Genomic DNA, 279,639 nt, shown 5'->3' on the forward strand with positions numbered 1-279,639 from the left:
CTTCACAGATACTATCAGTCGTAAAAGGATTATTAACCGTTGGATTGCAAGAAGATAGATCCTATGATTCCCAATCCCGGAGCACAAGATGCCTTTTGCATTTCAATAACAGGTTCTTCAGTTTATGCAATAACTTATCCCCATGGACCCCACCCAATACCTCTTCCAAAAACCCTAAACCCCGCCCCACTTCATTGTAACTCCTTCCTATCACCCACCTCCAAAACACCCTAGATAGGAGCCAGAGAGCCCGGAGTAGAAAGGAAAGAGGAGTGCCGGAAAGCTCCTCCCTTCATCGCTACTCGTGTTCAAGAACTTTGAACACCTGTTTATACTTTATAGTTTATTTTCGATGGCGTTATATCTTCTATACGAATCGGCATCTGGCTATGCTCTTTTTCTGGCTCATGGCATCGATGAGATCGGGCAGAACACTGAAGCTGTTCGGAGTTCAGTGCTTGATCTTAATCGATTCGGGAAGGTGGTTAAGCTTGCAGCTTTTCATCCATTTGACTCTGCCCTCGATGCTCTCAACCAGGTTAATGCTGTTTCTGAAGGTGAGAAAATTGAGCTCTCATATGTGTTTATGTGTTTTCTTCTAAATATCTAGGTTTTAAGCTTGTTAATGTCGAATGGGGTCTTTTGGTTATCTTTAGTTGTTATCTTGCACCTCGATATTTCTTATTGGTTCTGCCTTTGACAGATTTTAGGAAAAAACGTGCTTGAAGTTCAAGTACGAACTAGAACTTGTTTCTCATGTCCTTAGAATATCTTTTCGTCTTTAGGTGTTACTTGACCTCATTTGATCTTTCACATGCACGCCGAGATGCGTCTAATGAGTTACATATGATTTGAAGTTGCTGCATTTTTACTGTTAACTTTCCTGAATTTTTAGTGGCTAATGCCTAATAAATTTTGGCCGTTTTTCAGTTCAATACCTTTAATGCATTGCTTTGCCACCTTTCATTGTAGTTTTATTTTCTCTGAAACACTCTGTGAAGAGGCTGAGCTTGTGGAATAGGTTTGGTGCTTTACACTAAAACTATGAATGTTTGAATAGTTTGTGATTTGCTGGGTTTCAGGACTTATGACTGAAGAGCTGAGGAACTTCTTGTCGCTGAATCTCCCCAAAACAAAGGAAAGTAAAAAGGCTAAATTCAGTCTAGGAGTTTCGGAGCCAAAGATTGGGTCACATATTTTTGAAGAGACTAAAATTCCTTGCCAAAGCAACGAGTTTGTTCTTGAACTGTTTAGGGGTGTGCGGTTACACTTTGATAGGTTTATCAAGGACCTAAAGGTTTGATATGCAATTGGGCCTTTCCTCCTTTTATTTTGCCGTTGAAGATTTTACCCCGATTCCTAATATTATACTATCCGCTTTTCGCATTTTATAGCCTGGTGATTTGGAAAAAGCACAGCTTGGGTTGGGCCACAGTTACAGCCGAGCAAAAGTGAAGTTCAATGTCAACAGAGTTGATAATATGGTTATTCAGGCCATTTTCCTTCTCGATACCCTTGATAAAGATGTTAACTCTTTCTCCATGAGAGTCAGGTTGGTGGCTGTCCTTTAGGTTCAGGTTTTACCTTGATTGATCAGCCGTTAAAAGTTATGTTATTAGAACCGAGTGAACTTTATCCTCTTTCACCGTTAGCTTGATTAGAACGATGCCATGATATTAACTGGCTTCTAAACTCTTTAGAAACTGTTCTATGTTGGAGACTAGGAGAGGCATATTTTCACATGGATACTCATGGTTGTGTGTGGATTTGTTTCCTGCATCATTATACCATTTGTTTCTGTTGAGTTAATTTCATTTGACACTTTCCTGTAGGGAGTGGTATTCATGGCATTTCCCTGAGCTTGTTAAGATTGTCAATGACAACTATCTCTATGCCAAGGTTGCAAAATTTGTGGAGGATAAATCTCAGTTATCTGAAGACAAAATCCCAGCTTTAGCTGAGATAATAGGAGATGAAGATAAAGCCAAAGAGATTGTCGAAGCTTCCAAATCATCTATGGGTAAAACTGCTGAAAATTATTTCATATGGTAAAGTTACATCCTATATTATATTCATCCTGTTGTTATAATTGTTTGCAGGACAGGATTTATCACCAATCGACTTGATTAATGTCCAGCAATTTGCCCAGAGGGTAATGAATCTCTCTGAGTACAGAAAGAAGCTCTATGATTATCTGGTTACCAAAATGAATGACATTGCTCCTAATTTGGCTGCGCTGATCGGTGAAGTTGTTGGGGCTCGTTTGATTTCACATGCCGGTAGTCTCACAAATTTGGCCAAGTGTCCTTCTTCTACCCTTCAGATCCTTGGTGCAGAGAAAGCACTATTCAGGTAGTTAGTCTAGGACACTTGCCCCTTTAGTTCTTTCCTAAAAAGAACTTTCCCTCATTGTGAACTATTGCATTGTGTCTGTCAAATTTGGAAATAGTAAATACATTTGATGTCATTAATCCTATAATACTTGAGTAATGTGGTGGTAATTGTTGCATGTACCACTTTTGATCACCTTTCATAACGTTGTAGAATTGCTCTTCTACCTTTTTTTCATGTTGACCAAGAAACAGGCATCTGTTATTTTGACATGTCTGAAATCCTGTTGTCTGGTTACGGTAATGTATTTTTACTCCTATGCTTGTCCGGTAGTCCCCCTGGGACCTAGGGGTAATAGACTATGACATGTTTGCCCAGCTTAGAGTCAAGTTGCAGTCGTTCCAGAAAGATGATTGTGCCACTTGATAATTGGAGATCTTGGGTTGATTTTTTATTATTTTTTTTAAAGGCAGAAGGTTCTGTGATCTAGCTGGTCTAGGAAAAATTTCTGGTTGCACACTTAATTTTTTTTACATTGAAAGGTGGTGTGGAAATTCTAACCGTTGGATTTCTAAGAAATGATCTCAATTGGCCACATGTCAAATTTCAGACTCAAATCCCACCATTTCCCCGCCCATTAACAGGCATTTCCCCCCCTGTATTATCTCTTGTTAATTTTTGTTTACTAATCTCAATTTTCATCAGAATTTTGAATGCTTTGTTTTGCCGTGGCCTACTCCTTTCAGGCTGAAACTTGACAATTGACATGTGAGCAGAGAACAATTGGGGTTTATTTTTATTTGCTGACAAAATTTAAGCCCCAACTAACCTGCCATGTTTCGGATATAAGTGTGAGACCAAGAGTTTTCCTGCATCCACTGGGGCCTCGAATCACACTCCAATTTTTTTTAAATTATTCTTGAACATCTTATAATTAATTCCTTTTATTATTTATGTTTACAGGGCATTAAAAACCCGGGGAAACACTCCAAAGTATGGTCTAATTTTCCATTCATCTTTTATTGGGCGGGCGTCTACAAAAAACAAGGGCCGGATGGCTCGTTATCTTGCAAACAAGTGTTCCATTGCCTCTCGTATTGATTGTTTCTCAGGTAGTTCATCGGTGTTTGATTTGCAATTTATTCGTTCTCTGTTAAGTCACGATGATATTTTTGTTGGATACTTGGGTTAGACAATTATTTCATCTTGTAAATACAGAAACAAACTCCGCTATCTTTGGAGAGAAGTTGCGGGAGCAAGTTGAAGAAAGACTGGACTTCTACGACAAGGGAGTTGCACCTCGCAAAAATCTCGATGTTATGAAAGCAGCTATTGAAAGTACCCAAAACAAAAGCGATTTGGTCACAGATGGTAAGAGATGCTTCCCCCCCCCCCCAAATTCCCAGTTTGTGGTTGCACAAATATGAATTGGTTATACAAGTTTTTGATTTGGAAATGGTCCAAGTTCAAGTCATCCTGTTTGTGTTATGGTTATATAGAGAAGTATGAATTTATGATGTTTTTATTCACATTATCAGGAAAAAAAGAAGAGGAAAATATAGTCAACCTCCTTGGGGTCCACACCATCTAGTTGATGGCCACCATTTCATTTTTTGTGCAACTGTTGGGTGTATCGTAATATTAAAAAATGGTACTTGTAGGAGAACCCTGAATATTTTAGGACGAGAAAATTTCTAGTTACCTTGACACTTGCACAAGGGTTGGCAATTGGGCGAGTTTACTGCTACAACCCCCTCCCATCCCACCCAAAAAGTAAATAAGGAAACAACAACCACCAGGCCAGGTTTATTCCTAGGCTCGGCTGAGAACCCCCCCTTCTCAGGCCAGAATCAAAAGATAATTTGGGCCTATATATATTGATTTTGAAGTCTAGGTGGTTTTTATTTATTTTGAGGATATATGATTAATTACTTAGAATTTATATTCTGGGAGGTTTCTCATCTACTAATCCTTTACATTTTGAATTCATACCATAAGCCCTTAAATGCGTATCTTAAACTTGAAAAGGCCTCTGGAGTCCAACCCAGCTCAATGCCAGCTTTGAAATATTGGGATATGTTTCAGGGTTGAATATTTTGCTTGGGTTCATCATCGAGATGAACATGATGTTTTGTTAACTTCACCTTATGAAGTTGGTCTATGTAATGAAGCTGGTGACATGCTTTGAACTCTGGGTTTTACTACCTGTTGTGCTTTCGTCGGTTCTTTACCATCATGAACTATGCCCTTAATTCCTCTTATCTATGTGGTGCTTAGACCTTGGCTCTTTTTCTCTTTCCTTTTGCTTATCCTTGCTGACTTTGAATCTGCAGATGGTGAGATGAATATTGGGAATACAGAAGTTTCGGCAAAGAAAAGCAAGAAGAAGAAATCGAAAGGTGAGACTGCTGTGAATGGTGAGTCCATGGATGTGGAGGAGCCTAAAGCTGTTACAAATGGAGCGACTTACGAGGAGCCAGCAATGGAAAAGAAGAGGAAGGATGTCAATGGAGACCAGGATGGGCTGAAGAAGAAAAAGAAAAAGAAAAGCAAGGATGATGTAAATGGAGAGGATCTCCAATCAGCTAGTGAAGTAAAGAAGAAAAAGAAGAAGAAATCAAAGAGTGAAGATGATGATTGACCTCGTGTTTTTACCAGGTAGGGTAGAAATCTTTCGGAGGTCCCTATTTTGCATATTGTATTGGCTTATGTACCAAGCCTTTTAATTGGAATTTTGGATCAAGTAGTCTGTGAACTTGCTACCTTTTTGATTCCCTTTCTGGTTTTGAAGTTCGATAGTATATTTTCATGTTGAAATTTTATTAGTACATCAAGGTACAGTGTAGGAGGACCTATTTTTCCTACAACCACGGTGGAGGAGGAATTCCTTCATCCCTTCCATCGATCTGTTTGATTGGACGAGGGAAGGGTGTTTTTGATTATACAATAGGCCAATAGGGGTAGGAGTTTACGATGACACTTGAGTTTATTACAAGGTCAAATCACTAGTGGGTAACTGGTGATGGATTCATCTTTCTGCAAGGGTGAAGGAAAACTTTTGCCATGAATAACAAAAATTCTCGGGTTTCTTGGTTTCCCTTAGAAATGGATAAATTTGATCAAATCCCTCATTAGCACTACCTTTTTCTCCTTTAAAATAAATGGCAGTCCTTTTGGTTATTTTAAACCTTTGAGGGGCCTAAGACAAGGATGTCCTCTCAGACTTTACCTTTTCCTCCGCACTATGGAAATCCTCTCCAGTCTACTTGGTGCTGTTAGGGACACGGGAACCTTTAAAGGAATCAAAATTGCAAGAAATTCCCCTGAAATCGTACATTTTCTTTTTATTGATGACACCTTCATTTTCTATAGGAATTTTGAAGAAGATATCTTTATTATCAAGGCCACTCTTGAACTCTTCTCAGACCTGACTGGTCAGGAAATAAATTTCTCTAAAAATGAGTTTTTTTTTTAGTAAAAACACCAGTTTTGAAGAAAAAAGAACTTGCAAATTGATGGGCATGAAGGAGATGAATCCTAATTCCCTCTACTTGGGAACCAAGTTTTTCCAGCACAAAGCTAAGGTGTAGGAGTTAGAACCCCTTGTCCAACGCATCAAATCCAAATTAAGCCTTTGGAAGGCAAATTGCCTTTCTTTTGCTGGAAGGGGTGTATTAATACAATCAGTCTTGGTCTCTTTACCATCTTACCAAATGACCTGTCTCATGTTCCCACAAAAAATATGCTCTTCCCTAGACTCAATCTCTCTAAATTTCTAGAACAACAACCCACCAAATAAACACAAAACCAACCTAATTGGATGGGATAAAATATGCACTCCCAAAACTATGGGAGGACTGGGATTTCGTAAATCCCACATCCATAATAAAGCCTTCATAACTAAATTAGGTTGGAGACTAATAAATGAAAATACTTCTCTTTGGGCTAGAGTAATCAAAGCTAAATACTTCTCCAACACTTCCATTTTTAACCCAAAAGTGGCAAAGAAGAAAGGAACATGGACATGTAATGGTATTGCTTCTTTGTTATCTGACCTCAAAAAAATTGTGTGGAGAAGAATTGGGAATGGAATGACCACCAATTGTTGGTATGACCCATTGGTACCTACTATATCGGGCCACTGTATACCTCCAAATCTTCAAAACCAATCCTACTATATGGTAAGTGATCTCACCATCAACCAAAATTGGAATTATGAAACCCTCTCACGTATTCTACCCAATTGCCTGAATCATGAAATATCTAAATTGAATCTTTCTGATTCTGTGGACTGCTGGAGATGCTCTCTAACAAAAGATGGAAGCTTCTCTACCCGGATTGCTGCAAACCTTTTAAATCCACTTATTCAAACTAGGCCCCTTGTATCCAAGTGGTGACGTTTTTTCTGGAAACTAAATATCCATCTGAAATTTAAAATGTTTTTTTGGCGTGTATTGAATGCAGGTTTACCTGTCAAGGCCACTCTCTCAAAGTGGACATCGATCGAGCCTACATGTGTTTTCTGTGGTGCTCATGATGAATCCCACTGACATCTCTTTCTATCTTGTGAATGGACTAAACGTTTCTGGGCCTGCAGACCCCTCAGACTCAGAACTGAGCACCTAAGAAGCTCTAGTTTGGCACAGCTTTGTGCTACCCTCTTCCAATCCAAAACCATGGACAAACCAACAGCTATTTGATTTTTTTCAGTTTTCATTATTACTTGTTATTTCATTTGGACTGTAAGAAACAAAGTAATCCACAAGTTGGAATCAGTAGACCCTACCCCTGTACTCAAACTTGTTATCAAATGGATTAAAGATCTTAATTTAAAACCACCACTGGTGCACAACCAAATGCTTGAAAACATTGGGAATACATACAATGATCTAGATGCATCTACTAACGCTAACCATGTTATGAACTTACCCGTTTTATGTTGTGCAGGTCTTTCTGAACCAAATGTAGGCCTTATAGGATGGGCTTACTGCATTTTGCTAGATGACCGGAGTGTTTTAACATCTGCAAGGTTTACTACTTCAACCGACGAGATGAATACTGAGCTAATTGGAATCTTGCAGGGGTGGAAACACGCTGTGAATGATGGAATCCAACTAAAGAAATTTGGATCACTAACAAGAACCTTCATAACCTTTTGGTTGCCAAGCAGAATATCACCATTCCTTGGCAAATTGTTCCTAGCTTTTTTGAACTAGCTGAACAAACCTCAAACTTTATAGATGTACAGTTTAAATATGAAAATAATATATGGACTAGTAGACTGCGCTCCCTAGCTACCTTTTCTATCACCAACAGGAATGTTATCCCCCCCTTACTCTATGATGTAAATATGTTTTTCTCATTCTAATTTTAATACAAGTAGTTTTTCCATAAAAAAAAAAAAAGGAATTGAGGAAGTAGTTTTCTGAATTAGATATATTCACAAATGTTGAAACTTGAAACCAAGCGGAGCCTACACAGGGGAAGGTATGAGATATCCAGGTATCAGTTGGGCTTCCAATTTAACTTGGGACAATGAGAGCAAAGCTCCTAGACACACGATTGAGATCTGTCTTATAACGTGGAGGCCAGAGTATGGTTAGATCCTGGTAATGCTTCACTTTGGATGTTCCTCTTGGCCCTCACCATTTGCATAAATTGGGCTACAAGGTCAGTAGAACAACCATAATCTTTGAATGGGAATAGGGCACCAAGTGTTGGTCAAATGTTGAATTTCAGGTCTTAATTTGGATTGGCCACCTTGCACTACTCAAATTTCATAATATTCTTCATGGCGCAGAGTCACCCAACTGCCAATTGGCTTTTTAACCACTTGTGTCCACTTTACTTTGACTCATGGAAAGGTTAAATTGGTTTAAAATTGACACATGAGTAAGGGAGGGCCATGTGGCAAGAAATCATGCTTGGAAAAGGAACTAAGACCCCGTTTGGTGGCAAGGGAAGTGGGGAAAAGGAAATTAAGGCAAATATTTGTATTTCTTGCAAGGTTCCAAATCTAGGTGCCTAGGCCGGCTTCGATCAGCCAGGAAATCAAGATTTCTCAGGGTTTCAATTGAAACCAGGTCGAAACCTGGTATTTTCTGGGCAAAACTCAACCTATCATGTGTTGTCAAATCTTGTTGAACCTACTGAAATTGGTTGAAGCTAGATTGGTCAAAACTGGCCAACACTGGTCAAAATTGATTGAAAATTAGTATTTTTCAATCAAAACTGCTGGAAACTACTGAAAAGTGCGACTTGTACCAAGATTTGTCTTGAATTCTTGGAAAACCAAGATACCTCGATGACCGAGTTCTTGAAATGATTTTCTGTAAAATATACTTCACTTCTTTATGTGCATATTCCCTTGAAACCAAATGGAGCCAGATATATTTTTTCTTTTTGATGATAAAAAGAAATAGAAACCACGGCCTTACATGTATAAAGTCGTGACTCCAGGTGGCTACTTGATGTAATACTAGTTGAGGTGCGCCGCCACGTTGTAAGGGGCCGCGTATTTTTGATGCCACCGCTTTCGTGTCATTTGCACATCAACAAGCTTGTGTGAGTGGCCGATGGTTCTGCAAACCCTAAAACCCTAATACCTGCAATTTGTTTACGGGCTTCCATTTTTTTTCTTCTTTTGGTAAAGACGGGCTTCCACAGTTATCTGGTGAATGCCACTCTGAGTTTTGTAGTTTGCTGTCTGGCCTGCCGTCGTCGTTTTCCAGAAAAAGGAAGGAAAAAGAGGGGTTCAGGAAGGAATTCTCTTTTGAACATCAATGGCGGCTCTTCCTATTACTCAATTCGAAGATAAAATTATCGAAACCGTGGATCAAAATCCAGTAGTTGTAATAATTGGAGAAACCGGTTCAGGAAAGAGTACTCAACTATCTCAAATATTGCACAGAAAAGGATACACCACATCTGGAATTGTCGCCGTCACGCAACCACGCCGAGTTGCTGCAGTCTCAGTTGCAAGGTAGCTTCATCTCCCTCCATTGTTTTCACTATAGCAGCTCTTTTAGTTCGTCAAAGGGTATGATTACGGTTTCTAGAAAATATTTACTGGCTATTGTTCTCTCCAAGTGCATAGACACCTTCATAAATATCGAGCAAGGTAAAAGCAGAATTTGTTAGCCATGTGAGAATTATTAATTTTTAATTAATTGGTATGGAGTATTTAGCTTCAATTTCATAAAAGGTAAAATATCATTATCTTTTAACAAACAAACAAACTCAGCCTTATCCCCAACTAAATGGGGTCGGATACATGGATCCATTCCGAACAAATTAAGTAAAACAGAGATCCACACAAAGGGAAAGGAAAGTAAAAGGAATGAAGAATAAAAAATGGAGAAATGAGATAAGAAAAGTGAAAAATGAAAAATGAAAAATGAAAAATGAAAAATGAAAAATGAAAGATTAAAGTTAGAGGAAAGAGGATAGCCCATGAAATCAGGAGAATCAAAACTACATGGTGTCAACAACGTGGATCCTTGCCCTCCAATAGGCTCTATCTGAGTTCATACTTGGCACAAGACCCAAACTATGCATGTCATTCTTCACAACCTCACCTATTGTCATTTTAGGCTTGCCCCAGCTCTTTTAGCTTCTTCAATTGGAATCAGATCACTCCTCCTTATTGGGGCATCCCTAGGCCTCCGTTGCACATGGCCAAAACAGCTCAGATGACATTCTCGGAGCTTGTCGTTGATTGGGGCAACTCCCACATCAGCTCTAGTACGCTCGTTCCTCACTTTATCCTTCTTAGTTTTGCCGCGCATCCATCTTAACATCCTCATCTCTGCAACACAAAGCTTTGCTATATGGTACTTCTTAATTGCCCAATATTTCGCCCCATACAGCATAGCAGGTCGGACAACAATCCTGTAGAACTTTCCTTTAAGCTTTAGGGGGATGTGTCAATCACACCGTACTCCGGTCGCACCTCTCCATTTCATCCATCCCACTTTAATTCTTTGAGAAACATCATCATCTAGGTCACCTTCTTTGTGTATGATAGACCCCAGATATCTGAAATAGTCATTTGGCGGTCTCTCTCTCTCCTCAATTTTCACCATGTCATCATCCCGCATAGTGTGAAAGTTACACATCATATACTCTGTCTTTGATCTACTAATCTTAAATCCTCTTGTTTCCAAGGTCGATCTTTACAACTCTAACTTAGCGTTAATCCTTGCTTTTGTCTCATCCACCAAAACGGTATCATCGGCGATGAGCATACACCACGGTACCTCGTCTTGGATGTTCTTGGTTAACTCATCCATGATAAGCGCAAACAAATAAGGACTTAGGGCTGATCCTTGATGTAACCCAACCGTAATTGGGAATTCCTTGCCCTGACTTCTCACAGATCCCACACTAATCACCACACCCTCATACATATCTTTAATTACCTCTATAGAATTACTCGACACCCCTCTCTTCACTAGAACATGCTGGATTAGATCTCTAGGCACTTTGTCATAGGCTTTCTCCTGGTCAATAAAGACCATATGGAGATCTTTCTTGCTAGCTCTACATCTTTCCATGAGCCTCTTCAGTAGGTAGATAGCTTTTGTCGTGGATCTACCTGGCAAAAAACCAAATTGATTCTTCGAGATATGAGTCTCTCTTCTCAGACAGGCTTTAATAACCTTCTCCCAGAGTTTCATAGTACGACTCATTAGTTTTATGCTTCTATAGTTATTGCAGCTCTGGATATCACCCTTATTTTTTAAACTGGAACTACAATGCTTCTCCTCCAATCATCTGGCTTTTTCCTTGTGATCATAATCTTGTTAAATAACTTGGTTAGCCAATATACCCTACTAACTCCTAGGGCTTTCCACACTTCTATTGGGATTTCATCTGGGCTTGGTGTCTTGCCAGCTTTCATTTTTCTTAAGGTTTCTTTAACTTCCACCACACCAACCTTTCGTACATATCTATGGTGTGTGGTGTCTTGATGAATAATGCAATTAACCGAATCTGTCATATTCGAACTATCTCCATTTAGAAGTTCACAAATATATTCATCCCATTTCCTTACAATGTCCACATCCCATACTAATACTTTTCCATCCTCCCTTTTTATACATCTCACCTGGTCGAAATCTCTACTCTTCCTTTCTCTCAATTTAGCTATTTTATAGATAGCCTTTTCCCCTTCCTTTGTGTTTACCTTAATATAGAACTCCTCATATTTCCTCGCCCGAGCCATCCTCACTATCTTCTTAGCCTCGTTTCTGGCCTCATTATACCTCTTTTTATCTTCTGTTTTTTTAACCCGTTGCCATGTCTTAAATTTCTCTTTCTTGATGGCTGCTTGGACCTCCTAATCCCACCACCAAGCCTTCCTAGGGGCTTGATGCCTACCCTTTGCTTTCCCTAGAACTTCTTTGGCAACCCTCTTAATACAAGTCATCATTTTGTTCCACATCACGTTGGTGTTTCCCTCAAAGTCCCACTTACCTTGTTTGACCACATTTTCAGTAAATGTGCCTAGGGACTCGCCTTTTAGTCTCCATCATCTTATCTTTATAACTCATTTATTTGTATACACGTATCAGACAATCTTCATTTGAAAAAATAAAAAAAAGGTGACTGAACAAGTACATATTAATCTTACCAGAAAGATACAGAGAGGGGTAGCCAAATAATGAAAATAAATAAGGAAGAAAAAGAAAAAAAATTCAGAAAAATAAAATATGTTTCAGATTGAGGCTTTAGAAAACCACTAATGTGAATTATTGTCAAGAAAACAAACTTTCTTCAATTATTGGAAGTCTTCGCTGAAATTGTAGGACATAATAAAACTTGACATATGTTTGGAATCATCTGATCAAACTACATTTTGTGTAGGATACTTAAGGACAGCTTCTAGGTAAGTTCCATTAAATCAATAGTTCTGTAAGTTTACTTTACTGATCTTTAAACCTTGATCTTATAACTGTACTCCAGTCTGGCTTTCTCTTCTAAAACCCGTAGGTCTTACTCAAAGGGGAGGGAAAAAAGGGGGTGAAAAAAAAGAAAGAGCAAGGCATAGAGTCATTGACAATGAAGATGAGCCAGACACATCTTTGACAGCAGAAATAAGGTTTACTGCATGAATTTGTGATTAGCATGTCAAGTCTTTGGGTAATTTGGTATTTCCATCCGATTTGCTTTGGTTAACAAAGTATATTCACATTTTGCTCAGTCTGATGCAATTTGGTTTGGATTGTCCATGATGAATAGGGTAATCTGTGCAACACTATATGAAAAAAGTGGACAACAAAAGGTTCCCTTCCTGAAGCTCAGACAAAAATTATGTGCAAGGTAGTAGATATCGATTTCAAGGCTGCGTACATTATGACCCTCCCCAGTCCCCATAGTGGCGGGAGCTTTGTGCACTGGGTACGCCCTTTTGTAGTAGATATCGATTTCAAGCATCTACAATTAACAAACTATATCTGTTGAGTGCTCCTTTGTATCATTGTCAAGACAGGATTCTGATATGCTATATCTATACATTGGTCTTGTTCCAGCTAGGGGTGTCAATCGGTCGGTTTGGGCTGGTTTCGGTTCTGGTTGAGTTGGTTTTGGTGTGGGAATGGTGAATCCGAAACCAAACCTATAAGAAAAGTTCGGTTTCCGCTCGGTTTCGAGTTGGATCGGTTTGTAATCGGGGTCGGCTTTGGTTCCCAATTTGGGTTCAGTTTAACATACATATTTATACAAAACTAAGGAAAAATCTATTTTTAAATGGGTTTTGGGTTGTTATTGGTTTCTTATCGGGGTAGATCGGTTTGGTTTCGATTTCAGTCCCGGTTTTGAGCCGGTTTCGGTTTCGGTGTCGGGTTCTCCCAGTTTCCGGTGTGGTCCGGTTTCAGTGATACCCCAATCCGAAACCTGTCCAATAAGACATGAGTGCGGTTTGGTCCAAGCCATTTTGGTTTGGTTCGGGCTCAATTTTGACACCCCTACTTCCAGCTAAGATGAAGAAATAGTTGGTTTGAGTCTCGTCCAGTTGGGCCTTGTTCTTGTGAGCTGCTTTATACAGGAAAATGCCCCCCTTTATCATAGTTCGAAGTATCGTTTCGTTTTGGTGTTTCGACTAAGTTGAAACTGCTGAAACTTCGAAATTTCGCCGAAACATTGCTTTTTTTGGGTTTCGTTTTGATGCTCAAGCAAATGGCCATAGTTGGCTCCGAAACTTTAGGGGAAGTTTGTTTTAGGCTTAATAAACATAATTAAATCTTCAAATTGTAAAAAAAGCACCCAATTTGGTGTTTTGGATTTGCATCATTGGTTGACCGTAAACGCCGAACCCTTATGTGATATTGCCTATTCTACACATTGTAAAACAGGTAAATATGCAGTAATGGATGAAGTCACATAATATTGGATAACTATTTAAGAAATAGTTAAAGACTTTTAGAGAATACAAATTATAGTAAACAATACATATTACATAAACATCCAAGTACAGTTAATAATACATATGTCATAGATACCCTAGTCTTCCTAATGTAATTCTAGATGGGTAGAATACCAACTAGAACCAATAACCAGGATCTGCTAAGGATTGGAGGAATTGGCTAGGTCAAAATAAGTGAAAGTTTTAAATTAGGGTTAGGGTTAGATGGAACCTAGGGTTTGATGGTAGGGTTAGGGTAAGTTGGTGTAGGAAAGTCTTCCACTGAAGCTCCTGAGATGTTTTATTGAGGTTGAGTGTGTAAACAAGAATGAACAATGAATTAGGGTTTGGGTTTTTGGGTTTTGGGGAAGTGAAAGAAGAGATCTAGGGTTTAGAGTTAGGGTTCAGGGCAGGGGTTCAGGTCGAGTTTTCCTAAGGGTGTGAAGGTTGCTCGATCCAAGTTTGGATGGGTTCTAATGGCTGGATTGGCCTGGACAGGATTTAGGGTATGGGGAATGAAGTTTGGGTATGGGGGAATGTTAGGGTTGGGTTTGAAGGGTTTGGGGGATGGGGATATGAACTTACTTGTTAGCTTAGGGATCCTTGAACCTTGTAGCAGAAACCAGCAACTGAATTGAATCTTCAAGCTATCAGTTATGGCAGAGCTGAAGCAACTTGAATACTTGAATGCAGATCGATGGAAAGAGAGAGAGGCAGTGAAGGCTATCTCACCCTCACAGCCTATCTCAGGATAGTGACATTTGCAAAAGCAAATTTCTTATTCATTAAATTGTGGGGGTTCAATTGGAGCTCTTACATATTTATAGCCTTATGGCTGAAAAGAAAAACAAACTCTAACTAGGACTCAAAATAACTATGACTCAAAACAGATCTGGGAATACTAAATTAGACTTGTAATTAGGATTCAAACTTGCACTAGGAATCCTAATTAGAATTACAACTCAATAAAAGATTAACTAAAAAAATACCAAAACAAAAATCCTACTTCAGCCCACGATTACTGCTGGTGTAGGGAACCCCCTAAACCTACCCGATGGCTACTCCTGCTGGTGTAGGGAAGAATCCCTACACCTGCGTCTGGTTTTAGACAGCCAATTTACTTCACTTCCATGTCCTAACAGTACAATACTGTGAGTCTGTGACTGTCTACTAATATGAACTATGATGTACTGTATCAAGTACACTCATGGTCCGATGGAGCCGATGTGCATTGTCCTCCTTCTGCATGACATATGCATGCCCCGTCATAGTGTTCGAGAAGAAACGAGAGTAGTCCTTCCCAGCTGCCTTGTAAATAGTTGAATGTAGCCAATCTTCCCCAACAAACAACAATTGATCTCTTTGCGGTGATGTGGCAACCCCAGCAGTGTATTCCAGTAGTATGGACTGGTGATGTGGCAAAAAATCAAGATTCCAGCAATTTTCCCCTTCTCCAGATCGAAACCAACGAAAAAGTTGTTCTATCGAAATTTCAAAATGACTCTCGAGACATGCCTTTTTATAGAAAACTTGGTCTCATTTCGACCGGATGGTACAAACAGTACCGAAATCTTGTCAAAATGTCGGAAATTTCGGTCAAAACTGTGCAGGTCTTATATTTCGTATGTAATTTTGTTCCGAGCAGGTCAAGATCTCTGAGATTTCGCCGAGTTTTCGAACTGTGCGTTTTATTGCCCTTATTAGCATGATATGTAATTTTTTGATGTCTTGCCTGCTTTGGAATGATATATAGAAGTTGTCTGCTGCTTTCTGAATTTATTGGGTTCTCTTCAATTTTTATGCACAGGCGGGTTTCACATGAGCTTGGTGTACAGCTTGGTGAGGAAGTTGGTTATTCCATACGGTTCGAGGACAGGACTTCAGAAAGAACACATATTAAGTAATGCTTGTATATTCATATGATTTAAGATCTCTCCTTCTCTCTCTCCATAATTACTGAAACATGTGCACGCTTATATGTGTGCTTGGCTTTTGTTTTTGTCTTTTCCCAAAGCTATATATCTCTGGTAACCTTTTTTTCTTCTTCTCTAACTTTAGGGTTGTGGAATGCTCAGATACCTTACTGATGGAGTTCTTCTTCGTGAAAGCCTTTCTAACCCAGAGCTACATCAGTATTCAGTAATTATTTTGGATGAAGCCCATGAAAGGAGTCTAAACACGTAAACTTCCCTTTCTGTTTTTCTTGATCTTGGTTGTATTTTGCTTCCCCTTAATTCTATCTTCTGTAGCCTACATATTTTTGAAACTTAGATTTTTCTTTGTTTCTAAACCTTACTCCCTTTCAACAGCACAATATATGGTGATCAGATCCTTCCATAAAACAGTATCATGGAAGTGAACATAAGACTGAATTCTAACCATCTCTTTTGTGCATCAACACTAAAAATCATGTTAGATTTGTCCAGATTTTTTGCTGGTCCATGTTCATATTCAGTTTAACTCCTGCATTTTACTTTTTTATGTGAAATGAGCTTGAATTATCCATTCACAGTGACATTTTGCTGGGTTTGATGAAACGATTGGTGAAGATGCGTTCCTCTAATTTAAAGGTTCTGATTACTTCAGCAACTCTGGATGGTGAGAAGGTATCAAGATTCTTCTCCAATTGTCCAATACTTACTGTTCCTGGGAAGTTATTCCCAGTGGAAATACTGTACAGCAAAGAGCGTCCCACAAGCTATATTGAGGCATCTTTAAAAAAAGCTCTTGGTATGATTAAAATTTTGCTTCTTGTACTGCATAGCTGTTTAATGCCATAAAGTTCTTTTTATGTAAGAAAACAATGTTAGCTTTGCTCTCCCTACTGTTTGCGTAGTCTTGCTCCTGCATTGCTAAGGCATGCCAATCTTCTCCTGAACTGTGTATAAGTTTTATATGAAGTTTGATCTTTTTGTTTTTTTTTTTTTGATCTTTTGTTCTTGCAATGTTCTGAAAGAATAGAGCAGTGGATTTTGGGGATTTTCCCACACATAGCCACTGTTTTACTTGAGAAACGGTTGAAAAATCAATTACTGTGTTGGGGATACCAATCTTCCTGATGAAGTAGCTTTCTCGGGCTCCAAGCAGAATTATTCAGTAGATCCTTGCTCTATGATAATCAGTCACTAGCAAGGATCAAGGTTTCGGTTTTGAGGCCGGTTTCAATTGTCGCCGAAATTGAGATATCCTAGGTCAAAACCTGGGATTTTTCTGGACTACATTCGAAACCTAAGTTTCGAAGCCCAAAATGTTTTTTTTTTTTGGTGTTGCCTATTTTTACCATTTTACACCTAGTCCATTAATTAGTTTCACAAAAAAATCACCCAAAATGGTACTTGTGGTTTGGACCCAAGTTTGCTAGTGTACGCTGAATGCTCTTGTACACTAGCCCTATTATAAACACTAACTACATATAATTTAGCTACTGGAAATGTAAATATGCAATTTGTAAATAATAAAAGGTAAAAAAGAAAGGTGGAGAAGAGAGAAGAAGAATAATGTAGCAACAACTCTTGGGGACTCCAACCGTTAGATCTGAAACAGGGCAACAAAATGAATAAACAAAACCCCAAAATACCCCTCTCGATATTAGCGCTAGCGCTAATACCGAGACTATATGTTGTCTCTTAACACTCCCCCTCAAGCTGGAGCATAGATGTTAATCATGCCCAGCTTGTTACAAATATAATCCACTCTCGCAGTCCCAAAAAGACTTTGTAAACACATTGATGTAGATCGAAGCATGAAGAAAAGAAGAGTCAAGAATTATTGTTCACATGGTACTGTTCACGTGAACAGTGTTACAGCCCATATTGCCTTGATGTAAATCCATCTAGAAGACCCAAGTTAAAGACTAAAACACCGTTCACATGAACAGTGTCAAAGCCAAAAGTTTTCTTGTTTGGGATTGATTTTAGAAGATCTTGTGGGCCCATCAAGTGGAGGAAGATTCTATCTTAATGCTGCCATAGTTTAGTTTCTATTTTCAGTTTATATTAGTTTCTAGTTTGATTATCTTTGCATGTTTAGAAGGCTGAGTTATAAATCCTTTAGTAGTTTCTAATTTCAGATTTAGAAAGTACGCTTAGATTTTATTTAGAAGTCTCTATTTTTTTAAGTTTCTATTTCAGTCCTTTGTTTCCTTTTAGTTAGATTTAGTTTCTATTTTTGTGAAGCTTAGGCCAAGCTATAAATAGGCCCCATCAGCTGTACTTGAATTCAGACTTGATTAGTGGAACTTCTATTGCTTGCTTGCAAGTGTTTGGTCTGAGAAGACTTGTGTTCAACAGTTGAGCTAGTTGTGGGTGAGAGACTCAAGGCTGAGATAGCTACCCCCTCATATCTGTATCCCCCCTCCATCTATCTATATCCCCTTCTTCATATCCTTTTTTTTTTTTTTTAATGTTCTTTCATATGTTAACAGAAAAAAAAGCAATAAAAGTTTGAGTTATTCAATTTGTTCATCCATATTGTGTTGATCCTGGCTGCAATCGATCTCCCACTGGTTTCCTTGGTTCAAGGTTTGACTTTTGCATTACACATCTGCAAGTTGCTCCCTTGTATCCCATCGGATCAACAACCAGCAAATTGATAAAGATATCGTGAAATAACTCAGGCGGGTAAGTATGGATTCAGATCTGGCTGTGTTTTAAACCTCTCCCCTGCGGAAGCTGAATTGTGAGGAAAATCCACACGGCTTAGATCGTCTGTAGAAGGGTTGCCTAAGCCTCAAGTCTCAGACTCAATGGATAGCTAATTAGAGAATACGATAGAGTCTCTTGCAGTTCGTTTGGTTTGACAGTACCGGTGTACAGTTAAGAACAAGGTTCAATAAAGAAGAGAGGAATGATAGATAGGAAGACAGTATGAGTATGAAGGAAAGCAAAATAAAGGAAAAAAAAGGAAGGACTATACTCGAGAAGAGGGAGAGAGAATTCGAGGAAGAAAGAGGGATACATACAGCTTTGGGCAGCAACAAGGTAAACTTTTCATTCAATTCCGAAATCCAACTCAAATCGTTGGTTTACATGCCCTTATATAAATTAAAGCAACATAAATCCTAATCAACTGAAATCATAACACGACTCAACTCTATCTAATCTAAAACAGAAGACAAATTCAAATAATATTGAACTGTTACCTTCCTACGATTCTAATAACATGAATAAAATAAGAAATGGAAAAATTACAACTAATCCTTAAATAATCCCACATCTACTGCATCACACAGACACCAGATAACCGCCCCTGGATTGAACTCCAAGTCCTTCTCAGGGAATACAAATTGTTTTGGATATCCATTCAGTTGCATAGTTTTCTATAAATTTCTTTGATATACGTCCGGTTGTCACTATCATTGACACATTGTGAAATACCTTTCGTGCATGATTGAATATGCACCTCTTATGATAAACATGGATTGTTCGATGCTCCTAACCCCTCAAAGAAAGAGGGAAAAACCACCCGCTTAGGTTCGCATCTTTTGAATTTTGGTCATTCTCTCATTCATAGTTAGTGCTCTGTTGTGCTACTCCTTTGATGTCTACGGAGTTTTATTTTGGTTCCTAGACTTGTATTGGTTTTTTATGTTGTGTACTTGTTTTTACTGAACTACTTGGACCGAACAGATATACATGTCCGGGAACCAGAAGGAGATGTATTAATATTCATGACAGGACAGGTGAGGAGTTTGCTTTACGATGTGTATGATATTATCAGGTGCCTAGGGCAGCTATTTCTGAATCTTTACATGTTTCAGTCATGACAGAAGAATATTTTTTAATCGAATTTGTGAGACACCTGTTATAGGATGATATAGAGAAGTTGGTAAAAAAGTTGGAGGAGAGAGTTCAAAGCTTGGAGGAGGGTTCTTGCATGGATGCTGTGGTTCTTCCACTTCATGGTTCTTTACCACCTGAAATGCAGGCAAGTAATCTGCATTGTGTTTCTACAAGTTGCAATCAAACTCTCGTTGCTTATTAGGGAAAAAAAACCTGTTACTCCATGTTTCATTTGATTTTGTTGATGAGAATAAGTACCAGTGAAATTCATGTGGAGCCTTACTGTCCATTAGTGACATCACTTGTTCCACTATATGCATAGGGTGCAAATTATTACAGCTCTTGGATATCACTCAACCCTACCTGGAGGCTGACCCAATTGGGTCTCAGGTTGGAATGACCTGGTTTGACAGTTGGAGTAATGATACAGTTATACATTGGGTTAGTTGGGGATTATTTTGTATTTTATTTTAGAGTTAAGGATTGCTGCCAGGCTGCATGCCCCTTGTGCCAGTGCGGGGGTCCATGGGAGTGAGCGCACAGGCATCCAAGGGGAGAGGCGGGGTGGTCATTTCACTGCCCCATGTGAGAGGGTGCAGGGGGTGTTGCTGGGGCAGCGTTCTTTTTCCCTTTATTTTATTATTTAATTGATGTTGACAGAATCTTAGGAGATGGAGTTTGAGTTAGATTTTGCTTCCACTTTCAGGATATGATTAGGATTTCCTTTGTTTTAATTTATATATCAGCATGTATTCTTCATTGTTGGACAGAGTCGAATGATATATTGAATTGAGATTTAAGTTTTCCTCATTGGTGGTTGAGTTATTCGTGTGTGCTGATCATCGGAGTGGTCGACAGCAGCTTTTCCCTCTCAATTCAGGTGTAAGCCTCTTTCCCTCTTTCTCTTTTCTTCTTTCCATCGTCATTTTCTTGGAACTATGTTTCTGGCCAACATCGACTGCCCCAACAAAGTTGGATTGATCTCCTTTGATTGTCCTTCTTTCCTTCATGGATTTTGGGAGTAAGTTCTTTCCCTAGGGTTAATCCCTAGAAACTCAGACCTGAAACTTCTCCCTGTGGAATGAATCGACTTATTCTTCAATCCTGGTTCTGCAATTACTGCCTCTCCTGGTTTCAGCAGGCTTTATCTGATTTTTGGTACTTCATTTGGGGCTTTTACTGATTGGTTTTATGAGAGTCCAGTGTTAGATTATTCTTCCCAAGTATCAGCTCAAACCACGTTAGCTTGAATGAGATTTCGCATCTCCAACCAGTCTCGGTTTGGCCTGTTCTGCATCTCAGTCATGAGGTAGAAGATAACTTTAAGTTGTTATTGCCAATAAGGGTAACTACTGTTTATTTACACTATACCCTATGTTTTCAGATTTTATTTTTATGTTATCACCAGTCTAGTATTCCAATTCCAGAATATTACAAAAGGGCATACCCAGTGCATGAGGCTCTCGCCATTGCAGGGACTGGGGAGGGTCATAATGTATGCAGCTTTACCCCCACTTCGCAGAGAGGCTGTTTCCAGAATATTACATTCTCTTTAAACTTAATTCCTGATTTGTCTCTGCTCCTATTAACTTACCCGGGATTGCATCCCCTATCCTCCATCATCTCTCATGGATCTTGGAGCCCACCTCCCCTCTTCCCCTCTCTCCCTGATCTGGAATTCCCTTCCCTCCTTCCCCTATTCCCCCCCCCAGCTCATGCGGTCAAGGGTATTTGGCTACTCTCCATAAACGGCCTTTTTAGCTTTAGATCTGCCTGGAACCTAGTTAGGACCCAAGCCCCTACTGTCCTATGGCACAAGCTAGTCTAGTTCAAAGGTCACATCCCTCGCCATAGCTTCCTGGCCTGGAGAACCCTTAACCTTTTGCCTTCCTCCTTCACCAGAGAATCCCTGTCCCCCCTTCTTGTATCTTCTGTTGGAGCGGTTTCGAAGACATTGACCACCTCTTCTTTGCTTGCCTCTTTATCTCTACCATCTGGAAAAAGCCCTTTCGTTTGTCTGGCCTCGTAGCAGGAGACCCCTCCCTTTCGCTTAAGAGTGGCTTTGGCTGGTCATGACTTACCCTGACTGCTCTATCTGCGACACTATTGGCAAGCTTGTGTTTGGTGCAGCTCTTTACCACATTTGGATGGAGAAGAACCTTAGGAGATGGACCCCCAACTCTCGTTCCTTTGACTTGATTTGGAAAGCCATCTTTTTGGATGTCTCCTCTAAGCTTAGTTTTTTTTGCCTCCTAAGACTTTTTTGGATTCCCCAAGGAACAGGCATATTGTTGTATCCTGGGGTTTAGATAGTGCTCTTTTACGGCCCCATATCCCCCCTTAGTTGGGTCTGGGGTCTGTTTCTTTCCCCCCCCCTCTCTCTCCTTTGTATTTCCACCCTCTTTCCCTCTCCCCCCCCTCGGGCTTTGGTAATAGATTTTTAGTCACCAAAAAAAAAAAGTGGTCAACGGATAACATCCAGATTCCACAATGTATGCCATTATGCACTATGCAATGCTTACTTGTAGTCATTCTTATTTTTAGCAGACAACTAATTTGTGACACTTTTTTAGCAATTATGCACCAGTCATATTAAATGGGTAGTTTATGATAATATAAGTTTTGCCGATTTGAATAATTTTCCCTAAAAAATAATATTATGACTCCTTGTTTAATGGGCCCCTTGGTAAAAGATATTCTTATTTTCAAAGTTTTTAGACTTACCTTACGGAACTAACTACCCATTTAGTACTTTCAAAATTTTGAAAACTGAACCTTCTGTCATGTTTGCTTGAGCTTCATGAGAAACGACGCCCTGGGTTCAAAGCTTGTCTTCACCTTTAAATTACTAACCATGAGACTCACTTACCTATCTGACCTCCCCTAAACACCTCCTCCCACCCAAATAAAATAGAGAATTAAAACGATCTCTCCAATTCTACCCTTAGTTCTTTTCCCAGTTTCACGTACATGCTTGTTTTATTTATTTCTGCCAGAGCACATTGTTATTTCTGGGCACAACACAGATGCTAACCCACAATTGACCGTAAATTATGAGTTTTAAATTGATGGTTTCCATGTCGGAGGGTATCTGTTTTAGAGACTCCTCAAATTATTAAACATTTATCATGACACTTTATGTTTTGGTTTGGCCTTACAGGTACGAGTGTTCAATCGAGCACCTCCAAATTGTAGGCGATTTATTGTCGCCACAAATATTGCAGAAACATCCTTAACTGTTGATGGTGTTGTGTAAGTCAAAGTCTATCAAAGATGCTCAGTTGTGATGGACAACCTGTCCAATGTTTCTTAGTCTTTCTTTTTCTAATTAATTAATAAAATTACAGCAAAGGGTTATGACTTATGAGTACCTTTGGAGGGTTCAGTTTAGCAAATTAATTCTTTTAAGGCCCTCTTGGTTTTGTTGTGAAATTTTACGAGAGAATTTTACTCCATATAATTTTTTTATTATTTCTCAGTATCATCTTTTACAATTTACATCAAAATAAACAGCTGAAAATCCTATCTATTACAGGAAATTTTATATTTTGCACCTCTTTTATGTGGAAGCAAAGGGAGTGTAAAGAGAACTGAAGGGTTCCTTTGGGAGGGGAATGGTTGTTTAACCTATTGTTTTTGGCTATATGCTATGATCGCCTGCTAGTGCTGCACCTTGGGCCCACAAAACCGTACCTGCCCAAATTTCTTGGCTTGGGCTTGGAATTCCGGACCAGGCCTAGGCTGAGAAATCCCGGCCTGAGGTGGGCTAGGCTGGGTTAGGGTTGAGGCCTTGGGTTGGACCCAGCCTGGGCTAGCCCAATTTACATTTGCTTTATTTATATATTTGTATAACATCAATTCCTATACATATTCTACTTATGTGCACGGTGGTAAAGTTTGTAAATGGCAAACCCTTTGTCTAAATGTTTGAATCTTTTCATCTTTCCTTATCATATACATTTAATCACTTCTGTGATGGGCTTTTTGGGCTGACCCAGGCCGGCTCTGACTGGGCTTGGGCTGGGATATAGGTGCCCTTGGACTGAATCAGGAATTCAGGGTTTTCAAAAACCCAGCCCAGCCTACTCCAGTTGCTATGCTGCTGAATTTACTCTGCTACTAAAAAGGGCGTACCCAGTGCAGGAGGCTCCCGCAACTGCAGGGTCTGGGGAGGGTCATTATGTACGCAGCCTTACCCCTGCTTTCGCAGAGAGGCTGTTTCCCGACTCGAACCCGTGACTACTTGGTCATAATGAAGCAACCTTACCATTGCACCAAGGGCTTCCCTAATGCAAAAGTCGACCTTGAACCAGGTAAACGAGTGGGAGATCGATTGCAACCAGGATCAACACAATAGGGATGAACAAATTGAATAACTGAAACTTTTTTTTTTTCTTTTTTCTGTTTACATATGAAAGAACATAGAAAAGGATAAGAAGAAGAAGAAGAGGATATAGAGAAGATAGAAGAAGAAGGGGGTAGGGGATGACTTTCTCAGCCTGGCTCTCTCACCCACAGCTATCCCAGCTGTTGAAACAAGGATATTCTCCAATAAACGATGGCAACATGGCCTGAAAATTCTATTCTCCAAAATCTGATCTTCCGTACAATAGGGGGCCTATTAATAGCTTAGGCAAGCTTACAAAATAGAAGGTAAAAAATAGAAACTTCTTAAAATAGAAACTAACTGAAAATAGAAAGTAGGAAATAGAAACTACTAACCCTAGCAACTAGTGACAATGGCAACTTATTGAAAATAGAAACTACTAATGCTTTATATTTCAGCCTTCTAAAACAAGAGGAAGGACACTAAAATAAAAACTAAATAAATTAGAATGTCTTCTAGAAGTCTTCAAAGTTGCATTCAATCTCCACCAGCTTGTCCATATCTGCCCCAAAATCACTGTTCATGTGAACAGTTACTCGGGTACTGTTTAAGTCTTCAAAGTTGCATTTAATCTCCACCAGCTTGTCCATATCTGCCCAAATCACTGTTCACGTGAACAGCAACTCGGCTACTGTTCATGTGAACAGTACCTTTTTTTTTTAGTTTATGTCTTGGTCTCTTATCTTCTTCATGCTTCTCTCTGCCTCTCTGGGCTGGGGCTGCCTTAGGTGATGCTCCATCGAACCAACAAAAACTCACAGCTGTCGAATCCCACAACCTTGCTGGTCTGGTTTTGGGGCTTGTTCATGCGGGTACATATGGCGTTGTGATCTACGTCACTCCCTCTTGAAATTACTCTGCTACTGCACCCTCTAATGGTTTTATGTTGCCGTTCTGATTAAAAAAAAAAAAAATACTATAGGTTAGATCTTACAATTGGGGAAGAATTTCTGTCTGGGAGTGCAGCCTCCTCGCCAGCGCGGGGGCCACTGGGAGCATGCATGCAGGAACATCAACAGGGGTGGGATTTCCACCTTTCAAGGTGGGGGGGGGGGAGGCTGTCATTTCACCCCATCATATGTCTGGGCGCAGGAACCATGCTCCCGGACAGAGTCCTTTTTCCCCTTACAATTATATCCTTGATTTTGAAATCGGAGTTATTTTCTCTTATCTTTCTATGGGTTCTAGGTATATTAATGAATGCTGGGCAGATTCCTAGTCTCTAATCAGTGTATATAATCCTTATTTCATTCTTGAACTGCGATTACACTTTCTTATTATTTCTTGCCAGATGCCTGAATTCTTTCGAGAAAATAATTTTGGATCTCTTTCCAAAGTTTTTGGTTTTTCTTCAATATTATACTGTAATCCAGTGCTGTACCAGTTGTATTTGCCTGCTGATACTTAATACTGGGTCAAGAACATATTTTTTTTTGGCTGGGGTTATAACCCCACACACGTTTCCCACGCCCTTGGTTTGTGGAGAACATGGGATATCAGGCCATGATATGCTACATTTCAAATATCATTCCTTTTTCAACACTGTACAGCTTTGATTTCTCATTTCTCCCTTTCCTACCCAATGGCTTTTAATGTCTTGTCCTACCTTGCCCATATCATGATTCTCTTATCATTTTATCAATTTCTATATTATTTTCCCTTAGTTTTCCACATCCTCCTACCTACTCATCACTCATCAACCCTAAGTTATCCTGTAAGTTACATAGGTTGTTAATCTAACCTGCATAATTAAAATTATTTCTGAGCATATTGACAAGAGTGGTGCTAATTATGCTGATTTGTCAAGGGGGTAAAGAAATTCTCTATTAGAACTGCCCCATCGTATATCTATACCCTTTTTGGTTCCACTTTAATTGGATACTAACCAAGAAAAGACCGGGGGTGGGGGGAGAAGTGAAAACTCACCCTTGACATATTGCTTTAAGAACTCCTTTTCTGTTTTTTGTTTTGTTTGTTTTTAAATAGCATGCGAAACTTGAACCTCCATGTTCATGGCCTATTTTTTGGTATCATATTTATATGTCATGGTCTAAATTTTTGTATTTGTTTTGTTTTAGTTCAAGGTTACCAATTTTCTTACGTTGCTTAACTTTGTTAATATGATAGATATGTCATTGATTCTGGTTATGTGAAGCAACGGCAATATAATCCATCAAGTGGGATGTATTCTCTTGACATTGTTCAAATCAGCAGGTAAACAATTTCATCAACTTGGGCTGCTTTCAATTTGTATGAATTTTTTCCCTTTATCTCTCTCCCTTATGAAAGTCAGAACAGGTTTTGCTCTAGGAACAAGGGAAGGATTTACAGAAAAACAGACACAGTAAATATATACCAATGGACAATCCGACCCTAAACATAATGATAAAATGCACAAGTATTCCCCACCCCTATATGAAAAAATGTGCCACTGTTAGAGGGGGCTTTTCCATATGTATGCTTGTAGTTTGTTGTGGCTATTGTCTTCTCTCGTTTTTTTTTCGAGGATGAATAAAAAATTCATTACCAATGGAAGAGGGGGGGGGGGACAATACAACAAACAACTTACAAGACCCTGCCTTACAGAGGGAGGATGACAAGGGCCTGAAAAAGAGAAGGGGCAAGACCCCAAAAAACTACAAACAGACTAAATCAGAGAGACGGCACATCAAGAGGGGGCCAAAGCTAACCACAATCTAACAACAAATAAGAAAGATACCTAAATCTGGACATTTCAGACCATTCTTTTGCAATCAAACCAGAAAATGGAGCTGCAATAAATGCAGGCTTGCCCACCATATCACAACAAATGACCCGGCAGAAGACATGACCATGGATATCCATACTCTATTGATTGCCAAAAACCCTCTTTCACCGGGGCAGCAGAAGACAGCATGCTGGAGCTTGACTGTTCCTTTTCCTTTCCCTTTAGACTTTTTGAAGTTTAGGTGATCTAAGGATTGGCTGTTCTTGAAATCAACCTTCAGTTAGCTAGAAAAAGACTACCATTGTCATTCTTTGGATTTTCCATTCGTATGCTTGTACTTTGTTGTGATTTTTGTCATCTCTCGGACCGTTATTTTCCTTTCCCTTTAGAAAAGACTATTTGGAGTTTAGGTGACATTAGGATTGGCTGTTCTTCAAATCAACCTTCAATCAGCCAGAAAAAGATTATCAGTGTCATTCTTTGGCTATTCCTACCCATTACATGGAGAATTAAAGGGGTAAAACATTTTGATGGGGGCCGGTATTGATGTGGATACTATAGGTACCAATGATCTGTAAATGTAGCCTAACAAGAGGTTTATCAGTTCCAACCTGGTAGTTGATGATTCAGCGGTTAAGTTGTTTGCATCAACAATTCGAATCAAAATGCCATACTCTCAGCTCCATAAAAATCACAGATCTTTACATAAGAATATGAAAAAAAAAAAAAAAAAAAACCAAAAACAAAAACAAAAAGATAACTGGACAAAACTCTATCCTGAGAAGATGCCTAATTACAAGCTGAAGGATTAAATAACCTCAACCTGCAATGGGACCGCCATTACCACACTGGAGGTGGGCTGGAGCATTGGGATGAGTGATATTGCTGATTTCTCGCTCTCTTCCCCTCCCCCTGATTTCAGTGGATGAATTGTGGGGGTTTTGTGACCCAGAATCCTCTTAACTTTTTTTTTTTTTTTTTAATTAAGAAGGTAAGTTGATTTATATAAAGTGTTGAGTCTTGTAAATGCTTCAAGCGGTGCAATGGTTAAATTGCCTCGTAGGTCTGTTCACCTATTGATTATTATCGGACAAAAACAACTTTTAGAGCTTAATGTAGTCCTAGATAGGTAGGAGAGCTACTAGGAGCCAAACAACAAGGATCTGTTAAGCTACTGGTTCGATGGGGGCAGAATTGAGGTTGTAGGTCAATTTTAGGGTTAGGGTTAGGTTAAAGGGGGTGAGTCTTATATGCTAAAGTTAGGCAGGTGTAGGGGAGTCTTCTGAAATAGATTTTAGAAGTTTTGGATGGTTAAAAGTAGGTTATATGGATTTGGGCAGCAACTAGGTTTAGGGTTTTGAAAGGTGGAAGATGAGGGAATCTAGGGTTATGATAACAGGAAATCAGATGGTTGAATGGGCTGAATATTTAGGTCGAGTGTGGGTAGGGTGGAGGGGAATATATGCTGAAAGTTACAGCTAAATCAGATGGTTAAATCTGCAGTTATGGAGGTTTCCTAGTAGAGATAGGAGAGGGTAAAAGTGTAATTTCAGACAATCGGGTGGGTGGATGGTTCTGAAAATTGGATAACAGGAAATCAGGTGGTTGAATGGGCTAAATATTTAGGTCGAGTGTGGGTAGGGTGGAGGGGAATATATGCTGAAAGTTACAGCTAAATCAAATGGTTAAATCTGGAGTTATGGAGGTTTCCTAGTAGAGATAGGAGAGAGGGGTAAAAGTGTAATTTCAGACAATCGGGTGGGTGGATGGTTCTGAAATTTGGATCGAGTCTCTATTAGGGTTAGAGGAAGATTCGATCAAATTTTAGCAGGTTCTAATGGTTAGATTTGGCTGGGCAGAATTCTCGCAAAAATCACCTTGCATGTAACCTTCTAGAAGGGAAGGAGAATAGTTGCAGGTTTTAGGATTCTAATGGATCTATGGTTTTAATGGTGGATGAGGAAGGATTAAAGTATTGGCAATGGGGATCGATGGGGCTGGGTTTAGAGGATTAGAAGAAGAAGGGTGATGGCTAATAATATCAACTACTTACTTGGAGTTGCAGGTCTTCAATGGCAGCAGCTTGAAGACAAGTAATAGGTCCTCCCGATCTACAAGATGCAAGTAGTCAACTGGAGATCCACCAGTCCCTTTACCTTGATATGACTCACAAGGCAACACTCAATAGAGCAGAGCAGCAGCTATGGCAGCAAACAAAAGTTTTTTTTTATTAATCAAATTCATATTCAATACTTCGCCCCCTTACAACCTTATATAAAAGACTCAAAATTAGACTCCTACACTAAAAAGGAAAGGCCTAACCCAATCCTTAGCATATTAGGTAACTTAAACTGACTAGGAAATTGAAATAGACTCAAAATAGAGTCCTAATCCAGCCCAACTAAACAATTAAAAGAAAACTACTAAAATCACTTAAATTGAACCACTGATTCAAACCAGCTTTGGACCGGTTCAATTTAAAACATTAAAAACATGAAAATAAAATTAAGTATAAGACTAAAACATCTAATCCCGTATGCAATCTAATTACCCATATTTTAGGCCCATAAAAGTGGCCTATTACATAGAAAACCCATGGGATCAAAGGCTCAACATGTATATCACCCAACCCTAGACTTATTCCTAATAAAAGAAGCCCAGTTTGGTGATAAATCTGCATCAAAGCTACTGCTAAAGTATCTTGTTGCCAGCACTCCAGAAGGTTCAATTTTCTAGTCTCGCCCTTTTTTGTTATATTTATTACAAGATGTTGTTTTAGTTCTAGTTTTCTTGTTGATCCCACCTCCTTGTGATAACGTTCACTCTTCTTTCTCTTCCATCTCTTAATTCAAACATCTAAAACGAAACCTATGCTATGACTAGGTTTTCTCATTTGCCGTGATTACACTCATTGTCAATTTTTTTCCTAGAGGATGAACAGTCTATCTGGATAATATAGAAATTAAATTGCCTACAAAATCCCCTGTGACCACATGATATGTTAGCCCTTTTTTTTGTGGATTAAAAAAGATAAAGCAAATACTATATCATAAGCCACTGTTCCTGAACCATGATGACCGTAATCTCGCTGCTCAGGATATTCTAAGTTTGTCTTTTCTTGTCCTGAATCACCATAGTTCTTCACTGTATAGGCATGTATTGATTTGCTTTATTCTTTTTATGCAAGAGAGAGAATATTTAGATCTTGATCATTTTATCAATGATCCTTGTGTAACGTATGCTAAGTATTCTCATATCTGTTTCTTATATTTAGTGAATTTGGATATTGAGTTTTTTATTTTTTGTTTTTGCAATTATCCTCAGCTTGAGCAGCGACTGGACACCCTGTTGTTCAACGATGCCTCCAAATCATCTACATAAATCCATTAAGTTCCAAGTGATGTACATAACGTCGTTTACATCCTCTTAAGAAAGCTAGTGATAAAATTTAGTTTTAATTTAATTTACAGTGACCCTTGCTCATTAGAAGACCTTGTTCCTAATGTAGTGATGATTGAATCTTTAGTGGGCGAACCTTGGCGCAGCGGTTAAGTTGCACTATTGCAACCTGTTGGTTGTGAGTTCGAAACTTGGAAACAGCCTCTCCTGCGAAGCAGGAGGTAAAGCTGCGTATATTTGCCCCTCCCAGACCCTGCAGTAGCGGGAGCCTCGTGAACTGTGACGCTCTTATAGAGATTAACGACAATATTCTAAAACTATAACTTGTCAATAAATTTTTGTTTGTATAAATGCAGAGTCCAAGCAAATCAGCGTGCTGGGCGAGCTGGAAGAACCTGTCCTGGGAAGTGTTATCGGCTATACCCCTCCTTTGTTTATCTTGAAGAATTGCCAGAAGTGACAGTCCCTGAAATACAACGCTCTTCTCTTACTGGAAGTGTTCTTTACTTGAAATCGCTTGATCTCCCTGATATCGATATTCTCAAATTTGATTTTCTTGATCCACCTTCACGTAAGAATTATTTATTTATTTTTTGGGGATAGGTATTACTTATTGTTTCATTTTGTTGGATATTTTTGTGTTTTCTCAGTCTACATTTGCATCACTTGGATCCCTTGATTGAATTTTGTCATTCTTTTCCAAACCATCCTTATTTTTGTGGTGAAATCGTGACTTCTTGACAGTTCTTGTATATTTAGTGTTATGTGTGTCTTTAGTGTTATATGTGTCTCGAATTCTTGTACCTGTTTCGAATATTGACCTGTTCTGACTGATTTTAAATTTTTTTTTTTTGGATGGTGACCCGAATTGGATTTTATCCGTGGTCTGTAATTGAACCGTTTTGGAGGAGTATTTCTTTGTCTTCTTGCCTTGTTATGTATGTAAGTCAGATTTGGGGGTTTTATACTGAGGGTTTTTCTGGGTGAGAGTTCTTGTGGACCTTTGGTGTTCTTGAGAGATCTCCACTGTAATCTTCTTCCGTTACATAGTGAATCATCTTCAGCTTCGCCCGTGGACGTGTAGCACATCACATTGGTGTGTGAACCACGTTAAATCTCTGTGTCATCTTTGATCTGTTTTGTATTTGTTCGTGTTTCTTTGGTGTTTGCTTTAACATTTAGCCATAAATCCAAATTGTCTTGCTGTAGGTGAGTCATTAGAAGATGCTTTAAAGCAATTATTTCTCATTGATGCTATTGATGAAAATGGTTCAATTACAGATATCGGACGTACAATGGCTGGTATGAATTTGTTTCTCCTTCAGTTTACACATACTAGAAGATTATGTATAGTAATTGAAGAAATTTACAGTGCATCTGATGAATGGAATATTAAATCCATACTGTTCATTATTGCAGTCAGATGTATTATTGTGTTACTTTTTATGATCTTACTTGTACTTGTTAAATTTTGCGCAGAACTTCCATTGGAACCTTCACTTTCAAGAACCTTAATAGAGGCAAACAAGTTTGGATGTTTGTCCCAGGCTTTAACTGTTGCTGCAATGTTATCCATAGAGACTACATTGCTTCCTGGTCAAAGGTTTACCTTATTCCTGTATTTCATATCCTTGCTCTCAATTCTTATGTTTACACCTAATACTTGTATATTTTCTGGTAAAGCCTTGATTTGAATAGAAGAGAGGAAGGGGAAAGAGAAAATCTGAAATTATTACTTTCTAACTTCAAATATGTGCTAAAGACATTGTATAACTGAAATTTAATGTTTCTCAGTTGAATCACAAATTTTAATTGCAACTGATATGTTCCATTGTCTACATAAATATTAGTGGTGGGGAACAGAGCCTCTTTCTCTCTCTCTGAGATCTTTGGACTATAGTTCGGATTTTCAGCCATTGGACATATGCAGAAGGCATAAAGCAAATATTGTTGTTGAACTCGTATGATCCATTGTCTCCTTAAATTTAAAAACCAGAAAAGCTTTTGTGGGGCCCAAGTAGGAAGGCCTTCCTGCACCATCCTCTCATTGTGCCGCATGAAAGATGATCTGGTTATTCTGAACATTGGAAAGAGATGAGATGGAACATGTCTAGCCTCGCGTCAATTCTATAGTTAAATTCAATCAAATATTACCATGTATTGGCATGCATCCTGGTGTATGTCCATGCGTGCCTAATGGTACTCTGGCCATTATTGTGCACTCTCCCAACTCATAAATTTTTCAGAGCTCTATTTTGCCACCTGGCAAACTCTGTTTGGCTGAAATTTGATGTGAGAAGGGGACCTTGAGGTCTACCAGTCTACAAAATTTGGGCCCCATTTTAACTGCCATGTGGCAGATATTTGGGTCATTGTGCTTTATTTTCAGTTTCTTCCTGATGGATTCGCCATTCAATCTTCATTGAAGCAATGACACATTTTCTTACAACCTTCTAGTATCTGCTTTTGATTATTGATCTTTTTGTTTATCCTTTTTTCATCACGTAGTTAGTATCTATTTCAACTTCTTAATATGGGGAATGAGGTTTAGTTCATAGTTATCAAGGCGGGAAGGTGACCATGGCATTGGAGAGGGGCTTAAAGCAAGGCGGCGAGGTGTCCAAGGAGCCTGGACACCAAGGCGACGCCTTGATAACTATGGTTTAGTTTCCTGTCACCCAATGGGATCAGAAAGCAATTAAATTGACTTTGAAAATAAAAATCTATAACGTTTAACGGTACCCTACTTGCTCTATCAATAACAAATCACGGGTCTACAATATTTGCTTGTCTTTTTAGGTGAGTAAACCTGATCAAGGGTGTCTCTTTTTCTTTATCCCACAAAGGATAAAATAAAATAACAAAGGTTGGGTAATCTGGACTTTGACATGCAGCCTCAGAATTTAGCTGTTCTATCTCCAAAAAAAAAAAAAAAAAAACAAAAGAGACACCCTAAAGGTATGTCATACCTCAGGGTTTAGCTGTGGTATGTCACTGACTCATTGTCAGCCTAAAGGTATTCTAAAATTAGATTGACTTGGCCAAGTATTTGTTCCAGTATGCGGTAGATTGTAGGCCTGGTTCAATTTGTGAAGACTTGTTAGAAGTATCTGTCTCTCAGTAATGAAACTGGTGTATTTTTTGCCCTTTCCCCCACCTTTAATGATATCAATGGGGTGTACACTTTTTGGGGATATCACTAGCAGATAATAAGAAATTTATACCCTTCTGTTCTGAATATTTGGTTCTTTTATGACTTTTCTGTAGATAACTTTTTTCATATCATTTTTTTTAAAAAAAAATTGTGTGCTTCACTTGTAGTAAGAGTACTGAGAAGAAGCGGAAACATGCTCCGTCCGACTTGCCAGATGGTTCGGGCTGGGGTGACCACATTCAATTGCTCCAAATTTTTGAGAATTGGGACCTAGTGGACTATGATCCACGTTGGTGCAAAGATAATGACTTGCAGGTACCCTTCTGAATCCATTTTAAATCATGAATATAATGAATAAATTAGTAACATGGCTTACTTAATATTAATTTTTATTGTTCCTTAATGTTATCTTATTATACTCTAAGACTGAATAATTCGGAAGTTGGTTGTCTATGTAAAACTATACACCATTGGTGATCTTTTAGGCAGAATAAGGGGTTTAGCCATAAATATATGGAGTGGCCTGGGATTTTATTGCATTTCACATGCAATCCAGGCTTTACTTGCATTTCTCTCTGCACCCCACCCCCAAGGCACCTGGACAAATAAGGTATGTTTTGAAAAAGAAAATACTGAAATCCACTCAAAGTTAAGCAGCCAAGTAAATTGCCTGATTTGAAAAGTTTTATGCAAATGAAGAGAGGCCAATAAGCATGGCCTATTGTTCTGCTAAGAGGGAGGAGAAGGTGCTCTTTTAAACCTTTTAAAGACAAAGGGCAGATAAGCAGATTATTTCACATTTTGTGTGATCGTATTGCTGGAATTGGCTTAATTCTTGATACTCCTAAGGTTCTCCCCTTCCAAATGGACCTTTCCATGGTGAAAAAGAACTATCCTCCAACTGCTAACAAGTTCCAGGACTGTTAAGATGCATGACCATTAAAACAGAATACAGGATAAAAATCAGTACCATGTATGAAACTCGCAATTCAAGTAACATTATGCTTGCTGTCTTTCTGATTGTAGGTTCGAGGTATGATGTTCAGCAAAGATGTCCGGAAACAGCTATCACAAATACTGCAGAAAATAGCGAAAGGTTAGGATTCAAAATTTCCATGAGCTTAAAAATTTGCCAATAAATTATAGACAATTTACTTTCTTATTGCTAGAAAACCATTTTTTCTTGTTATCTAAGGTTTGGTTGTTTCCTATTTTATTTCAAGTGTTATCCATCAGTCAACCAATATACGTGATAGTGAACTATTATTATCCATTAGGCAACTAATATGCGTGATAGTGAACTATTATTGAGCTCCCATGGCCACTGTCTACCTAATTCTCTAACTATCAACATCATTATTTTCAACTTTAAACGACCAAAATATTTCTAGGAGGCCCCAAACTGGTTGTTTTTGGTTGTTTCATCATGAAACTAACATTGTTATGCAGTTGACTTATAGTTGCCGAAGGAATTCATCTTTCATGGATATATATGGTCATTGCCAGCTATATGATAATGCTGTTTTACTTCAGTTCTTTGTTCCTCGTTTAGGTAGATGCTCATCAAATCTTTTTTTTATTATGACAGTCAGTCGAGTATGGTCATTGCAGTAGTATTTGGACCTCCGACGAGGATGATGCAGGACTGATACAATGGCATCGATATTTGATCCAAATTATACCCCAAACACTTTAAACACTCATTAAACTTGAGCATCTACAGCAATCTATGTAATGATAAGAGATCTAAATATTAAATGACATCCAATATTACTAAACTTTGCTTTAGTGAAGATTAAGCAGTTCACTTCTTCTATATAACAGTGAACTCAATGACTCATACCAATCACTGGAAACCCTTCAAATAATCAAGTTAATCTAACTGGTCAACTCTAATGACCAGAGATAGCGGCAGATTGACTGAGAAGTTTGACCAACCAAATCAGACCCTAATTAATGAAATTCAGCTCTGATTGGTTGAACTGGAATTCTCTAGGTTTCAGACAAAGCTCTTGAGAATAGCAGTAGAGATAGTAACTGAGTAGCCAGAAACAGAGCAATTCTAAAAAACCTGAATCAAACAGAGACTAGAATAGATAGAAGAGAAAGTAACTTGGGCCCTCCAAATCCTAAACTTAAGATAACCATCCTCTTTCCCAGGAGTGAAACTGTTCACTAGAATTCCCTTCCAAAAAATCCATAAATGGTTATTAAAGTAAAGAATCATTTATACCATGTATAACATGATTTGACCTGCACCTAACCCTAATTAGGATCGAGGCATCAAGCCCACCACCTAAGAGACTGACAAGTGCCTTCTATTGAAGTGTCCAACCCAAAAGCTTAAGCTGTTGGGTGGAGAGTCCAATTGGCATATGAAATCATCCAAGGTCCCACAGTTAGTCAATGTGGGATTATTCCCAGGCTCCCAGCACTTTCACGGTTTCACCCATCACTAATTTTGTTACACAAAAATTAAACTCAACTGGTGTTGTCCTGGTTTTTGAACACCCCTCCCCCACAACAAAAAGGGAAAAAAAAACACTGATATTAGGTTCTTTGCTGTTATAGTTTAGTTATTACCGTAAACCTGATAACTCCAGCCCAGTCCCATAAACAGAACAAACCAAATCAACATAGAAAACAATCTTCTCCCAAATACCGAGGTCTGCTACCAAAATCCTACTTTATCATTTCACTATGTCCACATCTGCTGTTAATTCACAATTACTCATGTCTTTGCTTGCTACTTCAACCCAGCTATCTTCACCATCCCCATGTCCTTTTACCACCCTTAATTTACACTGCTAATTTGAGTGCACTTGCAAATAAATTAAGAAACTTAAGGCTAAATTTCCTCGCCTACCACTCCACCGTGGCAAAAAAGAAGCCCTAGATTTCAAACTCCTCTGCAGGACCGTAGGTGGACCTTGCGTAGTAGAACACCATATTTAGCACCCTTATTTCTGTATTGGACGGTGAAAATTTGTTGCATTGCATGATAACATTCAGATTCTGGACTGGATCATGCCAAAGGGAGATTCTCGTTTGAATTCTTAACAGATCCATTACTAAGGCAAACTTTTGGGTGTTTTTGAAGTGCAATGCTCCCACTGATTTGACATTGTCAACTAGAGGATATTTCAGCAAGCAGTGCAATCTCACTAGAAAATTTTGTTAAATAAAGTTCTTAAGGAATGTTAAGAGAAGCCTATGAAAAGCTGTGGCACTTGGGAAAATCCTGAAAGTCATGCAAGTTCTTCAAACTTCAACATCCATTTTGACCCTCTTTTTTTTTTTTGGGGGGGGGGGGGGGTGTAGAATATAAAAGCGTTATATATATACCCCCCCTAACATCCCCAACCCAACGTCCCAACCTATCGGCACGTTGAAGGCAGGATTCAATCCCAAGATCTGGCTACAATCAGTCAAAGCCCTTAACAGTAGTCTAGTTTGACATGCTGCAGTGGCCTAGTTCTAATTGTATACAACAATTTACTTATTAATTTAATTACATAATGTCCTTTTACTGTTCAAAATTTTGTTTGAGGAATTACTGTTGAATTTTATGACCCTTACACTTTAGACTTCAGAGATTAAAGGCATATTTACCAGCATGAATATTTGATGCTAGCTTATTTGTTAAATTATCCATGGTACTCATATGAGGGTGTCGGAACATTTCTGTCTGGTGAGATACCTACTGTGCCCCATCCTTTGCTAACAGTGCTTCAAATGGGAGTCACGTATAATAAAAATTAAATTCAGTTACATCACCAATTATCTTCATGAATCACAAGAAACTGTAAATGTTTACTAGCTTTTGGATTTCTTCTTTGCATACCATGGTCCATGCTTTGTCTTAACAATGTTATATTATTTTGTCGATGCTGTTCTGTTATATTGACACCCCTTTGTTTGTTTTCTTCTACCCTAAAGACAGTTTGCTTTTGAATATTAGGGCAACTGGATGTACAAGCGAATCAAAGATGGAAAGAAAACCAACAGGATTACAAGAGTTTGAGAAGGGCTCTGTGCATAGGTTATGCAAACCAGCTTGCTGAGCGGATGATTCGTCACAACGGCTATAAAACTCTAGGTTACAAATCACAACTTGTTCAGGTACAAAATGAATTATTGAAATATGAAGTTCCAAAAAACCAACCATGACTTTGATTTTGAATGGAAATAGCACATCCTGGTACAAAATGATTTGTCACAATGGCTATAAAACTCTAGGTTACAAATCACAACTTGGTCAGGTACAAAATGAATTATTGAAATATGAAGTTCCAAAAACCAACCAGGACTTCAACTTTGAATGGAAATAGCACATCCTGGTTGTCTGATGGAGTGATGACATCATAAGTTCATTTTTTTAATCAATAAAGTGGTCCAACTCATCCTGTTTTAAGTTTTAACTCCCTGAGTCAGACAATTTTAGTTTTAACCCAAAGCTGACCCAAGTAATCCTGTTTTGACAGGGTTTATAGTAGGTCAGCTTCCCAAGCTGATGAAATCAACCAAGGATGACTAGGGTCCAACTGGTCAGTTACCTAGAGCTTGTCCTGGTTTAGAAACTATGCCAATTATGTAATTATGTTAACCACAGATTATTAAAGTGTCGTGGAAGTATAATTTTTTTTTTTGACTTGGAGTCACTTAGACCTACAGGACAATATAGCACAATCCATTATATGATGTTTGTGCATGCCAAAAAAGGAACCTATTGGGTGAGTTGAGGTCCTGCTGCTATGGCTTGTTTTTGGTGGTTGATGAGGAGGTTGGATGAGGTTCTCGCACGAGAACCATTTGCATACGCCGTAAGATGCACAGATGGAATTCACTCACTCTCTTGGATTCCATCTGTACGCCTAGGGGCGTACGAGAATGGTTCTTGTACGAGAACCTGATCTGTACTCGTTGATGAGGATCATTTCTTTGGCTGTGCCTTTTCTGTCTACTTGCCTTACATCCTCAAGTATGAAATTTATTTTATTTAAATAGAAAAGAAAAGAAAGAGATGCTGCAAATCAAAATTTTCCAACGACTCATAGCTGAAACCCTCATTGCCCTTGGGATTCGAATACACATGTATACATGCATTTTGGGTTTTCTTTTTTTTATTTTTATCCCCCCCTCCCCCCTATTTTTTGGGGCAATTTTCTAGATCTACAAGATAAGAAAAAGAATTACAAAACAAGTAGGTTTAAAGACAAAGTAACTGTAAAACAAAATCTAACCTACTTGTTTTGTAATTAATTTTCTTGTCTCGTAGATCTAGGCAATTTTCCCCTTTTTTTGTGGAGGTGGGGGAGTAGGAAAACAGATGACTTGGGCACCCACACCCAATGAGGGAAAGGACAGAACAAAGCATCTGCCACCACAGCAATGGGTGCCCTCAACCATGGGTTTGTGCATTTAATCTGTTGAAACAATCATGGGTGCAATCAACCATGATGGTGTCTGACGATATACTTGTTTATATTCCAGGTGCACCCATCTTCAGTGCTCAGATCCGATGAAGATGGAATGCTACCCAACTATGTTGTGTACCATGAGCTTATTTCTACCTCTCGCCCATTCATGCGCAATGTCTGTGTTGTGGAGATGTCATGGGTCATGCCCATTTTAAAGAAGCTTGAGAAACTGGATATCATAAAGCTCAGGTGATTTAATTATCCTTAAATTATTTGGCATTTTGAATGTGAAATCGAGAATTAACCCTTGCTCAACTGTGTATTCAATGTCATCTGGTGTTGAACCTTTTTTGTTTTCATGAATCAGTGGTGGATCCAAATCTTCCAACGAGGGAACTAATGGAGAAGAACTCTTGGACTCGCAGAAAAAGGATGGTGATGCTGTTAAGGTTCCTGATGATTCTGATAGTAGAATACAGGCAGCTAGGGATCGTTTTCTTGCTCGTAAAGGAAAGAAATAGAGTGAGTTGTCCTCTGGTGTTATTTTGGTAACATGGTTCGCCATTTGACTAGGTCATTCTTTGCGCCGTGGCTGGAATTTCATCCACTTTATCTGATGAAAACTGGGAGGAGCAATGTGGATCCATGGAACTTGTGACAGACTGGATATGTTGACCAAAATGTAAAATTAATCAACTTCATTGATTGCAAACTTTGTCTTCTCATTATTTTGTACTAACAGAAATTTGCTTTTCAAACAATTAGCTCTAAGGAAACTGTGATTCTAATTAGCAGTGTTTGTAAATGAAAAATAGATATTTCAGCTCCTGATTGTCTTTCAATTCAAAACTCAACACCCATTGCATTGATCAGATTTCAGTAGGGGAAGGGTATCTATTATCTAAAGTGCAAATTGACAAATTTCCAAAATTGCCACTGAATTCCACATTTTGAAGTTTTTTTTTTTGTAATTTTTTAAAAAGAATTGTAACTTAACAAAATTCAGTCAATGATGATTTGTATGGCTATGCCATGTACATCCTTGTTTGGCATGTACCGCTGCTTCATGGTGATGGTAATTGCTAAATGTCATTGACAATGATGATTTTGTATGCCATGTACACTTTGATTTGTGACTAATTGGTACTGCTTCGTTCAGGTTTTTTTTCTCTTTAAGCTTAATTAGAATGTTGTTTGACGAATGGTCACAGTCACATCACAAAAGTGTTCACCTATGAACTACACTAACCTCCAAATGGGCATCAATCTAATTCAACAAATGGAATTTTACATGTAACCAAACTAGACCTTTCCTAGCCAATAATTAGAATTTCCTAGTTGGATTGGTGGCCCAACTAGGATTTTTTTGCACCTCACCTTTTTTTTTTTGTTGGGGTCTCTTTGATGTCTTTTGTTTCTACGAAGAAAATGAACATTTTCCAAATGTTTGTTTTAATTTAAAATGCCAAAAAAACTGAAAAAATATAAGAAATTCATGTAAATTATCTTTGCATGAAATTTTTTACGAAGGTTCCGGTTGGTTGCAAGGGGAATTAAAGGGAAGGGAAGGAAAAATTTTCAAACCTAAAAATGAAACTTTTGTAATCATTACCCTATGTGATTGTATGAACTACTTAAAATTCTTACCATATCTAGTAAAGATACATTTTACATTTTAAACCAAAGGGAAATGGATGCAAAGTAAAGTGAAATTTAATAATCAAATATGGAATGATTTGGAGTTAGATATATTGAAACATGGTGTCACATGGGGTAATGATTAAAAAAATTCATTTTTAAAGTATGAAAATTTCACTCCCCTTCCCTTTAATTCCCATTGGAACCAAACGGAGGGAAAGAAACAAATAGGGCCATGAAAATATGAAATTGACTGGGTGAATTACCTACCTGTGAGTGAGCTGGTAAGGCAATCATTTTCCTTGGATTATTATTAGGTCCAAACAGCAGATCGTCAAAGAAATTTCCATGTGTTCTCCATAAAATATATATTACATACTCTCTTATACCAATCATTTTCACCCATTTATTCCAAATTAAGTATTAATTATTTATTCCCTTATTGATACCAAAATCATTCTATGTATTCTTTCATTTATGGCTTAATCAAAAAACCTTACTAATTTTCACCATTTTTCTTCTTATTCAAGATTAAGTACCTAATAAATCATATAATCATTTTTTTGGTAATAAATTATTACCATTAGATACTCCTTCAGAGGAAACGTGTACCATGGTTGGATGGAGTTATAATAATTAATTGATACTATAATTGCTCCCTACATAGTCCATTTAGGGAAGCTTTCCAATCTGAATCGAGTCTATATTCAATCTAATGTGGACTAGCCCAAGGACATGCCTGTTAGAAACTTGTGTCTCATCCTCAAAAGCTAGTCATTAAGGAGAGGGGACCTAAGTACCTATTAACTCACCCACATCCCCATTTATATCCGATGCGGGACTATATTTCTGCTTTATGTATGGATATCCCAACAATCTCCCCTTCCACGCAGAAGACAAACGTGGAGCTTGAGATCTCGATCTCACCTCCCACACGAGAGCTGGCGTGAAGCCTGAGATCAAACTTGAGAATCATCGGCCAAATAAAAATTTTCATGCCTTGGTTTTGATACCAGTTGTTAAGAACTTTGGTTTTATCCTCAAAAGTTAGCCATTAAGAAGATGGTGCCCAAGTACCTATTAACCCACCCACATCTCCATTCATATTCGATGTGGGACTATATTTCTACCTTATATGTGGATATCCCAACAATGCTTTGGAAGGAAACTTGTCTCATGAACATCTACTACATTTGGAGGATCCAAGGCCCATTATACATATTTAAGTTGATCATGTAGCAAAATAAAGATTTGAAGATCGATCAAAAGGTTTAATCTACTAATAAAATAGATAGATTAAAAACCAGAGTAAAGCTTCTTTGTTTTTTTTTTCTTTTTTTAGGCCATGGGAAAAAAATTTGCATGATGTTGGGGTGCTTATTCCATCATATGTTCTCTCACATAATAAATTGTTTAGCTCACGCTGATATCTTCTCTCTTGTCCTGGTTTATATGGACCCTATGTGGATGATACCATTTCCTACATTGCTATTAGTATGATATGCAACTTTCTCCCCACTAACATCGTGGGGAACCCTCTCTCTTAGGCCAACTACTACAACTACAACTCAGCCTTATCCCAACTAAATGGGATCAACTACATGGATCCTAGTGAAGACAAGATAAATAGATAAAAGAATTTAAAAAAAAAAAAACCGTAACACCACCACAACAACAACAATAAATCAAACTTAAACAAGCTAACTGGGTCGGCTGCATGGATCCTTTCCCTCCCCCTATTTGATGTCATACTTGAAACAATACCTAACTATGCATGTCTATCTTCACCACTTCTCCTAAGGTCATTTTAGGTTTGCCCCTAGCTCTTTTAGAACTTTCAATCATTATCAGGTCACTCCTCTAAATAGGAGCATCAGAATGCCTCCGTTGAACATGGCCATGCCACCTCAGACAACTTTCTTGTAGTTTATCTTAAATCGGTGCTACTCCCAAACTCGCTCTAATATTACCATTCTTTATTTTATCCTTCATGGTTTTACCACTCATCCATCTCAACATCATCATCTCCGCTATACTTAGCTTATCTATATGACAATTCTTAATAGTCCAACACTTTGCGCCATACATCATAGCCAGTCATATGATTGTCCCGTAAAATTTTTCTTTAAGCTTTAGGCCATATACAAAAAATGTATCTTAGTCAATCCTGTTGAGCCCATGTTAAGTTAGGGGCTCAGGATCGTTATCCTTTGCTGTCCGCTGCCCGAACAGCCCCTGTTGTCCCCTCACATGATGGTGAAATGACGACTTAACCTCTTTGTCGGAACACACAACCCGAGGGAGGTTAGATCGTCATTTCGCGCCCCATGTGAGGGGACATCACTGTGCTGTTCGGGCAGCGGACAGCAAAGGATAAAAATTCTAAGGGTGTCAATTGGGACGGTTCTCGGTATTTGGGACGGGATGGTACCGGTACAGGTACCAAAAGTGCCAATCCCAGTACCGGCCCATTTAGTTAACGGGACCAAACCTAGATCCCAGTCCCGATTACTAGTGGGACGGGACGGTACCGGTTCTTAAACGCTTCTAGACACGGTAGAAAAAGGGAAAAGAAGTTTAAATGTTTCTAACAAGGCGGGTTTATTAATGTTGTGGAATTTTTTCATTATCATGAAATCTAAGTTGTCTACTGCTTTTTATAAAGCAACTTAAATTATGAAATCATAGTTCATACCAAAAAAATTTTATGAAATCATAGTTTTACTTCTTCAAACTCCCTAAGATCACATGTAATAAGCTTCTCGTTTTTTTCAATCTAGAGAAGTCCTACAAAAGGGAAGAATCTCATTGTGTTTCCTCTTTGATTTTCTCAAACAAAACTCTATTTATCATACATGTCACATGGTAGTATGGTACAAAGTACCAAGTGCAAAAAGGAAGAACCTAGTAGATGTAGTTGGTCGAGGGATGAGGGAGGAGGGAGGAGGGAGTAGCACTGTAGCAGGTTCTGTGAGGAGAGACTTCAAGTTACGGTTGTTAACCTGTTGTTCCTCTTCGTATTCAAAAGGCAATTAGTGAAACCCTAATGAGTCGTAATTCTTATACCCTTTTTAAAAAAAAAATGATATTATATACTCTTTCTTTTTAAACGGTACTAGTAGTGTCGGTACCATCCGGTACCTAATTGGTATTTCGGTACTGGTACCGTTGGAAATCCCATCCCAGAACCATCCCGTCCCATTTATCATTCGGTACCAAAATCGGATATCAATACCGTCCCATTAGTAGTCTGGTACCGGGTTTTAACGAGGCGGTATTGGGACGGTTCCCGGTTCCAGTCCCAAATTGACACTCTTAAAAAATTCTAGGGGCTCATGGAGAGTCTTCTGGAAAGGGATAGTAATGTTATGGGAAAAGTATATGTGAGAGGGTAGGAGTTTCAAGGCATTAATTAATGGGTGGGAATTTATGATTTTTTCAACTCTTTGTGAGAGACCCTCTCACATACAGCGTATGAAAACTTTCCCCTAATGTCATTATGGATAAAGCAAGAGAATGAAATGGTAATTGGAGGGAGGGAGGGAGGGAGGCGGTGTGGAGAGGGGAGGATAGTTGAGAATTGAGAACTAGTAAAACAAAAGAAAGGTATGCTTTAAATTCAAGCATCAGAAAACCCGTCGTATCTGTTCTCTCTCTCTCTCTCAGCTGTGAGGCGTGAGCTCTCTCGCAGCGCTTCTATAACCTCTCTTAACACTTCTGGGTTTTATATCACTTTACTTATTAGTAATTGGGAAGAGTAGGGACTAGGGAGTTTGGGGGGTAGAAGAAAAGCAAGCATTGTAGAGGAACCAGAAGAAAAAAGAAAAATGGCGGGCTCAGCAGCGAACTTGGAGGATATCCATTCTGTAGATCTAATGACGGAACTTCTTCGCCGCATGAAATGCTCTACTAAACCCGACAAACGCCTCATACTTGTTGGTAAAAATTCTTAATTTTTTTTTCTTTTCTTTTTTGTTTCATTGCGTTCTGCCTTGTTTATTCTGCAATACATCAAATTATATTGAAATTGGTGGAGGTTTTATTGTAGAAAGTTGTTTGTTTGATGTGTGTTTCTTATTCTAGATGTTGTATTATATTATTGGTGGTCTTAAATCTGATGTGTTTTTTTTTTCTCCCTTTTCTCTCTGGTTTTCTGGGCGTTGTTGCAATTGAATCTAGTTTTGGATGGTAGCCGGATGTGCTTGCTCGTGATCTTCCTCTTTTTCCTTCTGTGCTGTTGTTCCTTCTTGTTGTTTGTTTGTGCAAGTCGTGACATTTGATTGACTGAGGATCAGAAAATACTGATTTTTGTAAAATTGTGTCAGTTTGGACGTATTGATTTACCTTTGGCGGTTCGATGTGTATTATCTTATTACTCTTTTTCTGCAATGAAAAAAATCAAACTTGCTTTTGGCCTTACCTAAAGCCCTTAGATATTGGTGTTTAGAAAGAAATTCCTCTAGACGTTAGAGCAAGAGAGGCAACAGGGAGTATGGCCTCTGCAAATTTAGGGGTAGAACAACTGATTATGCCTCCTAAAAGTAATTGTGCCTATTATGTGCGTATCTAGTGTATGGGCGCTAGATTGGGCCACCCTAGTATGGGATAGATTAAAGGGCTTGATTTAATGTGTTCCATCAGCTCTGGAGCTTTTGGCGTATCAATCAAGTACCTAACATTTGGTATTAGAGCCACGCACCAAGTCACGGGTTCGAGTCACGGAATGGGCTACCTAAGAGAGGGCTATCTAGAGTAGAATGAAAGCTGTCAAGAAAGTGCTATCTTCTGCCTGGCAAAAACCTTGCGGCAGAGTGGAGCCCCTTGGAAAGGGCTACCTACCACAAGAGTATGGTGGTTTGTTATGTGCCTAATGGGGTCGATCTAGTGTGTGGGCGCTAGATTGGACTAGCCTAGTATGTGATAGGTTAAAATGCTAGATTTAACGCGTTTCATCAACTCCGGAGCTTTTAGCGTATCGGTCAAGTACCTAACAGTGCCTACCACATCCTCTCCCCCCCCCCCCAAAAAAAAAAAAAAAAAAAAAGAAAAGAAAAAGGGGGGGGGGGGAACCTACTTTATTGTATTAATGAACATTTAGATTGAATGGCCTATCTTGACTAAACTCCGTTCCAGGCAATGAAGAAATTGGTCTGCCATGGAAAACTTTTCCAAGCAGCTGTCATCGCAAGTTGCTTTATTGTTGTGGCACTATTTTTTTCTTCTTCAAGCAATTACCAATTACCACTAAGTTGTGCTGGTATCCATGCTGCTATTTGAAGAAAGGTCTCATATTCAGGACATGGGGTTCTTTTCTTTTAGATCCCTACACTAACCGATCTTAGTTTTTCATCCTTCCTCGCGGACTGGAAGCCTTTGTCAAGGCCCCTATAGGAATGATTTAACAAATGCTATGGACATGTATATATTCTATATTCATTTTATTGGTTACTAGAAATGCCTTGAGAGTTTGAAAGAACTTGAAAAAATATCACATGGACCATATGGTTAACGATCATTGGATCTGCAAATTCTGGTGAAGAATTTACAGAACCATTAATTTGTGGGTCTACAGGGCTCTGATCTGGTAGAATTTTAGCTAGACCTTTTTATCATGGCAAAGGCCAGATAAGCTTGGGCCTAAGTTACACCACACTCATCCAAGCCTGCATGGAAAACGTTTTCTATTTTATGATTTCTTCTGTTGACTCAATCTTCCTTTATAGGGATGAGTGGGAAGCAAGTTAAGCAAAAAATGATTGATAGGTTAGATTTTTAGCAGGGATCCCCATGAGGATGGTTTCTCTTGCATTGTGACAAATTGGTATTGGGATTAAGTTTATCATGTGAGAGAGGTTGACATGACAACCGCATAATGCCTCTGCGCTACCAAGCTATCACATTGAAGACTCGCATGCCACCTAGATCTCTTTGCTAGGTGAGAATCCTAGTCAATCTGTCCTCCGAAAAGCATGTCTATTTGCAAGGCAATGACGTAATGTGGATTGTTATTTAATATAACTATAACTTATCTTTTAGCTATTTGACAACTTTTTTTTTGGTGAGCTATTTGACTACTATCAATCCGCTAACCAGTCAACCATTGCTTTCTCCACAATGCATGTGTTTAGTAATCATTTTACACTGTATCTACAATTTAATAATGAATTGATGATTGCATGAGTGTAGTTGCATGCATACGATTCATCCAATTTACAAAAAATGGGGCGAAGTCTCCTAGCTAGGCCTGTTCTTTATCAATGAAGTTTAAATTGATGGTGAACAAGGGTACGACCCTTACTGCCTTAACCCTCAGGAAAAAAATTGATGCCTGGTTCTGGGATATGAATCAGTGAGACCATGAGTTTGAGCACTATTTTTGAATGTCCCAACTATGTTTTGCTTGTGTGCTCGAATGGTCTCCAACTCACACCTATATATTGACGGCAGCTCAGAAACAGCCATAGTGCATTGGGCACAAACTGATTTATAGTGTACTTAGGTTTGGTTTAGATATTTATTATCATGTTAGTGCCCTCCTCCTTTAAGTGTTCATTTTCCTTTGGAATTTATTTTCTCCCAGCTTTTAGTTATCCGTGAGTTATCATTTTGTCATTTAGATAAATGTTATATTTTTTGCTTGGTTCCTTCCAATTTGTAAAAATTATACAAATTAGATTAGATGACTTGCAGGTCCACCTGGATCTGGAAAAGGCACTCAGTCTCCAATCATTAAAGAGGAATACTGTTTGTGCCATTTGGCCACTGGTGATATGCTGAGAGCTGCTGTTGCTGCTAAAACTCCCCTTGGAATTAAGGCTAAAGAAGCTATGGATAAGGTAAAATACCTTTATTCCTTTAAGGATGTCTGACAAGTTTCCTCTTATGCATTATCTTCTCTGAGGATGTATTAGGATTAGATTGATTAATGGGTTCTTCCATGGTTGGATCTGTCAATGCTTCTCAGGGACAACTTGTTTCTGATGACCTGGTTGTTGGGATCATTGATGAAGCAATGAAGAAGCCGTCGTGTCAGAAAGGTTTCATTCTTGATGGGTTCCCGAGGACAGTGGTACAAGCTGAAAAGGTGCATGTTAAATCATTTATATAGTTTTGTCATCTTAATTTTCTATTTATGGACTTCTATTCATTCTCCTTTTGCTTCGATGCAGCTTGATGAGATGCTTAAAAAGCAAGGAACCAAAATTGATAAGGTACTCAACTTTGCCATCAATGATTCGCTGTTGGAAGAGAGAATCACTGGTCGATGGGTTCATCCTTCAAGTGGTCGGACCTACCACACGAAATATGAACCCCCAAGAGTTCCTGGTGTTGATGATGTAAGATCATTGAAATGCCATTTGTTTCTCTTCATTTTTTTTTTTTTTGGGTTCTTTATGTGGCTTCTTTTTCGTTTAGGGTTTAGTAATATACATAGGAAATGTGATAGAAGATGGGAATTAGGTCTATCTATCCAAGTTCAGAGTGGAGAAGCCTTCAATAATACCCCTTCCACCAAACAATGAATGACCGTACTTGATACTTCTATTACCACTTTAAACAAGAAAAAACAAAGGGTCTACTTAGTGTAGTGACTAGTGAGGAATACTATAGCTCTTAATGCACCTGTGGGAGTGCCATCACATGGATTCAGAAGTGGACATTGGAGTAGTATGACTAGGAGGTGAAAAACTTTGCCAGGTTGGGATGGGCAATTGGTGATCTTTGAATCATGTAGAGCCGAACTTCCAGCACATAAGTTTGGCCTGAATCCCTTTTCTCCATTAGACTGCAACTCTCACTTTTCTCTACCTAAAATCCAGGAAAAAAATAATTGAGACGGTTACTTTTGATTCCATAATTGCCAACGGTGCAATTTATATTCATGTTTGATAAAATGGGATGTATATCAGAGCATACTAGATATTGTCAAGCTAAATGATATTTGGATGGAGATTTGGGGCATCTATGTAATCATTTAGGATTTTGGATGTCATTTGGATAATAAGATGGCATTTAACAGTTCTTTGGTTGCTAAAGCAATGATAATGTCCCAAATATCCATAGAAATCAAATTTGAAATGCTAAAAATTATGTTTGAGAAATAAGAAAGCACCTGGCTTTTGCTGCTTACAACTTGTGGTTCTCAGGCAAGGGATATTCGTGCCCCTTTTCTTTTTCATGGGTCTCTTTGGTTGCTAGAGCAATGATAATGTCCCAAATATCCATAGAAATCAAATTTGAAGTGCTAAAAATATGTTTGCAAAATAAGAAAGCACCTGGCTTTTCCTGCTTACAACTTGTGGTTCTCAGGCAAGGGATATTCTTGCCCTTTTTCTTTTTCATGGGTCAGAGTCAGAGAGAGAGAGAGAGAGAGGATGGATGCTTTTTTTTTTTTTTCATTTAAATGGTTTTAGTGTTTGGAGAACAAAAATAAATTGTACCAAAGTTGTAAGAGAGAGCCCACCAAACAGGGTGATGGGTTCTTAAATATTTTCAAACAATAAAGGGAGATAGTATCTTCCGCGTACACATATTTGGGAAGTATAACTGATTTTTCTGGTAACCTTTCATTGTTTAAATTGTTAGAAGTGCTTTAAACCTGTTGATGTTTAATTGCTTTGGTTTTGAAATCTTCTTGTGGGTGGACCTTGCAGAAAGTGGTTTTTGGATTTTATGTATATGTATCTTTCTTTTTTATTTATTTTGGAAGCATGAGTTCATTGGATTTAGTTAGTTAAATGAAGGTAAGGAGACCTCAAGAAGAATGATGTTCTTAGCATAGCAAGTGAATCAAAACAGCTTGTTTGCATTTCAAATATTATCACAAGTAGATTTGCATGTCTCAAGGGAGTTGGAGCTTTTTAGCATTTTACTTGATCTCTTGACCTTTTTTCTATGCAAAGCCTTCATTACAATACAGTTGGTTGTGTTGATTGACAAAGATATATGGTTCATCTCTTACTTTCTTGAAGGTCACTGGAGAGCCTTTGATTCAACGAAAAGATGATACTGCAGAAGTTCTCAAATCAAGGCTGGAGGCATTCCACAGGCAAACTGAACCGGTATGCTTCCTCTTTTTAGCTTCTTTTTTGTTCACTCTCAGAAGGTTTTTTTTTGGGGGGGCGGGTATACTTTTTTGAGCGTGATTCCCCCCCCCCCCCCCACCCTAAAAAAAACAAAACTCTGAAGTTTTTCTATAATGCGTTTGACCTGCCATAATTTATACAGCACAACATGCAGCTTTTCTAATGTAGTCCTAGCTAAAAGTACTTCCACTAGGAAACAGGGTAATGGGGTCACACACAAAGGCTGGCCGATTGGGTTAAGGTTTAGTAATTTAGGGCAAAACTAGGGTTAGGATTGGATATTGGGAAAGGGGTTTATAGGGTATTAATGGGCAGGTCTAGGGGGTTATTTTGGTATAAAGAAGTTAGAGTTTGGATGAGTTACGAAATTCTGCAATTTAGGGCAGAATTGGATTTAGGTTTTGATGGACAGATTGGGCTGAGGCTGGACAGATTTTAGAGTGAGGCTAGGGTTATGGGAATAGATTAGGGTTAAGTGGAGGATTAAGAAGAGTAATGAAATTGCTGAATTATAAAACTACTTACTTGAATTAACACTGATCTCCAATAGTAGCAGATTGAAGAAAAGCTAAGACAGGACCTCCCGATCTACAAGATGCAAGGAGTCACTGGGGATTCCAGTCCTTCAACCTTGACATTACTCACAAGGGGGGTCTTGATATGACACACAAGACAGTCTCTGAAGAAAGAAGCAGCAGCAGCAAAGACAGCAACAAAACAATATTTTTAATTAATCAAATTCGTATTCAATGCTGGCCTCCCTTACAAATTTATATAGAAGACTCGAAAATAGACTTAGACACTAAAAATGAATGGCCTAACCCTATCTCTAACCTATTAGGTAACTTAAACTGACTAGGAAACTAGAATACTAAAGGAAATAGACTCAAAACATGACTGGACTTATAGAATCCTAATCCAGCCCAACTTACATCATATGACCACTTAAGTTGTCACATGACCACTTAATCAAGTCACATGATCACTTAAATTGAACCAATTGGATGCAACCAATTTGAACCAGTTCAATTAAAAAACATAAAAATAAACTAAGTATTGGGCTAATCCCGTATGCAACCTATATATACCCCTAGTTTATGCTCATTAAAGTGGCCTAATACATAGAAAATTTTTGGGAACAAAGGCCCAACATGTAAATAACCCAGCCCTAGGCCTAGAAATAGGCCAATTCCTATGATGAACCTGCATCATTTCTTTTGCCTCCTGGATGAGAAAGATAGTTGGTGTTGGAGGTGAAGTGTAGGTATTTGGTGCTAATCCCAACTTAACAAGCTGTGCATACTGCATAGGCTGATAAAATTTGAGCTCCTTAGGCTTGTGCTTTGGCCTTTAGGCAAATGATGTGCTGGTAAATGAAAATCACCTTGACCAGATCTACTGAATAAATCACGCATGTTATTGCCTAAAAAATAACCTTAGGCTTATGCTTATCCTTTTAAACCCTTGTTGTCCTTGGGGTTGGCGTTGCTTGTCATGTCTTTTGGGTTTAAAAGGAAATGGTATTTATTACATCGCCCATGGACTAGACACCCAATCAAACATGGCTGAAAAAGTTATCTAAGATATTTATATAGATACAAGGGGTGGGTTAGTGTAATTACTGAAATATCCCTAAATACTTTTCCGCTCATGGAAGTGAGGTTGAATCACCTTGGAGGTGGGGGGGGGGTTGCTATTGATTTCCATAGGCTCTGTTTGTTTCGGAGTAAATTTTACTCGAAAATTTTCACTTCAAAAAATTTGACTTTTTAAAATTTACATGTATAAAAGTTTTCCAATGCTTGGTTTTTTTATGGAAACAAACATTGGACAACTTTTCAACATGTAAAATTTTACCTGGAAAATTTTACGCCGAAACAAACAGAGCCTAGGAAACTATGCCATCTCTTCGTAGTTGGTAATATCATTGGGATATGCAATATGGACTTGAACCAGTCTTCACCTACTAAAAACTAATCACCGACCTGATGAAACTGAACATGTTGATCGATCAACACCCAATTTATAAATCATTTATGACTCTCTCTCAATACCTGTTATTGGATTAGTTCAGAAATACATTACAGATGATTGCATTGTCTGAATGGGGATCAATTAGTATGAGATCTTCTCCCCATCCCATACCCCCTCCCCCCCCCCAAAAAAAAAAATTTAATAAAATGAATAAAATAGTAGAAGTGAAGAGACCAAACTCTTTGTTGGTTATTTGATTTGAAATTTAATCATTTAAACTCTTCCATTGTACATTTTGCTGTTTTTTTTTTCCCAAGTATTCTGAGCATGCTTGAATTGCAGGTAATTGATTATTATGTGAAGAAGGGTATCGTTGCCCTCATCCCTGCGGAGAAACCCCCAAAAGAGGTCACTACTGAGGTTCAGAAGGTGCTTTCTTCATAGGAGTGAAGTTCTTTCTTTTAATTTAAGCACACTTTTTTAGCAACACTGGGTTAGCCCCCATTTGTAATCACACTGTCGGAATTTCTAATTTATCTTTGCTTTCATATCTTTTTCTTCTTAAACTGAAGTGAGTCTGCAATTCCCGGAGGTGCAACCTGAACTTATTTATGAATTAAAATTTTTTTAGATTTGTAGCAGAATTGGGAAGAACAGTTTTTTTGATCTCTGGCTTCCTGGTTGTTTTATGGGTATAAGTTTTTCCAGTAAGCTTTGCTTGGTTGCTGTAACTTGTGAGGTTGGAAGCCTAATTTGTATTCTGAGCTTGACTTTATTTCTTGCATCCAACTTAGTTGATCCAAGTGATAGGGATTCGCAAGTAGGGGTTTGATAATTTTGGAGGGTGAAGTTCTGATGGATTGAGATCTAGAATTCTGGAGCTTCAATTCCAGAATTGAGGGATATGTTTTCTCTCAATGTTTAGTCCTTTTTCAATTAAAGAAAGGGTGAGGGATCGTTGGTAAGACCATGATGATTGGCTAGCTTTTTAGAGCCTTTTGGACCCTGAGGGCACGAGTTTGAGGGTAGGTTCAGACATTCGTAAATAGGGAGAGTAATGATAGGAAGCTCCATCTTCCTTGCTCGATGAAAACCAATTGTAGAAGCATGAACTGGATCAAAGACTGATTGATCTCTTTCAATTTAGCCGCTAGTTAGATTTAAAATTGGGTCCACAAATTCTCTTTTTGTAATGTATGAATTTTGAAATCTCAGACGGTTTTGATAACACAACATTCATTAACTTTGAGAACCATTGGAGCAGGAAAGAATGGTCACAAGGTAATGGGAAATCCATTGTCAATTACAGAGCTGATGACCAGTTATTTCGAATGGATCAGTGGAATCGGCCTGCCAGTATACTGTTTCCAGCTGATCCATAATGAGACAGTTGCCAATTCTAGGGTTTTCTTAACCGATTCAACCCTATTCTAGCCTATCTGGAAAAGAATCGGTTTCAACTGCTTCCAATCTCCTGAACCCTGTGTACTATATGCAGAAAGTATTGGAGGCTACCTTGATCGTTCTCTTTCTTGCTTTTATCCCTTTGTTTTTCACTTAGTCCTGTTCATTGTCACCTATGTCTTGAACCCCTCGTGACGCCATTATTCTACCCAAAGTCTGAGTAGCCAAAGTCCATTTTTCAGTCGTTATTTTGCTCGAAGTCCAAGTAGCCAAAGTTCACTTTACAATTGTTACTCTGTCTGAAGTTTGAGTAGGAAAAACCCGTTCACAGTCATTATTCTGCCCGAAGTCTAGGTAGCCCAAACTCATCTTACATAGTCGTTACTTTATCCGACAAAAAAGAGACAAGCCATTTGTCCGTCTCCACCTGAGCCGGGAGATATTCAATACTTTGCATTTGTATTGGTAACGCTTTTTCCTGCTCTTTTGTCTTGTTGGGTTTAATTTCAAGTATATATTTTCCTTTGGTCTTTCATTTTTAGCACGATGTAGACCATTAAAACAACTTGTTTTAGTGTAAATAGTAATTTTTATTTTTTTTTTAACTTATAGAAATAGAATGTTTAATTTCTTTTTATATATTGGATGCATGATGATCAATTATAAGTGAGCATTGCATGTTGGTATAGGACATGTAGTTATAGGAGAATGCTTGAATTCAAACATCTAGCAGAAAGACTGGTTTAACCAGGCGAGATGGGGTTGCTAATACATTCCCACTCTCGTAACTTGACCACTTACCCAGACTCTCTGATCATACCATATGGAATCATGTGTAGCACCCGCCATTGGGTCCTAGGCCCGAATTCTAGGTGGTGATTCTATTCATTTTAATATATATATGCCATGATCCCAAACCCCCCGTTTCCAAGGGACCCTAAAAGCTTCGGACCCACCCACAAGGCGGACATCAAACCCCGCTCCGGAGGTCACGGTACCCATATTAACCTCATGTATTGTCATAAATGTTTTTAATACTTATTCCCCTTTAAACAGAGACAGAAGAGAGTTTCTCACGACCCTTAGAGTGCAATTTCACACCAATAGGCATTGTCGAAAATCGGTTCGTATACAAGAGGCATTCAATATGGAGAGAGAGCTTGGGATCCATGATGTGGAATGTGAGAGGGTATAGCATGGAATTTGCACACTAGCATCATAGGGATCCTTTTAGGTAGGGGCATAGTTTGTAATCTCTGATCGGATCGAACAGTATCGGCCGAATCGAATCGGTATCGACCGTGACCGATCTTATCTAGGTATTGTGAATCACTATTTGGATCCAATACACGCATGACTCAAAACTCCTTTTTTTTCCTTCGTTCTTTGAGCCTTTAAATCACGATTCACATATTTGGTAGCCTAAAATCCGGGAGAAAAAAGGGGGATCTTACCGTTTTGACTGTGGAATTGATTAAGGGAATATTTTATTCCATTTAAACATTTATCTTCTTAAGGTTGTTAGGGTTTTAAAACCTAGATTTTCCAATTTTTCTTCTTCCTAAGCTTTTCACGCTGTAATTTTGATTATTGGGATTCTTAAATCTGCGTGATAAAAGGAAGAGATCTTATCATGTTTTTCACTAGGAATTAAACATGGAGATTTCTTAGCTAATGGCGATAGTGGATGAGGTTGAGGAGGCGGACAAGGTAAGCTTAACATAAAAATAGGGATTAGATAAGCTCAAATTAGGGATTAGACGTGATTACCATTTTTTTTTATTTTCATAATATTTTAATATTTTTCTGACCGATATTGGTTGATTCTAGGACCTTTCCAAGAAAATCGAGTTTTTTGCAAAAATTTGAACGATTCAGACCGATCCCGGGATTAAGAAACTTGGTAGGGGTGTCAATTTGGCCCAGCGGACCCGAGCTCGCCCTAACCCACCTTGAGTCCGAACAGGGGCTCGGCTCGATTTTTCAGCTTGTGGGGTAAGATTGGGTTTAAGTTGTTCCTAGCCCTGGCAAGGCCGGATTGAGCTTGGGTTGAGGCCTCGGACTGAGCCCGACTCTGTATTAATGACAATATATATATATCCCTTTGAAATGACTCCCTTACCCCTCGAAGGGAAGAAAATCGAGTTTTTTGCAAAAATTTGAACGATTCAGACCGATTTTGACCGATCCGGATCGGTATCGGCCTTGACCGATCCCGGGATTAAGAAACTTGGTAGGGGTGTCAATTTGGCCCGGCAAACCCAAGCTCGCCCTAACCCGCCTTGAGTCCGAACAAGGCCTCGGCTTTATTTTTTAGCTTGTGGGGTAGGATTGGGTTTAAGTTTTTCCTAGCCCTGGCAAGGCCGGATTGAGCTTGGGTTGAGGCCTCGGACTGAGCCCGACTCTGTATTAATTACAATATATATATATATCCCTTTGAAATGTCTCCCTTACCCCTCGAAGGGAAGAAGAGAGAGATAGACACATAGGGTGCTAGCCTAGCTAGCCTTTTCCTATATATATAGAGAGAAAAGGGGTTCTGCGCATCGGAGGGAACGAGGCATCTTCCTTTTCCTTACTCCGATTTATCGAGACGAAGGGAGATTTTTCTTTAAAGGGGTCGCAACCACCTTCTCCTTGTTTTCTTTTCTCTCACTTGCAATCCATATCTTGAACCCTAGCCATCGACCTCCTCTCCTTCTTCGTTTTGGGAGGGTTTTGGCTTCTTCGATTTTTAGGGGTTCTGGTGGTTTCTGTGTTTTTGGTTTTTTAGGGGGGGGGGGGGGGAGAAGAAATCCTAAGGCGACAGTGGGAAGAACGCCTAGTGATCCCTTTTTTCTTCTTCACTTCGAGCCCAGGTAAAATCTAAATGGTGGTTGAACCCTAGCCATCGTCTTGCTCCATTTTCTCTCCATCTCTACTCATTGAACTTTAGTTCATCTGTAGATAAAAAAGGGTGTACCCAGTGCACGAGGCTCCCGCCACTGCGGGGTCTGGGGAGGGTCATAATGTACGCAGCCTTACCTTTGTTCATTTGTAGATCTCTGGTAGATACCGATTATTAGAGTTAATACTAAGGATCAATAACGAGATCTAGATCGCCTCCGGATCTCTATACCCACCGTGCTCCAAGATTTATGGTTCTTGATTTTGGCAGAGATTCATTGCAAAGTGCCTCTGATATTCCCAAATCCATGAATACTGAAGGATTTTGATCGTGTGAAAGGAATTTGATTTTGCTTGGAAACCTCTAGATTTGAGCATATCAAGATTTTTTCCCCATCCCCAGGTACGTATGTTCTTCAAATCTTCATTTAGTTAAATAAATTCTCATATCTATTTTCCATTTTAATTCTGAAATAGTTGAATGTTTTTAAGTCTTTGTTTCCATTTTTGTTTGGCTGCATTTGTATCTATTCCTTGTGAACACTTGATTTGCATACGCATTGGTATGATGGATCTCTGTAATGATTTGACATGCTCCAATTTGAGGGGTTCTGATGGATTGAGAGGCTTTGTAACTACGACATGCAGTTAAGGTCCAATTCAGGGTCCATTAGGGCTGAGTTGGGCTAGGGTAAGGTAAACCCTAGCAGGGTTGGGCCTAGGTCAAAGGTTTGTTAGGCGTTGGTAGAGTCGGGCTGGGCTTCGGTCGACTTTAAGACCCCTGGGGTTGGCCTGGGGTTTTAACATCCCCGCTCCAGCCCGACCCATTGACACCCCTACTTTTAGGCAAATAATGATCTCGCACTATCTTGCACACATGTATATAAATACCTAAGAAAGATATACATAAATACTTAAGAGAGAGATTTCAAAAGAACAAAAAACAGCTTCAGAGAATGGGGGATTTCAACCAATAAAGATTGGGAAAGGTAGTGTAAAAGTTGTACAAATTATAGTATGGGAAAATGATCCCCACGTTGACGTTAATACGTGCCCTCTCACTCTCTCTCTCTCTCTCTCTCCTCCCTGACATGCGGCTCCCTATATACAAACTATGCGGCGCCCTCCCCAATGCTCCCATTAACTTGGCGTGGAAGATTTCATCTCACACTGATAGTGTTTTTTTTTTTTTTTTTTTTTTTTTTTCTTATGAAACATTGATAGTGTGTTGATCCCTTGGTTTGTAGTATAGTATTTTTCTATCAAAAAATTTGCCAAGCTACCAAAGTGCAATTTCCCTCTCAAATTAGCTTTTTTATTATTATTATTTTTCTTACCTACTATGATTATATGGTGTGGGTATGCAAATTCCTTCCCACACCGGCAGCGTGGAAAACCTTCTAGTAAAAAAAAAATGAGGGAATTAGTTTCTGTTCGGGTGTAGCCTACGCCAACACTCCCATGTGTCTATAGGGAGGAAAGAGATAGACTCATGGGAGTGCTGGCATAGGCACACTCCCGGACAGAAAACTTTCTCCCAAAATTTAATAAATATTTTTTCCTGCAGGCTTTAACCGTTTAAAATTTAAAAAAAAAAATGACCCTCAAAGTGGCCAACTTGGGAAAGAATTTCCAGAGAGGCCCATTAATGACTATAAAGAGAAGTGATTTTGTTGGAGCCTAAATTATTCAATAGATATACTCAATAGAGGAGAAAGATTTGTTACATCATTGGTGAAGGAAAACCATTCCCATCTATGGTTATTATTACTCCACTTCTTACTATAGGAAGTCGATAATACCCCCACAGTTCTCTGAAGCTCATCTCACGAGGCAATGACACCAACGGTAAAAAAATTCCTCCTTTGCCATGGGTGAAGGAAAATTGCCTCCATCGATAGATGGTATTAAGCTTACTTTCATCCAACTGCTAACATCCACTTGGGGATTAGCTCTTGAAATCCAGAGTCCAAATCTTAAAAAATCCGAAACTTTAAATTTGGAAGAGAAATTACCTTTCCACTTGGCACACTCCAACAAAATCTGTTCGGTACTTTCCCAATAACGCCTCATTCTATTATTCAATGGATATACTCAATAGTGGAGAAAGATTTGTTACATCATTGGTGAAGGAAAACCACACCCATCTATGGTTATTATTACTCCACTTTTTATTGTAGGAAGTCGATAATACCCCCACTGTTCTCTTAGGCTCATCTCACAAAGCAATGACACCAACAGTAAACAAATTAAATTGCCTCCTATCATTAGATGGTATTAAGCTTACTTTCATCCACCAGCTAAAATCCACTTGGGGGTTCTTACCAAACTGCTAGCTCTAGAAATCTAGTCAAAATCTTAAAAAATCCAAAACATTAAATTTGGAAGAGAAGTTACCAACTTGGCATACTCCAACAAAATCTGTTCTGTACTTTCCTAGTAACGCCTCATTTTTTTTTTTGATAGACTAGTAACGCCTCATTCTATTGTTCAGTAGATATACTCAATAGAGGAGAAAGATTTGTTACATCGTTGATGAAGGAAAACCACACCCATCTATGATTATTATTACTCCATTTCTTACTGTAGGAAGTCGATAATACCCCCACTGTTCTCTTAGGCACATCTCACAAAGCAATGACACCAACAGTAAAAAAATTCCTCATTCGCCATAGGTGAAGGAAAATTGCCTCCTATCGTTAGATGGTATTAAGCTTACTTTCATCCAACAGCTAAAATCCACTTGGGGATTCTTACCAAACTGCCAGCTCTAGAAATCCAGTCAATATCTTAAAAAATCCAAAACATTGGAAGAGAAGTTACCATTTACTGTTTCCACTTGGCACACTACAACAAAATCTGTTCTGGACTTTCCCAGTAACACCTCATTTTTTTTTGATAAACCAGTAACGCCTCATTCTATTGTTCAATAGACATACTCAATAGAAGAGAAAGATTTGTTACATCGTTGATGAAGGAAAACCACACCCATCTATGGTTATTATTACTCCACTTCCTACTGTAAGAAGTCGATAATACCCCTACTGTTCTCTTAGGCCCATCTCACATAGCAATGACATCAACAGTAGAAAATTCCTCTTTCGCCATAGAAAGTTGCCTCCTATCATTAGATGGTATTAAGCTTATTTTCATCCAACAGCTAAAATCCACTTGGAGATTCTTACCAAACTGCCAGCTCTAGAAATCCAGTTAAAATCTTAAAAAATCCAAAACATTAAATTTGGAAGAGAAGTTGCCGTTTACTGTTTCCACTTGGCACAGTCCAACAAAATCTGTTCTGTACTTTCCCAGTAACGCCTCATTCTCAGTCTTATCCTTCAGTTCTTTTTCAAAGTACCAAAAATATCCCGTTTCACACGACTGTGAGAGGGGTATTATTGTCATTTGCTGTGTCCTAAACGGGGCTTTCGTGGAATTAATTAAGAAATTTGTAACTTTGGTTCCTTCTGTTGAGCAAGAGTGGGTCTCTTTCACTGTTTCACATTCATGGCGACTCTTTCTTCTTCTTCGTCTTCAGAACTCCCTTGTACTTCAAACAATTGTTTCTCTCTTTCCTCAAAAACCCCGAAAGGTTCAAAACTTCCTTTGGAGCTTGAAACAGTTGCAGAAGCAGAAGAGACTCTGCTTTCAACCGTTGGAGCCAAAACAAAGACAGCGAAAATAGGGAGTGGAAAGGGAGAAATGAACTACTCAAAAACTCTGTTCTGCAGTAAGGGACTTTTAAGACCCATCTGGGTTGCTGCTTATTGTGACAAAAGGCTCAAGAAAGACCAAGTTTCTCTCACCGACATCTCTTCTTCTGTTGGTACTGTCTTCATTTCCCTTTTCTCTCAAGCTTACTTCTCCCACCTCCCCAATTATGTGTTTCTTCTTCGTGGGTACTGTTCTGAGAGACAATAAGGCGTTCATAATCATTTCTAAATGTTCATGCGTTGATGGAAGGCATTACTCATGTTTGGCTGTCGCCAAGGGAGATCATTTATCTAGTTGCTGAATTAACTGAACCCTTTTGGGATTTTACTACTAATTTGTTGTAATGGTTTTGTTTTTCTGCTTCGCTTTGAACTACTTTCACAATGTGAGTTCTACTTCTTTGGAGTTCTATGCTTTCTCTCGTCTTGTGTCCTGGTCTGAGCTTTCTGTGTGTCTTAATGCTTATTTTCCTGTGTGTTAAGTTTCTTCTAACGGTGCTCTATTTGTACGGATGTGGCTATGTGAGACTGAAAAATGTGTTCTTCTCGGTAATCATTCATAGTTAGTTCAATCAATCAGGTATCTTGAGCATGAGAAAAGGAGGTACTCCGATCAGGTTTTATATAAATTGGCTCAATTAGCTACAATTGTACTCCCTCCCTCCCTCCCCCCCCCCCTCCTCCTCCTCCTCTTTTCTTTTCCTGTCGTTGAAATCTTAATGTTTTAGCTCCTCTTGCTTTCCTTATGCCGCTCTGAAGTTTTATTTGCTACATCGTTTTTGTTTCCTCTTCCATAATTTTTCTCCATTTCCAATTAATTTAGAATCTTTTGCGGTTTCAACTCAAGTCATGGTTTTAGCTTATTCTAATAGCTGCCATCATAACAAAAATTTTAGAGGTATGCAACCACTATAATCTACTCTGGATGGGAAGGTGACCGGCCCTGCTCAGCAGGACTGATCTTTAATACCCCCCCCCCCCCCAAAAAAAAAAAAACAAATAAATAAATAAATAAAAGAGGAAAAAGAAATGGCATTTGGTGTTGGTCCCCTCAGGAGTTTTGGAAAGAGCAGCTGTTCTTCCCTCATAGTGTGCAGTGATGCAGTAGCATGTGCCTATTAAGTTGAAAAGTTTGTAGTTCCTTCAATGTAATGTATCCTGTGTTCCTTCTGAGCTCTAAATGCCACGAATTCTCAGTAACATTGCTACTGTTTTGGCCGATAGTGGTACGTTTGAACACATCTTGAAAACAAAAAGGGTCTGCTTAGGCAGTTGGATGCCCATTAAAGGAAAGGCCTAAAACATATGAGCTATTACACTTGTGGTTGGTTTCTATATTTACTCCTACAACCTTGTGTGCTTTGGTTGGTTTTGATCATCACCACTCATCAATTACCATTTCCCCTTTTCTGCTTTTGTCATCTTATGCAGATGAGATCATGCTACAAACAGTAACAGTCACATACAGAGTACTTGGTTATCTTCTCCTTGGTGTTGTGAGGATATACTCTAAGAAAGTTGACCATCTTTACCATGACTGTGATGAGATTTTGGTCAGAATAAACAATTATTCTGTCACCAGAAGAACAAATCTGCAAATCGAAGCCACGTCTGCACCACATTTCTCTATCAGTTTGCCAGAGAGGTTCGAACTTGATAGTTTTGATATTGAGGCCCCAGAAGCTGTAAGCAGGTAAGATGTTGAACATCCTCAAGACATGCTTAAGTTTCTCATTTTCTTCTTTAAGAATTACAACCACCCTTCTCTGTTTTTCTGACTTCTCAGGCGCAACATCAGACCAAGTGAAGAGATCACACTTCAAGGTACCAGATTTTTTGGCTCTTTTCAAATGTTTTATTACTTCTCCGTTGTTCTAATTTTGGGTAATTGATCTTTTCATAAAACAAAAGCATTCGAGGATGAAGCAAGACAGCATTGTTCTCTAAACAAGGTAAACAACATTACTATATTTTGTCTAAAAGAATTTTATAGCTATCATTTCTTTTAAGTTTTATGTACCTTGTTCTGTGTGGTTTCTGTGGCTTATCTATGAATAGATCCATCATGCAAGATATGTGGACCTCCTCTTGATGGTTGATCCCTCCAAAATCTTACCTCAGACGGAAGATATCTTGGTTGATTTTACCTGAGTGGATGGTTTAAGATATGCATTTGGTGTATATTTCAAATACAAACAAATGCCGATCTCTTGAGTGATCTATGTTGATGCTTGAGTAGGATTTAGGCCACATGCTGCTTTGCTCTTTTAGTGTAATTCATTAACAAATATAGCCATATCTAGGATTTTAATTAGTTTTGTTGTCAAACTCATTGTCCTCAAGGATCAAAGTGTTTGAGTTGACATCCCAAAAACACCTGTTATTCAATATTGTATGTAACAGATGATGCAATCTAACTTTTCTTTGACTAAATTAATGGCAAATAAGATACTACAGAGGAAAATATAGGGAAAAAAAAAAAAGATAAGCTGGCTTGATTTATGCACAAATTACTAGGGGAAGTCCGATTTCAGTGATACAGTAATATAAGAGCTGTCTTGTATCATGTGTATCAGTGATCTTTACTCATCTTGTGTAAAGGACTTCATTTAGTTAGAAACCTTATTTATATTCTTAACTTGTACACTTCTGCAGAATCACAGCATTGAACCTTCTTTTCAGCTCGGCATCTACCATTCTGCATATGCAACATTTGATGAGTATGTATCAGATTCCTCTTTCTTTTGAGCCTTTCCCAATCACAAAAATAAGGGAATCCTTATTGCTTGATCAACATCTCTTGGCGGTGTTGTTGCAGTGTTCCTTATCCTCCCATATTGGATCTTGATATGGTGGTCAGCCAATGCCAGAATCAAAGCAGTTTAGAAGCAAGCACACAGATGGTTCGATGCAGTCAATTACTTAAAGAAAAATGTCCAGACCTAAATATGTTAGCAACAGAGGTTCCCCTGGACATGGATCCACAATTTGATAAGGTGGATTATCAAGCAGAGAAAAATTTCCCGGATATACCACCTTTGGATGTCGAGGAACATCATATCAACAATGAGGACCAACCAGTTGCTAATAGTCCTGTTGAAACTTCACAAAAATCTGATTTTCCATACCCTGACATGTTTGATGGATCTGAGGAACCTCTGGACCTGGATCCACAATTCGATGAAGTGGTTAATCAAGTGAAGAGGATAAAGTTCCTGGAAATACCACCGTTGGAAATAGAACATGTTTCTACTGAAGACCATCAAATTGTTATTGTACCTGATGGAACTCAACATGAGCTTAAATTTCCATGTGCTTCAGGTTAGTATGATTGTTAGTATATGGAAAGATGTACAAGTACTTCGTATTGAATGGCCTTATGGTTTTTTGAAGAACTAATCTGAGTTTCCATACCCTGACATGTTTGATGGATCTGAACAAGTACTTCGTTAGTATGATTGTTAGTTGGGATAAGGCTGAGTTGTTGTTGTTGTTATTGTTATTGTAATTTGAACAAGTTTCAACAAATCCAAAAGGAAAATTTGTTGGAATTAGTATGCTTTTCGACCAAAAATGTTTGTGTGCAAATAAGTCATTCCTATGATTCTCGATAGAAAGAAATCACAAAAGTTATGTTGTTGCCACTTTGAAATAATTAAGGATCGCCGAAGTAAGGTCTAAACCTAATGATTCAAAGCAACTATAAACGATCCATGAACAAGGAAATACCATTTTCAATGGTCTCAACAATTGGATCAAAATGCGGAATCAAAATAGATTTGAAATAAGACACAGAAAGGGGTTTAGAGATGGCTCAATAAATGTAATACCTAAGGATTTTACTTTCAGCTTGTTCTAACATGGGTATAAGGGTAGATTTGTCCTAGGGGCAATACTGTACTTGTACTTATTCTATTCTAGCGTGTATAAAGCCTAGGCCTCTGTCAATTGACAAGCCATCATTTCCCAAATCACAACATGGTATCAGAGCAGGGAGGTCAAATGTTCGACTCCTGGGAAGTGCATCGGAAGAGTTTTCCCGACATTTCTTCTCCATCGGTGCCGCGTGAGCTCCACGTGCAAGGGGCATGGGATCTTGGCCTGCACATGCGGGGGAGTGTTGATGTATACAGTGATGCTACTCTTCCCTAACAGTTCGAGCTTTTAGGTGAAACGCTAGCGAACATGGTATAAAGGTAGATTTGTCCTAGGTGCAGTACAGTACTTGTACCTGTTCTATTCTATTGTAAATAAAGCCTAGGCCTCTATCAATTGACAAGCCATCATTCTCCAAATCACCACACAGCTCTTTGAGAATTATCCATGAATCTTATGGAGTTGTTGGCAAAAGCAATCCCTGTCCTCTAAAATCCCATTTTTCTATTGCTTCTAGATATACTATATCCTAGCAATCAAAATATATCTCCATAGGAAACTTGAAGAAGCAGTCACTGCTCCAAAGAAGATTGAGGATATATAGAGGATAAACCATAAATAAAACAAAAAATCTGAGGAAATGTCATTGCCAGCAGATTATCCCTTTTAAATGCATTACTTTATGGGGAACAAGGCACCAAAGTTTCTTCCCTATAACATGTCACAAGTATTCACTGTCATATAGGCTGGATTCCCCACCAAGAACCTTAAATTTTGGTGCAGCCAAACAGTACCAATTTCATTTTATAGGGGAATGAGTTTGGCTAGCTGATTTAGGTCTTCCCAGTTGACACACACAATTGGTAAGGACTAGTTTCCAGTCGTATGCTTCTAGAATTTTTTTTTGTTTTAAGATTTATCTATAAGCAAGTTGATCCCTTATGAACATAGCTACTTTTAATGCAGGATCTGCTACACCTGCTCAGAAGGAGCAAGTTCGGATATCAAGGAAGAGAAAACATATCTGTGATGATGTTATAGTGTTGCCTGGCAAGTGAGTGATGGCTACTTAACTTCTACCTTTCTTTTGTTAGAAGTGATTACCGAGAAGTTTTTTTTGAAAAGAGTTATCTATATATTTTATTATTATTATTGTTATTATTTTTAAATGGTGGGCCTTAGTGAAATGGTAAAGTTGGTCCATTGCGACCTAGTGGTCACAGGTTCGAATTGGGGAAGCAGCTTCTCTGAGAAGCGGGGGTAAGGCTGCGTACATATTTGCCCTTCCCCAGATCCCGCAGCGGGGGAGCCTCGTGCATTGGGTGTCCCTTTTAGTCACCGATAGATTTTTTCATTAAAATGTGGATTGGACATTATAGGTAGGCTTTTAGACAGGAATTGCATTACCTTGGGAGTGAGCAACCCAGCTCACCCAATCAAATTAAATGGCAGAATAACGGTATCCAGGTGTATTTAAGTAAAACTATTAAAATGTGGATTTGACATGATAGGTAGGCTTTTAGACAGAGATTGCATTATCTTGGGGGTAAGCAAGCCAGCTCACCCAATCAAATTAAATGGCAGAATAAAGGTATCCAGTTGTATTTATGTAAAACTATTAATTTTCCAGGAATGATTGTAATTACTTAAATACCCTTGGATACCTTTTCCTGTTCATTGAATTGGCTGGGTAAAACACCCACAGGCAAGGTTATTAAACTCGGAATTGGGATCCAGATTGGGTCCAGCCGATTCTGATTCTGATTTAGCCGGAATCGACCATAATCGATTGGCAATTGGCTAGAACCCCAGAAACCCAGCATCGATCTGCTGAATTCAGGATCGGGCTCAGCTGATTCCGATTCTGATTCTTGCAGGTGACACAATGATTATCTGAGGTCTTTCCCTAGGGTTTTCACAGAATTGGAATGTCCGACTGATAAAATAGTGATTTGAGTTACAATTAATCACCTAAGAGTGAAGAACAAATTGACTTGCCTGGTTTAGTAATGTATCTTTGACCACAGGAAATTAAGGCAGAGCATATGTGACTCCAGTGGTTTAGTGACTAAAGGGAGGAAAGTTTTCCATACTGGTTTTGATGTCTGGAGAGCCAACATAAAATCCAGGATTCTGCAGGATTTCAGGGAGCCTCTGCTTGTTGGTAAGTTGGCCTAATATTTCCTCTTGATTTATGTATCTAGTTTATACTTACTATGCATTTACTCATCAGGTGTTTCATCGGAGCTCAAAAATCTCTTTTATGAAAGGAATGCTAACATTGATGGACCAGCTGAAGTTGCAGTAAGCCCCAGTCTTTCAACAGAGTTAGCATTTGAAACAGCCCGTAACTCTTCAGAACAAAGAGCCATCTTTCAGGAAAATGCTGACACTAACAGACCAGCTGAAGTTGCAGTGAGCCCCAGTCTTTCATCAGAGTTAGCATTTGAAACAGCCTGTATATCTTCAGAACAAAGAGCCATCTTTCAGGAAAATTCTGATGACGAGTCAACACCAGGGAGTCCTGTTGAGGTTCCCAATACCCCCATGACTCAAGGTGCAAGTGTAGAAAAAGAGCTCTCTCCAATTGTGACGGAAGATCTACTGCTTGATCTAATAAATGAGGTAAAATTATCAGTTAATTGAGATTGGATATTGATCTTTCTGTTGGCTTGGCTTAAGTATGCATTAGAGCGGACATATTCTCTACCCGCCAAATCAGGTCTGCATCCTCAGCATGCAACAGATTTGCCAGCGGATGTGCTGTGTCCATATTTTTCAAGATTTCCCACTCTTGCCGACTGTCAGCTAAAACATTAAAACAGGACATTTATAACTTGGATTATGTTTTGTTTATTATTTTTTAACTTTCAACGGTACTGGCCATTTATCTACAACATCATTACCTTATGTTGCTATCTCTTATTTCAGGAAAACTCTGGTGACGAGTCAACACCTGTGAGTCCTGTTGAGGTTCCCAATACCCCCATGACTCAAGTTGCAAGTGTAGAAAAAGAGCTCTCTCCAATTGTGATGGATGATCTAATGTTTGATCAAATAAATGAGGTAAAATTACCGGTTAATTGAGAACAGGTATTGATCTCTGTTGGCTTGGCTTAAGTATGCATGAGACCGGACATATTCTCTACCCACCAAATCAGGTCTGCGTCCCCAGCATGCAACAGATTTGCCACCGGATGTGCTGTGTCCATATTTTTCAAGATTTCCCACTCTTGCCGACTGTCAGCTAAAACATTAAAACAGGACATTTATAACTTGGATTATGTTTTGTTTATTATTTTTTAACTTTCAATGGCACTGACCATTTATCTACTACATCAGTACCTTATGTTGCTATCTCTTATTTCAGGAAAACTCTAGTGACCAGTCAACACCAGTGAGTCCTGTTGAGGTTCCCAATACCCCCATGACTCAAGTTGCAAGTGTAGAAAAAGAGCTCTCTCCAATTGTCACAGAGGATCTAATGCTTGATCAAATGAATGAGGTAAAATTACCGGTTAATTGAGAGTGGATATTGATCTTTCAGTTGGCTTGGCTTAAGTATGCATGAGACCAGACATATTCTCTACCCACCAAATCAGCTCTGCATCCCCAGCATGCAACAGATTTGCCAGTGGATATGCTGTGTCCATATTTTTCAAGATTTCCCACTCCTGCCGACTGTCAGCTAAAACATTAAAACAGAATATTTATAAATTGGATTATGATTTGTTTATTATTTTTTAACTTTCAACTGCACTGACCATTTATCTACAACATCAGTACTTTATGTTGCTATCTCTTATTTCAGGAAAATTCTGATGCCGAGTCAACACCAGCGAGTCCTGTTGAGGTTCCCAATACCCCCATGACTCAAGTTGCAAGTGTAGAAAAAGAGCTCTCTCCAATTGTGACGGAGGATCTAATGCTTGATCAAATAAATGAGGTAAAATTACTGGTTAATTGAGAGCGGATATTGATCTTTCTGTTGGCTTGGCTTAAGTATGCATGAGACCAGACATATTCTCTACCCACCAAACCAGGTCTGCATCCTAGCATGCAACAGATTTGCCAGCGGATGTGCTGTGTCCATCTTTTTCAAGATTTCCCACTCCTGCTGACTGTCAGTTAAAACATTAAAACAGGACATTTATAACTTGGATTGTGTCTTGTTTATTATTTTTTTATTTTCAATGGCACTGACCATTTATCTACAACATCAGTACCTTATGTTGCTATCTCTTATTTCCTTGCAGGATGTCAGCCCTCATGAAGAAAATAACCAGGACAAGGGTGAGGATACATCCATATACTCTTAGTTGCACAATTTTTGGTTTTGAGATAATATTGCTGAGGGAAAAAGAACACTGCTTGGTCGCATGGCCACTGCACCAGAGGCTGGACCAATGGCAGCGCACACATGGCCATCGACCAGCAGGGGCGGGATGGTCTTTTCATGCGCCCATGTGAGAGTGCGTAGATTTGGTGCGACCAAGCAGCATTCTTTCTCCCTATTGCTGATTTTCACTTCATGAAGTATTCTCATTGGCTTGTCTTAAAATGCAGATGGATGGACAGTGAGGACCAGGTAGGATGGATGGAGCTTCTTCTATACATTCATTTGTGTTAGTGGTTTCAGGTCATTCTTGTAGGAGACTGTTGCAACCTATGAACTTCTTGTGTGCAGGGCAGCGGCAAGTTATCTGCAGAAAAGCTTCTTAAATCAAAAGGAGCAGAAAGATAAAGAAAGTCTGAGTTTGGGTGGTGTTTTGGAAGGAGAAACAAGAAAACGAAGTGCTAGATTATTCTATGAGATACTGGTAAGACAAATCTCTTGCAATCTAGTTAAGCCTGATACATATGCAGAAGAAATGAGTTCGTTGTTAAAGTGTTGTTGAACTTCTTTTAGTTATGGTTGAAGAAATTTATGCATTTAACATCTCACAATCAATGTGATAATAATGGTTTCAAAAATCAAAATGGAATGGCTGAATCTCCATATTTGAATTGGAAATAATGGAGCCCAATTCCAATTTCCGCCAATTCTTTACAAGGAGTACTGAATTGGTCAAAAATGGAAGAAAATCTCATTTTTTGGCAATTGTCTTCTTCCTTTGGTAATTGAAAACATAGACAAATAAGGAAAATTGTTGTTTTGGCCAAATTTATAAGTTTCTTGAACCAAAAACTCCCAAAAAAAAAAAAAGAATAAAGAAATTTGTACTTCTAAGTTCTATCTGATCCCATTTTTCTCCGATGTGGCCAAGTCTGTCTGATTTCGAGTGGGATCAGAAGTGATAATGCCAATCCCACTGCTGAAAATTTGAGCTTAAATCTTGGTGATTATATGTCAAATATTAATTTATTGAAAATTTTAATTGCAGGTATTGAAGACTAAAGGTATTGTGGATGTGATACAAGAAAATCCATATGATGATATTCTTGTGCAGAAAACCCCTCAAATGGAAAGAATATGATTTAGCAGACCAAGCATTAGACATGAGAAATGTACAGTCAATTCTTGTGTTGGGCGATTTTGGTGCCCAGATACTGCATTTCTTATTTATATCAGAAGTAGGATATATATACCTCATTGAAGCTGGGTTGATTGGGAAGAGGCATAGATCGCAGTTCGTGTACATTGATGTATCATGTCATATTTTTTGTCATGTACATTCTTTTATGGGGAAGGGTTCTCTGAACATGAGGCGTATTCATTCTTTATAGGTGTGTAAATGTGTAGATGTTTCCTACGCCTCATGTTCAGATAGACTTTTCCCTTCTTTTATAGTCATCTTTAATTCTGTTTCTTCCTTGGGTTATTCTCATGTACATTCAAGGTCATCTTTCTCATTTTTCTTTTTTCTTAATCTTTTTGTCCCAAAGGATGAGAAACAAGGAAGTCGTCGGCTTCATCTGAAACTAAATTTATTTCTTCTTAATAAATTGGTTTTTATTTGTTTATTTATGGACCTCAAAGAATTTTTACAGTGTTTGCATGTTTACTAGTTTGTTATAATAAAGCAGAAAGTTAGTGTCTATTGCTTTATAAAAGCTCCATTTGGTTGCAAGAGCAGTGAAGGTAAATATTTGCATCTCCTATGAAATATATTTCACTCTTTCAAGGAAATATTTTGTATTTTCCTAGTAATGAAACACAAAATGATTTTTGTTGTAAAATGTATCACTTTTAGGGAAAATATTTGCATTTTCCTTGCAACTAAACGGGGCCAAAACTGGATTGTTTACAATGAGGAAATGCTTGATACTAGTCTGTAACTTTGGCCACTTTTTAGGCACTTCTGAGATTTATTTTGGGCTGATATTTGATTTGTGAGATGAGTGGATCATTTTCAATATTTAAGTTCATGTGGTAAGTTATGATGCATTGGTTATGAAATACTGTAAAATTTTTTACAATGCTGCTTGTCATGTTAGTGGAAACTGTTGGTGTGGGAATTCTTCCCATTCTATCTATTGGCATAGATTTTGAATTTCATCAAAGCCACTTTAAATCAAGACCTGGGCGTGGGCAAAATGTATTTTATTTTCTAAGAATTTCTTTATCATTGATGATGTGATCCTATGATTGGGTCGTTGAATTTATGTATTGGAAATTTTGAAATAACTACTAAGTGGTAGTGAGAACAGGCTTTCTGTGAACTAGGGATAAGGTTGTGTACATTATGAACTTCCCCAGACCTCAAAGTAGCAAGAGCCTTGTACACTCAGTATGCCATTTTTTTTATCGCGCATGGTAGGGCAGCTACAAGTTTTCCACCTACATTGCAATAGGCGTTTTGGTTTTGGTTTTGGTACTAATTCTGTTTCAATTATACTTGGTAAAATTCAGGATTAATCATCATTTGAAACCTAATAGCATTTATCCAAAATAAAATGTTCTCATACAAAACCACCAGGTTCAAATAAGCAGAAGTGGCAATGTGATTGGCCTCCATTGGCCTGAACCCTAGAAATCCAATGCAAAGCAGCAAATTCATTCTGATCCGATTAGACAGGAATGGGGATTAGATTCCAATTCCTCAAATCATTAAAGCCACACAAGCAATGAAGCCAGGAAAAAAGAGTGATAAAGAATAAAACACAACGAAATCTTAGACCTGACACCTTAAACCAATAATCATTTTCTTAAACCATGACACCTTAGAGACAGACTTTACCGATAAAAAAAAGACACCTTAGAGACTTGAAATATTAATTTGCACCATTAACGTTGTAACCCTAACTATGAAATCTTATAACGGGAAGTTGAAATAAATCTTAATGTGAACAAGGTATCAAAACCTTAAATGCAAAGCCATTTAACCCAGACTGAACCAGCATTGACCAAAGATAAGCTTAACAATCCTCTTTTGCGGTTCAGTTTTTTCCCTCATTTTTCTAGTGAAGAATGAAGACCGCTAAAAAGGAATATTATTACCTCCAATTCGCTGCCCGCTTCAATTTCCTACAATTCCTCACATAGGAGTGAAAATGACCACCCTACCCCACCTTGGGCAGTGTGTTCAGGCAGGGGGTAGGATGATCATTTCTGCTCCTATGTGAGGAATTGGAGTGAATTGAAGGGGATAATGATTCGCTAAAAAAGGGGTGAAGAGTGAAAACAGGAACTATGGCCTTTTTAGATTCAATATCTGGTGGGTCCCAGTTTTGAAAATTAAGGCTGTGCTTGATATGCATACCAAACACAATATAAGATTTAATCCTACCTTAGAATGATCACCGCAGATATGATGTTCCCCATTGGTGGAGAGAGAGAGCTGAAGGATCGGTAGAAAGTTGTAGCAACAGACTAAGATCAGACGTCAAAATCTAAGGAGAGATTGAAGAGAGGGATTAGGGAAAGAGCTTTCATGGCCGCCTGTCAATACTCTCAAAGACTCCAATTTAGCCGTGCAGAAAACCTGAGTCTTCATTCATGGGAGTTATCGGAAGAGTTAAGTCCTAGTAGGAGTAATTGTAATCCTAGGTAACTAGTACTGATTTGTAATTGTAATCTTTAAATAGTAAAGTATGAGAAATGAAGGAGACTTTTAGAATCCTAAATTATCGCTTGGAATTATCCAGAGAAGAGGTCGGCTACTGATTAGTAATTGTAATCTTTAAATAGCAATAGTACTAGGAATGAAGGAGACTTTTGGAATCCAATCCAAAATTATCTCTTGCAATTATCCAAAGAAAAAGTTGGCTACCTCCTAATCCACCAGACGTTCGGCTTCGGCTGTAAAGCAAAACCTTCTGTATTCTCTCTCATATTTCTTCTCTTTTCCCCTGTTTTCTCTCCACCCATACGGGAGTACGTAACAAAACCCCTTTAGTGCCAACCTCCAACCCATTCACCAAATGCATGTTGACTGCAAGACCGTTTAGGTAGCTTTCTTCAGTCTCTTCTATACTTAATAGTTAACAGAACCTCGACCAACTCAATATGTAAACCAGCCAAAACCATAGAAATTTTGAACCTTGACTTAACACTGGGGAAAAATTAAAACACATCACCTTTGGTGGAGGTTAAGAAGGGTAACATATCAAACAACATCAATTATCGCATCACTACAATTCATGGGCATTCAGTGATTCTCCCTAATATCATAATCAAGCCTTGCCAGATCCACAGCCTACACCACAAGTAACTGATTACCATTGGTGGTTTCTTCAATGGGCTTCCATCATAATACACTTGAGAGTAGTTTCATAATTATTCCAAACTCATTTATATGAATGGAAATCAATACCTCAAATACTATCACCTTCTTGATTATCCTTACAACTGATTAGAGCATCATACCCAAACAGGTGATGTTTTCAGATTAACTGTACTAGAGCAACCAAAGGTAGGGTAGAGATCTCAGGGTTCAACGTCCACGCAAACTTTAGCATCAAGCTGAGAGAACTCCTGAAAATAAGCCTTAAAATGTTCATAAGAATACCTCACATCATCAATGGCACACATTTCTCTTATGCTATGCATTGATAATTGTGGGGCCCCAACATCAACTGTGCGGATTCCCATACCGCTTGCCAATATGGGACCAATGGTTGAACCACAAGGCATGTCATTCCGGACCACAAAATCCTGCCAAAACCGAACAAGAACTTTTCAGAGAATGAAATGCTACGATGTCCAACTTAGAGGGGAAACTTGAGTAAAATGGGACACTACTAATAATTGCTAAGTCAAGAAATTTGCATCAGGAAACAGTTCACTGATTAGTCTAACAGGTGGAATATAACTTTCAAATGACTGATTTAGAGAGAGAGAGAGAGAGAGATAATCTTTCAAATCAGCCATGCAAATTAATATGTTTTCAACATCACTTCTAACAACCATACTATCTTAATACCTAGTAATCATATTTTATAGATAACAAAGAGAACCTGAGCAAGAGATGATGCTAACTTACAAGGTACGAGGACAGAGGATGCTAAAGAAAAAAAGGGGAACTTTTTAGACATTTATGGGCAGCCCAATGAGAGATCACTCAAATTGATGGGCATGTACATTCATTAATAGAAATAGCAAGACGGTTGCATAATCCTACTCTGACCCTATCCTATCTCTGACAAACCCAAATCAGCCCCAACCTGTCATGGATTCACAAAATTAACGCCATAGCTGCTTAATATGCAAGACACAGAATCCTGACTCGTGTTGTTGCAGGGCCTTCCACAGAAAATAAGTTTAAGGTTAAGCACTATAAATAAATTTCAAGTGAAAATATTACTTCCTTTAGCAATTATAGTTTAAATCTCAAAAAAGAAATAATATTTCTAGATAAGTGCAAATGAGTTTATGTAATTAGAATTTATAATTTTTTGTTTTTATCATTTTAACGAATATATAAATGAATATTTATAACAACTCATCAAATAGGAGTTGTAAAAAGCCGATTCCAACCTGATCAGCCATGATTATGATAAATGAATCAGCATCAACTTCATACCTATCAATAGCCCATACCACACTTACGCCTGCTAAGGTGGGTCTGGGTTGGTAACACAATCAACCTGCCCTACTGCCATCCATAGTGATTATGTTGGGATATATGGGAGAGAGCTTCATTATTGTTAGTTCTCAACAGTAAACACCATACCTGAGACTCTCTGTGGTTTCCAACACCATACTTGACTCTCTCCCATGCATAAACAGAAAGATAAAATTGCATACTTCTTTCTTCTTTTATGTCAAACCATTGATGTGAATCCAGAACCACATGTAGTTATTAAAGTGACTTTCCTTTTCATCTGAGGTTTCATTCACTTGAAAATACAGAATAAGGGGACTCACTTGAATAGGAAGCTCATGCCTCTCTGCAATTTCTCGGAATATAAAGGAAGTGACAGCATTGGTTGCATAACGCTGATTGGCATTGTGTTTAATGACAAGCCCTCCATGCAATTTTGGTTGATGATTTTCTTCATGTTTGTGCTACAAAGGGAGGTTATAACACCAAAATAATAAACAAAATTTAGTATAAGAATTAGCAATTCAGGATAAACAGAAATAACATACCATATAATTAGGGTGTAGGGCATGTGCCATGTCAGCAGAAACAAGGAAACTCCGCTGTATTGCTTTCTCAAGAAGCTGAAAAGCATTCAGTGCAAAAAAATTCCGATCAGCACAAAAATGAGCCTCTTATTCACTCAAATCTCCAAAAAGAGGGACCAAAAAAAAAAATTAATAAGCCAAAGCTCAAAAGAAGGAATTTCACGGGAAAAATAATTAGAACCCCCATTCCCATGTTTATTTTAAGCCCTCCTATTCCTAGCATGTGACACATGTGCCAGCCCTTCTCTCTGAGTGAAGTTTGCACCTAGGACAATAAAATAACCAACGCAGTGCAGTTCCAACTGGCCTTATGATGTCGATCGATCAGATCTGATGGGTCTGATCGGCCTACAGAAAATGGGCCCACTAATGGAATAAAAAAGTTCCTGATCTTACGGCTAAATATGGGCCATATCTGATCTTTGATCTAACAGTCAGATTTTGATCTAATGGTAGATATGGACAGATGGGAGGGTGGACCTCGGCACAATGGTAAGGTTGCTCCATTGCGACCTAGTGGTCGTGGATTCGAGTAAGGAAACAGCCTCTCCGCAAAGCGAGGGTAAGGCTGCATACATTATGACCCTCCCCAGACCCCGCAGTGGCTAGAGCCTCATACACTGGGGTAGATATGGACAGATCTGAATCTAGACTAACGGTTAAGAATTTAAGCAATAATTTTCAGAACAAGAAATCAGAAATAGAAATAGAAATAAAATAAATTGATGGTCCCAAGTTGACACTGAGAGGGAGGAGCGAATCAGTGTCTTCAAGAATTTTCAAACCCTTAGACCGTTTGCATAGCTTGGCATGAAGACGATAAAGCAACCTGTAGCGATGATTGGCTAGCGCTGACGAATTTTACCAATCACATAGAATTCGTATGCACACCCACCTTGCTACCACAATGTGGCTAGGCCTATCAGGTAATGCACACCTACTCTACAGAACACATGCTCCATTATCCAAAATAAAGTGAAAACCACAGAGACAGTTTTACGTGGTTCGGCAATGTGCCTATATCCACAGAGCAATGTCCTAATAGGGCTTCATATTTTGCTTGATACACTTCACGATTTTGATTGCTACAACGACCAAGAAGCCTCTACCCCTATTACACACCTTTGCTCCAACAAAGATATTTAGGACCACAACCCTAACTCTATCAGGCCCCAACCTAATAGCCCTTACAATGATAATGAAAGATTTAATATCGAATCCCAACCCTTACATGCAAGACTGTATGTCTATTCAACAATAAGCTAAACCTAGAATCATTAAAAAAAAAAAAAAAAATAGGGATTTGTTCAACAAAATAGCTCAACCTGAGTAATTCCAATAAGAACTGCAGATGATGTTCTCCCCTTCAATCTCACCTTTTAGCATATATAGACAGTGAAGATCTCCTTTTCTTGAACTTCTCAGAGACCTATTGGCATGAATGGATTGAAGTCTTGACTTGAAATGACCTCTTCTTCTACTTTCTCCTCTTTTCTCCTTGAGGCTATTCTCTCCTTATGTTTTTCTCTCTTTTTGCACTTGAAAGAGTTAGGGACTAAAGCCCTAATTGCACATAGAATAGGCAAACAAAAGACCTAATACAGTGCATGGTCCAACCACTCGGTTCAGACCGGTAGTCTCTGCCTTGTTGCCAAAACTCTAATATCTCTCTCTACTGGAGTCCGATTGACACGCGACTTGTTAGAAAGAAAACTCAAATTACAACATTTTTCATGTTTAGACCTTCCTCTGATTCTGCTTTAGAGTACACAACAATCCTCAAAAACATCACCCATGCTGAAATAGAGTACTGTTCACTCTTCTCCAGGAATAACCTTCTATTGCTTTGCACACTGATGGGAAATTTTCCATATCTCACCCTCCTGATATCGGATTGATCTGATTCCAAATCTGTTGGAAAGAGGACTCAACTATCTATATTTTTTATATTTTGAGAAATGGGATTCTGGGCACCATGCGCAACAACTGCGTTCGAGATCATAGCTTTTCCTCGTCTGAACTCGGCTTGACCCAATTCTTAAGGCATTGCGAAGCTGACTTATAGTGCTAGAATTTTTCAGTTTTGAGCTTCAACTGATTCTCCATCAAAGGTAACTCAAACTCCCATGAACTACTGCTCACTGCAAAAATCACAATCCAGCCCATCTGCAGACTCCCAACAAAACACACTGCACTTCACCTTGTCTCCACGCCAAGCTCTTCAGCACCACCAAACCCGCATCATCACTATGTGTTGGCTCCACTACGACCAAGAAGGTTGCCAACAATGGCAACTCACCAAACGACACCAAACCGTCTACCACTAGGTCTGAATGCCTTCTGACTCCACATGCCCAACATAAATAAATATTTAAAATCATTGGGGTGAAATTGAGTGGAGAAAGAGTGGTCGATGGGTGGACTGAAAGTAGGGAAAGAATAAAACCTTTCCTAAAAATAGGATCTAAACTTTAAACCAGAAGAGAGAGAAGAAAAGGCTATCCGTCTAACAGTTTAAAGAGAGGAATAGAAGAAAAAGGAGGAGCTTAGCTGTAATCTGAAAATTTCAGATAAGCATAATAGACATTAATTTAAAGAAGATAAGAAAACTAAAATAATTTATAGAAGGAAAGAGTCAACAAGATAGAGTTTGCAATGACAAACATAGGAGGAAAAGAAGGGCGAAAGAGTAACAGCCATAGGAATGGGGACAGAAGATACTGAGAGGGAGGGAGAAAAGAAAAGGGAGGAGTGGAGTGGAGTGATTTCCCTCATACCAAATTGAGAGGAGGGAGAGAATATGACCATATAAGACAATTACCAAATAAATAAAACCAATCCATTCACCATAATAGATGGGGGTGGTTAAAATGCTTATTTATAGAAAACAGAATAACAAATCTCCAAATATCTAAACTTTCGTAACAAAGACTCTTGGACAGAGAAGGAATCTAGAATTATATATTTCCTAAACTAACTCATAGACTAACAACTAGTCTCCTAACCAACTAATGACACCAACATGGGACCCACCAAAATATAATATTAATTTCGTGTACCCCTTAATACCCCCACTTTTGGGCTTTATATTTCAGTCCCTTACAATAATAAAACCCCAAAACTAAGGCCCAACCCAAACCAAAACTAAAAACTAACCCATATTTGAATAGGCCCGCATTATTCCCTCCTAGTTAAAAAAAGCTCATCCTCGAGTCTTGTAGTGTCGTAGCACCACCATCACTCGATTGGCATCTTGATAGGATGGCAATCCTATGGTTCGCACAATAGCAACATTCGGCTTCATGACATATTCAGACCCAAAATTTGTAGAGCAAGAATGAATCAACAGTATCGATCCATTCGAATTGTGTTTCTCAATTGGAATCCGTTCTTGGGGCTCCATAACTTCGAACTGACCATCGATCAATTCCTCAGCTTCATTCTCAGTCATGGCCGCCTTCTTGAAGATCGTCCGCTTCCAGTGATTCTCCAAGCAATTCAAATATAGCTTCAGTCTTATTATTGAGTTCTTTATTGACTTCTCTATAATACTCTCTACAACAACAACTCAGTCTTATCCCAACTAAATGTGATCGGCTACATGGATCCTTTCCCTCCAATCAACTCTATTCGAGGTAATTCTAGATACAAGGCCTAAGCTATGCATGTCTTTCCTCACCACTTCTCCCAAAGTCATTTTAGGTCTGCCCCTAGCTCTTTCTGCAAATCACTCTTCTGTACTGAAGCATCTAAAGGCGTCTGTTGAACATGGCCATGCCACCTCAAACGACTTTCTCATAGCTTGTCATGTATCGGAGCTACTCCCAAATCAGCTCTAGTTAGATCATTCCTTACTTTATCCATCCTAGTTTTGCCACCCATCCATCTCAACATTCTCATTTCAGCTATACTAAGTTTATATATATGATGCTTTTTAACTACCCAACATTCCACACCATACATAATCGTCAGTCATATTTCCTTCTTGATGGATTTAATCCTATCACCAAATCTTTTAACATCCACCACATCATTCTTTTAATCTTTATCCACTACTATGCCCAGTCCACTTCTATTACTTTTATCCCCCGCATACCAAAATTTAAAGTCATCCAACTCCTTAGCCTTTTTACCCTTCCATCTAGTCTCTTGAATACAAGCTATGTTAATCCTTCTTCTCCTTATAACATCTACCAATTCTAGACTCTTACTTGTTAAAGATCCTAAATTCCAAGATGCTAATCTAATCCTATGCTTTTGGACTAGCTTTTTTACCTGCACTGGTCCATGCTTCCACGGTGCGAGAACCCTTGCCTACTTGTCACCGCATCTGGGTGCCGACACGGTGCGTCTCTTATAGGGACACCCTAGCTAACCCTTGCTCACTATTCACTACACCCAGGTCAAAGTGTAGTGCGTCGCTTTCTTGGGACCAGCAACAAAACACTGTCAGAATTCTCTATAATACTCCCTAAATTCTGTAGAAGGATCCTAATGTAAGACCAGATAACAAATAATCGTAACCCCAAATATCACCCACAATAAAGTCGCAACCAACAGCTAAACAGGGCTGCTGTAGGTTATAGTCAACCGGAAAATTGCAATCTTAGAATTAATGGATGGGCCTAACCTTGTAACCAAAGAGAGGTCCAATAGGAAGGAAGAATCTCTGAAAGTTATAGACCAAACTAATGGTCGGATGTGGAGATGTCAATAGGTCACCAAATTAGAAAACTATAACATGAAAATAGAAACTTCGTGTGTATAGATCCAAGCAGCCAGAAAAAGAGGACTAAATTAGGATCGAAGGTAGTTCTTATGGTGTAAGGATAACCCTCCAATTCTGGGATGATTCCAATCAGCAGTTGCAGTGTTATGCCTCCTTCAAGTTGCAGCAGCAGTAACCATCAGAACAGACCAGCCGATACACAGATCAAGGAGCTTCAGTAACTTGCTGTTCTGAAGTCAAACCTGATTCAGACTCAGGTCGAGAGGGCCTTCTTGTTGGATGATGTGATCCCCAGAATTGCAGCAGCAGGAATTTAGAAACTAACCCAGCCGCAAGGTTTGATTGGTGCCACAGATCAGTAACCAAACTCCAGTAGATGTGCAGCTATTGGTGGACTCCAGAAAAGACTAATAGCATCAGTAATGAGGCTCGGTTACTTAGTTCCAGTTGAAGGAAACAAAATAGAAAGTAAGGAGGAGACGGGAGATTGAGTAGAAGAATGGGGGTTGGGGATAGATGGTCATCTCAGCCTCGGCAGCTCACCCTTCTCAGCCTCTCTCTCAAGATAATGCATTGCAAAACTGCAACATAACTTCATTTACTAAATCGTGGGGAGGCCTCTAAGGGCCATTACAAATATATAAGCTCAAGGACTGAGCCCAAAATAGAAACAATGAAAATATGAAGTCACTAAAAGAGTTGAGATTTGAGTAACAAGTAATTAGACTTTGCTAAGTAATCAAAAGAAAAACAGCTAAAATGGAAAGTCTAACTTAGCTTAGACTAATAAAAATAGAAGCTTCTAAATAAAAGCTAAGCCTACTTTCCAAATCTGAAATTAAAAACTAAGCAAAAAACAGAATGTATATGATATGCTGGATTATTTCTTTTCGACGCAATCGGGTCTTAGGCCCCACAGGAGCTTCTAGAGGCATTCCCACACAAGGCAGTATGGCAGTGACACTGTTCACATGAACAGTAAATTTTTACTGAATTCTATTTCGGTCCCTCTCTTCTTCATGCTTCGATCTACATCAGATCCCTTATGTCTTCCATACTCTCTCGGATTGTATAAATATCATCTTTCATCAAAAGGGGTAAATTGTAGATATATTGATCAACCTAGGGGTGAAACAGAGCCGGGTTGGGTTGGTTTTTTTAAAACCCCAACCCAACCCTGAGACCTCTTAGCTTAGCCCAAGCCCAACCCGACCCTGAGGTCGGGGTCAGATATCTTAGCCCAGCACGGCCCTAATTGACCATGATTAGACCGGGCTGGGCACATAGTTGTCAAGGCGCTACCTAAGCATCTAGGCGGATATCTATTTATTAAAAATGTAAATGTTTTTTATATTTGTTATTTCATTTACTTAAGATATTATTCATAAATAAGCAAATACCCCCTATTTGAATCCAATAAAAATAGTTTTAAAAAAAATAAAAAATTCCAAAAGGATAAAAAGTCAACCCCCCCCCCCCCCAGTTGAAGAATAAAAACTGGATTTTTAGCGGTAGGTGAGATTTTCAACTTTCTAATGCTGGAGTTTTTCTCAAATCTAAAAATTCCATAAATCTTAATATGGTAAAACATTGCTAAAAACCAAAAGTGCGGTAAAACATTCATTTGTTTTGATATCTAAAAAAATATTTTCATTCAGAGCGATTTTGGCAGCATTCGAGCACACCAAATAAGGTTTGACCAAAACATAACTTCTTCAATATAAATCAGATTTAAGCAATCTTGGATTTGTTGCAAAGCTAGTTTTGTGCTCCACCTAATACAGAAAGTCTCATGTAAAAATAAAATCATTCGATCAGCCAAACTTCTTAGAGAACAAGAATTTCTAAAACGACAGCAGTTTAATTACTTATTGATAATCATATTTTCTAAGAGCAGTATAGTATAAACCAAATGTGAGACTAGGTATACCTGGACAATAACCAATTCCAAGTATAGTATAAACCAAAAGTATGTTTTGATTGTTTCAAACTTCCATTAGCTTGCTTCTTTAGTTCTGTTGATTTTTTATAACTTGATGTGGCTTAATTTTTATTTTTGATGACTTAATGTTGATTTTTGATGACTTGATGTGGCTTAATGTTGATTTTTTATTACTTGATGTGGCTTAGTGTCGATTATTGATGATATAAGGTACATATTGTAACATACTAAATAATGTTAGAAAAGAAGGGAAATAAAAATAACACTTGGGAGCCGTAGTCGCCTAAGCACTTAGGCACCCCTCCACCACCTTGACAACTATGGCTGGGCAAGGTTGGCCATGATTTTTGCCAAAGACAGGCTGACCCTGATTCACCCTGGTTGGCCTTGTTCTTTTACCATTTGTGTTCTTATATGCACTATAAAAAAAAGAGACATCATCAACATCAATCATTGTTAAAAATAATCCTAAAGGCATAAAGCCTTAAACGTAATATGTAATAATTAATATATAGTTATATAAAATCAGGGTCGGGCTGGGCCGGGCCGGGCTTAGCCAGAGGCTTCAGCCCCAAACTGCCCTGCAGGCTGAAAAGCCCAGGCCAGGCCCTATCCGGGATCAGGTTCACAGGGCCAAACTTGCACCCCTAGATCAACCTCCATGATTACGAGCTTCAGTTTTGGCTCTGATACCAAACTAATGAGATCGATCAGATCTGTGAATCTGATTGGCCTACAGGTAATGGGCCCACTAATGGAATGAAAGAGATCCTGATCTGACAGATATGGACCATATCTGATATCAGATCTAACTGTCAGATATTGATCTAATGGCTAATATGGCCAGATCTGAATCTAGATCTAATGGTTTAGAATTTAAGCAATAATTTTCAGATTTCTCTCCCCAACTACAAGTTTAAAGTTCGCATTCTTTGGTGTCTGGCAATTACTCTTTTTAATCATAGACCGAAGTCCCATATGGGGTCATAGCTTGGTGCGATGGTAAAAGCTTCAGCTGCCAGTGTGGAGATGCGGTTTCAAGTCTGACAGCAGCCACTTGATGCAAAAAAATGCCAAAGGATAAGACAAACCCCAAACCTCCCCTCCTGACCTTGCAAAAGTGAGACTTGCACCAGGTTATGGCCCTCAATTAGTAGCTTCACATATATTACATAGTTAATATTGGGTTTCACCTAGTAGGTTGTTTTATTCTATATATCCTGTAAAAAGGTTATGCTAGCATGACCCATCAAAGGAAGAAATTTTAATTCCTGCAGTGACAAACTGATGCAGGACATTTTGGGCTGCTCCTACTAGCCCTAGCCCACGCCCAATTAGATACTCCAAGGGATACCATCTCAGGCCCAAGCCCAAGATCTACCAGCCCTGCATTTAGTTTATTTATGTTTTATCTTTTATTTTTAGAGTTATTTAGTTATTAGAGGACAGTTATTGCTGTAGCAGTAGTTGTTAGGGAGTTATTTTCTGCAAATTTTTTTGATTTTGAGTTTTTAAAAGACTGTATTTTGAGAAGGAATGTGGAACAGAATTGAAAAACTAAAGAATGAATTGAATTTCTGGCTGTGTGCGTGTGCACCCTCCTTCCCCCCCCCCCCTCTCTCCTTCTTCTTCTCTTTTCTCCCTTCAACTCTGATCCCCCCTCTTCTTCTTCTTCTTCTTCTACTGCATCTTCTTCTCACGATTTCTTCTCTTTTCCCCCTGCAATTCTGATTTCCTTCCTGGATTCTCTTTCTTCCTTACCCCTTCTCCCATCATTTGGTATCAGAGCCAAGCCCAATTAAATACTAGCCCTACTAGCCCTAGCCCAGGCCCAATTAAATACTCCAAGTGTTACCATCTCAGGCCCAAGCCCAAGCCCTACCAGCCCTGCATTTAGTTTATTTATCTTCTATTTTTAGAGTTATTTGGCAGTTATTTCTGTAGAAGGAGTCATTATGGGGCAGTTATTGCTGTAGAAGTAGTTGTTAGGGAGCTATTTTCTTCATTTTTTTTATTTTGAGTTCTTAAAAGACTGTATTTTGAGAAGGAATGCTGAACAGAATGGAACAATGAAAAAATGAATTGAGTTTCTGGCTCTGTGTGTGTGCACCCTCCTTCCCCCCCCCCCCCCTCCGTCTTCCTCTCTTTTTTCCCTCCAACTCTGATCCCCCCCCTCTTCTTCTTCTTCTTCTACTGCTTCTTCTTCTCACGGTTTCTTCTCTTTTCCCCCTGCAATTCTGATTTCCTTCCTGGATTCTCTTTCTTCCTTACCCCTTCCCCCATTACAAACAATGGGCATTGCAGAAAAGAAACAGGGACTATGACAACTTTACAGTTTATTTAAGGTTTTAGTCTAGTCCCTGTTTTGGGCAACCTGATAAAGCAGGTTATACAGTTTTGGAGAGATGTTTCCAGAAACATTTCATGCAAAGGCTAAAGAGTACCACCACTGATCCAACAATGACCTCAAGGTCCAGTACAGCTGTCAAACAAAAGCGAATCCACACTGGGCCCAAGACACGAGCACCTGCTAAGGTAATAAAGTTGGACCCCGCACAGAAATAAGAGAGTGCATGATGCATGCAACTCTCCATTATTCAACCTCCACCACATAAGTGCAAGACTGGGCACCGAAAATAATTCTAATTAACCACCCCATAGCAATCTTTAACGCCTGCCTTCTAATGAAAGCCTGAAAATTTCAGGGATTTTTACCATGTATTTTATCTTTCTTTTTATTACCTATCAAAAGAACTACGGAACCCATCCACACCATCTGCCACTCATCATGCTAGAGCATCAGAGTGATTAAAGGTGAGTTACAGAAAGAAGAAATTTTCTGTAGCACTGAAAGCATATAACCTGCTAAAGAAAGAAAATATTGTAGCAGCAACTGCACATGGTAGGCTTTCTTATACACAGTATTAGTTAATAGGTGACATAAACTGTGAAACAAATTTGGCTCTTCAAGATATTATTAGAAGAGAATATTGGTTTACAAAAAAGTGAATATAATTAAGAGGGCCTGTTGTATTCCAAAAGTTAGAACCCGGAATGGACAAAAGACTAGTGTCTACCTTGGCTTCCGATGAGCCAAAAGTATTTGTTATTCTTGTCAGAGCATCCAACATGGCTGGAGATCTAGCTCCCTGTGCTGAAGAAGACCCCACTTCCTCGTGATCGAACAACGCTACCATTCTTACACCAGTCTCATCCTCAAGATAACTTTCAGTAAGTGTCGCATCAATCAGTGCCTAAAAATCCATAAACTAATAAATGAGAATGAGCTCCCCACACTGACAAAAGAGAAGAAAAGAAACAATCTTTTCCCTTAACACACACATCTATAAACAGTGTCACAATAGAGCAAACATTTCAGCATCTACCAGTTGGTATTCTATCAAAATATCTAGGGTGAATCAATGATTGAGATATGCTTTTGAATTGTAAACACTTTACAAGTTTATTAGAATACCATATACCATGTCCAGTTAATCAGTCAAAAGTTGAAATAATCTACATTTCATCAGATGTATAACTCAAAATTAGCATCATCGAATTCATCAGAACTTCCTTTTCATTACACTTGTTCCTTTTTCATAAAAGGCCTACTGTACTATAAATGGCCCACCTCAGAAACAGGCTCAAGAAACTACACCAACTAAGATTTTGAAATTGGACAGATTGAGGGAAAGGAAATTTCCCTAATTTCTGAACAATCAGCAGCCCACACCCCCTAGTAGGTAATACATTTTGTTGCAAAAAGAAACACGGTAAGAAACAGTCAGGCCTCCAAAGGAATCCCACAGATCTGGAGGAAGTCCAACCCAAACAAATTTAATCTGAGCCAGTGTAGAAAGTTGCTTGCATTTCTTATTCATGGTATTCATCTCTCTCAAGATTCAGGCGAATCTTGAGTGACTAAGATCAGCTTCCCAGATTCTTTTGATGATGCAGAGGATCATAGGGATAACTATGCAGGGCCTATGACATGCAAGTAGACATATTAATCTGGAATGACTCCATCAAGATATGAGCAAGGTTCAAAGACTTGACGGTATATATTGGTTTTGAACAGGGCCGAAATGAAACCACGCGCAAATCAGAAAGAATACATGATGTCGACTGAAATTTCGATTGAAATGCATTAATGACCGAAAAGTTTCGGTCGTTCCGGCGAAACATTACAAAAGAGGTATATATAATACCATAGTTTGCACATTTCGATCGAAATTCAATCGAACTTTTGATCGAGAAATCCATTTCAACTTTGGGTTTGGGGAACTCCTAGAATTCCGGAATTCTGGGCAAGTTGCTCAATCTTCGGTTGTATCAAGGCATTGTGGAGTAGTACAATGCATCTACATCAATCATTTGCTGGATTTGAATTAAGAATTGTGCAAGATTCGAATTTGAAGATAAATCCGTTTTTCTTAAAATTAAATTTGCAAAAAAAATAGGGTCAATATATATAGGTTGGCCTTCAATTTTTTTATATGTTAGACACCATTGGCCGATCTACAACTTCACGAAGTCAAAATGTATTTTCTGTCTCTTATTTTTTGAATTTAAAAATATGTTAAAAAATCCAGTGCAAAGGAGTGACTTGATTCAGATTGACGGAACAAAAAGAGCCAGGGGCAGGCCAAAAATTATCATAGGTGAAGTGGTGAGGAAAGACATGCTTAGCCTAGGCCTTGTTGCATGTATGACTTCGAATAGAGTTGTTTGGAGAGCGAGGATCCATGTGGCCAACCCCATTTAGTTGGTATAAGTCTATGTTGTTATTCTTAAAAAATCCAAAAAATTAAAAAAAAAAATATTCTGATTTGGTTTTAAAAATTTGTCAAACTGTCATTCCTTAATTTTTTTTGTTAATTAGGTAATCAATATTTTAAAAAATTCCTGTCGTTTTAGAAGTCTTAATTGATGTAGAAACGTTAATAATGTGTGCACAATGGTTGATCAGGGGGAGAAACCGACATAGAGGCATGACACATACCCATTGGTAACAACAAAACAAAGTCATAATGTAATTATTATGGGAAGAAGATCATGGGAGGTGGGGCCACAAGATTGAAGTGGCATCTGGATGGTGGTTACAGGGATGTGGCAAAATGCCCTAGGGTCCTTGGAGAGGTGCAGAAGACCATGGCTGCCTTCTTGAAGGGAGGAATACAGAGGGGATGCATACGATAGTGATAGATATGTCTATTGATGTGGAGACAGAAGCAGAGAGACAAATACGATGTGCTAGGGTAGCAAGCCAAGTTACACATTTGCAGGACCAGGATAGAGCCAGAGAGTTCAGGGAGGAGCTGGTTCCTCTAGACCAGTTTCACCATAGGCTGGTGGTAGTGGTTTCACATAGGTAGAGATGAGGGGAGAAGAAGAAGGGGAACAAGCAAAAGCAGAGAGAAATTAACTACCAGAGTCCACTGAATGTGAGAGAAGCTGCAATAGATGAGGATGTCATCATTGACATCCTTGACTAGGATCCTGCCATCTTTAGGACACAAGATTCCAAACAGAGGAAGATTAAACACACGTGGTCTGACTGAAAGGGCAAAGTGGGTGATGCTGTGTCCAAGTTGCTCTTCTATCATATTTCAATTGCTTTTATTGAGTGTTGTGTTTTCTCGTACTAAATTATGTGCAGAATAGGTTATGTAAGAGATAGGAGGCAGTAAACTAAAACGTATACTAGCAACCTACGGTCCAAAGCCAAACTACCATTTTTGTATGCTTTTTTTCTCAAACAGTTTAAAAATGTGAAATCATGCTTAAATAAGCTTGCCCTGAAGTTTCAGTGCAAGATTCAATTGTTTAACCACTGAAATGGGCATTTCGGGTTTTTTGCCGAAATGTGCTACACTACAATCAAAATCTTGGTATTTCAAGAAAAATTTTGGTTTCGACCATGGTTTCGAATTTTCGAACCATGGATACGAGATACTGGCAGAACATACTATTTAATGCTGTAACATTTAACATAGGTTGAATAGTTTTCAATGCCCTAACAACTGCAGGTATATTGACAACAATAATATATGAGACTAATAAGAAGATGACTTTGAAACGCACTAGAGCTTGATTAAGGTAGAGGCATCGGAAATTATAAGGTTAGCTTGATGTATAATACAGATATATTGACTCTGCTCTCTCTCCATTTTTGTGATAAGTAGCTGGAATACTGACCTTTAAAGAGCAAAATGACATACAAAGGTTGTCAAGCCTTCCTGAAAATATGAATTCTTTCATAGCACCAGCTATGGTGCTTGGTTGAGTATCACATAATTGTAACTCAAAATCACATATTTCATCTGGTTCACATCCAGCCTGAGCAGCAAGCAGCTGAAAAAAAAAGAGACAAAATAATAATAAGAGGAGAAGGTATCATCAAAATAGTATACTAAATTCAGATTTAAATACCCAGAAGCCCAAAATAACGCCATGACATGGTTTGTCCACATTCTCTCTCTTTCCCCATTTACCTAATTATCGAAATTCTGGAAACTAAAACCATTCCTGGAAAAGAAAAGAGTAATGCAAGCAAAATTTTATCAACCTCTAATAGAAGTGAATGATGCTTCATGTTATCACTGTTCCTCTTCTCATTACAGTTTTTTATGCCACCTTGAACTCCATCTTCAACTGAACCATTCTCAGCCACCACCTTATTGAGTTCAGACTGCAAATAAACATCAACAATTTAGGGCGAGAGAAGTAACAAATGGCGCACCAACTGCATGCATACTTCCCAGAACACGTACCAAATCATAAATAACCAACCCAATTAAATGTTGACAATTTAAAGAGGGAGTCCATGGTCTGCGGCTACAAGACCAACACATAGATATGGCACTCCAACAAATTGACAAAGCAACCTAGGAAATAGGAATTCATAGAAAGATTTTCAAGGAAGGATAAGGCTTAAGAGCATGGTCAACTAATTTAATGGAATGAATAAGTGTCATCACATGGATAGGAAGTGGGGGTCAGTTTGGTAAGTAGTTATTGACACTTTGACCCAATGTATCTGATTACAAATAAGGCCGTGGTCAGTTTGGTAAGTAGTGGTGTAGGGACATCCCTAGTTGAATGCTTGGACCCAATGTAACCGATTACAAATAAGACTGTGGTCTCAAAGATATGGTTAAGACCCCTTAAATGAAGGTAGTAAGGAGTTGAAACAAGGTGATAAAGAATGGAGTTAAATATGGTCTCAAAGCTATGGTCAAGACCCCTTAAATCAAGGTAATAAGGAGTTGAAACAAGGTGATAAAGAATGGAGTTAAATGTGGCACCATCTCAAGCTTTAGAGAGCAAAGGAATACATGGAACTAAACAATGAGACTATGAGAGATTGGGGAAAGAAACATGTAAGGGTGACATGAGTATTAGGACCATTTGTTCTTGTTCAAGCTGATATTTGGAAGAATCAATTTTTTAGATGGGGCCCATCTGGCAGTGGGTTCCAATCCAAATATCATGATGGTATGATACATGTTGCAACTTATTAGGGGCCCTAGACCATTGAAATATTCTTTTAGCCCCATATCGAAGATATTGCCATTTCAAAATCAAAAGCACCTTATTAATTGTTATTAAACCTCTTCAATCTCTAGTTGATCTCTAAGCTGCGAACATAACTACAGATGACTCTAGGAATGACTTTTTTTAATAGAACACCCTCAAAAGTTACCTTGTTAAAAAAAATTTTGCTCATAAAAACTGTACAGATACTAAAATATATCCTCAAAACATCTTGTGAACCAGGCACAAGGCGATAATCACAAAATCTCAAATAGACAACTCCAAACAGCAATTAATGTCCAAAGTTTAAAATCACCTTAATTGATGTCGCCAATACTGGAATGAGATGACTGTGTGTGTTCACTTTAAATCCGTCGTCATTAACACCTCTGTTCAATGACGAGGAAACAAAAACACCCATCAGTAGCAATCATACAGAAGAGGGCATAGAAAGGTATAGAAACAAAAAGGACGTTGTAAACTTGATGCAGTTCAAAAAAACAAGAAGGCCGGCAGCAAACCAGGACATCAAATTGGACCAAGAATATACTAATAGTTGTAATTTTGAGCGCCTTATATGGGCCATGGGGTTAATCTATTTGTGTTTACCATTATATTGGGACAATTATATGAGCCAAAATATTAGAGATTTAAGTCTTATACGGGATTAAGTAGTTAATTTCTATTTTGTTGAAGTTCAAGAATGGTTTCTATTTTTTGAATAAGACTTAAGTTGTAAAGGATTCTCCCTACCATACGTAGGGGTTTCTTATTTTGCTTATTTCCATGAAATTATAAATAAAGAGTAGGGGATCATACCCACTATGAACGATTTGAGAAATAATTTAGCCTTGAGCTTGTGAGTTCTATGAGAGACAGAGCATGATCTTGTGGGATGCGGTATGGTATCCTTGGTGAGATGTCAAGGTTGGAGTTGGTGGGATTCCTTCTCCAAGGTTAGGTGAGATGCCTAACATATCCTTCTTTCTTCTTCTCCTTGTTCCATTAAAGTTTCAGATCATTGCTCTCCTTGGTGTCCTACGGTAGCAATGTAATTGTTCTAGTTTCTAGTTTTGTTACTTTCTATTTTCTACACCCTCGTCTTACTTTGTTTCCTTAGTCACTAATTTCATTCCCCAACTTTCTATTTAGGTTTCACTTGCTATTTCTCACACTAGTTGCTGTTTTTCTGTAGTTACTAAATCTGAGTTTCTATGATCAGCAACTTACTATTTTGGCAAACCTATGATTTCTTCAAATCTGGTTCCTACTTGCTATTTCCCAGTAGTTACTAAATCTGGACTGTACTTTCTAATTCTGTCCTCCTTCGTTACTAAATCTATTCTATGTTTCTATTTTGGAGACGCTATTTTTGTGACTACCCCATATCCTCCAATTTAACCGTTAATTTTGGCAACTTGCTATTTTATTCGTTTCTAAATCAAATGTGCTATTTGTGAAGTTGCTAAATTTTGGTTTTAATTTTGAGTCCTTAATCCCTACTGATGCAGAATTATCACCAAACTGGACTTCTTTTATTAGGAATAAGTCTAGGGTTGGGATATATATATGTTGGGCCTTTGATCCTAAGGGATTTCTATGTAATATGCCACTTTAATGGGCCTGGAATAGGGGTATATAGGTTGCATACGGGATTAACCCAATACTTAGTCTTATTTTTTTGTTTTTAATTAAACCGGTTCAAAATTGGTTGCATCCAATTGGTTCAATTTAAGTGATTTTATTAGTTTTTCTTTTAGTTGTTTAGTTGGGCTGGATTAGGACTCTATTTTGAGTCTATTTCAGTTTCCTAGTCAGTTTAAGTTACCTAGTAGGTTAAGGATAGGATTAGGCCTTTCCTTTTTAGTGTAGGAGTCTAATTTTGAGTCTTTTATATAAGGTTGTAAAGGGGCCAAGTATATATACGAATTTGATTAATAAAAATTAGCTTTATGCTTGCTGCCATTGCTACTGCTCTTTTATGAGTGAATATCCTTGTGGATCTCAAGGTGGATAGGGTGGGTGGACTCCTGCGACTCCTTGCATTGTGAAGATCGGGAGGTTTCTTCAAGTTATCAAGCTGCTGCCATTGTCTCTGCAATCCAGTAAGTTTGAATCTGCAATTTGATTTCAAACCTTCTTCTTCTAATCTGTCCAACCATTCCCCCTTCATTAGACCTAATCCACGCACCCCTCCATCCATCAAACCCTAACCTCCACTAAACCTGCAACTCCTACCTTAACTAGGACTCCTTCATAACTTCAAATCTGTCCATCAGTTTCAAACCAAACTTCCAGCATACATCCCCAATACTTCTCCCTATACTCGATCCAAAACCCAGTTCATAACTCCCACTCTATCCCCTCCATTCTTTCACTCCATTAAAACCCAAAACCTGCAACACAATTCTATCCACAATTGCAGAATTTTAAAACCTTCCCAAATCCTATTATTTATATGCCATAAAAGCACCCTAGACCTGCACATTAAAACCCCATTGCCATTGTCCAACCCTAACCCTAGTTTTGACCTAAATTAGTAAACCCTAACCCCATCGACCAGCCCTTGTGTGTGACCCCATTACCCTGGCTCCTAGTGGGAGTACTCCTACCTAGGACTACATTACCTACGGTCTGGACTTCATGAGGTTTTCTAACCCTAATCTTAGGTGATTAGAAAAAACCCATTAAAACCCCGTGATCAAATAATACAATTTATTTAAAAGCAGGTTTGAGGGGAGGAAAGAAAGAGGAGATATTGATGACTATGCTATCATACCCACTCACACAGAAAACAGAATCTTCAATGTGACCAAATATACAACCAAATGGAGAAATCATATTTTATCATACCCACTCACACAGAAAACAGAATCTTCAATGTGACCAAATATACAATCAAATGGAGAAATCATATTTTCAGACCTGTCCAAGTGGATTGCCAACGTAGGAATCCTCATTATAGGCTCCTTCATTCTTACAAGTTGATGCAGAAAAGACGCAGAATCACCCTTTCCTTTCCTTATCATCAGCCTGCCTGCAACAGTTAAATCGCGATCAAACCATGTATACCACAACCCACCTCCGTATGTCTGGACACCGACCTCCAAATATCCTCCTTTAGCTACCTGAGATAATTTCACCAAGATTTGCATGACTATGCATTTAAGATTGTCTCGATGATACAATTGAGTAAGTTCCTTCACTTGTTGAACTCCCAATGTGAATTTAGTCTGAGAGAGACGGAAAAGAAGGGAAATCACCTTTGAAACGGGCTTGAGTTTCAGACATGGACTGTCGGTGTGTGCCCCAACAATATGAAATCCGTTTCCAGCAACATATCTAGCAAAAAATTCCACAATTTCAGTGACATTGATCAAAAACGAAGCCAATGTACAATAAATGATTGACAGAATGAATCCCATCGTTACTTTTTCCCGATCGCAAAAGCAACAATGGTGGAGTAATTCCTCGTGAAGAAGTATTTCTTCCCGACTTGTAGCTTCCAATCCTCTCTCTCTAAGACCTGCTCGAATCCTGCGTTCTTCAATCGCTTCTTCGCCTCGTCTGTGACAAACGCATACGTTTACAAATCTATGAATAAATCCAGTCGAAGTAAAACGAAATCTTGGAATTCCGTTCACAGAATGTACTTTACTAGTAATAAAAATGCCTAGCACTGAGATTTTAAAGGGAGATAGAACGAGCCAGAGAGAGAAAGAGATGCGTTTGAGAAGTGTTACCAACTGCATGGAAGGCCGTGGGAGAAGCGTTAAGAAAGTCGATAAGTTCAGAAACAACAGAGCTTGCTTCGTGTTGTTCTCCTCCCGCCATTGATATTCTTCTTCGACCTGCCTTCACTGAGCCCAAGCTGTTACTGTGAAGCAAGAATCATGCACAACTCCCAACACAGACGGTGAACCCCTTATTATCGTCTCGTCTTATTTGTGTTCGCGCGTCCTCTGCAGAAAATGTAACAACCGCGAAAGGGACGGCCCGCCGGGGCCTGACTCAGGTACAAACCCATGATTTAAAAACCAGGTTTTGGTATCCGGATTGGTCCAAGCCAATTTCGACCCATGATAGATGAACCTCATATTTTGGAATGGGATTGGCCGATAAATAGGCCGGGATCAACCTCAGCCAATTCTGATCCGGTCTCAATTTTTAAAACCCTATACAGTGGTGTGACTGGATACATCAATCGGTTCGTCGATTATTAGTTATCACTACAAGGGAGTTTGGCTAATAAAGATGGATTGTAACTTTCCATGGTCTAACTATTTTCTATAAAAAATTTCTCATAAATTGAAGGACTCCACCGATAAATGGTTGCATTAAGCAAGGGAGCTTCGAATGGACTAAAACTGATGCTCCCAGGTTTATGCAATGAATTCCACCAGTTGATTGGATATTTAATTATTATTGGTATATCGATTGATCTAGTACGGATTGAAATAGGAGAGTTGGTTCGACAAGAAGCCTCCTCATTCCATCCAATGCCTTCCAACCTGCGACAGTATACAATGACAACTTGTAAACACTTTCACAATTGTCTGGTGAACATTCAATGGCATATTGTTTCGAGTTTAAAATTTTTTTTTTGTAAATATAATATATGTCGTAGAATAATGGGACAAGACAATTTTGAGATCAGGTTTTAAAGATGGGCAGTTTAAAAACTTTTTTTGTAAATATAATGTATGTTGTAGAATAATGGGACAAGACAATTTTGAGAGCAGGTTTTAAAGACGGGCACACCTAGCTGGAATCTATATAACATACATCTAGTTCTGCCCCATGGTGGATAGATAGATCTCAAGATCTCGTGTTTACATGGCTAGTCAAATGTTAGGTTGAGTCCAAATGGAAATTGGCCATTTGGGAAAACAAAACATTGAAAAATCCAGGGCTTCAAAGAGGATGTACAAACTATCAACTATCAAGGTTGCATTAACATAAATAAGTGTTTAATAATCGAATTTGAGTTGTGGTTTATCCAAGTATTTTTCTTAAGAAGTTTATTTTCTCGTGATATATATATGAAAACAAAGTACTATAATTTACAAAATTGATTTAAAGAAAATGGATTACAAAATTAAACCCGGTCGTACATAGGGGTGTCAGAGTCATTTAGTATGGGTTCATTTTCTTCGTATATTGATTTGGTCCAATATCAAATGATAAGAGTTCCACTTTAGAAACCTAATCCAAAAATTGGTAACTATCAATTTATTTAGTTTCGGTCCATTATTTGTTTAGTCTCAATTTTTTTTTTCATACATTTAAAAAAAAATGAAAATTCTATGGTTATTTTTAAGGGTGTAAGTTTGACCCTGATGACCCGAGCTCGCCTTGAGCCCAAACATGGCCTAAGCTGTGATACCCTGGCCTTGAGGGGGGGTTAGGGCTTGGAATTTATGGCCCTAAGTTAGGGTGGGGCAGGGAAGGGCCAGGGTTGAGGCATCGAACCGACCGGCCTTGCTTAGCCCAACACTGTCTTCTTCTTCTCCCAAGCTTGGCCCAACCCTCACATCTCCCCTCCCCCTCCCCATGGTCAAGGCCAATCAAGGACAATTTGGCCCAATCCTAAGGGCGGGTCAAGGTTGGATTTTTCTGGCCCTAAGTCAGTGTTAGGTCGGGCTTGGGCCCAGCTAAGGGGACTCAGGGTTGGGTTGGGGTTTTAAAAAACCCAGCACAACCTGAGCATGTTGAAGCCCTAGTTATTTTGTTTGTTTTTTTTAGGGTTTTCTCCTCTTTCGGTAAAAGCGATCAGTTCACCCGGTACAACCAGCTTAGATTGTTTAATTATGAACCAAAATCAATAGCGATCCAATTCAATTTCAGTTCGATCAAGTCAGTGCTGGTCGATTATACCGGTCCGACCGTAGTCGTATAGGTTGCTCGAGCCGAGCCGCACAGAGTCGAGTCGGATAAAGGTAAGGAAACAAACAAAAAAGAAAAACAAATTTTTTTTTTTTTGGGGAAAACATATATAGCAAATCCTTTTTCAGTTTTTCCTGCCATTGGGAAACTGGAAAGAGGCCCTTCATCAGTCCTCGCTGTTCGAGAGAGAGGGATTCTGGGTTGAGATTTTAGAGTCGAGAGAGAACACCCCAGCAGGTCGAACTCAATTCAGTCTCGCATGGAATCCATAGAACCTCTGATCGCTCATGTTCAAGGGCTTTCGAGTAGTGTCGATGATATCTGTCATCTTCACAACCTCCTAAAACAGGCCGAGGAATCTCTCCAATCTCAGGCGCCTCGATTAGCCCTTGTTCTGGAGCAGCTTGACCCTTCCAAGCATTCTCTCGGCTATCTCTACATCTTGTAAGCTCCTCTCTGTGTGTTTGTTCTGATATCTTTTACTTTCTCCCTTCCCCGGGGGTTTAATGTGTTCTGTTAGATTATCACGATGTTCGTGTTTCATGGTATTGGCCGAAATCGATTCTAACACATTGACTGTGTAACCAATACAAACTGGATTTTGAATGTGATAAAGTGTCTGGACGAAACCGAACGCAATTTCACTTTACTTGTTTGCTTTAATGTGCTATACTTCATGCGTTTTCTAGAGATAGGTTCGCTATGATTCTTATTTTGTAATTTTCTACCTATTTTGCGGATTTGTGTTTTAGGGTTGTCTGAAATTTACGGCATGGTATTAGGGTTTGGTACTTGAATAGTATTACGTTGGTTCATGTGTATCATGGCATAGGGTTTTAGGAAGGTAAGCGGAATCATGTGTAGAGGAAGTAAAGGAAAAGTTATGAAGAGCTATCGATTCACAAGACATTGTGTTACTTTTTAATATATTTGTTGTGCTTAGTTTCTTGATTGAGCTGACCTCCTCTACTTTTGTTCGTAGGGAGGCATATACTTCTGCTCCTATCCAAAAAGAGCAAGCTAGTGAGCTTGTTGTTTACATTGCTAACTTCATCAATACTTGTTTGTCAGACCAGATACAGTTGGCACCTGATAAGTGTAAGTAACCTTATGGTTGAGGGAAGTTTATTCATTAAAAACTGACTACCTTACTTCCTTAACTGATCTTGGCTCTGCTTTATTGTCTCTTAAGTTACATGTGTGTGCAAGAGGTTCAAAGACCAAGTTTTGCAGCTTGAAGCACCAGTTCGGGGTGTAGGTCCTTTGCGGGCGGCTGTTAGAAAGCTTCAGACTTCTTCTGAACATTTAACTGCTTTGCATCCAGATTTTCTTCAACTTTGCTTACTGGCGAAGTGCTACAAAACTGGTATCTGTGTTTTGGAAGAGGATATTTTTGAGGTGGATCAGCCTAGGGATTTCTTTCTTTACTGCTATTACGGGTAAGTTACCTGGCTTAGACTTTAACATTCTAGACGAGTAGACTCTTCTTTCATAAGAAGCTAATTTTCGCTTCATGAGGATATTATCAATCCTTAGTTTTACTAGTTCCCTCTCTAGCTCTTATGTGAGCAGTTCCAGTTTCATTTCTTACCCATTTATGTTGTTGAGCATACTGTGTATCTAAGTTTTGGTTTAGTGTTGGTGTGTTGAACCCTGTAATTGACGAATGATGTTTACATTATTAATAGGGGGATGATATGCATAGGACAGAAGCTTTTCCGTAAAGCTATGGAGCTTTTACACAATGTATGTAGAAGACCTACTGCTCAATTGCTTATCGTTTGATGATTCTGTAATGACAATGGCCTTTAACTTATTTTACCTACCTAAATGTGTATTCAAATACAGGTTGTTACTGCACCTATGTCAAGTACAAATGCTATAGCTGTTGAAGCATACAAAAAGTACATCTTGGTTTCCCTCATCCATAATGGGCAGGTTGGCTTGATTCTTCTTTCATTCTTTTACTTCTGTGAATTGGAATTGAGTCATTGTACGGATTTTGAAGAAATTGGTGCAGTTCTGTCAATTAGTTTGACCTGCAAATTTTCAGACCTTGAAAATTTGCTTTAACTAGATAATAGTGCTTTAGGTTTGACGAGTGATGAAGGTTTGAAAAGAATTAAGAAATGGGAAAATACTGGTTTAAATTTATACAGATATACTTTCGGGAGGAGTTGTGGATCTGCATTCATTGTCAGATGCTCGTTTCTTTTTTAGTTTTATTTTTTATTTCTGCTTTATTGAAAGCATCTTTATATTTATTGACAACTTATTAAATTTATCTAAGAGGTAAGTGATCTTAGAGGAATTCTAGAGTGACTTTGAGCCCGCTTGATAACCTTACGAGAAACAGTTTCTAGTGTTTTTCCGTTCTGAGAAACGGAAAAACACCTAAAAAAAAATTGGAAGACTTTTGACAGAACACCTAAAAAAAAATTGGTGTTTTTGGAAACATAAATCAAAATGTATGCTCCCTGGAAGACTTTTGACAGAACATGTTGGACATGTTCTGTCGTTTCTTGGTTGAAAATTGGAAAAGTGTGCCCGATAAAAACTCCTATATTCGTTCACTATGCTCTTTTGTAAAATTGGAAAAGTGTGCCAAACATATCCTTTTGTTATTTAAAAAAAAAAAAAAAAAAAAAAAAGGTTTTGCTTGTTTCCAAGAACAGGTTTACCAAGCAGGTCAAAAACGGTTTCTCAGCATAGAAAATGAAAAAACTGTTTTGCTGTTTCTCAGCACATAACCAGAACAGAAACACCCGTAAGGTTATCAAGTGGGCACTTTGTTTATTCTACCGGTATTATTATTTTGCTTGGTCATTGTTACAACTTGCAAGTCTTAGCATTGACAATTCTTGATTTAGCAAAAGCAATTGATCTCTCTATATTTTTTGACAACTTATTAAATTCATCTAAGAGGTAAGTGATCTTATAGGAATTCTAGAGTGACTTTGTTTATTCTACTGGTATTATTATTTTGCTTGGTCATTGTTACAACTTACAAGTGCTTAGCATTGACAATTCTTGATTTAGCAAAAGCATTTGATTGTTTGGGATTATATCTATTTTCACTATCTTTGATCGAAGGATCCCCTTTATTGAGCTATATTACTTTCTGTGACAGTTTTCTACTGGTTTTCCCAAGTACACATCTTCAGTGGCTCAAAGGAGTATGAAGAACTTCTCTCAGGTAGTTATCTAACCGCTATTGCTTTTGGTTTCATTTTATTTTACATCTTTGGTGTCTTGTTTAGAATTCATCATCTTTTTGGGTAAATTACAGGTCACCCCTTGGTTTTCAATCAAAACTCAGATCACCCCCGGGTTTTTGAAAAAACTCAAATTACCCCCTCTACAGTAACGGTGTTAGTCTGCTGTTAGTTATTGGTGTGAAAGGACTATTTTACCCTTGTACTAAAACATTAGAAATTAGTTTACAATACTACCCTTCCTTCATCTTCAACCTAAAATACCCCACCCCTTTCCTGCAACTCCGCTGGCAGCATCGCCACCGTTGCCGCCGTGAAACAACTTTTCCGAGTTCCTCTCAGATCTACCTTTGCTGCTTTAGATCGAGAGACGGGACTCGAGAGAGAGAAAGAGAGAGATGCGAAATTGCAGAAGACCAAGCAAGGAGGGAGTCATAGAACTGGGGTATTAAATTACAAACTTGTAAACAAGAATGTGAAAACCCATTTAGGGTTTTAACAACCACCACCGTGGTCTCTTGCAGCGACCAAACCAGATCTTGGAAAGTTTGTTAGGTGGAGAAGCCACTAGAAGAGCAAGCGTTTTCTAATGGCTTTGGTTTCCATAGTTGTCACGGCGTCACGGCGATCCAAGTCGGTGGAAGGGTGTCACGTCGATATATCGACATGTCGCCCGCCATGGCAACGCCATGGCGAGCATGTCGACCATGTTTAATTTTTTATTTTCTCTATTTTTAATGTCATTGAGTATGCCATAATATATGTCCTATAACATAAAAAATCAACATGAAAGTGTACTACACTACTACTAATATACTATGCCACTATGGTTTAATTCATGAAAGTGTAACTAATATCCATTAGTGTATATGAAAGTATGAAAAATTGAAAATATAGATAACCTATCAAATAATTGAAAGCAATAGTAAAAATTAAATGATAGGCTAACCTGTTTACTGAAGCTTGATAGCAATAGTCTTTCTTCAGTGTGTGTGATTTGGAGCAAAGCAACCTGAACAAAGTAATAGGTATATATTAATATATATGAATTTGATGAAAGAGGAGAGGAAATTATGTATTTAAAAGCCAAAAAATAATTTAAGATAGATAACTGAATATAGTAATCAAAGATCAAATTATTAAAGTCAAGTAATCAACCAAATATAGATAACTTTAAGTCCTTAACTAATCTTCAAAGATCAAAGTTTAAAGTTCAAACTTCAAAGTTTAAACAATCCATAATCATAATATCCAAAAGGACCAAAACTAATTAATTATCATATTCATCTAAAAGATCTGCATTTGGCAGATTTTCTTGTCGTGGCTCTTCGACACCAACATAGTCATCTACGACATTCTCGTCGTCATTCACATCATCTTCCTCTTCTTCCTCATCTTCATCTAGCTCAGAGTCATCCTGAACATCAGCCATCCTTGAGCTACCTCTCCCTCTAGCATGTCCACGGCGTGAATATGTCACATCGGCTCTAGAGGTTGATGCTTGAGTTCTCCTTGGTTGGATGGGGGCTTCAATCGATGCCCCCATTGCTATACCAACATCATCCCACGTGAGATCATCATTGGGATGGACTAAATCTTCCTCTGACTGGGTAACCATCCACCACTCACTAGACCAATCCAGCTCATCAAGAATTAGTGGATCATATGTTTTGTTTTTGCCTTCCAGCTCACGTCTCTGTTGAAACCTTTCATGGAGGCGGCTATTGTATTGAACATAGACTAGATCATTCAAACGAGAATGTTCCAGTCTATTCCTCTTTTTGGTATGAATCTGAATTCATAAACAAGAGAGAACAAAAAAGTCATTTTTCAATAAAAAGACATAACAAAAGTGAAAAAAAAAAAGTCTAAAAAATAAATTAAAAGTAAATGTAATCATGTAAGTTAATACTTAATACTTACAAACTCAAATGTGCTCAGGTTGCGCTCGCACTAGAAGAAGAGCAACAAAGGCCTAGTATGCGTCGTCGTGCAAGCTTTGAAAGCGCAAAAGCACGACCTCCATTTGTACTCCACCAAGTAACTATAAAAATATAATAAAAAAACTGAATTAATAGTAATACATCATAGACATAGTAGCATACAACGTAGGTACAAACTAAAAATACTAAGTCACTTACTAGGATTTATGGTTGTCCGTTGTCTAATCGCCATATCCTTCCCGAAACAACCCTTTGAATATCTATAATCATCAATTTGCAAAGTTATCTTGTCTTGTATAGCAGGGTCAACTACCAATCTGGTCATGACATCAACCAATGAGATGTGTAGATTGGCAATCGATTCGCCATTTTCATTTTCCTTGAACATGAAAAATTTTCCGGGATTAAGAAATAGTGCGGCTCCATACAATGGACGCTCCATCCGACACTCCCAACGCCGTCAATGATACTTATAATTTTCTTCCACAGCCGTTCTTTATGTGCTAAATGTTCACGTATTTTCTTTTTTGCCTCTTCCATAGCAACATAAACTTCAGGCATTGCAGGCCTCTCATCACCATCAACAATCCTCAAAACAACAATAAGTGGCTTCGATGCTCTAATAAAATCCTCCACAGTGTTCCAAAATGGTACAGCGAACACCGTTTCTTCCACTTTCTTTCCAGCCTCTGTCTTTGACAAATTAGAACCCTTCCACTCATCAGAAATAAACAAATGCTTCAATGCATCCTTATGCCTAACTAAGCTCTGACATGTCAAACAAGCAGTTGTAAATCTAGTAGCTGCAGCTCTCACAAGATCTTTTTGTCCAGTTCTTTTCCTCATTGCATCAAGAAGACGTGTGTGCCTGTAGATGAAGGTGGTTATTTTTTTTGCCTTACCTATCACATTCTTAAAGTCTTTCAGACCACCTATATCCTCCAACATCAGGTCTAAACAATGGGCTGCACAAGGAGTCCAGTATAGCTTTCTTCTCTTTTCCATAAGCATTTTACCAGCCAACTTATAGTTTGAAGCATTGTCAGTCACAACTTGAATGACATAATCCTCACCAATCTCATCAATTTTGCTATCAAGCAATTCAAATAGCATTTGTGCACTTTGAACCATACCGGATGCATCAACAGATCCCATGAAATAAGTCCCCTCCGGGACGATTAACGAAAAAATTAATTAAGTGCCTTCCCCGTTTATCCGTCCATCCATCGGACATAAGAGTGCACCCATATCGCTTCCAATACTCCTCATATTTTTTCTTCATCTCTGCAGTTTCATTCATAGCATTTCTTAACAATGGCACTCTCACTTGATGATATGAAGGTGAAATATATCGAGAACCATATTGTGCAATAGACTCGCACATCACCTCAAAGGTCCTTGCCTTAATAGCATTGAATGGGATACCTTCGATACAACCACTTAGCAATGTGATAATCAACTCTAGCTTTTTGTTCGGTGTCCTAAAACGGTTCTCTATAGTAGTCCGAGTAGAACTACTATTATGCCTCTCATTGACTACTTGCTCAGGAGTCCGTCTAACATGAGCATCCATGGGACCCCTTACTTGAGGCTGAGTAACCTTTCTTTTCTTAGCAATTGTCCCAGAGCTAGGAGCCACCCTAGCAGCTGTAGGAGTCTGGGATTGTCCTTCTAGTGTATCTTCTGATTGTATTTGCCCTCCAACTTCTACAGCATTATCATCACCATCATCATCATCCAATATTTCTGTAATTTGTTTCTTCTTTTTTTTATTTAGAGCTTCCCTCATCACTTGAGAAATAGAATCATTCGTCTTGGCACACTTAATAACGTCTCCATATCCACCCACCAAATGTTGCTTCAATCTTTTAATTCCACAACTCATTTCTTTGCCACAAAGGGTGCATTTAACAACATTCTTGTTTGTTAGATCTGGCCAATACCCATACTTCCACCCAGGGTCATTTGATTTGGCCTTTCTTCTTTGGGTCTTTGCTTGGATCATATCCTGGAGTAGCTCCAGATTCTTACAATATTTTCACCCCCACTACTAATTGGTGTAGAACCATCCATTAGTTGAGTGAAAGACACTAGTAGACTACAAAGGTAACAAAACAAAAAAAAAAAAACAATTAAACTGATTTTTAGCATATTAACATTAAGCTGAACTAGGATGGAATACAGTCAAAACACAAAATCCAAGTACTGGTTTTTAGCAGATTAACATTAATGGATGGAGGGAAAAAAAAACTGAAATTATGGAGTTGAATATGTGCTTCTTGCTGTTGTGTGTGTGACACTTGTGAGTCTGTGGATCGAGACCGTGAGTGAAATCGGTGAATAGTGATGGACTACGGTGTAATAACTATTAAATCCCTCCCCCTTGTCTCTCGACTCTCTCCTGTCTCTGTGTGTGTAAGTGTAACTGTGTATGTGTGGGCCTGTGTGCAAGGTAAGAAGAAGAAAAAATAAAAAACAAACACCTTCTCTGTGGATGTGCAACCCGCAATGCAAGGCAAGAAAAAGGAAAAAAACAAAAAACAGAGATAGTTGGCTGTAATAAATCCCTCCCCCTTCTGTCTCTCAACTCTCTCCCTGTCTCTGTGTGTGACACTTGTGTGTATGTGTGCACTGTTGCAGGCAAGAAGAAGAAAAAAATGCAAGGCAAGAAGCTCCAAGGTCTCATGTCGTAAGCAAAGCTAGTTGCAAGGCAAGAAGAAGAAAAAGAAAAGAAAAAAACCGAGAGGACTATGGTTACAACAAATCGGAATAAATCCCTCCCCCTCTCTCTCGACTATGTCCCTGTCTCTCGTGAATCTCGTGATGTACAAGCAAAGAAGAAAAAGAAAAAGAAAAAAACCGAGAAGGCTATGGTTACAAGACCGATGAAATGAATCCCTCCCCCTCTGTCTCTCGACTATGTCCCTGTCTCGTGATGTACAAGCAAAGAAGAAAAAGAAAAAAGAAGATAAAAACCGAGAGGAGTCGAGGACTACTAATCGAAATAAATCCCCGTCTCTCGACTCTCTCCCCGTCATTTGTGTGTGTAAATGTGGGTGTGCAAGGCAAGAGAAAAATAAAAATAAAAACGATACTACGTGTAGTAGTGATCGGAGGCGGGAGGAGAAGAATCGAAGAAGAAGAGGTTTGCTCGGGAGGAGGAAGCAAGGCAAGAGAAAAATTACAAAAAAACGATACTACCGGTGTAATCACTACCTGGAGGTGAGGAGAAGAATCAAGAAGAAGAAGTTAAGAAGAAGAAGACAGGTCTCGGCGTCGCCTGGGAGGAGGAAGAAGATCCAAATTAAAAAAATTAAAAATTTACTTACTTGGAGAGTTGGAGTCCTGGAGATTGCCGGAGAACTGGAGAAGTTCGAACTTCGAACTTGTTCAAGGCTGCCGAGACTCGAGAGTTGCAGGAAGCGAGGAAGTTATCGTTGCCGCTTCACGAGTCACGATCCCTCTCGTCTCGATTTTCCTTTTGCGATTTCTAATTTTCTATTTCCCCCATTAGGGTATAACCGTATAAGACTATAAGAGTATAAGTTATTATGTTTATTTAAGTTTTATGATAATGTGTATTGTAGGTGTAACTTGAAAAAGTTACACCTCCAATACACATTAACGAAAAAGCATCTAAGTTATTAAATCGTTTTAAAAAAAAAAAAATATATATATATATATAAACCTGACTTTTATACATTAAATGTTCAAATATCGGTCGACATACCCATATATCGTGGTATGGCGTCCATGGCGACGCCATGGAAGCCATATCGCTCGATATTTATACATATACCATGGCGGATCTCGATATGCCCTTTCCCCCAGCGCCAGGACGCCATGACAACTATGTTTTCGTCGGACGAAGATCAAGCGGCAGGAACTTCTTCTTCTAACCACTTAGATCTTGGAAAATTTGTTAGGTGCACGACCAGTGACCTTCACGACTCGGAGCAGAGCAAGTTCTGTTTTCAAATCTGCTCGCTGCAACTCCAGGGAGCAGCATCGGCACACGATAAAAATCCTTAAAAAATGGTTTTTAGTAAAAACTCAGACCATGAATTTAGTAAAAACGCAATCCATTCTAGGGAAAGACTGAATCGTGAGAGGATGAAGAGATATGAAAAACAAGGCGGTCAATGAAGACACAGAGTGAGGCGAAACGATTTACCTTTCGGAAGGGTTTTGTATCAACTATAAACTGGCATCTTCGCACAGAAAGAAAGGTGTAAAGCAACTATTTCACTGGTAGTGCGTGTAAAATTATAAGTGCATCTCTTTCACGCCTGATATTTATTTACCTTGAGTACCAAATTTTGTTTCTTGATTTCTAAGGACTTCAATTATTATTTTGACAAGTCCAATTATTTCAATTGTGCTGCGCATACAGCTTTCTTTTCAAATGTAGGCCGGCCAAATGCAAGAGATCTTGAATTCTAAGAAACAAGGTGGAGCTAAAGACTTTGTGACTGCCATTGATTGGTACACCAGGGTGAGTTCTTCACTCAGGAATCTCTTGTGTTTTGCTGGAAATAAATAGGCATAAACTTAGAAGGAGATATCAGAAGCAAGCTTAAAGGTGCATTCCTCTGATATTGGGGAGTCAGAAGGCATCTTCTCCTCTAATTGCTCGCTGCAACTCCAGGGAGCGGCATCGGCACACGATAAAAACCCTTTAAAAATGATCATTTGGGCCATTTGGTAGGGTAGGGAATCACCATTTTAGAAAGGGGGTTTTAGAACGATATTTTTTTTAAGTGCTCCATTTAGGGTTTCGAACGATAGAAGGCAAGAGTGAGAGAGGGGGAGTGATGCAGATTCATCATCAAATAGGGCTTGTTTCATTGGGAATAAGTGTAGGGTTAGGGTATATATATGTTGGGCCTTTGTTCCCAAGGGTTTTCTATGTATTAGGCCACTTTAGTGGGCCTGAAATAGGGGTATATAGGTTGCATACGGGATTAGCCCAATATTTAGTTTTTATTTTGTGTTTTTAATTGAACCGGTTTAAATTGGTTGCATCCAATTGGTTCAATTGGTCTAATTTAAGTGAAGTGATCCTATTGGCTAAGAGGTTCTTATATCCTATTGGCTACTAGGGAATCTTCTTTATTTTAAGTAGTTTAAGTTGTTTTAAGTCATTAGAACTCTATTTTGAGTCTATTTGAGTTTCCTAGTCAGTTTAAGTTGCCTAATAGGTTAGGGATAAGGTTAGGCCATTCCTTTTTAGTGTCTAAGTCTATTTTTGAGTCTTCTATATAAGTTTGTAAGGGAGGCCAGCATTGGGGACGAATTTGATTAATAAAAATTAGCTTTATGCTTGCTGCCTTTGTTGCTGCCTTTGGTCCATCGTGAGTGTGCCTTGTGAGTAATATCAAGGTTGCCTTGTGAGTAATATCAAGGTTGAAGGGATTGGTGGATCTCCAATCGACTCCTTGCATCGTGAAGATCGGGAGGGCTGCTACTTATCTCCTTGCATTGTGAAGATCGGGAGACCCCATTGTTCCTCTTCAAAGTTGTTGCCATTGAAGACCTGTAACAAGTAAGAAATTCTGCAACTATTCTTCTTCCTTCTAGAAGGTCACATACAAGGTGATTTTCGTGAGAATTCTGCCCAGCCAAATCTAACCATTAGAATCTGCTAAAAATTTGATCAAGTCTTTCTCAAATCCTAAGAGAGACTCGATTCAAATTTCAGCACCATCCACCCAGCCGATTGTCTGAAATTACAGTTTTACCCCTCTCTCCTACTTCTACTAGGAAACCTCCATAACTCCAAATCTGTCCATCAGTTTCAAACCAAACTTTCAGCATACATCCCTTACATCATTGTTGACACTCGATCCAAGTTTCAGCCCCAAACTCCCACTTTATCCCCTCCATTCCTTCTCTCCATTAAAACCCAAAACCTGCAACACAATTCTGTCCAGAACTGCAGAATTTTAAAACCTTCCCAAATCCTATTATTTTTATACCATATTGACCCCCTAGACCTGCCCATTAATACCCTATAAACCCCTTTCCCAATATCCAACCCTAACCCTAGGAATTGACCTAAATCCTAGTGCTGTCCATTCGAACCAGCAGCCCCTTTTTGTATTTGATCCTGTTGTTTGGCTCCTAGTAGGTCTCCTACCTATCTAGGACTACATTAGGGAGTAGCAGGGGAGAGCTGCAGCCATGGCGAGGATTAAGGTCCGCAGTCTGTTTGGTCGAAGCCTTTCTTTAGAGAGAAGGTGTGAGGAAGAGGATGAATTTGGGGTTTTTAGTTACAAGGGTAAAATCATAAATCAACACTGGTCAAGGGTAGTTTAGGGATTTAAATTTATTTAATTGGGTGACATCATCACTTAACAGCATAAAACTAACGTCAGGGACTAATTTGGCATTTTGGGGTCTAAATCAGGGGGTGATTTGAGTTTTTTCAAAAACCAAGGGGTGATCTGAGTTTTGATTGAAAACCAGGGGGTGATCTATAATTTACCCTATCTTTTTTTACATGATGTGATGCAGATTCATCACCGAAATGGGCTTATTTATTTAGAAATAAGTCTAGGGTTGAGATATATTGATGTAGCCTAGGTGGAATAAGTCTCACTTAGGACCAGGTTGTGTAATAGGGTTGGCTGAATGGGCAGATTAGGTTGGTTAGGGCAAAATTAGGGTTAGGAATTGGAGTTTGAGTTTGGGTGTTATTGGGTAATGGTATGCAGGTTTTTAGAAGTCTATAGGTATAGGTTCTAATTGGGTTTGAATAGAAAATAAGATTTCAGAATTACTAGGACTAGGGTTTTGGGTTTTGGGAATGAAGGGAATGAAGGGATCTAGGGTTTCTAGGGGGAAACAGGTTAAGGGGTTCTGGCCGAGTGTCACAGAGGTAGGGAAAAGGGTTCGGTTGAAGTTTGGGATGATTTGGTTGGCTGGTTAGGGCTGGGCAGAGTTTAGGAGTTTTAGGGTTTAAGGGAGAACTAGGGTTTTGCAGGAAAATAGTTGCAGGTTAGGGTTCAGCAAAGGAAAATAGTAAATCAGATGTCACTTACTGGTTGCAGGCCTGAGATTGCAGAAACAGCAGCAGCTTGATGATTCGAAGAGACCTCCTGACCTTCACAGTGCAAGGAGTCCACAAAGATGTAAGCTCGCAGAAGGAGCAGAGGCAGCAGCTCGAAGCAGCAATTCCAGATCTGAAAACAGAGAATTTTTTGATGTTGAAAGTTGTGGGGGAGCCTCCCACGAAATATCTATTTATAATAAAAGGGGGGGGGCCAAAAGGCCTTACAAATAATCAATCTAAAAGCAAATCCTAGTCAGATTAGGAGTGGGAATTGAATCACAAAACATAAAACATAATAGACTTATACTCTAAATAGGAGTATAAGCTTAACAAATAAAATAAATAACACCTATCCCTCTAAAATCGTGGAGGGAGAACTTAAGAAAATAAATATAAAAAGACTGTTTTAACCCTAATAAGAACTAAAAGTATAAAGGCTCCAACGCAAATCAAAGGCTGCTCTTCTTCTTCTTGCGTGAACTTGGATCTGCATCAGCTCTCCCTGGCTTAGAAACATTCATCTCCGATGAATGGGTGAATGCCATGTAGCGATCATATAACTCTGGATCGAGCCTCTTGAAATCATCAGCATGTATCCAAGTGCTGTCCTGGCGTGGGCGACCTTTCCACTTGACAAGGAAAGAGTAATAACCGGCGCCTTGACGAGTCATCTTGTGCATATCATCCAGAACTTCTTCAATCACATCTTCCGGAGGTGGCTTCAGTTGGGGCAGCCTCAACATGTGCTCTGAATCGCCATCATCGGAATGATGCCCCGTGTACAAATATAGATCAGCCACGTTGAAAACATTGCTGATGCCCATATCATCAGGCAACTCTAGAACATAAGCATTAGGTCCAATACGTTTCAGCATCTTGTATGGACCCATCTTCTTTGGATGGAGCTTACTGTTGACACCCGGTTGGTGTCTCTCTGGATTCACCCGTACCATGACCATGTCTCCTGGCTTGAACTCAACGAACCGGCGATGCTTGTCGGCAGTGGACTTGTAGTGATCATAACTGAGTGCAATTTTGCGGCGAACATCTGCATGCACTTCGGTGATATGGCGAATGAATTCATCGGCTTCAACACTTACTCGAGCTTGAGGGGGTAAGGGAATGAGATCAATCGGGCGGCGGGGTTGTATCCCAAGGAGAATCTCGAAAGGAGTACGACCGGTGGTCCTGTTCACGGAGCTGTTGTATGCAAACTCAGCAATGGCAAGGATAGAGGGCCACGTCTTCTCATAATCTCAGACCAAACACCGCAGCAAATTACCAAGGCTTCTGTTGACTACCTTTGCCTGTCCGTCAGTCTGGGGATGGAATGCAGTAGAGAACAAAAGCTTGGTGTTTGTCTTCAGCCATAAAGTCTTCCAGAAATAACTCATAAACTTCACATCACGATCGGATACGATGGTACTGGGTAACCCATGAATGCGAACAATCTCCTTGAAGAATAGCTTGGCAATGCGGGAAGCATCAAGGGTTCTTCGACAAGGAATGAAGTGAGCCATCTTGGTGAATCTGTCAACCACCACCATGCTGGAGTCAAATCTCTCTTTAGTAGGGGGAAGGCCAAGTACGAAATCCATACTGAGATCGACCCATGGCTGGTGAGGGATCGGCAATGGCGAATAGAGGCATGTGTTTTGTTTGGTACCTTTAGCTAGCTGGCAAACTCGGCACTGCTTGATTACATGCTCTACATCCTTGGCCAAGTGAGGCCAATAGTACCGATTAGTCACCTGTAAGATGGTTTTATCTTTCTCGAAGTGTCCTCCTAGACCTCCTCCATGTAACTCCCTGATAATGTGGTGTCGTAAGGACGAATCGGGAATGCACAACCGGGTTCCTAAGAACAAGTAACCATCATGTAATGAGTACTTAGGGTGCTGTACACCCTGCTTCAAATCAACATATAGGATTTGAAAGTCCTTGTCATTAGCATACTTGTCTCTGATCTGCTCGATGCTAAGTGCATGGGCTGAGAAGGTGTTCAAGGTCAGGACTTTTCTACTCAGTGCATCAGCCACTGTATTTTCCTTTCCTGACTTGTATTTTAGGGCAAAGTTGAAATCCTGTAAATATGCAACCCATTTAGCATGCCTGGTGCTAATTGACTTTTGTGAGTGGAGGTGCTTGAGTGCCTCATGATCAGTGTACAGAACGAACTCTTTGCCAATAAGGTAGTGTCTCCAATGCCGCAAGACCTGAACAACAGCATAAAGCTCTATATCATAAGTAGAGTATCGAGTCTTGGCATCATTGAGTTTCTCACTGCAGAATGCAATAGGATGCCCATTCTGCATAAGAACTCCGCCTAAACCAACATGGGAAGCATCTGTAGCAACTTTGAAAATATGGTCAAAGTTGGGCAGGCGTAGTACTGGAGCTTCAGTCATCTTCTTCTTGATCAGCTGGAAGGCTTTGTGAGCAGCTGCTGTCCATTTGAATTGACCCTTGTTCTGCTTGGTGCATTCGGTTATAGGTGCCATGATGGCACTGAAATTGCGAATGAATCGCCTGTAAAAGGAAGCCAAACCATGGAAACTCCGTGCTTCGGTGAATGTCGTTGGAATAGGCTACTCAACAATGCTTCAAACCTTTTTCAGATCAGCTTCAACACCCTTGGATGAGATTATAAAGCCAAGGAAAACAACCTTGGGCAGCATGAAGGAACATTTCTTTAAATTGATAAACAACTTCTCTTGCCGAAGTACTCTGAGAACTTGTTTCAGGTGGTCTATGTGCTCATCTGGGTCTTTACTGTACACCAAAATATCATCAAAATAAACAAGAAGAAATTTACCGATGAAGGGACGAAGTACCTGGGTCATGACTCTCATGAAGGTGCTAGGTGCATTCGTCAGGCCAAAGGGCATGACCTTCCACTCGAATAATCCATCTTTGGTCTTGAAGGCTGTCTTCCATTCGTCTCCAGGCCGTATGCGAATCTGATGGTATCCACTGCGAAGGTCAATCTTGGAGAAGATCTTAGAACCGGACAGCATGTCTAGCATGTCATCAAGCCTAGGAATTGGGAACCTATACTTGATGGTGATCTTGTTGATAGCTCGGCTGTCCACACACATGCGCCACGAACCATCCTTCTTCGGTGTCAACAAGGCTGAAACAGCACAAGGGCTTATGCTTTCTTCAATAAACCCCTTCTTGAGAAGCTCTCCAACCTGTTTATTAAGCTCTTCATGCTCAGAGGGACTCATCCTGTAGGCGGGCAGGTTTGGTAACATAGCACCAGGTACCAAATCGATGGCATGTTGAATGTCTCTGAGTGGTGGCCAATCGTTGGGCAGTTCTTCTGGTACTACATCTGAAAAATCCTGCAATAATTCCTTGATGGGTTGTGTAAACTTCTGTTCGGATGGGGCAACAACCTCTTGAGTCACCAAGGCAAGAACCAGACCTGTATCATGGCTGGTTTGTTCAAATTCCCTTTGCGGAACAGCTAGCAATTTATTTTCAGCTTCTGTCCCCTTTTGATTAGTGCGCATGACACGACATTTCCTTACTTCTGCAGGCAAATTAAGTGGTTTCCACTTGATCTCTTCTCCTTTATGTTGAAACACACAGATGTTTTTTCTTCCTAGGAGAGCAACATCATTGTCATACAACCATGGTCTTCCTAGTAGAACATCAGTCATTCTCATCGGAATGATATCACACCAAATCTCCTCTGAATATTTTCGGGCTTGTAAGGGAACATAGCATCTCTTGTTCACATCAAGCTTATTCCCATTCAATAAGGAGACTTTGTATGGCATCGGATGCGTTTCAAATTTCAGGTTTGCCTTCTTCACAAGGTCTTCAGACACAACATTAAACCAGCTACCACTGTCAACAATTATCTGGGTAGTGCGTTCACCTGCTCGCAAGCGAGTATAGAAGATGCAACTACGTTGCCAATCTTCCCCTTTAGATTCAGCACTCAATATACATGCTACTACGTGTACACCTCGGGTATCTTCAAGTTCATCACCCAAGTCGTCAAAATAAGCAGCCCCATCATCATTATCATCAGGGGGTAATGCATAAATACCCTGTTCATCAAATTCATCAGGGTTTTCTTCCTCCTTTTCAGTTACATGAATCGGTCTCTGTCTTTGTGGGCAATCCTTAGCATAATGTCCCTTTTCATTGCAACGATAACAAGTATTTGACTCACTAGTGGTCATTGGGGCTTTGCCCTTGTCCACACGTGAAGAGCTGCCAGTGTAGGGGGCTGTCCGTGTAGAACCAGCAGTGGGGTTATTACCTCTATTGTAACCATTAGTTGGTTTGGGTGCTGGAAAAGATTTTCTGGTGTCGACAACAGTGGAGCCAAACCTTCTAGTGGTGTTCAATAGATCTTCAGCCTTCAATGCCTTCTCAAAGCAGTCCTTGATGTCCAGAACATCCACAACGCCAATAGCTCTAATGATATCAGACCTCAATCCCAACCGAAATCGAGATAACATCTGAGTAGCACTTTCTATGGTGTCAGTACGAGATGAGAGAGAATCGAACTTTTGCATGTATTCAGATACAGTCATGTTCCCTTGACGAAGGGAGTTGAGTTGATCTTGCATCTGAGCTGTATAGTGTCTTGGTAAGTACTTCTCTTTCAGATCATTCTTCATATCCTCCCAGTTGGTAGGTGCTTTACCTTCACGTTCCATGTCCCTCTCTGTCTTACGCCACCATTCTCGAGCAGAGCCAATTAATTTAGTACGTGTCAGTCTCATCTTTCGGTCTTCAGGCAAGTCATACCAGTCAAAATAGTCATCTAGGGCAGCAAGCCAGTCATAGAATTTCTGTGGATCACCATGCCCATCATACTCTTTCGGTTCGAGCTTGACCTTCTGTGTATCAAATCTCCTGTTATGGGCTTCATCTCCAGTGAAGTAGGATCTCAAGTATTCCTCAAAGTTAGGTCTTCGAGGTGCTTTAGTAGTTCTGTCCCTGTCTTCTGTAGTCATCTCTGTCATACCTACATCGATCTCTGTAATCTCTGTCATGTCTAGAATGGTCTCTGTGGTCCCTGTGACGTCTGGGATGACCTCTATGATATTTATCCCTTCCCAGAGTTCCATGTACTTCAGAATGAACTTGGAATCTGTCTTCCTCTACATATAGTGGGTTGCTTACAAGAGGCACAACTTGCCTTTGTTCTATTGTTGTCATTCGATCACCAAGAGCTTGCTGGTCTGTGGAAATATTCTGCAACATAGTCATGATTGCACCAAGGGAATCGGGTGGGGGTGGTTGTGTGGGGTCCACAGCAGGGTTGCCATGTCCTTCCATGGCTTTGATACCAATTTGATGTAGCCTAGGTGGAATAAGTCTCACTTAGGACCAGGTTGTGTAATAGGGTTGGCCGAATGGGCAGATTAGGTTGATTAGGGCAAAATTAGGGTTAAGAATTGGAGTTTGAGTTAGGGTTTTATTGGGTAATGGTATGCAGGTTTTTAGAAGTCTATTGGTATAGGTTCTAATTGGGTTTGAATAGAAAATAAGATTTCAGAATTACTAGGGTTAGGGTTTTGGGAATGAAGGGAATGAAGGGAATGAAGGGATCTAGGGTTTCTAGGGGGAAACAGGTTAAGGGGTTCTGGCCGAGTGTCACAGAGGTAGGGAAAAGGGTTCGGTTGAAGTTTGGGATGATTTGGTTGGCTGGTTAGGGCTGGGCAGAGTTTAGGAGTTTTAGGGTTTAAGGGAGAACTAGGGTTTTGCAGGAAAATAGTTGCAGGTTAGGGTTCAGCAAAGGAAAATAGTAAATCAGATGTCACTTACTGGTTGCAGGCCTGAGATTGCAGAAACAGCAGCAGCTTGATGATTCGAAGAGACCTCTTGACCTTCACAGTGCAAGGAGTCGCAGGTTTCCCCACCCTTCACCACCTTGAGTCCACAAGGATGTAAGCTCGCAGAAGGAGCAGAGGCAGCAGCTCGAAGCAGCAATTCCAGATCAGAAAACAGAGAATTTTTTGATGTTGAAAGTTGTGGGGGAGCCTCCCACGAAATATCTATTTATAATAAAAGGGGGGGCCAAAAGGCCTTACAAATAATCAATCTAAAAGCAAATCCTAGTCAGATTAGGAGTGGGAATTCCTAATCTGAATCCTAATCACAAGACATAAAACATAATAGACTTATACTCTAAATAGGAGTATAAGCTTAACAAATAAAATAAATAACACCTATCCCTCTAAAATCGTGGAGGGAGAACTTAAGAAAATAAATATAAAAGACTGTTTTAACCCTAATAAGAAGAACTAAAAGTATAAAGGCTCCAATGCAAATCAAAGGCTGCTCTTCTTCTTCCTGCGTAAACTTGGATCTACATCATATATATATGTTGGGCCTTTGATCCTAAGGATTTTGTATGTAATAGGCCACTTTAATGAGCCGAAATTAGGGGTATATAGGTAGCATACAGGATTAGTCCAATACTTAGTTTATTTTTATGTTTTTTAATTGAACTGGTTCATATTGGTTGCATCCAATTGGTTCAATTTAAGTGATCATGTGACTTGGTTTCATGTGATGTAAGTTGGGCTGGATTAGGACTTTATAAGTTCAGCCATGTTTTGAGTCTATTTCTTTTAGTATTTTAGTTTCCTAGTCAGTTTAAGTTACCTAATAGGTTAAGGATTGGGTTAGGCCTTTCCTTTTTAGAGTAGAAGTCTAGTTTTGAGTCTTTTATATAAGGTTGTAAGGGGGCAAGGCCTTGAATACGAATTTTGATTAATAAAAACTTAGCTTTATGGTTGCTGCCTTTGTTGTTGCTGTTGCTCCTTGTGAGTGTGCATCCTTGTGGATCTCAAGGTGGAAAGGGATCAGTGGACTCCGGTTGACTCCCTACGCCGTAACGGCTGGGAGGATCTCTCACTGAAGGTGGTTCCATCCTTCTTTGTTCAAGCTACTGCCGGTGGATTCCTGCTGTAAGTTTGAATTTTTAAATTCTGTTTTCATTCCTTTTCCTTCCCCCCAATCAATCCCCTTTTATTTTTGCTTGAATTCCATTAAACTCTAGAACTTGCTGCTCAGCCATATTGGTCCATCAAAACCCTAATCCCCTTATCCTCATTAATTTCCCCAAAACCCATAGTCGATCCTGACTTACTGCCCAATTTTACAGAATTTTCAAAACACTTAAAAACTCTATAATACCTACATTATTAGAGTAAAAAAACCTGCCTAGCCATACCCCCCCTAAGCCCCCCTCCATTATCCTAACCTAAGCCCTAAATTTGACCTAAAACTACAATTCTGTCCTATTGAAACTGCAGAACCAGCAGCCCCATAGTTCCTTGTTATTGGTCCCGGTTTAATTGGCTTCTAGTAGGGCTTTACCCTATCTAGAACTACATTATTTGGTATTAGAGCCATGGATCAGCATGGTAATCAAGTAGTAAATCCATCAGCAGATCCTATGTCTGCCATGTTGGAATTGTTCCAGAAATTTGCTGCTGAACAAAGGGCTGCAAATGAAGCCATCTTGGACAGGTTGCAACGATTGGGAGAACAAAGAGTCACCCCTGCTAGAGATCACAGGGATAGATTCAAATGTTAAGAATACATATTGTCATTGCCAAAGGAAGTTGAAAATAAATCTGAAGTGACAGTGAATTGTGATGAAAAGAAAGAGACCACTCCTATAGCTTCAACGATGGAAAATCAACATGTAGAAGATCCTACTGAAGTGGTCTATGTCGAAGAAACCAATGTAGATAAGGCTGATATAGTAGAAGATGAAGAGGTGGAACTGGTGTCTAAGAAGGTTATTAATACTAAAGACACTATGGATAGGGCATTCACGGGTGATTCAGAGATCGAACACATAGAGTTTGTTATGCCACCATGGTTCTTTAAAGAGAAAGCTCTACGCCTTGAAGACTTCATCCCTAATGTTCCTGCATCGCCAGAATTTTGTTCGGGAATGGTTCAAGCTGCTACTCATATGTTGTTTCCCACTCATCACTGCAAGATTCGAGGACGAATTTTTTCAAGTTGGGGAGGGTTGATGCAGATTCATCACCGAAATGGGCTTATTTCTTTAGAAATAAGTCTAGGGTTGGGATATATATATGTTGGGCCTTTGATCCCAAGGGTTTTCTATGTAATAGGCCACTTTAATGAGCCTAAACTAGGGGTATATAGGTTGCATACGGGATTAGCCCAATACTTAGTTTATTTTTATTTTTTTAATTGAACCGGTTCATATTGGTTGCATCCAATTGGTTCAATTTAAGTGATCATGTGACTTGGTTAAGTGATCATGTGATGTAAGTTGGGTTGGATTAGGACTCTATAAGTTCAGCCATGTTTTGAGTCTATTTCTTTTAGTATTTTAGTTTCCTAGTCAGTTTAAGTTACCTAATAGGTTAAGGATTGGGTTAGGCCTTTCCTTTGTAGAGTAGAAGTCTATTTTTGAGTCTTTTATATAAGGTTGCAAGGGGGCAAAGCCTTGAATACGAATTTTGATTAATAAAAACTCAGCTTTATGGTTGCTGCCTTTGTTGCTGTTGTTGCTCCTTGTGAGCGTGCATCCTTGTGGATCTCAAGGTGGAAAGGGATCGGTGGACTCCGGTTGACTCCTTACGCCGTGATGGCTGGGAGGATCTCTCACTGAAGGTGGTTCCATCCTTCTTTGTTCAAGTTGCTGCCGGTGGATTCCTGTTGTAAGTTTGAATTTTTAAATTCTGTTTTCATTCCTTTTCCTTCCCCCCAATCGATCCCCTTTTATTTTTGCTTGAATTCCATTAAACCCTAATTCCATTAAACTCTAGATCTTGCTGCTCAGCCAGATTTGTCCATCAAAACTCTAATCCCCTCATCCTTCATTAATTTCCCCAAAACCCATAGGCGATCCTGACTTACTGCCCAATTTTACAGAATTTTCAAAACACTTAAAACTCTATAATACCTACATTATTAGAGTAAAAAAACCTGCCTAGCCATACCCCCCCTAAGCCCCCCTTCCATTATCCTAACCTAAGCCCTAAATTTGACCTAAAACTGCAATTCTGTCCTACTGAAACTGCAGAACCAGCAGCCCCTTAGTTCCTTGTTATTGGTCCCGGTTTAATTGGCTTCTAGTAGGGTTTTACCCTATCTAGAACTACATTATGATGTCGTCAAAGATGATATTTTGTTATAATAAAAAGGAAGACAACTTTTGCAGTTCTTTGTTCCAGTTTTGGGTGTTTCACATTATTTTAATATTGTTTTATCTTGAATGGATGGGTGCACCACTCCCTTGAATGTTCCTTGGTCTAAATATTCTGTCCTCATTGTGGTAAAGAAAAGCTATACTTAAGGATATTTTTTCTTTTTATTAGGCTTGTTGGTTCCTCGAGGCCAAACTGCTAAGAGTTACACTAGATTATGTGGAGATGATTGGGCATCATGATAATTGCATGTTTTAATTACCGTGACTAAGTGGAATTCAAAATCTTACACAGCCTTGGGTGCTGGCCACTTTCTCTTTTTCTTAGGCTTGTCGGGTCCTCGAGGCCAAACTGGTAGGTATTACACTAGATTATGTGGAGATGGTTGGGCATCAAGACAAATTGCATTTTTAATTACCGTAAATGGAATTCAAAATCTTATGTAGCAAGGGAATTAGCCATCACAGTTGGATTCTAATCTGCCAACTAAATTTTAACCTTCTCTTAAATTATTTTTTACCTGCATGAATGGACAGTTTATTCAACTATGATAATCAAAGAGAGCCTGATTTAAGTTTTTTTTTTTATATGGGACAGCCATTGCAATATCACAATCTTGGTTGGATACTTGACTCAGGATTGGGATTTTACTACCATAATTATCTTGTTATTAATTATATAATTTCTGTAGTTGAAAAGAGAGAAGAAAATGGACATTTAGACCAAACTAAGATGGTTGATGTATAATAACCCAAAGGAAGGATTCTGAAGGCTAAAAGGAATTCAATGTCAGGGTTTGAGAATATATGAAGTAAATATTTGAAATAGGGTTTCTATTTATGAAATTGTGAAAATTGATATGATTTGAAAACAGGGAAAATTCAGTGTTTGATGGATCTGAAAGAAATGAGGATTTATGGTTGAAGGAGAGGCTAGAAAGAGAATTTTTATGATGAATATTAGAAAAATGGAATTTGATGGTTGGAGAAAGAGGCTTAATTATGGTTACCTTTTTCTGTCACTATAGGTGTATTGTCTCATTTCTAGTCTTAATTATTGTGGACTGGTTTTATAATAACTAGAAAACTTGAAGTCTAAGTTAAGAGTCAGTTAGCAGTCCTGTATACACAAGAGGACACGTATTGGGTTGACCCCATCAAATCAATTACTTGTTAGCCATTACTCTCCTAAATCATGTCTAGGTTGCAAGATCTTTTGTTAATTAGGTAGGAGCCTCTTCAATACCGAAATTTAAAATTAAAAAGAATGACAACATTTTGACTCCCTGAGAACAAGGTCTGAATAAAAATGACAGGAATAATACCTTTCCTCAATTCAGACTATTAAAATAAAACAAAGACTATTCATTTAAAAGACAGAAACTTTTGGCAACTGAAAATTGGTAAATAATCAAAGCTATGAGTATTAAACTAGCCCAAACTAATATTAAAATTGACTAGACTTAATCCATTATCAAGCAAAAAATTTAAATGGTAAGATTTTCAAAACACCCCTACAATGTTCTCATATAGGGTCTTTGGAGGAGAAATAAGACTTCAGTCAAATAACCTAATCTAGGAGAAGCTTCCCCCCCCCCCCCCAACCCAGCTTGTTTTAGCATGATTATTAGTGGGTCCACTTAATTATTGTACAGCGCATTTACTAGTCTTGCTTCCCTTTCATTGTGCCTTGGCAATCTCTAAAATCTCTTCTGTGTAAGAATTCTCAGAATTTTGACAAAGTACCAAATTCTTGTAGCCACCCCAAGTAGTTGGGATTAGATTGAGTTGATTAGAGTTTGATGGAATGTGGAATAGATGGAGGATTTTGGACTGAGTCATTGGAAATAAAAATCTAGGAAAGAGAATAATTGGTTGAAGTGCCCTTTTTTGTCCCTGTAAAAGTTGTATGTATGTTTGTGTTTCGGGGGCGCATATGCCTCTATGCTTTTATGGTGTGTCCATATTTGTTAAAATAAGCTATGTTATTCTTTTTTGCAGTCTTACGTTGATTTGGCAAATAGTTATAACACTGGGAAGATTGCAGAATTAGAAAGCTGTGCTGAGACAAACCGGGAGAAGTTTGAATTGGTGAGCTCTCTACAAACTTCCGTTTTGTTCTTCATTTGCATGCCTTTGACATGGAACATTGAGATCCATCATGAGGTGTACAGCCAGAGGTTTGGCCTTGTCTCGTCTGCCTGAAGCCTTGAATTTTGTTTCAGGACAACAATCTTGGATTAGTAAAACAAGTTGTATCTTCTCTATACAAGCGAAACATCCAAAGATTGACACAGACATACTTGACTCTTTCACTCCAAGATATTGCCAATACGGTGCAACTGAGGACTCCTAAGGAAGCAGAGATGCATGTGCTTCAAATGGTACCCTCTAGCTTTGTCTCAGTTATAAGTACTATCCAATGCGTAGTAGCTGTTTTTTATTCTGAACTACTATCTAATATTTGTTTTGTCCCCCCCCTTCCCCCTCTTTCTAAAGATTCAAGATGGTGAGATATTTGCTACAATTAATCAGAAGGACGGAATGGTCAGCTTTCATGAGGATCCTGAGCAGTACAAGACGTGTGAGATGATTGAGCATATTGACTCATCAATTCAAAGGTATGCTGGTTGTGAAATTTTTATTTTTCAAAAGGCATGCTATTCTAAAATTTAAGTAAGTTAATATTCTAAACTCATAGATCATTTCATATGAATAAGCGATAATAGGTTTTCATTGGAAAGAATGAGGTGGGGACCAGAGCCGCCCCAGCCCAGCCCAAACAACAGACCCATCATTTGATATATTCAACCAAGAGTTCCTTTTTTTTTTAATCTAGACCAGATGAATAATCAGGAAAGCATGTATAGAAAAGCTGAAGTGTGATTAAAAAAATCATTTTATGCAACTTTGTTCCCAGGATGATGGCACTGTCGAAGAAACTGAATGCTGTGGATGAAGTTATCTCGTGTGACCCAGTTTATTTGGCAAAGGTGTGTTTCTTGGTTAATTTGCTTCTTCTATTTTTGTTGGGTTAAGGTTTTTTACATAATCATTAATTTGTTGATCAAACAATGTTCTGGTATCAGGCTGGGAGGGAGCGGCCCAGATTTGATATTGATGACTTTGATACCGTACCCCAGAAATTCAACATGTGAAACATTCAGGCCTAAGTCGTATATATTTGTCAGAATACTCAAGTTGCTGATTAGTGCATATTGAAGAAAAAGATGCTATGCGACATTGCTAATGTCGATGGCAATGCAGGTCCTGGTCTCGATCTTGCCAAGTCATAATTGGTTCTTTTAGGTGTATAATGTTTAAATAGCAGTAGGGGCTGTCATTTCTTGTTATATGAATTTCATTTTCTTTTCAATCTTTTCGGATGTAATGTGGTGGGGGAGAGGATAGAGGTCGGTCTTCATTGTTAAAGCCCTGATTCTGCCGACGAGTTTGTGGTTTTTGCATTAATATTTTAGCTATCTTACCTCACATTACTTGAGAGTACATAACAGAACTCATTGACTCTACCCCCAAGCGGGATACCATCAATCATGTGCATTGCTGGAGTGTCAAGTACATGTAGGTTCTTCCCCCACTTTTTAGTATTCCATTTTCAAAATTTGCAATTTTTTCTAGGTGGCAATTGCAACTTTGATACGATGATCTATGTCTCATCTTTTGAATTCTTAGTTGTAGAATGTTGTTCAAGGGCTCAAAAACCTTATTACTGTGAGAGAAACCTGCTTCCAATTTTAAAAACATGGTCATCCAACTAATATAGTCGTGTATCCGCTGCTTGTTGTATCCAAAGAGAATTGGAACATTGTAATGTTGGTTGGAATGCGATTGTGTGAGCACACCAAAGTCCCTGCTCCAATGGTAGTAAAGGAATTTTTTTTTAAATAAATAAATAGAACAATGGTAGTATAGGTTTTTCTAACAAAAAGCAACATGTGAGATTTAACCATGCTCAATCAAGAAAAGCACTAAAACAGAAATGCCATTGTGGACAATATTTGGCATCTCCAAATTGTTTTGGGTCTTGTATTTTTTAGTTTATCCCAAGTGCTAGTAATGTTATTGTTGATGCTTTTACTATAAGGGTTGTGTCCTTAGTGAGTAGGAAAGTTTGGCCGTTATCGATCTTTGCTTATTTGATTCTTATGTTCAAGATGGTAGGAGTAATAATGATCCTAGATGGGTGAGTGTTTCCTTAACCACGAGTGAAAAGAAAACTTTCTCCTAACTAATTAAGGGGTATCGATTGGATTCATCGACGGGAGGGGGGGGGTAAGAGGAGAGCTTGTGTCAGGAGAAGAGAAAAAGAGAGTTAGTGCTTATGTAGTCTACGCCACTAGCTTGATTATGTTTTTAAGACACCAATCAATGAACTTGAATCCTAACAGTCATGAATTTGTACTTTGCCATTCTTTTTTAGGCCAAATGTTCTGTGTGTTGGAGGCGTAGGGTGTGCCTAGACACATGAGGTGGGTGAAATTACCATCCTACCCCCTGTATGGCAGGAATATCTGGCCCATGTGTCTGGGCACAGGTTGCGCAGCGACACAGAGAACAACAACCCTTCTTTTTATTAGAACATTTGATGTTCATTCAATATATACTAATATAAGTGAGGCTTCAAGCAGGCATAGTAAAATGGTTTCATACATAGGAGAGTATAAAGATCATTTCATACAAGAGAGATAGAAAGAGGGTCCCTTCTGTACTACGGTTTCTCTCGCTTGTTGCCCAACCCCAAACGAGAGCAACAGGATTGTCCTCTTCATGGGCAGCAGGTAAGCCCCTTCCCTCGAGTGCCCTCCTCTATTTCTTCTCTAACCTGATGCCGTAATCGCCCTCTGTGATGCCCTAATCGCAGAAATGAAGTCCTGTTGTTTCATTGTCGAACTTGGTTTTGGTTCCATGAATGAATTTTGTTGTTGTTTCCGTGGCTTTCGAATCTTTCTCATGTTTCATGTCTTTTTTGGAATTAAACCAACTTCAAGGAGTTCAGTTAAGGATATCTCTGTGGTGTGGGTGGAAAAAAAGGCTGTCGATAGGGTAGGAGTTTTCTTCTTGCAGGACAAGTTCTATAATCTTCTGCTTCCTTTAGATTCCTTGATTGATCTTAGAGTTCCCTACTGAAGGTGTTCTGGTCCCATGACAGCTGAGGAAGAAAACAAAATAAAGACTAGGATTCGTTTGAAGATTATTCCAGTACTACAAAAATTGGAGTCACCTTGTTCTGGTCGTACATTTCCACCACTCCCAAAAATTTCAAGTTCACATAACATTGAACTTCATGAATCGGCAAACTTCCAGTGTTTAATCAAAAGAAATTGAATGCAATCACCTTTCCTTAGAATAAGGTACTCAATTCCCTCACAAAATAGTGCTCCAAAGTTCTTCGGTATCTGTCATAGAGGTGAGTTTCAAGCATCATGAACACAATTTTTGGTGAAAAGGAAAACTGCATTTTGGATGATTTGAATTTATAAAATGTCCAGTGGGAATTCTAAAGCTTGCAATTTGATTGTCTTAGTTCCTAATGAATTACCTTTTTTACCAATGAAAACAAAAGGTAAAAATGTTGATCGGTTCAAGATTCAAAGAAAGGAGCTTTTCATTTGTTCAGATCATTTAGAAATGGGGTAATTCCCTGTTGGGAATAATCTAAAATTGGTTACTTCTGGGACATTGGATGTTTCATATACCCTTGGGCCATCTCCACCTAATAGCTTTAGTTTTTGGGCTGCCCCCGAATTCGTAGGCTATTCCACTTCTTAAACATGATATCAACGCATCCCTTTGTCCTTCCTAAGTTATCTATCCATGTGTATGCCAAGGTCATATTCCGGCTACATGTGAGGGGGAGTGTTGGCAATATTCTCGAGTTGGTTAAGGTCTGACATTGGATTTCTTCATATACCCTTGGGTCATCTCCACCTAACAGCTTTAGTTTTTGTGTTGAACACTTGAACTCCCAAGTTCATGAGCTATCACACTTCTTAAACCTTCGTCTGTTCATCTATTCTACCTTCTAAAAGTGATTCTTTGGCTTTTGCTATAGCAGGTTTTGAAACCCATAGAAAGCTGGATGTACTTCCTGCCATTTTAAAGCTACTTTGGAAAGCAATAAAAAAAGAAACAGCATTAATATCGTTGGAGCAGCAAGCGTGAAATCAAACACACCCTTCTTTTGTGATTCAGTTCTTAAACCCAAAACGCGGAGAAGAAAGTAAGAGCTCTAATGGATCCGATGCAGAGTACTTATGTAAAGCTCCTCGCCTTTGATTTCTTGTCCCTCTCTGTAAAGTCTTCCTTATCATCGTCTTCTTCAGATCCTATTTGTTTCTACCGAAAGGGCAGGCCAGTCTCGAGAACTGAAACATTAGGAGTGGTGGTGAGCCGAGAGCTAAAGGGCAAGTTTTTGAAATTTCTCATTGATGATGGCACTGGTTGTGTCCCATGCATCCTTTGGCTTAACCATCATGATTCTCCTTACTTCTCTAGGCACAACCCTTCAGATGTTCAAATCCTGGCTAAGATGGCTGCCCAACATGCATCAGATGCCCAATTGGGTGTCCTTGCTAGAGTGCGTGGACGAATCACTGCTTATAGAGGAAATTTGCAGATTACAGTCTCTGATGTTCTCATTGAAAGGGATCCTAATGCTGAGATCCTACATTGGTTGGATTGCATTAAATTGGCTTCTAAGTGCTATGATGTTCGCCCACACCAAATTTGCTAGAACACCAACAATGAATGCGGTAATAGCTGAAGTTTTCTGCTTCTCACTTGTTTTTTTTTTGGGTGATTATCTTGCTGTGAATTGTATAATATGGTGAGAGGCTAGTTATCTCTATATTTGTGGGTCTGTCTCAGCTGTAGCTTATTGTTGCTGTGTTCTATGGAATTTAATTCTTTCCCTCTTAACAAACTTTCCCTTACTAAAAAAAAAAAAAAAGACAAATTTTTTTGTTTCTTTTTCTTTGTATGTAGGTCAGGTTTTCAGCTCTTAGATCATGTTAGAAATGTGTCGTGCTTGTACACTCTAGTCTCTACCTTGTCTAAATAATTCACAAATAATTCAGCAAAAAAGTTGACTGAGTTTGAATCAGTTTGGAAAAATTAGAAAAATTTGCAAATTTTTGAGAGTCCACGAATTATTCTGAAACGAGTATTTCGTCCAAAAATTTAGTTGTTGAGAATATGTGTGAAATCTTTTACAGGATTTCAATAAAAAGTTTTAAAAAGCGATCAAGAATTCAGAATCTTTTCAATGTTAAATTTTTTGAAAGATAAATGATAATTCCTGAATTAATTCAAATCCAACTTTTTGCCATAGTTATCTTTTTGACCTGTTTTAAAATTGACAAAACAATTTTCTCCTTCTAAATTTTTCACTTATTCAAATTTGTCAACTGTGAGGCTCTGTTGTATACACCTTAATACCTTATTATATCCTTTACTCCTAGGGATAAGGTTTTCTGGATTGGCCACCTATATTTCTTTGTTCGGTGAACTCTATGATTTCAGTAAGGTGGAGGCTTAATATGGCTGACCTGGTCTTTTTTTCCCCCCTTTACTGATAGGTGCTGACGATTACATTGCCGATCCTTTGGGTTTGTTGGGCATAGATTCCATTGGGCAGGAGTCCAATAAGTTATGGATGAACAAAGACAGATGTTGGCTCTAGTTTAGATCCTAAGGTTACATGACCTAGTTCCTACTTTTGATTTTCAATCTACTAACAACCCTTTATGCAATACGTTGGTATGAACATTATTTGTGTATCAATCCTTATGGTTGCATGGCCTATGTGGTTTGCTTACAAACGATTAGTTTAAATTGAACCAAATTCTTCATTGTTAAATTATCAGTTGGACATTCATAATGTATTCAAGTGAAGACCAATATACCAAGAGGAGAGAAACAGTTAAAAAAAAACACAACTCCTTATGGGCTCATCTAATCCTTATTGGTGGGAGGGGGACTAAGAGAGGATAGAAGCTAAAATATGATCACAATTTCATCTAATCCTTGTATTATCTTGTCAATTGTCTTTCCAGCACTTCTTACCATTGGGCCTCTCTTATAAATGAAGAAAGAGGAAGAGTGGTTAAACTGTGAATTATTAATTTATTCTTGCGGAACCAGACAGTGGTTTTATCTGAGCTACTTAGGTACTAAACAGTGAGGACAGAGGGAAAATGGGACTGGTTATGGATTAGAATCTAGCATCAATGGTTGAGTTAATGGAGACAGGAACCAGTTCATGTCCAGCAACTGTGCGACTTGTAGATAGGTAAGGAATAGATCTGTTCTTTTATTGAGGCAGTTGAGGGTGAGGGATTAGAGATTAAGAGGATTAAGGAGAGAAACATGGTCAGCCGCATATGTCTTCTCTAGTTTTGGTTAGGCTGTTGACTAGAGGACTTACATGACAAGTCATGGAAGCACAAAGACCAAATGTACTGTATAATCACTCTCTTAGAAAGCAATAACCAAATCAACTTCTCTCTTACAATTTGTATTGCAACCAGGTTGATCTGCACACAACAAATGGAAAAAATTAAGGTTATTTCTGAGCCACAGGGGTTTACTTGTGAATCCATTTGAAGATTTTTTTGATAAGCAAGCATGGATCTGATCCAACTATCTGATTAAGCAGGCAAGACGACTTTGAGGCCTCATCAGTTTCTGTCTAATGTTAACTGTTGCAGTTGTCACAATTGCTGCCCATGTGCTCATTGATGATGCTGGATACTCTATTTCTTTCACAATGTAGGATTCAAGATTGATTTCAGCCACATCAGTCAGTTCTTTCTTTTTTCTTGAAGATGCTTCTTTTCCATTACTATACAGCTCATTTGGCTGATCGTGCCATTGCGTGGATCTTAGAATATGAGGAACATTTGGGCTTATCATCTTAATTTGCTTGTGAAATGTTATGAATACACACATCATGCCTGTGAACAAAGATTATGACTGCATAGTTACCCGACTGATTGGATATTGAAGATGGCCCAGTTCATGATTGTTGCCATGATATACTGGGCAGAGTTTTGAAGAAAGCTGACACAATACAGACACTTTCCACATAAACCTGAATCTCCAAGGGGCTTACTTGCATATCCTCCATACAGATGCTGCTTCAGCTTTCAGTCAAATTGATGCTTGGTGGTGCCATTCTATGGGCAATGTCTCCTGGTATGTGGGATTAGTATTTTGAATTGACTCCTATACTGTTTCACTATGGCTATCAAGTCATGACCAGTCTGTTTGGAGGTTTCAGACTTATATGTGAGCAGGCATAAGACTTATGATACACTGCATTATTTCAGTGTATAACATGCTTTCTGGATGCTCTGCAAATTATTTGCATCAAGTCATGGTAAACTTGTAAACAATATAAGGTTTGCAATGGTTTTAGACTTTATGTAGATTAGGTTTTAAAGGTCTGTAGATGAATGAGATTATAGATAAATTGAGAGAAATTCAAGTTAATATTTACAAAGTTGGTCATTGTTTAGTTGTCCAAATGGTGCAGACGCTGAGATGAGTCAAAGATGGAGCCATAGATGGATAGAAGTTCTAGATTAGATTCTTGGAGTCAAGGATGTGTAGAAAAGTTGCAAGTTCAAACTGTAAAGTCACCTGGCTTCTTTACCCTGTTCATTGTAAATTATTGGCTTAGCAACACATACTGTTTGGTTTGGTTTGTGTGACATTGAAGGCTGGGAGAGGGTTCCCCACGATGCCTGTGTAAGGAGGAATGTGAAGGCACTCCAATGGCAATGCAGAGAATGATATCATTCATATAGCCCCACATGGTTAGAGTAAGAGAGAAAATAATAAAAATCCCATACTTAAATGGAAATAGTTAAGGACGTCACTTTACAATTGGAACTGAAAGTCAAAACCAAAACCGACTGTTTAAAATTGAATCGAATTGAAACGAAAAAAATTCAGTTTGGTTCTGGTTTTGAAAAGTGAATTTCGTTCGATTCGTTTTGGTTTTGGGTTAAAATTGAAAACGTCTGTACTAACCAAAGTGAAGGATCCAACTTAAACTTTACAATCATGTGTCTTTGTTGAGTAGTGTGAAATTATCTACTATGGGTTTTTTTGGTTAAGTTGTACAAAAAAGGTTGGAAGATGCTTAGATTTGACATTATGAGACTTTATCTTCATGGGATTGTAATTTCCTTTTTCCAATTATATTAGTTTTAGTAGGTTACTGAACTTAAACTGAATTACCAAGACCATATTTAAACTGAATAAAAGCGAATCAAATCGGTTTTTAAGGTTATAAAATTATTCGATTTCTGTTTGATTTTAGTTTATATATACATCATGGATTGAATTGAATCCCAACCGATTGACACCCTTAGAAATAGTACCTCGACAACGTGAAGTATTATTTGGAAGGAATTAATGCTGAGATAGGAGGCATGTGACCCCATGATTGGAATCTTTTGTCATTATTACACTCTCCCACTGCCACTCCCACTCCCAATCCATACCCTTGACTATGAAGTAGAAATTTCCCGGGCAAAATTCATAAACACCCCCTATAACTATTTGAAATGACAAGTACATCCTAAATTTTGTCAAAATGGCAATCTTCCCCCTGACGTTAAGCAAGGTTACCCCCAAAAATTAAAATGTCAATTTTACCCTCTTAATAATTTAAATAAAAATTACTAAGATTCCATCATCTTCTCAAATCGAACTTCCTCATCACCACTACTGTCTCTCCGACCGTCACTGATGTCACCCAGAAGCCCATAAACAGGAAAGTACTACACGGTGAGCAGTAGCACCGCCGGTGACGCTCTCTGCGATCGGAGAGAATAAATTTCGGTCATAAAAAACTGTCATTTCATTTCTTCTCCTCTTCTCAACCGCCATAGCAAATCAACGAGCTTGCGCACATCGTTCTGAAACTCAGATTTAGAAAATTTCAATAGCAGGATTAACAATAGCCGATCTCACAGCCAACCTCAAAGTTTATCTCCATCAAATACGTCAAATAGGAACACCATCAACTAAAAAGTTTGCAATTTTGATCCGTCTTTCAGTCTCCATAAAAATGAAAACCAGATTTGAAAGGACCATTGTAGACTCTATTAGGACTTGTAGAGGACAAGAAGCTAAAAACACTAATGAAATGAAAAAGAACAAAGTGATCATCTGAAACAGACTACTAATGGCACATCTTCATTACTTTTCTCTTTAATTTTTATATATACAGAGAGAAATAAGTTTAGATTTACAGGGAAAAAATAAACTTATAGGAGCAATTGTGGTTAATTTGCGAGAGACAGAGAAGAAGAAAAAGGGAGCACCGGTGGCAGAGATCAACTTGAGGTATTTGAATCAATATTCAAGAACTTCAATCACCGACCGCCATTGAAATCATCTGGAAACAAACTGACCGGAGCCGAAGAAGAAGGGGACTAGGCCGTTAGGGTTCCAACTTCCAACCACAGTGCTCTTTGGTTTCGCATTTTGAAGGGCAAGGGCTAGGTGAAGAGTTTCAGTTGCCGGCCGCCACTAATATCATCAGTGAATGCATTTAACCAAACATGTATACAGACAATGTTCTCATTCTCAGTTAAGAATGTACTCGGCAAAAACGATGGAGAAAATCTGTTTTGTAATTGGGATATTGAGGATTTAACCTTAAGGGTATAATAGGAAGTTCATCCTATGGTAAGGGTAATTTCGCCATTATAAAAGAGTTAACAGCCACTTAACTGCACAGACCTAACGGAGTGGACTAAGTTGAAATAAAAATATAAAATAAGAGTAGTCTTTGCCATTTTGACAAAATTTAGAGTGTACTTGTCATTTTGAATAGTTATAGGGGGTGTCCATGAAATTTGCCCAAATTTCCCCCTTATACGATTAGACTGTACCAATAGCCATGGTGAAGGAATTCCTCTATCAGGTGGCAAAAAGAAAACTCGGTCCTTTTTAAAAAAAATAAAATAAAATCCTAAAAAGGGTGTTGGGTCACTTGGTTTCTGTTTGATAACACTTCTAATTTTTTATCCCGTTGATTTCTACTTTGTGGGAACAAAAAGGGGTGGAATTCTGTTCTGATTTCATGTTCCCCGAAATAGTAAGGGTGTAATTGGTCACTTTGGACCAGTTTTGTTTCGGTCTCTTCAGTTTTCAGTGTAGAGAGACTATAACCAATCTAATATGGGTGCTCCAAGTTCGATTTCTTGTATCAATTTGTTATCAGTTTTGGTTTGGTTTACCGTATAAATATATACATAAGTATAGGATGTAAATGAATAGTCAAAATTTGTTTTTGTATCCGTGTCGATACCCGTTTAGCACTGTCCGAATCCGTCTGAAAGTTAAACAGATGCGAATACGGATAGACAATAGCTATCCGAAAAGCTATATTTACAGGTAAACGGATAAAATATCCGATCTATATCCATGTTCGTATCCATTTAGCACTATCCGAATCCGTCCGAAAGCTAATCGCATGCGGATGCGAATACAACACTATTCGAGCCGAATCTAATCCGTTTACATCCCTACATAAGTATAAAAAAAATTATTATTATTTTTTAATGAATTTCAAGCTGGTATCAGATTCTTATCGGGTTATATCAATTTAGGTTCAATTTCAGTGTGGTCTAGTTTGGATTCGGTGTCATAAAACCCCACTCAAAACCGATCTAATAGGCTACATTTCGGTTTTGATTTAGAATGATTTCGGTCAGTTTGATCCGGTTTTATTGGTTCGGGCTAGGTTTGACACCAATACCAAATTCCCTCCAAAATCAGGATTGACGCTGACCAAAAAAAGATTTAAAAATGAAAAGGATTGTTCTGGAACAACCCAAGTTCAAGTTGGAACTTGGAACACATCCATTCGAAATTCACAGTGATCCCCAATTACGATTTCCCAACTCGCAGAGGCACTGCTGGTATGCCCGCTTCTCTCTCTCTCTCTCTCTCTCTCTCTCTCTCTCTCTCTTCCTTTTGTCCTCTCCTATCTCTCCCATTGCCTTCTCACTGATATCCATTTTGCAGAGCGAATAATCGTCGGTCGGTTGCGGACGTCGCCTGGTATTTCGATTTACCAGAGGTAAGTCGTTCTCATCTCCTCTTTCTCTCCCTCTTGCAGTCACCAATCGGTGTATGTTCGGGGTTTTTTCCATTTGAATTCCTACAGATATGTGATTTAGGGTTTTCTCATCTCTAAATTGCTGATACATATGCATGCGGTTAGGGTTTATCACTATCCAAATCTATTATGTGGGGTTATGTTGTAGGATTTGAGCAAAATGCTCTTCCATCATCGAAAGAACATCTCAGAATCTGAACTAAACCCTTATTGTAACTTTGCGTTCACTCTTCGTTGTTGTATTTGTTACTATTATACTCTTGCAGTTCTTGGTTATTGTAGATATGGCGCTCAGGGTTTTATTCTGGTTCATTTATTTGGTTATTGAAGTTCTACTTTAATTGGGAGGAACTCGCCTTGTTTCTCATTCTGGGTCTTATGGTGTTTTTGCTTTCCACAATCTAGTGATTGCGTTCTCGGATGTTTTGATTGCTACTGGTTGATTTAGCAATATTTAGTAAGGAAAAAGTTCTAGTGATTACCAATGATTATGGAGGAGCCATATAACTAAGGATTGTCAGTAGTGAATCGTTTATAGAATTGGATTCAAAGATCATATAAAAGGTTTTCCTGGCTCTGGTTGTGAGGAAATCCTAATTTTTTTTCCTTAAATTTTCTGTGAAGAGGGGTTCAAAATTGAAGCCAATAAGAAAGTCGTTGGACTCTCCCAGTCTTTTGTGCCATCCACTGTTTTTGCAAGATGTTCTATTGAGTCTGTGTTTGAACTGTGAGAGGTTTATGAAAGTTTTGTGCCAGAGTGGGTTTACTCTGGAAAAAACCCTATTCCATTGTACATTCTGCTTATTTATCCAACAAGGTCTGCATTCATCTTTCCTTGGTGGAAGCCATCACATTATTTAACTGTATCACTTGGAAAATTGAAGATGGAGGTTGGGGGCATATCTAACTTATTGTAGGAAGTCTTCTTTTTTTTTTTTTTTGTTTTTTTAACTGAAGTAAAAAAGTGCAGTAATTCATAGTTTCCTGCATACGTTTTCCCTTTTATGTTCAAGAATAGAACTGATATCTTAAAGCCTTAACTGATTTTTTTTCAACTGAAGTAAAAAAGTGCAGTAATTTATGATTTTCCTGCATACTTTTACCCTTTTATGTTCAAGAGTAGAACTGATATCTTAAACCCTTAACTGAATTTGGTTGGACTGGCTGGGTGGTTGAGCTAGGTTCACTGATGATTCTAGATGCTGATCCCCCTCCCCCCCCCCCCCTTTAATAATGACATTTCTGAGCATTCATTTTAAACTTGTGGTCATTGTGCTGAATTATCTACTATTGGTTGGTTTGGCAACATATTTCGTTCTTTGATACATAGTTGGGTCATGGATCAGCTGTCTTGAACCTCATTCCCGGGTGGACACTTCTGGACCCTATATTAGTTGTCGTTGGAAAAGTGGTGCTAAAAGAAGATGAGCTATTAGAGACTTTAGAAATAGGTGTGATGCAGCAGCACAAAGGAAGAGGAGAAATAGCTATCCATTCCTGGTCTTAGTTGGGCCAGTTAGACAGTTTCTGTCTTACTACTTTGATTTGTTAAAGTCTGCCCTAGAGTCATTAGGAATATTATTTCAGTTTTCTTTTCTGTTTATGTGAGTTAATTAGAAGTCCTTGTTGTATGAGTTCCTATTAGTCGTGGCATCAGGTTTTATTTTTAGTTTTCCTTGTTGGTATTTGATTGCCAAGTTGTAATAGTAGTGACGGTCTAGTAGCAGTTGATGCATGTAAGGCTACAAGCCACCACACATATCATGAGCAATAGATTTCAGGTTTTCTGCTACTTGCTTCTGTGGATTCAAAACTGTCGACTTGGGTGAATTCTCATGGGATTTTGGTGGATTCCAAGCCCACAGCAGGTGGACTCCTGCACCTCCCCTCTGCTCTGTTATCCTTCATAGTATTCCTTCTGATTTTTTTTTTTTCAGTTTACAGGTCAGTTTCCCATCCTTTTTAGAACCTGGTGGTAGTCTGTTTTTCTGACAACTTTCAGCAAGCTTAAATTGAACATAATTTAGTATTTTTCTGTTTTGCTTCAAATTTTGTATGATTGCATTCCCTCTTGGTTCCTGTTCTTAGTTTTTAATTATTTCAATCATATCTTTAGATTTGAACCTGCTCTGTTTCTTTGTTTTTCTCATAACCAGTACGGTAGCATCATTTAGATGAGCTAGCTTTTCTATGATACTTGGAGATCTGATTGACCTGATCAAAAAGGTCTTTCGACCAGAATTTCAAATCTGACAGAGAAGTGTTGGTCAAGTCCTCAGTTTTCTACCATACCAAGTATAACATCTTGATCTAGGACATTATATATATATAATTTCATTAGAACTCCGGTTATATGCTTAGCATGAACAAGAACTCCATGTGGGTATGGTTAATGCAGTACCTTGATTTGGAGTTCAGCATAATCACCGAATCAGTACTCTGGCCATGAATTAGAGATATAGAAATGTCAAGAGTTGGGAAATAATACAGCGTAAATAAATGGGCACGCATGCGTTGCTTCATTTGTCCCCCAGCCCAATTTTCTTCAATACCAGAACTTCCTTCTGCTCTCAATGGGCTGAATAGGACATGATTTAGTTGCATTGCTATTGGGTATGATTAGTCAACGAAGCTGATATGGGCATTTCTTGGTTGTCTTACATTTGAATTTGATGGGTTTCATACTGGCAATGGAAATCAATGACAAGTCTGTTAATATCTATTACAAGGAGTATGATGGGGAGAACCCTGAGTCTGTTAAGAACATCCTTATGATACCCACAATTTCTGATGTTAGTACTGTAGAGGAATGGAGATGTGTGGCTGAAGGCATTGTACTATGATATGGCAAGGTTAATTGGCAGACTATTATTGTTGACTGGCCTGGTCTAGGTTACTCTGATAGGCTGAAGTTAGAATGCAATGCTGATGTCAGTTGATGATAACTTCTTAGGGCCCCCAAGTTAGTTTGTTATTTATAGATTGCTCATCGTTTATTTGTTTTCTACTTGTTGCTTTCAATTTAAATGAGAATTTAAGAATAGTACTCGTAAATAAATCCAAAAAGAAGCATGTGAGAGTGAGAGACTACCAACCTGACGGATGACATCTGACTTAAATGAAATTCTAAGCTGAATAATGAAGCATTACAAGCAACATGGAGGAATAGGGACTGTTGGGAAAATATATACTCATCCTCAATAGAAACCATTAAAAGAGGTTGCAGTCTAGCAGTAAATGAAATGAGAGGCCATCTTGCTAAGAGAGGTTATGTACCAGATTAGAATCATATCTTGAACACTAAGACTTAAGAAGGATCTGCTTATGTGGTATCAGTGTTTTTTTTTTTTTTTGGGGTTGTAACTTTGGTCGTTGATTTGGGTTTCTGTTTGTTGTATTCAGGAGGTCTTGAATTTAGGAATCCGATTCTGAAATTTCACTTGCATTGGTTAAGGATTGAGCTTGCTAGATCAATATAAAGTCGCTGGGTTTTATGATTCTGAGATTTATAAATAACATCTGACTTTTGATTTCTTGTGTATTACGTGTCTATTAGAGTGTAGAAACAATGGCTACAACTTCAAACAAAGACTGTGAGTCTGCAACATGGAGAAAAGATGAAGTAGATGCTTTTGTAAAATGCATGGTTGAGGAGGTGAAGAAAGGGAACAAGACCACCAGTACTTTCAACAAGGTAGGGTGGAACAACATTAAAACTCAGCTTGAGGCTAAATTAGGGCGTACATTTGTAATGTTACAGCTCCGAAATAAAATGAACAAACTCAGAAGGGATTATAGGAGTTTCAAAAAACTGTTGGAAACATCAGGCTTTGGCTGGAATTTGGTGACGAGAACTTGCACTGTAGAGGATGATGGTATCTGGGAAAAGCACATTAAGGTAAATTCTTCACTATTTAGGATAATGTTGTCTTGTGATTTCTAGTAGAATCTTTGAAAAATGGAAAACACTATCATCTGATATCACTGCATTAAAATTGTTCTCAGGAAAACCCAAGCTGGTCAAGATTTAAGAGAATTGGATTACCCCAGTGGCCAGAGTTGCAGATGATATATGGTGATTCTTATTCAAGTGCAATTGAAGGAGTTGGAAATGCTCAGGATCACAACTTGGATGAGGAGGATGAATTTGTTATGGGTATGGGTGAATCTGATGGAGATGGGGATGCCCTTTCAGTTACCCACCAGCTTGACAAGACCCCAAATGCCATAAGGAAGAGGAGTATGACTACAGATCTCGCAGACGCCGACAAGACCCCAAATGCGATAAGGAAGAGGAGTATGACTACAGATCTCGCAGAGGCCATAATGAACATGTGTGATGTATCTCGAGCCAAAATGCAGAGGTACACCTCATCCGCATCTCCATCTCTCCGTTCTGGGAGTACGGATTACAGCTTGAGAGAGTGTATTAAAGTGTTGGAAGCTATGCCAGAGATCGGGAAGGAACTATATATGAAAGCAGTAAGGAAGATGATGGATAGCCAACCATGGAGAGAGGCTTTCATTTGTTTACCAATGGAAAAGAAAATGTGGCTTTTGGAGTAACTGGAGTGATATTTTGTTTTTCTTTTGAGTGTAGTGGATGGTTTCATTTTAGTGTTTCTGAAAGATGTTTAAGTACTTGTGTTGAATTACTTATTGGTAACTTGGATGTTAGTTCTATGATGTTTATCTGTATTTTTCTTTTCCAGTATTATTTAGGAGAATGGTTGGTAGATAGTTTTTTGTAATAAATTTTAGGGGAAAAAGTTTGGTGAAATGCCAACTCAAAAGTGAAATTGCACACCCCTCACATATCACCCTTCATGTGAAGGGATGATATGTCATAAATGTTTTAGAATGTCCCATATTGGCCCGAAACTGCACTCGGGGCAGTGTAGGGAACCCTCTCCCAAATTTTAGTTACTATTGTGTATGGAGTCTCAACTAAAAGATTTCAACTCTATGGTGAAACCATCAGTCATTTTTTCAAGATAGTGTTGCAAACATTGTTAAAACTGGAGAAGGAAAATATCTGACTAACATCATTTGACACATGCCTGGAAGAGATGAGGACAAGCCCAATGCACTAGCCATTCTTTAACGTAATCTCAGTAATTTTGATATGGGGAAAGGTTTTCTGAGCCATTGGTATAGGATACAGTGGCATTTTTGTGTCTATCTCTTCACATGAAATGACCTTGTTGCCCTCTATTGTACGATATTATTTTGTTGTACCTCATTTGTGAGTTTTTTTATGCTGCTTGCTCAAACAACCCTTTCTCTTTTTGATATACACTTTCTATTTGTCTTCTATGTTCACTTTGTGCGTCCTTCTAGATGTCATTATGCCTAATGAAGTATAATGCTTCACTATTTGCCATTTGGTAGTACATGGGTTTGTCCATGTTATAAAGGGCCCACATACATCTCAATGGCAAAATTTTAGTCCAAAGTAAACAAGGTAAGTTGCTCAAACTCTGATTTAAAGTTTTATTAAAATTATCAAAATACCATCAAATGGAGATAAATTTAAAATACAAAATGACATCTCTTATAATTTTAGCTACTTCCTCTACTCATTTTAAGTTGAAATTGTACAGTGAGATGCTTGCCTGATCCTCTATCACATGGACTAACTTATGTACTATCATGTGGCAAAGTTATATCAATAGGCATAGTAACAAGGAAGAAAACCCTTACTTTTATTATTGAACGTAGTTTAACAAAAGTGTATTAAAATTGTACATATTAGGATTGTATTGGTGCCGTTGATGGTACCCACATTACTGCTCACGTATCCAAAGAAAAGCAAATTTCTTATAGAGGTAGGAAGGGCACAACCACTCAGAATATGAAATGTGCATGTTCTTTCAATATGAACATTTATATATATATATATATGAATGGGATGAAAGTGTAAACAACTGTCATTTATTTACCAATGCATTATAAAATGAGAGTTTGAGATTTCCTCATCCCTCAGGTATATCATTTCAAAGTTTAATATTTTACATTGAATCAAATTAATTTTCTTAATTATATATTCTCTAATTATTTTTTTGTCATATATATGATAGAGTCTGGATACCCAACTGTTAGAGGATTATTTAACACATTTTAGATGAGAGATATCACTTGCAAGATTATAGAGAGAGATGACAGCCTAGAATCCCAAAAGAATTGTTCAATCATAGATATTCCTTGCTGTTGAATGTGATTAGGCATTTGGGATGTTGAACAGTCTATGCCTCTTTCCCCCCTCAAATTTTAGGTTTACATTGTGCTTGATTGCACAACTTCATTCGAGATGAGCAAGAAGCAAAATGAGAATCTGCCAGACTAGGAGCATGTGACGCTTCACCAGACGATGAACCTGAGGAGACTAGTGCTTCTGTGAGTGGTGGTGATATATCTCTAGAAAGTAGCAATCAGCATGATGGGGCAAGGGAGAGTTATGCATATTCTTAGGAAATGTAGCAAATCAGTTTGCTAGATGACAAGGCATGTCAGAGATATGATGTATCTGAGACAAATCTTTTTTTATTTTTTTATTTTTTTAAAGGATTTATGTAATGTATATTGGGCTAAAATACATTACATAAATCCTTCAAAAAAAATTCTCCAAAATACACTACATAAAACCTATGGAAACTTTTAGTAATTTTGAATGTAAGTGAGAAGTTGATAAATATTTTCATAAATAAAACCAGAATGTTTAATGATAGTTTGGTAAATATTGGGAATGTGTAAAATTGGAGAATGGTATTTAAATTTGTATAATGATTTTCATAATTATTTGGTATTTTGGTATAGAAACAGAAATGATTTTGTCCTGTGAATACCAGACGCTGATTTGATATTTTTCTGTCGATTGATTGGTGGCTTGCCAATTGGAGAGAATGCCCTTAGGAGGTCAAGGGATCGACTCTCTTGGGTTTGCATATTTGTGCCAGAAAAATCAATTCCACCTGGAATCAGCAAGATAGTTATCAAACGGGACCTCGGTCTCATCCCAAGGTGAGTCTTAAAATCATTAAATCAAAGATTCAAGGTTATGCCTATGCCATAGATTCAAGAATCAGGATCAGATAGACTGATTCAGGTCGGAGTTGGCCTGGTCCAATCCCAATTTCGGCCAATCTGGAGCAGCCGATCCACATCCCAAAACTAGGGTTAGGCAGAAACTGGCCGATTCCAGCTGATCTAGATTGGAATCAGCTGGAACCGATCTGGACCTGATTCTGAGTTTTAAATCCTTGGCGGCTTGGCCTGTGCCCACAAATATTCAAAATAGAACCAGACCGAAGATTTTTGCCTCTCCTAGTGGAGAATAGAAAACTTATATTCGTATTTAAACTTAAAACAATTCTAAGTTCCCTACAAAACACTTAACCTTCACTAGATGGTAGACTTACACACCAGAATGTAATCCTCATCAAATTCCAAACAGGGCGAGGAGAAACAACACGACCTAGTGAAGAGCCGAATCAGAGTAGCTGTTTTTTTATATTGCTAGACCCAACCAAGGCTTGCTGTTTCAGGTTGGTAGCCAGCTAAGCAAAGAGCCAAAGCCAAACGGTTTATAAACCTCTTGTATGTTGCAAGGCGAAACAGGATTTCTATAGCGACCCCATTTAGCCGTGACAAGGCTTGTTGAATTGAATAGTGAGAACAACATAAACAATATAGAGACTCGACAAATTTCTCAATTAAAAGCAAAGTACCAAACTGTTACATGATGTACAATAGAACCAAAAAGAAGTATAAGTAAAACTTAGGGGGTGGGGGAAGAGGAAGGACACCCAAAAAACAGTACAAAGGATACAAAAAAAAAGTAAACGGAGAAATGAAATGCAACTCCATGATCACACATTCCGTCCCTATTGCACTACTTCCAAACGAAAAAGAGAATCAGCTTACAAGAGTAGAAAGCCAAACCTGAAGAACTGTGAGTACAATCAGTGAACTTTTGTCACTCTCTCTTTGCAAAGCATATGCCATTCCTGCAGAACTGCTGCCTGAAGTGCACGATGCTCAGCTTCCTCAGCCGTCAACTTCGATAGGGTTGAAGGCCCTTTCTGTTTACCATCTTCTTCACCATTTTCTTTCTTTTCCTTACTCTTGTTCTGTATCTCATCAGTTTCCTCCTCTTCCTCCTCTTCCTCCTCTTCTTCTTCATCAGGTTTTGAATGTTTTGGTGGTGGTTGAGCAGCCTTGAGCAACGCTATCCGTTCCATTGAGATCCTCAGCCTCTCAACTGCAGCCAATTTGACTTCATCTTCCGGCATGTATTCCACACCCCCATCTGTAATGTCATCTAACCACCCCTGTATATCGGATCCAATCTCCTTTATGATTGATGCATCGGAGCCTCGGACCACAAATTTGCACATCATTGTTGTTGTCTCGTCTCCCAGATCCACATTTCTGCTCACCTCACTAGCACCAAATATCATCATACCCAAGAAGCCACCAAACCAAGTCTTGGCAGCAAAACATAACTGTTCCAAAATAATAAGTAGCCAATTAACAAGATAGGTATCGACAATTCAAGAGAAAGGTCCAAATGGACCAAATGTAGAGTAGAAATCAAATCTTTGTAGGCTGAGGGAAAAAAAAATAAAAACTTCCTGCCTCACAAGGGGTGTAGAAGAATCTCAAGAACAAATTCCCCATGGAGAATAGACCTAAAGAAAATGTCACTAAACACTGGAGGTATGGACTGACAAAAGAATGATTTTGAAACCATTTCACATAAATTAGCATCAGAAAGGGAAAATATCCAAAGATATTCGAACTCCAGGCATCATGAAAGAATGGTTGAACTTACTTGAAACCCAGCCACTGTTCGGAGTACATGTGAGCAAACTCTATGGAAAGGCTTAGAGGAAAGGGATTTTAGTCCACTAAGAAAAGGAGAAGCGCCATATTGCTGTGCAGCGGTAGCCCTGAAACCACTTCCTTCATACGTATATGCACCAGAGTACTCAAGTATAGCCGGTAAACTAGGCCATAAGCGGAAATATTCAACAGGTGAGATTTTGTGTGGCAAAAGGAGATCAGTTAGTGGAATCACATACGGCTGACACCTCAAGACTACAGGATCTCCAAGTTCTGGTTTTAAACTCCTCTTCTGCCTCATGATTTGTGTGTCTTCTTCAGCATAATCTCCGTCACCATACTCTCCTGCAGCACTTCCATAGAAAGGGTAGTGCAAAACTTGAACCCAAAGGGCACATCTCTCAAAGTGGGAAACTCCCCCAGTCACACTGCAAAGCACTGGATCCTAGAAACAAGAACATCAAGTAAATGGACCATAAAACCTCATCATGAAAGTAGAAGAAAGAAAACTAAGTTACGGGAAGAAACAGGGAAAGAAAGTGCGGGTACACGTGCTAAGGAATAGGGTAACCTCCTGCCTATTAAAGATACCTTATATATTTAGGAAGAACTATCTGAAGAACTAATTTTGCCAAGTGTGATCATATAGACTAATCAACAGCTTTTATTAAAATGCAAGATTTTGAAGATCATAAGCAGGGAGATGATTTAAGCTAAGAAATATCCGTCAAAAGAAGACCATCTTCTCTGTACAAAGTAAAGTGAAACTTATCACATATTTTTTATGAGAGCATCCCAGTGCATCCTTTCCACTGCAGGGCCTGGGAGGGGCAAATGTACACAGCCTTATCACATATTTTTTATAATAAGTATAAAAAGCATTGGTTAAAGAAATCAAAAGTCTCAACCAAGAGCGGTATAGCAAGGGCTCCATCGAATGGGACAGCATGATTCCGCTTTTAACTTTCGAGGATAATCCTTGCTACTCCATTGCACCTCATATCTCTGGAGCAGGTCTTTCTAAACTACGACCCTCTATCTCCACCTCAATTGTTCAATCTTTGCTCATTCACAGAAGCCAGCATGGGTGGCCACAAGGTGCACAAGGTACAAAAAGGAGGGGTTTAAAAAGAGAAAGGCAAAGATACTATAAAGCCCCTTGGCTCCCACTAGCTCATAAGGCAATAACCGTGCCCACTTTCTCATTTGTTTCTCCACAACAACTCCTTGATCTATGATCTAAAACAAATTTAAACAAACAAACAAACAACGGGAGTACCACCTCCACTCTCTCATTCCCATTTTTAGCAAATTTCTACATCTACAGCCCTGAGTCTATTTATAGTAAACTAATAGAGGCTAATGAACTAGTCAAAGTAGACAAAATAAACCATTTTAAAGTCCTAAATCTATCTCCTCTTTCTAAGACTATTCTTTCACTATTTTATTTCAAAATCTCAACCAACGTGATTGGTCAGTCAAATTAAGCTTTCATTATATCAGAATTTTCCTCTTCTGTCTTTAAAAATTTTGGAATTTTTTATACAAAGGGAAAATTTTAGAGCAGACACAAATAAGGTAGATAACTGGCAGCCTCGACTAGTTAATGTCATCAATCAAGTTGACTTTAATTTCAAATAGTTCATACTGTTCTCTCATTTCTACTTTCTTCCCTTCTCCCTTTTTTAATCTTATACACTAATGGGATTAAATTTTGTATAAAAAATAACAGTTTTCATTATTCAGTGATCCTTGATAAATTACGAAATCTTTGTCCATGCATATATCATTGTGTATCTAAAAACTTTTAGCTTTATTATGGAATTGTTTTTCATGATGGCAATCTTGATAAGCTGAGTAGGATGGGTGGCTTGAATGAGCCTCTTGATGGGCTACAGGCCAACCTCAGTGATATGGCTCAGCATGTATTTTGATTAAATCCCTTCTTTTTCTATTGTCCAAAAGTTGACTTCTTAGAGTCAAAAATCCCCTCCACCCCCAAAAAAAGTCCGTCATTTGGTGAAGTTAGAGTGTATACAAAAACTTTTGAAATCAATAGGGCAGACAACATCTAAACCCCCCTTCAGAGCTGAAGAAAATCATGGTCTCACCAGTGTAATTCAAAGCATATTCTTGGTTTTTCATGGGGAGAGCAGGACTTATACTATTGAAGGAATAAACATCTTCTTGGTTTTCATGCGGAGAGCAAGACTTACAATATTGAAGGAATAAAGAGTAAGAAGGTCTAGGTACTGAAAGTATAAAGATAAATACTGCAATAAATTTCCTAATATAAATGATAGGGTAACTTTAAAGATTTCCATAAGGAGAAACAGAAAAGGGCACAAAGAATTATAATTTAACGAGTATTCAATGTGAGATACTGAAATAGAACCTGAGAAACAAGATTACGCAACTGCCGCACCGCTTGAGGAGATCCATTCATAAAATATAGTGCACCAGATAGCCCGACTCGTATATCAACTCTATTAAGTTCCAGCTCGGTCAAATTTAAAACCTGCAACATGTTCACTGGTCAGAATAGTTGTAGTTTATCCCACTTAACCGAGAGCACTTGTTTACACAAGGATAACCAGACCACAACATGAACCAACTTCAATGGAAGATTTAACACAACCATGCTACAACTGAATATTTCAATCTAGAAACCATACTCCACTGGAGGGCAGAAAAGTCATATCATAAGCAATAATAATATCATCAGCTATGATGTATTGAGCAACAATGTCCATCCTTAATACGCGAGAGTCAAAAAGGCATAAGAAAAATGCAGACGATTGAAAATTGGCTCTCATTTTATAAGGTTCAGGTCATAATTTTTGGAACACAAAAAAGGCTGTTAGCTGAAATGACGAGTGCATGTGTCAACATGGTGCATAAGAGAGTGTGTGTTTGTGTGTCTCTCCCAGACAGCAAAGGGTGAGGGACAGGGTGCCTCAACCTGTACCTTCTTTTAGTGTCAAACAAATCCAAGACAATACATAACTATGATCACATTGAGTTACTTACCTTTCCTCAGATGATTCTGTGGAATGAAACTTATTCCCATATTCTCCCACCCTATCTAGTTTATTCATCTTGACTGATTCATCCATTATTCAATACTTTCACTAATTATCTTATAAATTAAAATTAAAGATAAGACCCAGGATAAATTTTATTTGAACAATTCTCCTGTGCCTAAGCAAAAGAAGCTAGACTGTTTCTCCAGACCAAATGTAGGCAGAAGGCTAAACGTTAAAATATGAGCTGGACACGAGCTCCTTTTTCAGATTTTTTTATCATGATTTCAGCTCCTATACGAGCTTCATAAACACTTGGCATTTTACACAGAACAAATCTGATTGACACTTTTTACACAGAACAGCAATAGAAAGTACGAATGTGAAATAAATTCCCGATATTTAGTATATCCGACAGTATAATATTCTCATTTCTGTGTTTTATAATGTCTGATGATAAGATCCTAAAGTCATAGCTCAAAGGATTCATGAAAGAATCCAGATTTCAATTCAGTTAAAAAGAGACCTAACCTTTAGATGCAGGGTGATCCTTCCATCGGTTGAATCAGTCAAATGATACGCTTCAACGTAGCAAGGATCACTGCTTCCTGTCAATGTATATACACTTGGAGGTACCTTGATGGAAGTAGAGTCAACACCTTTTGTTAGAAGAAGAGTTAATTCACTAGGATCAGGTCTCCAAAGCTCTTGGATGGCCTTGTGGACCAGTCCTTCCAACTTTCTGTCTTGAGCTGCAGATGCTTCATAAAACTGAACAGTAAGTTTGTGGTGGCTAAAGGGGTAATCTCCTCTACTTTCACTAACTCCAGCCCACCTGAAAATGGCACATGATTATGTAAAAGTGATGCATGAAAAGAGATACCAAGCCTCCAAAACAGTTGAGCTTTAAAACACAAGCTAATAATACCAAGGACTTCAAATCTTTGGCAAGCAATAAAATTATCACTAACAAGACTTTAAATAAAAATTAAAAACATTACAACTAATTCAATAAACAAATCATTTCCAAGAGAGACTCAATGAGAAACTCTCATGTTCAATTCCCAAAATGAACACTACAACTACCCAGTTTCAAACTTACAGAATTTAAGTTCCGAGAGTCTCAAAAAAAGAGTCAATGTTTTCAGCTCTAAAGCTGATGATAATAATGTGGTTCAGGTTCTTTTACCAGCCTGCTCTTATACAAGGACGATATTGGATGCATTCTGTAAATAAGCTTCATGTGTGATTTGTTATATATGTTGAAAAGGAAAAGAATGAATATGATAAGACACATCAGGATCATCCTAATATATTTACGTATAGAACTTGATGTTTCAATTCCATTAGTTAAAACCTTATGTCATGTGCACATGTCCTAGTGGTCATACTGTTTATGGCATTCAGTATAATAGGTCCTCCATCCTTGCAGCCCATTCAAAATTGAAATGGAGCACAAACGTAAGGAAAAGTTCCACTGACAAAAAGACAAAAAAGGGGGGTCAAGTTCCCTATTGACCCGCTTGGGCACCACCATTTTCTAGGCTACAAAAAAAATGCTGGGAGGCGAAAGACACCCACAGGATTTATATTTATTTATTATTTGAGATATTCAAAATACCTCTATTTGTCATCATAATGGGTAAGGGCTGTTAAATGTAACAGAGATGATGACCTTTCATCAACAGAACCAACTTTCCATGCAGCAGAATGGATGGGCCCATGTGAAAGAGGGCCTCACACTCATCTCACTGATCAAGTTTCAACTCAAACCAAGCGGTATGTGTGCCTTAAAAGTGAGTTCGAAGTGAACAAAAATTACAAAAAAATGCCACCAGGTTTCATTACTAGTGAAATGGCATGCTTGTAATTTAATGAAACCTTAAACTCATCTTTAAGCACTTACAATTTTTATTTATTTATTTTTTTTTTTGGGGGGGGGGGGGGGGACTGAAATTAGACCTTGCGTTGAACGTCAGGTCCTGCAGTTTGTTTGAGTTGATCAATAGGCTATTGTCTCACCTTTCCCTAGACCTCGTCTCTGTCATCTAGCTCTGGGACATTGGAAAAACTAGCCTGCATTTTTTATCCCAAGTTCATAGGATTCTGATGTGATTTGGGAGTTATAGGCAAAATATTGGTGGGGAACAGTCTAATATTCTATAAGTAGGTTCATCTACATTACCTTTTGAGTCATAGTTGGAGATGAAAGCCATACTACATAAAGGCCTCTTTTAATTGGCTACCTCACAAGTTAATGGGGCCTTTTTCTTTTGCTGTTGCTTATGTGTGAGACACTCACACACACAATCACAATCGCAAACCCACACCAACAGAGCAACCAAAGTACCAACCCCCCCCCCCCCCCCCAACCCCAACCACAACCACCAAAAAAAAGGGAAAGCCCAAAAACAGCAAAGAAACAAGCCAAAACACAAATATGGCGACTAAAGGCCACAACCCCATCACAGAGTAACTAAACCCCTGAACACTGAACCAGAAGATCCCCTTACACACACACAAATAAGACGCAAGACAAGGCCAAAAGAGCAGCCCGCAGCCCCCCTTACGGAGGGGAGCGGGAGAATTAAAGTTTATCCTCACATTGGAAGAAAATCTTCTTTTTAGTCACCATAATTTCTCGCCCTAATTTCATCCAAAAACCTTTGAATAAACCATAAGCACCCAACTTTAACCTTTAAACCAATATTCAGTGAAAATCATAACCAACTGCCAACAATCTGATATTGGAGCAAATTGTTCCTGCATGCTGAATTGATCTCTAGTATTTTTCTCTTTTTCCTCCCTTTTCTTTTTAAACAACTAAAACTAAAGGTTTTCTAATCTGACAACCAGTAGAAGAGAAGGAAACGACCAGAAAATTTATGGAAAATAAGAACTTTATTGCTGAAACCAAGAAGTGAGAGTTGCAGGTAGCAAAACTCAAAGTTCTTCGATTGGAGTTGAAGCAACTGTTAGAGTGTATATGTATATCGGTTGGAGGTCTATGGGTGTCCATAGACCTCTATACCGTGGGGCGTGGGGTGGTATTTTCTTAGCAATGATTGTTAGTTAGACTTTCCTATTGTAATTAGATGTAGTTTCCTTGTGTGATTAGGATCAGCTAGGATTAGCTAAGTTAGAGTTTGATTTTCTTTATTATTATAATCTGGTAATATGTATAATAAGTGGTTGTTGGTGGTAGACCATTCTGATCTATCGCACAACCTTCTTCCCTTTCTCGGTCTATCATCTTCTTCTTTCTCTTTGTTTTCTGGCTGGTTAGGTTCTGATCTCATTACAGTAACAAACTATGCGAGTCCACGACATATTTTTCTCTCCCTTTTTTTTTTCCTTTTCTTTTTAAGCAACTAAAACTAAAGGTTTTCTATTTTGACAACCAGTAGACGAGAAGGAAACAACCAGAAAGCTTCTGGAAGAACTTCATTGCTGAAACCAAGAAGTGAGAGTTGCAGGTGGCAAAACTTAAAGTTCTTTGACGAGTTGGCAGCAGACTCTTCAATATGAATTGAATAGCTTGAAAACTGACTTGGATGGGTAGGGAGGACAAAAAGGGCACTGACCAGGTTAATTTGGAGTGGCAGATATAAACTTGGAGAAAGTTCTTAATGCAGGAGCATTCTAAGAAGCCAAAATGAATGGACAGGATATGTTCCACTAAGCATAGGTCCGAATGCATGCTCTTAATATTCTTCCTAATCTTCCGTTCTTATAGTGCTTCTCCCTTTCAATTCTCTCTTAAATGCTCCTTTTCTAATTTGTTGTTTCTTCTTCTACTTTTCAATCTCTTATGTTTTCGTTTCTTGCTTTTACTTTCCTGCTATTAATCTGATCTAAAACTCAAGTTATCTTTGTTTTCTAATCAAATTTTGTTCACAAATCATTCTAGATCAGATCCATCAATTCCTAATATTTTATCTAAGTTCCTGTCATCCTTTGCTTTTGACTTCCATATTTTGCTTCTCTATTCAGAAATCAGACTATGTCCAGAAGGCACAGCTGGTCTAAAATAGACTGACTCAAAGGTCTAAGAACTTTGTCCTAACAGAACCACAAGGTTCTTTAGGTCCCATGGTCCACTTGAGCAGGGACTTCAGCCCCATTGATTACTTATTTTTTCTTGAGATATAAGTTCTCCATTAAACCCTACATCTGGTTTCTGTATTTTTTCCAGAATCCCTTGTTAGTTTCTGCTACCTATTTCTTTCAATTAATCAGTGCCTAGTTTCCATTACTGGAACCCATTACCTCCAGGCTATTTTGGGTGGTCCCTGCCTGCATCAGATCTGCAACCCAATGGCTAATGGCTCTTTCTGTAAGTTTTTATTCTATCCTTGGCTTCTAGATAATTTATGGGATACATTTTCTACTTCAAAATTCAGTAATTAGCAAAAATCCCTGGGAAGCTTTATTTAGTAGAGTTGCTTCTATGGAAACTAAGCAGTAGTGGGAGCCTTGTGCACTGGTTTGCTCTTTTCTTCTATGGAAACTAAGCTTAAATCCTTGAGGACTACTGTTCATCTTGGGTTCAAGACTTCAAGTTCAACCAAAATCTACTTAATTGACTGAATAACTTGATGAAGCAGTTAGAGTTTTAACTAGTAGCTTTTTGACGAGTGAGGATGCCTCCAAAAGTACAATGATAGGAAGAACAAGTAAGCTCCTTTTGCCAGTTCAGTCAGTCCCTTATCTGTAGGTCATTTGATGTGATGAAGTTGTTCCCAAATAAAAGCATGAACTTGTTTCCGAAAGCAGGAGCAAACATACAAGGTTGGACAATACAAAATAATTTATAGTTCACTACATCCAATAGCTCAATTCATTCTTCATCAATAGTGTGCCCCAGATGAAGCCATAATTTGATCAACCAGACCATCCAATTATGATGCTATTACACTACTAGCAGACATGGATTTGTTTGACATGACCATCAAAATAGGTGAACAGCAAAATCAAGCTTCAGAAAGTGGCACCCTTTTGACTGTGATAACAGAAGAATACATTGCATGTTATCATGCAAGTGTTAAACAGTTTAATCACATAATGAGCCAATAGTTTTAAACTACAGAAAACACAGTATATTTGAAATTGTGCTCCTCAATGTATTAAATATGTCAGCACAACAGACAGCCTCCACTGACACAGTTCTCCTAACAAGACTTAAAGAGAATATGCAGAGAATGACTAGGCAGAAGTTTTGTTTGTTTCTCCCATCAAAATAAGTAAATGGAATATGTAAATAAAGTCTGCACAAAATGCATACCTGCTTTCAGGATGACTTGTGGCATATTTAATTCTCTGCAATAGAAGACGGCACTGATGCTTGTTTACTGAATCAGCAAGGCCATTATTTTTGAAATCCTCTAGGTCTTTAGTCAAAAGCTGCCCTGCCCTAGGATGACGTGACCCCAAACGTTGAGCACATAAAAGAACTGCCTGCACATCCTGAAGCCTATTTGATGTAGTTGCAGATGAATCTACACTGAACAAGACTTTGTGGATATTTGCAACAATAATGTTCAATGGATCATCAGGGTCATCAGCTAGGAGTGGATCCAGACCTTCCAGATCAATGTGCTCTGCAACAGCCCAAATAAGCCGGGCACATATCCTAGGTGTGTTCATCTGACAAGGGAGCAAAGACATATAAGGAAAATAATGAAAGATACAATAATCATTATAATTCCAATGACTTGACAAAGAGATAAATTGGCAATAAAATCAAATAAGAATAACATAGGAAAGCAAAACACCTTAAAACAAGAAAGATTCACAAAATTAAATGGAAATGCTATCTCCGAACCCCTCCAAAGAGAAGGTCAGCATGGTCCCCAAATTTTCCTAGATGGAAAATGCCCCCAACTCACAAACGAAGGAGCCCTTATTATTTATGTGTTCAAATCTGTAAAGGGGCATTTTCAGTCATTTTACTCATATTTCTTTCATTCATCTCTTGATCAGTCAAGACATCTGTTGATAAGAAGAACGAATAAGGACTCGATCAGCCAAATTTCCCTTGGATAGCTGTTTCGACAATGAAATGATAGATTTAACCTTTCAAATCCAAACTCAAGGTACTCTTAACATTCTGTCTTTTAATCCCTTAAGATCAGTTATTCCACAAGTTGAGGACACAACTGGAGAAATGCTTTTGGGCTAATGGTGCTCAAGACTCACATCTCTCCAAGTTCAGGAGGATTTTAGATAAGTGAAACAACAGAGTATTGTAGGGATTTTGGCAGACCAGACTAGTTTGAAGCGTTTTTGGATCGTTTTAACAGTTTAAATTTTTTAATGGACCCTTCCTTTTTTGAGAATCTTCCATTTCACCTAACCAATGCGTTCAGATCCATGCATTCATTGCAAGTTTAAGGGATATCCATGTGTTCATTGCAAGTTTAGATCCTTTTGTCTCATAATGATAAATAGAGAAGAGAGCAATGAAAAAGGATATGAACTTACATGATTGGGATGAAGGCTTGAAAGCCTTTAAAAGGCAAGCTGTGCATAAGTGAAAAGATGAAGTGGTGAAAATTGCATACACAATCCTAATTCAACTAATTACAAAGTTAATAAGAGGAGTACTTTAGGTCCTAAATATGGGGATCATTCTATCCTGCCCCTTAATATAGAGGCCAGAAAATCCCAAAAGATTAGATTTCAGTAGATGAGAAAAAATATATTAATTGTTGTTAGATAAAAATTTCTTCCTTAGCCTATCAAAAAGTATATAATTATTGTTTTAAAAAAATTCCCCCAGTAGAGGGATCTATTTACCGAACTAAAGCATTAGTAAGGTAAATAAGGCGTAAAGCTTCTCAAGCAATGCAGTCAAGAATCAACGAGGTGAAAAAGTAGAACAATCACCACACTTAAGGGGGAAGCAGAATAATTGAACCTTAAAAAAGTGACCAATGAAAACAATCCAATTCATAGGAAGACGTACCAGAAAACAATTAAAAGTACACTTCTCATCATTATCAAACAACATAATTTTAGGAAACAGATGAGAGCTTATGGATGAAATATCAGGAAGAGAATGTAAAAGTAACAGCAGCCCCCCCCCCCCCCAAAAAAAAAAAAAAAGAAGAGAGAATTTTCTGGGTTGTATATCCTTCATGATGTAAACAAACTAGGTTTGCATATTATTGTTATAGCAGGACTCAAAGTCTTTCTATGATGTATTCCTACTCTTTGTTTTTCCCCTCCCGTCACTCTGTTTCTTTTCCCCTCTAAAGGCCCTGGTTTCAGTTTCTCACTTTGATGTACAGTCACATCATAAGTAACAACTCAAATATAACTGCATCCTTAATTAAGTCACCAGTGGACCTTCAAAACCAAGTTTTCATGCTACTCGAAACAGAGATTTGTCTTCATCAACAAAAGCTATACAAATGGATACATATGCTACAGATGCAACAGGATCTGTGATACCTGGAACAGTGGAACCTTCATTTTACCGAAACTACTCATGTAGGAAACAATATCCATAACCAAGGATCGAGGTCTCGGTTTTGGACCTGGTTTCGGTCAGGCCAAAATCGAGATGTGCCAGATCTTGTTTCGAGGTTTCGACACTGGGTTTCAACCCTGGGCTTCCCTGGGTTTTGTTTCGGCAAGGCCCAAAACAGAGAAAACTTGCAGATTTCAGTCAGTTTCGACCAAGATTTAGTTCCATGTCCATAACCCATCTATTCTGGATTTGTTTTGATGGTACATGCCCATTACTTATGCATGCACACAGTACAAAGCAAGGAAATCTATTACACATGATGCTGCTCTTTTAACCTTGAACAACATAGATTTTTAGGAAATTGTGACATTTCGAATTCCTTGATATCATGTTGCAAGTTCAGAATTGCACATTAGTTGCTAAATTTCAGTTTTCTATACAAATGATAAATGCATCTAGATCTGCCTTGGTACAATGGCAAGGTTGCTCCATTGCGAGCTATTGGTTGCGGGTTCGAGTCGGGAAATAGCCTCTCTGCGAACATTATGACCCTCCCCAGACCCTGCAGTGGCAGGAGACTCGTGCACTGGGTAGGCCCTTTTTAGTTATGAATTACATGCCCATACACTAATATGTAGGAGGCATGTCCATCTGAGTCAAATTCCATACCCCATGGTTTCACAGCTAGACGGATCAGACTCCAAGACATATGCCTCTACTTTACAGTTTACACCCACACCCGAGCTCCGAGGCATACAACTTAAGCAGTTTTCAGTTGGCCAGACTTTGGGCAAAACAGAATGTTTAAGCGGAAAATCTGAAAAGATCCACAAGAAAACTTCATATATGAGTGTCCCAGTGCACGAGGCTCCCACTACTGCAGGGTCTGGATGGGGCAAGTGTACGCAGCCTTACCCCCTGCTTCGCAGGAGAGGTTGTTTCCAAGTTTTGAACCCGCAACCAACAAGTTGCAATAGCGCAACTTAACCGTTGCACCAAGGCTCGTCCACTACCCAGAAGAACACTTCAATTTCCTGCTGTTCGTTTGCTCAGAAAAAAGGATTTCTGACAGTTCAATTGATCATGAGATTTCTCCATTTCTTCCAAAAAAAAAAAAAACCCTGCCCTGAGAGTCCCTGCAATGCAACAGCAATGGCTCATGGAAGGAGCTCCATAATCCCTCTTTCTTCCTTCCCACCCCTCCTACTGCTGTCTCTCAACAGTGGCAATTTGCTTAAATTCCCGGTTTCATATGAATCTGTCTCTCTCCCTCTCTATATCTCAACAAAAGTAAAAGCCACATAACAGCAAGCACGGATATTAACCAGCATCAACTCCAGACTGGAGGCAGCACTTACAAGCATGGCTAAATTGATTCTTTGTCTTTGATGTTTCACAAGCCAACTACCATCCCCCATCTGAGAAAGCTACTGGAAGAAGCAACAGCAGAAGTGCTCAGAGGTGGATGATCTCAGTTGGGATGCAGCCATCCAACTTGCGAGGAGCTTCACATTGACATAGGTGACAGAGAAGATCTCAACTCTCTGGCAATGATCTGTTCTTGGGGGATCTTTTCAACATAATAATGACCTTTCTTTTGTATTTTCAGGGGGTTTAAGGAAAAAACGAAAAGAGGGAAATTTAATCTTTCAGAAAATTTAGAATGTTGTTTTTCTTCCGATTAAACACACATAATGAAATGTCAATTTTTCCTTTTCTTCCTTTGTCTTCTTTTCATTTCATATCCCCACTCTTTTCTTTTCTAGAAATTTTTGATCAACTGAACACTGCCTTAGAGAAGTCGTTCATCTGTTTCTTAGTAATTTCCTACTCTTCATTTAAAAATTATCCACTAGAAGAACGGTAAGAATGCAAAATTGTCCTTTGAACAAGTTTACAAAGAAAAATGACAAGGCCAATACACTTAACATATCTTGTATGGGAGTTACATAAGTGATGGAAGTGTAGTGAAATCATTAATTTAGCCTAATTTCATTTCCAACTTAAAATACCACAATGTAAGCATCAGACACTGTATTTACAAATTGGACTCAATGAAAACCAAAACAAACTTTTGAAAAATGTCCACAATTATTAACAAAGAAGGCAATTTTCATGTATTTAATACCTCAAGATAGAGAGAGAGAGAGAGAGAGAGAGAGACCAAGGGAAGAGCTTACAAACCTCATGCAGATCTTTAACCAGTTCACGTTGCAAATTTTGTAATCTTGTCTCGTTGAGAATCTGATCCTGAGAAGCCCCGTCTTTAACCCTTTTAACACCTCCTCTGGTATCATAGATATGGCATAATCTAACAAGTAACTTCAAATAACAGTCTATGGCATAACTCCGCCCCTCACAGTCCCATTTAACGCAAGGTCTACAAACTTCCACTACCTCCAGAGCTGGCTCCGTCCAGTTTAATGCACCATAACCAGTACCATAAGCCAAAGCTCCAATGACTCTGCTCTCAGTACCTGAATTCTTTTGCTCAGGCAATGGAAGAGACAACTGAAAACAACTTTCTACTAGCGAAGCAACTAGCTCCTCTCGAAATAAGCTTTTACTAGTGACACTGTTAAGGTCATCTTTTATCCTCACTTCCTCAAAAAGTGAAGCAATATCAGTACCAGCGAGGGGTTTCTGTCCTCTTCTGACACTTTCCTTTGCAAAGAGATCAACACAAAGAGCTGTACGACATATACATGCTAGAGCGTGCATACGATCTGATTCTGCCCTTAAGTTTCTGACCATAAGAAGCAACCTCTTGAACAACGAAATCTGCAAGCATAAAAAGTGTGATATCTGGTCATACTCATATCTCAAGCATCAACTGTAAGCAGTAACCATAACAAGCATTAACCACTTGTTTAGTACTTCAGATTGAAAGCTTTGACGTCCAGAAGATAGATTGTGGTCTACACATCAAGCAGTGCTCATGAAACCTTGCAGAAAGTGTTTTCGGTGTTTATTTTCTTCTCTTTTCTCTTGGCAGACGAGACTAAGAAAAATTGAACAGAGCATAAAGTGACAACTTTCAAAAGAAGTTTTAAGAAAATAAGCAGTTCCACTACAAAACTGAGCCAACAAAAGATATAGGAGTACAAGTTCTTATTAATATAGATTATAGAGCTTCACATTTCAGAAGTACAGATATAAATAGGGGATTAAATGGCTTAAAACCATATCATAACAGACCATAAATTCGATGAACGTAGCCTTCTCTTCAAGGATGATGGCATATGGAGCCGACAATTGCCTTTCAACCACCCTCTTTCTTTCATTAGCACAACCTCCAAAAATGTTTCAAAACAATAGGGATTAACCACTCTTGAACTAAGCCAATAAAAATCTAAAGAGTGATATAAAATGGGTGATGCTTTGGTATTCACCCCCATGGAGTAGTGAAACTAAACTTCAACAGATCTTCCCTGAGCAATTTGGGACCATCAGGTTGGGTTAACTGTTCTGGGAGCTTATTCCAGCACTATTAAATATGGAAATTCTATATAAGGACAGAGCTACTTTCTCTTCTGAGTGGATTGGACTATGCATCAATAGAAGGTTTTGATAATATAATGGTTACAGGTACTTGGCAACTACTGTATCATGGGAGAATTCTGAAACAGGAAGCCCTTGGATTTTCTCTCATGTTCTTAGGCACATAAATTTTCTTGCTTCACAATCGTACTGCTCCTTTAGATGGAAGCCAAGAACAGTTAGTGGCATGAGTGCATGGCAGATTTTTTGGCTAGACAAGGGTCTACCAGGTCAAGATGGATTCCAGGATCTGTTGAATTGTTTAATTGTTGTCACACATTGCTGTGGGGGGGGGGGGTGATGTAGCCTAGGTGAAATAAATCTCACTTAGGACCAGGTTCTGTTTTAGGGTTGGCCAAATGGGCAGTTTAGGGTAACTAGGGCAAAATTAGGGTTAGGAATGGGAGATTGAGTTAGGGTTTTATTGGGTAATGGTCTGCAGAATTTTAGGAGTCTATTAGAATAGGTTTTAATGAGGTTTGAATAAGAAATAGAAATTCAGAAATATTAGGGTTACGGTTTTGGGTTTTCAGATTTAGGATCTAAGCTGAAACTAGGGTTTAGGAGCAGATTTAGGGGCTGGGCTTTAGGTCGAGTTTTCCTAGCAGGGAGGGGGTGGTTCGGCTGGACTTTGGTGGGGTTTTGATGGCTGGTTAGGTCTAGGCAGATCTTAGGGTTTCTGGGTTTTTATGTTGAGGGAGGGATTTAGGGTTTGTAGTGGATAGGTGAGGCTGCAACTGAGATCGAGTGGGAGGGTTACTGTGATGGACCTGTGGTTAGGTTTTGAGTGTAATCTGATGAGGGAATAGGGCTGTGATGAATGTAGATGAAGCTAGGGTTTGGGGAAGTCGATTAGGTTAGATGGAAGTAAGAAGAAGAGATGATAAAGTTGCAGGAACTTGTAACTCTTACTGGAATTGCAGAATTTCAGCAGCAGCAACCTTGAAGAACTTGAAGGAAGAAGAAGACGAACCTCCCGATCTGCAAGATGCAAGGAGTCGCCGGATTACTCCAGCCCTAGCCCTTGATATTACTCTAAGGGGTCTTGATATGACACAAAAGACAGGGAAGCAGCAGCAGTCATGGCGGCAGCAGCAGTCATGGCGGCAGCAGCAAGAAGAAACAAAATTTCAAACATAATAGGTGGGGGAGCCTCCCACGATTCTACTATTTATAATAATAAAGGGGGGCCTAAAGGCCTTACAAATAATCAATCTAAAGCAATCCTAATCAGATTAGGAGTTGGGATTCCTAATCTGAATCCTAATTATAAAACATAGAATAGACTTATACTCTAAATAGGAGTATAAGTGTAAACAACTAAAACAAATAAAATAAAATACTAATCCCTCTAAAATCGTGGAGGGGAACTAAGAAGATAAACCATGAAAAAGACTGTTTTAACCCTAGGCTAAAAGAACAAACAAATAAAAAGGCTCCAACGAAAAATCAAAGAACAGCCAAATTAATCATGGTTTCAAGCCGCATCAACTCTCCCCGACTTAGAAACATTCATCTCCGATGAATGGGTGAAATCCATGCAACGCCCGGCAACTTGGGGTGGAGCTTGTTGACTTCATGAATGGGAGTCCACGTACCATGCTTGTGTGAAGAAACTCGTCCACGAACCTTGTGATGAGGAGGAGGAAGTAACAAGTGGGCAGCAGCTTCAACACTTCCCTGGCAGAATTCTGTTGAAGTTATAACAGTGGGAATATGGTCTTCAAGTCGTGGGGCCTTCTCTTCGAAGAACCAAGGGGGCATCACAAAATCAATGTGTTCAACCTCCAAAGGGTCTTCAATATTTATAACCTTCTCATTCAGCCCCACCTCTTCAAGAACAGCAACTTGCTTGATACTGTCTCCCTGTGAAATGTTCCCAATTACCTTGTCACAATCAACCACATCATCCATGAGAACTGGAGCAATTGAATGGACACCTTGAGCACCACCATCTAGATCTTCAAGGTGACGGTCTAAGTCTTCATCACTATCAGGGGGTAGTGCATATATGCCATGCTCATCGTGCTCTTCAGAGGTTTCCTCTACCTTGGCAGCCACATTAACAGGTCTATGCTTTTGTGGGCAATCTTTGGCATAGTGCCCAAGTTCATTGCAATGGAAACACTTGTGGGGTTCATTGCTGTCCATGGGAGCTTTACCTTTATAATCAGCACGTGGAGGACGGGAAGAACTACCAGCGGAGTAGCCTGATCGAGTAGGACCAGCAGTAGAATTTCCAGTTCGATTGTGACTAGTGGTAGTAGACTTGAATGCTGAAAAAGTTTTGACAGTACCCTCAGTGGAAGAATCAAATCCTCTATTCCCAACCAATAATTCTTCAGCCTTCAATGCCTTCTCAAAACAATCCTTGACGTCCAGAACATCCACAACGCCAATAGCCCTGAGGATGTCAGATCTCAATCCCAACCGGAATCGGGACAACATCTGAGTAGCACTTTCTATTGTGTCAGTGCGAGATGAGAGAGAGTCAAACTTTTGCATGTACTCGGATACAGTCATGTTCCCTTGACGAAGGGAGTTGAATTGATCTTGCATCCGAGCGTGTAGTGTCTTGGTAAGTACTTCTCTTTCAAATCATACTTCATATCCTCCCAGTTGGTAGGTGCTTTACCTTCACGTTCCATGTCCTGCTCTCGCCTTGCGCCACCATTCTCGGCGAGAACCAATTAGTTTAATGCGTGCGTCTCATCTTTCGGTCTTCGGCAAATCATACCATCAAAGTAGTCATCTAGGGCAGCAAGCCGCCATAGAATTTTTGTGGATCACCATGCCCATAATACTCTTTCAATTCTAGCTTGACCTTCTGTGTATCGAACCGCCGGTTAGTAGCTTCATCTCCAGTGAAGTAGGACCTCAAATATTCCTCAAAGTTAGGTCTTCGAGGTGCTTCAGTAGTTCTGTCCCTGTCTTCTTTGTAGTCATCTCTGTGGTCCCTGTGACGTCTGGGATGACTTCTATGATATTCATCCCTTCCCAGAGTTCCATGTACTTCAGAATGAACTTGGAATCTGTCTTCCTCTACATATAGAGGGTTGCTTACAAGAGGCACAGCTTGCCTTTGTTCTATTGTTGTCATTCGATCACCAAGAACTTGCTGGTCTGTTGAGATCTTCTGCAGCATAGCCATGATTGCAGCAAGGGAATCAGGTTGGGGTGGTCGTGTGGGATCCATAGCAGGGCTGCCATGTTCAGCCATGGCTTTGATACCAATTTGATGTAGCCTAGGTGAAATAATTCTCACTTAGGACCAGGTTCTGTTTTAGGGTTGGCCAAATGGGCAGTTTAGGGTAACTAGGGCAAAATTAGGGTTAGGAATGGGAGATTGAGTTAGGGTTTTATTGGGTAATGGTCTGCAGAATTTTAGGACTCTATTAGAATAGGTTTTAATGAGGTTTGAATAAGAAATAGAAATTCAGAAATATTAGGGTTACGGTTTTGGGTTTTCAGATTTAGGATCTAAGCTGAAACTAGGGTTTAGGAGCAGATTTAGGGGCTGGGCTTTAGGTCGAGTTTTCCTAGCAGGGAGGGGGTGGTTCGGCTGGACTTTGGTGGGGTTTTGATGGCTGGTTAGGTCTAGGCAGATCTTAGGGTTTCTGGGTTTTTATGTTGAGGGAGGGATTTAGGGTTTGTAGTGGATAGGTGAGGCTGCAACTGAGATCGAGTGGGAGGGTTACTGTGATGGACCTGTGGTTAGGTTTTGAGTGTAATCTGATGAGGGAATAGGGCTGTGATGAATGTAGATGAAGCTAGGGTTTGGGGAAGTCGATTAGGTTAGATGGAAGTAAGAAGAAGAGATGATAAAGTTGCAGGAACTTGTAACTCTTACTGGAATTGCAGAATTTCAGCAGCAGCAACCTTGAAGAACTTGAAGGAAGAAGAAGACGAACCTCCCGATCTGCAAGATGCAAGGAGTCGCCGGATTACTCCAGCCCTAGCCCTTGATATTACTCACAAGGGGTCTTGATATGACACAAAGACAGGAAGCAGATCATGGCGGCAGTCAGGCGCAGAAGAAGAAGAAACAAAATTTCAAACATAATAGGTGGGGGAGCCTCCCACGATTCTACTATTTATAATAATAAAGGGGGGCCTAAAGGCCTTACAAATAATCAATCTAAAGCAATCCTAATCAGATTAGGAGTTGGGATTCCTAATCTGAATCCTAATTATAAAACATAGAATAGACTTATACTCTAAATAGGAGTATAAGTGTAAACAACTAAAACAAATAAAATAAAATACTAATCCCTCTAAAATCGTGGAGGGGAACTAAGAAGATAAACCATGAAAAAGACTGTTTTAACCCTAGGCTAAAAGAACAAACAAATAAAAAGGCTCCAACGAAAAATCAAAGAACAGCCAAATTAATCATGGTTTCGGCTTCTGCATCAGGGGGTTTCCCCTTCCCTCCCACCCCCCACCCCCACCCCCTCTCAAAAAAAAAGGCAGCCTGATCAAAAAGCCCATAAAGGCACAAGCGCAACTCAAAAATCAAGCACCACAGTTTCATTAATGCGAAGAAACTAGACCCCAATCACAGTTTATCTTGGGCAGTTATCAGCTAGAGACCAGGCCATTATGGCGGCAATCTTAAATCCATTATACAGATAAGCTGATCAATAACAAAATACTACAATATCACTTCCATATGGAGGTATTACCATGGTTCAGGAAGGAAAATGACCGAACAGAGATGGGAAGGACAGAATATTAAACACAACTCAAATTAATTAATGATAGGTGTGAGATAACTAAGAATCCATGGCCAGCACAACAACAGGATGATGTTTCCCTCAAGGTACTCAATTGCTGAAATTTCTAAGATGAATAAATGAATCCAGCAGAAGGGAACCAAGAACAACCAAAAGGGATAATGAAGACTGGAATTTGTTCAAAAGGCAATATTTATTTGTGTTTATGCAAATAAAATTAATAGACCAAGCCTTTTCTTTTCTTCTTTTTTTTTTTTTTGGTAGGGGGGGGGGGGGTAGGTCACCAGCAAGAATAAGTTTTGAGTCTGTGTGTAACTGTGTGGATTAGGTTGGACACTAGGACGATACATCAGTTTCTTTCATGAATTGGCAATGATTATTTTTCAGCGTAGAAGTTCCAAGTTGCAGTGCATACAACAGAACTGACTTGCAGATAATAATTGAATGTCCTTATAGTTTCAGCCAGGGGCAAACAACAAACAATTAAACAAAGTGATCAGATGGGACAGGTGCCCGTGTAAATTTCTCTCCTTTCGGGAATGAACCAGATAAAAATAAACAGTGCATAGAGAGAGAAAAGGGATTAGAACCTGCATGTGGAGATCCAAGAGATGTAGATTTGTAACAACAGCTCTGACTATGCTTTCTCTAGCAGAAGAGAACTCCTGTCTATCCCAAAGAGTGAGGATTGCAATGATCGATTGAGAAGCCCATTCAGGCTTACCTCCAGGGACATCAGCTAGATACAGCATATTAATCCCCACCTCAAATATTAAAGCAGGGTCCAAAGATGATAAAAACGGCACCAAATGCGTAACCACATCCGAAACACCTACAAGCTTCTCTGCGTTACCCAAATTCATCATGTCTGTATTACTACTACTGTTCCCAGACGACTTAGAGAGCTGCCGAATGACCTCAACTGAACCGGAAGCCACGGCCTTCACTGCATAAACAAGTGGAAATACAGTAACCCTGAAACTCTCAATCGGTAAAATCAAGGACCTTGCCATCAAGGCATTCCTGCTCTTCCAAACGAAATCAATCATCCAAGAAACCCAATTGGACCGAATAGCAAGCGAATTCTCGCTATCAATGAGTTTATCCCCAGCCAACCGGCTGATCCTCTTGGAATTGAACTCCTGAAACAGCCTTCCGACTGACTCAAATGCAATTTTCGAAACTGCATCAGATCGATCAAGCATATTTTGGCCAATCCTCGTCCACCAATTTGAGACCCTATCAAGCAAATTTACATTGTTCTCGCACAGAGTAACGAGATCATCCCGCGCTAGAATGCATCCAAGCGTTTCAGTGATTGAATGCCGAAGATTATCACTATGAGAATCAAAGCAATTGGAAATTTCCTTATTGCAATCGACGATGAGCTTGCCGAGACGATATGAAGGTATAGCAGCAAGGATAGAGACAGCCGCAGCAGTGACATCGGGGTCTGGGAAGTCGAGATCGGTGCGGACACCAGTGCAAACAATCTCCCATAGATCCGCAGTGAGTCGAGTCGAACGGATGAGATCAAAAGCGAGCTTCTTACAGACGGCGGAAGCCGGAGATGCAACTATCTCTTCACAGGCTGATTTTGCAATGACGGAAATGTCTCTGCCGGCGGCCGACTGCTGAAGAGCTTGCAGAAGAGCACCGGACTGGCGAATAGCATCATTGGAGCGCAGATCAGCCTGGATCTGAGCAAATAGAATGTCCATTTACGGAATATCTAGGACTAGAGTTGTACTTTTTTTCCGCGCAGAGAGGTGCTAAGGTGGTTGCAGATACCTGGTGTCCCCAATTCAGAAAGAACCACAGGTTTTCAGTTCCAGTGGTAGTGTTGGGTGTGTTCACCGGCGTTGGGTGAGGGTAACAATAAGCAGTTAAGGATCGACGCCATTGTTCACGTTACGAGGTTTGAGGTTTCTCTCTCTCTCTGTGGAGTGGTCTGTGACGGAGAGAGACCGCGATACCGAGAGAACCAGGCTTTCCTCCTGAGTTGAGCCTTAAGATTTTATTGGAACGTGGGTGTGCTGTCCGGGTTAAAGACCCGAGTCCAGCAATCTAGATTCTTGGGCAGAGGGGTCCGGGAATACCGTGAAGGCCAAAACTATAATTTCGTTCACTCACCTTAGCCAACCTTCGTCTTCCGGGTCGGTCACCAACCCAACTGCAACATTGCCGATGAACCAGATACAGCAGGCGACTTCTTGCTCCTTTCCCTGAAGGAATCGTAGGCTCGTAGCCCTTGTGTTAGCACAGGGGCCAATGGAAGAGTGCATGGAAGCATAAATAGGAGAGAGATTTCTACCTTTCATGAGGGTGCGGGTGGTCATTTTGTAGCCCCTTGTGTATGGGCATAGGGACCATGCGGCTTTTTTATGGTTTTTTTTTTAGGTAAAATACACATACTCCTTTATAATGCACCTAATATTCCTCGTACCCCCTAAACAATTCAATATTCCACGTACTATCCCTGTTTTACACCCCAAATGTCAGATATGTTCAATCTGTTAAATACCACTGTTAGATGCCAAAATTTTGACCATTTTACCTTTTGCTCTATTTTCTTAAATCTAAAAAAACTTAATTATCCTCACTTATTTGTTGCTCTAAACTAATTGAAAATGACCGTTTTACCTTTTGTTTTATTTTTATAAATAAAAAATCTAATTACCCTCATTTATGTATTACCCTAATTTAATTTGAAAAAACTATTTTACCCCTAAATATTTATTCCTACAAACCCCAAAATGCCGTCATCTTCCCCAAATCATCATCTTCTTTTACATACCCACCACCATCATCATACACCGTCTTCATCCTCGTCCTAATTTTCCCTAATTTTTATTTGTACGAAATTAAATTTTTGGAAATGGAAATGCATGAAATAGGCGGGAAGTGAGAACAGGGGCTTCGCGAGCAGGACTCCACACCTGAGAGTGAGAGATAGATGAAGAGAGAGCGAGAGAAAGGGAGAGAGATGAGAGGGGGCAGACGAAGGCGGAAAGATTCCATACCTGAGCGACCCTCTGTCGACCCTCGACAGTTCACAGCCACCACCAATCACCGCGATGGCAGACACTTTGACGCAAGCTTCTGCAGCAGCCACCCTTCCTTCTCCTCATCCGGCATCGGCCGCGCCACCTCCTCCATTCCCGTCAACGATCGCTCGTCCCAATCCAACGCCATCCGTACCATCAACACTTATCTTTCCTCCCACTCCTTCCCCTTCTCCCTCCGCCCCCCGCTCCCCTCCGTCAAAGATATTACCGAGACCCTCCGTTTCCTCTGCCACCGTCTCGATTGGCCCGATCTTAACAAACCCGAAGAAGACCTCCCTCTCCTACTAAAACACCTAAATTGCCCTATCAAACTCAACAAATCCGCCCTCAAAGCCCCCGGTACCCCTCATACTGGGCCCTCCCTCCTCGCCGTCATCCACTGGCTTGTCCAGATCGCTCTCTACAGCGATCATGTCTCCTCTTCAGACTCCAACACTAGCAATTTTCTCGGTGACAACAAGCTCCTTCTCTATGCGCTCGACAGCTACTCGCTCTATATCCGTGGTGAAGACGATGCCGTCGATGACCTGGACCACGAATTCACTGAGAAGATGGAGCAGGAGAAGAATGCCGCTGCCGAGAAGGTTAGGTTAATGGAGGGAGAGGTCGTGAATCTCACGGCCGAGATTGAAGCACTGAGGACGGCGCCGTCCGCGAGTGTAGAGCGAGAGAAAGATAAGTCACTGTTGGAGAAGGATGTTCAGAAATTTCATACTATTATTGAGGAGATCTCGAACGGGATTTTACTGGTGGAGACGGCTTTGAAGGAGAAGGAGAAAGAGTTGGAGACAGGTTAAGGAGAATCAGAGGATTTGTGAGGAGAATGAGGAGTTGAAGACGAGTATTGATCTGCAGACTGTGAATGCTAGGGATGTGGAGAGGATGAAAAGGGAGTTACAGGCTGTGGAGAGGGATATTGCGGAGGCAGAGGCTTAAGGAATGTGTGGGAAGAGAAGTCGTGGGATCTTGAGAATGCAACCAGGCTCTTAGGAGGTGAAGTTTTCCCCTTCGTTTTGATTTCTTGCATACCATTTTGGTTTGTTTGTGCGGTTTATTTGTTTTACACCGTCCTCATCCTCAGAAAGAGGCGGGAAGATGATGGTGACGGTGGGTGGTGGTGGTGGTGGTGGGTATGTAAAAGAAGATGATGATTTGGGGAAGATGAGGGCATTTTAAGGTTTTTAGGAACAAATATTTATGGGTAAAATTGTCTTTTCAAATTAGATTAGGATAATACATAAATGAGGGCAATTAGGTCTTTTCATTTATAAAAATAAAACAAAGGGTAAAATGGTCATTTTCAATTAGTTTAGGGCAACAAATAAATTAGGATAATTTAGTCTTTTCAGATTTAAGAAAATGGAGCAAAGGATAAAATGGTCAAAATTTTGGCATCTAACGGTGATATTTAACGGATTGGACCTATCTGGCATTTGGGGTGTAAAGCAGGGGTGATATGTGGAATATTGAAGGGTGGCACGTAGAATATTGAACCGCTTAGAGGGGTACGAGGAATATTGAATGCATTTTAGGGGGTACGTGTACTTTACCCTTTTTTTTTCCTCAAAATTTGTCCATCTCTACATGGTTAGTGTCACTCAAAGCGATGCACAAGACTGATTTTGAAAGTTTGCTATAGTTGGAAATTTTGATTTTTGAGGGATTGTGTGTGTAAGTTGTTAGCAAATAGCAACATTTTGGGGATGAGCTTCTAGCTTAGTGATAGGCGGCTAGATAGTTGGGTCTAACGTGAGTCCAGAGAAGGTCGAGAGTTTGAGGAAAATTATCACCTTCAGTTTGCTGACCGGCCCAGTTCCCCAGTTCCTCTAATAGGGGGATGGTGGACCCCACCCGGGCAGGGTGTTTGGGCATGGGTAGAGAGATCATTTCAGCCCCCCTTTGTTAGAGGAACTGGGGAACTGGGCCGGTCAGCAAACTGGAGGTGATAAAGATCCAGAGTTTGACCTCATATCCCCCACGCTTCTTAAAATAGTAGTTGTAGCAATACAGTAATAGAATTGCAACAGGTTCAGTTGAGTTGGGCATTTTAAAACCTCAGCCCAACCTTGGATCCCTTACTCTAAGTCAGGGCCTGAAACCCTCAACCCAATCCCAATCTTGCCAGGCTCAATCAAGCCAAAGCCTGCCTGATTGGTCTTGATTTAGTCGGGTTAGGCTGAGTCAAGTTGACCCTAATTGACACCAACCCTGTTTTGCCATTCAAGGCCAGGCTGATCCTGATTGGCCCTTACCCTAACACTTTCAAGAATTATTATAATTCATAGTTAGAATTATCTCTCAAGTCAATTCACCCAACTATTAAAAAAAAAAAAAAATACATAAATCCATTTGCCTAATTTAAAAATACTCAACTCATACGTTTTTTATTTTTGGTAAGAAACTAAGAATACTCAACACATATTTAAGCAATTGATTATTCATAAATCTATTTGCCTCATGCCATTTTGGGTCGGGCTTAGATCGAGGGGTCAACCCTGGCTTAGCCCGACCTTAGCCTCGGGTTTGAAAAATCCAACCTTAGTCCACCCTCAAGGTTGAAATATCTAAGCCTATATCTGTTCGGACTCTAGGAAGGCCAGGGTAGGTCCGAGCTCATAGGGCCAAACTTGAACCCCCAATAGTAGATTAGTAATAAGTGTGGCCCAATAGATCCCCTTGTGGGTCCTTGTCTGCCACAAAAAAGTAAATGATCCAACCCAAGAAGAAAAATTGTTGGCAACATTTACCTTGTCATTTAATTGCAATGTGATCCAAATGGGTGAATTATGTGATAGAGGGCTCATACATATTTTAATAATTTAAAAATAAGATAGCTATTCAGATTATAGTTAAAAAATAAAATTAATGTTTTGTTAGATTAGAAAAAAGAACTATGTTTGGGAACATTGGCCACTAGAGATCATGCGATCAAGTAGAGATCTCTTGTCCAAAAAAAAATATATAGAAGAAGAAGAAAGTATCCTTGCCACTGATGGGCATTCGTAATTGCACAATTCTTGAAACTGATTAGTAACCCCTCTCTCTTCTTCCTTTTCAAATTCCCACATTTTTAGTGAGAGTTTAATGTTGCCATACTCAAATCCAATCAAAGTGAACTATTGTACAGGAACAGTTGGAAAATAATTCCTTGTAATAATAGTAATAATATTATGAAATTTGAAACCAATCTTGAAAATATTCTAGTTTGTGTTTAATCCTTACCTTCGGACATGTGGTTGGTATTTTATTTATTTTCTTGGTATTCTCTTGAGGTGTAGAAACCATCTGAGACAAAATTGGATTCCATCCTTTTTGGCATTTTTTTTTGGGGAAAACTTTTTGCGATTCTTTACTTAAAAACTTTTCTCTTGAGCTTTGATAGGAGGAGATTTTTTTGGATTTGGATAGTGAAATTTTATTACTCTCATGCAGTTTCAATTTGGTGTCTACATTTCTAGGGGTTTAGTTGTTGAAAAGTTTTATCATAGAAGCTTTTACTAGCTGATCATTTAAAACTTACTAGCACAGAAATTAGAAGTGGAAATCCTTATTTTTATTTATAGTGAATTTTTATTATCTTGAGCACTGTTTCTTTTCTTCCTATTTCATGACTGCCCTCAATTGATAAGTCTGTGTTGTGGTTCTTGGCTGTTTTAGTGAATGATATTTTTTGTAATGGGAAGCAGCTCTCGGTCCAGTGTTCCCTGTGTCTATCTCTCTCTTCCCCAAAATAAGGGATAGAAGTGTCTTTTCACAAAGAAGAGAGAGATGAAACACAAAGGAGTAGTCTAGTCAGGGGTGCAAGTTTGGTCTTGATGGCCTGAGCCCATCCTGAGTCCGAACAGGGCAAGGTTGGGAATTTCTAGCCCTGAGTCAGTGCCGACCAGATCAGGGTTGAGGCCTTGGGCTTAGTCTGATTGGCCCAACCCAACTCTGTTGCAGCCCTAGGCAAAACCCATGCAAATATGCAAAAGTGCTATCACCCCGTTTCGTTCGAGTAGATATGTTAAATTTTCAACTCAAACCGGTTGGATCAGTCCAGCCAAACTGAACTTTTATCAAGAAGGCTTCGGTTAGGATTTTATCAAACCAAGAATCGAAAAAATTGGACCAAACTTGATACGACGTAAAAAATAAAAACCAGATTTCCCCTCCATAATATGAATATACATACTGAAATTGAACCAGACCGAAGCCGATATAAACATGATAAAAACTCAAATAATCGAAACCATATCAGACCAAGACCGAATCTCCCCGATACCCTTTAGTTTGACCCAATCCACCCCAAAACTGGTTCAACCGTTCAACCCAACAAACCAATCAATTGACACCGTCCGAATCTCGTGAACATCACAAATTGACAACCCAATCCCCTATTTTACGGTGTTGCCGACGCCAAAGGATTCGTGTAGCAGAGCAATCTGAATTGGTCTTTTAATTAAAGATTCTGTCTGTGAGGTTGGCAAAACTGAAAACGGCACGGCACTGGCAATCTGGCAGTGACTTTTTGGTAGATTTTCACTTAACATATTGAAAGCAATTCATCTCTGACATTTTCTGTTCAAGGTTTTGTATACGAATTATCGTCTCTGTCAAACATTCAAAATTTTTTAAATTTATTATAGTGATAATGACAAAAAATCGGTTCGAAGACTCTGAACCGCGCATTATTCACACCCGAATTCCAAAACCAGCAAGAAATGGAGAAACTTATAATTACCTTATTAGTAAATTTACTATATAAGTTGTACTCTAGATATCTTCTATCTTGGTTGGAAGTTTACCGAATAAGTGATGAAGGAAACAGGTTGCAATCTTTCAATCGATCCAATGAGTGGATTCTGTTCTCAGACTAAGATCTACTATAGTCTCAGACCTCCGGTGCCACTTCCGCCGGAGACCCAACCCCTCTCCGCCGCTGCCTACGCCTTATCTCTTCTTAGCAACACCAACTTATCGCCGGAAAACACCACCGTACTCATCGATTCCGCCACAGGCCACCGCCTCTCCCATTCCCAATTCATCCACCGAGTCAAAGCCCTTTCCGTCAATCTGCAAACTAAAATCGGACTCTCCAGAGGTGACACCGCCTTCATTCTATCTCCAACGTCCATTCAAATCACAATCCTCTACTTCTCTCTCCTCTCCCTCGGGGTTGTCATCTCTCCCGCCAACCCAGCCAGCACAAAATCCGAGATTTCACACCAAATTGAGATAAGCAAACCAGTGATTGCCTTCGCCACGTCCGCCACCGCCGTGAAGCTCCCTTCTTTCCGCCATGGCACGGTTCTATTGGACTCGCCTGATTTCCAATCCATGATGACGACGACATCGGGTGCGGAATCGGATCTGGTCGAGGTGAATCAGTTAGACCCGGCAGCGATTATGTACTCGTCCGGCACGACAGGACGAGTCAAGGGTGTAGTGTTGACTCACCGGAACCTTATTGCGTTGATCGCCGGGTACTATGCCTCGAGACCGGAGCAGGTTGAGGAGAATCCACCACCGGCGGTGTTACTGATTACGTTACCATTGTTCCATATATTCGGTCTGTTTATGTGTATGAGGGCGGTGGCTTTGGCGGAGACGATGGTGCTGATGGAGAGGTTCGATTTCGAAGGGATGCTGAAAACGATAGAGGCGTATAAGGTGGGTTACATGCCAGTGTCGCCGCCGCTTGTGGTGGCGATGGCAAAGTCGGAATTGGTGGATAAGTATGATCTCAGCTCACTACAGGGGGTGGGGAGCGGAGGAGCGCCGCTTGGGAAGGAGGTAACCGAAAGGTTCGCGTCTCGGTTTCCCAACGTGCAAATAGGACAGGTAATATCATCAATTCATCATGTGGTGATTCACCCTTAAAATGGAATCTTGACTATTGGTTTTATTTCTTAGAAAAAAATTCACCTACAGGAAGATGGAATTTCCATCTTTTCCCTCTCTGCTGGTGAAGGAAAACTAAGTCCTTTACTCTTTTTAATATCTTGAAAGTGTCCTTTGCCAAGATAGTGTCCTTTTCTATTACTGAAAAAAGAAAGTATCCTTTGCTTTTTGACCATCATTTTTTGTTTTTAGCAGTAGTAGGATGAGAGTTTCATCCTCCCACCTGTGTAAAATTTCTCTTGTTTGGTCTGTGTGGATTTTTTCTTCTAATCCTTCAATCACCATATTTCTATTTAAAAAAAGGGAGAATGTTCTCCCTACATTTGTTGCGCCCAGGCACATGGGGGTGGATACAATGACCACCCTGCCCCTAAGTGGCAAGCCCATGTGTCTCAATGCAGCCTGCACTGCGGCACAGAGAACATCACCCCTTAACAAAAAAAGAAAAATCTTTCTTGAATTACAACATTTTTTTTTTTTTTGCTAAATGAATAACATATAAGTTGGTGGAAGGTGCCTATCAAATACAGTTTGTACGGTCCTTTGATTATAGTGAGGTCTTGAGATTGAATCCTCATTTCACCACGAGTGGGGTTCGGTAGGTGTTAACGAATAGGAAAGAATCACTTCACCATAGTGTTGTTATAAGCTCTCATTCCTTATTATATACGTCGAAAACATTTATTCATAGTTTTATCAGTCAAGATCAATCGCGGTGGTGTGGGGATTCCTCTTAAATAATTACATATAATTTACATAGAGCCTTCTTGTCTTTCTCAATAACTAGAAGGTATAAATTATTAGAAAATTTCTCTGCCCTGTTAAAAGAATTTTTATTTCTGTCATTTTCAATAAAATACTAAAGTTGTGTGCGTTGGGTGTGTGAATGCGGTGTGTGTTGTGTATATCCACCATTCCGTGGTCCTAAAAGTCGTTAACATTTTGGGTACTGGCATGTAGTTTGTGTGTTTAATAATATAAAAAAAATAATAAAATACTAAGACACTATATAAACACTAAGAGCATGGACAATATTTAACATTTTATTGAGATACAATTCAATGGATTCAAAACAACTTATGTTGAATCTTTCTTTCTTTCTTCACTGTTTATGACTTAGAAATGAAAATGACATTCAAAGTTTGTCTCATAAAAAACAAATTTCAACTTTCTTTGATGTTCTTAGGGTTATGGGTTGACCGAATCAACAGGGGGAGCAGCAAGGATGGTAGGGCCTGAAGAGGGAAAGAGATATGGCTCTGTTGGCCGACTGGGTGAGAATCTGGAAGCCAAGATAGTTGATCCTGTAACTGGTGAGCCCTTGCCTCCTGGCCAACAGGGAGAGCTTTGGTTACGAGGACCAATCATCATGAGAGGTGATGTGTAGTTTCTTACCTAACTACCTTTACTTAATTCACTAAGAATCTAAGGCAACGTTTGGTATGTATTCTTGGAATACATTCTAAGTCGATTTCACATTCTCGGATGATCAAAATAGTTGTTTTTATAGTCTAAGAATGCAAAATTGATCTAGAATGCATACCAGACACAGCCTAAATAAATTGCACTCTCAATAAAAAAAATTGACAGAGTCATGACTTAAAAAGACCGGAATCGATAAGCTGACAGATATCTGAGCTTATCAGATATCTGATCCGATATCGTGCACTAAAACCGTAGTTTCAACAATTTTAAAAACATTACCCTCCTCTTGTTTGAGGAATTGTCTAACAGAGATAGAATGCTTGTATTAATGCAGGTTATGCAGGAGATGACAAGGCAACTGCTTCAACCTTGGACCCAGAGGGTTGGTTAAAAACTGGCGATCTTTGTTATTTTGACTCAGATGGCTTCCTTTTCATTGTTGATAGGTTGAAGGAATTGATAAAATACAAAGCATACCAGGTAGTTTAAATTGATGAATGTTGAGAAGCATGTGTTGTAGGCATTGCTTTCTAGCCTTAAGGTTAGTCATCTCTTATTCAATCTATAAAATGTTGCAGGTTCCACCAGCTGAGTTAGAGCATTTGCTTCAATCCCATCCAGAAATTGCTGATGCTGCTGTGATTCCGTATGTATTTGATAATGTTACCTTTGATCAATTTTTTGATGCCATTCACTTCTTTTTATTTTTATTTTTAATTTTAGATAATTCACATAGCGATCCTAATAGGATAATATCAATGTTTTAAGAATCAAGATCAGAACAATTGGCTCGGTGATGCAATGAATGCGCTCCATTACCAGGAATGGAAGGGGAGTTTAATCCTGTTAAGAAAACAACGTCCAAAATGACAATTTGTAGAAGAAAGTGCAAAGGGCAAGAAAAGACACACGCACACACACACACACGCATAAGACAAGATTTACGTGGTTCATCCCCAAGTAGGAAGGCTACGTCCACGGTCGAGCGCTAGAATGATTTCACTACTTCTCTGAAGAAAAAAAATACAAACCCTCAATCTCTTTCACATTTCTCAAAGAGATAACAACACTTTATAAGAAAGCCCTTACCCCAAAAAAGTACAAAACTGCCTCTAGAAACCTAAGAGACCCACCTGGTCTGGTTCAGACCTAAACTAAACATATGTCGAAATACATATCAAAACGAAGATCTTGACAAGCTCTATAGGACTCAGCGCCCATGGCATTGATGTATGCATTTTTTGGCCATTCTGGCATGTTTCGAAGGCAAAACGACCCGTCAAATAATCACTACAACACTTTCTGGGCTGAGATCAGGTTTCACCAATAACAATCTCCCATATCGGTCAGATAGTATGCCGGTAGGTTGGCTTATGACCTTGGAAGGGCTTCTCCACCCTGAAGCTCAGGCTTTTGGGTTGGATGCCATTTCTCGGAAAGATCCCCATTGAATCAGTAATCCCTAACATCGATTCAACACGATGATCCCATCCGATTTTTAAAACCTTGATCTAGAAGCTATTTTGCTATTGTTATTTTTATCATCTTTTCCACTTATTTGTGTTTGTGATACATATTAAAAGGTACCCAGACGAAGATGGAGGCCAAATCCCTATGGCATTTATAGTGAGGAAACCTGGGAGTAATCTTACTGAAGCCCAAGTAATGGATTTTATAGCTAAACAGGTATGAATATCACTTCTCACAACCAAAAGAACAATTTATTCTCAATATCCTGTAATTTGCTTAAGTAATGGATTTTATTTTTTTTCTTTAGGTGGCACCTTACAAGAAGATACGCCGAGTTGCTTTCATTAACTCAATTCCAAAAAATCCTTCTGGAAAGATCTTGAGAAGGGAGCTTGTCAGTCGTTCTCTTTCTGGTCCTTCAGCTAAATTATGATCATTCTTGCAGTTCAAAACCCTATTGAATTCCTCATCGTCTCTCCATGGACAACTCCCTCACTATTGTTTGAATACCAATATGGCTTCCAAGCATTCTTTGTGTTTTATGTGTCTTGGCATGTACAGTTCATGTATCTTGTGCCAGAAAGAGTTAACATTTGGATCTCTTGAAGCTTTTATTGGTGCTCCTCTGTGTAATGATTTTGATTTGTTAAAAGGGTTTTATAGAATGATAGAATAACAAAGTGATATTACTTAAGCTATGGCATTTCAAAGATTAGACCTTTATCCAAAAATTTTAATTTGTTTATTTGATTTCTGGAGAGGTTTCTCTGCACCCATAAGGAGTAAAGGACAGTTCACACACCATCCTAGGGTTCACAAACCTGTATGTTCCAAAATATCCTCTTGATACCCTTTCCCGCCCCGCAGTGAATGGGATCTCATTGAAACTCGATCCTAAAATAAAACAATGAAAATATGAGAGAGAAATTTAATCTTTCACCAATGGCCACGAAGTAGTGATGCTTCATGAACAATCTTGTATACGTGAATGAGTTGTGGCACCTAAGAATGTAGACGCCCCTACACTTGCCCAAAGAAGTCATAAGGAGAGAGATAAGAAAGCATAGTGAGTCTTTAATTTATTTCAAGGAACTATATCCTTGTAATTCTCATTATACAATATGAGAAAAAAATTCACATGCTACTAAGGTACAATTTTCCTCTCATAGTTTTCTCTCTCTCGTTTGAGTAATTGGGTGAAGAGATGTACGGTCATCATTCTCCTCCCCCCTATTGCTCAAAGTCTGCCTCTGTCCCTAACGTCACATTCAACTGTCAGCAGACAGTAAATTTCTTCACCACTGATGAGACACTAAATTCAATCCTTTCCATTATGGACTGAGTTTTCTTTCACCTGCGATGAAGAGAGAATCTCTTAATCCATAGGATTTGATCTTCTAACTAGACTAAGCAAAGGTACTTTGGACCTTCGACAATAGGGAATAGGAGCTAATGATGATATTCACTATTTCAAGAATCCAATCAGGGTCAAATCACCATGGTTGAAGAGATTCTATATTCACCCTAGGTGAAGGAAAACGTTTGCCTTGCATTATTGGTTAGAACTGGATCACTATTAAATTCTTCTCATTAGTTATCCTCTGTCATTTGAGCATTGAGCCCTAACCTTTCATTGTTAATAACTTGGTAATAATTGAAATGGAATTAGATAGCACAACGCCAACTTAAAAATGAAATTGCACATTCCCTCACCCCTCACATATTATTGTTCATGTGAGTGGATGATATGTCATAAATGCCCCTACCCTCTATTGTCAAATTCCAAAGGGAGTTCCCTCATTTGCCCGAAACTGCACTCGGGCAGTATAGAGAACCCTCCCCCTAATTGGAAAGTTTCCCTTTTGAATTTTGCTTTGAGTATACTCTACCATTCTCCATCCAACATGATCTAGCCTATGGTGAATTTCTTCTATGTTAATGGTTTATTGGTTTCTCACATCTCAACATTCATCCTTTAAAGTTTCAATGATAAATTGATTGTAGACTTCAAAATTCCTCTTCATACAACCAAACTAATTGGCCATTGATTTATGTTTTCTATCATTTATTTTTCTTCCTACCCTTCATCTGTTAGACCTTAATTTTCTTAAAACAGAATGTACATGAACCTTGACTGTTGCAGAAACAAAACAAATGATCATAGCTTAGAAACAGTGGCTGACAATGCAAGCTTTATCAAATCCTTCCTCAATGTCTTACCCGCAGCATTCTTGGGTATGGACTCAATGAAGGACACTCTTCTTACTTTCTTATATGGTGCAACCTACAACCAATAACAAGGAAAATTGGTTACTTTCATGTTAGCATTTAAGTATGTTACCAGAAAATGCAGAAAGAAAAAGCCATTTACAGATGATTTGGTTATAGAGAAGGAATAAATACCTGTTTGGCAATGAACTCCATGACTAGTACTTCATCAATGGTGCTTTGGGGTCGTCTCACCACAAAGGCCATGGGCACTTGACCTGCTTCTTCATCAGGGTACCTGCCGTATTTTTTATTTTTTAATCTCAGTAAATTCTTTTAGAAAGCACAAATCATGCTTAAATATTATGACAACGGGTTCTTTGCACTACCCGCTTAGTCAGGAGATCCTACACTGGCCATTGTCATTGTGCCACAAGGACAAATGATGTGGCTATTCCGACCATATATGGTATAAAAAAGGTTATGGTTTGAATTAGTCACATGTCAAATTTAATCCATCCCCGTGTATGTCTATGCAGACCTATTGGTACTCTAGCCGCTAGTGTGCACTCTATTTTAGTCCTGATTTTTAGAAGTTTAATCTTGCCATTTGGCAAATTCCGTTTGGGTTGAAATTTAATATGTGAGCAGGGTACACTGGGATCCACTTATCGACAAAATATGGGCCCTCAACTGAGCTGCCACATGGCAGATATTTGAAAACCACTTCCTAGGTGGTCTGGTTGGCAGATATCTTTGGATGGTGGTATACCCAATAAAAGTAACAGCTAAAATATTGTCAAATTTTTATAAGTAAATGTTCTCTTCTCTCCTCTTCCTTCATCGTCTCTACATTATTGAAGATGTAAAACACCAAAAACTCAAAGATATAAGGGGCTGAGATTTATTTGAAACTTTCTTCTCCAGAAAATCACTATTTAAATTTACCTAATTAGATAAAACTTACGGAATTACAGCAGCATCAATAATGTCTGGGTGGGATTGAAGCAGGTTCTCCAATTCTGCAGGGGCAACCTGTAGAAAGTAAACCATGAGTATGAAGACATGTCTTTTCCTTTTTCAATGTATTAGGTAGACTGCAAATTTAGGTCATAGTATTTGACACAGTAGGAAACTAGGGGTTAGATCTCGTTCTAATGCCGGCAAACCTTAAATCCACAAGTACAGAGAAAAAAAAACAGAAAGTTCTTCTATTCAGGATAAAAACTGATTACAAATGAAAATTTGAAACCCTTATATAGAGAGGTTTGCTTACCGAAAAAGAAAACAAAATTCAAAATTCAAAATTTCGGTAGACAATTTAGAAAAATAGAAGTGAGACATTTCTTATGAGTTAAAACACATTTGAATTAAGTTTTGATCAACAATAGAACAAGATCCTTATGCCTATGTACTTACAATCCAATGGACTAAATTTCCAATGAGTGTAGATTGTTTTTTAAACAGTACTTAAGTAATTAGTAAACAAAAGTTTGGTTTTGTGATTACCTGATAACCCTTGTATTTGATTAATTCCTTCAAACGATCTACAACAAATACGAAACCATTGTTGTCAATATAACAAATATCTCCTGATCTCAACCATCCTTCTGGATCCAAAGTTGCAGCAGTTGCCTCATCATTGTCAATGTAACCTACACTACAATTAAGCACAAAAAGCCTAATTAAATTCAGGCAAAAAAATAGTAAGTGTTGTATTATGTTGTAACCACAGTTCTAAGAATCCGATTCCAGTCGAATAGGATCGGAATCAGCTTGATTCAATTCTTGATTCTCACCTATTATAGCTTCAAAGAAATCAAAATTTACAAAAATTACCTTTCATTACAGTTGGCCCTCTAATCCAAAGCTCCCCTGGCTTGCAAGGAGGCATCACATTGCCAGTGTCAGGATCAACTATCTTTGCTTCGCAATTTGAAGCCAATCGTCCTGACGACCCAAACGGACCTTTTTCACCTGGACCTGCTGATCGGAATATTCCGCCTGTAGTTTCCGTTAACCCATACGCCTTCATTTAAACATTTCACAAGCGGTTTCTTTCATTAGTTTCGTTATTAGCATCACAGAATGTAACCAACCCAGTCAGTGATGAACTAACTACTTATATCCGTAAGGGCATGTTTGGATGGCGGGAGGGTTGGGGAAATTAACTACCATATAAAAATATCTGACCAAAATCAGAAATTTCAAATGATGGCCTATTTGGATTCTGATGGAGACTTAAGATTTGCTACCCACACGGGGACGAGTGGGGACAGATCTGAACCCTCCATGGGGCATGGGTCCCACACCCGGGTCTTGAGATAACGATATTTTTGTGTGATAAAATTTCTCTCCTATAGAGAAGGTCGGATCCGGCTTCTTTCTAGCGCAGCACCAGAGGTTACCACATGGATGAGTTCCCATTTGGACGGTGCAAATTGAGCTGGAAATCCGGATTTCTTTTTTTGGTAACAAGAAATCCGGATTTCAAAATTAAGAATTCCTCTTGTCCATCGCATGTACATCACGCTCAGGATTTCTAGCTCGATCCCCGCCATCCAAATGGGAACTTGTCCACGTGGCGAGCTCTAGTGCCTCGCCACAAGATTTGTAGCGCAACCCTCGCTATAGAGGAGCCCAATTTGAAAAGCTTTACTTAATCACTCTCCCGATTTTCTTTAAGGTGTCAATTTAGTATCGGCACCTAAATTATCTTGGAATTGATCCGTTAAAACCTGGAATCGATACATTACATTATTAAATAGGACGATTCTAGGAGTTGATTATGAAATTAATTATTAAATGGGACGTGACGAATCTGAGACTGGGTTTCCAACAGTTTCAAAACCTAAAGACCGATAAGGAACCAGAACTGAAACCATGAAACCCATTTAAAATGTATATTTAATCGAAGGGAAAAAACTGGGCATGCTAGCAGTATATTGTAAACTAGCATCCTATGTGTCTATATATCTCTTCCTCCATGTAAGGAAATCATTTCAAAGGGAACCACTAGGATACCCATCCCTCTCCCTTAAGAGGGTTAATACTTAATAGTTATAACTTATATATGTCGAAATTATCAAGTTAAAAATAAAGATTGATGTTTGATTATTTATATGTTTATAAATATAAATATATATAATATAATATTTAATTATTTATTTACTCGAGAAATTATTTATACATTTAAAATTTTTGAACTTAACTGAGTGTTTGAGTGCTCATAACCGTTAAGAAATCAAAACTAAAGTAGTCCTGCGTTGGATCTTTGTTTTGAAATCATTTAATAAAGGGAAAATTGGACAGTTTTGGGATTAACCCCTCGGAACGGGAACCGATTAAGAACGATTTGGAGTGAAATCCTTATTTTTTTTTCACCCCATCCTCTTCCAAGTTGATCATAGGTACAGGTATTGGTCTCGGCCCGATAATGATATCATATGAATCTATCTGGTATCAAATGTAAAATAAAAAAGGATTCATGTTCTCTGTCACAGCGTAGACTGTGCGCCCAGACACATGGGTCTACCACTCAGGAGGATAGGGTGGTTATTGTGGTGTTTTCTATGCCTTCTCATAGGGCACCGTGAGATAATGCTTTTACCCCTAGGTAAATATCTAGGCCTGCTCACCCATTGGAGAGCATTGGACACACCACCAAATAGAACTATTTTTCCCAAAAAAAAATCATTTTTTTGATCGATACAACAGATTCATATGGGTATCGGATCCCGATCCCCTTAACAATCGGATATAAAAACAAACAAACTCCCTCTTTCCCCATACTAACCTGCGCTATGAAGACACCAGGGAATCGTTCCCTAAACCTCTGGGCAACCTCCTCGGCAAGTGGAGCTCCGCTACACATGACGGCTTCAAGAGAGCTCATATCACAGCCCTTCGTCACAACGTTGTCTCTAACCATAGCAACCAGTACGGGTGGTGCCACCGCCATATGCGTGACCTTAAACTGCTCAACCGCGCTCCTCATCTTCCCTAAATCGAACTTGCTCATCACCACCACTGTCTCTCCGACCGCCACCGATTTCAAACAGTACAGAAGCCCATAAACATGAAAGTACGGCACGGTGAGCAGTAGCACCGCCGGCGACGCTCGCGGCGGCCGGAGATAGTAAATTCCGGCCACCATTGATATCCAATTACGGTGAGTCAATAGTACGGCCTTGACAGCCCCTGTCGTTCCGGACGAGAAGAGATTGGCCGAAGGATCGGACTGAGTCAAATCAACTCGCTGGAATCGAGACCTAGCCTCCGCCGCCGGCCCCGTCATCAGCATTGAGTCGAACTCGGGCGAGTCCAAGAGAATCATTTTGTGGCGGAGGGAGGGAAGCTTGTGAGCGGTTGCAGAGGTGGCGAAGGCGACGACTGGTTTGCAGAGCTGGATTTGGCGCGAAACCTCAGATTTAGTACTGATTGGATTGGCGGGAGCGATGATTACCCCGAGGGAAAAGAGGGAAAAGTAGAGGATTGGAACCTCAAGACATGGAGGAGAAAGTATGAAGGCAGTGTCGCCTCTACAGAGTCCGATTTGGATTTGAAGGGAGGCGGCAAGGGTTTCGAACTGGTGTATGAATTCGGAGTAGGAGAGGCGGCGGCCGGTATCGGAGTCAATCAATGCGGTGGTTTCCGGCGAGGATGAGTTGCGGAAGAGAGAGATGGCATAATCGGCGACAGAGAGAGGCAATGTTACAAGCGGAAGTGGAACGGTTGGTCTGATGCTGTGGAAGATCTTCGTCTCTGAACAGAAACCGCTCTTTGGATTGATCGAAGGAGTGGAGTTTCGTCCGGCCATGAGATGATGATGAGAACAGAGATTAATAATTTAGTATTTGGAAATTAGGGATTCCAGAGAGAGAGAGAGAGAGAGAGAGATGGGTTTATGGGTTTGGCCGTGAAAGTAGTGAGTTTCTGTTCCATTTGGTCTGAGTGGGACAAGGGAGTAGTGACTCTCAAATTTAAATCTCAAATCCTGTCAACCTCAGCCAAACATGATCCATGGCCAAAGAAGAAGAACAGAAGTGACTGGAGAAGGCCTGCAACGTAACGTTTGTCTCGTGAACATTTTTTTGTTTTAGTAGGATTTAAAGGCACTACTAACCTAGCCTAACCTAACGGGACTGTTTTGTTTTTTCCTTTTGAAGATAACCAGAGTATGTGCGTCAGATTAGAATCTAAATAATTAAAAACGCAGCTTCTCAAATCAAATCTCAATGTTCCTTGTCAACCTCATTGTCAACCTCATCCATGAATGATCCATGGCTGCTGAAGAAAAACAGAAAGGCTATGAAAAAAACGTCATGAATGACGTGACGTTTATCTCATTAACCTATTTTGTGGAGAGGAAATCACTGTGTTATGTTTCAACCAATCAGAATTGGCCGCATGGTAAAAAAAAAATTTTAAAACCCTATAAGGTTTGGGAACTCTAACATGATGTAGTGAACCTGTGCAGAGACATATATTGAATTTCTAATAACTCATGTTGTAGATGGAGTAGGGATTGAGCTCCTCATTGGTGTGTAGATCGAGGTCTTCCCAGCCGCACGATGTGCGTTAGAGGAAAAATTATTTTCTTCAATTCTCTATAATTCGGTAGTGCGCCAGTGTTAGTTTGGATGTCTAATACATGGCAGCTCGGACATCCAACGGTCTTAGTTCATTGACTATATTGAGCTCTGATCATTGGAGGTCCGAACTGCCACGTATCAGACATCCACACTAGCACTACTGTACTACCAAGCTATAGAGAATTAGAAAGAATAATAATCCACGTTGGAGAGGAGCTGGATCCTCAAACGAGTCCACAGTGATTTTAGTACTTCGAAAATGATACAAGATTTAGGGGGAGCATAATCCAAAAATTCACTTAAAAAGAAGAAGAGCCAAAATCTTATTAACACACATCAAGTCATCAAGGCAATCCATGTGGGATTCAAGAGTATAAAAAAAATTGTCATTAATGGAAGAAAAAGACAAAAATATAAAGCTCCAGCCATGGTGGAGCAAGCTGAGGTGGAGAAGTGAGCCTCGCTCGTGAGACATGGCACAATGCGGGATTGTGACTTGTGAGTATCCTTTTTGTCTCATATCCTTTTTTTTTTATAATGTGTCCCATGTCCTTTTTTTGTATTTTTTGGTAAAGAAATTTCCAGAAATTTGCCCAACACCACTTCATACCTAAAGTAATGGTTTTCCATTTTACCAAAAAACAAAAAAACAAAATAAAAGGTTTTTCCATCACATCACTTCTTTCTATATAGAAATTGAGCCATTACGTGGAGTTAATTTTTTCATAATTCATTAAAAAAAAAAAAGGAAAATTTCAGGACACCCCCTATAAATGAATCATATATCACGGACACCTCAATTATGTACATAAATGTATGATAACCCAAGCCTAAATCTTACTGAAACCAAAACTAATTTGATAACGCACTGATAAGAAAAATCAATGAAAAATTGAAATTGAAATCAAAACCAATTGTTTTTAGTAAATTATTTTTTAATTCACTTATTTTAAAAAAAAAAAAGCATATCCGATGCACAAGACTCCCACCACTACAAGGTCTGAGGAGGATCATAATTTACACATAGAGGCATACCCAGTGCACCAAGACCGCCATCCATAACCGATTGAAACCGAAATTTATCTAAACCGACCAATTGACACCCCCTATCTAAAGTGAAGGAACCATGAGGGAATTGACACCCCTATCTCCACCTAGCATAAAATCCAATGATGAGACCTTAAAATTAAATGAGAGGAGACTGATTAGAACTGAAGTGACCGATGAATCATTATCGTCTATGGTTCCCTGATCGGTGCGGTTCCACAGTGCCTCTCACAAGAGGGGGATGGGACTCACCCGGGACACCTGACCAAACACTCTGCCCAGATGAGGTCCACCCACTTCTTGTAAGAGGCACCAGGGAACCGCACCATTGAGGGAACCATATATGATAAAAATTCCGTGAGCGATAGACAAGCTATTTAGGTGGTTCAAATAAATGGGCAGGGCCCAGGAACTGGAAGCAGCACCACAACATGATCAGAGTCCCAATTGTCATGTAGATATTCGAAACCCTCCTTAATATTATCATCTTCCAGGATCCAATTTCTTTCCCATCGCCTCTTTTTATTGTCGATTTGGGTTTTCTCTCAAGTGAGCGAATCCGTCTTTTATCTATTTTTTTCTTCCGATCGTCTGTTTGCCTTCTCTTTATCTCTGGTTTCGACTGCTAATCGTGTCGTGGGAGGAAAGCTGAGAGGAAAAGAAAAATTTATTGGATCATGCATCTTGATGATATATCTTCGATTATCAATTCCACCGACTGGGTTTCGCTGTCTTCATTTGCTTTCTTTTTACTAATTTCGGTCGATTCGAATCAAGATTTCCCACTTATTATACCGTTGATGTCTTTCTTTTGTTCTTGTTTTCAGATTAGATGCTCTGTTTTGGTTTTCTAGGGTTTGAAGTCTTGTTCTTGTTGGTTCTTGTAAGGTTTCTTGCTGGTAATCTAGGGTTTTAATTTTTCTACCAAAAAAAATAAAATCTAGGGTTTTAATTTTAGACTATGTTTGGATGCCAAGAAATTCAACGATATGATTGCTACACTTTCTGCAGTTTTCCTCTCACATGTATTAATTTTTATTTAATTTTTTAAAATTATGGATCCCATATAAATAATATTTTTTACAAAACAACGTACTATTGGTGTAGTATGGAGATTCCTCCTCAAACTGTCTATGTGGGAAACCCTCTCCCCGAACAACGAAATAGCTTGCATGAAAAAAATGGTAACTTAAAATGTATAAATTTAAGTGAAATTATTTACAATTAGACTCAGATTAGTCCATTAGCCAAAGGATATTCCATCATCTGTCAATTGTGGATGTTAATTAAGGAAATTGTTGCAAGTACGTAGCATTCTTGAAAGTATCTTAAAGGGCTGATGGGAAACGATGAATGAAGCAATCCTTTTAAGCCACAGTGAAGAAGTTAAATGCTTTTGGAGGGTTTCGATTATCTCGTGACAACTGGGTTCTTCATAGTGATCTGAAACACATCAAATCTTCTTTTGAATAACCATGTTGAGTTGAAAGATATGTTATTTTGGGTTGTCCATTGAAGCCGTATATACTCATTTGGTGATATTACTCTATGTTACAGGTGAGCTCCAAACCTTTGTTTTTTTTTTTTTTTTTTTTTTTTTTATTGGCCCCACACTGGTGTAGGTAGGCGTTTCATGACCAGACAGCGATCTCTTGTCTTTTTTTATTTGAAAAAAAAAAATGTAACCTCTACATCCACAAGATGAGGCAAAATGACCACTAGATATTGCTATCTGAGTATGTAATGCATGCACTAACACGGTGGTACAGAGCACACATAAGGGGGATCAGTTAAAATGATATTTTTGAATTCATTGAGGGTTGAACGGTAAAAACAAACAGTCCTGTATCTGACACAGGAACCATGCGGCCTATTAACATTCTTTTTCCCATAATTTTATTAATGGTTGTTGTGGTTCTTGGTTGGATACATGGCATAGTCATTTCTATATAACCTTTCAGGTTTCATGAGAATGTACAAGTGAGCTGGATCGGCTTCAGTGAGAATCGGCCGATCCAATATAATTCTTAAAACCCTGGAATCCTGGATACATCCAATCCGTATTGCCGTACGAGACAAATACAGGTACTGCTACTGTCCTTTGAGGGTTAAACTGTTAAAGGTTGGTCTACCCTTAAAAGCAACTCGTTGGATTTTATTCCCAAACACATGACACGTGTTCAATTACGTAACCGAGCAGAAGCCACATCCTCCTTCTATCAGGTAGGGCCCTTTGCTGACTAAGCAGTTTTCAATGGAAAAAATATTTCTATGACTGCCAGGAGGATGAAATTATTGTCCCTTTTTACAAGGAAACGATGACGCATGTGGCTTTGCAAGTTTCTAGACAAAAAGTTCTCGACCCAGACCGAGAAAGAATTTTGCAAGGTTGTCAGCTTTGCGTGTCATCATCGCCTTTGCCTTTGCAGTACCTTCGATGCAGATTTGCAGACATAGTAAGATTTCGGACTGTGGAAATGCACTCCAGGTGAGGCAACTCTACTTCTACAATTCTACAAACGATTGATAGGCGCAGTTCTCTCTCTCTCTGGTTTGTACTTTGGGAGCCTATGGACTCAGTTGCAGAGTAGTAGACATCCACCTTCCATTTTGTTGTACAGTAACACCCTTTTTATTTAATGGCGGAACCTCCTTGTTTAGAAACATCAGAGCCCTCCACCCAAACCCCTCTCCTTGATGTAGAGGCATCCCAGGAACCAGAAGAAGAAGAAGAAAGGGATACCCATCTTGATCAAACCCTCCAACGGTTAGAAACTTTCCTCTGTTTCTTCGGTTTCCACCAGTCCTCTGTACTGGGTTTTCTTCTGTCTTGGTTTACTTTCCTTCTTCTGGGTGTTTCACTCCCTGTACTGATACTCGAGCTCTCCGACTGTTCCGGCTGCGAGAATTATCAGATCTTCAATTTCGAGCTCGATGCCATCGTTGCTCAGTCTTGTCTTGCCGCAGTTTCTCTGGCCTGTGCTTCTCACAACCTCCGTAAGTATGGCATTCGGGAATTCCTCTTTGTTGACCGTTATCACGGCCATATGCTCCGATTTCGCAAGGATTACATTGACAAGATCGAGGTGAGCAATTACCCTACACTCCTCCCCCGTCCTTTTTGAATGGCCTTAGTGGGAACTTCCAAATTTCTCTGTTTTGCGGAAATTTAATCGAGTAGAGATGAAAATTTTGAGATAACCAGAACCTATCTGAAATTCCATCCACAAAGTTTGAAGTATATGCATCGTCTCCCCCTCAGAATATCTCTTTCAATATCTGATTGCTCAGTGATTCTCTCCCATATGTTTTCATCCCTCTAATGTCAATCAAATACAAACATACATTATTTCTATATTGCTTTAAATTGTTCACTTAGTTTATGGGATTTTCCTCTGTTTGTGGTAATTTCATCTTGTCAAAGGAACAAATTGGGAACAACTGAAACAGTCCTGGAAATATTTATAAAAAAGGCCTATGTTTGAAATCAAATCTTGATTTAGGATAAGGATCCATCTATGAATCTTTGTCTAGGAATGAAATAAGGATTAGGTGGATTCTAGTTCCTGTGAGGCTTGAAGGATTTGCATGTTGCCCCTCACAGAATGTCCTTTCCTAATTGGTTATTGCTCTGTAGTTCAGTTTCATTTGTTCTTCATTCTACAGTATCAATCCAAGTCAATGGATTGTAGTTACTTGGTATATATATTTTTGTGCTACACTTGATAGTTGACTAACCCATCAATGTGTTTTCATTTTCATGCCCATATAACTTATACTAAGAAAAGTTTGATACTGAAATTTTATTTGCTAGGGTTTCTTCCGGTTGCTTGTTTTATGGATATTGCCGTGCTTCATTCTGAAGACTGTACGTGAAGTCATCCGCACCACATATGTACATCATGCCTCCTGGTGGCGAACTACTGCTATTTTGTTAGCTTTGATTCTCTCATGGATTTATTTGACTACAATATCTTTTTCTGCCTGTGTTTTGTTCAATTTGGTGTGCAATCTGCAAGTCATCCACTTTGATGATTATGCAAAGCTTCTGGAAAGGGATTCCAATGTTTCACTATTTATCAAGGAGCACATTCGACTAAGATTTTATCTCTCTAAAATAAGTCATAGGTTCCGGATTTATCTTCTTCTGGTATTCTTGGTTGTGACGGCAAGTCAGTTTGTATTCCTCTTCCAGACCACAGGATATAAAGGAACCAATACTTTCATCAATGGTGGTGATCTTGTGGTAAGTCCAACAATACTGGTTTCTATCTTTGATGGTCCTGGTGAACTGTGAAGTTCTATTGGCAATGATCTGTGGTCATTATCTTATTGGCTGTAAATATGATTAGTAATTCAGTCCATATGAGGGATGCAGATGGAGTCTTTCATGGATTTGATGATAAAAATTTCCTTCTCTATACAGAAAAGAATGTGTGGAAATGACATTATTCTGCAGTATTTATATTTTCTACTATTATTTCTATTGCTTATTTACCCATGTTCTCAAACAGAAATATTTGGAGGAATATTAGATATAGTTCTCAGTCATCCAATTCTTTAGTTTTTGGTGTTGGAGATCTAGAGTAGCAGTTAGTGTGGGCCTGCTCCTTCATGTATCTATGTACATGAATATTTGTTCATTAAGTGATGCAGCTAACATCTCCTTTATCTCTGAATACTGCTGTAGTTTCAGCATCCCTTTCTTTGCCTTACTGTATGCAGGTCTCATCAATTGTTCAGGTTGTTGGCATATATTTCTGCTTGCATGGAGCGGCAAAGATTTCCCACAGAGCTCAAGGCATCGCATCAGTTGCATGTCGGTGGCATGCTTTAATATCCTGTTGTTCTACTGATGCTCCTCAATTGATAGTCTCAAATGGTGCGGGAAACTTGGTGGCTTGGAATCCAGTGGGTTCATTGCCTTTCAATTTCTCGGAAAGTGATTTAGAGTCCCTGGATTCTGTTGAATTTACCATAAATACCCAATTCGCATCCTACATGTCCACATACCATAAAAGACAAGCTTTTGGTAGGTTGAACTCAAATTTTCCTCTTGTTGTAATCTGTTTTTCATATATACATATTTCTTTTTGGCTGATAATGAATAGAAATGTTCAACCTAAAGTATGTTGTAACTCTATCTCCAGTTAACTGCAAACCTTTTCTTTTACTTGACCCCCCTCCCCACCCTCTTCTAATTTTCTGGATTGAAACATTTGCTGTTAAAAATTCAAACTGCTTGATAATCATAAGTTTTGATTGTTAGGACTTCTAACCACAGAAATATCATTTTCTGATGATTAACGGAACTGTCTGAAAATAAAGGCCTTAACTGAAAGGCACTTATACTTGCAGAGGCAAAGCACAACATACTGTTTTTTCGTCACTTTAATGTTGTGGAAGAGTAATTGGCATGTTCAATTCAATTCTTACCAACTCTTAAGTAGGCTATCATTTCTTGTAATAACTTTAGGTTTGGTAGAAACCTCTTGTTTTAGATAATAGCATTAATTTCATTGCATGTTTAATTGAATATATTTAATTTTTTGTTTATATATCCTCAGATATTCATAGCAGCACAGAAGCACAGGAGTGGCTAATTGGAAGAAATTTCATGTCATTGTGACCGTCAAATAATCTTTCTTTTAACCATGCATTTGTCATGCAAATAGGCCATCTGTGTGGTGATTATTTTTCGTGCATAATCTGTCTTATCAACTTCAAAGCCTTTTCATGGGGACACATATACTAGCTCTTTCTTGCTGGTTGAACTGTGTGTAACTAATTTGTTTGTGTATTCACATGCTTTGCCATCAACACTCCACTGGCATAAACTGCGGTCCACTTACAATTCAACATATATTATAAGATATTTATTAATTCTTTTAATCTCTCAGGTTGGAAAAATCAAGATCATCTTCACTTAAGCAATGCCTTTGGTAGGCTATTTCTACGCTCCATTTTTATTGTGTTTCTCTGAGTATTTGCCTCTCTTTCACAAATTACTCCAATACAGCAGATTCTCAGGTTCTGATCTCATCATCTTAACATGGACTGCATCGAAGTAACATCTTTTGGATCCATGTTAAGCTTCCATTGCCACTTTAGTGATCATCCATCCACATTATTTGCACATTTTAACCTAATCATGATTGCCATCCCCATCTTGTTCCCGCGTTGTATTCAATTATTGTTGGTCGTCTCGCCTCACAATTTCTAATCCATAGCACATAGTGAATTTTTCCCATCTCTTACATTAGTTGAAAGTTTACTTGCTCTGGTTCAGGCACTTACTAGTATTTTAGTTATACTGGAGTTATGCTCCTTGGACTTGTAATATTTATAGAAAATGGCTATATCTTTGGCTTATAAAATGGAGTCTTTCTGATTATTGGATCCACCAATTTGAACTGTCACTCAACCTTGGTAGACAAAAAGCTTTTAAAGATTTAAACCATTAAAGAAACAGAATTTGTGTCTTAGGAATATAGGTTGTTTGGCTGAGATTTAGGGAAAAGATTGCTTCATTTCTGTGATTCACCTTAGATATTGCACAATGTTAGACAAAAGAATGAAGGAATTTCTTCTAGAAGATTGGTTATGAGTTAATCACCCAGCAGCACTTGTTCTGTGTTCTATTTTTTTATGAAAATTGTTGTGTGTTCTATATGAAATAGTACTTTTCCCTTTCAAATAAAGCTGATATCTCCTTTTTCTCACTTCATCTGTGTCATGTTTAATTAATTGATATACTTGGAAATGCAGTAATGTATTTGCAGTCCAATCCTGGTGGCGTCACCATCTTTGGGTGGACGGTGGATCGGACGCTGATCACCACAATTTTCTTTATTGAACTATCACTGGTTCTTTTTGTACTTGGAAAGACCATGGTTTTGTAAGAGATGAACAGACATTAAACCGGCGAAGATGATCTTATTATGATATATTCAACACACATGGATGCCATTCTCAGGGTTCAAATTCCTTCGGCATTTTAGTTCAACTAGTGCCTCTGCCCACCCTCTGGACGCTCTTGTTCCCTATTTTACACTGTTGCTTCTTCTTCTTGTTGTATAGGCCTATATGTTACGTAAAATTACAGAAACGAAACAAAATGAGAAGTAAAGAAGAATTCCAGTGTATACATTTTCTTCCTTAGTAAGAAGATTCTGGTGGATATATAAATAGATGTTAAAAGGGAATTTGTCTCGAGAGAATCTGGTTCTGGAGAGGTGGACTGGGTGTTCTGTTTCAAATGTGAGGATTGGACCGAATTAGTTTGACAGCTTCACCTGGATGTTTTGATTTTCTCACACTCATCCCTGGCTAAGGGTGTCAAGAATTTGGAAAGGTTTCGGTTTGGTGACAGAAAGGAGATATGTATCGTACCGAGAACTTGAATGTATTTTTAATACCAATACCGTATTCGCTTGATACAGTTTTGGTTTGGTCTCAAATACGGTTCCTTATTAAATACAGATACGACTCCTTAATACTGTTTCTTAGTAGGCCCTATTTTAGTTTTTTAATCCAATTCCATTTCCATTATGAAAAGGAGAATTGAGTAGAATTCTAAACAAAATGGTGGACCTTCTCATAAGCCCATTACTGAAGTCTGGGTGCAGCCCACAAGGTTACAAAAGCTGCCAGAGGATTGGACTTAGAATCTTAGATCAGTCAAAATATTAATAATAAGGTAACTTATATGTCACCCCCTGGTTTTCAAACGAAACTCAGATCACTCCTTGATTTTTTTTTAAATTCAAATCACCCCCTCTACAGTAACGGTGTTAGCCTGTTGTTAGTTATTGGTGTGAACGGATTATGTTACCCTTGTACTAAAACATTAGAATTAATTACAATACTACCCTTCCTTCATCTTCAACATTGGTCAAGGGTAGTTTAGAGATTTAAATTTATTTAACTGGCTGCCATCATCACTTAATAGCATAAAACTAATGGTAGGGACTAATTTGTCATATTGGGGTCTAAATCAAGGGGTGATTTGAGTTTTTTCAAAAACCAGGGGGTGATCTGAGTTTCATTTGAAAACCAGGGGGTGACATGAAAATCTCTAAAATATTGGGCAATAAACCCAAAAAATGAAAGTATTGGATTGGCCAATCCAACCGAGTTGACCGATTCAGGAAAACCTTGCCAGATCGGTTTTGATCAATAACGGTCAATCTGATCCGAGATTACAAACCATGCTTGGGAGCAAAAACCTACTCTATTAGCCAAGCACCAACTAATTGAACAAGTGGTTGTCTTCGGGGATCCGGCTCCTCTCCAGGGAGCCCAGCCCCCAGGGAGTGTCCGGGAGCATCCAAGGGTTGTGCTATGCTGCACATATCCCGATGGCAGATTGGACGTGTGCTGGGATATGTGAGGTATAGCCCAATGGCTGAATGTCCCTTTGGGCACTCCCTAGGCGTTGGGCTCCCCGGAGAGGAGCTCAATCCAGTCTGCGGGGTATTTTTGGTAAACACAAGTAGAATGAAGGATATGGTAAAGCGAGAGCTAATTAGGGTTAGGGTTAGGATTGACACGGCATAGCCTGTGACTAGTATAAAGCAAAGCCTAAAGGGAGAGGAAAGCTTGCTCCTATTTTTGGGTAAGGTATAGGAGAGAGCCTGTTCGATGACGAGAAAGAGGGAAGGGAACATGTTCTTACTACAGATCAGATCAGATCCTTATGAAGGTTTGTGCATGGCGGTTTAGATTAGGATGACAGATTTGAGTTCTTTAGATACTATCCCGTGTTTGTTTTCTTCCGCGCTCTCAACTCCGTGTCTGCGAGAGGGAGAGGGAGAGGGAGAGGGAGGCCAATGATGATGATATCTGAAACATTGCCTACATTGGTTGATGGATGGATTCTTCTGTCCGTGATGAGAATAGTCATCTGAGGCCCTATTCTCTGTTTTCTTTTTTTCTTTTTTCCTCGTTAATTTCCATTTTCAAGTCTTTTCTATTTTTCACCTCATTTATTTTCGGTTTTCCTCGCTCGAACTGTTGTATAACTCTGTGACTGAACAAAAAAACGAGTGTTTTATGAATGCCGCCATCTCTCTTGCGATGATTTCTATTTCTCAAATTATTTAGTTTGATTTTTGCATCTTATTTTATTAAAAATTTGAAATCTTTAAGGAGCAGTGTACGCTACCCTTCTTCTCTTGATGGTTTCACCGTAACCATCACCGCAACTCTACGACCTGCAACCATCACCTTCTCCCAAAGGAATTTAGAAAATCTAATTTCAGAAAAAGAAATCACCCCCTGAAATTGAAATATAAATCATACCAAATCAGGCCTAAAATGATTTCTCATTCATGAAATATTTCAGATTCGATGTAACCAAAACAATTTCAATTTTTTGGCAAAAAATTTATATAATTTTGTTCATTATTTTATGAAATCAATCCTAAATCGAAATAATAATGTCTCAAATTTCAGAGTTTAATTTAATAATAAAAAAAAAGGAAAAGAATGGTGCCTGATAGCATTAACTCCTGCTCAGACATTGGAGCATGCCTAATTACCATCCAACCCCATGTGAAATAAAAAATCTAATCTCTAGTGATGCCCCTCTTTGCATGAGTTCTCATTGACCCTTGCATTGGTGGAAGGTCATGCGAAATTGTTATCGGATATGCTATGGTTCTGGACCAATACTCAGTTTGAATCAAATGGATTTACCTATTTTTTGAAAAAAAATGGATTTTTTTACCATTTTATCCTTGGTTCGCACTAATCCATTGATATGGGATCGACCAAGAGTTGAAACCATCACCAGTAGATACCAATACAGATTGGCTAATTTGAACGATCCAACACCGATTAGTTGAACCGTGATTCCATCCTGTGGTGGCAATGGAATGGTCCTCTACTTTCTATGAATTTTTATTTTCTAAAGTGTGTTGCATTGCCTAGTGTACCTTTAAATTGCATTGTACGTTTCCCTTCTTCATCTACCTTTCAAGTCTTGATTTATCCTCTCCAAACTTTATGACCTTCAATTGTGTGTTCATTTTTATACCCCGTAATCTCTTAACAACCTGAGTTTGAGATCGGAAGCAAGGTTTTAAAACTCGGAATTAGGAACAGAATTGGTCATATCATATCCGAATTGGCCTAAATCGGTTCAGGAATCAGAAATTTAAGCTATTTTATAGTGAAAATTGAATCGGTTTAGGAATCTTGAGTCAACCCATGAATTGGTCCAATTCAAGATGGTTTGAGAAGAAAATAACTAAGAATCGACAAATCCGATTCAGAAAGCAACGATTAGAAACGGTGAAGATCGGGATCAGTGTCAGCTAATTTCAATCCGAATCAAATTCCTGATTCTTAAAACTCAGATCGGAAGCCAACTGAGATCTGTTTGACATTATCAATGGTCTACTGTCACTCTTAGATTATTTGCAGGTGCATAAGTGATCCACTTAGTAAGTATAGACTAAAACGGACACTAACCATCACCACCACCACCACCACCACCACCATGAACCAGGACCCTCTGCAGTACCAGCGGGGTGTCGGTGCACATCCGACGGCACAACATAGGCCAGGTGGCACACATGGCACACATGACCTCTGCTGTGCCGTCGGATATGCACCGTGGTCCCGCCGGTATTGCAGAAGATTTTAATACCACCACCACCCATCTTTTTTTATAAAAACGAGGTGTAGTCTCTAACTTCGAAACAAAAACACTTCTTGCTCAATATTATCAAATGCCGTACAAATACTCCCTAAGAACCGGGGGGCCATACTTATGAGGCTTCCTATGGAAACTTATAGTAAATATGGTAATCATATTCTTCACATCGAACCTCTTTTTCTTTCTTAAAAACAAAGATTTTGTTGCAAAATATTATTAAATTAATTAACCATTTATGGAATGTTTTTACTATTAATTACATAAACATGTTACCTAAAAGTTAAAAAAGGAAAAAGGGCACGCCGTGCCCAACTTGTCTCTCTTTCTCCTCCTTGAAAGGACACCCCTGCTCCTCTTATATGATGCCCCAACCCATGCCTCCATTGGTGCTCCCCGTTAGCATGCAGTATGCGAGCAACATGCTTATCTCTCTTTTTTCTTTACAAAAAATATATATTTTTATGGGGAAAAGGTTTGTGGGGGAACGAGACACTTGCGTCTAAACACAAGAGAGGGCAAAATGATCGCCCCTATTTGATATGTCATAAAAACTATCAGTCAATGAGAGGCTGACATGTATATCAGGGACGAGGTGAGGTCATGTAGAACGAGCACGATCTGTCCCTACCCAGGAGAACGAGATTGAATACATACGTGCGACCTCAAAGATTGTAGGCACGGAGTTGGACACGATCAAGTAGCGAGGAGTCGTCAGATCAAGCCGTCCTAAAAGTATGACCAAATCGGGACCATGACCACCCTACGCAGAGCGAGGACGACCCGTATATCACACTTCACGGAGAAAGAGCACAATTGCCAGACATGCCCTGATGGCCCGAGTTTATCTCTCATACGCCGCTTAATAAGGCGTGAGGGGATACAAGGATTAACCTTATCCCTAGAATCACTCTTAAATTATCTCACTCCATGCCCCGGACTCTCCTTTCCAAATAGGACACTACTCTACCCTCGAGGCTTCGCTCATCACCTATAAATATTTGGGTAAATTCCTTCCATGATCATCTGAATGCTAGTATTATCATTTGTTGCTAAGAGTACTGACTTAGGCATCGGAGTGGCTAAACTGGCTCAGCCAAGCCTCCCTGGCTAATCTCCTACTTGCAGGAACAGTTTGCTCTAGCACCAGTTCTTGACGCAACACTATTAATGCTTCCGGGTGTACTCCCATTCTCCCATTGATCACGTAAGCACGCAGGCCACACTCCCACTGTCTCACACATAAATATGGATCTGGAGATGTGGACCGGTGGTTTAAGGGATCGGTATCGAATACTGTATTGATCTCGGTTGATACCGATCTGGATCATCCCAAATCAAATGATTCAGCCGATCTAATACCTATTACTAAACCCATGGACTGGGCTACTGTGTCAAATATTAAGATTGGAACCCGAATGAGTTTGACAGATTTACCTGGATGTTGTTGATGTTCTTATATCTTTCTATTCTATTCCCCGGTGATGCTGTTGGGACTACTTGTGAGGTGTCGATACAGCCGTTTCAAAAATCGGGGTCGGATCCTGATTTTGGCCGATCCGGTTCTTCCTATCCATATATGAAAAAAACTAGGGTTAGGGTACTAAAGCACCGATTCTAGGGCCAATCTAGGATGCCAGGACCGATCCAGATCCAGATTTTGTGTTTTGAAACCCTTTTGAATGCTGAATAGTACTGCACTGATCAAGGTAATTTCTGTGGACTAATATAGAATGAAGAATAAGGGAAAGGGAGGGCTAATTGGAGCTACAGTGAGGGTTGTGGGGCAAGTAGATTGGTGGACTCTCTTTGCTTTCTGGTTTTCTTTACTTTTTTTTAAAGAAATTGATTCTTTTTATGATCCTTGCTTAGGAAGGGATCGAAGGGCTAATTGAAGCTAGAATGAGGGTTGTGGGGGCATGTAGTTAGGTGGACTCTCTTTGCTTTGTGGTTTTCTTTATCTCTTTAAAGAAATTGATTGACGCTTTTTGTGATCCGTACGTTGGAAGGGATCAAAGGGCTAATTGGAGCTGAAGTGAGGGTTGCGGGGCGTGTAGCTAGGTGGACTCTCTTTGCTTTGTGTTTTTTCTTTACCTCTTTAAAGAAATTGATTCTTTTTATGATCCTTACTTTGGAAGGGATCGAAGGGCTAATTGGAGCTAAAGTGAGGGTTGTGGGGCATGTAGCTAGACAGATTCTCTTTGCTTCGTGATTTTCTTTATCTTTATAAAGAAATCTGATTCTTTTTGTAATCCTTGCTTAGGAAGGGATTATGAATAGAATCTTCGAAAGTGGATTATAATGATGTTAGAATTTGTAGAATTAGGGTTGAGACAAGAAGCACAACATGACCAAACTAGTATAAAACAAAGCCTTGAGGAGAGCCCCATTCAAGGGAACATGTACCTGTAACTGATCAGATCCTAAAGAAGATTTGTGCATGGTGATGTTTAGAATTAGGATGAGGGATTTGGGCTTGGTAGTTACTACGTTGTGGTTGTTCTCTTTCGCGTCTCAACCCTATGAGAAAGAGAGAGAGAGAGAGAGAGGCCAATGATGATGAGATCACATTGTTTGATGGATGGATTCTATCCGTGATGAGAATAATCATCTGAGGTCTATTCTCTGTTTTTCTTTTTCTTGTCAATTTCCATTTGAATTGTGAATTCTTCTCTCCCCTCCCCTCCACTCCCCTTCCCTTTCTTTTGATAACTAAAGAAAAATTAAGGCTCCCCTTTCTTTGGCTTTAAGAGCATTCTTTCACATTCTCAAATGATAAAAGCAATTATTTTTATCACCCCAAAAATGTGAAATCGATTCAGAATGCATATCAAATGCTGCCTAAGATAGTAAGATTCAAGAACACGTTTTTTTTTTTTTTAAAGTACACATCGTATTACTCCTCTCATCTTTGTCTTTTGGCATCTTGTAGTCATTGTAAAATTCCTCAGATCTTTGCATTTTGTGTGTTTCAAGCAAAACCTTGATTTATCAAATCCTCAAGCAATGTAGCATTGAGAACTAAGATTGAAGCCCATCCTGCTATTCTTGTCTTTCGAAATCAGTGACAGTGACATGTATCGAAGATATAACTATCGATACCAAATCAATACCTAAAACCATGTCCATAATATTTTTTTCCCTGTTTTCCATCGAGCCAACCAAACATTTGCATTATTCATGGGAATGGAGGAATATACTTTCTCTCTCATTTCCCATTCCTACCACTAACATGTGAGATCCGCTTGTCATGTTTTTCCATTCCATACTCTCTTATAACAAATGGGGCCTAAAAATTCTTATTTCTTTAAGTAATGGGTAAAATAAAATTTTTAAAATTGATTTACTATTATATTATTAACAAAAATTGTCATTGTCTTGCAGAATTTCAAGTATTCATGTGAAACGACAAAATTACATTTAAAAACAAATTAAGATTAAAAATTATTTGACACCTTAAGACATGTCAACTTTTTAAAGTTGTTGTAGCAAATAAAATTACATCTCAATAATTGAGACTCTGATTTGAAATATCAATGGTCATCGTTTTGCCCATCAAAAGATACCATCTCGACCCTTACACCAAAATTACCCCTAAAGTTGTTTTTCCTCTTCTTCACAAGACAAACGAACCAACTTTCCATCAAATAATTTTTCAAACATACTAAAGTTGTGTTAGGTCAATAATGCATACAAGAAATCATATTAGACACAATCTTAATTTCAAAAAAAAAATATCATTATACGGTTTCGACCACTTTCAAAGTATACATGTATTATTCATTCTCTTGAACCACAATTTAGAGTTGAGATCGCAGGGGGTGAGGTGCTGGAACCAATAATGTTGAGGTTTAGAAAACAAATGATAGATATACGTTAAAATAAATAGTGGATCCAGATGGCTCCGTTTGGTTGCAAGGGGAATTAAAGGAAAGGGAAGTGAAATTTTCATACTTAAAAAAAAGAACTTTTTTAATCACTACCCCATGTGACACCATGTGACAATATATCTAACTCCAAATCATTCCATATTTGGTTATTAAATTTCACTTTACTTTGCATCCATTTCCTTTTGATTTAAAATGTAAAATAAATATTACATGTATCTTTACTAGATATGCTAAAAAATTTAAGTAATTTATACAATCACATGGTGTAATGATTACAAAAGTTTTTTTTTTAAGTTTGAAAATTTTCCCTTTCCTTTCCTTTAATTCCCCTTGCAACCAAATGGAACCGATGTTCAAGATCATGGGTGGAAAATAAGCTGTGTTTGATATGGTTTTTGACCTAGACGTATTCCAAGAATGCATATCAAAAACAACCTAAGGAAGCACCCTCAAGCAACACAACTAAACTTGGGCCAAAAAAAAATAATCCTCCACGAGCAGGTTCAACTATGGTTTTACGAATAAGTATTGGATCGACTGTATCAGCTATGACCGATATCGATATCTAACTGATACAATACAAATGACATAAAAAAAAAATACTATTTGGGTCTGGAATTGACAAACCGATACCGTGAACTAAATCCATGGTTCAAACTCACCATTTGTTTCATTTATCTTATGCCAATAACTGGATCGAGCTAAAAATTCTTGGTCGATCCATCTATGAAAACATTTTAAGATTTCTTGTGGTTAGTCCATGCATGAAAACCTCCTAGATGAAGCATCTTCTAATCCTCATAGAATGAACATCTAGCAAATCTACTGAATAAAAAGAACATTAGCTTCAGAAAAACAAAGAACTAGAAGCAAAAGTTGGAAGTAAGCCATTCTATCATACTACGGTGGTTGGTATCCCAGATAACTGTTGTACCTGAAACGGGAGGTAGAATGGATGAACCTCTTAGAAACTGAATTAGCTCTTGATCTCAGATTCAACTTGGGCATTTGGAAGGCCAAATGAGTAAGCTTGGGACAAGTCACTTCGAATCAGGGATTGAGATATCGATATCGGGAACGGTATTGGTTCAAATTGGTCAGTTTTACCCCTAGCTCCCATTAAAAATTGTGTTCTTTCACAATTTTACCCTTGATTTGATTCCAATTTCCGTTCCAATATCGATCAGGATCGAGATCTGCCTCGGCCAAAACCAATCCGTTAGCGAAACCTCATTCCATGCTCCGAATTGCAATGGCTTCTCCTTGGATTGCGGATTGAAGATTATAAGGTTTTACCAACAACTACCTAGTTCAGTTGGTGAGCAGTGGTGCGCTTCATGCCCATGCTCACTAGGAGGTCTCGAGTTCGAGTCTCCTGGCTGATACCTTACCCCCTCCCCAGGTTACTCCCCCCAACCCCTGCTATAGATAAATATATATATATATAAAAGCTCCTAAACCCAAAAAAATAGATTCCAAGGTTTAAAAGTGGGTCGACTTTGGAGATCTATATGATTGCTTAATATGTTTCCAATTCTTCCACAAGACTGTCATCTTGGTAAAGAAGCATCAAAGTTAATTTTGGTCACTCCTGGGGGGCAGGAGAATGAGAAAACCAATTAAATTTGGACTGGTGGTGGAGTGATTGCTGGTTGCGGACGCTGAAGCTTTTAAGTGGCCTACTGTAATTCATTGAAAACATGGTTCTCCTTGTGGAATGGTTGGAAGAGTCGATCGATATCTACATACATAGTATATTGAAATTAGACTAACTCATTCTAATTAGGTCCCAAAAAGAAAGGTAAAAATAAAATCCTCTATCCATCATGCCGGGCAGATGAGTTAGAAAGTCTTACTGCTAGTACTAGATGAGGGTGTCCTAAATGCGATCCGACTCTTCTACTTCCGCCTGCCCAGTACTGCCATGCACCCAACAGACACAGCAAGGCGATCTACAGACCGCCTTACCCCTACCGGAGCGCCTTGCCTGAGTGGGGGTAAGAGTCTTTACTGCTTTGCTGTGTGTAGCAAGAGAGTCTTTATCGCTTTGCTATGTGTAGGGCACACGGCAGTACCAGGTAGCTGGAAGTAGAGGAGTCGGATCCGTCCTAAATGTGCCACCTATAGAATTTGGAGGCCTGTGTCCCATAAAACTTCTATAAATATGGTAATGATATTCTTCAAATGAAATCTTTATTTTTCATGTTTAAAAAACAAAAACGAAAAATAATAAATTTGAGTGCAAAATATAATAAAATTACATAAATATATGAAATATTTTTTGACTTAATTACATAAGCATGTTCGGTAATAATTACAAAAGTTTCCATTTAAATTTGGATTTGATTTCACCATATTGTACCATTTAAATAGCTCAGTTCCGACTGCAGATTTCATTTCATCATTTCTTTTGATAACAGTCACCTAATAGTGTAACAACAAACCTAGTCAAAAAACAAAATTCAAATTTTAGAGCATATCAGGTTAACTGCAGAAAAATATTACCTTTAGTTAAATTGGTTGGAAACAAGTTTGGCTTTTGCAGCACTTCGGAACTTCCTGCAGATCATGAAACAGCACATTGGCATTTTGATCCTTTTATTAAAGTAGTCAATCATAATTCAGCAATGAGGTTTAAGGAACAAATACGTACCGTCTCACATCGACTCTTAATCAATACAATGCGTTGAGGTGTATCACAATCACCATTCCCACATATTTTTGCAGAACAATGATAATTTGCAACACTGAGTTGAAGTACTTTAAAGCTTGTCCTACTTCCCCATAAAGGCATGAACAACGTTTTTCCCTCAACCCCAAAGTGGCAAATCAGAAGGAAGTGAAAAAAGAAACCATTTCAAACAAGTAAAGATCTTGTCTTCTTCGAATTCCAACTTCCACCCAGGCAAACCCATGACAAAATAGAACCAATTCTTGGCATAGGTTGTCATACTTTTTCATCTCATAAATATTAGAGAGATACTAATCTATCCATTTCATGTCACAACATATCAATTACAAAAACATTGGGTCCTTTCGAAAGTGCCACATATAGGAACATAGATTAAGAAAACAAATGGTTGGCACAGCTTTAACAGACAAACATACATACACTCAAATATTATTAACAATATAGTTTGAGAGAACAGGGTAAAGACACAGGGAACATAAGAGAAGAAAAACCCTCTGGAGAAAAAAAAATATGAAAGGTGTGAAACACACTCGCACGCATACACAGGGAAGGAGGCAGGAGGAAGGAGGTAATCTGTGTATTTGTATGAACCCCAAAAATCCAGAAAGTGAACTTACGCATAATCAAATAATGTACATGTTCTAAATGAATTATTTTCTTTGGACAAAGTTGTCACAACAATCAAAAATAATGTACTACATGTCTGTCAATAAAGTTTTTTTGCCTACCTAACATCAAATAGTTTATGCCAAACATTACAAGTTGTAGGCAAGGTCGGACAAACTACATTTTAGGCATGCTCGATTTTTTTCTTGACAAAATAGTAACTAATTTTATCAATTTATGAGCCAAAACTGTAAAGAAGCCTGCTTGTGCAACATATATATGGATATGTATGAAAAAAGAACATCCGATGGAGTCTTCTCCAACTCGCTCTCAATGTGAATTCTCTTAAATAGAACGAAGATCTCCAAATGCATCGTAGACAACCCATTACAATCTATCAAACCAATAGCCTGTTTACTATGAGGGGGGATCTTAACAGTTCAACTAAGCAGTTTTCGTTGCCTTTATTCCACCCCCCTTCCTTTTGAAATCCAGTCTTTCGTTGATCCACTTTCTCAACATGAGTCAATTCACCATAATAAACTGAAATTAGAAAGGGGTTTGACAGCTTTCCACCCCCTCTGTCTTTCCTTCACAGGGCCAGACCTTTATTGATTTAGATTTTCTCTTATGAAGTTGAGATTTACGAGCAAGAGACACAGAGTTTCAGAGGAACACTTCCTTTCTACCTAAATGAACGGTATCTACCAAGTCTCAAAGATACACTCCATGAAATTGAGCTGAGTGGCACAGCCTCATCTGCTCAGAGAAGTTAGCACACCAGGACTCAAAGGCACATTTCATTATGCCTAAACAACCACAATATTTTTTAACATCTAATGTAGCCTTCAAGTCCAGCATCCTCTCCCCCCTCTACTCTCCCTCATAACTTAACACCCGCAACCCACCCACCTACTCTCCCAACAAAACTTGGGGGAGAACAACTCAACTTTCCTCCATTGCTCTTTCCAAATAGTTCAAAAATTATTTAGAGTAGGATCATTAATTGTTATCTATTAGTCACTATTAATTATAACAGTTCCTCCTGTAGGAAGAAACTCACACATGACAAGCATTTAATGGCAAGTCAAGCATGTCCAGAGGCTTCATTTAAGTTTCATTTATGCTAATTGCCAGCATGATTTTACGGTTTGTTATTTTTTTGTTTTTTAAAATTTGAGCTCATCATATTACCAATAATACAAAATAGTAACAATTTGGTGGTATCAATAAATTGTTCCAATAAGAGATCCAACCCCCCCCCTCCAAAACATACATTTTATGAGATCACTTCCTACAGAAGAAGGAATCAACATTTGTCTACGTCCTATGACTTATTTAAAACAATAGATAACGTGATACTGCAACTGAATACACGCTTCTTTTCCAGGAAAATAGCTATAAATTTCACATCTCCGCTATGTTAGCAGAATAAAACAAGTCTAGAGAGAGGCTGCTTTGTGCCAAGACTGAAGGGCAACATTCCATAACACCACAAAAACAGGGCTTGCACAAGGCTCCGGCTCTAGCAGTTTGTCTCTCTCTTATCCAAATAACAATATATTCTATCCAGGTGTAACATAACACCTAATTTTCAATAATTTATATGAAATGATAAAATAAACTGATTCCAATTTAACTAAGTTGGAGGCACTGTGAAGCGACACATATACAAGCACTTTGAATTTCATTTCTCAATAATCTGAATATAAAGTTACTAATAACATAAGTTAAAAAATAAAACTCACACCTCTTTAATAACAAGAACCAATTGGATGAGTAAATATAGCAAATTGTCAATAACATTTTAACAGTGGTCACTGGATACCAAAAACAAAACCAAGGCTGGCAATAGTACCTCTACTGGCCCATCTGAAGAAATCAAATTCTGGAGCACCAAAACACAACTGAAGTTATTACATTTCTTGAAAGATGGATACCATCCTCAACCTGCTTGCTCTGATACTGCAGTAACATTTACAGACAACTGTCATGAAAGTACTGGAGCACCAAAATCTTGAACTTGTTCACATCACAAAGGCAAAACAAATGACAATGGGTACAAAAATATAGTTCCCAAGCATTTTATCAAGAACCATTTCTCCAAGCTCTAAAACCCAATCTAATTGAAAAACTGGTGCAAGGAAGCACACAAAAGTCAAGATAATGATAGTCAGGTGCCAATCCTAGACAAACACCAACAGCATGAATGGACAAGAAGAATGCTAACAAAATAAATGACCCTTTCCTGATGCAGAAGGTAGGCAGTAGTTGAATACTGACCATAATAAGAACACTTCTTTTTTCCAAAATGTTACTGGTGTTCATTCAAGAGCTTCAAAGAGTAGATCACTATATGTATATTGTTCAGATTAGTAACCATCAAAAGCTTCATACTATTCTGAGGAAGCCACAATTTAAGCTTCCGATATATAAAAAACTTAATACTTCAATAAGCAAGTTATTTCTTTGTGACATGGAATTAAAGAGTCTCGCATATGTTCTTTTTCATATGCAAGTGTTAAAATTTAACAATGAGAAAAAACATTAATATAATTCAATGACATAGAACAATTGTTCCTCCCACCCTCAACCACCACCCCCCCCCCCCCAAATAAAATAAAAACTCAGAAAAAGACTAATTGACCAATCTTTACAGCTGCTTTGAAATAAACTCACTACCGAAATGCTATTCCTAAATGGCCAGTAAAATAAAATCAGCAACAGAAATTGCATTAGTTTTCCCCTGGTTACTGAATGTAAATTATAACACTCCCACTTAGTCTACAACCACTTCAAAACCATACAAATGATTATGAAATTTGCATTTGTCAAAGAATCTATGTGGAAAGCAAAACCCTTATCTTTGCTTACACATTCCACAAATGACAAATCAGCAAATTACCTTTGAAGTGGAATTTTCCCATCAGTTTCTTCTGTGCTATGAAAAGCAAAGAATGCTCCGTCCGCTTCACACCAATTGTCTCTTGCACACACAATTTGATGATTAAAAGAAACAGAACCGACAGTAGGCCATATAAATCCATTCTAATATGGCATTTAGAGCCAAATTTTATGTGCTTTCTTTACAATGTGTCAATTGAAAAGATGTTACATACACAAGTTCCAAATTTAACCAGAATAGAAAGGCATTATGCCACACCTTGCAAGCAAGCAGGAAAAATGAAGGATGCACTTTTTTTTATGACCACCAACGCTCGAATTGACAGAAAACATCCTGCACCACAATTTGGTTGGGGGGAGACGAAAAAAATAATATTTTCCCCAACCAATTCATCTGGGGCCTGCTAAATAACAGCATCAGTGATCGTCTCATGGAGAAGTTTTGCGACTTCACATTCAGTGCACATTTCTCACCTAAACCACATCCATCAGAGGAGAACCCTGCAAAAACTTAAAGATTGCAGAATGCAACTGTAAAAAGCCCTCCCTCTTAGCCAAACAAACCTCCAGTTCCTAAAACCCCTTGCTGCAATTCCTTTCTCCGTTGCTGCTCCAATGGATCTGGGCTTTTCATAATTCTTCTTAGACGCCTGAAAATCAAATCAATAGAGTTCAAATGAAAAAAGAACCTTAGAAGGGAAAAACCTTTTCCATATTGGTTACACTTCATAACTATCAGATTAAAATACCTGTCTTTAGCATGTTGAGCAGGAAATGTTGGCATAAAATCTTTGGATTTGGGAAGAGGAACCTCATAGAACCACTCATGGTTAAGAGCAGCTTCTGCCGTTATCCGCTGCATAAAACATGGGCTAGGCCATATGAGATCCCCCACCAGAGCTACTAAAATGTGATAACCACCCCACCCTAGTTATCAAGGTGACTGGGCGATCCAAGACGTTGGGGTCGTTTAGGCAACAAGGTGCCCACCTAGGCGCCTTAGACATGCATTAATGACTATATGTAATATAACAATGATAATTTTATATAATTATATTTATATGCAAAATTTAAGAAAGCCATATCAATGCAATATGATATAACTACGCTAGAAATGGCCTAATATGAGAAAACCAACATATAATAAGCATAGTTATCAAGGCAGCAAGGCGACCAAGGCATTGGAGAGGGTCCAAAATCAAGGCAACACAAACAAGGCGGACCAAAGCAGACCAAGGCACCCATGGCGACCAAGGAGCCTGGACGCCTTGATAACTATGATAATAAACAAAGCATAGAATATAATACAAGCATATCATCAAAAAAAACAAAGCAATAAACATAAATCAACGTACACTCATGAAGTGTCAACAGGGCATGTTGTCGCCTTGGAGCCAAGAAAGAGCCTGGATGCCTGGCGGCACCTTGACAACTATGCACCCCACCCCAGATTTATTATAAAAAAAAAAAAAGACAATCACATACAATCATAACAAATTACCTTTTCCGGGTCATAAGTTAGAAGTTGGTTCAACAGGTTAAAACCAGCATCAGATAGAATTGGAGAACCAGTGAAACATGTGGCTGGAAATTTCGTACGAAGCATATTCCTGAAAGAAACACATCAATGATCACTAAAAACAAAAAAATTACATACTCTGCAACTGAAAACTGCCACCTAGGCAAGCCAGAAAGCCTCAATAGAGTCACCCAAAGCAGGAAGCCTGGGAAAAGAGTGGCAAAAAATGAGAAAACTGGATATCATAGTCAACTATAATACGCAAAGGCATACAGAAATATTCACTTACTGGTGCTTAACAAAGTTGACCTTGACCCCAGGCAATTTAGAAAACCCTGGCCAAATTGTCTCATTTGGCGTCCCAAGTGTCTTGAAAATCTGCAATCAAGGTAAGCCATATAAAATGATTAGCCATACATCTCATGGAGTAAAGTGGTGAAGGGGAGGGTAACAGCATTCACCTTGTTGATCTGGTCAACCTCCGTTTTCCCGGGGAATAACGGTTCTTTAGCTAAAAGTTCAGCCATTATACAACCCAACGACCACATGTCAATAGCAGTAGAATATTGTTTAGCTCCTAATAAAAGTTCAGGTGCCCTGCAGAAGGGAAGGAAAAAAGAAGATATAAATAACTAATTAACCTATAATTTAAAAGGTGAATGGGAATTAGCACCAGGGTCCACGAAGAACTAACTGAGATATTACCTAATATAGACTTATTCATTCTCATGAAAGTAATAAAGAAATGAATAAGCCATGTATCCAACCAAGGAGCACAACAACCATTAATAAAAGGGAAATTTACACGTACCTCCCCTGAGGTAAGGCCTAATTACAGATTCACCAGTGAGTTTTGGATATTTACGCATAACACCCCTGCTTTCCAAAATAATTAATAAGTAAACCTACTCTGTTAGTTTTTTCCGTTAGTTGCGAACAGTAAGAGTGTTTTAGACATTTTATGACTAATATACCCTTGATAGGGTAGAATGACATTAAATTCATTATCTTCTTCATCGAACCTCTTTCTTCCATTACTTGGTCTGTGGAGCAAGAACATCCCCGCCGACGAAGAGCTTTCCAGTGAGCACCTCTCTCTGTATTCATTCTGTGTGTAAAGACCCAACATCTGAAGATGGAAAAAAAAAGCTGAATTTGACCACGAGGCAGAAATTCAATAATGGGCAGCGGTAGAACCAGATTAGTTCTGCTTTTGAATAATTGAACCTCAACCAAATGGGCTCAGATTGACTTGAAATTTCTGAGGAAGGTAGCTAAAACCATGGCCTGTTGATTCCAACCGAAGAGCATCCAAAACAGAGACCCAAAACATGAATGAGCGTGTCTGCAACTCAGGTCCTGGAGTAACAAGAGGGACAACCCTTAGTTTTGATTTGGTTCTCACGATTGGAGAGAGAGATTGGGGGCCAATGGTTCTTGGGTTTAGTCATCCTTAAGTTGAGTTCCAAACCCTTAGTGGGACTAGGACCCATAAAGAGCATGCAATTTCTTCTATACTTCAAGTGTGTGTTCATAACCAGACAGAAAAGAGAGTACGGACAAAAGAGGGATCAGTGATGACTAGTGTGTGGGAGAACTCTAATTTTGTTTTTTCATTGACTTGAAGTTGAATTGCAGAGGTCAAAAGAATATATGGAGTCAGGAACTCTCTAATTCAAACACATGCACTACTGAAAATAGATTTTTTTTTTTTTTTAAATAAGAACATCCTATACTCAGTAAGGATCAGGTGTGAACACTGAGAGATTGCTTGGAATTGTTGGAATGATGAAAGGTAATGGAGCACTAATCACTGATGTCGTTAGAAGATAGATCAAATAGGGATTCTTTTTAATTTTTCTTATTTTATTCATGTTATTAGAATTGTAGGAATGTAAGAATCCAATTTTATTTTGTCTTCTGTTTTGGATTAGATAAAGTTAGAGTCTAGTTATGATTTCAGTTCCACAATAGGATTAGGAATTTTATTCTATAAAAGGGCATGTAACCCAACGACTTGGAATAGATTTGAATTTGGAAAATTGAATGAAGTTTGTTTAACGCTGCTGCCAATAGCTGTGGTGCGCAGATTTGTTCTTCCTCCCCAGATCTCCTCTCTCATCTCACCTTTGTTGATTTCTTCTTCTCCCACAATCTGCCCAAACCATTAAGTTTCCTAAAGTTTTCCCTGTTGTACCCTGTTTTCCAGCGCTACCTGCAACTAATCGAATCTGAATTGATTCCAACCATCCTCTAACTATTCTAGCTGAAATCAAGAGCGAAGGTCCTACACACTAGGGCGACTTACCGACCTGAATTTCTGACTGAAATTGATGTAAATAAGTCACTTAGAGGGCTTATTTTATTGAAAATAAGCTTTGGGTTGGGTTATGTAGGTGTTCGGCTTTTGATCCCATGGGTATATTTTGTAATTAATTTAATAGACCTAAAATATGGGTAGAAAATCGGAAAACGGGATTTACTTCCTTAGTTTAGTCAGACTCCTATTTTGAGTTTGTTTTCTTTATTATTTCACTTTCTTAATCAATTTAGGTTACCTTATTAGTTAATGATAGGGTTAGGCCTTTCCTTTTTAGTGTCTAAGTCTATTTTTGAGTCTTCTATATAAGTTTGCAAGGGAGGCCCAGCATTGGACACGAATTTGACTAATGAAATACTGGCTTTAGCCTTTGTTGAAAATCCTGAGATAGGTTGGGTGAGATGCCCAGGGTGAGCTGAGATAGCCATCCCCTTCCCCAACCCCCCTCCATCGATCTCCAATCAAGCTCCATTAAAGTTTCAATTCTGCCATAGCCGATCTCTTGAAGAAACACATGCAGTTGCTGGGATTTCTCTGCAAGGTTCAAGATATTTTCAAACAACAAGTCTAAAATTGAAATTCTGCAATTATTCTTCTTCCATTCTAGAAGGTCACATATTTTCGCGAGGATTCTGCCCAGCCAAATCTAACCGTTAGAACCTGCTGAAATTTTGATCGAATCTTCCTCAAACCCTAAGAGAGACTCGATCCACATTTCATTACCATCCACCCAGCCGATTGTCTGAAATTACCCTTTTACCCCTCAATTCTATTTCTACTAGGAATCCTCAATAACTTCAGATTTAATCATCTGATTTAACTATAACTTTCAGCATCTCTTCTCTCCCATATAATCCACACTCTCCTAACTTGACCCTAACGTCAAACCCTAGGTCCCATCAAACCCTAATTATAATTTCACAATTTCTCATATTTTAACCTATAGCCAATTTCCCTAATCCCTAGCAGATCCTGGTTATTGGTTCTAGTTGGTCTCCTACCAATCTAGAATTACATTAGAAAAACAAAGGGAGCTGGGAGATCGAAATCAGAATCGGCTGTTGGTTTCACTAGTCCGCCTGAATTAGTTACAGAACAAGAAAGAATGCCATTTGGTGTTTTTTTCTTGGGCTGTGTTGTTTGCAGTCAAGAGGGATATGTGTTACGATCCTTTGCCGAAAATTTCAAGTTGATCAAACTCCATATGAGAGAGTTCTCCTTCCCACAAGATAATCACCTCCGCTGAAATCTCCCAAAACTTCAATCGTGAGTCTGTTTTAAGCCCTATTTTATTTTATTTCCTTTAATACCCATGCCCTTATTCCTTATTCTATTTATCCTTTATTTTGCTTTGTTTCAAGTCTGACCCTTCACAATATTTAAATTCCTCCTTTATCCTTTCACTCTTGCCTACCCAAATACACTGTTAAGTTTCTGCCTATTTACAATTCTGCCACTGCTCTTATAAAGCTTCAAACTATTTACTATTTTGCCACTTGTGCTTGAATTTGAGTGTTTCTTTGTATGGGTGGGCCCACAAGCGATCCAATAAAGGTTAACCTGACCCGGATGGCATCAATCACAGGCATTATATATTCACTGTCTGGGTTTTCTGTTTTTCCTGCGTCTCTGCTCAAAGATTTCATTTGGGTTCTCACTGCTTCTCTGTTTCATTATTTCCTTTCCTTCCTTTTAGCTTCTCCGGCTTTTAAGTCCAAAAAACAGAGCTCTGTAGCATTGTAACTGCCACGTGTTCTTCAGATTCCAGTTTCAGCCGTTTGGGTAAGAACATATCTCAAGTTTCAGGTGTCCAAAAACTCGGATCAATTTCTGCAGGGAAAGAGGGCATGCGTAAATATCCGTACCGGAGATGGTAAGGATATAAATAATGGAAGAAAGAGGGCATTTGAGCAGGAAGGGCTTCTTTGATGTAGGACAAAACATGAAGAAAAAGAGGCCAAAACTCTGTTCGCGTGAACAGTGTCACAGCCCCTTATTTTGCCTTGGTGAGAATATTATTAGAAGATTCTGTGGGGGCCCAAGGTCAGATTGCATGGTGCTTTATGCCGGGGGATTTAGAAGTTTAGTTTAGTTTCTGATTTCAGATTTAGAAAGTAGGCTTAAGTTTCTATTTTTAATTAGACTTGGTCTCTATTTTATAGTTTCTATTTTGAACCTTGCAACTTAGGGTTTCTATTTTAGTTTCATTACCTGTAACCCCCGTCTCAGCCTTCTAAGGGACTTTCTAATTTTTAGTTTCTATTTTGGAGCTCAATCTTTGAACCTTTATATATTGTAACCTGCCCATTGAGGCACCCCACGAGTTTTAGTAGATGAATGAAATTACTTTTGACCACAAATTCTCCTTGTCGAGTTGAATGACAATGAAGGGTTGAAGGAGCCTAACTGAGAGAGCCTTATCCACCTATACCCTCCTATCTTCTCTTCTCCTATTTTCCATCTCTGCCTTCTTATTGCCTCCCTTAACCCCCAATCGGGTTTTCGCCTGCTGCTGCCTCCTATTGACTGCAACGAAGTGCTGATACAACAACCTGTGAAGATCTAGAAGACATCCATACCAACTCCTAAGGCTGCTGTTGCTATACTCAATTAATAGAAGACTGCTGCTGTTCCTGCGATTCAGTCTTGCTGCTGCAACTTGTGAATATCATAACTCAGCAACCACTGATCAAAATTGGCTGAGTTTTGGAGGGCTGATCCCTGTCAAGGAGACCTAAACTCGATCCCAACCTGAGGCCCTACTGCTGGTTTGGTCTATAGTACTTACCTTCTAATTTGGTAACCAATCTCTATCTCTGTATCTGGCCATTAGAATCATCACCAACTTGGAGGCTTAATCCATCCTACCAAGGCCTACACTTGACCTGAATTTCAGCTTCATCACTTGGCTGAATATCGAGATTCTGTCCACTTTCTAATTCCGATTGTTACTATTTTGGTTTTGTAGGTTATTTGGGACTAGTATTCTAGTATTACATTACATTATTCTCCTTAACGGAGATGTGAGAGACGGTGCGGCCATGGATGGTTCTCAGCCGTTAGGGTTCTTCAATAGTAGAAATAAGGGAAATAATGGAAAAAGAAGTTTATTTTAGCAAAAAGGGCAATTTGATCAATATATGATATATTCTAACGCTTTTAATCCCATGTTAACAGAGTGGGTTTACTTATTAATTAATTTAGAAAGCAGGGGAGGTATGAGTAAATATCCAAAACTCACGGGTGGATCTCTAATTAGGTCTTACCTCAGAGGAGGTTGTGTAAATTTCCCTTAATAAAATTATTTATTAAGCTTCATGATGAAAAAAACACTGCAAAAACAAAATATTGGCAAAAATATTAGAAATCATGAGTTACCAGATTGCCTTTCCAATATTAACCCTCAAATCTGGGAACAACTGAGATGAGGAATGCATGAAAAAATATTTGGAAGTTGCAACATAGACTCTACCATGTTGGTAGATCTCTGGCAAGCACTCCTTCCAGACTGAAACAAAGTCAGGGGCATAGATGGTAGACTTATTGACCACCACAGTGAATAGAAAAAACTGCATCAAATGCCACTGAGCAAGAAAGCATGGTATGAAAGCACAAACACAAAAAGTACCAAGCTCGATGAAGAGAAATGAAGACAAAAAATTAATATTCCTGTTTTTGACCAAGCTGGCTGCAGCACCAGGAAAAGACAAAATGACAAACAAACACATAAATTCACAAGGAGGCTCTAAATAGCCTGCAACTCTTGGCATGTAAAAATACGGAATAAGTATAAGAATGTAGAGGAAGGGACAAACTCGCCAATACTAATGTAAATCCAAGCAGACCACTACAACAAAATAAATAACCAAAAAAATTAAATAAACATGGTATGCAAAAAAAGTTTGGAGCTCACCTGTACCATAGAGTAACCACCAAATGAGTGTACGGCTTCAATGGGCTCCCATATTGACGAGCCAACCCAAAATCACAGATCTTCAACTCACCCCGATTATTCAAAAGAAGATTTGATGTCTTCAGATCCCTATGAAGAACCCAGTTATCATGGAGATATTTTACACCCTCCAACAGCTGCAGCATCAAGCATTTAACTTCACTCTGGCTAAAAGGCTGCTTCATAGTTTCCATAAGAACTTTGAGATCGTTATCCATGTATTCCATGACCATAAAAATACTATCCAAGTTGCTCCCTATAACAACTTCCTTAACATCTACGATTGATGGATTATGGAATGACAAAAGAATGTTTATTTCCCTCAAAGAGGTCAATGGGAAACCTTCTCTTTCTTTCTCCATCTTCACTTTCTTCAATGCTACAATTTCCCCCGTCTTCTTATTCTTGGCTCTATATACAACGCCATAAGTACCTTCATCTATCTTGTTGAGCCTCTCAAATTCATCAACACTTCTACACCCCTGAAGCATATTTACGTTTCTCTGATGTGGAATTGGAGGCTCTGGGATTTTGCAGGAGTCATCCTCCCTTCCAGAATCTGCTTCCGATTGATAATCACTGACATTTTTGCAATCATTTTCCTCGTCAATGTCCACATAATCATTATTATCCACCTCATTTTCTCCATGTTCATCTGCAGAGGAAACATGATGTCCTTCATCATTAGAGGCAGATGATTTAGCACGAGCTCCCTCAGAACCTTCTCTAGTGAGTTCTCCAAGCTCAGGACTTGATATCTTTGGAATTAACCTGGTGGAGAATGTCTGAGATGCAGGCATCCTTTTCCTCCTCTTAGGCATGTCTTTGTCATCAGATATTTCACCTTCATCTGCAGGAGAATTGGCTTCATCTGCCCATCGGGATGATGAAATCTTCCGTGTTGGAACAAAGTCTTCCTCTTCCAGCTGCCCCAGCTCTCTATCATTGGTCCAATGCTGCTCATGTGGTGACCAAGATAATCCTGCTGATGATGATTCAGATGCAGCAGACCGCACTGATCCAGGCACTACTGAAGGTTTGATGGGTGAAGGCCGTGAGTTTTGCACGTGGTTATCGTTGATGGATGAAATCTGCACAGCCCCATCAGGAACAATAATTGGCAACTGGCGGGAGGATTTATGCTGCAGTGGAGAAAGCCTACTCGCTCGAACAACTATATCTTTAGAAGAATTGCTCAACTCCTTCTCTACTCTGTCCCACACAATTGGGGAGAACTTTCTCCTCTTACTTGAAGGAGACCTACCACCATTTTCATGTACCAAAACCTCTACACCCTTAACCAGAGATTCATTTGCAATAGCACCATCAGATCCACTCCCACTTGATAACTCACCGGGTTCACGGCCTACCATTCTAACAGGAAAACCACCTCGCTGACGACCACTACTACTACTGCTCCTTGTGTAGCTAGTACTTGACAAATGGTAACCACCATTTACAACTTCTCTCTCTTTGATATCCTTCTGTCGAATTCTGGCATCTCGCTCCTTTGCTTTATAAAAATCTTTCCTCCTGGACACCTCGAGATCGGACTCACGGTGTCTGAATTCGTTGTCCCCGTAGCCACCATTTTTTCCTGCGGCCATATTCTAAGGCTCTATTTCGTCTTTCGTCCCTCAAATCAATATAATGGGGAAAACGTATTCCAAACGAAAATAATAATAATAATAATAACAAAAGACACAGAGATCAAATCGACTTCAATCTCATCCCACAGAAATAAAGTTAAACCCCTGGATAATCAGAAAGAAAACCCTAACAAGAAACCTATAAAGTGCCAGTTCCACCCGAGCATGGAATTGTTTCTTGGAAAACCTAGGTTCGGAAATATCAACTCCAAACCCTAGAAAACGAAGAACACGAAGGATATCAACAGAGTATAATCAGTCGGAAATCTAAACTAGGCGAATAAAGAAAGAGATCGAGCGAGCGAGTGAACACTTATCAGTCGAATTGATAAAAATCGAAGATATTAACAAGATCAATAATTCAATATATCTTCTCAGAGATAAGGGAAGGCTTACCGACGATCGAAAGAAAAAAAGAAAAGAAGAGAAGAAACGGAGGAGCCACTCCCTTGAGGAAAATCCAAATAATCGTCACTAAAGAACCGACCAAAGCAAGGAAACTGCTGAGGGTTTCAAATATCAAAAGTACAGCACGAGAGTAAACCCGGATGATCGTCGTCACTAAAGAGGGAGGCGGCCAAGGAAACTGCTAGGGGAGGCTTACCACATTTACGCTCGGAATGAAATGGCACCATTCGAGATGATAATATAATGGAGGGTCTCAACTCTCAAATATCCAAACTCCAAAGTAATAAGTATTAAGTATTAGAGAGAAAGAAAATTCAAAATTTACCCAATACTAGTATCGGTACTGGTATGGTTCAAAGTAGGGCTGCAACAGGGTCGGGTTGGGCTGGGTTTTTTAAAATCCTAGCCCAACCCTGAATCCCCTTAGCTTGGCCCAGACCAGCCCTAACCCTGACTCAAGATCTAAAAACCCTAACGGCCAAGCACAGCCCAAGCCCGCCCTGATTGATCTTGATTGGGTCGGGCCGGTGGGCTGGCCCTGAGTGGGTGTAAGTTAGAAATTCTTTCTGCAGCTCTGAGAATCCTCTTACCTTTAAATTAAACGTTTTGTCCTCTTCATTTTTCTATCTTTTCTTTGCCTTTAATTGATTGATCTCACTTCTTCGCCAATCTTTCAGAAGTTGGAGAGAGAGCAGCAGCAGCAGCAACAGCAACCACATAGCAATAACCATGGATTCTTATGACAGTGGATTTTTCTTTCCCTCTTCTTCCTATGCTCTTCACAGTAAAGTGGTTATTCTAATTTTATCCATGAAAATCTATCTTGCTTTTTATTTTGAATTTGGAGATGCTAAGTGGAGGTTTTTCAGATTTGTATTTAACTTGAAAGTCGAAAGATTTTGAGACAGGTCTTATTAGAGAAACTGGAGATGCTAGGTGGAGGGTTTTCAGATTTGTATTCAACTTGAAAGTTGGAAGGATGAAAAAAAAATGGCAAACAAGGGATGCTGTTGGGACATCTGGGATTTCTTCATTAAGATCGAGAGTTTTCTGGTTAGAGTGTTTTGGAGAGAGGTGAAAATTGTAGGCCTTAACCTTGGGGTATGAATAAGTCAGTGAGGTATTTGGGTTCAGATTAATGGTGAGGACAAGAGTTTAGGAAACAGGAACAAAAGAAAAAGAAAAAAATGTGAATCAGTTTTTTAAGAACTTAGAGAAGATAGAGAATCCAAAATGAGGTTTTGATCAAGCTCTTATACCAGATTAAACATTAAATATTTATAAGGATAAATACATCTTTGCAAGAGTAACTAACAGTTGCAGATTTGATTTTATTTAAAATGAAGATATTGAACTTGGATGCAACAGGTTTTACATGCACTCCATTATTCCCCTTGTTTTCCATTTATAGATGTAGCACACTAGCACCTATGTCATGTTTGTGGAAATGCATTAGAGTGAGATTTTCTTTCCATCCTATATCAAGAACTTTATTATGGTTAGAACTCTGAAGTTATGAAATCCTACAGAGTGTATAATTGATAATGTGACCAAAACTTTGATTTGATTAAACTGTAAAATTTGGGTTTGGGGTGGGGGGAGGGGGGGAAGGGGGAATTAGGGTCAAAATTAGGGCCAAAATCAGGGTCGGGTTGACCCGAGGCCTCAACTCGGACACGACCCGACCCTGATTCAGGGCCAGGCATTTCTAGCCCTAATCGGCCCTCAGGGCCAGAAATCTTTAGCCCAGGCCCTGTTCGAGCTCAGGGCAGGCCAGGGCGGGTTCAGGCCAACATGGCCAAACTTGCACCCCTAGTTCAGAGTAACAACTCTGCCTTATCCCAAATAGATGGGATCAGCTACATGGATCCTTGCCCTCGATCCAATCAGCTTTATTCGAAATCATACTTGATACAAAGCCTAAGCTATGTTGTCTTTCCTCACCACTTCTTCTAAAGTTATTTTAGATCTAAGCTACACCTAGCTATTTTAGTACTTTCAATCTGAATCAAAACACTCTTCTATCCTAGAGCATCCAAAGGCCTTCGTTGAACATGGTCATGGCACCTCAAAATTTATCTATATGATGCTTCTTAATAGGCCAACTCTCTTCACCATACATCATAGTTAACTTTATTATTGTCCTATAAAATTTAACTTTAAGTTTTAAAGGGAATACGCCGATCACACAATACTCTGGACGCACCTCTCCATTTCATCTATCATATTTTAATCTTTGTGAAACATCATTATCTATATCACTTTCTTTATTTATGATTAAATAAAAAAGATATTTAAAATAATCACTTTGTGAAATCTCCTTTTCATCAATTTTCACCACCTCAAACTTGACATTAATCCTTGTTTTTGTCTCATTCACCAAAATAATATCATTAGCAAAAAACAAACGCCAAGGGACCCATCTTGAATGTCTCTCGTTAAATCATCTATGATAACACAAACAAATTAGAGACTATTTATATTTACTTCCCCTAGCGAAGACAACAAGATTATGAGCTGAGTGATTAATTATTTTCTACATTCTTTTATGAAGAGAAAATAACAACACACTTCAAAATGGGGGTATCCACAAAACTAGAGATTTGAACGATTAGCAATCCACAAAGTTCTAGGCTCCACCATGCATCAAAACCTTCAAGTCAACCAAAAAGAAGAAAAATAAATAAATAAATAAAATATCTCATCATAAATACATCATCTTTCATTTTCTTAACAAATTTTATGTATTCTACATATTTGTCAAACAAACAACTTATCCAGCCTTTGGTGTGAGATCGTGATTGAGGATCCGGTTGGGAAATGGATATTTCTTCTCTTGATCCGGTTTTCCGATTTGATCTTGTTATAGATGTTTGAGAGGCTGGATATATATGACCTGTATCACAGACCATTACAACAAAATAAATAACAAAAAAGAAAAAGAAAAATAGTGAGCGTACGGGCCAATATGGGAACCCATTGACCGCTGCAGCATCTTCAAGCATTTATTAACTTCTTCACTTTCTGGCTAAAAGGCTGATTCATAGTTTCCATTGGCAGTTTAAGATCATTGTCCATGTATTCCATGACCATAAAAATACTATCTTATAATTAAGTTGGTATCTATCTATAACAACTTCCTTAACATCTACAAAATAGGGTCATTCACATGAATTCTATTGTATCAAGAAAACTAGATCTTTACAATCAGTCCAGATATCGATTTAATGATTAGTAATCATCTATGTTCTAGACTCCATCATGTATGAAACATTCAAGTCAACCAAAAAGAATGAAAATAAATGAAATATCTCAGACAGACATTAGAACATTTCCTCCATTCATCAAAATCATAACCTAAGTTCTTGATTAGAATAGTTATTAATGCTCGTGTGAATCATCACATTACACAATATTATATTATTTTCATAAATACATCGTTCTTCATTTTCTTAACAAATTTTATACACTCTACATATCAACCAAATAATCTGTATCTAAATTCTCACAAATTTACCTAAAAAAGATTAGAGATAGACTTTTCACCATGGTGACCAAACATGATTAAGATTAATGTAGATGTTTTATAAGGAATAATTAATCTAGAATTTATATGTTAAAGAATACATGGACAACGATCTCAAATGGGCCAATGGAAACAATGAATCAACCTTGTATCCAGATCTCCGGTAACCACCATGTTTTCCGGCCAAAACCCTAACAAGAAGAAACCTGTAAAGTGCCCGAGCGAAGAATTCTTTATCGGAAAACCTAGGTTCGGAAATTAAGATCTGACTTCTAACCCAGAAAAGAAAAGAAAACCCTAACAAGAAACCTAAATAATTTTGTATTTTAATGGTCATGGAGTCTGAAAGTGAAAGTTATATGAAGAAATAACCGACAATCGATCTCTGATTGTGTTGCTTCGCTGGAAAACACTATCCTGCCTATAAAATTCCACACAAAGCGCGAACAGTTTCCTTAAATTTTGTATTTTGGAGGAGGAGACAGTTTTCACTCACGGCTGCATGTGAGGGCTTTGGAGTTTCGAAGCTTCCTTCTATAATCTGGGAGTGTTTTCGTGGTCTTCCACTAGTGTACTCCAACACTACATGCGCAGGCATAAGATAGCCCATCAGGCTAGTAGCCAGCCCTGCATAGGCCCAACTTTCGGGCCAGGTTTGAGGCCCATTACTAGTATTTCTACCTAACATTGCGTGGGAGATCTTTGTTAATTTTTTATTTAGTATTTAATTTTCTTTGGATTCCCTTTGTATTAGTATTAGTTACTACTTTGTAGTTGTTTCTATGTTGAGCTGTGTCTAAAATCTCGATCACATATTGTGTTTAGTTTCTAATCTTAATTAATTATTATTTTGGAAAGGAACGAAATCAGGCATCACACTATTCGGAAATGGCAGTACTGTTCGAAGTCCTTTTAAACTTACACAGGACCATAGCCCGGTTATGCATTGTTTATATTATCCGATTATAACCAAGCCTGACCGAGCCTGTTCATGCCTGACCCGATTATATAAACGGACAGTCATGGTGCACGCTTTAAGCACCTTGAGGCCCGAATAGGCCCGAACGAGCCCGACCGGTCGACACCCCTAATAAAGAATACAAGACTTCTTTGAGTATCAATGTCGACCAACTGTAGGAGAGTGCAGGACAATTAGAGTAGATGGCTTTTATAACATTGTTTTTTGTAGAGGACCACTGGGTTTAGTTGTGCCAACAAGTCACTCTCCTTAAGGTTATAGAGGCTTCTTATTGGTGCAACCGGGTTACTTGCCAATCAACCTCCAAGATGCAACAACCCCAACTATGAGACCAACTAGTAGTGTTACACTCACTAACTGGGCCACCCAAGGACTCCAAAGGTTGTGCTCAACACTCAACAAAACGGAAAGAAAAGGAAGGAAGAAGCTCCAAAATGAATTTGAAGAATGAATGAAATAGCTGCCAACCCATACTCTATTTATGGAGATAATGTGCCCCCTTCAAGACGATTGTATGAAAGGGTGTGACAAATGGAATGCGTGGCCACAACTTTATCTCCTTTGGAGATTCCGAATCCAAGATTGTAGGCCTCTCCTAGGGTATATCCAAAAGAAAAGACACATAAATATAAGTCACTAAGACCCAGGCCCATGTATACTCACCCAACCCAGGGCAGCCCAGTGTGGGAAGAACACCCGGCCCAATCTGTATATAAGAGAGGAGAGATACATCTCTTCAAAGAACCCTACTTTTATATTCTAATAGATAAAGTTTACCAAAATAAAATAAAATATTCTAATAGATATATATAAGCAAGTCGTCACCCTCTTTCATGAGCAATGTGGGACTGAAAAGTTGTTCCAACCTTTTGTTTTCTTAAATACAACAATTAGTAACATGTCAAATTTGAGCCTCAAATCCAAACATTTCCCCTTCCATATAATAGCATGCCCTCCCATGTACATCCTTGTGCCTCTCAAATTCTCATCAACTCTCATTGTATGAGGGAGTTTTTAATGGTTTCCTCTAATGTGGTATGTGGACAACTCTAATAAGACTAAAACTTGACATGTGAATAAGGCACCATGGGTTGTTCTTGGCCATAAAATTTTAGCCCGTTTGAATTGCCACAGGTGTCGAAGAAACGATACATGATTACAAAAATAAAATGTCACCAATAAGGTGATAACCAGTTAAACCCTTACAAATTTCTCCATGATCAAGTTTTGCATTTTGCACAACATATGTTTTAGGATAAAGTTTCCCTCCACCTATAGAGGACGGTTCACCCACCATCCTAGGGTTCACAAAACCCTCTTAAGATTTTTTATGTTCCAAAATACCCTCCCGATACCCATTCCTGCCCTCTCCTACCCCTCAATGAATGGAATCCCATTCACCTGGATGGAGGGAATGAAACTCAATCCCATGTTTTATAATAGCAATGATGGATAGGTAGAGGAGGGATGTAGCTGATTGTGTAATAGATAAGGCCAAGAAGCTCTGCGAGGACCTTGTAGTTGGATAATTGGATTGGCCATATGAACCCCACAAATGGCAGAAACAGCCACCCACCAAGAGATTCCTCTCTAAGGAGGGGTGTTAGCCTAGAGAACCTATTGCCTTCTATATGTCATAAAGTTTGTAACACTTCTTGGGAGTAGTAACACCCTCACTTAGACCGGTCTGTCATGCCTTTAATAGCTCCCATTTAGTCCGGTTGAGGCCAAACTTTAGGCTTTGGTGGGTATTATGTCATTATCATTACCTAAGTATAGTTAAATTCTAGTCCAATCTTGAATAAAAAAAAAAAATTTCTAGTCCAATCTAACATCTCCAACTATTGTTATAAAATTTGGAGAGGTGAGGTTCAACAAGAACTGTCAAAAAAGTCAGATGGGGAATTTATCTAATGGTCAGATTACCAAGTCAGCAGTCCATATGGTGGAGGCCGGAAGGTCTGATGGAAACCTTTTCCTTAATATAAAGCTCAAGTTTTTGTATGATTAGGTAAGTCCAAATCAGCTTCTTTAGGTGGAGCGTAAGGCTGTGTTTGGTATGCATTTTAGGTTGGTTTTGCATTCTTAAGTGATAAAAGTAGTTGTTTATATTGTTTGTGAATGTGAAATCGATCAAGAATGCATACCAAACATAGCCTTAATGTAACAATTCTTCATGTATAATTTCGGACTACATGTGTTCTTTTTCTTTCACATGAAGCCTTTACATATGGGGAGCTGATGTGGACTCGGCTCCAAAGGACTTATTTAAAACCTCAAAATTAAAAATAAAGCACACTAATAAATTGGTCTAATTAAATTTGTTAGAGGTCCCATTTGCCAACATGCAAGGGTCCATTTTGAACTTTTTATGAGGTTTTGAAAATGAGACAATGTAAGCACTAAGCAATAAAGATAATTTCCTTTTCAAGATAGAAGGAAGTTGTCTGAATTCTGCAAGTATCTTGGACAAAGGTCCCTGGTGATCTATAATATCTTTTTGGGAAAAAGAACATTGCTTGGTTACGTGGCTCTTGCGCCTAGACACAGGAGCACGTGAAATTACCACGCAATCCTTCTTAAAATAAAAAATCTCATCTGTGTTGATACTCTTGCGCACGCTCTCATTGGCCCCCCACACTGATGTAAGGGCTACACGACCAAACAACGATCTCTTGCCCTATCTTTTTTTTTTTAATTAATTTTCTTTTTTAATTGGTTATTTTTATGGGAGAAGAGCGATGAAATTGTTTCGTACATAGGGGCAGAGAAGTCATTTCATGCGAGGATGAGAGAGGGTGCTACTATACTCTATGCGGTTAGCTAAGAGAACTGTTTCCCTTTTTTTTTTTATATGGAAAAAATCTCTTTGATCAAGCAGCATAGCCTACACCAAGTCACATGCTTTTTTAAGAGAAAAAAGAAGTTTGTCAGGCTACGTAACACCTATTCCCAAACATAGGAAAGGCAAAATGACCCCCTAAAATGAAAAATACCACCCTTGTTGGACACCGTTGGTACAGGGGTAATATAGCCTGGCAACGATCACCATTCCTTTTTTTATCAATTCTTTTGCAGAGAGAGTAAAGTGAATAGAAAAGGTTTTGTGAGAATGGGTAGCTACCTCGCTTGCTCAGAGAACCCTCTGCCTTTTCATATATATGTCATTTCCTTTCGCTCATTCAATAGGTTCAGTGAGTATCATCAACTTCACTGAGTTCAACAGCCAAATGGGTTAATAATAGCTCCCATTCATTAGATTTCAAAGCAGACCACTACAACAAAAATGAAATAAACATTTAAGCCATTTTTAGTAGAATTAAAAATAAAATAATCGGGCATTGGATGGGCTTGGGTGGTTCAGATGGATAATGAAGTGGGCCCTGACATATTTAGGTGAGTTGGGGTTAACTAGTTCCGGACTACATGCCCGAGCCCAGATGTTGAGCTTCCCGTTGGACGGCATGTTCTAACTAATTAGTTCATAAATTCGTATCATGTGGTGTTTGTGATGGAACAGATTATACTCATAATTCGAATGACAATCATACAACACAACCTCATGTAAACCTTGATGGAACAATACCTTTTTGGTGAAAACACAAGGAATTCATATATTGCCTTCTGAATTTACTCTCTTTTATGTGTTGTTCCAATAGAATTATACCATAATATGGATTTCAGATCATCATATGTTAATAGAATTGGTAGGTCAAGCAACAAAAGAAAGTGAGATATTGGAGTATACTAATCAAATTGTATTATTTCATATATTAGCTTCTTGATTTACTCTCTTTATATCTTAATACGGCCAATGGAGACAATGAAGCAACATTTTAGTCAGATCTTTCTTTCTTCCTGCGAAACCTCAAGATCATCAGATTCCCCGTCTCTGATCGAATTTGTTGTTGTCCCGGTACCGGTAGCCACCATGTTTTCCGGCAATCATATGCTCTAAATTAAGCTATTTATTTCGTATCTCAAATCAATATACGAGATCAAACCCTGGCAATAGTATGTAACAGGAGATCGATACAAAGATCAAACCCTAACAAGAAGAAACCTATATGTATAGATCGAGTGTAATTGTTTCTTGGAAAACCTAGCTAGGTTCAGAAAGATCGATTTGGACTCCAAACCTAGAAAACCCTCAAAAGGAGAAGAAACCTAGATAGATAATTTAGTATTTTTAATGATCTGAAAGGTGAAAATCATATGAAGAAATAACCGACGGTTCGAAAGAAGAAAAAGATTTAACATTCCTTAGAGCATTATGGCGGCAGGAAAACATGGTGGCCTACATACAGGTGGTCTATTGCTATATATTGAGGTGCTTGCTTTCATGTCACAGGGTTCCACGTATAGGTTTTTCAGGTGTCTCGTATCGTATCATAGGTCTGTCAGTCCGGGTTTGGACTTTAGATATGTTTTACGGTTCCATGTTTTACTCGCTCAGTTGGTTGGCTATCTATTCATAATCGGATTAAATGGTAATTAGTCCATAAACGGTTTATAATTGGCTATAAGCGATTAGTTATCTGTCATTTTCACAAAATTCGATCAATCTAGGTTGGGCGACCGTTGGGCCACTACCTTGCACTGATACTTTTAGTAATCGGTCGGACTGCTGCGAGCTTCAATCGGTCGGTTTAGATCGAGGACTTAGTACATGTCAATTTTTGACACCCTTAACTATCAAATCCAATATTGATACTGGTACAGATCGACATTATCAAGCCATATTGGAATTAGGTCTGATTCCAAATCAAACAGTCACTTTTTTTTTTTTTTAAATCCCACTTCTAGATCATTATTGGCCCAATACTGATACTGTTATGACGAGATCTGGTCAAGCTCTTCTAGTGCCAAACTGTTCTGCATAGAAGAACAGATTTGGCTGAGGAGTGTCGGTCTAAACTGGCAGAGTTAGCTCCAATGCCTAAGTTAGACCTCACACAAAAGTTAATCTCAAAGTAGAGAAAAATATGAATGAATTACCCCATTTACCTATGCAATGCCTGGCAATTTTTAGGGTTGAGTTCGTAAATCGTCATAGGCATTTAGTTGGTGCTAGACCATTGCTCTGGCCACCAATTTGCATAAGTGGCGCTCTTCTAGCGTGGACATCTGTCACAGGGAATCATGTCTAAGGCATGACCTCAAGTCACGCAGGATGCATGTTATGGGTGAGTGATTCTGACCCCTTGCTTGCTTGTCAATCTGGAAACATGTTATGGTCGACTCAGCGATAGTGTTGCTGATATGAGTATAAGTATCGGCTATCATAATCTTCTTACCTTAGGTGCTTATTTCCGATCCGTGCCTTACTAATTAGCTCGCCTAAGCCTTCACAAATTTTGAAGGTGACACGTGGCCGAATATGATTAGTCGTGCCAAATTGGGTTTATCAGATACAAAGATTTAATTTCATGCTACTACGTGTACCTCGAAAACCTTAATATGGCAGTTTCTATAAAGATGTAAAATATTTAGGGGAAAAGGTTCTCTGCTTAGAAGCAAGGTCCCTACGCCTGCACAGGGGTCAATCACAGCGTGCACGCGAGCATTAATAGGGGTGAGATTTTTGCATTTTATGAGGGACGTAGTAGTCATTTTGCCTTGGGCTGAGTTTGAGCGTGGAAGCCACGCTGTTGGGCAATGATCTTTTCCAAACATTTAAATTATAAAAAGGAAAAAAGTTCTCTGAACTGGGAGGAGATTATACAATAGCATCTCTCTTTCTCTCTCATGTAATGACCTCTCTATCCTCCTATAGAAAACCATTGTGTCTAAACCATATGGATCAACCCACCATATGGTCAGACTTGGATTAATATTAATCCGACTTCGTCCAATAGATTCATGTTGGCATACTTGGCCCAACGGAAATGTGTATTATTTATAATTCAAGTTGTGACAAATCTAGATCATATTTTGAAATTGATCTTTTTTTTTTTTTTTTTTTTAATTGAACTTATTCATATGTTCCTCCATATATAAACATCCAAGCCAACCAACCAAAAAAAAAAGACCATGTATTTGCAAACCCAAATCAGCTTCCCTAGGTGGAATGTAAGTATATATAACGATTCTTCTACATATTTTCTTTTTCATCCATAAATATCTCTTTAAACACACTTAATGGAAGTATAAAAGGGTCTTTATGGAAATAAAGGGATACATGTCTATCATGAAACCGTACATGGAACTAATCTGGATTCGGCTCCAAAGGACTTATTTAAAACCTCAAAATTAAAAACTAAACACACTGATAAATTGGACTAATTAAATTTGTTAGAGGTCCCTTTGCCAACATAAAAGGGCCCATTTTGAACTTCTTATGAGGTTTTGAAAATGGGACAATGCAAGCACTAAGCAACAAAGACCATTTCCTCTTCAAGATCGAAAGAAGCAATTGGAATTCTTCAAGTATCTTGGACAAAAGTTTCTAGTGATCTATAATATCATTTTGGGAAAAAGAACGTTCCTTGGTCATGTGGCTCTTGCGCCTAGACATAAGAGTACACAAAATTAACACGCAATCCTTCTTGAAATAAAAAATCTCATGTGTCAATAGTTCAATACTCTTGCGCACACTCTCATTGGCCCCTGCGCTGATGTAGGGGTTACACGACTAAACAATGATCTCTTACCCTATCTTGTTTTTTTAATTATGTTTCTTTTTTTAATTGGTTATTTTTATGGGAGAAAAATGATGAAATGGTTTCGTACTTAGGGGGTAGAGAAGTCATTTCATGCAAGGATGAAAGAGGGTGCTACTATACCGTATGCGGTTAGGTAAGAGAACTATTTCCCTTTTTTTATAGGGCGAATTGCCAAGATCTACTAAATAATAAAAAGATTTACAAAATTGGTATGTATTAATTATGTTTTACATTCACAAGTTATTAAGTTAAAAAGATTTACCAAAACCCAATGTGAGTAAAATAAGCTAAATAAACAACCAAAAATACCCCCAACATCCTTCTCTCTCTCTCTCTTCTTCTCCGGGAACGAACATTACCCCAACTCCTCCCTCCTAACTCCCCACTCCCCTGTAACCCCACCCCCAACGCTTCGCTGCAGACCCACTTTTTTGAAATGTACAGTCCCTTCGCTCACCTCTCGTAAACCCCTTTGAAGCCAAGACCATCCAAAAACTAGTAAGCATGAGACCTCAAATCTAGCAAATCCATTCCATCCATTCTAGCAAAGACTTTTTCGAGAAACTCTGTCGCTTTAACCTTGTCAATGAATGAAAAATCACGAAGAAGAGAAACAATCTTGACCAACAATACCTTTGACCAGTTTGATTGGAGAATGCATTTGGCTTAAATTAATAGCCACTATTTTTACGAACTATAGAATCCTATAAAATAGGAAGGTGTAAATCTATACTTGACGATAACATCTATCACAAATAGAAATGCAATTGCCTAGAAAAGTGAGTGGGTTGAAACTGAATAATAGCTTATGAGTTTAATCTTTTCTTTACCACAACGATTTGATCTGTCGTTAAAAATAAGAAACAAAATCCGCCCCTTTGTTTTGTTGTTTAGTTTCCATATGAATTTCCAGTACTTCACAGAACTTCATTACCAGTAACAAAAGATTAAAACAAACCAATTGAAAAAAAAATCAGAAATAAAGAGAAAAATTCTTGGGTGGGAAACAAGCAGCAACAATCTAAAGAAGAGAGAGAAACAAGCCCCATGGTGGGACGGGCTTGTAGGGGAGGGAGGGGGTAGTGAGGAGAGAGCGGGAGAAAGAGGGAGGGGGTGGTGTAGGGCGGGTTTGCAAGGAGAAGGGTGGGGTGGGATTGCAGAGGAAGGGGGAGATCAAGGGAGTGGTTGTAGGAGAGAGTGGTTGGTTCCATTAGAGAAGAAGAAGGAGAGAGAAGGACGTTGGGGCATTTTGGGTCGCATGGGGAATTGATAAATCTTTTTAAATTGAGTAACTTAGGAATGCAAAATACAATTTGGGGAAAAGAACTCTGTTCGGGGGTGGCCTACGCCAACACTCCCTTTAATTTATCTCTTTTCTCTCCATATGAAAAGACACCTGTACCCCCTTGTTTTGAGGAGGAGAGAGACAGATACATGGGAGTGCTGGCATAGGCCACACTCCCAGACAGAAAACTACTTTTGATATAATTTATAACTATCGATTTCGTAAATTTTTTTTTTAATCTAGTAGAACTAGGAAATTGCCCCTTTTTTATATGGGAAAAGTCTCTCTCGTCAAGCAGCATATTCTACACCAAGTCAAATGTTTTTTTACAAGAAAAAAAGAAGTCTGTCACGCTGCATAGTGCCTATGCCCAGACATTGGAAGGGCAAAATGACCCCCTAAAGTGAAAATTACCACCCTTGTTGGACACCGCTGGTACAGGGGCAACATAGCCTAGCAACGATCACCCCTCCTTGTTTTATTTATTCTTTTTGAGTAGAGAGTAAAATGAATAGAAAAGGTTTGGTGAGAATGGGTAGCTACCCCGCTTGCTCAGTCTGCCCTTTCATATATATGCCATCTCCTTTTGCTTATTTCCTGTTTTTGACCAAGCTCGCTGCAGCACCAGGAAAAAACAAAAAAGCATAAACAAAAACATATACTCATAAGGAGGCTCTATATAGCCTGCAACTCTTAGCCTTCAAAAATACGGAAGAAGTATAAGAATATAGGGGAAGGGACAAAACTCGTCAATACTAATATAAATCAAAACAGATTGTTGATGCCGGGATCTGCCTTCCTTTGGTTTGGTTTGATCCAGCGTAGTCCTGCACAATAATAGAATCAAAAGATAGGGAGAGTTGGAGATTTCTTCGATGTCTAAGTTAGATCTTGGAGTAAAGCAGTAATTAATGGGACCAGAGATGGGGGCTTTGGTTTTAGAGTCTCTCCAATGGTTAAAATCGATGATGACCTAGTTTCTAGAGTCCTGTCATTGTTTGTTTTGTTTACTGTTATATATCTCCGACCGTATTCCCTAAAATGTTCTTCTACGCTCTGTTTCTGGAATGCTCTCTACTCTTTAGGGTTAAGTAGTACTCTTCAAGATAGGCTGGTGATTCGATCAGGGATCATTAACCAGATTGTCAGCATTTGTTAGTGGTTATGACATTGATAATCCACTTGTAAAGTTTACTTGTGTATGCCTTTGGTGTGAGATCGTGATATAGGAACTAGTAGGGCCATGGATATTTCTTCTCTTGATCCGGTTTTCTGATTTGGTCTTGTTATAGATGTCTGACTGGCATGGGAGGCTGGATATGACCTATATCACAGACCATTACAATAAAATAAATAACAAAAAAAAAAAAAAAAAAGTTTGAAACTCACCTGTAGCATAGATTAACGACCAAATGAGTGTACGGCTTCAATGGGCTCCCATATTGACGAGCCAATATGGTAACCCATTGACCGCTGTAGCATCTTCAAGCATTTATTAATTTCTTCACTTTCTGGCTAAAAGGCTGATTCATAGTTTCCATTGGCAGTTTAAGATCATTGTCCATGTATTCCATGACCATAAAAATACTATCTTATAAGTTGCTACCTACCTATAACAACTTCCTTAATATTTTACGAAATGGGGTCATTTACATGAATCCTATTGTATCAAAAAAATTAGATCTTCACAATCAGTCCAGATGTCAATTTAAATGATTAACAATCTCCAATGTTCCAGGCTCCGTCATGTGTCAAACATTCAAGTCAACCAAAAAGAATGAAATATCTCAGACATTAGAACATTTCCTCCATTCATCAAAATCTTAACCTAAGTTCTTGATTAAAATAGTTATTAATGCTCATGTGAATCACCACATTACACAATATTATATTATTTTCATAAATACATCGTCCTTCATTTTCTTAACAAATTTTATACACTCTACATATCAACCAAATAATCTGTATCTAAATTCTCACAAATTTACCGAAAAAAGATTAGACAGACTTTTCACCATGGTGACCAAACATGATTAAGATTAATGTAGATGTTTTAAAAGGAATAATTAATCTAGAATTTATATGTTAAAGAATACATGGACAACGATCTCAAATGGGCCAATGGAGACAATGAATCAACCTTGTAGCCAGATCTCCCGTAACCACCATGTTTTCCGGCCAAAACCCTAACAAGAAGAAACCTGTAAAGTGCCAGAGCGAGGAATTCTTTATCGGAAAACCTAGGTTCGGAAATTAAGATCCGAATCCAAACCCAGAAAAGAAAAGAAAAGAAAACCCTAATAAGAAACCTAAATAATTTTGTATTTTAATAGTCATGGAGTCTGAAAGTGAAAGTTATATGAAGAGATAACCAACGATCGAAAGAGAAAAAGAGGGAACAGGCAGCGGCGCCGCTCCCTTGAGGAAAACCTTATAAAATCGCTCTAAAGAGGTAGTGGACTACAAGTATATTGAGGTGCTTTCATGAGGTAGTTCAGTCAGGGTTTGGACATGTTTGTCGGACTAAAAAGATTTGAACAAACTTTTCCTTCAAGGTGAAGGCGGTTCACTGATTCAGTCTATAAAAAGGGTTTAGAGAAACTGTACGTTTCCTTCACGGGAAGGTTGAGTAATCCATCTTAAAGTTCACAAAACCCTATATAAGTCTCTATTATGAATCCCAAAATATCCTCGTTCTCTCTCTGTCTCCCCCGTAAATTATAAGTATTAATAATCCCCAACTTTGACTTCAACTGGGTTTTATCTGATTGATCTTCCTTATTAAAATGCCCCAATATTTGTTTCGTCCCTACTCTCTGATTGTGTTGCTTCGCTGGAAAACAATGTCCTGCCTATAAAATTCCACACAAAGCGCGAACAGTTTCCTTAAATTTTGTATTTTGGAGAGACAGTTTTCATACACGGCTGCATGTGAGAGCATAGGAGACTCGAGGCTTTAACTAGGGGTGAAAGGTTTATGATTTTTCTAACTCTATATGTAAGGGCAAACGACAGTGCATATTTGCATGGCCATTTATGAAATCTTTGGCCTTTGGGGAACAAATGAAACTATGAAATTTGAATTTTTATTCACCCTTGAAAAAAAGTGGAATTTTTTTATTCAATATTTTATTTTGATGAAAATCTTATCATCATCACCTATGGTGACCAAGGTTTAAAATCTCATTTTGTTTCGGTGTTTCATTTTGATCGAAATTTCTTCAAAATATGGTATTTCTTCTGCTTGGCCATTTGTGGGTGTAAAATGCCAAAATGATTGAGATTTCCAAAAAAATTTAACCTAGATGATCAAAATTTCTGAAAATTTTGAAATATTGTATTTTTTCAATTCGATGTTGCATTTTGTTACCACTCGATCAAAATACTCGAAATATTTGAAATTTCAACCAAAACAAACAAGATTTCAAACTATAATGGCGACAAATGCATGGTAACCATGGTTTTCATCTCTGCCACATGGAAGAGTGACGTGGCAGTCCAACATTGTTAGATGTCTGAGAAATGGTCATGATTATTGTAGTAAAATAAAACCCCATGATAAAGAATAGGGGTGTCAATTCCAGGCTCGGACTAGTAGAACCAACCGAGCCTGCCTCAGCCCATTTACTAAATGTGCGGTCCAGATGTGGTGTCCTAGCCCGGTGGGTGCCCGACTGAACTGACCGATTCAAGGCCCGACTTAGCCCGACCAGTTACAGCCTGATCGAACCTGACCCTTTAAGAGTTTCTTTCGCTTTATGTTCAAGATTTCTAGGCGCTTTGTGTTCAATAGTTTCTTTCAATGACACATTTAGGAACAAAAGATAGATTCCAGAGCTAGAGCTATTCTTCTTGAAAATCTGGCAATTCTTAGCATTCCCCTTCACCCCAAGACCAACATCGTTGATGAAAGCAAGTCTTGAAGACCATTTATGAAAGTACAGTGGTCCCCAACTGGATGCTGCTCCGATGGCCCAACAAGGGGGAACCTAGGACCTGTCGGGGCAGGAGGAAGATTGAGAAATCGCACAGGGGCTTTCCTTAGGGTTAGGAGATTTCAGTTAGCTCTTGGTCGTAACACAAGTTAGATAGGTTATTCCCGATCTTGCAACTGCTACCGTGTCAAACCATGCTAACGTAGCAAGAAAAGCCTTACCCAAGGTGATCGTAGATCACAAACACGCAACGGTGCCTTGTGGAAGAGAAGGCATTTCAATGAAATAAGCACAAGTATAGTAGTGATGCTTCAAGGACATATAAAAACTTGGTGTTCTATCTTGAAGCCCGTGAATCTATGGAACCTGCAACTTTAAAAAACAAAAAATAAATAAATAAATCAAATTTGGAGCAAGACTTGGCACAGGCCCACGCACCAAGCTATCCGCATGTGAACACAAGCAGCTGGCTAGGTGCAAGAGCCCGCACCAGGCTGGCTGCCCCCGCAAGCAGGCAGTTGGCCAGGCCTTGGCAGCCCACACCAAGCTAGGCACCTGATAAACCATAAATACTCGGACCAAACCTGACTTGCCATGTCGCATGGCATGAAGGAGGGGTAGCTCAGACCCGGCTACATCAAGACCCTTCTGATGGACCTAAGAGGAAGAGACCCAGTAGGTCACGCAAGGACCAAGGTCACCACCCAGATTTACATCATCCTACCGGCAAAGGAACCTTATCCCTAAGGAGATGAACCACGCCTATGCACGACCCTCAAGGATCTTATCCAATATGCGAGGGAAGCACATGTCCATCCGCTAGGAAACACCTTCCCTACCCGGACTCTACCTCAAAAGAGGAGGTGATCTATTACGTGATGGACTCTACTACCAAGGAGACTATCACCAACTACCTAGACTCTCCACTGCCATACACAGCTATAAATACCCAGGTATTCTACCCCATTAACCCATCTTGAATTCTAGTTATTCATCTGTTGCTCAGAGAGATCTAACTTAGACATCGGAGAGTCCTAGGCTGGGACCACACCGGTTCTCCCTTGTCCTTGACGTCTTTTTGTAGGTTGCGGCACCCGAAGGACCACCCGACGATATCTTGACACAACACCACCCATGCATGCAGGCAGCCAACTAGGCGTAGGCCACCCTTCTCCAGACAATAGGTCCTTGGTGACCTGTACAAACTGAAAAAAAATATCATTAACAAAGTTTAGAACCCTGGTATGAAGAGAAGATAAGGAGTTCAGTTCCTCTACACGTACGTGTGAGAGGTAACCATCTGTCCCATTTTTACCATTTACAAGGGGAGGAGGGGTATTAATGGAAACAAAAGGGACAAGTGGTTACCTCTTGTCCACCAAAATGAGTTACGGGTCAAAGTAGAGTGAGATTACCGAAAGAGAGAAAGAGAGAAAGAGAGATGGGATCTCTAGGGTTTTGGGGAATTTTAGAAATAAATGAAACAGAAAAATATTAAATCAAAAGACAAAAAATATTTTAAAAGAGAAAATGAGGGTGCTTTGGAGAGTGCAGGTTTTGCAGGTCATGGGTAAAGCTTTCATCACCCGCTATTTGAAGTAAGGAAGAAGAAGAAGATGAGTAGTTGAAATAAGGGTAAAAAGGTAATGTCACATGCACCAAGTGGTATTTTAGGGATTAAAAGTGTTATTCCTTACACACGTCACAATTTAACGAATGGAAACTAACAGCCTGGGTATTTTTGTAATTGATTACCACCAGTAGGGGAGAGGGTGTCATTGTTGAGTACACATGGAGAAATTTGTAATTAAGACAAATATAGGATAGGAGATGTAATTACATAGAAATATGTCTTACAATTATAGATTTTTTTTTATAGGACATATAAAAACTTGGTGCATTTTCGTGGCGTCTTCTACTAGTACTCCAACACTACATGCGCAGGCATAAGACAGCCCATCAGGCTAGCAGCCAGCCCTACATAGGCCCAACTTTTGAGGCCAGGTTTGAGGCCCATTACTAGTATTTCTACCTAACATTGCGTGGGAGATCTTTGTTAATTTTTTATTTAGTTTTTAATTTGCTTGGATTCCCTTTGTATTAGTATGAGTTACTCCTTTATAGTTGTTTCTATTTTGAACTGTGTCTAAAATCTAGATTACATATTATGTTTAGTTTCTAATCTTAATTGATTATTATTTTGGAAAGGAACGAAATCAGGCGTCACACTATTCGGAAATGGCAGCACTGTTTGAAGCGTGTTTAAACTTAAACAGGCGCATAGCCTGGTTATGCATTGTTTATATTACCCGATTAAAGCCAAGCCCGACTGAGCCCGTTCAGACCCGACCCAATTATATAAACGGACGGTCATGGTGCAGGCTTTAAGCACCGTGAGGCCCAGCTAAGTCCGACCGAGCCCAATTGGTTGACACCCCTAACAAAGAATATAAGACTTCTTTGAGTTGCAATGTCGACCAACTGTAGGAGAGTGCACGACAATTAGAGTAGACAGTTTTTATAACATTGTTTTTGTAGAGGAACATCGGGTTTAGTTGTGCCAACAAGTCACTCTCCTTAAGGTTATAGAGGTCTCTTATTGGTGCAACAGGATTACTAGCCAATCAACCTCCAAGATGCAACAACCCCAACTATGAGACCAACTAGTAGTGTTACACTCACTAACTAGGCCACCCAAGGACTCCAAAGGTTTTTGGAGTTGTGCTCAACACTCAACAAATCCAAAGGTTGTGCTCAACACTCAACAAATCGGAAAGAAAAGGAAGAAGCTTGAAAATGAATTTGAAGAATGAATGAAATAGCTGCCAACCCATACTCTATTTATTGAGATAATGTGCCCCTTTGAAGACGACTGCATGAAAGGGTGTGACAAATGGAACAACTTTATCTCCTTTGGAGATTCCGAATCCAAGATTGTAGGCCTCTCCTAGGGTATATCCAAAAGAAAAGACACATAAAATTATACGTTACTAGATCCAGCCCCATGTATACCCAAACGACCCAACCCAGCCAGTGTGAGAAGAACACCCGGCCCAATCCGGATATAAGAGATGAAAGATACATCTCTTCAAGGAACCCTACTTTTATATTCTGATGGATAATAAGCAAGTCGTCACCCTCTTTCATAAGCAATGTGGGACTAAAAAGTTGTTCCAACTTTTTGTTTTTTTTAAATACAACCCCGGGGTTATGGGTTCAAGCTTGGAGGCCGGCAATAAACAAGAAAGAGGGTAAATTTTAAAACTCATTTTGAAACTTTAAGACAATATAAATACAACAATTAGTAACATGTCAAATTTCAGCCTCAAATCAAAGCATTTCCCCTTCCATCTAATAGCATGCCCTCCCATGTACATCCTTGTACCTCTCATATTCTCATGAACTCTCATTGTAAGTTTTTAATGGTTTCCTCTAATGTGGTATGTGAACAACTCTGACAGGACTAAAACTTGACATGTGAATAAGGCACCATGGATTGTTTTTGTCCATAAAATTTCAGCCCGTCTGAATTGCCACAGGTGTCAAGGAAACGATACATGATTATAAAAATAAAATGTCAACAATAAGGTGATAACAACTTAAACCCTTACAAATTTCTCCATCATCAAGTTTTGCATTTTGTACAGCATTTGTTTTAGGATAAAGTTTCCCTCCACCCATAGAGGATGATTCACGCACCATCCTAGGGTTCACAAACCCCTCCTAAGATTTTGTATATTTCAAAATATCCTCTTGATACCCTCTCGGCCTCTCCTATTCCCCGATAAATAGGATCCCATTCACCGTAGGTGGAGGGAAACTCAATACTATGTTTTATAGTTGCAATGATGGATAGGTAGAGAAGGGATGTAGCTGATTGTGTAATAGATAAGGCCAAGAAGCTCTGAGAGGACCTTGTAGTTGGATAATTGGATTGGCCATGTGAACCCTACAAATGGCAGAAACAGCCGCCCACCAAGAGATTCCTCTCTAAGGAGGGGTGTTAGCCTAGAGAACCTATTGCCTTCTATATGTCATAAAGTTTGTAAGACTTATTGGGAGTTAGGTTTCAGGACACCCTCACTTGGACCGATCTGTCATGCCTTTGATAGGCTCCCATTTTGTCCAGTTGAGGCCAAACTTGAGGCCTTGGTGGGTATTATGTCAATATCATTACCTAAAGTATAGTTAAATTCTAGGCCAATCTAACATCTCCAAGTATTGTTATAAAATTTGGAGAGGTGAGGTTCAACAAGAACTGTCAAAAAAGTCAGAAGGGAAAGTGCATACATAGTGGGTCATAACTTGGCATATCCAAGGCATCCTCAATTTTATCTAATGGTCAGATTACCAAGTCAGCAGTCCATATGATGGTGGAGGCAGGAGGGTGTGATGGAAACCTTTTCCTTAATATAAAGCTCAAGTTTTTGTATGATTAGGCAAGCCCAAATCAACTTCCCTAGGTGGAGTGTATGTATAACGATTCTTTCATGTATAATTTCGAGACTACATGTGTTCTTTTTCTTCCATGAGTATCTCTCTAAACACACTTAATGGCAGTAAAGAAGTGTATTTATAGAAGCAAAGTGACAGGTCATCATAGAACCGTACATGAAGCCTTTACATATGGGGAGCTAATCTGGACTCCACTCCAGGGACTAATTTTAAACCTCAAAATTAAAAACTAAGCACACTAATAAATTGAACTAATTAAATTTGTTGAGGTCCCCTTTGCCAACATGCAAGGGCCCATTTTGAACTTTTATGAGGTTTTGAAAATGGGACAATGTAATCACTTAGCAACAAAGATAATTTCCTTCTCAAGATAGAAGGAAGCTGTCCGAATTTTGCAAGTATCTTGAGGCCCCTGGTGATCTATAATATCTTTTTGGCAAAAAGAACGTTGCTTGATCACGTGGCTCTTGTGGCGAAATTACTACGCAACCTCTCCTGAAAATCTCATATGTGTTGATTGCAACCCCCCCCCCCCCCGTGTTGATGTAGGTGCTACATGACCAAACAATGATCTCTTGCCCTATTTTTTTTTTAATTATTTTTCATTTTTACTTGGTTATTTTTATGGGATAGGAGCGATGAAATGGTTTCATACATAGGGGGCAAAGTAGCCATTTCATGCGAGGCTGAGAGAGGAAGCTACTATACTGTATGTGGTTAGCTAAGAGAACTATTTCCCAAGCTGTGTGGCACCTACGCCCAGACATAGGAAGGGCAAAATGACCCCTAAAATCAAAAATCCCACCCTATTAAACACCACTGGTGCAAGGGCAACACAGCCTAGCAACGACCCCTCCCCTCCTTTTTTAATTAATTCTTTTGAGAGAGTAAAATGAGTAGAAAAGGTTTTGTGAGGATGGGTAGCTACCCCGCTTGCTCAGAGAAGTGGCAGAGAACCCTTTGCCTTTTCATATGTATACCATTTCCTTTCGCTCATTTAATAGGTTCAGTGACTATCAACTTCACTGAGTTCAACAACCAAATAGTTAATAGTAGGGTTGCAACAGAGTTGGGCTGGGTTGGGTCGTGCCTTTTAAAACCCCAGCCCGACCTTGAATCCCCTTAGTTGGGCCCAGGCTCGACCCAGCCTTGATTCTGGTCCAGAAAAATCTAACCATGAACCGCCCTCAGGGTCTGGCTGGGCTAACCTTGATTGGCCCTGACCATTGGGGGGGTGGGGGGAAGGGAGATGCATGAGCTGGCCACGCTGGGAAGAAGAAGAATAAGAAAAAGAAATAAGAAAGAAGAGGAAGACGAAGAACAAAAAACGAAAAAGGGAAGAAAGAACATGAAAAAGAAGAAGGAGACGGGCTGGGGTGGGCCGGGCTCAAACCGAAGCCTCAACCTTGACCCAGTCAGGGTTGGAAATTCTCAACCCTGACCCACCATCAGGGCCAAGGTATCTCAACCCAGGCCCCGTTCAGGCTCACGGTGGGCAGGGCCAAACTTGCACCCCTAGTTAATAGGGTATAATCTCTATTTGCTTCGCTACCATTCCTCTTGAAATAAGAATTCAAGTACAAGAAAATAAAAGAAGATTATAATAAGACAAAAAACATGATGACACAATCATTGATTTATGTGTCTATCTCTCTCTCTCTCCTCAAAATCGAAATTTTTTTAATTTTTTTTCCTTTTCTTGGCTTCCAAACATAGCCTAAGAGCAAGTACTGTTGTTGATCCCTAATCATATCTATATCTCCTTTCTGACTTATTCGTAGTTACATGTCATGCACGAGCAAATGAACAAGGCTATCAGTTCAATACAACCATGAAATTTCAACCAACATGGAGTTTCTTAGGCTCCAATTTTTTATGTTTGATGATAGGTGTTTTGCGTTTACCAAAAAAAAATGATAGGTGTTATGCCACACTTAGATAGCAACAACCAATTTTTTGCTAAAATAAAATATTAAAAAACCAGGTCTACAATCATCAGAACAAGCAAGCAGGAGCCCCTATATGAGTAAGCTGATCTACGACCACCGTTGTTCGTAGACCCTTAAGAGTTTTGGTTTGATTACTAAGCTTCCATGTCAACGATCTTATTCTAGTAATTTCATAGAATGTAATACAGTCTATGACCAAGAATGTCAACCACACCCCCCCCCCCCCTCAAAAAAAAAAGAGTTCTAATGTTCAACTAACTTCATGATTTTGCATTAATAATGAAATGCACTTAGCATGCCTAGATCAACTTCTAGAATGGCAATATTTTACATTAAACCAACAGAATCCTAAACCCTAAATATCTAAGTTTCTAGGTCTAGAACACATTCTGAAGCTAGAAAATAGAGAAGAATCGGGCTTCAGAATGCATTCTACACCCATAATCTGTTCCGAGAATGATTACCAAACACAGCCTAAAGTTCATCCCAAAATCTTTATTTCAATGCAAGTTACAGCCAGATTAATCAAAGGGGGTTTATGCTTGATCTTCTTCTTATTAATTTTCGGAAGGCAACATGGCCCAGAAAAGTGTTCCTCCATAGTGAAACAATCCACATTAGATCGAAAGTGCAGCAGAACAGAATGAAGTACTACAACAAGAATTACTAACTAATTGAAACTATCATAACACTATCTGTATGTTCTTACCAGCAGAGCAAAGGCAGCTTGAAGGAGTAGGAAGAGGGTAAATGGCCAGTCCTCCTTATGTAGTCTGCCTTCTCAGAAGTCCTTACAGCTTGCTCATTCAGTTTAGCCTCGGCATTTTCACGCTTTTCTTCAGCTATTCGACGTGTTGCCACAAGCTTGATTCCCAACTTCTCTTCTGCTCGAGATTTCAACCTTTCAGCTTTCACCTGATTGTATCAATGATTAGGCTTTCGAATGATAAGTGGGATAAATTACAGTATTTCCATACAAGATGTGTCTGATGCATAAACAGCTTTCACATGTACATATGGTTTGGAATGCAGGAATTTTCAGGAAAAAAGGTATTCTACTAGCAGACCTGATTGCATGAATTTCTACTGCGTAAGTAATATTGTAAGATGAGATTTTAGAATAGTTAGATGAGTAAAGTACCTCCATCCTCCTCATTTTCATTTCTGCTTTCCGCTTCTCATGGTTTTCCCAAGCCTGTATCTTCACCTCTTCACGCTTATATCTGAAAATACAAAATCTATACATATTAGAGAGAATTTTACTTTTGGGTTTGGTGGTAATGGTCAATTGGCAGGTCAGTTGGAGATGATGGGATTTCATCCAAGTCTTATCTATTTGATTGGAAACTTCAAACAACATCTCAGAGCACCAGATTTCAGTCAATTAAAGAATTCTCCCCCAAATAACCCTTCATACTGTGTTAAAGCTTACTTACTCTAGAATAGTTACTAATGGGAACATCTACTGTAAAGACCCCAGACTTCAAAAGACATGCCTGCAGGTTGAAGAAGATGAATATTTAATGAACCATAGGCAAGAGTACAGTAAATCACCTTGCCATGTATTTTGTTTGTTCAGCTTCATCCCAAGCCATGGCCTGGTTCTGTAAAAGATTGGGCTTCCTTGCTTGCTCATTGTTCTTGTGTTCATATATCTTGCGAGCATTGGATTCTTCTTCCTCTGGGTTACACCATCTGGTCACAACCCCTCCCCTGCCAAAAGCCACATCTTCATTTCTGCTCTTCAATGATGTGAGACATGCTTGGTAGCTCTCAGGGGCCTGCGCATAGCACCTTCCTGGGGTGGATGATCTAGAAGAGATGGGGCTCCTAGCCGCAGGTGTTGTGGCTCTAAGAGGTGTAGCTGTCCTTGAAGGGTCTTGACTTGCAATGGGGGTCATCTCTGTCCCCATATCCCGTACACAAACAGACCTAAAGGCCGATGACAAGTCTTCAGAAGGCATGTTAATTCGCCAAAATGACTCGTTACAGTCTACCTTCTTTGTCTCTCCTTCATCTTGAACAGAACTTGTAGGACATAGGCTTCCATCTTCAACCCCTTCGTCTATGCCACAAGATGATTCCTTCTCCATTTGCGGAGCAGGGCCTATTAATCTCCGGTCATCTACATTTGAGTTTCGAGGTTTGGTCTTGAAACGGTTTCGATCTCCTCTCCTTGACAATTCAACAAGCCACTTCTGTGCATCATCCCATTTTGATGGAATCGATTTCACCAATGCCATCCGATGATGAGAACCCTGAATGGTATCATTTCCTTTGTGAAACTCAAAATTAATAGCTGTGCTGCTTGAAATCTCCTGTGTTCGTCTATAATTACAACAACCCTTATCCTCAGCAAACCTCATTCTTTTTCCTGCCTTCTGATAAACCCAGGAAACTCGTAACAGTAAAATCCGTTCACCCACTAAATTTGTAATAAAATGTGTACAAGTACAGTATAGATTGAAGCTAACTGGAACAGATTTGCATCACAGATCTCATGTTTAGAAATCTATAACTTACTAACCACCTTGGATCTCCAACAGCCTACTTAGCAGAAGAAAGAGAACAACTCGAAAACTCAAAAGCTCTCGGCACTTCAGACGTCAAAGGGGTTCTTCCGTGTACAGGACAAATGGGCAAGAAAATTGTTACTACAGAAACCCCAAAAAGAGTACATTAAACCCAGATAAGATTTAGTCGAGGAACTCCAATACTGAATGAAGGATTGGCCCCGAGGGTGGGATGCTCGACGTCACCACTGGATAGTGAAAACCGTGGATGTTTGAGACCGCAACAAAGCTGAATCTGAGATCAAGATCCATTGAACCCAGAATCTCAATTAAATAACAATAGGGAGAGTCGCAAAAGAGTGAAAGACGGTAAAACAATTAAATCTTACTTGGGAAATGTGGATTTGCCAGCTATATATGGGGAAGAGGGGTGTGTTTGGCAATTTGCACCAACCCCAACCCCGAATTTTTATCCGCTGCTGTGCGCATCGTGCGGTGCAGCAGCGGCCATATGTGTACAGTGGCCCACTGTACACAGCAGCGCTGTAGTTACAACAACGGATAAAGGTCCCCCCCAACCCTCCCAACCTTGGTGTTGAGGGCTGATGTCTTATGTTCTATATTTTGGGTTGTGGACTGCTCCACCCAAGTGAATTGTTGTGGACAAAGCTCAACTTGAATTCCAATCCTCCAGAGTTTTTAGGCTAACACATACGATACCATGAAATCAAAGTGAGCTATTGATTGGGATCAGGATCGTCTCCAGGGAGCAGGGAATTGCCAGGGCACTGCCAGCCGTTGGGCAGTGTTGCACACATCCTTAGGCATGCGCCGAGATGTGTGCGGCACAGCTCAGCTGTTGGATGCCCCCTGGCAGCACACTGGGCGCACGCCTCCCTGGTGACGAGCTCAACTCTATCGATTGTCCTTGGTCTCACCTCTCCAAAATCGTGCATTGATGGAATCGAGTAGAGAACATATAGACTTAGGAATACGGAAACAGAACATTAATGAGGTTGGCATGGAGCCAATAATAGATTTGAGTATTGTTGATCTTCCTGCCTAGGTGAGTAAAGAAGATTTCCAAGAAGCTAACTTGTTTTGTGTTTAATGCATAGTTGGAAGGAAAGATTTCCTGGAAGATCTAGTTATGAAGAGAGACGTTCCTAAGTGAAAAGAGGAAGAAGACATTTCCTTCATGGATTCGGGTTCTTTGTAGCGCGACACAGTGTGTAGTGCATCTGATAGCCCTGTGTGTTGGGGCACGCAACCCAACACACTACCTATGTGTTGGGTTGCATGCTCTAGCACATAGGGCCATCAGATGGTGCACTACACACTGTGTCGCGCTACAAAGGAGCCCAACGCTTTTCTTCATACCCAAAAGTCCAGAACCCAACAAACTGGGTGGCAGACCCTGTTGTAGGTGCTTCTATTGAAAAAGAGCTCATTTTTACTAATGTTTATACACAACTTACTAGAATCCTCAAAAAGATGGATAATTATCTGAATGGTGTTGACATCTTCAAGAGTACCTCGACAACATAGGAAGATGACATTTGCAAAAAGAAAATGTGAGATTCTATGGGCTAATCGAGCTATTTTGACACCTTCTAAAAAGGATTTATGTCTCTGAAAATAGCTAATAGTTGAGAAAGCTCTTCAACAACAACAACAACAATAAACTCAATTTTATCCCAATTTAATGGGGTCGGCTAGATGGATCCAAACGGAATAAAGTTATTAAAAAAAAATGAAAGATAGTAAGAAGAAGTACACACAACCCAACACGTCAAGAGAAACTCAGTTAAATGGGGTTTGCAACATGAATCCTTGCTCTCCAATTGGTTCTGTCCAAGGTCATGCTTGGTACAAAACCTAAGTCATTCATGTTCTTCCTCACGACTTCCCCTATGGTCATTTTAGGTCTGCCCCTAGCTATTTTAGCTCCTTCAATCGGAATCATATCACTTTTTTTTACTGGGCCATCCCTAGGTCTCCGTTGCATATGGTCATACCATTTCAAACAACTCTCACAGAGCTTGTCATTGTTGTGCACTTGTGCATCAGGATCATATATTGAAGACTTTGATTCGAATCAGCTGATTCCAATTGCATGAACCATGGATCCAATGCTTTGCTTGTTTCCATTTATTTGAAACATTGATATTATCATGAGGACAGTTGCTAGCGCAGCTGGGTCAAGATTAGTGCAGTAGAGTTAGCCTCCATGAGATTTTGAGTTCTAGATCTCATGTTCCTCGTCTACTTTAAGTTTCCTCACCCACATTTAAATAAAAAAAATAAAAACCTGGTACCAATGTACGATCATTAGATGCGTGCCAGAGATGATCACAAAATACCCCAAAAGGACTTTTATTTGGTTAGTAGATATTGACATATGATATTAATTTATTTATTTTTGGTAAAAGACATAAGATATTAATCAACTGCATTATAATACCCCTCCCCAAATGCATGGTTTAGAGTTTTGACAATATTATTTTTAATTAGAAAAAAAGGCTCGAAAATGCCTTAGCTTGGTAATAGCATATATTGTGCCATGTCAAAGAATGATACTGCAAGGTGATTAGATATTTCAAAAATTGGAATCAGATCGATTGAATTAGCCGATTTGGATTGGAAATTGAATTTGATTAAATCTGGTCAATTTCGATCATTTTAAATCCAACTCGGCAATGATCGATTCGATCTCGGATTCCAATTTACCTAACCTTGGATTTGGGCACTACAAACCAGACCATTGTACAAAACTTAAAAATTATCACAACCATTTATACATGGATATTAAAATTTGTAATCTTTTATTAGGAGAATGTTCTCTGTGCCGTAGTCTGTGCCCAGACACATGGGCAGCCTGTGTAGGGGGGCAGGGTGATCATTGCGCCCACCCCCATGTGCTTGGGCACAGGCTGCACTGCGGCATAGAGAACAACATCCCTATTTTATTTCATAGGTTCAAAAGTCTGAATGTATGGTGGTAAGTTACTTTGTAAAATTCGTAAAGAGTTTTCATTTCATAGTGCTAGCATTCCTAAGATAATAGTATTTATACCATGAGGAAGGGTTTGCTGGCCAGTCACGTGGTTCTTACATCAATGTTGGGCTAATGAGGGGGCAAATGCGAGCATCCAATAGGAGAGGCGGGGCGATCATTTCACCCCTTTGTGTGTAGGTATAGGGGAATACGACCGGGCAACATTCTTTTCCCCTTATACTATTTAAATTTAAAAATCCTTAAATAGTTGAATGGAAGTCTGAAGCACAACTAAAATAAAAAATAATTAAAAAAAACAAGTAAATTAAATTATTAATATTCAATTCCATATAACACATTGTTTTCTATCAATTTGCCCCCATTGGTACCTGTAAGGGTCTCTTAAAAGGATACCCTATTAATTACTAGTAAAAATACAATCAAAATTTATCAATTTTTTATTATTATTTATTTTTATCATTTGGCAGAATCACAGCATGATGAAGGAATGTCAAAAAACAAAACCGAACCAGATCAAACATGATCGAACAAATTCAAATCAAACCAAATCAATTCCTTACTGGGTCGGCTTTCTTGGGGTATTATGTAACCGATTGAAAATCGGACCGGAAAAAGTTACAAAAACCATTAAAACCCAAAAGCTAGAAAAAAATTGCTTTCCGTAGATAAAACCTTGTAAAAGAAAAGCGAAAAGAAGCTTAAGGTTCTGAGTTCGACTCCACCACCCCCTTGGGGTTACCCGTTTGAAAGAAAACTCCCTGATGAACATGGAGGCCCCAATATCTTCTGATAAATGTGTATTGCGGGGTCGTGCACGAGCCCTAGGAAAATTAGTCGACCAAAGGCTGGACACCTTCAGTTCCCCCTCCCTGCCCCTCAAAAAAAAAAAAAGACAAATAAATCAAAACCAAATCGGATCAAAACGGAATCATTCGTTATCGAACCGGATTTGGTTTGTAAGCATGGAATATTGGACGCCAGCTATTGATAAATTTTAGGCCCATTTAAACTGCCAAACGGCAGTTATAAAAGAGCATGCTGACCTGTTACTGGTTCGGGCGTTGGCGCGTGGCTAATGCACCTCGTTTCCTTTTTTTTAGTTTTTAAACTTGAGACCGTTGGATGTAATGGAAACTTTTAGGTCAACCATCTCTCTCTTACGTGGCGACAAAAGGGCTCTCTTCGCCTGCAGAGCGAAGACTCGAACCCTAGAATCCCAACTTTCAAGCTCAAGTGCTCAACTGAGAACATAGAAATAAATGTGCCTTCGGAGGCTTGGAATGACAGAACTGCCCATTGTTCTCTCTTCTCTTACTGTCGTCTCTCTTGCGTGAGTCGTATCGTCTCGTCTCGGCTGGGAGACCTTATTCTTCAATACTTTTTCTTCTCTTTGAGGAATCCAAATTCCAAATACTGTCGCGGTGTTGCTGGTGGTTTTTCGTGCGTCAATCCCCGGCAGGTAATGGAATTTAATCCCTTCTTCAGATCTCTGTGCTCTCTGTTTATTCTCATCGGATCATAGCCGCTGACTCTCGCTGTTTTTCTGAAGAAATCGGCCTGAAAAACGATTCAAATGGCTGCGGGGAGAGCGATTCATCAGTTGTTGAAGAGGAAACTTCAGACCCAATATACTGTAATCTCTCTCTTTCTCTCTCTATCTCTCTCTATCATTTCTGTTCTTTCTGGGTGATTATTTACCTTTATGTCGCTCTTCTATTGAGGGTTTCGGGAAATATATAAATAATCGAATGATATACGTCTTTCAAATATTAGAGATTCCATTTGGTGTTTGGACTGATCGATGGTTTTCCTTTGCCTGTAATCTAAAGAGTCACGATTTGTGAATGCTGCTTGAGCTATAGAGAATCATGTTCCTTCATTTTTTTTCCTTTTTGTTCAGCTACGGTTTTTTGTCAAAATCTTTTTTATTTTTAATAATTTTCAGTCTCTAGACTCTAGACTGCTGTAAAGTGCGTCCAGTTCTATCTTTGATCGATCACTGGAAGAATTAAGTTTCCGAAGAAATTCTTCAATGGGTAATTGTTTTCTGGTCTAAATTCTTCTGGGCTTTTGAGATAGTGCCAAGTATAGGAACTATTGATATTCTTGAAAGTTAATTTCTTTTAAGATGTTCGTTAATTCAAAATGTTGACAGAATGATCACCTTTCTAGTTTCTAAACCCATGATGCTTGTTGAATTTTACAGTCAATTCATTGTATTTCAAACCTTTAAAAAGTTATTAGTGTATTATTCCATGGTTTCTCACTTGTTGTGTTGCCCCTATAAGAAACCTATTAAGCATGGGTAGTAAGCTTGTGGATTGGGTGTTGCATCTGTTGATGTCTTCTTGGGTTTCCATAATGACTGGTTTGATTTTCTCTTCACTGTATTTATGTCTTGATATTGCCTGGCAAATTAAGTTCTGGTTTCATTATTACTCTAAAGAGGGATGATAGAGTCAATGAGGCAGTGCAGCAGACTCTGCAATTACTATTGGTTTGGAGTGTATATTTGTTTATCATCATTACCACAATGACAATAATAATAGCGAGATCATTACTGTTAATGCTATTAATCTTTTGTCTAGTTGCTTCCAAAGATTATATTAAAAAGAGTATATATAGACAAAACAAGCAAGCAGCTTTCTACCCTATACGAGCTGCACCTTGTACTCGTCAATTAGGGAGACAACGACCAAAAATAGGCTGCCACTCCTCACTGCATACTTAATACCTTTATCTTTGAATTTTTGTAGTTGATGCCCCAAAAAAGAAGCAATTTTTTTCCTCAATACACCACCCTATATGCAAGTTCCATAAAGGGCCCATTTGGTAGGCAGACAAGGGTGAGGTGGGAAAGTTTGGGAGGTGGACTCCTCATGTTGGAGGGGTGAATGGCATGATTAATAAAGTGAGGAAAATGTAACTTTCCACCCTATTGTTTGTTTGGTTGACTTGGGAAAATTGAATTTTACCATCAACAATTATCTTCTGTCTTCCTTTTTCTTTCCCATAACATTAGAGGGGCCCACCCTCTGATTTGGAAGATGTAGGCCTTCTTCTCCTTCCTCCTATCTACTTCCTCTTCTCTTTGCTCTCTACTTTCTGTTGAACTCCATGTTCCATTGAACCTCTGGCAATGGGTGATTTTGACAATGAGGACAAGGAGTCTAGGACCTTACTTTTTCTTGATTTTCATAAATATAAGGGAGAGAGAACGCTACCTGGGTGCATGTGGTGCGCTGCCCCTGCGCCCAGACACAGGGGCGTGCTAAATGACCACCATACCCCTGGTAAATTTGCCTTTCCATGGGGGGGTCATTTTTCGTGCACCCATGTCTGGGTGCAGGGGCAGCATACCACACACGCCCAGGTAGCATTCTCTTTCCCTAAATATATTTAGCAAATTCTTTCCATCCTAAATCAAAATAGGAATACAAGACTTTGCCGTTAGATAATTTATAGTATATATTAGAAAATGACAAGTAATGACTTAGACCAGTCTTGCTGCCTATTCTGTTTAGCAGCTGTAGACCTGTTATTTGCTAACGTAACCTTCGGTGGAAGGCTCCCCTACACCATATAACCTTAACCATACCATCAAACCCTAAACCTCACTAAACCTTAGCCCTAAATTTGACATTTCCCTTTAGTTAACCCTAACTGAGTCACCCTTTGAAGAACAAATTCTGGTTTTGGCTTCTAGGTTGATTATTTTCAATCTTGGACTACATTAATCATAATACCTATTGTGATCTTAACCCTTTTGCATACCAAGTACCCCCTCTAATAATCTGGTTATTAACCAGATTTCCACCCCACTTTTGGAACTTCAATTATTTACGGTTTTGCCCCTAATGTTCTTAATGTGAGTTTTCTATTACTTGGGTGGGCCTATAAGTCCAACATTAGGATTTCGACCCGGGATCACATCATTTATGGAATGGAAAATATCTTAATGTGAGTTTTCTATTACTTGGGACCTTAGGATTTTGACCCGGGATCACATCATTTATGGAATGGAAAATATATACCAGGTAGACTATCATGGTTCCAAATTGTGATATAACGGAAGATGTATCCAGACACTGAGTCTTCTGCCAATCTTCACCAGTTCTGATCCAAGTATAAAAAATTCAGAAATTCTAGTCACCAAAATATCTTGTATACATGATCCACCCAGAAATTGTATCAGCTGTTATTAAGAATATAAGAGAATATGGCGTATGCCTTTTTTTTTTTTTAAAGGAAATTTGGAATGAGGTTGAAAAGAGTTCCTTCAGAGGTCAATTAGTACACTGTACTTGCTTTCAAAAGCAAATAAAACCTTTTTGCCAACATCTAATTTTATATTGCAAAAGAAATTTATCTTGTGACCCATAATTTCATTTTATTATTTGTACTATTGTTACTGTTATCGATTATTATTCTTCTTGTTTATTCAAATCCCCCTACAAGCGATTCAGATCTTACTGTAGGTGGACATGGTCTACAAATGGTCTATTATCTTTTGGCTTTGATTGGAGGTTTTAATTAGTATGATATTAACATAGACAGGACTGTATTTGTTACTGTCAGGAACATTGATTCCAAACCCATGTGTGACAGTTTATGTATAGTTCATGCTCTATGTCCCGTATCTCCAAAAAATGTTCTCCAAACTATACAGGATGGATATACAAACTTAGATGCTAGGAGTTGTAACATTGCCCTTATCACATGCAAATAGTGCTAATATGTCGCTATAATTTGTTTCATGCACTGTGAGATCCCCTAGACCATTTTTTTGTCTAGATGTCAGGAAAATAAATGGGACAGGTGAGGGTGAAAAGAGAAAAAGGTTGAAAATAATAGGGAAAAAACTATGAACAGAAGTCTTGTATTTGTCTGGCATGAATTTTAGTGTACACATGTCCTATGCATCAAAACTACAGTATGTTCAACAGAGGCCTTTGGATGCTCCAGCACGGAGGAGTGATTTGATTCAGATTGAAGGAACTAAAAGAGCCAGGAGCAGACCTAAAGTGACCTTAAGAGAAGTGGTGAGGAAAGACATGCATAGCTTAGGCCTTGTATCAAGTATGACCTTGAATAGAGCTGATTGGAGGGCAAGGATCCATGTGGTTGACCCCATTTAGTTGGGACAAGGCTGAGTTGTTGTTGTTGTAGTATCTGTAGTACATTTACTCATTTAGTTCAATACCTGTAATGATGTTGAAAGTTTGTTTAATATTATATATCTTAAACAGATTCTGTTTTCCCCCTGATATTTTTGGGTTTTAAAATACAAACGATATCCAGTAGTGGATAGAATTGCTAACTGCATTCCTGCGAACTTTACAATGTGGTAAAGCTTCTATTTTTGTAGTTTTAACATTGAAATTCATTTTTTTTTCTTTTTCCCCAGCAAAGAGAACATTTTAGATTTTAGTGCAGTTGGAACCTTTGCATACTGTTGGTCAAAGTAGGAGTACAACCCTTTTGGAAGACACTTACCCTCTAATAAACCAACGTTATCCAAAACTTTGAACACATGGACTGCAAAACAGCTTTTGAAAATGATTGAGCTCCAAGTAACAGCATTGTAGTTGGCTGATAGGGTAATGATACAAGAAAAAGATCAAAAGAAATTTTCTACATTGGATAGTTGAGCACTTGAGCTTGCTTAGGTGGAAATGACACCTAATATGCAATGGAAAAATGACTAATATGTGTTGCAAGGATATGTTTGTTCACATGAGAAAAAGGCTGTCCATGTCAAACATGAGAGCTGTTTAGGTGGACAGGACATTAATGCAGTAATTTTGGTACCTTTGCCGTCCTTTTGAAGAAAAAAGAGGAATAAGTTCCCATACTCCTATGTCGTTGTAACTAATAGATGTTCTTTTTACTCTCATTTGTGTGTGTGTTTTAACACGGGCACGGGAATTGCTTATGCCCTGCCTGAAGTGCAAGAAATTTGTGCTTCAATTGAAGTTTGTGTGTTTTAACACCTCAAGAACTGAAGCATGGACTTGACAAGTTTATATGCCTGTTATACTCCTCATATCGTCATTAGAGGTTTTTTTTGTAATGCTTTTTATGTTGAAGTTCATATTGGGGTGTACATTCCAAACCTTTCAGTTTATTTTGGGCTTATTGTCAGAAAATGGGTGCTACATATGTTTTCATTTTCATTTGGCGGTTGCTTAAACATTTCCATGAGTATACCAAAGTTCAATTAGTTTTCACTCTTCTTCCACCCCCTATTTTTTCTGTCTTGTCCTATAGGTCTCATCTTTCTTGGGGGCTTTGTTAAGCATAGTAGTGCCTTATGCATACATTCCCATGATAGGACTTCCTTCTCCATCCTGATATAACCCTTTGATCTATCAAAAGGAAGAACAGAAGAAGAGGGGGGGGGATTGGGCTTTGGCTTAAACTTTGCTTGACGCATGCATTGAAGTTTGAATCTGTCAGCTCCTTATTTGCTGCAGTTTCCAACCTTTTTCACGTTCTCTTATTTTGAGAAATGCTCTTCCTGATTATTAAGAGAAGGGAAGAAGGAAACGGAGAGTAGGACATGATAAGATCTTGTAGTTGTGGAGCTTTCTTTAATTTAGCCTTTCTAGGTTAGTTACTATTTTCTTTGGCCTTTAATTTAATGAATTTCTTGCTATGTTTAGAGTACCGGTTGTTTGGCTGAGCTTGTATGCCATTCTTTATGTACTTTAACCAACCCGAAGTATAAGAACTACGTTGAATTATAGGCAATCTATCTTAGGGATCAAAGTCCAACGGGGAAAAGGTACAGAAGACAGCATTGTGGTTAATTGTTGGCCATTTCACTTATCAGTTTCAAGGGAAATAAAAATCTAATGGTGCTGACCTCCACCGCCGCCCCCCCCCCCCCCAAACCTCCTCCACCTCCCCGGCTCCCCCCCCTCCAAAACCTTTTAAGTGACCTGACTGGTTTTGTATTCAAACATTTCCTGAGTTTGGTTAAGTTTCGACTCAAGGATTAAGGGATTTGAATCTCAATCGGGTTGGGATGAGTCCCGGCCAATCTTGATCCAATCTGTGATGGATCGACGAGTTCACAATTTATGTACTAGGATCAGTCCTAGCCTTTCATTGAAACCTTGTTCTAATCGGTTATCAGGTTTTTGTTTGACATTATATCTGACACAATCCTCCAGAAATTCTATCTTCGATCAACTTTTCACTGTTATTTGCTAATAGTATCTGCTCTCTAATTTGCAGGCCCCTCCGGCATTGTCATCGCTTATATCAAAGCAGGATCAAGATGGATCTGGATCCGCTGGCATGAAGTCGCTTAGAGTGTTTGCACTCCTTGGAGCAGGTGTTTCTGGGCTATTGAGTTTTGCAGCAGTAGCATCTGCTGATGAGGCAGAGCATGGGTTAGAGGCTCCAAATTACCCCTGGCCTCATGAAGGAATTCTCAGTTCATACGACCATGCATCGTGAGTGGATGATTCTTCTCTCTCTCGTGTAAAACAATTTAAGCAAAACAGTGGCTTCTTACTTGTTTTTGTTACCCGTTGTGGCTGCTATGCTGAGATCATTGAGCATAGAAGATACTGCAATAATTTTGGTTTGTGTTGTTTGTTGTAGTATTGCGGTTTATTAAACCTATATTTGGAATCTCAAGGTTCTTTGAATGCAGTATGACACTTTGAGCACTTATTTCATGTGAGCAGGATCCGTCGTGGTCACCAGGTGTACCAACAAGTTTGTGCATCTTGCCATTCGGTGTCTTTACTTTCATTCCGTGATCTTGTGGGAGTGGCATATACAGAAGAAGAAACCAAAGATATGGCTGCCGAGATTGAGGTGGTCGATGGGCCTAATGATGAAGGTGAAATGTTCACTCGCCCTGGTAAGACGAGTGATCGTTTCCCTCAGCCATATCCAAATGAACAAGCAGCAAGGTTTGCTAATGGAGGGGCATATCCCCCAGATTTGAGTCTTATCACCAAGGTAACCCCAACGTTCTGAATTTCAATTTCTTCCTTTAATAACTGGTGAACGCAGCAGTATTCAACGTTTGTCCTTTCAGGCTCGCCACAATGGTCAGAACTATGTATTTTCCCTCCTAACTGGCTACCGTGATCCTCCTGCTGGTGTTTCGGTAATTCTCTGCTTCCATGATCATGTAGATTAATTAAAATATGCTACATATGCTTGAAGTAATGCAACCTGAAACTTCCTTGTTCTACAATTTCCATATTTCTCCTGCCTAATTTTTCTTGTATGTTTCTATTGGCAACCTGAGTGTGTTGGGGGGAAGAGGGGGAGGGGGAGGGGGGGAAGGGTTGAGTTGATGGTGGACAATCAAGGTGATGATTAGAGTCTGATGGACATTTATGTCGAGACTTGGGCTGCTAGATTGATGAACAGGTTACGAAAATCAGATCTTAATGGCTGGTGGTTGGATATAGGGATGTAGACGTGCAGGCCATTGATTGAAGGTATTAATGGTGTTTTATGAGATTTAGGGTGTGCTATGGCTGGCAGTAGGATTATCAATGGGGATGAGGGGAAATTTTGGGAAATGAAATAAAAATAAGGAAACAGAATTGATTAATAAGAAAAGGGTATGGGAGATATATATCCCTACCAGGATGACTTGAAAAGTCGGGTTCCTTCCCCCCACCTTCTTTTTGTGTGTGTATTTTTCTCCTCTTATTTTTTTATTTTTTTATTTTTTTATTTTTTGGGTCTGTGGTTCTCTTCCACTTTGAATCCCTTATTTATCTATTTAACAATGTCTTGTTTTTAATTGGAATTTTAGATTCGAGAAGGGCTACACTATAATCCGTACTTTCCTGGAGGGGCAATAGCTATGCCCAAAATGTTGATTGATGGAGCTGTCGACTATGAGGATGGTACCCCTGCAACAGAGTCTCAGGTAATTGTTGAAGTTTAACAATGCAATTTTTTTGTGCTAGTTAAGAATACACATAGGTTGCTTTCAAAGATCTGGATGCTCAGATTCTTTCTACAATGTTGGTGCAGATGGGGAAAGATGTTGTGACATTCTTGTCCTGGGCAGCAGAACCAGAAATGGAAGAGAGGAAACTGGTAAATGGGTGGATTCAGTTTTTCATCCAGTGGCATCTCAATTTAAAATAGTGATTGCTCACTTGCTAGCTTTCAAATGCAGATGGGATTCAAATGGATGTTTCTGCTGTCACTTGCACTTCTCCAGGCTGGTTATTACCGTCGCTTGAAGTGGTCTGTTTTGAAGTCTCGCAAGTTGGTCCTTGATGTTGTTAACTGATCTCACTTCGAGTTTTGTCAGTGGACTTGAATTGGCAATAATTGGTGTAGATCTAGTTTTGCTGTATTGATAGCAAGATGGCCTAGGCTGCAGTGGTGTATGGAGATCTGAGCTGCCATGCTGACTATTCTTTTGAGGGAGGAATAAGCTCTGCTTTCTATACATCACTATCACAATTTTTTTTTCATTTTTTTGCCAAGAATTTGTGAATTTTTTTTCAGGTTCATATTCCGATACTTCAAGGCGGTTGGAATGCTGTTCTTGTTGCTCTTTCATTTTAGAGATATTATGAGATTGAAAGATCAAAGCATCATCTGTAAGTTTAGTCTTTCATAAGGAATTGGAAGAGGTTGATGTGTATGAGTGTGCTGTACTCTTACCTTGTAGAGTTATGTTCCTTGCTCCCTAGTGTCAATGCACTGGGTTTCGGATGCCGGCTAGGTGCCCTGTTCAGACTTCATTCTTGCAGGGTGATTAAATAAAGGGCTAATCTGTTTGTAACCAGGGTGGTTACAACTGATTGTTGTAACCAATTTTCTTTTTCTTTTTCCCCCTTGATTATATTTCTCTATTTAAGTATTTGCTTTTTGTAGTTTCTACTTTCAATATCCCTATCCCCCTCCCCCGCCCTCCACTGCCCGGAGGCCCCTATGCATCTTGCTCCCTGTCCCCGCTCGTCACCTGCAACTCCCCCATTCCCAACCCCCTGCCTCCACCATGGTGTCTTGTCATTGGAGTCTCTATTGCTGACTCCCTCTCTGTTGCTGCCAGATTCTAAATCTCAGCTGTGATCTGTTTACTCAATGGTTGGTCTATGTGAATATTCATAGGTAGGAAAGCATGCATAGTTCTACAACCCTTTCAGTAGAAAGAAGATCCCTGCACCAAGATTAAAAGGGCAAGGAGCAAAGCTTCATGTAGAAATTCTCCAGCCAGAGTTTTCAGCAGCTTTATGAGAGTCAATCATAGTCACCAAAACTCAGACACCCCTCCGCATATCAAACTGATATGAACCCAATTTCACATGAACCATCCCCAAATTCTTTCCCTGAAAAGTTTGCTCTAAAAAAATTAAGTACAATTCCATGGCAATTTTCTGGTGTAAACCTATTTTTCAGAATTGTTAGGACAGACATTTTTGTTGATCAAGCAGGTCCTATAAGTTTGTTATACAGCGGGGTGCCCAGCCTCTCCCTTTTCCCCTAAATTAATTATCGATGTGTAGTTATAAATTCTTTTATAATTTCTTTGTGCGGAGCACGAAGTCATTAGCTAATATTACAACTACTAGTCTACTCTCTCTTTTTTTCGGTAAACAACTACTAGTCTCTCTACACCCCCCCCCCCCCTAAAAAAAAAAAATCTAACTACTAGTCTACCCCTAAATGTTCAAATTGATCAATCAATTGACTATAGTTGACCATTGCAGCCCATGGTTTGAGGTATTGGTATTGTACAGTTTTGTTAGTTGCCGATTGTGATACTGGGTCGATAACGTATCAATGACACAGTACAAATAAGGGGTAAAACAGTCAAAAACCTTTTTTTTTAAAAAGAGAAATCAGGGGCAAATGTGTCAGATACGATTGATCTATGTTGATACCGTATCAATATCATATTGGTTTTGCAGGTGACCGATACCCGATCTGCTACGGTGCACTGAAACCATGTTGCCATCCGGGAGCTGGGAACGATCCACTGCAACGAGCCAAACAAGCCGGTGATATCACCAAAAGCAGTTGAGGACCCTTGGCCTTAGCTTCAATTCTCTGATTTTTTGAAACTATCATCTATAATAAAAGATGTATCTTTCTGTTTTTTTTTTTTTTTTTTTTTTGAGAGATGTTATTTTTGTGTATCTCAAGGGACTGGCTTGAGTGGCTTCCCATGCCCTGGAAGAACACACTGGTTCATAAATTCTCTTTCTTTTTTTCATAAAAAAAAAAGGAGTTAGGACCTGGCCAGGTTTCAAATCACAGATCCAGACTCAAATCTTGATGTTATTGTTTCCCTTTCGGTATTGGAAGAACAATCATGTAATACTTTGTATTACAGGGAAGCCAAAATATGGAACTGTGCGTTTGGGAGGGCAGAAACTATGGCAGTGATAGAGAGAAGAAGCATTAGGGCCATGGTTCTGATTGGGCTCCCGGACATCTTCCAAATGGATTAGACTCTATATGAGCTAAAGGACCTTTCCATTGGGTTGAACTGTGATAGATGAGACTACTTCAGCTATGTCAAGACTTTCCAGGCTTACTCATTGGCTTTTCGCTGACTGGGTTCAGGCTGGCATGAGCCAACACTTCTGAAAAGTGAGAAGCTACTCCGACCTCATCGTCTTCATCCATGTCAACACTCGTAGGCATGGCATGCATGCCATGGGTGGCATGTTATGTTCCTCTTCTTGGTCAAGTCTCAATTCTCAAAGTTCAAGATATATGCATGTATCATGAATGTCAATATCATTAAATAATATGACCAAATAAGCTGCAAATCTCAGCATCACATAGCTTCATTATCTATTTTTCACAGGCAGCTAAAATTCCAATCAAAGATGGTCCAAAGGTAAATGAAGCCACACTAGATATGGAGAGGAAGGACGAGCTGCAAGGTGTGGGCAGGTCATGAAGGGACTCGGGCAGCTCACCCTACTCTTCTAATCTCAGCAATAATGGAAGTATTCCAGCAAATACACAGGTAGCAATCATAACCAGATCCAGATTATAAAGAGGGAGGATGGAGAGAACCTCATTGAAGACAACCTCTTACAGACGCCTCAAGGCATTGTTACAATGGAAGGCCTACATTTAAACACTGAAGTTGGAATCCAGTACCTTGCCCCGTGGCTCAATGGAACTGGGTCCGTGCCTCTGTAAATCTCATGAACCTTGAATACAAGGGCCATACACCCAGATGAATACGAAGTTCACCGTTGGACTCATTCATGCAAAATAAATTGCAATGCTAGTGCAAATTTATTCTAATGATTTTTCAGTCTAAGAGTGAAAATTCTGACTTGCAAATTAAACTGTGGTTAAACATCATTAATATAACGAGTCTATGGTTTGAACTGAGCTTTGAGCAGACAACCTGTTCTACACTTGCAGAACAGAAAATAACAAATACTTTTCAATTTTCAATCACTGTTACAATCAATAAAGATCATTTTGAACATACTGTAATCCAAATGGAAAGAAGAGAGCAATGCAGAAGGAAGCAAGTGTAGTCAAGACAGAATTACAAAAAATATGGGCTTCGTATTCAGATGCAAGTCACCAGTTCAGGCAAGTAGCTTTTGTGTCATTCAGTGCCAATACGTAATCAGTGTTCAAAGGTCAACTGTATGGCATATACATAGCATCAAACTTGAGAAAAGACTTTCTTGATCAAATAGGCAATGGAGGCTGTGAGAATTCCTAGCAATCCACCAGCAATAACCTGTGACAAAATGTGACAGTTCAAAGCAGAAAATTTTTAGGCTCTTTTATCCCTGTATAGTAATCATGAACTATGCTTCTTTTCATGAGCAGAGATTTTTTTTTTTTTGGGGGGGGGGGGGTGGTGGGGGTGGGGAGGGTTTGCATTTCCAAAAGTTCCATGACAATTCTTTTATGGTAAAAATTTCATGGCAAAGTGCAACTGAACAGTGAAGCTGATTTTGTTATTTATATTTCAGCAACATATTTATGCATAACTTTTTGTTCCATTCAGTAAAAAGTTTCCACCGATCAAATGAGTTTAACCATCGTTAATATAATAAATTCAAGATTTTGAAGGCTGTTAGTTCCATCAGACAAATGCAGTGCATGGTCATGGTGGGATAAGAAACAATGTGGGCAAGGACACCATGCACATGACAATACAAGGGCTCTTTTATCATATGGAGGTCTAAATTTGCCATGTCACCGTCTACAAGGAAAAAGCCCCTTACTGCATTCTTTCAAGCTCACAACAATAAACACTATCAGTGTATGATGCAGGAGTAATTTTAAATGAAGTCATTTAAGGCATTCACCCTACCTGAGTAGGAGTGTGACCAAGAAGTTCACGCAATGGTCTGGTGTCAGAGAGCGGATGCTCTGCTGGAAGCTCATATACGATTTGATTCAACACCTGAAGAACACCAGTTTGAATAATTCAACCAAAATATAAGATAATCCGGGTTTACTACGCTAATACATTGCATGTCACCTGAAAAATACTATGGCATGTCCAGTTCCAAAAAATGAATTATCATAACAAAAAGATCATACCTCAGCCTGACGTCCAGCTTGTAATCTAACACCAAAAGCATCATACATCACCTGCAACACAATGCCTTGTAAGAGAAACCTCCAAGATAGAATAAGGCATGAAAAACTTGATCCAAGATCTGAGGGAATCAAAATTCAGACATGATTCAACATCTAATAGTCTTGAAAATTGGAGGAGTTTCATTTGCAAATTATCACAAACCAATCCAATGCATCAGCACTATCAGTAATGGGTTAGGTTTCAATCAAGTACTTAAATCTACTCTCAGTGCTCTATCAGGACCAAGCAGCCTCAATTTGAAATTTTACTCAATAAGACAGAAACCACAATTCTCAGGGTTAGGGTGGATTTAACCTGACTATTGATGGTTCCATAACTATTAGATTTGTGGTCAAGCTAGCCAAACCTCTCGGCGGATCTATCTTTGGCCTCTCCATAGGATCCAAGAGGTAACTGAAAAGAAACCTATAATCCATTTCTGGAGAAATTGAGAGGATATTGGAATGAAATGTCAAAACCCTCACTTAGGAAGGCATGTCAATTAATCAAAACTATGCTCTTCAATATTCCTATGCATTAAATTTTATCACATATTCCCATATGGTGGACACTATTCTATAATAACAGACCTTCACTAAGAAGTCTTGGAGCTCCAGATGGATCAAAAAGGATTGGGAAAATATGTTCTTAATTAGTATATGAGTGGCTAGATGGAGTGTGTAGAAATTATTTGAACTTGCATAATGCAGAACCCAGAACATTGAGCCACCAGTGGTGTGGCATACTGTTGAAATATCAACTAGATTGTTTCTTAAAGTAGGACTAGATAAAAATGATAGGCTTCAAATAAACTTGTTGGACGAACCAGTGTATGAGATCTTGACAAGATTTAGAGAATCTTGATTTTTTTTTTTTTAATTAATAGAAACTCTGAATATTCACAAATGTCAAATACAAACTGTTTGAGAGATTTTTTACCCCCATAAATCTCAAAGGAAAATTGATATCTCAAGATTTTGATTCAATTTTGACCAGGATTAAGATTCATGCCAAAACAAAAAGATCTAACGTTTCAGTTTGTTGTGAAAAAACTATGAATTATGGAATTGTTAAGAATTATGAATCCTTAAAGGAGAAACGCTCAAACAGATGCCAAACGGGCTAAATACCAATAAGCAAGTTATGATCATGAACCATTGATGATCTCATCAGCATTAAGTTTTTCAAATGCACAACTACCCAACAAGTAACAAAAAGGAAATCGAAGATCGTCTGTCGATTGCATAAACAACAAAAACAAGGTGCAAGAAGATGATGGGGTACTGGGTACAAAGTTCTTAAATTTAGTGACAAGGTAAATACATATTTTCAACCAAAGAATACTAAGAAAATTAATTCATAATTCAGAAGAACATTCATGAAGCATACATAAATTGAATGAATCATTGCTATCACAAAGGTATGGACATCATATGGAGTAAATAATACATAGTTTCTAGAGTTCAAAACTTCACAACATATTAGACCAAGGGATCATAGACAATATGCATACATTTTTAATTTTTTTAGGTTCTGCTCCTTATAATGAAATTTTTCTATAAGAAACTAACAATAGTAAAGAGTTAGAGATCATACAATAAAAGCTAAGATCATTGCAGTAGCAAACAGTGATCCTCCAAAGCCATCATTGAATCCAATAGCTGTAGCAAGAGCAGTAACTGTGGCAGAATGAGATGACGGCATTCCACCAGAGCTAATGAGTTGCTTAGCATCCCATCGTCTTTCCTTGTACCTGCAAATCTATGAAATTGTAACTCTCAGGAGAATTTTTTTATTCGTCACAAAAATATATTGATCTGAGAAGGCTTAGGAGACCTAGTTAGATTATTGCACTAATGCAATAGGAATACAACACATATCACATCATATACAAATATATATATAATTATATACCTTCAAATTACCACACCAGCTTCTAAGAATAACAAAGTAGAAAGTGATAGGCAAATTGGACAAGGAGCAGAAAGCTCAATGTGTCCACATTCTGAGCATTGATCTAATTCAAAACAACAGATTTGGTGTACAAATGTTATATTCTTTTCATTCTGTCGAAAACATTGAATGACCAGAGCATTACAAAGTGATGGAGACATATTTGAGGACTTGGAATAAAGGACTTCCACGGTTCCACCTTTACACACCACTGGTGAAATTGAAGCGGCGATTAGTAGAGGAAAACAACATTAGTCAAACAGAGACGAAAACACAAACTCATCTAACAGGGTAATAGAAACAGTAACATATCCGAATTCTCTCATGTCTTCGCAAACGATTAAGCGTTAAAATAAACTGAAAGGAAAAAAGAAATTTGTTATGCACATAGAGAGGGAGAGAGAGAGAGAGAGGAGTGTACCAGGTGGTCAATAATTTGCCGGATTGAGCGAGAGCGAAAGCGATCAGAGCAGAAATGAGAGGAAAGTTATCAAAGATGGATGAGGAAGAAGAAGACGACGAAGATGCAAGGATAGACCTCTGGATCAAGGACCCTGACAAATCCGCTGCGTCACCCATCCTTGTTATTCTTCCTCCTCCTGTCAAGCTCTCACTGTTTATATATATATATATATAGGCAATCAACAATTCAGCTCGAATGAGCGATCTTCCCGTCCCTATCGACGAAATCCAATCTCTTTCATGATTTCGATCGCTTAATTCCAGTTCTTCTGTTCTCGTTGGTGGGTGAATCAATCACTCACTCTCTCTCTCTCTCTCTCTTTCCCTCTTCTTCTTTCTGTACAAGTCGAGGCAAAAGATCGAAAGAGGGAGAGAGAGAGGAACGAAGAAAAGGCAGTAGCTGAGAGGTAGCTGAGAGAGAGAGAGAGAAGACTATTTCTCAAAACAAATCTACGAAGTTTTCGGAGATTGCTTTGGTGTACGCGCACAGGGGAGCTTCTAGGGATTAGCGGATTCTCTTTTGTTGGGTTCACTTCACGTTCGTTGAACTAACGTTCTCTCTCTCTCCTTTACGGTTGGGGAATGGCGACTCGGAACGTTGAACGCTTAAAAATCCGAATATGCTGTGAATTTATTTATTTTTTGGTAAGGAAATATGCTGTGATTTTGGCTTTTTGGTATTACGGTGTTAGAATATGTTTCATCATTTGCTCAAATCTCATCAGGAATTTTTTTGGATTAAGAGCTAGTATAATAGGGGAGGAGGGGGAGGGGGATTAGGGGATGGGGATAGGCCCCAAGGTGGTTTGGACTCATGACCTCTTATTTGAGGAGTTGGTCTTTTACCAACTGGGGGTGATTCTCATCAGAAATTTATGTCGTCACGGTTGTGAAAATTGAAATGGGTTGAATCGAATCATAATTGATCAGAATTGATCTCAAAAATCTTAGAATCGACCCTTCATACCTGAAAACCTAATGATCTAATGAGAAAACACCCTAAAATAAGCTAGATTGGAACGTTTAGAGTTCAGATTAGTCATGGTCCATTCTGATCCGAATAAATCGATTCGACCAATTCGATTCCAAATTTTGAAAAAAATGAATCTTGTGCTCCCCCTCCCTCTCCCTCTCACATAATGTTTTTATTAATAATTAATTATTGGGAAAAGGAATCTACATTGTATGTATTGGCATCTCCCATAGGTCCACAACAGGAATACCTCACGATTCATATACAGAAAACTCACATGGTTAAAGAAGAGAAAGAAAGAGAATTAAAATATATATATATATATATATACATCAACAAAAAGAGAATTTAAGACGATCGATTTCAATAAAAAAAAAACTACTTTTTGACCGTATCAAGCTTTTTTTTTTATAAAGGCACTGTATTATGGAATTAGTTCATAGTATTGGTGTCAATATCAATCGCCATTGATACTGATCAGTATGTATTAGGCCAATTTCAATACAAAAAAAAAAACTTTTTGATCGTATCAACTGATATGTAACATTACCATATGGGTATCGATCATATTGAGATTAATACATATCGACTGATACAATACCGATGCTTAAATTCCTTGTATGTATCATTTTTCCCGTATTTGTAATATCTATTGGTTATTGGTGCTCTTCATAGTCCAACAAATTCACACCCTATGAATCTTAAATTCATGAAAAGCAAATGAGAATTCTTTCTTATCAGCCTCAACTCTCAAGCCTCAATTGTTTTTTTTTTTTTTTTTTGTCTTTCTTTTCACTGGCCTTTTTCTTCTCAATTGGGACTAAAAATTGATTATTTTTATCAGTTACACCATTCCCACATGAGTACGGTACCTCCACCAGTGCACGTCTCTTCTTCAATTTCTTTTATTTTTTTTTTTGGGGGGATGATAACGTCTCTTCTTCAAGTTGATTTTTTATCCCTTCCAAGCAAAAGTTTTTCTAGATTGGCTGGCTCCATTAGACAAGTTTTTTAAACAGGCCACCTATTCCTGATATGTGAAGGAATGACGTGGCAGTTTCAATCCAGTAGACCTCATGTATGCCCATGCTTCTTAATACTTGTCAACAACCATCCATGATTTTCTATGCAACTTAATTTTTCAATACTTAATTATCATTTAGCCAACTTCAACTGGGATGAAACCGCAGTATCAAAAATCGGATCGGCCATGCCCTATCCCAATTCTGGCAAATCTGATATGGCCATTTCATGCCAAAAAAAAACCCTAAAATCGCTGAGTTTTCAGATATGAAGGCTGATTCTAGGGCTCTTGGGACCAATTCTGGCTGATTCCGATCCAATTTGATACCAGTTTCCTTGTGACCAGAGGACCCTAGGATCCACCTATCCATAAAATTACAACAATGTGTGACTTGTCACATGGTAGAATACTGACTTACCAAAGCAAGGTTCACTGTCTGTAGGGGGCATGATTCTGATTGTGCTTGGCATAACACAAGTAGATTGCGTCATTCCCACACCTTGAAAACCTGCAAAACCCATGGCTTCACTTTGCTTTTCCTGCAAAATTAAAAGCTAGAGTCTTCTTAGAAAATTCATCATAGACCATGGTCCATGCAAAAATACATTAGAAACATAAAACCTCAAGCTTTGTCATGAAATCTGTCATTGACATCAATCCTGGATGAAGTGATCTTGCCAACCACAAGACAGGATAGTTGTAGTGGCTTACTTAATTGTCCATGCTAAACATGCGTGTTCTTGTGGAACCAGAATTATCTTTTCTGGAGCTTGCATCTTTTAATTCCACATAGGTATTAATGAAACCATCAATCATCTGAAGGAATGAAACACTTTATTGGAAAGCATTGATTTACATGGCTAACTGCTGGCTCATCACAATTAATCTTTAAAAAGGAACATGTTTAATATTACAACAATAATCTTATAGTGGACTATAAATGTTTCTATAAGGAATGGCAAATCATGTAATTCCAGTTATGATACTTCCTTTCCAGCAGATTTCATGAGTTCTGTCATTGCCGCTTGCATTATAACCGGGAAGTCTGTCTGTGAATACCTTCCCCTGTAAACCAGAAGAAACATAATTAGCTTCGGAGAATACCTATCAATATACCTGTTAGGCCAAACCAATGCTTTATAGGCAGATGGGGTAATATTTCCATCTTAAAACAAAGACCTAAACTGACATGTTCCAGTATCTGCCTGCATGATTTTTGACTTCTAGATTCGTGGACAGTGAAAGGAAAGAAAACTGGTGATTCTGTTAAGAAGCTCATTGGTTTTTTTCCACCTCCATACAGCTTCAAATAATTAACTGACCCTACTTTTGATAAACAGATTGGTTCACACTAGGCATTTGAATGAAACTAAGTTTAGTTCGAAGATACCAGAAATGAGTCTTGGACCAAATTGTAGAAGGGTAAGCTGGGCTTCCAATGCCATGCATTATCCTTGCAACTGCTCTTGGGGTGAACTTAACATGTGAATTGTTCTGCAAAAACACCTGTTTCACAGAAAGCCCGCAAATAAAATCTCATTTAATTCCTCAAACAATGCACAGGCTCAAAATTTAAAGCTAGACATTTAAAAACTCACCTTTATATCTGCCTGCAAAAATGGGCTGCAAATGCCAATGAAAGTCATATCAGTACAAAAGGAAGATGGCAATCATATGATTCAGAAATACAGGTAGCACATGTATGGTGTCACCACAAGATCTCCTAGCCCCAAATAAAACCAACAAACTCTGACTTTTTTCATTAAACAAAGAATCCCTCCGTTGGCGGTTTTCCACCCTTCTTTGGCACTGAGATCATTGCCCTGATCAAATTCGGATTGGTTTTGGAACTGCCAAACCCAAGTCTGATCCTAAAGTCAAACTGAATGTGAATCTGATAGGATTTCTGTAAAGTAAGTAGGGTCCTTTTGGAATAGATTTTGGGGGGTGGTTCGATCAGGGAATGCCTGACCCAGGTTTCAAGCAAATTGCAGTTTATGACAGAACCTAGAAACAACTTGGCAAGTTGAGTTCTAGGTTTTCTCCTTCTCCAAGCCCACCTATCCCTAGTATTCAGTTTAATTTTGCATCCTCAGAGTTCAGAAAGCCTCCTCTCTCTTCCATTTACTTTCTTTAAAAAGGAACATTAAAGATGTATTTCCAACCTGCTATGGTCCATCTTAGTTGGCAATTCACAAGAAGGGGTGTTCTCATCTCTGGTGAAATAATCCAAAATTTTCTTCTGAAAGCATCGAGTATGCTGGCTACCAGAGCAACCATCTATTTTTGTACATGCTTTTGCAGCAAAAGTTGCAGCATTAAACATTGTATCTAATTTCCGCACCTGTTTCAGAAGCAGACAGCAAATAATTTGTAAATCCACTAAGCTGATAAAGTTCCAAAAAGAGGGGGGGGGGGGGGAAGTTAAGATGTCTGTAATATAGACCAATTAGTTGGTGCCAGTAGCTATCTCATGGTGCATTTGTAAAGAATATAACAGAACAATAGTACTCTGCAGCTATGCTAAGCCTGATAACAGGGTGGCTGATGGAGCTAAGCAGTCTTTTGTTTTTCTTTTTCTTTTTTATTGGGGGAGGGATGTTGGGGACGACAGTTCTAACTGTTGAGAACTTGGTGGTTTGTGTTTGGCTATTATTCATATATACAGACTGGAGGACTCGTTTTCTTGAATTATCTGTATGCAGCCTTTTGCAGATTTTGCGGAGTATAGATAGGCCCATGTGTTTTGCCTCCTTTGCTTCCCCTGGAGAAAGGAAACAGTGTTTCATGACACAGATTGGTGCTCAGAGGGTACAGCAGACATCCATTTTTGACTCAGCCATAACCACGAACTGACTTCTGAGGAGCTGAGTGAGGAAAAATTAAAATTATAAATGAAATTACATAAAATAAAGAAATGTGGGCCTATTGATAAAATCTGAGGATTGTATTATCCTCCGGCCAAGAGGGGCCTATTGAAAACTATAGCTAAATTCACACTTTGCCATATTTTGTGTGTGGTATTAGAAAAGAAAAATTGTGATTCACTCGGACACATACTTCACTTTCAGTAGACCATACCCCAATGCATTTTGTACATACTATTTGATTAATATCTTTAATCTCCACTTCGGACAATAGAAACAATATTGATTGGATCTTATAAAAGCAGATTCAATGCCCAGAGCACTGAAGTATATCTATTTGTTATTAACATTCTTTTTTATATTTTAAATTCTAGTCCTCAGTTTCAAACTAAAAATTTTAGGATAGATTACCTTACAATTTTCGACCTCAGATAACCATCTAGTGACATGTGTAGCAAGGGAACAAAAATCTTCTGGCCTTTTTACAATTGTATAACAAAAGCCTGGTTCCTTCGTCTCATATGTTATTTCTCCCTTCGACTGAATTTGCACCACAAAGAAGAGAAATACTAAGTTCATGCATGTAAGTAACAAAAGGAATATAGCAATATATAGCTTTTAACCACAGTAAGAAATTCAGACATGCAAATCGACAAAAAATAAATAAATGAACACGATAGTATGTCATTAGCTCAAAATATGAAATAAAGTAATTGTCATGTTGTGCTCATGCCAACATCATATTTCCTCAATGAACAATTCACTTTTATTAATTGGGAGAGGGATGGGTATGCTAGCACCCTATGTGTCTATCTCTCTCTTCCCCACTTTGAAATGACTCCCTTACCCCACAAAGGGAGGAAGAGATAGATAGATACATAGGGTGCTAGCACACGGTATACCGCTAGTATACCCAGCCTTTTCCCTTATTAATTATATAGGTAGTTAGGCTCATCCTTCCTCACTCATTTTTATGTTCTAGCATCCTGACAAAGGACTGTTGAATTAAAGGAGGATTATTTGTAAGACAGCTCAGTATCCATGATACAAGGATTGGCAGCAGGTTTCTGAATGCTGGCAGCCAACTGGGCTTGGGGCTGGCAGCAGAAAAGCACCAGCAGATTTTAATAGAGTGGAATGACCAAACAGGATTCGTGTAGCTGATCCCATTAATTGGGATAAGACGATTGAGTTGAGAGTGAACAGTGATGTGATCATGAGCTATTAGAGAAATTTGTCAGGGATAATGGCAAGGGTCCCTTGAGACGAATTCTTTACATAGCCGGATCCACATTTTCTCTGACAAGTAGAATAAAGGACCTGCTTTTCAGTCGTGGAAGTGCTGATGCAGTTACTTAGTTCCTGTATAATACATGTGTGTACTGGTACCCTCATGTTGCTTTGAAAAAAGATTTATTCCCTTATTGAGATCAAAGCATAAAGCACAATGGAAAAAGAAAAAAAACATACTCTGTACCCCAACTTATAAAACCCAAATGTTTTGGTTTTTCCTGGAACAGTTTTGTGCTCCTCCAATCAAGGTTTGAGGACTCGTGAGATCTTGCCAAGATCTCACACTTTTTCTCGGTTTCGAGCTCCATCGAGTCAAAACCCCAAGCGAAATAGAAAAACTACATTGTCTAGGCCAAGATTTCAGCATCGCACTGTTTCTCGTCTCGGTCTAAACCTGTTACAAACCCCACTATAAAAGTCTCATAAATCAACGAGATCTGTTCGAAATCTCGACAGGTCTCAGTGGTTTCATGTCTTTTCACATGCTTGTTATTTATTTAGGTTTTTTTACTTGAATTATATGTATTCTAGTACTAAAGATTGTATGAATAGGCCATATCACTGTACATATACAGCGTACACTACCAACATAGATCAAAACTCAAACTACCATTTTGAGTTGGTTTTTTTAAAATTTAAGGGTTCCATTATGTTTATAGGGCCTAAAATGGGCTATCCTGCAATTTTCAGGACCTAAATAGGTCATATGGCCACCGAAACCAGGGACCGTAAAAAAAGATGATACATCAACTCGGCCGAGACCTCAAACCTTGCCTCCAATTCACAATGTTTCAACCAAGGAAAAAACATCCTGAAGTAGATCTTCTCTCAACTACAAACCAGCTCCATAAGCATCAGTATAGTGCTCTAATCTGATACAATCATGTTTAAATACCTTTCATTAATCTTCAGTGATCACTTCAATTATTGAACCTCTATGCTGCCCCAGATGGGTAGTCTTTGGAGCATTTATAAACTGATTGACCACACTGTTTGTGACTTTGTGTATGCCATATCCAGGCAAGTGAGTTAAAGAGAATCCATCCAACAAGTCTTTAATATTTCCCCATAATAAATCAAGACTTCAAGAGTGTCTACTACCTTTATCAAACTTAGTGATTCTGTTTATTTGATGTGTGAAAGGACGTGTAATTCACAAGTCCTGTTTCATAAGAAAAAATCAAGGTCATAGTTCTGGGATCTAGTATTTTCAGTTCTTCTACATACTTGATTTCAAACTAGTTCGCAAGATGAGCATTCAACTGTTTCATTTCTTCTTGGATAGACCCAGCAAGCTAAATCATCTCATTGCAAAGCTTGGTCCTAAGCATCTATCCTCAATAGCTTATTCCCATTGTGAAGCTGGATCCTAAGCATCTATCCTCAACAGCTCATTCTTATGAATGTTTTAATGATTTAGCATCAATGACCTGATACATTCTATTCTATTTTGACTACATCTTTTTTACTTTGCTCTTTTTGGCAGCTAGTTACCCTTTTTTAATCTAATTTCTTATATGAGTTTCTTTTTTGACCATATAGTGCATGTGGATGTGTTAGTAGTGTTCAACAAATATGCAAGATGCTTTTAGTATGAATTAAATACTTAGAATAAAGAAATCTAGTTGACAATTCAGATGTTATAGGTCTTCAAAATTTAAATTGTCCATACCTTTAAGTTCTGCAACCAATTTGATACGTCAACAGCAGTAATGCCAATGCTATTTGCCACGCTAGGTATATCAAAAGTGTAGTTCCCTTGTTTTATTTCGGACCTAAAGATATAATTAGTAAAGAGCTCCAAGACCCATAGCATTTAAATGCTTATCGAAATTTATATTATATATTTACCAAAAAAATTTATATTATATAGATCACTCACTTTTTGAGAATTGTAGCAACTAAAATATCCTTTCCAGCAAGCAACTCCGGGGAAGTCTGCAGTATTGCAAATTTTAAAAAACTTAATTCATCAAGATTTAAAAAAAAAAAACAAAACAAAAACAAAAATATCCAGACAAGGAAAAATATGGTCCAAATAATTGTTAAAAAAGGTTTCGCAACTATCGATCTGTATTAAATAGTAAAAGAACAGGAAATAAGACCCACAATCACTGGTATGAGAGAGCTTGAATTTCTGAATTAGATAAAAAGCAGATTAACATGATCATTGTCCCTACAATTTATGACCATGCCTTTGACTTATGCCACTAAAAGGACCCCCCCCCCTAAATCCCTGGGTAGCCAGTTATTATTGCGCCTCAGAATAAATTTGCAAATAGAATTTTCCACCAACCTTGTGAAAATACAAGGTGCAAGCTACATTCAGCTGTGGAAGTAGGCCTATGTGCTGCATTTCCCCTACTTCCAGGTATGTTAGAACCGTGAGTATAACCTGCCAGTAGTTACACAACATAACTTTTTTTAATGTCAATAAATGCCAACCTAAAAGAAGCATATAATGTCTTATAGTTAAAAGACAGTATTTCTACCAACTTCAACTAGTATTGAAAGCATAAATCTGCAAGAACTATGCATAAAACCTAAAGGTACTGATTAGTTACAAGAGGAGATCATTCCTGACACATGGAAAAAGATATTTTAAACATTTTGCAATTACCATAAAACAAATACCAACCATGTTATCAGAGATCAGATCCCTTCTACTAGACATTGTGCAGGATAGTTGAATTAAAAGCGATCAAGTCCAAGCCACTCAGGTATTGCACTAGGGCAGAACTATCTGGTTGAACAATCTTAGCCGAAGTGTTTATAAGTCAAGGGCCACGCTCCTAGTGAGTAACACTTGGTGTTCTACCTTCAGATCAACCAATCTCCTCACAGAGACAGACCAATATAGACTACACAGTTGGAAATAAAGATGCACATGTGTTAGTCACCAAGAACAACAGCATGCCTGGATGGAACATGTTTGGTGTCTTTCTTCATCTTCTCTACTACAAGGTTTGCAATTTGAGGGCATTCAAAAAATACAAGCTCCGGCTTCTCCAATCTATGTCAAATATCAAGGTCACATACTCCATTCAATATATTTGCAACTTGTTATTCATGGCTATTATTTCTGTCAATGCTTTCACAACTATGCGAAAGTAGGGGTAAGGCTGCATACATTACGACCCTCCCCAGACCCCGCAGTGGCAGGAGTCTCATGCACTGGGTATGCCCTTAATTTTGTTTTCATAACTACGGGATCGGTTTTTAGCCAAGCAAACACAATTAGATTATATCGCTCAAGCAGAACAAGAAAATTCATATATAGAATTTACAAGCTCATAGCTATCCAAAAAAAAAAGATTCTACAAGCTCATTTCCACCATCCATACTCTTGCTGGTTCAAACACATTCTGCTTCGAAGCTTATTCAAGGCATTGACAAGTTAATGTAAGGAAAGAGTAAAAGAAAAGACCTCTTCTTTCATATCAAGTTTCCGAGATGCTGCTTCTTTGACTATGGAGCATATTTTCCCATGTGAATTCATGTCATTGCTGAAAATCTGACACAGAAGTCTGTTTACAGCATACTCATCTACACCATCACTGACAGGATATTACAGTAAGCAGATTGTACATTTTTCTTGTGCAAATGAATTTATAAATAAATATGAGATAAACGTGTAGAAGAAATTACAAATAGAAAAACAAGAGACAAAAGAATTACCAAAGAAACTGGGGAAATATTAGCACCTGTATAGAAGACTACGAAGCCTGAAATAAGTTGACTCATCAAAAAGAAGATGACAATAGGACAACCTCCCATCCCGTCCAGCACGCCCTGTCTCCTACATAATTATATAATTCACTTCTTAGTATCGTGGGTGCACAGCCACTGAAAGCACATTTTTGTTCATACATCCCCTGTAGGCGGTTAATACAATAATCACCTGAACATATTCTTCCAAGCTTTCTGGCAAGCTGTAATGAATAACCTGTATGAAAAACCACAGTTGAGAAGTAGCGGAATTACTTTGCTGCAGAGATAATGTTATTATCCACATAATGCACATTTCCAGAGCTATTTGTAGTGTTAGCCATATTTCAACTTATACAACAAAGGAAAATGAAGTCAAGATTATTCAAATTATTCACTGGCTCAATGTTTCCTGGAGGATATCAACTAGGTGGCACCATAATTGTCACGGTGTTTAGGCGACTCAAGGCGTTGGAGGGGGTCCAGACACAAGGCATCCAAGGCGCCTGAATGCCTAGGCAACGCCTTGACAACTATGGGTGGTACTCAATGACTGTAGGGAAATCTCCCAAGAAACAGGTCTCATGAGGTCATCTACATGGGATCTGCTGGACATTGGTTAGTCCTACCTCTTCACCACATTTGTTGGTAAATGGTCTTTATGATCCACTTCATCAGTATCAAATTTTAGTTATCAGTTAATATGAAATAAACAATGCAAAATTTGGAGTCAGAAGCATAATTTGTTCGTACAGCTCCAACATCACTCTTGTTAAGCCCCATGCCAAATGCCACAGTTGCCACAACCTGTTGCACGTAAAAGAACAAGGTAACTGCTTTAACAAGGCAAGCAGACATCTCATTAATTTGGAAAACAACCTGAACAAATTCACACACATCAAACTATCAACAATATACAGAACTAACAATTCTTCCAACTGACTGCAGAATACTATTCTCACCACTCTTATTTTGTTGGAACAAAACAGTTCCTGAGTACGACTTCTAACCTTCGCTGGAATGCCGCTGTGATAGCTCTATAAAGTAATCAGTGACCATCCACCATGTTACTTCTCAACACAAAAATGCTGGCCATCTAAGAAAACGGACACATAAATTTTATGCCATGCAGCTTTAAAATAAAATACTGACCTTTGCAGAAATGTTGTTATCACAAAGGTATTTGCTAAGTGTATCAGTTTCAAACTGCAAAAAGAATATGCCTAGAGAAGTAAGTCAAACAAAGAAAAGCTGAAAGGACATATAAGATTCTCCAGAGTCCAACAGACAGATAATCGAAACAACCTCCAAACCACAAGGAAGCACTCAGCATTCTTCTGTTATTCCCCCTTTCTACTTTTATGTGTCAAGTTACATGAAATAAAAGGTGTCACCTCCCAATACTGAAGCCATTGACAACCTTTAAGGAAATTAGGAGTGCATGTGATGATTGGTTTGACTTGCACAATACGCCACAACAATATGAATACTTAATTGTGAATTTACAAGCTATCAAGAGACACAATCAATAATAAAATGCCTAAGCTTATGGAATCAAAGTTGGGTAGGTGCTATTGTTGAATCAACTATCTATATATGAGAATTTCATGTCTAATATTTTGTAAACTTGAATAAACAGAAATTATATTTATTATAAATATTTTAAAATGTTAGAGACTCAGGAAACTCCGTCAGTGTTTTTGCTACAGGTCCCAAGCCCAAATAAAGGAGGGAGGGTTGGTGTGTTAGGTAGGCAGCCGGCACCAAAAAAACCTTAGCCAAACCCTTTTTACATGGATCCTAGAACCTTATGTTTTTCAACCTTATGGTAGGGCTTTATCCAGAAGCGACATGCTACACTTTGGAGTTGGGTGGAGTGAATAGTGAGCAAGGGTTAGCTAGGGCATCCCCTACAAGTAACACGACGCGTCAGCACCCGGATGCGTTGGCAAGTAGGCAATGGTTCTCGCAACATAGATGAGTGCGGTTAGAGAAGCTAGTCCATAAGCATAAGGTTAGATTAGCATCTTAGAACCTAAGATCTTTGACAAGTAAGAGTCTAGAATTGATAGATGTTATGAGGATCAGAAGGATTAACATAGCTTGTATTCACGAGACTAGATGGAAGAGTAAAAAAGCTAAGGAGTTGGATGACTTTAAACTTTGGTATACGGGGGATAAAAGTAATAGAAGTGGAGTGGGCATAGTAGTGGGTAAAGATTTAAAAAATAGTTGGTAAATGTTAAAAGATTTACGGATAAGATTATATCCATCAAGCTTGTGCTAGGAAAAGAGGTTGTCATTAATTTATATACTTAACGCTTGCGTACCCTAAGTTGGATTGGATGAAAGTAGGAAGATACAATTTTTGGAAACACATGGATGGTTTAGTGCAAGGTTTTGACCATGTTAGATGCATTAAAAGTGAGGATGATAAAGTATTAATAAGCAATGAAGACATTAAGAAGAGATAAAAAATTATTTCTTCGTCTTACTAAATGGACACTTCAAATAATAGTGTCCCAGAAGGTTGCACTACTCATCAAGACACCACATATCATAGATATATACAAAATGTTAGGGTGCCCAAAGTAAAAGAAGCTTTAAGGAAGACAAAAGAAGGCAAGACACCTGGTCCAAAATCCAAATGAGATCCCAATAGAAATGTGGAAGAGCTTAAATTATATTGTTTATCTTGGTTAACCAAGCTGTTTAATAAGATTATAAGCACATAGAAAATGTCAAATGAATGGAGGAGAAGCATTGTGGTTCCGATTTATAAAAATAAAGGTGATATTCAAAGTTGTAATAACTATAGAGGCATAAAACTAACGAGTTATACTATGAAGTTCTAAGCGAGAGTTATTGAAACCAATGAACTAAATCTCGGTTGAAACTATGATATCTCGGTTTCGCAAGAAACCGAGACGAGATGTCATGCGACTTTAAAAAAAAATCCCATGTTTCGACCCAACTCAAACCTGTTTCGACCTGAACACCTATAAAAGTGTCACTTATCCCCATTGAAACTTGAGGAAACCTGGCTGGAAACCAGGACAGGCACTTATTTATGCCGAATATCATTTAAGTAAACTTAAGATATTATTCATAAATAAGCAAATACCCCATATTTGAATCCAATAAAAATAATTACAAAAATCAAATTCCAAAACGATAAAAAGTCAACCCTCCAGTTCAAGAAATCCAAGATTGCTTAAATCTGATTTACATTGAAGGAGTTATGTTCCGGTCAAACTTAATTTGATGTACGCGAATTCTGTCTAAAATCGCTCTGATTGAAAATATTTTTTTAGTCATCAAAATAAATGAATATTTTACTGTTTGGTTTTTAGCAATGTTTTACCATATTAAGATTGGCTAAATGTTCTCTATGTCGAAGGTGCAGGATGCACCTAGACACAATGGGGGTGGGCAAAATGACCGCCCTGCCCCCATGAATGGCTGAAATGACTGCCCATGTGTCTGGGCGCAGCCTACGCTCCCAAGCAGAGAACAATCACCCATTAAGATTTATGAAATTTTTTTATTTGAGAGAAACCCCAACATGAGAAAGTTGAAAATTGCACCTACCGCCGAAAATCCAGTTTTTGTTCTTGAACTGGGAATTAACTTTTTATCCTTTTGGAATTCGTTTTTTAACTATTTTTATTGGATTCAAATAGGGGGTATTTGCTTATTATGAACAAAATCTTAAGTAAATGAAATAACAAATATAAAACCATTTACTTATAAGTGTATGTCCTGGTTTCCAGCCATTGTCCAAGAATAATATACACTATCAAACTTGGGTCAAAACCACAAGTACCATTTTGAGTGTTTTCTTTTTTTTTTTGTGAAAATAGTTCATCCATTGTGTTTAAAATGTCAAAAATAGGCTGTACAGAAAAAATCAGATAAAACAAAAAACTATTTTTGGGCCTCGAAACCACTTCATTGAGTTGGCTGGGAAAAAATCCCTGGTTTCAACCATATCTTGGTTTCTGGTTGGTCAAAACCAGGGTCGAAACTGAGTTCTTGAACCTTGTATACATTCTCGTTGGCCTTACTTAACAACTCAAGCTTTTAGCATAAACAGTTGTAACACTTGGTTATCTAGGATAATTGCAAGAACACAAAAACAACGAATCAATACCATGAAAAAATATAAAAGGCATCAAAATGTGTTCTTCTATTCTATTTTAATTGTTTACCAATCAAGATTAGGAATGCTCAAAAAGATTGATAGAAGAAAATGAACATCAAGTGTTTAAGCCTACTAGAAAAAAAGAAAAAAAAAAAAAGAGCAGCCATTACATTGGTACATGTACATGGGCATAGCTTCAATTTTAAGAGTGCTATTTAGTAGCACATTGTTCAGCATATTGTTACACTTGAGGAAACTTATTATAATACAACGGAAGGAAAGGGAGGCTTCACCATCTTACTCCAGGATATCTTGATAATGCAAGACCATTGCTTTGGTTGTACAAAAGGCAAAGTTAAAATGATCCTCTTTTAAATATTTGGAATGCAAGCCAAGTGCTTAAGACAGATTAAAAACTCAGCATTGTAGATATTAAATCAGTCACCATTTTTTTATGGGGTTCTTTCATGAATGAAATCAAATTAGTCTATCAATAGAAGCTACACTCGCATGCAAGGCTCTGTTTGTTTTCCCGTGAAATATCTTCATAGAAATTGTTAATAACTACAAATTGAATTTTATATTTTTTCTGCCATTTGTCAATTTTTGGTTGGACATGACAAGGAAGCACATTTTGGCGTGGTTGAGTGAGGGAAATAATCAAATTGATTTGGTAGAAATCTTCCATGGGCGCCAAGTGTATCAATAGTCAAGATGTCACCACTTTTTTGAAAAACATCTTGGAATTTTAAAATGGAATTTGTTTTCTAACTTTTTGTATTGCATTTCAGTAAAATATTTTCCCCTTTCTTCATACTTACACAAAACCCGTAAAATATTTTACGTTGAAACAAATGGAGCCCAAGAGAACATAAATTCACTGGTAATAATGCAAGCATACCTGAAATTTACAGTAAATAATGATGCTCCGAACTTCTGCCAGAGGAGAAGACTTCATCAACATCAACAAATCTTTTGATCTACAAAATTGAATTGCGTGATACATATTGTCAGATGAACTGGCCATGAATTGTGATAATTCAACTGATTAGAGTGGATTACCAAAACCTGATGAAAAGAAATATGCTTGCCTATTAGCACTTAATGTTACAGACAGCTGTAAATTTTCCCTTATATGAGATGTCTGAATGAGATTTGTTGCAGGAATCTCCAGGGAACACATAACCACATGCAAAGTTTTGGTTGTTGCTGTTGCAGTCATTGCAAGAATGCAGTCAACATTGAGCTTGGCTCGAAGTAATGATGCCTTGAGCCTCAAATACGAAGGCCGGAAATTATGGGACCTGTTAAAATGTTCAGATTCTGAAATTGGCAGAGAAATTTTCTACCAAAAGAAAGAAGCAAGAAAGGAAAAAAGAAGGAAACCTTCCTAGGCTCCTAGCTCCAAATACTCATGCAAAGTTTACTAATCAATGATACAGGAAAAGTGTTTTGAGTGTGTAACCACTCACCACTCAGAAAGACAGTGAGCTTCATCAATCACTACAAGTGATACAGGTGGGGTAGCCTCAAACATGGACAAGAATTCAGCATTTAAAAACCTCTCTGGCGAGACAAAAAGAACCTGATAAACAAAAAACAAGTTGCACCAGCTGATCAGTATTTTAACATGGTTACAAAAGGTTGAAACAATCTGAATAAAACCAAATTGGATATAATTGAAGTTTTGATAATCATATATTTTCCAATAAATGGATATGGTTTTCAAAATTATCTACAATATAGCTTAGGAATTAGTCATCACATTCTCTGTTCTAAATATATGATACCCAAGTGTATGGCATATCTGTCAGCTTTATTTTTTTCCTCACACAACCTTGATTGCTCCTTCTCGAAGCTGCTGAAGTGTTATAGAGGCCTCTTCACTTGTCTGAAATAAGTACGTATCAGAACGAATTAGAACACCTATATAGAACAACGAGGTTAAGTAATAGAGATGGAAACATGGAAACATCAAACACCTGATTGCTACAAAGAAGAGCACCCCGGATCATTGGGGGTAGCTGCCTTAGTTGATCAACCATCAAAGCCACCAGCGGACTCACAACCAGAGTTATTCCAGGTAAAATCAGCGCAGGCAACTGATAACACAATGACTTCCCAAAACCAGTTGGGAGAACCAGCATCACTGACCGACCTGCAAGAACCTGCTTGATAGCCTCCAGCTGTCCCTCACGGAACGACTCATAGCCATGAGTCAGTTTCAGCAGCTTCATTAGGTTCTCATCAGACGGTTCATCGCGAGCATCCAAGACTGCTTGTTCGATTGATTCATGACTAAATTTTGAATTTCTGCACTGCTCCTCCTGTTTTGGTATCTCCGAGACTAAACCATTTTCATCACAACCAACCGTGTCAGCTTCACCTTCAGTTTTCGGTTTTCCTTTACTTCTCCGATAAGATTTCCTGAAACGAGATGAAGAGGAATTCCGTTTTTTTGCCCACTTGTTGGTGAACTTGCGTCCATAGCCATTGATGTTTAGCCTAACAAAATTTCCTTCACCTGTAGATTTCGGCCGTTTAGCAGGCAACTGATTTACATTGTGACGTATCAAATTAGGAAGCTTCCCCATAGATTTGTTGTGATGACTGACATGAACAGCTCTGCTACTGGTCTCTAGAGAAACAGAACCAGCGAAAGTCTGCTCACCCTCCACACAATCACTACCGACAATAGACTGAGGCTGTGGTATTGACGGAGAATGCTGCATCGTATTTTCCTCAGTCGATGCTACAGCGAAGAAGGGCCTCCGGATCTTCGAGAAAGATGCGAATTTGGAGGGTAAACAACCCTGCAAAAGGTTTTCCACAGAAGAATGCGTCGAGATCCCATGGCTTCGATTATGGATTTTAACTAATGAACCAGGAAGGATGGAGAAATCAGCGGATGGGATAAGATATGGTGGTGGATCCTCCTTGGATGGTTTAGTTTTGATCTCGATTTTGGATTTGAGAGGTTTTTGCTTTGAAACGTGTTTCGGTTTTGATGTGTTGTTTGAGCGGGACGAAGCCGTAACTTCTACCCTAACTTTTTTGGAAGACAAAAGGACAGGAGGAGGTTGTTGTGGAGGTGTTGGGTCTCTAGGCGGAGTTGCAGACACGTGAGAGCCTTCGGAGTCTGAATCGGTTTCCATGGATGATAGATAATGATTCCGTTGTAAGGTAGAAGGAAGACCTTGTTTGTAAGGAACGCCTGAGCCCCCAATAACCAAAGTTCACTTTTCCCGCCAAAATGATGTTGTTGTTTTTTTTCGTGGTTGGACCGTGGGTCGATTCCGGCTCACCTGCTTGTCCGATTCATATATACTAATATAGATGTTGAGTAGGGTTGTAAACGGATCGGATTCGGCTCGGATAATGCTATATCCGCATCCGCATCCGATTAGCTATCAAACGGATTCGGATAGTGCTAATCAGACACGGATACGGATCGGATATTTTATCCGTTTACATGTAAATATAGCTTTTCGGATAGCTATAGCCTATCCGTATCCGCATCCGTTTAGCTTTCAAACGGATTCGGATAATGCTAAACGGATACGGACACGGATACGAAAACGGATTTCAGCTATTCATTTACACACCTAGTGTTGAGTACATGTATTGAATTAAACCAAAAAAAAAAGTACTTTAAAAAAATATTTATTACAAAATTTTAAATTTACAAAAAAAAAAAAAAAAAAACATTGGCTCGCAATACCTAGTATCTCATGCTAGCGTATCAAATGAGGGAAAAGAGCATCTAATGACATTTATGATAGTAGATGAACTTGGTAGCGCACCTCACACACACAATCCCTAAGATGCATTTGATTCCCTTTTAAGCATGTCATATACCTGCAAATACATGTCTTCAAGTATGTCCGTATTTTCTGCAAGTTAAAGTCTATGTATATGATGGAAGTTTCAATTTTGTTGAAACAAAAGTTCTCTGCAGAATCTATGTTATATTATGACTCTTTCTTTTTTTCTTTTTTTTTTTTGGGTAGAAATGTTATATTATGACTTCACTCTTCACTACTGAGAATGTGGTTTAATTCTCATTTTGCATCATTGTCCAATTTATGCCAGCTCTTCCCAACAACACCCGTACATATTAGCCACGGCTTGGAGAGAAAGGGAAAGGGAAAAGGAGCAGAAGAAAAAAGGATTGTCTAACGCTCTCTTCTTTTGCTCAAAGAAAAATAATCTCAATATTCATCTCAAATGGATGGTTTAAACAATCTTCAAGGTGGTATTTGGCATTACTAGAGCTTAAGAGACTTGTATAAGGTCACTAAACAACTGTGTTCTTTGGTGCTTTAACAGGTATAAACACTTAATAAGATGAACACTTCTCAAAAAAAAAAAAAAAGATGGAATTAAAATGGAACTTCCAGTGTAGTCTAACCCACCAAAACCATCCACTGAAGCATCAAGAGAGGCATTTTTATCTTTCAAACAGATTCATTGTTAGGAAAATTTCTAGTAGTCCTCAATAGTTTCTTTTTATCACAAGGTACACCTACTGCTCGGCTAGAAGTTTCATCAAGTTACACTCACTAGTACAATCAAATGTCTGGAAATTCAACTTGGCTAACTAAAAGGAAGAAAGTGACTTCTTCAGGCACAAACTCTAATGTTTGGTTTCGCTGGTTTTTTAGAAAATATGTATCCAATCAGAATATGAAATCTTGGCTGTAAAGGAAACCTATGGCAATGTTTGTGAATAGAAAAAGTTATGCTGCTATACTGCTAAATGTTTGTTTATTTGGCAACAAGATGAGAAAATCATGCTGCTATAGCACAAATATTTGTCTATTTGGCCACAAGACAGGAAAGTTGTATGAGGATTACATGAGAAACATACTGCTGATCTGACAAACCTTCATTTGGACAATACACGAGAAACTCCTTATCAAGCAATTTAAGTGATGTACGCTGGCTTATTAAAATGCGTCCATTGTATATTCTCACTCCAATATGATTCATTTAAAATTACTTAACAGTGAGCAGAACTGGTTTCACTATCCACCAAGAGAACATCAGCCTCAATGCATTTTCCACATGAATTGACTCAGGCTCTTTTCATCAAAACCCAAAGGTAAATCCTAGCTCTGAAGAATATATGCATCCAAATAGAATCAGGGACGACAAAGTTAACAAAATTCAGAGTTGGTGGACTAATATCAGTATGTAAACTGTCCATTAACTAGTAGATTCATATCTGTTAAGCTTTGACCATGATGTCTCTTCTCATTTTCAATGGTCACCGTGAACACATTGAATCAAAATTCCAGAAATCTTCTCAGAGGTTATCCATAGATTTTTCCCAAGTTACATGTATAGGGATGCTTGAATTTCATCCGAAATTATTTCCTTGGTTTCTGGTGCAAACTTTGCGAAAAACAGAATGGTTATTACAGCAACTCCAGCATGCAAGAAGGAAAAAAAATTTAAATAAATAAGACCTGAAAACCAAACAAACCTGTGTTGTTGAAGATTGGGAAGTTTTAAAATATATTTTCTGTTGATATTAATGAACCCTTTCACCTGAAGAGATCCAGTTCATGAAAATTGAAGGGACTACAAGCCTGTGTAATGATCATGCATTACCTTTTCTACATATAAAATAGTATGAATTGCCATTACATTTCACATACAAAAATCACAAAAATCATACTTAGTAATTTGTCCACCATCACATCCATCCATTACCTAGACAAAATACTAATACTATGACTATGCTTTACATCCAACCAAAAAAGGAAAACAAGTCAAAATCTGTCCCAAAAGCATTCCAAAATGTAGAAAATGATTTACGTTTGCTGAGCAGGCTACTCAATAGACTGCTGACTTGGCTGCTGAATAGGTTGTTGGGTATCCGGAGAATACAGTTGGCCACCACTTTGTGGCTGATTCTGTCTCTTTTGTTGCCTTTCGTGGCCTTGCTTACCATTTTTTGGTTGACCCTTTTCTTTTTGCTGCTTTGGCAGAGTAAATTGCTGACTTGATTGCCCTTCTTCATTTCGTGGCCTCAGTGGACATTTCCTTCTATTATGGTTTGGCTGATTACATATCTTGCAAAAGTGACTACTTCTCAATGATATCTTTCCTGGGTTCTTATTTGTAGCATGTTCATCCGGGCCCTTCTTGCATGCTTTTTTGGGTCGACCAATCTTTTTGGGCCTTGGAGGGGGCTCAACTTGTCTATCAGATGGTGGCCAATATTTCTCATCAGGCATGGGATGAATTATGTGCCCATATGATCTCAAAAAGGCCTCCTTGGTAAAAAAGTCGTCACAATAATCTTCAGGATTGACCCGCTGGTAGATAATGGCTTTCATGGCATGCTTACATGGTAAGCCAGTCAAGTCCCATTCACCACAAGTGCAAGTTCTTTGATTAAGGTTTACTACATATTTGTAGTTATGATATGTCACCTCAAACTCCTCATTTCCTATAGGTGTCAAGTCCCCTTGTCTGGCAGCAATCTTGGTATTCTCTAGCTTCTTTTGGATATTGGGACAAATCTTTCCCTTATGTTCAACCATTCTACCATACCTAATACGAATCTTCTTCATCCATTTGTTTCTAATGGATTCCATCAAAGTGATGATGGATATATCCCTTTCTACTCTAATCCAATTGTTGAATGATTTGCATAAGTTGTTCACATTCTCCTGTGCCTTTGTATGCCTTGCAAAAGCATGTCGACTCCAAGCCCAATCTGGAATTGTTGAAAGCCAATTGAATGCTTCAGAATTTGATTTCCTTAATTCTTCCATGTGCTTCTTAAACTCAACTTCATTAAATGCATTTGATGCACTCCAAAGTGCATTCTTTAATAGGCGGCCAGGATACTTGGCCTTGAAGTTCTTGTATAAGTGTCTCACACAAAATCTGTGCCTAACTCCAGGCATTACACGATCAAATGCATTTAGCAACCCCTATTATTAACATTCAAAATTATTAGAAAACAATTTAATTGCAATACAAAATAATACCCATATGCTAGATTTTTAAAAAAATCAGCAGACATACCTTTTGTCGGCTTGAAATGAAGTTCAATGCTTGGTGTTGCCATGGTTCGATTGTGTCTTGCAATAATTGCAGAAACCAGCCCCATGAATGTTGATCCTCAATCTCTACAATTGCCAAACCAACAGGGAATATACCTTGATTTGCATCTAGAGCAATGGCACTTAATAGGACCCCACCACGTGTTGTCTTAAGATGAGTACCATCAAGGCCAATGAAAGGTCGACACCCCTCTATGAATCCCTTTCTCATGGAATTAAAACTTACAAACAACCTTTCAAATACAGGAGGTTGAATTGGGAGCGACTGAGTTGTTAAATGTACTATACTTCCCGGATTCCACTTTACAATGGCCTCTAGATACCTTGGCAGCAACTTGTATTGATCTTTCCGACTGCCCTCAATTGCTTTTCTCTTAGCTCTATATACTTGTGAACAAGACATTGCCACACCATAGTCCCGTTGGACTTCTCTCATGATCACCTTAGCACTTTTTTCCCTGTCATCTCTCAACTTGTCCCCTATCTTTTCTGCTAACCACGCTGATGTGGCAAATGGGTTATTGCTCGTCCTAGGGCAACTATGCTCTGCCTGCATTGTCCGAATCTGAATTGTTGTACCATCACGAAGGACAGCAGCATATATCCGCCACTTACAATCTTCAAACGCGCACCTATGTGCAATCCTCCTCTTGTCATTCCAAACCTTCTTCAATGCTACACCCATCTTTATGGAATAATCATGCAAAATCATGCCATAATCTTTCTTACATGGGAATTTCATGCCTACACAGAGTGCTTTCTCAATGTCTTCATTCCCTTTCCAAAATCCATGTTCCTCTTTATCAATTGACTCTTCTACTTCATAATCCTCTACACTTGAATCAACATTGGCCGTGTAAATGTCATCATCCTCCACATTTTCTTCCTCACTGACATCAGGTCTATCCTCATCAAATAACAAGTCATCCTCGTGGTCCTCTTCATCTTCATGATAATCTCCATCACTTTCTTCATCCGAAGCCACTCCATGATGGAACTGTGTAGGAATATTAGGCGATGTCAACTGAGAAGATCCTACAACCTCAATAGGCAACCGATGTGAATAAATATGGATGACTTTGCAACCTACTTGCACATGGTCTTTGAACATATCCATCAGATCCTTGTCATTTGCAACAACTTTCATACTGTTGGATGGTGTCATATATTGTAGTGTAATAATGCTATCAGGTGGGATCTTGAAATTAGTTGTGGTAACTTCAAGCATGTCCATAAAGTTAGACAAATCAGAGTCCACATCAAATAATGTCTTCACTGAACCCTCGTAATGTAGTATGAGTTTCATGACTTCACCACCCATCAGCCTCCTAGTATTAACACACCAGAGACAAATTAATCAGCAATCAACAAGAATAATTAGGGAACAAATCATAAATCAAAGGCAAGACAATATATGTAATGTATCATAAATAACTCAGAAAGAAAAATAAATGTTGCCAGTGTTAATATAATCAAGCATGTTCACGAGGTTGGACAAATCAGGGTCCTTGACCTCTCCCTTGTAGCACGTTGTTACCTACACACTTAAACAAAACTTCCACAACAGTTCTGTGTAATAAGTACATGTGAACAAATTCTTAATGTTGTAGAAACTAAGTTCTGGGAAGCTCATATGGTGGAACAACCTTTAGTGTCATGTTTAAAAAACCTCAAAAACCATGATGGATGTGACCACTTTTAGAATACAATTTTCATCTTGTCTTTTGGCTAAATAAACAAACATTTAGCATGCATACTTGGTGTTGCAGTGGGGTGGGGAGCGGATGGGAGAGTACATGTGAAACAAGTGCATATGAACGTTGGCCAAATAAACAAACATTAACCATTTAGCATCCACACTCGCAGGGCGGGGCTGGGTGTTGCAGGAGTGGGACAGGGGCTGGGAATGGGTAAGTGATGGGAGTGGGGAGTTGCAAGTACAGAGGGGTTGCGGACACGAAATCTACTTACCGGTCTTATGCTGCTATATTGATATACATTCTTTGCAAAACGTATGTGAGAGCTGTTAGTTGAAGAAGTAACGCCGCCCACCGGTCATCGGAATTCCTCTCTCTGATGGCGTTGGGGGGGGGGTGAAGGAGAAATTGCAACAGGCGAATGATGGGGGTGGGGGCGGGACAAGGGAGTGATGGGGTGGGTAAGAAGAATATCTGAGGTAGATATCGGGAGCGGGACAACCGGACAAAGGACTGATTGGGTGAGGGAGTTGCAGATGGCGAGGAGAGGGGCCGTGACAGGATAATTAATTGGGGTGGGGAAGAAGAATAGTAGAGGAAGTGGAGTTGGGCTCACGTTCACGTTCGAGAACGATTCTGAACCATTCAGATATAGAATCCACCCTGTGGGACCCACATGGGGTAGATTCCATCTAAGCTGCTCAGAGCCGTTCTCGTATGTTCACGTACGTGAACGTGAACCTACCAGGAGGAAGTGCGGGTAGGTAACAAACATAATATATGAAACGTTTGGTATCTTCAATGCAATTTTTTAAAATGTTAGGTACCTAATTGTCATTTCACTATATAATTATTACTATCATAAAAATATCTTAACATTTTTGGGTAAAGATGCATATGTATTATCGGGGATTGCAATTGTAGTGGAAGGCTCATAAACTTTATGCCCAATCAAAAAATCCCAAATGTTAAAGAAATTATTGCTTGTCTTATCCATAAAAGTTCTTTAATTTAGGAATGAAAAAGGTTTTTTAAAATAAATTTGAAGCGAATTGTCATTATGGTATTCTTACATTTGCATATTATTGAGTACACATGTGATGAAAATCAGACACCTAAGAAATGATGAAAATCCACTTTCATACCAGATAGAGTCGCTAGGGCAACAAAGACAGATGGTATTCATGCTAATTTATTTGTATCAACTTTTCTTTGGTTCAAAAGAAAAATTACATGGTTGACTCAGTTTGGTAGGTTGAGAGCCACATGGCTAAGAAGTATCTGGGCCGATGTACCACTTCATACTTGACACAATGTTTGATGGGCCAATTTTGATTTAGTGGGTTCATTTAAGGAATGGTTATCCTCTCCTGTTATAATACGATGCTGTAACGTATCGTGCGGTGCTACAAAGGCCATGTGACACAGCGGGCCCCACATAATGCACATGGCCTCTGCAGTTGCCGCATAATGCGTTACAGCACCGTGTTGTAACAGGAGACGATAAAAATTCTTCATTTAAGGGGTGTCAAAAAGGAGTTGAATGAGCTCCTCAGTTTGTTTCCATAAAATACCTCTACATGTTGCCATTATAGTGTTTAGAAGGGCATTTGTGAAAAAAAATTGATATTTGTTTTCACGAAAGTGAAAAGTCGTTACTCTCCATGTGGAGAGCTTATCCGAACTCAAAAAACAAACCAATCTAATTGAACCGACCGAATTTCTTAGCGGTTCAGTTTTGGTTTTTAGAAACTTGTAAAATAAAACTAATCGAAACTAGAGGGTGAAAACCCGATAAAATGTGATATTTTTTTTCTTATTATATATGAAAATCTGCGATGAACCAATAAGAACCATTAAAATAAGATGATAATTCGGACAAATAACAATTGTTTTCAGTTTGTTTTTATAGATTGAACTCCTTATTGGTCTAGTTTTCAGCATGATCAAATATATGTACAAAAAAAAACTAAATCAGATCGGATTGACTGTTTAACACCCTTAGGTTCATATGCTTACCTTCCATTTCGTGCTGATCTATGGTTCTCCGAAATCTCAAGGTAGTCAATCGAAATTGGACTTAGCGGGTCAGACTGGACCAAGTATTATAATTCTTAAGCAGTGTTTTTTTTAGGTGGGGCCTAGATGAGGAGTAGGAGGTCTCCACCTTGAAACCTCTTGTAGGATAGGTTCTACTGCACTAGCCTCAAGCCATCCTTACGCAGTTCTAATAAAACAATGGAGAATTTTATCAATATGATATTTTGATTATTGACTAAGGAAAACCATATGGATATACCACAGAGATGTGTGACGCAGACATCTTCATGTATGGAATATTAGAAGTACATAAACAATCTTTTTTTCATTCATAGCATAATGGTTTCCCAAGTAATTAACTAAACTTTTCCCATAAAATAAAAGAATAGAGAATAGGAATGTGGTTGGAGAGTTTAGATGTCACTAGTGGTGTCAATTGGTTCGATTCTGGGCTATTGGCTCGGATCCTTAGCGGTTTCAACTCTAAAGTGTCAAGATCATAACCGGACCAATAAGCTTACCGGATCCAAATCTGAGATCCAGGACTGTTAACTAATGGGTGGTCCGGTTCCAGTTCCTAATCGGCTCCAAACATTATTGAGCCTAAAGCAAGGACAATGAGAGTTTCTTTAGAAAAACAGGAGCTTCATCATTCATAGATATAGTCTTGTAGAGCCTAAAATAAAGACATCGATTCATATACTAGCTTTAAGAGTTCATAATTTCCATTTCAAACTCGACTCATATACTTATGACTTAAAGAGCAACAAAAGAGCTAGTTAAAAGTCCCAAACAGTGTAATGTTATTAATAGCATAGGGTTTTAAAGATATAATTTCGCATGCAATTTGTTTACATATCATCCGGTTCCAACGGTTCCAGTGCTATCGGGTCCTTAATGGGCTATTGGTTCTAGACCCATTGGGAGACCCAGACCAGATCCGGCCTGGACCAGTAGTATATCACTAGGACGAGATACGTCCCAATAAGCTATTGGGTGATCCGGTTCTAGTTCTTGTTAGTCCAGATCGATTCCGATTACCGGTTCTGGTCCTATATTGACACCCCTAGATGTCACTAGCAAAGGATGTATGACATAGATAGTGTGAGAGAGACATTTCCATGTATGAAACATTGGAAGTATAGTCAAAGTGTCTTCTTCCAGTTCCATAAGTAATTAACTTAACTAAGTTTAAAGAATTAGAGTGTGGTTGGGTAGAGTTTAGATGTCACTGGCAAGGAATAAAGAAATTTTTATGTGACACTAGCATCTCCTTGTGTATATCTATCTCTCCACAATAAGGAGTAGATATGCCATTCATAGAAGAGGAAGAGAGAGATAGAAACAGCCAAGCGTAAAATGTACGTTACTTAGCCCGACAATGTTCTTTATCCTTTAAAAAAAATGCAACCTCTAGTTGTAGGTATTATCAACTAATTGAATTGGTTGACCCAAGGGAGCCGGTCTAATTGGGCATCAGTGGACCAAGATTTAGTGTCTCGGGATCAAGGGACTGAACCAGATGGATCACGGTTCCACTTTACAAAGGTCCATCTCGTTAGTCAGCATTTTGTAATATGTAGTTCAGAATGGATCAACTTGACTAATCAAACCGGCCGGTGGAGTATCAACATAAAAAATATTAGAAAAAAACTGAGAACACTGCTGGTCTATCCACCAACCATGTGTTTGTGTCTCTCCCCACCCCCTGTGAAATGACACCCTTGCCTAATCTATCCTGTGCTCCCCATTGGTGCATGCCACTAGTTTGGGGAAAGCAGGATGGATGCCTAACCCTTGCCCCAAGTATTTATTTCAATATACACGTAGATTTATATTAAAAGATCCAATCCTAACTCTCTGCACCAAAAATACGAAAATTTAGAGTGGATAGAGCCATAAAGGTTTCCTTTAGACCTTAGAAATAGGAAATCCTAGAGATCCCACCCTCTAATGATCGAGGTCCAAAAAGAACAACTGATCAGATGGCTAAAAAAACACATCAGGGCTCAGGTTAATGGGAAAATTACATGATTAGCTATTTTTGGGTTTTTATTTACAAAACTGTCCACCCTATGTTTGAGTTAACAAAAATAGATAAAAACAAGTTTAGTTTTACAAAACTCAACAAAACAGTGACTCTCCTTCCTTCTTCATCAGTTCCCCTCTGAAAAAATCTCTTTTTTTTCCCTCTGTTACTTGGGGTAGTAAAGAATGGCGGTGGCTGGGACAAAGGTAGGGTTGCAGGGAATGGAGGATGCCTGGGCGAGAAGGCAATGATAGAGGTAAAAATGTCTAAAAAAATAAGTGTGGGAAGGAGAGACACTATTTTGTCCAGTTTTGTAAACCTTAACTTGTTTTTGTCTATTTTTGTTAACTCAAACATAGGGTCGACAGTTTTGTAAATAAAAACCCAAAAGTAACTAATCATGTAATTTTCCCCAGGCAAATTTGGGATCAGTCAACGTTACTAGTGGTATAGTCAATAGATAAGGTGCATGTACATGAGTATTGAGTAGATTATTCCTATGGACTCACGTGAAGAAAAGTCAAAGGTGCTGAAAGCCTTAGAGTTTCCCACGTGTAAAAGTTCATTTTGAAAAAGAGGAAGAGTGTCAATTTAAAATGGGAATCGATACTGGCTATTTAAAATCGAATCAAGTTAAAATAAAAATCGATTTGTTTTTTGCTTTTAGACTAGGGGAAAAAGATCTCCACTTGGTGGTTTTTCCAACATCCCACATAAGGCATTGTGGAATGATGCATCTGACCCCCAAGATAAATACCCGCTTGTGTAGAAACCATGCGACCAAGTAGAGATTTCTTATCCATTAGATTAAAAACCATCAATTTGACTTGAATCAAATTGAATAAAACAAGAAAAAGATTGAAGTTGTGTGGAATATACGCTCACACACAGAAGAGCTTGAAATTACCATCTCACCCCTTGTGACATAAAAATTTCCTTCCATGTTGATGCCCTTGTGTTCTCATTGGCTTTCATTGACCTTGTTAGTGTAATGGCCACATTGCCTGACAACAATGTTCTACCCAGATAAAATATAGGGCAAAAGATCATTACCTGGTCCTTAGGCATCTGCATTAGTGTGGGGGCCAATGAGAGTGTATATAAGGACATCAATACAAATGAAATTTTTTATTCCACAAGGGCGAGGCAGTAATTATGTGCACTCCAATGTTTGAGCAA

The 279,639-nt window shown here is 38.8% G+C and overlaps 19 protein-coding genes across 30 annotated transcripts; 12 read left to right on the forward strand and 7 right to left on the reverse strand.

Annotated features, from left to right (window-relative positions):
- The first annotated feature begins 259 nt into the window (after positions 1-259).
- Positions 260-5,159, forward strand: LOC122670813 (nucleolar protein 56-like). The gene is made up of 8 exons (XM_043867810.1): positions 260-557; positions 1,083-1,297; positions 1,395-1,552; positions 1,833-2,020; positions 2,100-2,352; positions 3,295-3,443; positions 3,550-3,702; positions 4,665-5,159. Exons 1-8 carry the CDS (start codon positions 353-355, stop codon positions 4,970-4,972), a joined length of 1,629 nt encoding a protein of 542 aa, XP_043723745.1. The 5' UTR covers positions 260-352; the 3' UTR covers positions 4,973-5,159.
- Positions 5,160-9,011: 3,852 nt separating this feature from the next.
- Positions 9,012-39,409, forward strand: LOC122670812 (probable pre-mRNA-splicing factor ATP-dependent RNA helicase DEAH4). Of its 3 annotated transcripts, none has more exons than XM_043867806.1 (16): positions 9,041-9,313; positions 15,543-15,635; positions 15,811-15,915; positions 16,248-16,465; positions 19,363-19,415; positions 19,544-19,660; positions 22,676-22,767; positions 26,030-26,116; positions 30,365-30,579; positions 31,218-31,310; positions 31,488-31,611; positions 33,330-33,477; positions 34,189-34,258; positions 37,124-37,284; positions 38,656-38,831; positions 38,950-39,409. In XM_043867806.1, exons 1-16 carry the CDS (start codon positions 9,114-9,116, stop codon positions 39,101-39,103), a joined length of 2,106 nt encoding a protein of 701 aa, XP_043723741.1. In that variant the 5' UTR covers positions 9,041-9,113; the 3' UTR covers positions 39,104-39,409. The 3 variants fall into 3 exon arrangements, with proteins under 3 accessions (XP_043723743.1, XP_043723741.1, XP_043723742.1); XM_043867807.1 differs by having other exon boundaries at positions 9,294-9,313; positions 15,794-15,915; XM_043867808.1 differs by lacking the exons at positions 38,656-38,831; positions 38,950-39,409 and having other exon boundaries at positions 9,012-9,313; positions 37,106-37,242.
- A 4,570-nt stretch (positions 39,410-43,979) lies between these two features.
- LOC122670950 (adenylate kinase 4-like) lies at positions 43,980-51,871 on the forward strand. Its single transcript, XM_043868001.1, has 6 exons — positions 43,980-44,159; positions 46,911-47,056; positions 47,185-47,304; positions 47,390-47,557; positions 49,193-49,282; positions 51,623-51,871. Exons 1-6 carry the CDS (start codon positions 44,048-44,050, stop codon positions 51,722-51,724), a joined length of 738 nt encoding a protein of 245 aa, XP_043723936.1. The 5' UTR covers positions 43,980-44,047; the 3' UTR covers positions 51,725-51,871.
- Positions 51,872-59,077: 7,206 nt separating this feature from the next.
- Positions 59,078-62,229, forward strand: LOC122671175 (sister chromatid cohesion 1 protein 2-like). The gene is made up of 7 exons (XM_043868277.1): positions 59,078-59,396; positions 60,715-60,976; positions 61,070-61,107; positions 61,195-61,235; positions 61,939-62,003; positions 62,102-62,138; positions 62,224-62,229. The coding sequence occupies exons 1-7, from the start codon at positions 59,078-59,080 to the stop codon at positions 62,227-62,229; spliced, it is 768 nt and encodes a 255-aa protein (XP_043724212.1).
- Positions 62,230-64,345: 2,116 nt separating this feature from the next.
- LOC122671176 (sister chromatid cohesion 1 protein 3-like) lies at positions 64,346-68,636 on the forward strand. The gene is made up of 8 exons (XM_043868278.1): positions 64,346-64,419; positions 65,187-65,323; positions 65,393-65,784; positions 66,091-66,225; positions 66,530-66,664; positions 66,971-67,105; positions 67,812-67,979; positions 68,544-68,636. Exons 1-8 carry the CDS (start codon positions 64,346-64,348, stop codon positions 68,634-68,636), a joined length of 1,269 nt encoding a protein of 422 aa, XP_043724213.1.
- Positions 68,637-71,944: 3,308 nt separating this feature from the next.
- On the reverse strand, positions 71,945-91,875 carry LOC122670949 (probable aspartyl aminopeptidase). 2 transcript variants are annotated; one of them, XM_043867999.1, is made up of 11 exons: positions 91,683-91,875; positions 91,371-91,506; positions 91,203-91,281; positions 90,865-91,067; positions 88,256-88,328; positions 86,972-87,094; positions 86,602-86,757; positions 83,481-83,657; positions 73,694-73,768; positions 73,469-73,609; positions 71,945-72,256 (listed from the first exon to the last, which is right to left on the reverse strand). In XM_043867999.1, exons 1-11 carry the CDS (start codon positions 91,771-91,773, stop codon positions 72,029-72,031), a joined length of 1,482 nt encoding a protein of 493 aa, XP_043723934.1. In that variant the 5' UTR covers positions 91,774-91,875; the 3' UTR covers positions 71,945-72,028. The 2 variants fall into 2 exon arrangements, with proteins under 2 accessions (XP_043723934.1, XP_043723935.1); XM_043868000.1 differs by lacking the exon at positions 83,481-83,657.
- A 2,146-nt stretch (positions 91,876-94,021) lies between these two features.
- LOC122671224 (COP9 signalosome complex subunit 3-like) lies at positions 94,022-118,590 on the forward strand. Its single transcript, XM_043868336.1, has 11 exons — positions 94,022-94,269; positions 94,808-94,923; positions 95,018-95,264; positions 95,514-95,571; positions 95,674-95,763; positions 96,956-97,021; positions 117,211-117,300; positions 117,435-117,593; positions 117,709-117,830; positions 118,130-118,202; positions 118,299-118,590. Exons 1-11 carry the CDS (start codon positions 94,085-94,087, stop codon positions 118,365-118,367), a joined length of 1,275 nt encoding a protein of 424 aa, XP_043724271.1. The 5' UTR covers positions 94,022-94,084; the 3' UTR covers positions 118,368-118,590.
- Positions 113,667-133,107, forward strand: LOC122671225 (L10-interacting MYB domain-containing protein-like). The gene is made up of 6 exons (XM_043868337.1): positions 113,667-113,671; positions 114,108-114,113; positions 130,146-130,152; positions 131,928-132,269; positions 132,377-132,598; positions 132,653-133,107. The coding sequence occupies exons 4-6, from the start codon at positions 131,940-131,942 to the stop codon at positions 132,935-132,937; spliced, it is 837 nt and encodes a 278-aa protein (XP_043724272.1). The 5' UTR covers positions 113,667-113,671; positions 114,108-114,113; positions 130,146-130,152; positions 131,928-131,939; the 3' UTR covers positions 132,938-133,107.
- LOC122671226 (CST complex subunit STN1) lies at positions 121,125-123,307 on the forward strand. The gene is made up of 2 exons (XM_043868338.1): positions 121,125-121,982; positions 123,285-123,307. Exon 1 carries the CDS (start codon positions 121,463-121,465, stop codon positions 121,961-121,963), a length of 501 nt encoding a protein of 166 aa, XP_043724273.1. The 5' UTR covers positions 121,125-121,462; the 3' UTR covers positions 121,964-121,982; positions 123,285-123,307.
- Positions 133,108-136,052: 2,945 nt separating the features above from the next.
- Positions 136,053-158,007, reverse strand: LOC122671220 (protein TPLATE-like). 2 transcript variants are annotated; one of them, XM_043868331.1, is made up of 7 exons: positions 156,579-158,003; positions 149,897-150,493; positions 145,523-145,884; positions 140,770-141,073; positions 139,611-139,733; positions 137,205-137,660; positions 136,053-136,875 (listed from the first exon to the last, which is right to left on the reverse strand). In XM_043868331.1, exons 1-7 carry the CDS (start codon positions 157,707-157,709, stop codon positions 136,333-136,335), a joined length of 3,516 nt encoding a protein of 1,171 aa, XP_043724266.1. In that variant the 5' UTR covers positions 157,710-158,003; the 3' UTR covers positions 136,053-136,332. The 2 variants fall into 2 exon arrangements, with proteins under 2 accessions (XP_043724266.1, XP_043724267.1); XM_043868332.1 differs by lacking the exon at positions 136,053-136,875 and having other exon boundaries at positions 137,498-137,653; positions 156,579-158,007.
- LOC122671222 (4-coumarate--CoA ligase-like 9) lies at positions 154,668-168,286 on the forward strand. Its single transcript, XM_043868333.1, has 7 exons — positions 154,668-154,684; positions 163,852-164,879; positions 166,126-166,315; positions 166,699-166,844; positions 166,943-167,010; positions 167,948-168,050; positions 168,142-168,286. The coding sequence occupies exons 2-7, from the start codon at positions 163,854-163,856 to the stop codon at positions 168,265-168,267; spliced, it is 1,659 nt and encodes a 552-aa protein (XP_043724268.1). The 5' UTR covers positions 154,668-154,684; positions 163,852-163,853; the 3' UTR covers positions 168,268-168,286.
- On the forward strand, positions 158,975-159,853 carry LOC122671177 (kinetochore protein NDC80 homolog). The gene has a single exon (XM_043868280.1). It carries the CDS (start codon positions 158,975-158,977, stop codon positions 159,851-159,853), a length of 879 nt encoding a protein of 292 aa, XP_043724215.1.
- A 1,669-nt stretch (positions 168,287-169,955) lies between the features above and the next one.
- Positions 169,956-174,875, reverse strand: LOC122671223 (4-coumarate--CoA ligase-like 9). The gene is made up of 6 exons (XM_043868334.1): positions 173,839-174,875; positions 171,882-172,071; positions 171,552-171,697; positions 171,010-171,077; positions 170,238-170,340; positions 169,956-170,118 (listed from the first exon to the last, which is right to left on the reverse strand). The coding sequence occupies exons 1-6, from the start codon at positions 174,859-174,861 to the stop codon at positions 169,993-169,995; spliced, it is 1,656 nt and encodes a 551-aa protein (XP_043724269.1). The 5' UTR covers positions 174,862-174,875; the 3' UTR covers positions 169,956-169,992.
- Positions 174,876-179,322: 4,447 nt separating this feature from the next.
- Positions 179,323-183,646, forward strand: LOC122670911. Its single transcript, XM_043867944.1, has 4 exons — positions 179,323-179,769; positions 180,498-180,929; positions 181,409-181,715; positions 183,452-183,646. The coding sequence occupies exons 1-4, from the start codon at positions 179,323-179,325 to the stop codon at positions 183,583-183,585; spliced, it is 1,320 nt and encodes a 439-aa protein (XP_043723879.1). The 3' UTR covers positions 183,586-183,646.
- Positions 183,647-197,569: 13,923 nt separating this feature from the next.
- On the reverse strand, positions 197,570-232,663 carry LOC122670910 (cyclin-dependent kinase G-2-like). 4 transcript variants are annotated; one of them, XM_043867943.1, is made up of 8 exons: positions 231,632-232,663; positions 231,219-231,300; positions 230,787-230,992; positions 199,416-199,551; positions 199,244-199,332; positions 198,937-199,045; positions 198,185-198,291; positions 197,570-198,085 (listed from the first exon to the last, which is right to left on the reverse strand). In XM_043867943.1, the coding sequence occupies exons 1-8, from the start codon at positions 232,441-232,443 to the stop codon at positions 197,986-197,988; spliced, it is 1,641 nt and encodes a 546-aa protein (XP_043723878.1). In that variant the 5' UTR covers positions 232,444-232,663; the 3' UTR covers positions 197,570-197,985. The 4 variants fall into 4 exon arrangements, 3 of the variants coding, with proteins under 3 accessions (XP_043723878.1, XP_043723876.1, XP_043723877.1); XR_006334283.1 differs by lacking the exons at positions 230,787-230,992; positions 231,219-231,300; positions 231,632-232,663 and adding an exon at positions 205,188-207,109 and having other exon boundaries at positions 197,570-197,836; positions 197,910-198,085; XM_043867941.1 differs by lacking the exons at positions 230,787-230,992; positions 231,219-231,300; positions 231,632-232,663 and adding an exon at positions 205,188-207,109.
- A 4,334-nt stretch (positions 232,664-236,997) lies between these two features.
- Positions 236,998-245,396, forward strand: LOC122671465 (cytochrome c1-2, heme protein, mitochondrial-like). Its single transcript, XM_043868686.1, has 8 exons — positions 236,998-237,068; positions 237,159-237,242; positions 242,852-243,072; positions 243,310-243,589; positions 243,669-243,740; positions 244,404-244,520; positions 244,628-244,693; positions 244,776-245,396. Exons 2-8 carry the CDS (start codon positions 237,183-237,185, stop codon positions 244,890-244,892), a joined length of 933 nt encoding a protein of 310 aa, XP_043724621.1. The 5' UTR covers positions 236,998-237,068; positions 237,159-237,182; the 3' UTR covers positions 244,893-245,396.
- A 2,597-nt stretch (positions 245,397-247,993) lies between these two features.
- Positions 247,994-251,903, reverse strand: LOC122671466 (uncharacterized membrane protein YuiD-like). Its single transcript, XM_043868687.1, has 5 exons — positions 251,563-251,903; positions 250,785-250,941; positions 249,149-249,199; positions 248,916-249,008; positions 247,994-248,333 (listed from the first exon to the last, which is right to left on the reverse strand). The coding sequence occupies exons 1-5, from the start codon at positions 251,718-251,720 to the stop codon at positions 248,256-248,258; spliced, it is 537 nt and encodes a 178-aa protein (XP_043724622.1). The 5' UTR covers positions 251,721-251,903; the 3' UTR covers positions 247,994-248,255.
- A 2,505-nt stretch (positions 251,904-254,408) lies between these two features.
- Positions 254,409-268,846, reverse strand: LOC122672786 (ATP-dependent DNA helicase Q-like 5). Of its 5 annotated transcripts, none has more exons than XM_043870279.1 (19): positions 267,595-268,846; positions 267,450-267,503; positions 267,085-267,197; positions 266,704-266,916; positions 266,514-266,592; positions 262,621-262,674; positions 262,479-262,505; positions 262,222-262,275; positions 261,662-261,706; positions 261,465-261,559; positions 261,188-261,317; positions 260,057-260,155; positions 259,643-259,698; positions 259,433-259,535; positions 256,879-257,007; positions 255,766-255,944; positions 255,199-255,223; positions 254,991-255,106; positions 254,409-254,665 (listed from the first exon to the last, which is right to left on the reverse strand). In XM_043870279.1, the coding sequence occupies exons 1-19, from the start codon at positions 268,765-268,767 to the stop codon at positions 254,578-254,580; spliced, it is 2,832 nt and encodes a 943-aa protein (XP_043726214.1). In that variant the 5' UTR covers positions 268,768-268,846; the 3' UTR covers positions 254,409-254,577. The 5 variants fall into 5 exon arrangements, with proteins under 5 accessions (XP_043726214.1, XP_043726213.1, XP_043726212.1 ...); XM_043870278.1 differs by having other exon boundaries at positions 261,188-261,306; positions 261,465-261,552; positions 262,431-262,505; XM_043870277.1 differs by having other exon boundaries at positions 262,431-262,505.
- A 2,603-nt stretch (positions 268,847-271,449) lies between these two features.
- On the reverse strand, positions 271,450-274,015 carry LOC122671178. The gene is made up of 2 exons (XM_043868281.1): positions 272,657-274,015; positions 271,450-272,562 (listed from the first exon to the last, which is right to left on the reverse strand). The coding sequence occupies exons 1-2, from the start codon at positions 274,013-274,015 to the stop codon at positions 271,450-271,452; spliced, it is 2,472 nt and encodes an 823-aa protein (XP_043724216.1).
- Between the last annotated feature and the right edge of the window lie 5,624 nt (positions 274,016-279,639).

Source organism: Telopea speciosissima, chromosome 8 (assembly GCF_018873765.1).
Source record: "Telopea speciosissima isolate NSW1024214 ecotype Mountain lineage chromosome 8, Tspe_v1, whole genome shotgun sequence".
Lineage (NCBI taxonomy): Eukaryota > Viridiplantae > Streptophyta > Magnoliopsida > Proteales > Proteaceae > Telopea > Telopea speciosissima.

What these genes read in the sequence shown, in the direction of transcription:
- LOC122670813 (XM_043867810.1), top strand. Translation starts at nt 353, where the DNA reads ATGGCGTTATATCTTCTATACGAATCGGCATCTGGCTATGCTCTTTTT. An exon ending in TCGTATTGATTGTTTCTCAG is followed by an intron (nt 3,444 to 3,549) that starts GTAGTTCATCGG and finishes TTGTAAATACAG; the next exon opens with AAACAAACTCCGCTATCTTT. An exon ending in AAGCGATTTGGTCACAGATG is followed by an intron (nt 3,703 to 4,664) that starts GTAAGAGATGCT and finishes TTGAATCTGCAG; the next exon opens with ATGGTGAGATGAATATTGGG.
- LOC122670812 (XM_043867806.1), top strand. Translation starts at nt 9,114, where the DNA reads ATGGCGGCTCTTCCTATTACTCAATTCGAAGATAAAATTATCGAAACC. An exon ending in CTTTACCACCTGAAATGCAG is followed by an intron (nt 19,661 to 22,675) that starts GCAAGTAATCTG and finishes TTGGCCTTACAG; the next exon opens with GTACGAGTGTTCAATCGAGC. An exon ending in ACAAATCACAACTTGTTCAG is followed by an intron (nt 37,285 to 38,655) that starts GTACAAAATGAA and finishes TTTATATTCCAG; the next exon opens with GTGCACCCATCTTCAGTGCT.
- LOC122670950 (XM_043868001.1), top strand. Translation starts at nt 44,048, where the DNA reads ATGGCGGGCTCAGCAGCGAACTTGGAGGATATCCATTCTGTAGATCTA. An exon ending in CAAACGCCTCATACTTGTTG is followed by an intron (nt 44,160 to 46,910) that starts GTAAAAATTCTT and finishes GATGACTTGCAG; the next exon opens with GTCCACCTGGATCTGGAAAA. An exon ending in CTAAAGAAGCTATGGATAAG is followed by an intron (nt 47,057 to 47,184) that starts GTAAAATACCTT and finishes AATGCTTCTCAG; the next exon opens with GGACAACTTGTTTCTGATGA.
- LOC122671175 (XM_043868277.1), top strand. Translation starts at nt 59,078, where the DNA reads ATGGCGACTCTTTCTTCTTCTTCGTCTTCAGAACTCCCTTGTACTTCA. An exon ending in AGCATTGTTCTCTAAACAAG is followed by an intron (nt 61,236 to 61,938) that starts GTAAACAACATT and finishes ACACTTCTGCAG; the next exon opens with AATCACAGCATTGAACCTTC. An exon ending in GCATATGCAACATTTGATGA is followed by an intron (nt 62,004 to 62,101) that starts GTATGTATCAGA and finishes GTGTTGTTGCAG; the next exon opens with TGTTCCTTATCCTCCCATAT.
- LOC122671176 (XM_043868278.1), top strand. Translation starts at nt 64,346, where the DNA reads ATGGTAAAGTTGGTCCATTGCGACCTAGTGGTCACAGGTTCGAATTGG. An exon ending in AGCTTCTCTGAGAAGCGGGG is followed by an intron (nt 64,420 to 65,186) that starts GTAAGGCTGCGT and finishes CTTTGACCACAG; the next exon opens with GAAATTAAGGCAGAGCATAT. An exon ending in GATTATTCTATGAGATACTG is followed by an intron (nt 67,980 to 68,543) that starts GTAAGACAAATC and finishes TTTTAATTGCAG; the next exon opens with GTATTGAAGACTAAAGGTAT.
- LOC122670949 (XM_043867999.1), bottom strand. Translation starts at nt 91,773, where the DNA reads ATGGCGGGAGGAGAACAACACGAAGCAAGCTCTGTTGTTTCTGAACTT. An exon ending in ATCATTCACTTCTATTAGAG is followed by an intron (nt 86,758 to 86,971) that starts GTTGATAAAATT and finishes TTTTTTTTTCAG; the next exon opens with CTGCTTGCTGCTCAGGCTGG. An exon ending in GGCATGAGCTTCCTATTCAA is followed by an intron (nt 72,257 to 73,468) that starts GTGAGTCCCCTT and finishes CGGTTTTGGCAG; the next exon opens with GATTTTGTGGTCCGGAATGA.
- LOC122671224 (XM_043868336.1), top strand. Translation starts at nt 94,085, where the DNA reads ATGGAATCCATAGAACCTCTGATCGCTCATGTTCAAGGGCTTTCGAGT. An exon ending in CTATGGAGCTTTTACACAAT is followed by an intron (nt 95,572 to 95,673) that starts GTATGTAGAAGA and finishes ATTCAAATACAG; the next exon opens with GTTGTTACTGCACCTATGTC. An exon ending in AGATGCATGTGCTTCAAATG is followed by an intron (nt 117,594 to 117,708) that starts GTACCCTCTAGC and finishes CTCTTTCTAAAG; the next exon opens with ATTCAAGATGGTGAGATATT.
- LOC122671226 (XM_043868338.1), top strand. Translation starts at nt 121,463, where the DNA reads ATGGATCCGATGCAGAGTACTTATGTAAAGCTCCTCGCCTTTGATTTC.
- LOC122671225 (XM_043868337.1), top strand. Translation starts at nt 131,940, where the DNA reads ATGGCTACAACTTCAAACAAAGACTGTGAGTCTGCAACATGGAGAAAA. An exon ending in TCTGGGAAAAGCACATTAAG is followed by an intron (nt 132,270 to 132,376) that starts GTAAATTCTTCA and finishes AATTGTTCTCAG; the next exon opens with GAAAACCCAAGCTGGTCAAG. An exon ending in TTGACAAGACCCCAAATGCC is followed by an intron (nt 132,599 to 132,652) that starts ATAAGGAAGAGG and finishes AAGACCCCAAAT; the next exon opens with GCGATAAGGAAGAGGAGTAT.
- LOC122671220 (XM_043868331.1), bottom strand. Translation starts at nt 157,709, where the DNA reads ATGGACATTCTATTTGCTCAGATCCAGGCTGATCTGCGCTCCAATGAT. An exon ending in ACAAGTCATCCTGAAAGCAG is followed by an intron (nt 141,074 to 145,522) that starts GTATGCATTTTG and finishes TGCCATTTTCAG; the next exon opens with GTGGGCTGGAGTTAGTGAAA. An exon ending in TGCGTAATCTTGTTTCTCAG is followed by an intron (nt 137,661 to 139,610) that starts GTTCTATTTCAG and finishes TCTTGTTTCTAG; the next exon opens with GATCCAGTGCTTTGCAGTGT.
- LOC122671177 (XM_043868280.1), top strand. Translation starts at nt 158,975, where the DNA reads ATGAGAGGGGGCAGACGAAGGCGGAAAGATTCCATACCTGAGCGACCC.
- LOC122671222 (XM_043868333.1), top strand. Translation starts at nt 163,854, where the DNA reads ATGAAGGAAACAGGTTGCAATCTTTCAATCGATCCAATGAGTGGATTC. An exon ending in GCTGATGCTGCTGTGATTCC is followed by an intron (nt 167,011 to 167,947) that starts GTATGTATTTGA and finishes ACATATTAAAAG; the next exon opens with GTACCCAGACGAAGATGGAG. An exon ending in TGGATTTTATAGCTAAACAG is followed by an intron (nt 168,051 to 168,141) that starts GTATGAATATCA and finishes TTTTTTCTTTAG; the next exon opens with GTGGCACCTTACAAGAAGAT.
- LOC122671223 (XM_043868334.1), bottom strand. Translation starts at nt 174,861, where the DNA reads ATGGCCGGACGAAACTCCACTCCTTCGATCAATCCAAAGAGCGGTTTC. An exon ending in CTGGTGTCTTCATAGCGCAG is followed by an intron (nt 172,072 to 173,838) that starts GTTAGTATGGGG and finishes GTTTAAATGAAG; the next exon opens with GCGTATGGGTTAACGGAAAC. An exon ending in TGGAGTTCATTGCCAAACAG is followed by an intron (nt 170,119 to 170,237) that starts GTATTTATTCCT and finishes TATTGGTTGTAG; the next exon opens with GTTGCACCATATAAGAAAGT.
- LOC122670911 (XM_043867944.1), top strand. Translation starts at nt 179,323, where the DNA reads ATGGCGGAACCTCCTTGTTTAGAAACATCAGAGCCCTCCACCCAAACC. An exon ending in ATTACATTGACAAGATCGAG is followed by an intron (nt 179,770 to 180,497) that starts GTGAGCAATTAC and finishes TTTATTTGCTAG; the next exon opens with GGTTTCTTCCGGTTGCTTGT. An exon ending in CCATAAAAGACAAGCTTTTG is followed by an intron (nt 181,716 to 183,451) that starts GTAGGTTGAACT and finishes TTGGAAATGCAG; the next exon opens with TAATGTATTTGCAGTCCAAT.
- LOC122670910 (XM_043867941.1), bottom strand. Translation starts at nt 206,833, where the DNA reads ATGGCCGCAGGAAAAAATGGTGGCTACGGGGACAACGAATTCAGACAC. An exon ending in GTGGTTACTCTATGGTACAG is followed by an intron (nt 199,552 to 205,187) that starts GTGAGCTCCAAA and finishes TCCCTTCTGCAG; the next exon opens with GGCACCTGAACTTTTATTAG. An exon ending in TAACTTATGACCCGGAAAAG is followed by an intron (nt 198,292 to 198,936) that starts GTAATTTGTTAT and finishes TGTTTTATGCAG; the next exon opens with CGGATAACGGCAGAAGCTGC.
- LOC122671465 (XM_043868686.1), top strand. Translation starts at nt 237,183, where the DNA reads ATGGCTGCGGGGAGAGCGATTCATCAGTTGTTGAAGAGGAAACTTCAG. An exon ending in AACTTCAGACCCAATATACT is followed by an intron (nt 237,243 to 242,851) that starts GTAATCTCTCTC and finishes TCTAATTTGCAG; the next exon opens with GCCCCTCCGGCATTGTCATC. An exon ending in AAATGGAAGAGAGGAAACTG is followed by an intron (nt 244,694 to 244,775) that starts GTAAATGGGTGG and finishes TTTCAAATGCAG; the next exon opens with ATGGGATTCAAATGGATGTT.
- LOC122671466 (XM_043868687.1), bottom strand. Translation starts at nt 251,720, where the DNA reads ATGGGTGACGCAGCGGATTTGTCAGGGTCCTTGATCCAGAGGTCTATC. An exon ending in GGCAAATTATTGACCACCTG is followed by an intron (nt 250,942 to 251,562) that starts GTACACTCCTCT and finishes ATAGATTTGCAG; the next exon opens with GTACAAGGAAAGACGATGGG. An exon ending in CAATGATCTTAGCTTTTATT is followed by an intron (nt 249,200 to 250,784) that starts GTATGATCTCTA and finishes ATTGTGTTGCAG; the next exon opens with GTGATGTATGATGCTTTTGG.
- LOC122672786 (XM_043870277.1), bottom strand. Translation starts at nt 268,767, where the DNA reads ATGGAAACCGATTCAGACTCCGAAGGCTCTCACGTGTCTGCAACTCCG. An exon ending in CTCTTCTTTGTAGCAATCAG is followed by an intron (nt 267,504 to 267,594) that starts GTGTTTGATGTT and finishes TACTTATTTCAG; the next exon opens with ACAAGTGAAGAGGCCTCTAT. An exon ending in GCTCACTGTCTTTCTGAGTG is followed by an intron (nt 266,917 to 267,084) that starts GTGAGTGGTTAC and finishes ACATTTTAACAG; the next exon opens with GTCCCATAATTTCCGGCCTT.
- LOC122671178 (XM_043868281.1), bottom strand. Translation starts at nt 274,015, where the DNA reads ATGGGTGGTGAAGTCATGAAACTCATACTACATTACGAGGGTTCAGTG. An exon ending in TCATTTCAAGCCGACAAAAG is followed by an intron (nt 272,563 to 272,656) that starts GTATGTCTGCTG and finishes TGTTAATAATAG; the next exon opens with GGGTTGCTAAATGCATTTGA.